Source organism: Streptopelia decaocto (assembly GCF_964273445.1).
Source record: "Streptopelia decaocto genome assembly, chromosome: 2".
Classification (NCBI taxonomy): domain Eukaryota; kingdom Metazoa; phylum Chordata; class Aves; order Columbiformes; family Columbidae; genus Streptopelia; species Streptopelia decaocto.
The window spans coordinates 34,024,826-34,313,183 of NC_138655.1; the positions used below are offsets into that span (position 1 = coordinate 34,024,826).

Here is a 288,358-nt window from a genome sequence, read left to right on the forward strand (position 1 = left end):
CCTTCCTCTCCCCAAGGCCCCAAAGCTTTACCACGGCAGCTCTGCCACTACCCGGGGCCCCTCGGGGCAGGGAGGGGAGGCGGAGGGGTGTGTTGGGGCGGCCGGCGCGCCCCGGTCGGGCAGGGAGGGCCGGGCAGGGCCGCGCCGGCCGCCCCCCCCGCCCCCGCTCTCTGCCCGCCGAGCCCGCCCCGCTCCACCGGGTGCCGGTGGCGGCCGGAGCGTGTAGCGGTGGCGGGATCCTCACGTCGGGGCGGCACGGTGACGGGCGGCGCGGTGACGGGCGGCGCGGTGATGGGCGGCGCGGCGCTGTCGGGAGCTCTGTGGCTGGGGCTGCTGTGGGCCGGGAGCGGGGCCGGGGGCAGCTGCTCGGGAAAGTGCTGCGAGGGCCGGGACGCCGCCTGTGTCGGGGAGGGATGGAGGGAGGGAGGGGGCTACGGGACCTGCTACTGCGACGGAGGATGCCGGCGAGCGGGGGACTGCTGCCACGACCACGGCCAGGCGTGCCCGGGTAGGTGCGTCCGCCCCCCGCCCCGGCTCGTCCCCCCCAAGCCCGGGTTGGGTCTGGCTGGGCTGCAGCCCGGAGTGAACCCCCCGAGGGGAGCGTGGGTGGGGGCAGGCTGAGCGGGCATCCCCCGGGCGCCCTGTCCCTTTCTGTAGGTGTCACTAGCTGGTTGCCTGCCGGCGCTTTGTGGGCTGGAGGTTTCCCTGGAGGGGCGTGCGGACAGGGTCTCAGCTGTGAGGGGGCTCTGCAAGGGCAAATTCTTCTGCGGTATCACCAGCCTCGGAGCGGGAGCAGGGACCAGGCTGGGGCTGTGTGAGCGCAGCAGCAGGCACAGAAAAGGGAATAGAGGGTTTTCCCACATTAGACATTATGCAAGGTGTCTGGATCAGCCATAGTACAGTGACTGGGGTTTGCCAATCTGAAGTTATTTTCTCACCGAAATGTGATGTTATGTACTTTTCACTCACGCTTTTCCCAAATACATTTTTATTATAGAGGCAACAGGTAGATTCACACAGCACTGGCTGTGTCACTGAGCTGATTCCTCGTGTCTTGCCAAACAAATGTCAATGAAATAATCGGGGAAATCCCCAGGGAGAGGTTTTGTCTTCATTTCTAGGAGCAGGATTCGGCAAGGATCTGCCACCAAGGCCAGGGCTTCAAAATAAGTGTAGAAGAATGAGTGAGGGGGTCCCCTGCCAGCCTGCAGGGGAAGGCCTGGCTCCCAGGGGAGTGGTGACAAGGAAGGGCCAGATCTACCAAACTGGATCCAGCGTCCTTTTAAGTATTTACACCCTCTCTTTCTGTGGTATTTCTATGCTTTGGACTCTTCACAATTTGTCATCCCTCCCTCTGTTTGCGATGAGAGACATAGACCTCGCTTTACAGGTGCAGCATTAGCACTCAGGCAGACCAGCATCTCTTCCCAGCTGACTGCACGCACACCAACCTACAGCAGAGAAGTCATCAGTCTTTGCTGCATGGTCCTGCTAATTAGGGTGTATTTAGCAGGTTGAGCGCCGTGCTGACATAGCCACATAGCTTTGGGACCCAAGTTGGCTGCTGTCTGTCTGGTTTGGGAAGGGGGAGTATGACAGGTGTTGTAGACCTGTCCTAGGTGATGTAAAGCTGCACAGAAAGACTCAGCAGAGCAGAACTCTGACCCCAGATCCCCAGAGGAAAAATGGTCAGTTCTCTCACTGCTAAATAAGCTCTCCAGAATAACAGAAGGGAAAAAAATGTGCACCACGAGGTCTGACAGAAGGTAGCATCTTTAAAATTAGCATTTTTAAAATACATTGATTGTTTGTTCAGGAATATCAGTAGAGGGGGAACTGACAAGATGCTTGCTTGTCATACAGTCACAGCACATTACATCTTTCGAGTAAATAAAATTATTTTTAGTAATCAATTATAACAGGAGAGAGCTAATGAAGGTGCATAGTGTATAGCATTTAAATGGAGCTGTAAGCCCATACAAATTTCTATGCCCTTCAAGAAGAAGCTCAAACTTGTGCCTGAAAACTTCTAGTTTAGACACTTTTCTTACCATGACTTCTGGCACCTGATGATGCCTTATTGTTATCGAGATGGTATTTTTTTTCTCAAGCTGAGTGGTGGTTGCCTTAAAAAGTGGATGTGTTTGTGCTGCCTATCTCTGGTACCCTGCAGGGACAGTGGGTGCCCAGATACAGGCAGGAACAGGGAGTCTCAGGGAAGTCTCTCTCTCTCTCTCTCCTGCACCAGAGCTTGAATTGACAGTCTCTGTTGGCCCTGTTCGGGGAGCTAAAGCTGCAGGAAACTATTTCTGGTTTCTCTATTGCCTGTTTCTGGCTGGTTTGACTCCTTGCCCTGTCCCACTGTGCAGTCATGTAAGCACCAATACTAGTGCAAGCAGAGGGAGCAGGATGTTTGCATGGGTGTAGCATGGGAGGACAGGATTTTGCCAGCCTGGTCCTGGAACTCATACATCTCAAAACTACAAAATCAATCACAAGAAGTCATTCTTTTACAAGGAAATGATTGTATACGTTTTCTGTTGCAAGCGGTCAGTAAGTTATGTTTTGTATAAACAGAAATTCCAAATGGTTCTTGTGGGAGTTTGTGTCAACTTAGACAAATATGGCTGGAAAGCTTAAAGTAATTTTTGTTCCTGCTGGGCATTGAGGTCTCATCTTTGAGTATTTCTAAATTCTGTCCATGTATTTAATGACACCAAGTGTATTTATAGGCACAGTTCACTCTGAAATACTGGTTTGAGTGTGGAGTTCAAAAATTTAAAGTAGAAATGTGAAGCAAGGTGCCCAGTGTTTCACGTGCTACAGCTTATTTGTCAGCCTGTTCACCACTCGTGATTTCAGCACCTGCTGAAATGACAAATCATCCTTTTGCAAATATTTAACAGGACAAAGTATTTGGGGAAGTGTAAAGTGCCTCGAGTATATGTAATCAAGAAATGTGTTAGGAATAATACAAAAACAGTGCTCCAAAATAATAGAAACCACTGAAAGGAGTGGTTTCCTAAAGCTGCCAATGCCATGGTTAAATTCTGTCATACCTAAAAATTGTAGTAGGTCCAGTACTTGACAAGTGGATGGCACAGCAGAAGTCCATAGGCTGCTGAACCTAAGTCCAAGGGTTTTAAAATAAATTTCCTTACAGATCTAACAATGAAGAAAGAATATTTTTGTACATAGCATTTTAAATAGGAATTACTGTACAACGAAAAAGCCCAAAAAAGGAATCACCTCATCATTTGAATGAAAGTGGTTAATCTGAGAAAATCTACAGATCATTATACATTACAACATATGTTATGCAGTGATTCAGTGAAGATACTGTAATCCTCTTTTTTCCAGAGATTGGAAAAAATTAAATAGAGCATGGCTTAGGAAAAAAAAAAAAATCTATGATTCATGGTGCAGTAAATAGGGGGGGAAAAAAAGGTCTTGACCACTCAAGTTGTGTGTCATAGGATAGCAATGTAATTTTTCTGTGTATTTTTGAATTTCCAAGCTTCTGCATTTTGGTAGGTACCCAAGCACAAATCCTGTCCTTCAGGTTCCTTTGATTTGCATCCTTCTCATTGTTGCAATGAATCATCATCTATCATCTTTGTGTTAACCAAGCTGGACCAATAGTGACATAGAGATGATACAGATGTTCCTGATACTTCTTTTTGTATTTCAGGAGATGGTGCCATTCCTCTTATGTCAGCTCTGGGACCCATTCTCTGTCACACTGGGGAATTTGGCATCTTTCCAATGAGGCACAGAACTGTTGTACTGTCCCTTAATGGTTGCTGGGTACTGACTGCAAGAGTGATGTTATTGTCCCACTGGCTAAATTCCATTCTAGCAACCCAACATTCATATTATTCCACATGACTAAGGCAATTCATACTTCTTGTTCTAAATCTTGATGACCATAAAATTGCCATGTATTTCTGCAGATGACCAATATTTAACAGTCAGCCTGGTTAATTCCAGTAAGATGTGAAGTCATTGCTTTATTTGTTATGCAGCTACTCAGTCCGTTTGGGACTTTTCTGTGTGGAAAATATGATGTTAGACCTGATGTTATCTGCATATCAAGGTGCTAATATGGGGTTAAAATTACGTGGAAATTCTTACTTCTGCAGGTGATTCATACAGCAAAATTGGAAGAAAGCCAACAGATAAGGAAACTGGGCTAGATTACACTTTACTGTTCTTTGGCTACTTTAGGTAGAACTAAGATGTGTGATTAGGTGCTGAATTCTACCCTTGTACTGTTACATAAAGTGGGGCCAAGGACTCTTTTCTGGCTCTATAGCCAGCTGGCAAAGACTGTTTTTTGTGTGTGTGTGTGTGTTTTGTTTGTTTGTTGTGGTTTTGTTTGTTTATTTTTTTTCCCCTAGTTCAAAGTACTAGAAACAAATGTCTGAGGATTGTACTACAACATATTAGAGTGGTGCCTTTGCAGGCAAAAAGACTGTGCCATGTGCCTGGGGGCACCTTGGTGTGGCTGAGGGCAGTGCCCGGTGGTGCCCCATCAGGTATCTGCATGAAGCAAAGTGATCCATGTGCTTTTTCCACATTTTTTCCAGCGCTGTTCTACAAATCATAACCAGGAGGTGTGTGGGAAGGCATCTATCAGTTACCAGATGAAAATGCCAGAGAATGCTGATGGTTGAGCAGGGTGGACAACTGCTGGCCCAATGGTCAGGGCTGCTCTGTGGTTCTGTCTCAGTGGAATTCCTTAAGGTGTGGGATGCATCATCCTCAGCTGCTGTTGGGCCACTCAGAAGTGGGCAGATTAATCAGAACAGGTGCTTGGGGGGAGGAAACTAGGGAAATGTGTGTGGTAAGGACATCAGCTGGGTAGCCTCTGTCAGGAGTTTTAGCTGCTTTATGAGGTCTTTAGTGGTCCAAGAAATTAGAGATGTAGTGACAGAGCAAACCGAGCAATTTTTGAGCTGGTGTCCTTTGGTTCTAATGCTGTGTGCTTCAGAAGAGGGTACAGAAGAACCCCACAGCTGAGTGAAAAGTTTCCATGAGGAGCTGTTTCTTTCTGAACAAGGGATGGAATAGGTAGCCAAGCACTATAGGCAGGTCTGAATGTTGAATTTGAAGATGCAAACTCCTAGAAGAGCATTAAAACCCTACAAATCATGTAAGAAAGCAAGCAAGCTTTTGGGAGCAATTAGGACAAAACAGAAGTCTTGACTACTAGTAATGTTTTAATACGGCTTTGCAGCTCTTCCATGCATTGTGGGGGAGTGGAGTCACTGGAGCGGCTGTGTAGAGCAATGTCAGCCCCATCTGCGAGTACGGAGGCGCTACGTACAGCAGGAACCTAAAAATGGTGGGGACCCCTGTCCTACACTAGAGGAGAAGGCTGGCTGCCTGGAATACCTGACCTACCGGGGAGAAGACTGCGGCCACGAACATGGTATATTCTCTTTGATTTATCTGTACATTGTGCTCACCAGGGCCTTCACACATTTTGCTGATGTCAATGAACAGAAAGAAAAGGATCTATCTGCAGATAGATGGTTAAAACTACAATTTTAAACTTCACTTTTTACTGTCATATTGCTCTTTATTGAATTTTATATTTTTTCCCTACTCAGGCTTTTCTTAATTTCTCTTAACCAACTAAGCTGCATGCATTTCTTCAGTTTCTTGATTTAAGACGCCCCAGTAAGTATCAAATTACCTCTGAGCAAAGTTAGAGCACAAAGTAAGTATGAAACAGGAAACAGAACTCCTTTTAGGATTCCAGCACATTCTATTTCCTCACAGACTAGGTGGCATTTCTAGATAGATTTCTTCTGAATAAGGAGGGGGCTTGGCTGTCAGGAATGGGGTTGAGATCCAGTTTTCCCAACATTTTATCACTCTTTCAATAAAGTCAGTCAGCATCACCATCCACAACCTCCTGATTCATTCCCCCACTGTTACAGTAATTGAAATATGACTCCATTGTGTATTGCTGCCTTACTGTATCTGTTTTCTTCCTCAGTCCCTGCTTTCATAACTACCTCTGAATATGGTAAAGAAAGAAAACGACGAGCAGCATCTTCTCTCTGGCCTTCAGACAAAGAAGAAGCTGGGTAATTTATTTATTATATGCATGTGGGTCATCTTGTTCAATAGAAAATAGCTGGCTATGGAGAAAAATGTAATTAATTTTGCAATAATTAAACAAGCTATAGCTTGTATTGCTTTTCTCGCCTGCAGTTCATTTGCAAGTTCTGGATGTTGTTTTTGATTACTTGCTAATTGTCCTGAATTAGACATTGAGGTCATGCCAAATCTGAGGATAGCTGCTTTTGAAAGCAAACAGTAACTAGCGCTAAACCAAAGCCGAATGTATCCGTAAGTGTGAGTCTGAGAAACCAGGCACAAGTCTCTGAACAAACAAAGTGGCGTGAATGTGATCAGTCTCAAGAGCCCTTTTTTAAAATTAATTGACACAAGCAGTAAAAAAGATTGTTTGGTTACCAGTAGAGGTGAAGTTTAAATTAGGCTATTATTGGGTCTAAAATGCTCCTGATGCTTTGCCCTGTGCTACTTACCCCAGAAAAATAAAGCCATCACTATTCTTAAAGCATCTTTTCCATTTTTTCCTTTTAGTAGCATAGGAGAAAAAATATGGGTTACTGAGATCTGTTTTTCTACATAAGAATGCAGAACACAACCAGAAAGTGAGACTATACATAAAGCACTGGACTGGGGCATGGAATGAGAAATAGTTTGTGTATGTTTTTAAGAATCCATTAATTAGGTTAGGGTCAGAAACAGACTTGTTAGCAATGATGATGTCTAACCTGCACTTCACAAATACCACCCATATGATATGTAAGCACATTGAAAATGTATACCTAGCTTGTGCTTTATCTATCATAACTAATCCAGTACTTTTCCTTCTGAGCAGATATTGTGTGGAATTTAAAACAGAATCTCTTTCACACCACTGTGCTCTGGAGAACCGGCCGTATGCTCGATGGATGCAGTACCTCCGGGAAGGACACACTGTGTGTGTCGCTTGCCAGCCTCCCGCTATGAATGCTGACACGCACCGCTGCTCTGGGGATGGCCATAATGCAGACGGGTAAAGAAAGCCATTCTTCTGCTGTCTCTTCTGTAGCAAAACCCAGGACAGAAGTTAAGACCTCTCCAGGTCTCATTAAAAGATGCATTTGTTATACCTAAAAAATGAAACAGCTCACATTGCTTGTAGACCTTGGATTGACTCTTTCAGTTCTCACAGAAATTGCTTTTAAAACCTAGATAAAGTTGGGAAATTATTTCAATATAAGAGTTCAGTGCTTTGAATGCTTTATTTACCATTATGAAGGGATGATGCAGCTTCGGTAGTGCAAGAGGTCTTTTTACAGCTATGGACACTTTTACTTAAAACCAGTATTTCCTGTCAGAATCCAAATCTGATTTCAGGTTTAACAGGGGTGGATCAGTACTCCTCTCAAACCTATACACCTAGTTTCTAGAAAAGCAATTTTGAAAGTAGACATTTAATATGCGGAATAGATGTTCATTTGATCTATACATTTATTAATATGCATACTACTTAATACCTGTACAAACGGCTACTCAATCCATGATCCTGTATACTATACTTAGGAACTGTATAAATCATTAGAAAATGCTCCAGAAAGCATTTTAAGAGCCAGATGAGCTAATTAAAGTCTTGCATTATTAAGCAAATCTAATCTTCTGACATGTTATACAACACTACCTAGTAACATGAAATATACAGTTTTCCAGTGTTTTAACTCCTCATTTATTGCTATATTTCAGAGGTAAAATCTTACATTGGGAAGCAGTTGGCAACTCTCAGTGCCAAGGAACCTGGAAGAAGATTCGACAGCTGAAGCACTGTTCATGTCCCCTTGTGCATAGCTTTATTTTTACATAAAAGTTTACAAGACCTTTAAAACAGCAACAACAAAAAGATTATGAAAATTAATACCAATGCCAAGAAACCTACATATTTCTGCTGTATTTTCTGGAGCCTAAATAAACTTTAAAGGAGTCAGAACTCTGGAAGAAGCATTTTGGAAAACTCTCTGCCTTCATACAAAACGCTAAGACCGGTCTTCCTGTTAGAACACTAGAAGCATGTTTCCATGTTTCTCTTTTGTAACTAAAGAGTAAATGTTTCTAAGGGCAATAGCTGCATTTCCTGAAGTTCTGGTTCTTCTCCGGCCAGTCCTGCCCGTAGGCACTGCTCCTAGTCAGTAGTGAGCCAGCCAAACATTCTCAAGTCTGAGAATAGTTACTATTCCTACTAAGTAGCAAGGGTGAACAAAAACAAAAGTTTGAGAGCTAAAACCGGATTTCAGTTTAGATCCTTTGCTCCTTCCCAATATCATCTACACAGCTGTTTATACTACAAGTGGATACGTATTCTTCCTCTACATTGCATTTTTTATGTTCAGCCACCTTCATAAAGGTGCATGAACAATCAACATTGTTAAGGAAATGGTCTTGCTCAGAACTTCATGTCACTAATACATGGTGTGAATTTCATGGCAGATGAACCTAAACAAGACTTCGTGACTGAAGCTGCAGCCAACATTAAAAAAAAAATAAATTACTTATTACTAGTTAAAACCGCTCACATACAATGATTAACATAGAAATCTGCAATATTAGAGCACTGGCAAGACTGCTATGCAGGTAGCTCAAATCCTTGTTTTGTTACCTATTACTCACCTTGAATTATTGTTACAGCATTAAAGAGGCTGCATACTGTACTTTCTCACTTGTCAGATACCCGCTACAACTTTTAACTTGTTGGCTTGCAGCTGCTCTAGCATTCCTTGCTGAAGGACAAAGCCTGTACTTCATCAAGATCCTGAAATTCATGATGCTTGCTAAAAAGTTGAGAAAAATTACACTTAAGACATGCAGCATCTCTGTGGAACCAAAAGACTACTGCTTGCTGCTGCTTGTTGCAGCTGCAAGAAGAAAATGTAGTGTCTGGTGGCAAGTATGAGGAAGGTGATCTGGCTGAGGTCCTGTCCAAAATATGAGTGTGAAACAAACCTTTGTAACCGTACCATGTTATCTTAATGGAAGCAGGTCTCCAAAACAGAGAGAAGAGATTATCTTAATACTTCCTGAACATTTCAGCCTTAAAGAATATATGTCTTCCTTTGTAGCCACGAAAAATATCTGAGAGAGATTTATTTTGTTATAACCAGTTTGGACAGATGCTTTTTCCTTGTAAGATTCCTGTAAAATAACAACTTTATCCAGAGACAAACGTACAAAAAACATCTGAATTGCAGATAATTGTACTTTTAAAAAGAACGCTGTGATATTTTAGTTCAAGTCACTAGGTTCACATCAGTATAGCAGTGAAAAGTATAGGTTTTCTGAGGTCGTGGAACTCTTTTCCACACAATCTGAAGCAAGATCATCCACCTCTTACAGTATCTCAGGAGCAGGACATTTACAGTGACCAGCTGACACCTTGGTGGTTAGTTACCCCCATCAGAGCGTATCTCTGCTGTCGCTGCAGACAGAGACAGCGGAGAGCACAGATGAAACATCTCTCACAAGCTCTGTCAGCATGGGCTTGTTCCTGAGCCTCTCCTTGGCCATTCGGTTTCAAGATTTCCCTTTCCCACTGGTCTAGAAGAAGCTACTTCTCAAGACAAGGGAGGTGGTGCAACATAATCAAGAGGTGTTAAGACTAGTATCATACTGTTACTTTCTGTATGTTTTCCATCACTTCTGTGAGATAAAAAGTGCTATTATGCCAATATACATAAATTCAAAATAATCTTTCACCTAGAACTTAAGCTTAATTCTCAAAAAAAAACCCAAACCAAAACCAGCACCTTTACTACTTATAAATATCGAATTACATGGAGTATCACATTTTTAACTGAAAAAAAAAAAAAAGGAATCAGCTTGTAAAATCAGCATTACCAATACATACATATATTTTGGTATCACTTACTGACAGAGATTACAAGTCTGACCAAAAATTTAAAAGTGAAGCAAACCAGATCAGAATGGGTTGTATGGCAGGAAGTAAAATGATAAAAAGCTCAGTCTAACTAGAGACACAACCCTTTAAAAATACAGAACTCTTGACTCAGTATTAGCCTCTATCAAGCTAAACACGTTCCCAGTCATTTAATACCCCTATGTACATAACTGACCTTTCTAAAATCACTGCAAGCATCTTCACATTTCAGAAATTGGGTCATTTGTTGTGTGTAGATAAAAAGCCAGGCTTTACATTTAAGTCATCATTACCCGAGCAAGTGAGCTTACGTGAATGTTTTATACCTATTACTGTTCTGCTTCATGTTTTAGCATAGCAACACTGCTGGAGATTGAGACTGAAGTAAGTTATTATTCTGAAAAGTTAGACTAGGTCCTTCCGTAGGGAAAGGTCAAGAAGAGTTGTTTCCTGTAGTCCAAATTAGCCTTGTTCGATCCTGCACAGTGTTCTCCACCGGTCTTTTAACATGACACTAGTTCGGTTGTTGAAGTTGCCATGGACCAAAATTTTAGCCCAGTTACCCACTCCGAACTCCCTTACTCCTGATTTCAGTGCCAAGTCTTCTTTGTAAGTCCATCGCTAGGGGAAGAACAGAGAAAAATGCTAAATATATGAACAGAGAAAGGTATTAATGTAATGGCTTCATTCAAAACATGCTTTCCAAAATTGTACTTTATTAGCTAATTGAGCCAAGACAAACCTTGACTGATCCTAGCATGCATCACAAAAGATAAAGCATTTTGTGACACATTAACCTAGGGTGTGAGAATGAAGACACCATTTACCAACAACGAAGGAGTTTTCAGCGTGCTTAGAAAAAACAAATCCCAATATTTAAAATGCTCATAGAATCAAAATGTTACATATTGCATTTGAAAGTGAGATCAGCCATATCCTCGGGTAACAGCTATGCATTTGTTTCTGGCCATTTGTTGAGACCACTACTTAAGTCTTGCTGTCATGACCTACAAGCTTTTTAATCTTTAGGGGATGACATTTTTCTCACAAAAGGAGAGAAAATTACTTGCAGTTATACATCTGTAAGCAACCCCTTCCAATGAAGTTCTCCAGCACACTTGTGCTTCCTTAGTTGCTTCTTGTTACAAATATCTCAATACAAACGATTTTAAGGCTACACAATGAGTGAAAGAAAATGGATTTTTTTTTAAAAAATCAAAGATTTGATTTTTAAAAACTTACCTTTACAATAAAGTGTGAGAAGGACTAAGTATTAACTTTCTTTTCTTGTAGCTTTATAGAAATATGCATACATAAAACTAAAATTTACAGATCCTATATATACTACCATTCCTATTTTTAACCACTGCATTTCTAATATAGATGTATTATATACAGTAATTTTTTCACTCTGGAATAGCAAATAGCAACTTATTCTACTAGAATCTGATCCTCCATGATCAACACACCTCTTTGGCAAACTGAACTGCACACCATCTATGCAAATACAGGACAAGATTTCCAGCTGAAACGATTGTGTAGGAAACTGTTTCTTAAAGACGCCAATTCCTATTTCAAACTGCAGTTTGGTAGCATGCTCTTCCTAAATGTATTCCCCACAATCTGAAATGTAAAGACGTAACTTTGAGGAAAAAAAAAGTAAACTTAAAAATGTTAATGAGATTGAGATGTGCAGAGAATTGCATTGTGTAGCTGTTCCATTTAATTTATCTGTGTTCAATTCTGCTTCTTGCACTGGAGAGATCCTGCTGCTTCTGATGGGCTCATGGAATGTAGTCAGTTATGAAAGGAGACAAACGGTCAATTTTCACTGGTCTCATGCTGGCATTTCTGTGAGTACCGGAAGATCCCGTATTAAATACCATTAGTTACTGGACTTCTAAAAATCTGCATGTGTTTATGTGCATGTCATGAGCAAATGACTGCTGAAAATCCAACCAAGAAGTTATCTTATTTCTGAATTTACCCATTGCCTGTGCTTCACTTACTTTTTTCTGAAATAGCAAAAAAGTCGGTGTTTTTGTTCATAATAGCACTATGAAATATACATACACAGGTGATCAAAAGCACTGCAATTACTTATGTTTGGTGTGCAAATGCAAAATAATGTCTCATAGGCCTTTGCAGGCCTCAGTAGTTAAGAAGCATTTGCAGCTAAGGGTCTTGCCAGTCAGAACAGTTTAATTGAATATTTGTGAACTATTTGTAAAACAATGTACTGTCTAGAGCCTCCTTGTCTTATGAATTTTATTCACTGTTGTTATGTACCATATGCTGCTTATCTGGCAAAGGTTTGGTGAAAAACAGGCTGTACAAGTTACAGGAACTCTGCAGCTGCCCCAGCTGGGCAGAGTTTACATCAGCAGATGCTTTGGCTCTGCTGCTCCCTGTCCATTCCTACAACCCAAGAGCCCTTGTATGGTTCATCACTTTTCCTTCGAGTCTGTAGTTACTGTCTGGCTGGAAGGTCAGTGTGGCAGCAGTGACTGCAAGCTAACTTCCAGAAAGCACAGACCACCCGCAGACTTCCCTTTGTCTCCAGGAACAAGTGAGAATTTCAGCTTTTGCCCAAAAGGGAGAGATCTTGCAAGTGTACACTGGAAACTGACTGGAATAGAGTGCCCATGGGATGAATGTGTGAGTGCTTGTGTTTGGTGCATCCAGCTGCACCAGCCAACAAGTAAAGGACTTGTGAAGGGGGTGCAAGGGCCATGATGCAGGCAGGGGTACCAGGTTGTGCCCATACTTGGGTGACTGTGAACCTAGGGAGGCATGTGTGCCACCACTTATACCTCTACCAGGCAGAGGAGGGGACTTAGCTGCTTTGGTTTATGTCCTACATGGGCACCATGTGTGGGTGCTACTGAGGGCAGCACCACGTCCCTGGCAGTCTGCGTGATCAGCTGTGCCAGTGTCCTCTTTGTGTGTGGCCTGTGTCTGTGTGTTTCTGGGACTTGTGCTCAGTTTCACTACTAGATGAACTTGCAAACAGGAAAGAGGCAGCCACATCCCCCAGCTTGAGCAGGGTAACACAAACCTGGTGGTGCTGTCATTAGACAAATGCTTGTGTGCAAGGGGTAGCTGGGAAAGACAATCCAGGGTCAGCCAGTATGATTGTCAGTGACACAGGAGGTCCATGTGTCCAAGGATGCCTAGATAAATCCCTCATTTACAGGGATACATATATATATATATATATATTTCCTTCACCCCCATTCCCCTCTCCTAATAACCTGAAACCCATCTGGGGATCCTTAAAAGATTCTGCCCTTAAGAGCAACAACAATTCAGGTACTGGGTATAGGTCAGGTGACAATATTGAGCACAAATTGTGCTCATGGTTCCCCGCTTCCCTTGATTTTGAACTGCTAAAAGTAGCAGGGGTGCATCTCTGGGAAGGAAGGATGTTAGATAACATTCAGCCTGATCAAAATCGTATTCTGGTTCTTCTGCAACAAGAGAAAATTTGGCATCTACACAAAGTGTAAGCTGAGGTATGTGAACATCAAACTTCATATCTGAAATCTGGACTTATTCCAGCTTAATGCAACTATCAGTGCCTCTTTGAGAAACTATGATCACTGATAAACCTCCCTACACAGTGAAAGAATTGAGTGCTAGTAGTGCAGCTGCATTTCTAAATAGTCAGAAACCTAAAACTTCCCTGCAGTCGTCAACCCTTTATCAAAAATACTTCATTTTTCCAATACGTCCTGTTCCACAGATCTTTTGCAACAATTAGCAGTGATTTTTTTTTTTTTTTTTTTTTTTAACTATTACTCACAGAATGTTAGGGATTAGAAGGGACCTCAAAAGATCATCTAGTCCAACCCCCCTGCTGGAGCAGGAACACCCAAATGAGGTTACACAGGAATGTGTTCAGGTGGGATTATATGTCTCCAGAGTAGGAGACTCTACAAGCCCTCTGGGCAGCCTGTTCCAGTGTTCTGTTACCCTCACGGAGAAGAAGTTTCTTCTCAAATTTAAGTGGAACCTCCAGTGTTCCAGTTTAAACCCATTACCCCTTGTCCCATCATTGGTTATCACCGAGAAGAGCCTGGCTCCATCCTCGTGACACTCAGCCTTTATATATTTGTAAAAATTAATAAATTCACCCCTCAGTCTCCTCTTCTCCAAGCTAAAGAGACCCAGCTCCCTCAGCCTTTCCTCATAAGGGAGATGCTCCACTCCCTTAATCATCTTTGTTCCCTGCGCTGGACTCTCTCCAGCAGTTCCCTGTCCTTCTTGAACTGAGGGGCCCAGAACTGGGCACAATATTCCAGATGTGGTCTCACCAGGACAGAGTAGAGGGAAAGGAGAACCTCTCTCGACCTACTAACCACCCCCCTTCTAATACACCCCAGGATGTGCCATTGGCCTTCTTGGCCACAAGGGCACAGTGCTGGCTCATGGTCATCCTGCTGTCCACCAGGACCCCCAGGTCCCTTTCCCCTAAGCTGCTCTCTAATAGGTCATTCCCCAACTTATACTGGAACCTGGGGTTGTTCCTACCCAGATGCAAGACTCTACACTTTCCCTTGTTATATTTCATTAATTTTTTCCCCTTATTAAGAGGCCAGAGATTCCATTGGAACCATCTAGTTCACCTCATTTCAGAGTATGCCAGAAAACTTTCCTAAATAAAATCTTTATTCAAGTAACACAGTTATGCTTGACCTACAGCACCAGATAATTCAAATCCTTCCAGCAGAGACAATCACAACCCTTGTTACTTGTTGTAATGATTAATTACATTTGCTGTTAAAATGGTTGTGGTTTTTTCCTTGTTTTTCTTCTAATTGCTTATACTGAGCTTTAAAAAAAAAATAGATTTATTCAGTTTAACAAATAAGTGAGGAGCCTGCCTTACAGGCAAACCAGAGACTGACTTATTTTCTTTTCCCTGAAAAACAAGCAGTACAGAGCAGTGATGCAGACTCTAGCACTGCACTGCTACAGGCTGCAAGGACTGGTTGAGAGACTGGACATAATGCCGTGCTATGCTTGAGCCAACGCAATCACAACACCCAGTCCAGAGCAATGTGACATTTGGCTAGCTCAGAACGCTGGCAGGGCAAGCCTCACTTTGCCAGACAGACTGTGCAGACAGCCCCTCACATATCTAATTATCTTGTTATTCCTTGAGTCAGTTCTGCTCTAGTAACCCATCTTCCTTTGATTGTGCATGTTGGGACCCTGCTGATATTTTTTCTTTTTCCCCCTCCAAGTTTAAATATATGGATTTTTTTTCCCCCATAGAAGTCTGACTAAAGTTCTGAAAACACAGTTTAAGTTAAAGAACGTGTCTGAAAATCTGTCAGTCAGATTTTATACAACTCGCAGGACTTGCCATACATATATATAGGATATAAAGTTGAGCACAAATAGCTGCCTAAATTCTGTGTCACTTGTAACCCCTAATTCAGGACTGAGAAAAATAAAGTACACTTTCTTTCAATAGGACTGCAGATTGTTGCATGCAGCTAACTGAAAACACAGCAGTGAAAGGCTGAAAACGGGCACTGAACCATTGCAATGAAATGCCATTTACAAAACAAGAGCAAACAATGCCAACATTGAAAGAGGGACTACATGGAAAAGGAAGTTCTAGAAGTCAACAGCTTTGACATTCATTGCATTCTTTCATGCATGGAGACAATTTTATAACTCAGATTATTAAGCAGAGGAGCAGATCTATTGTTTAAAAGGCCAATATCATTGCTTTCTATACAAGATTTATGAGAGATCTCACTGGCAAGGAGTATGGCATAAATATCAGACAGACAGCAAATGCCTACTTAGTGTTTCAAGAAACATTCTGAATATTAATTTCTTTCAAGTTTTTATAAAATTTTCAATGTGTTCTTCACTACTATCAGATGCAGTTTTCTATACATTCAGTCTTTACATTTCAATTAAGGTTGAATTATAATAACAGAATTAAGCACATCTATTTTCTTCTAGTTAGATCTGCCCTAGACCTGGATACAGTGCTTGTAGCTGACCCCTGACTACCTCAACACAAAAATAAGTGAATATAAAGCTGCCATAAGCTTTGTGTCAGTTGTGCTCCAATTAGTTTAAATCTTGATGTTGAAAACAAGATTGATGGAAGTGTGCATGCTTACTGGCAACTGGCTGACAAGGTACCTATCCAAGTATATGGAATAAAAGTAGTTTATTATGTTCTTGGAGGCAACAAGCAAATTCAGTAAACATGGATTTTTTTTTTTGGTCTTACTTTAGGGTACTGATCATATTTGCAGTTTTAAGGAAGCTCTCAGTGTTATCATTCCTGATACTTGTGAGAAAATGAAAACCTGTTTGTATATAGTGGGGAGCTTAACTTCCAAGGATAGATGAGCTCTCAAACAATTTGAGGACAGCACGTAACTGAAAATTTGACCAGTGATTCAACTTCAGTAAAAATGTTTAAAGAACCAAGAGTAAGTACAACTCTCCTCAAGGCCAGGCTGAAAAAACATAAGCAGGTTTGCCCTTCCTTGTTATATGAGAAATCAAGTGTCAAAATGAACACCAGAAAAGTGAAACAGCTCACACCAAAACAGATGTATGTTGGTAACTTGTACTGTTATCTAAACAATTTGCTTCCTAAGAGATATCTTCCAGTGGAATTCAACACCAGAAATGCATTTAATATTAAAATGATAAACACTTCTGAATGGAATTATTGTAACTGGAGAAGTGTGGCTGTGTGCAAAAAAATCAGTTTGTAACAGTTCACTCCAACATCGAATCAACTTCAAATTGCCTTCTATTAAGGCGCACACTTCTGTACTTCCCATCAATTGGAATGCTAGCATTAGTGAACATAGCAGAATTATTTTAAAGTAATTCAATGAAGTAGGCTTACTCATGGAAAGAATGCAAAGGAATATTTGAAATTTAGCATTATAAAAAGACCCTATTTATTTGGGAAACTATTCTAGTTTTTATAAACTAAATAAATATATGTTTTCACCTCACATGAAGAGAGTACTGAATTATAAAATTGCTAAATCATTAACCTTCTAAGCGGGAAAACGAAACGTCTTGGTGTTTGCCCAAAACTCCCATGGGCAAATAGCATTCTGAATTCTTTGATCCAAACAGGGGAATGAATTTTTTTTTTTCACATTTTTAAAAAGACCAAGCTTTAGTAACAGTGTATTTCAACAAATTAAAGGCTCATAAGCATTAGCAAAAAATATTTAAGACTGCACAAAAAAGTTTTTCTATTTTAAAGACAGAAATTAGAACCTGAAAAACAGTTTCAGGAGCTGTAGCACAGCTTGAATAATGCTAGAAACTTAAACCCTGGCATTTTGGAGATAGAGTTAAATGAAATTAGCAAAAAAATGCTATGCAGTGCAGATTAATTTTATCTTCATGTAGACAGAAAATGGGTACACACCTGTCTTCTTCGGCCACAAGCCAAAGCATCTCCATGTTCCACATTTCGCAAGTTGTGCAGACCTAGAAGACAGTTAATATACATCCAGAGCAATGAGGACTCAACATCAAGGCAGCAGCTTTGCATTCACCATTTACATGAGAGAAGAATGTAAACTATTTTGATATGCTTTGACAGACTGGGAAAATTGCAGTGTCTGTTTATATATAAATATACTTTTATATACATATAGACATGAATCTCACCTTAGTCCAAGGACTGAACAGTCTGTTCAAAAAAGTCACTATATTTTCTATGCAGTAGAGCTCACAGAAGATTTGTATTTTAAACAATTACATAAAAATTGGCACAGGATAATTAGGCTTTTTTCAATTTTAGTAAAAATATTTTTTACTATTCACTCTGCTCTGATTTTACATAGTAAAAATGGGAACTAACCATCAATCAGAGCAGGTTCCCTCATTACCACAGAACATGCGTGAGGTTCTAACTGTGGCAAGCATCCAGAGCATCTTATGAATTTCTCCTTCCAAGTACAATGTGGCCACATGCAGAAGCTACTACATCATCTCTTTGGGGTAAGAGTGTGCTAATGGTTTTCAGAACATACTTATAAATATATCATTCCATGCTGTAAGCTTTTAAAAAGTAATATTAGGAAGACTCATGAACATCCTAAGTTTTTTAGTTCCTTCCCAAAGTTATCTATATCAGAGGCCTGGAAGAGACAAGTTGCACTACTCCACTGACAGCTTTCTTTTGCACAGAGTACCGTAAATCCCAGTAAAGCAAACAAAAACCCAAGCAAACCAGAAATATTGCATGACTTCACAAAATGAGTTGCCAGAGAACCTTTAGCCATTTAATAGCTTCCTAAATGTGGCAACCACCAAATCTGTATTTGTGCAGAAACCACAAACAACAATTGGGTGGGTTTTTTTCCACCACAATCAATTTTCTGTTAATCCAATCACATCAGATGGCAGTTATCAAACTGCCAACCCATTTATTGCAGTGGTGTGCAGGGGAAGAAAATGTTTGACATGACAGTTACATGAAAGTGTAAAAATAAGCTAATACTCACTCTGAAGAACCCTGTTCGCTCTGCATTTCCATCCTAAATGAGGCCTGTAGGGAACACAGAATCGAAGTAAAAATACACATAACTTCATGAAGTATCTGTGACAAAGAGTAACAAAAAAATATTTTACCTTACTGTGGGATTTTTTAGGTCCCCAGGTGACTGATTCGTAATACTCTGTTGCTCTTTCATTGGCCTTTAAAAGAAAACCCAAAAAATCATCTTGTAGGCAGCAACTTGCCATTTATGTGATTCAACAATATTTAAATGAAAGAAAATTCCAAGATTTCTCTATAGAAACAGTGGCACATAAACACTAACTGCTTCAATCCATTAACCCTCTTAATCTTGCCTCCCTATACCTGCAGGAGTATATGAGACATTACAGATTTACGCTGAAGACATCAAGCATTTTACGCACCTTCTACACAATCTAGGAATTGTTTCCATAGGTTTTTTGATCAAGTGTTTCATCATACCTCTCAGATTTGACTGTGTTAGGTGCTGTCCTAAAAATCATCTTATGGCTTGCCTTCCTGTATACGGTCTGCATCAGTCAATTTCCTTAACTGAATGATGTCAAATATTCCAACTACAAATCCACAGAAATACAAGCTCTATCCCAACTAAAGACCATAATTTATTTTCCATGAAAATCATGTGATGATAAACCTAGAATATTAGTATTTTTCAAAATAAAGACAGAGGAGCAGGGGAAGAACTGGGTTTCAAGTTCCCCCAGCATTTTAGAAAAGTATGTAATTGTCTTGAGGGTTCACATTGCCAGAATCCTGAAGTAACATAACTTTCCCATCACACTAGTATCACTAAGAGAATCTTGTGTTTAGCTGTAAGGAAAAAGTAATTGACTCATTTATTTTCCTTATCCTCTTTCTTCTCCAGATATACTATAGCTTGAAATTAAGAGGGCAGGACTAAAAGGAGCTCAATCAAGCATAAAGAAAAAAAAAAAGTGAAGTGTTTTTATTTTTTATACAAGACTGACAGCTGTTTAAACTGAAAAATGTGCATCTTCAAGAAGTACTTAATGTCAAGCTATTTGATGTAAATGCCAAAAGTTACAACCACAGAGAAGCCCAAACTTAAAAACAGAGAACGTGCTTATAGTTGATTTTCTATTGGACAGTAGTTCAGAATTTAATGTCCTTCCTTCTACCTATTCTTAGTTCTACAAGTTTCAAGTTACTGTCCAAGCAATATAATACTTAATACAAACCTTTGTTTTGTTTTTAAATTACTTTCATTGTTTTCGTCGACATTCACAGTTTTGTTTTGCAGTGCTATTGCTCCCAGTCCTTTAGATTCCACCTGTTCGGCGGCTGCCTGTGAGAAATGGAAACAATACTTTAAAATTAAAGCCAGCAAGCCAGCTAGTACCTAGACAGCAGTTTACACTAAGATTAACATGTGCACTCTCTACAAGGACTAACAGTGCTTATTTCACAGACCCTTCGGAGGTATTACCCTTAAAATCAGTAGATTCTAAAAAACTGTAGTCTGTTGAGATCCGTTAAGAACTTTATCAGCCAATAACTCAAGAGAAATTTTAGTCATAGCCACAAGTGATATTTACATGGACATACAGAAATACAATGAATACTTGCATAATAAAATGAACATATAGATGTGTAAAATACTTTGTAGAGACTAAGACTGCAAATACTATCAAAGTACATCAGTGTCTGTTTTTATAACTACATCAGTAACTGAAAACTGATAGGCTTCACCAGTTCATCTAATTTTGTAGTGCATGGGAGAATCAAGCATACCCACGTCACTTTCAAAAGACACATCTAATCTGACTTTAGGCTTGTAATGTAACCTTTCCTGTATTAGCAAAATAATCTAACTTTCTGCCTAAGCTTTTAGGCAAAACCTAAGATTATTTCTCCCCCATTCCCAAGAGGAGAAAGGTATAGTTAATTACTCGTTACAGAATATCCAGAGAATCTTAAGATTGTACTTTTCCCTAGATTCTTCCCACTTACTTGGTATAATACATAACACCTTCAAAAAAAACCAAAAAAAACCCACAAAACCCTGAGTTGACACGAGGTCATTCTTGCCACTTTGCTATCAACTTTCTTATCTAGCATCTTAAGCTATACCAGGAAAAAAAAAAAATCTGGTTCATGCATCATCATTACTAAGCAGAGCCAACTATCTTCCATCCAACACTATCCATACATCCCAGAAGGTGATCTGTTTTGTAACACTCAAATATCAAAATGATTCAAAGTTAACAGATTCACTATAGGCTTCACTTTTCTGCTTAGCCAGTTGCTCTCAATTTTCACCTAGTTCTTCTTTCATGGCTTGCTTTTGCCTCCTGTTAATTTTCTGTCCAATTTTTCCATCCAATTTTCAGTCTTCCTGAAATCTTAACCAGTCCTTCACAATAGCTTGCAGAATCTCTCAACACTTTTTGAAGTCAGATAACATTAAAACCAAAATTATCTATTTCACTCAGTCATACATGAAAATACTGGAAAGTATTCTGGTTACAGAAAAATTATGAATTATTCAATCAACGCTTTCTTGGTATAGATCCTTTTTCCTTGTAATGCATTATCTGCAGACTGTTCTTAAGGCAGCTAACCTATAAGTTAATGAAGGACAAGAACTTCGCCAACAGTAAGAGCTGCAATCATGTAGATTCTAAGCTCAACAATAACCTAGAAAAAGTAGCCTACAAAACAGTCTAGCAGTGCAGGCCACCTTATGGCGAATGAAAAGCTGGACATGAGCTGGTAATGTGTGCCCACAGCCCAGAAAGCCAATCGTATTTTGGGCTGCATCCAAAGGAGAGTGGCCAGCAGGTCAAGGGAGGTGATTCTGCCCCTCTGCTCTGGTGAGACCCCACCTAGAGTTCTGCACCCAGCTCTGCAGTTCTCAGCACAGCAAAGACATGGACCTGTTGGGGATATTCCAGAGGAGAGCCACAAAAATGATCAGAGCGCTGGAGCACCTCTGCTGTGAGGAAAGGCTGAGAGAGTCAGGGTTGTTCAGCTCGGAGAAGGCTCTGGGGAGGCCTTATTGAAGCCCTTCTGTACTATGGGGTCTATGAAAAAGGTGTAGACAAACCTTTTAGCAGGACCTGCTGCAATAGGAAAATGGGTAATGGTTTTAAACTAAGAGAGGGTAGATTTATACTAGATGTAAGGAAGACTTTTTTTATAATGAGGGTGGTGAAACACTGGCCCAGGTTGCCCAGAGAGGTGGTAGATGCCCCATCCCTGCAGACATTCCAGGCCAGGCCGGATGGGGCTCTGAGCAACCTGATCTAGTTGAAGATGTCCCTGCTCAGTGCAGGGGGGGTGGACTAAGTGACCTTTGAAGGTCCCTTCTAACCTAAACTATTCAATGATTCTATGATTATACTTCTATATATGGTACCAGAAGAAAGAGAGATGAACAGTTCAAGCTAGAGTGTTTTTCTGTAGAGAATGCAGGGTACACTGCTGGGAAATGGTCATGTGTATTACACAGCAGAAGTGGGAACTCTTCACAACACTGTCTCCCCTGTGTCTCTGAGTAACTCAGTCCAAAATAAGGATTTTAGAAATAAGATTTGCAACATTGGTGCAGGCAGTAGGATGGGTAGCGGGTGTGCAACACAGAGGGCCATGGTATGCTAGTATGGAGTTCCAGGCCTCTGACATCTCCAAGCCTTCATCTCCTCCTAGACTCAAAGGAATAGCCTTAAAAAATAAACTTGAAAATTGACAACCAAGTGAAGCCATTAAAAGGTATTCCTTGGAGTATACTTCAACTGCATTTAATAAGTTCTCTAGTCTCTCTCTCTGGTAAGAAAATGAAAAGCCCAGAGGAACTTTAGGTTTGTTTACTTAAAATTTTCTTATTATTACCTTTAGATGTTTGTGCTTTTGTAATTGAGAAATTCAATATTCTTTTACAGGAAGTAAACATAAGAGAAATTCTTTACAATCCTCCAGAAGACAAACTGCAGGAGGAATGTTGTTCTTGCCAATTCTAAAATCACTTTTGAGCCAGATCATTTGTAAGGAGCTTTTTTATTTACACGAAAACAGCAGTAACAGTTTTCTATCTCCTAACTCTTCTGATGTTCCTAAAGCTTTCAGTCAACATGTCTTAATCTTTTAGTTTTAGTATGAGAAGTCATACAGACAAACAAACAAAATAATGTAACTATATATTTAATGTTTATTTTTTAAGGAACCTCAGATAAGAACTGCTTCTCTTAAACATACCATAATGACAGACCTCATTTTACTTATGCTTCTTTTCCTAACTATTTTTCTATTCAAAACAGTTGTGCAAAAAACATTCACAGAATATATCTCAGAGGAGTCTTATTTCTAGTAACTTTCTCCTAAAAATATACTCAACCATTTTTTAATTAATAAGAATCCAAAGAAAGATTAAGCTTTCTTTTCCTCTAATACAATATCTGAATACTGTCTAAACAACTCCCTTGAAAGTATAAATCTATTTAATCTTCTTAAATATCTATTTGAGATAAGTTCTGAAAATAGTTTTGACATACCTGTATTAAGAAGTTAGTTTCATTTTCTTTCATGAAAGGTCCAATGTAAGACTTGATTTTACTTATCAAAAGATTGTAACTGAAGCTTTGGAGAAGGGGAACATATGGGTCCTTGCTCTTAATTATGGTTGCCAGCTTCATCCTTAAAGGCTAAGAAAAGCACAGCTTTATACAACACAATAATAGATCCTGCAGTAAAATGGGCATCTATGCTAAACAGGACACACATAACATGACAACTATGTTGTTTTATGAATATGCCTAAACAACTTCATGCTACAATTTGAAAAGGCTCTCAAGTTAAGTAGGCATAATACCAGGAGTTAACCACGTACTGAGCACATAAAGTGTAACTTTCTGGAGAGCCTCATTCTCATTCCTTTATGAATAACACTGAAAGCAGAGTTGTCAACAGAGCAAAAACACCCACTCATTACTGGGTTCTCTTTTCTCACTTGCTGCCTCAAAAAGACTGCCATTGAAAGTGGGTTACAGTGTTCAGGAAAAACACTATTTTGTACAGTAGCTTAAAGGACACATGGATATGATAATCACATTTTCATGTTTTATCTACCAGAAACTCTGAATCTTACAAAACCCAATATATCCAAGAATTAACTTCTGTGTACAGGCTGCATTCTCATGTATGAATCTGAATATTATTACCACAGCCTACACTTTCCAAACAGCTGAATCCTCCAAATGAAAAGTGTATCTGAAGATTAAGTTATACACATGCTACTATTTACATAGAACACGTGTCCTAATTTCCCAGAGGAAGATAGAGGCAGCATTTTTTGCCTTTTTCTCTTTTTACCTGCACTCCTCCTTTTGCTCTTTTCTCCACCCCAGCAAATTCAGATGTGTACACTAGCTATTATTTTAAAGACGTATGTAGATTCGGTCAACATCAAACCAGGAGGTGGCCTGATCTACATATGTCATATTTTTCAGAGGCATAATAACATACACTCTGTACTACAGATGCAAATGAGCTTTCCTTCCTTGTGATGCTTTGGTGCATAGAACACTAATCGACAGAGACAAGTAGAGTGCACTGCAATTGTTCAGAAAAAGTCAGCAGATTGATTATTAGCGAGTTACTATGTCTCTGCCAGCATGTTTATACTGCCTTTACTCTGAGAAAACAGCAATAGCAAATTCCCAGAATCTGCAGTGACACCTCACTCATATGAAGTGGCAAAGGAGATGAAGTTCAGACTAATGCTGCTCACAGTGAAGAACAACTGCTGCTCAAAGCATTTTGCTCCCCCAAATGATCCCTTATTTCTATTATATCAATCCCCTAGCCACAAATTTAGTTTCGTATTTACAAATGCCACAGGTGTGTGACTGCATAGGCAGTAATTAGGACAAAGCTATGCAGGTAGCATATGTTAGCTTTGGAAACCCATTCCACACTCTGAAAATGAGAGAGCTTAATGTAAATTAGCTAAGCAAGTTATTACCTTATCTGATTCAGAGTCTGTAAACAGCCTATCAAGAACTTCAGCAGCCTCCTTGAAATATCCACTTTCCATGTAGACTGCTACAATCTACAACGAATATAATTACGAGATATCCTGAAATATATTTCACCTGACATTCAGAAAAAAAAGTGAGGTCACACTTTGACAGTTTCATAAGACTTCAGAAATCCAGAGGATTATATATTTGAGGGTTATGAACAATTATCTTGTTATAACAGTTAGTTCTGAAGTAATATTAAGCCTCATGTATAAAGGCTTAAAACCTCTCCATTTGGCATTTAAAAGGACTCTCCTAAAAGACTTTCCCAATTTCAGTAGCTGTCAAAATGTTTTTACATGTGTCTCTTTGAAAGCAAAACTCCTCTGATACAAAGAGTTATTTTTAAGCAAAAAACAAAACAAAAATCTACTCATATTTTAAAGCTCAAGATATTAGTGTTTTGAAATTGATCTCTGAATTGCTATCTCTTTTTTTTCAGATTGGCAGTTTTTGAAACAATTTCGAACTGGGACAAACAGGAACCAATTTAGATAGGAAAAGGTCCCCTGCACAGATCTATTTACTCTGTACTTGAAAATACAACAAGTTTAGAAAAGTCAGTTCAGCTAGATAATAGCCGAAGCTTTTTGTAAAAGGAGCCCTGTTTTAGCAGAATGAATAGCTAGCATCCTGAAGTATTTTAAATAAATCACACAGACCTGAATTTGAATCAACCGACGAATATCTTCATGAAGCTTTTCCAGTTTAATTTCTTCCCTTTCAAGTAAAGTCCAGAAAGACAGAGCAGATTCCAAAGGTGAAATTCCTTGATCCTTTTCAAAATGGCATTCTTCAGGGAAAAAAATATTTAAGAAACTTAAATTATAAATCTAAATATATTACACTATTTATACACAATAAAGTAACATGTACTATACATAATTTCAATTCATTTTTTCTCAAATTACTTTAAATATCTCTCTTTAGGTGTGTTTAAGGGACCCGAAGTAACTGCCTTCTTTTCAGAGATTGATTCCTCCTGCCCTTGCTAATAACATTACTGTTGCATTTTTAAGGGAGATTATGTGTCTGCTAATTATTGCTCACTTAAAATTCTACTTGCAATAGTGCTAAGTTTAGCATCAAGTATTTGGGCTGGCATTAATAACACTCTTGAATTAAGCTGGGCATCAGATATCAAAACATTTGCTATTGCTACTGTTAATTTTGTAACATATCTTTTTTTTTTTTTTCCCCCTCCTGAGTCTCCCTGTATTTGCACATCTTAACTCTTGTTATATTTGAAAGGGTTAAACCGAGATGAAAATTAAAACAGCTTTACACAGAAGCATCACTGAAAAAGCAGAAGCAACCCTTGTGTCATTGTACTGTTGTGCCAACACCAAGGTTTATGCAAACTCCCAGCAAGTAAGATCAGTGACCAGTTCTGGCAGAAATCCAGCACAGCCAAATAACCATCCCCTCAACACTCTAGACACAGTTTCCCAGTCTGGTCATTGCACATCTGCACAAGTGAGTGCACCAACATAACAGATGCAGTAGGAGATGGCAGATGCACAAAGCTGCTTTTTTTCCATGGCACTGCCAGCTTAGCTCAAGGTGTTAACTTAACTACAGCCTCACTTTTTCTTTCATTTTATATGACATCATAGCAGAATCTCTCTCAATATCTCCTTATTCCTCACAGTAAATATTTTTCAGACAGAAGGTAAACAATTTAAGCAATACTGAAAAAATAAAAAATATTTTATACACTTCTTTTCCCTTCCATGCTCACACTGGCAAGACTGCTTTTGAAGTCCTTAGATACCAATGAGTTTTATCAAGCAATGAAAACTTGCAGCAGAAAAGCCTTCCATAAACTTGAGCGTGGAAGCAAAATCAGGTTGGCTAAGCCAGTAAGTTGTGAGTACAACCATGCAGGAGACACAGTAGTGAATTAGAGTCCCAAGGACCTGCTGCTTTCTGAAAGTCTTACAGCCTTCTGTAGGAAACAAGAGCAGCCATGCTTTTCATCCATATCCTTATTCCTACTGTCTGTCCTACTTTAACCTAGAGTTACATGTGCAGAAAGAAGTGTACATTCTGTACTTTAAAATTGCAAATATTGCTCACCAAGAGCTTGTCAATCTTTTCCAGTATATGTCTTTTGTCAATGCCACTCTCACAAAAAAGACCAATAATTTAAAAAGCATAAAGTCATTCAAACTCAAAGCAGCTAATTCAGTCAGCACAGAACACTGGTCCTGCATACAGCTCAGTCACACGTGGAATATAGACAGTCAAAAACATAGACTTCAGTCATTTAATATATATATATATATAATGCACTATGTGTATATATATATATATATATAAAATGCATTAAAGGCTATACAAAAGTATACCCAATACACCTCTCTGCAAGTTCATGCAAATCTATTTAAACAACAAATGAAAAAAAAAAAAAAGATAGTATTTACCAAGGTTTTTTCCTTCTGCAATTCTTATCAAAAGGTGACAGAGATACACTGTTTTTTTCTGATGTGTAGGTATTTTGGAGAGGCCACTAATAAGAGCTGGAAAAGAAAAGTTAAGTCAGTCTTGCTCCAGCACTGCCACAGTGTGGCTAGAAGTATACCAGACACTGTGTTATTAGACTTTAATAATGTATTAAATTTCTAACTCATTAACTAAGTGTGCTTAATCAGTTTCTTAATCTCCTTCCATGTTGCAATAACTTAAATCATACTTAAGTATTTGACCAGAAAAACCTATCCCTCTTGCAGTTCACAAACCCAGAAGTGGTAAAATGCAACACAGGCTTGTATTCATCAACGTAGAAGATGACAGTATCTTATATAAATAATTGAAGTTTTGTTTTTCTCAGTAGCTTACTACAAAAGAAAACTGCCTGCTCCAGAGAACATTTCTGTGGAATGCCCACAAAACATGAGCCATATGCAGACTGGTAACACTTACATGTTGCTATAGCAACCGACAGACTAAAAGCAGTAAAAGCTACAAGGAGAGATTAGTCAGAAATTTAAATCTACAAGGGAAATCCTCCTCACAAGGTTGGAAGGTCATGAGGATTATTGCATATTTTAGAATGGGAGCCATCATGAGATTATTTCTATCATGCTCGTTACTGTGAACTTCATATTTTAATGTGCGAGAAAAAGTAATTTGTCTTCACAGCAAAATGAAAACTGAAGAATGTGTCAAGTGACTTGTCTGAGCTGCAGACTGAAGACCAGAGTTCAGGGAGTGTTTATGTACACATTTCAGTGTCAGCCTCACAAAAGTCAGGATTCTGGAGCATGGGACTCCCAAGCTTTGCAATGACACAACTACAGCACATAACATTGTTTTATTTGAAAGTGCTCAGCCTACTTGCTTATTAGTATATGATTGTCTCCATGAACAATGGATAAGCATGAAATTGCAAATCAATTAAATAGCACCAAATGATTAGCTAAGCTAACATCAAGCAGGATATTATCATTTGGACTTGGAACAACACGTTCACAACCGCTTCAGTGAGGGCAGGTGATACAAGAGCTATTAATTCCTACAGGAAAAACAGCAAGTAAAAAAAGAACATTGCTTAGAACAGCAGTAAAGTGCCACTCGTTTTAATCACAAATTCATGTATCTTCCACAGCAGACAATAAAGTTCAATTTCAGAAAGAGTTTTGATGAATTTAATGATAGAGATAAGCACCATAATCATGCCCTGAAGATGGAGACAGAGCTTGGAAGTTTTGGAAGTAGGTAGAATACTGTAGCTGAATGATTAAGCAGAACAAAACAGGTCATCTTGCACAAGTAGTTTGAGATCTTTCAGCTTTCTCTGTTATTTTAAGGTGCTCCTACATTAGTGCTTTAATTCAGAGGAGGGGTGCATTTTTAAAGCAAACTTCCTGAGCTTGGTTTGTACAATGCAACAGTCTTGAGTACACAAGTTTAATTTCTTTAGAGTTATTCCAAAAGAAACCTTGAAATGTTTACTGTGTGAACACCAGGTCGTTTGCAGCAATTACAAGTAATGCAGACAAACAGAAAGAGATATAGACTTAGTCTTCTCTAGACTGTTCTTCCTTAGTTTCTCTGTTAATTCATTTGTTAATAGTACCCTCAATCATTAATTGCTCTCCTCCCTATAGCCACTCAAATGTAATTCTCATCTTAGCCTTTCATTAGAAACTTTAGAAATCCAGTTCAGGTATATAGATCATAACATCCTGTCAAGGCAAGATAAGGTAGGCAAGGCACGTAAACTTGCCATGTTGTTCTTAAATCCTTAATCCCAGGTAACCAGTTATTTCTACTTGGCAATGTACTGAGCTATACAGTAATACTAATTAATGTCCTAATAAAATAGCCCATCTTGCTCTCTTAGCCTTCCTACCCTCTGCACTTGCTTCAGTTTGAATTGACCTTGTTGACAGCCACTTATTTCTTCGTTAGGGTCTCACTTTGACACATGCAAGAGTAATAATTTTTTATTTCTATGAAAAAAAAAAACACAACCACTTTTCTAATGCAATCTTATGACTGTGCTTAGCTTTCTTCCAGAGACTTTTTATACTTTTGATTTTGTAATCTTCTAGCACCAATATGCCCAAGTCTTTCCTCTGTTGCTGAGCAGATCAGGAACAAATTACAAATTTGCTAGTAGTTCCCGGTTTCAAGCAACCTTGCATTCTGTACAATTTAATTAATTGTTTCTACTAATGCAGTCCTCAAAAGGCTGGCTGTTCTTCTCAGGAGATATTCCAATCTGCTTCTGTGCTGACAGTGTCTCTGCTTCCCAACTACGTCTTCATGAAATTTCAGTATGATTTTCTCACTGAAACACAGTCCCAAAGCCAAACACAGAGAAGCACCATTAATTATTTAATCTAGCAGCCCCCTGCTCAATGTACTTCATCATATTATCTTTGGATTTCCTACCTCTTACAATTTTTCATATCGATCTCCTTGCTAATCATTCTACATGCCATTGTACTATGTTCTTTGCATAAGTTTAAACATGTCATACAAGCACATTTACTTGAGTCAAGAACACACACACAAAAACACAACCAACCAAAAAACCCAAACAACCCTAACCTGGCATCTTCAGGAAAAATTATTTTTAACAGAACTACCATCACAAATCCATCTAATTTATCTGAGAGATAGACATTTACTTCTACCTGTTAATTGCTCTATTAAGTATTTTTCATTTAAAATATGTTTTTCCATTCAAAATCCAGTCAGCAGACTCCATTCCACCTTTGCTAGACTATAGTTCTAGTCTTCTACCATAACCCTGAATATAAACTCAAGGAACTTGGCATATTAAGTAATTCTACTCTGATTTTTTTACCATATTCGCACATCTTCACTAAATCCTCTTCAACTTTTCAGTAGCGTTGAACCTTCAGCATCTGAGGCCTCAGCTTCAATAACTGCTGATGGTATCTATGCAACCATGTTGTACATTCAAGCATCGTACATTCAAGATGATAGATTAACACCAATGCTTGTGTTCACCTAACCATCTAAAAGTTCTCACCCCAAACCCCAGTTAACTACTGTTTTATTGTAACTGTTCAGTTAGCTTCCCTCCCTGGTCTCGTTTAATTAAGAAAACAGCACAAAGCTTTGATTACCTTAACGATAGTCGAGCAGAGCTGCCATCGCATGCTAAACTCAAAAACCAGTGGATTTAAAAAAAAAAAAAAAAAAAAAAAATCGGCCTGCAATGTTTAACTTCTACCATGTGCAAACGTTCCTAATACTGTTAAATCATCTCACCAGACAACCCTCTATCACTCTAAGAATCTTCTGAAGCCCCTAAAGTCACTGAAAACCTCCTCAGCACCAGTCACCACGACCATTAAAAGGCTAAACGCAAGTATAAAACGTGCTTCGATGGAACAAGAAATAAGTGCGGAGGCACTTTCAGTGTGCTAAAATTAGCGTGCTCGAGAACGCTGCGCCTGGCACTTGGCAGAGACACCTGCCCCCCAGAACGGCCGCAGCCGCCCCCGGCCTCAGACCCTGAGCACCGACGCCGCGGCCGCCGCCCTCACCCAGCGCCACGTCCCTCCACCGCCGCAGTTGCGCCGCGCAGCCCTCCCCGAAGTGCCGGCACAGGCAGGAGCAGGCGAACTCCAGCATCCAGTCCGCGGCCACGGCCTCCACCGCAGCCAGCGGAACAGAGAGAGCCGATCCGCCCCCAACCGCCTCTCCCGCCGAACTCCCGGCCATCTTCAACCCGCGCGCCAACGGCTACCGGCCCCGCCCCCGCCAACGGTCCAGTTCGCGCTCCCCCCGGCCCCGCCCCTTCCAGCGCGACAGCCATTCAGCGCGGCCACCTCCTCCCGGCCCCGGCTGCCGTCACCTCCGCCGGGGGCGGGGCCGCGCTCGTCAGTGCTCTGAGGGGGGAGAGGCGTGGCCCAGGACGGGCGTGGCCGCGACGTCATGCAGGGCGGGGGGCGGTTTCGTGCCCGTGTCCCGGGGCAGCGTGTCCCGAACTGCCTCGTCCGCCTGTAGGACACCTTCTGCAGGGCACCTCCGTCACCTCCAGCTGAGGAAACGCTGTCAAGCTGCTGCGTATATGTGTATATATGTGTATATATCTATATATATCTGTATATATCTGTATATATCTATGCGCATCTAGAATATTGTGTCCAGTTCTGGGCCCCTCAGTTCCAGAAGGACAGGGAACTGCTGGAGAGAGTCCAGTGTAGGGCAACAAAGATGATCAAGGGAGTGGAGCATCTCCCTTATGAGGAAACACTGAGGGAGCTGGGTCTCTTCAGCTTGGAGGAGACTGAGGGGTGACCTTATTAATGTTTACAAATGTGTAAAGGCTGAGTGTCACGAGGATGGAGCCAGGCTCTTCTCGGTGATAACCAATGATGGGACAAGGGGTAATGGGTTTAAACTGGAACACTGGAGGTTCCACTTAAATTTGAGAAGAAACTTCTTCTCAGTGAGGGTAACAGAACACTGGAACAGGCTGCCCAGGGCGGTTGTGGAGTCTCCTACCCTGGAGACATTCCAAACCCGCCTGGACGCCTTCCTGTGTAACCTCATCTAGGTGTTCCTGCTCCGGCAGGGGGATTGGACTAGATGATCTTTTGAGGTCCCTTCCAACACCTAACATTCTGTGATTCTGTGATATATGTGTATATATGTATAGGTGTGTCATTTGCATAAGCTTGGTGTGCATGTGCCTGCTGGCAACACATCATTTGCTTGCATTTGAACTGAGCGCTAACGTCACATAGATGCATTTTCTACAATTATTTTCGGGAAAGGAAGGGTATAGATATAGGACATATGTATCTTCAACTTGAATGTTTTTTATTGCTGTTGTTTGTTTGTTTGTTTGTTTGTTTTAGATGGGCCTGACAGAATTCCTTGCCAGAATGCAGAGGTTCCTGAGCCAATGTGACAGTTTGGTCAAGGTTTGTAAACTGCAACACTCTTAGATCAAGTACTTTTAATTTTGTTTTGTTTTGTTTTTAATTGGAAAATCCACTGAGAACCACTGGCACTTCTTGCTACTGTTTGCCCCACTAATTGATATTTTGCACTGTTGCCCCAAATGCAGTGTTTTGGAACACATTCTAGCACCAAAGCAGTTTTAGAGTCCTCCCCAAACGTTCTCCATTGTTTTTTTTTTCCACAAATAGTACAAAAATGCAGCCGTTTCCTTGTTCTGAAGGCCTTCCTTTTAGATCCCTGTGTAAATCTGTCTTACATATTTTCATCTTAACCAGAATCTAGCATCCGATTAAAAATATTTTTCAGAGAAGCTAGTGAGGTGGAAAAAAGAAGTTGTGCACTGAAACCGCCAAGGTCTCTTTCGCTTATTGAAGCCTTTGTGGTGTTAGTCCAGTTTATCCCTTTAGCTGTCTTTTCTGCCTGAAAATCAGTCTTTCAAAGCTGCTGAGCTTTTTCAAGCGTGTTGTACTACAGTGTGTTGTTGCATGACAAAGCTGCTGCTCAGCTCACAAACTAATTTCTCCTGAGTGTTACAGCATAGGTTCTTTTTTTAATACTACTAGCAGTGCTGAACTGTGAGACCAATTGAACCCATAGACTTTAAGAGGAGACAAATTAAAATCCTCACAATCACGAAACATACATTTAGTTGTAATAGTGGTTATATAGTATTATATGCAGTTACTTCAGAACAAAGGTGAAAGAGGCAGTTTAATACTCTCGATACACATTTAATCAGCCAAAATGCTGCCCTACTGTAATATATAATACCTTATTAAATTAGTTCAATGGTAATAGTTATGCAATATAGAATGATGGAGAAATCAAAGTAACAGAGCCTCAAAAGTTCTGTTAAAAGAATATTACCGAAGTTATTAATTGTAAATAGAAATAAAGGATCAGACCCGAGTTCTGATAGAATAGTGTCAAAAGCAACAGATGGTGGAAAATTGCATCTGTCTAGAAATTACTGACAGTAACTTTCCATTCGCTGAAGGATTTTATTTATGAGTATGCCAAGATTATGCAAGTGTAATTTCATATAGGCATTTCACAGATTTATGGGTATTGTTCCTGAGCCAGTCATACAGAAGCAATTAGATGTACATTTTTGAGAGGAGGAAAATACAGTGGGTGTGGTTGGTCTGCAATAGAAAATAGTTACAGCTCTGCAACTGTGTTCTGTCTTTCCTTGACCCTCTGGGCATACATCTACTGTGGTTTCAAAGGGTTTGGGCTTCGCGTGCAAAAACCTCAAGGCTGAACCAGTGACTCCCTTGTCTACAGTCACAGGCCACATGGGTGCTGCGGAATTCCCACCGTGAGTTCCAAACCCAGCATTTCTGTATGAGAGCCTGTTTGGAAGGTCTGGAGGTTTTTCCCTTAGTGGCTGGATACTGGTGCTTCCAAGAGGACACATTCCTTATGGAACCTTCATCTGCTTAATTAAATAGAGAAAGTGTGAGAGAAAATGAGTGGTATTTCCTAAGAGACCTGATCAAGAGCAGGGTATTATTCAACATGTATGTTCCCATTTTGCCCTTCCTAACTTAGATTACTTGATTCACTATTACAGAATTCTCCTGGTTTCTTTGTAAATAAATGCATTTTATGGAATAAAAAGAAAGGGGAATTTAAAAATAAATGAAAGGCTAGATTTCTCCTGTTGAGAGTGCTATTAGTACTTGTAAGATATTTGGATGATTTCTGAAGCTTAAGCTATAGATCTTCTCATTGTATGCTTTAAATACTAGACATCTTAATGACTCATTAAGCTAATATGTGTATGAAAGAATGAAGGTTGTATTATTCTCAGTTAGTGTAATGCAGTTTTAGAGGCAAACGTATTATAGTATTCAATATAATGAACTCAGCAGGGTCTCCTCCCCTTTGCTGAGATTAATTCACTCACAGAAAAGGATTTGATAGGTATTTTATTGTGCCCCAGATGAAGAACTACATTAGAGACTCAAACAGAGTTAAAGACAATGTATAATAAGTGACTGCTTTATCACCAGCCATGTCTGCTGCCATATTCGCATCACTGAGTGCCAAACCAATGTTCTATCACAGTGCCTGAGACTCCCCTTAGCAAGAAGAATTGTGACTTGGCACTTGTAGCACCAACCATAGTCTGTCTTGCTACCAGAAGCAAATACTTCTCATGTTTTGACTTTACTAGATGTCTTTAATTTTAACCAGGGACATGCTCTTATGGCCCATAGCCCAAACTCGTGATGAAGCTACATGGAATTCTACTTGGTTAAGATCAAGACATTGAAATCAATTAAACAAATCCATGCTTCAGTGTGTTTAAATGATCTTTATGGATTACATTTTATGTAAATGAAGATGATCGATTGATAAAGATATGCAGAATGAATTCCTGAGTTACTGGCCAGATAGTGATAGTGGCTGACATTTGGCGCAATTTTCTTTGGAATGATCCCCGAGATACACAATTTCAGCTTAGGTAACTATATTTCCATGAAATGATTGTTAGAGGCCTCTTGGAAACTTTGCTCATTTAGAAGTAATAACTTATTTATGTGTTTATTTATATTGCTTGGTGTGCCAGGCACAAGGAACTAACAGCTTTGAAACAGTTCCCAGTGTGAAAATAAGGTCTTGGAATGATGATTCTCTGGCTCTACGGATTAGCTGAATGTGGTACGTGTTTAGCATACTGGGAGAAAGAGAAGGCCTTGCAACAACTTTAATATTGTGAAAATAGTAAAAAGAGAAATACTTACCTGTATATGTATAAAAGTGACAGATGAGCTGTAGTTAATACCAGAAAATCTGAGATTCAGTTGAGTGGGTGAAACTGAATCTGGTGTTGTTATCAACCCAAGCTTTCAAATGAAAGGAGGATCATTTACTGTTGTTTAAAATTTAAAAGTGGGAGGTTGGTAGTCTTCATTAGATTTCTAAGACTGTTTTAAATAGCTGTTGTGACAGGCAATGCCTCTGAACATATGCATGAATGTAGTTTGCCGTGATCAGACATATCACAATGAATGTCAAATTAATTTGCAACATTAATACATTCCTAGAATTACAATTTTATTCATTCAGAGCTCTGGATATATTGCTGACAGTCCCTGTGATTTCATTCTGTGTAAGCCATGATTAGAAATTCCAAGGAGAACAAGACATGATGATTATCCAAAAATCATTTTCATTGTTAACTGTGGGGAAATACTGGTGTGAAACTTCTCACAGAAAGCAGAGGTAGATGCACAGTGATGCAGTGATGTCTCTTTTTACTTTGTTAATTTCTGTGGGTGAGAATGAAGGCTTAGACATGAAGAACAGTAGCTACTCTTTCCTGTTACTATTTAACACTGTAGAATTGATTTTTTTGTATGTACTAACCTCTTTATTTCTTTTGATGACTGGAAATTGTATTTTGTCCTCGCCAAGAAATGCAGGTTAGTTTTGATTTAGTTTTGAAATATTTCTTAGAAAAATTAGTGCTTTTCTGCAGTCCTCACTAAGGTAAACATACTTGTGGAACGTGCTTGAAGTGATTAACAGGGCTTGCTTATATGGTCCTGATGAGGAGGGGTGTTAGGCAAGCAAGAGTGGGGAGTAATTAGTAGTTATACTGTTGCTGCCATAAGGAACTTCTTGCTTTTGTTAAACTAACAACAGTAGAAGATTAAATGAAAAAGGTGTTAAATACAGGCAGTTCCTTGAGTAGCTGAGCTACTGAATTCTATTTCTTTATGGATCTGTGTTTGGTGTTAGGATGCCTTCGTATTTAATAAGGTAGAAACACTTCCTGCAGTTGAAGCATTCACAATGGCTCTGTTCACTCTGGATTATCCAAAGTCTAATCAGAGTAAAGTTCACTTTGAACCCTTTTCCTTAATGAGTGCACTAGGTTGTAATAATCTTTTAAGAGGCTTTTTAAACTTTAATAGCGTGGATATGGATACTGTACTGATACTTCATAGTCTACAGCTCATCTCTTGCCATCTAGTAGAAAAAAATTGACGTTGGAAGAGATTATGAAGATTAACTGCAAATTGCCATTTGAAAACTAATGCAAGAGAGCAAATAATAAAAATATATTTATTTTGTGAAATAAAGCGATAGTTTCATTAGTAGTTTAAATAACAGTAAGTGATAACATAACCTGAATTTTTTGCAGTAGGAATACCTAAATGGCAATTTTTTAGAGTTTAACATTAAGTTGTTGCTGTGCTGATTTCTAATGTGGGAAAACATGAGGATGAAGAGTGAGAAATAACAAAACAAACAATGGTTATTTATGATAATTTTAAAATTTATTCCTTTTGGCACTGTTCATATTTGGTTTGTCTTTACTTTCTGAAAATAGGATGTATTTTATAATTATAGTAGTTCAGCATGATTAAATACTTTTTAATTTACAGATTAATGCATTTGAAGGCACATTGGTGATTAAATAATATTTTTGTGTTGTTTCTTGTGGTTGTATCTTCATTAAGGAGAAGAAAATATCCATTTAACTACAACTTAGTTAACCTGTAGCAACTAATACCAGATAAAATCCTCATTAAGACGAAGTCAGTTTGTAGTTTTAAACCAAGTTAGCTGCTTTGAATAAATTCTTGTTCCCTCTGAGCTCTCTGATATTGTTGGCTAACAAAACTGCAGATTGTTTTTCTCATCATCTGATCAATAGTGTCTATTTTTTGCTCTATCAATGCATCAGTAACTTCAGGTATCTAAACAGTGAAAAGTCCTTAGATAAATTAGTTGCCATGAGCCAATAATGCAATTATTCTATATTTTCATGGGGAATATGAAGCCTTGTCTGTGCAGTACTGTCACGGAGGCACCCCGAGGTTAGTTTAAGGGACAACAGGGTCCGAAACAACTTCTATTAAACTGGGGAGAAACAGGGTTTTAGCACTCCAAAGTGACTTAAATAAAGGTTCGGGTATCAGTTGAGGAAAATTATTAAGGGGCAGCAACTAATACAACAGGCGGCCCGCAGTGGGCTTGCACGTGGCTTCACTCAAACAATGCCGGAGCTGGCCCTGAGTCCGAGACGAATACACACTTGCCTGAATACGGTGCAGGACTATTTTAAAGAGATACACGTACTTACACACCTGGCGGCAAGGCAAGCGGAGTCTCAGTCTCGGGGAGCGGGGGGCTCTCGGCGGCAGCAACTTGCTCGTGCTTCGAGAGACCCGCGACAATGGGCGGAGTCTCGACGAGAATCCCGTTTTTATTGGCTGATCAGATCTGACTGTAGGCATTCTAGAAGCTTCTCTGCACCCCCACACTGGCTGTGGGTGCCCCTGAAGCCTCCAAACATCCCCCACACTGGCCGCAGGTGCCCAGCGGCTCACTGGTGCCTACTGAAGGAGGGAGGGGGAGAGAGGGGGATTTGCATTCTGCCACAAGTACTTTTTCCCAAAGTGCTGAAAATAAATAGTTTTGTAAATGTAGAATTCAACTTTGAATTAAGTACTCAAAACTTCCATTAAAGCAGGTTCTCAGTCTTCACTGGCTCATAGTGCATTGTTCAATATTAGATTTTATTAACACATAATGACAAAATAGAAAAGGTTCTGGTGTGGATAAGGCAGCTCTAGTTTTCATAGATATTGAGTCATTATGATTGGATTTCAAGTCGATCAGGGCTTCTTGTATAATGTTGGTTATCAACAGATGATGGCTTTGTGAGGACTGAGTAGAATTCACTCTGGTTTTAAAAGCAAGCCCTGGAAAATGCCCAAATGCCAGGTCTGTGCTGGAGGTCAGGCTGTGCTTCCTGCTGGCTGAGGCACCGCGTTGCAGATTTCTAGTGACAGGACCCAAGTGAGGGCCATGTCTCCTTAGGAAATCCATGACGACAAAAGAACAGCCTCAGTCCCTTCCAACCCCAGCCAACAGGCAGGGAAGCCCTGGAAGGAAGGGCATTAATCAATAATTAATTGATGCCTGGTCTGTGGGCTTTCAGTGACAGTGCCAAAGTTCCCATTTTTTGTTCTAGTGCAGAACAAAAATATGGGTCACAACCTCTGTGTTTCTTGCAAGATGCAGTTATGGTTTTGATTAGTGTTTCCATCATGAACTGATGAAGAGAAAGTAATACTACATTTTGCAATTCTGGTATCATTTCCTGAGGAGGAAATAGTGCTGAAATATTGAAAGGCAGCCACTTACTTACATGAAACCGATTTGAAAATTCAGTGCGTATTTATGAAAGTAATTTCAGTTGTGGATTCTGTTGTGACCATAGATTAAGTCTGCTGGTATTTCAGTACTTGGACGAAAACTTGTAAGTACTAAAAGTGCTGTTGGAAAGGTAATTTGAGTTATTTTATTGGGGGAAAGTTTACTGGGTGACAGGCTAAAAATGAATCAGCTCTGTTAACATCTGGTCATGAATATATCCATTCAAAGTTGATATTTCATTTGAAGAAAGCTACAGGTTAGAGAGTTAAATATGCAAACTCCTTTTTTTTTTTTTTTTTTTTTCAGAAGATCAGGGCCTGGAAAGTGACTTGCTGTCACCAAAGATAAAGAAGGAATTTTTTTGTAGACACTATCACCATTTGCCTGTGCAGGCAATTGAGGCCTGTAGTCTGTGAGGTACTTTGAAACCTTTAAAAACCCAACCTGTTACGTAATGCAATATAGTCTTATTTCCCCCCGCCCTGATTTTTAACTTTCTTTAAGATAGGAGAATGGACATGGCTCTTGAGTGATCAAAAAATGGTCTGAACGAATTTTACTGAACTTGTGATTTAGTTTTTTCTAGACTAAATAAAAAATTGCTTTCAGAGAGTCAGCAGAAACATGTTTTAAGCCTATACAGTAAATTAAGGTTTAACATAATGATATCCTGAATATTTAGTTTTTTTTTCTTTCCTAGTAGATGTATTAGAAATGCTTGAAGTTTTCCTCTGAGTAGATTAGAGAGGGGTACCTTTATGCTAACCTAGTGGCATCTCCGTACTTTGTCACTATGATCTCTATGACTTGCTCTGTTCCTGGTCTATCAAGAATACTTTTTTTCTTTAGGACATAGTCCCAGCCACATATCCCATTTGCAGCTTTGCATAAAATAGTTGGCCTGCTTTCTAGCTGTATTTGTGTTTAGCCACAGGTCAGATTGCACCAAGAAACTTCTGCAGATTTTCTGTATTTTCTTGCTAGCATCAAGTCCGTTCCTTTCCTAGGCTGTTATGGAGTTGGCATGAGATGCTGGGGTGCTGGATATTTTTTTTAAATGAGCTCCACAAGAAAGAATAGAGGGAGAAGATGGGAGAAGATGAAATACCTCGAATAGAAAGATCTCCTAATCTCACACATGCTCAAAGACATTTTAATCTGTGTCTGAACTGCAGTGGTGTATCCTTGTCCTTTGACTGTCGAGACTCAGTGATTATTGGAAAATGCTCCCACTTTGTTTCTCCTGTGTGGCTTAGTCTCCTTTCTGTGCTGCCATAATTTGGAGGGTCAGAGGACTTACACAAGGCCCAGGTCTTGCTGCAGGGTGGAACCATGGGGCAGCTGGAATATCGCTTGGAACTGCAGTTGTGGAGTTACCTTTGGGTACCATGGAGAGAAGTGTGGGCTGCAGGCTGCTTGGTTATTGAATAATATATAAAACTCAAAATTCTTTATTTCAAATGCAATTATCCAGATCAATGGCAAGAAGAAGAGACTAGGAGAAGCAATAAAAAGAACCTGGGTTTTGTTTTTAAAGAAAGAGGAGATTTGGAACGTGTTTGAGGTAGAACAGAAAGATGGAACAAATTTAGATTTATGAATAGTGTTTCACATTCAGAGAGGGAACCCTTAGATTAAAAGCTAAAAGGGTGAAGTTCTGCAGTGCAGTGAACTGTGTCTTGAGGTAAGTATAGCTACAATGGGGTTGTGAAGCTAAAGCATGCCTCTGAGCTCTCTCATAATAACTATAATCAGCAAGCTCACCAAAGGGCCAAGTTTGGTCCTCCATTTTTATTTCATTGTAACACCATTCAGATATAGAAAATTAAAAATCGCTTTCTATTTTGAAAATGAGTAAATAATATTCCTTATTTTCTGAATGGTAAAGATGGTCTGTTGTAGTTGCATTTGAAGCAAAACTTTACCTGTAAAAAAACCCAGTTATTTCCATGACACATCTTGAAGAGGAAAATTCCCAGTACAACTTTTATTTTCTGTCACAGTTTTTGGGCTATAAAAGAATTGGTCCATTTTAGGCAAAAAGGTGGTGGGGTCCAAGCTAGGTTGTTTACTAGTAAGATGAACAAGAAATTGTTTTTTATCTACCACCTCTGAATATTAGGCTGAGTTTCCTTGGCTTGACTATCCAAAAAAGGCTGCTAAATCTTTGCAGGCTTCTGCTTTCCGTTGTGCAGGCAATAATGTTTACTCACCCTTGTAAAGCCATTTGAGGTCTTGTATCTATGACAGTGTGAGTAGTAATTAGCAGTAATGCTGAACAGAGAGGAAAATAAAAAGGCTTAGAAGCACTGTATTTCATTTTTTGTAAAAAATAATGGATTCTGACTTTATTTGCATAGCCAAATGAGTTATTTCTGTACACATTGTCTGCCAGAGATCCCTGTATAATATTGTCAAGTAATGAAAACTAAAGACACTATGGATTACTGCTTTGGTGTATATGCAATGTTCAATGTAAAGTGGTTTCATGCAGAGAACTGAAATGAGACACAGATGATTCATTTACACATTTATTTACTATCCTGCTTATTCTATCAGACTGAAATGGAGAACAATGCATTTATTTTACAGACATTTGACATAAATTAAACAGATATTTTGATGCTGAACAATTGTACAGACTACAACATGCATATTAATATGTAGATTGGTGCAGAAATATTTAGTTGATCAGCAAAAGCTAGTATGACAAAATAATAATCACATTTCCTTTTTTATGAAGTTAAAATGCAGATGATATGGAGACATTGATACAAATACCACTAAATGTGAGAAGTTATTAGTCTAATGGAATCAGATGGTTAGGTGAAAAAATAAAGCTACTATCAAACAGTCTTATCTACAAAAAGAAATTAAATCAAAATGTTCCTAACAAATACACTAATAATGAAAAAAAAGCATGTTTGATGCAATTACCATTGCAAAATGCCCTACTATTCCCTTGCCCCAGCCCCAGATACATCAGCGCATGAAGCAAAAGCAGCATATTCTCCCACAAAATGTCTGGGGCATTTTGTAAAGGCAGATGAATGAGATTAGACAAGACTTATCACATACACTTTTATCTCCTAGTGACAGTTCTTTTAAAGAAAGGTATGTTGTTAATATAGCAATTTATGATGAAAATTTGCTAATTCTGTAGAATTGAACAATAGTGAAGACACTGCTATCGCGCCAAGAGAACTTGAAAAAATACTGTTGTGCTTTTTTTTTGTTTGCAGCATTCAGAGCATTCACAGAGGAATACAAAGTAAAGTTCATTAAACTCAATAAAACTAATAACTGTCATGCTACCGTATCTATGAAACTAACACAGTAATAACTTATAAACATGAATCAGTACACATTTTTAGTTGATATTTACAGTGATCTTAAAGCAATAGGCTATGTATTCGACTTTCAGGTTCTTTGTACACTAATCCATTCATATTTCAGCTTATCAGCATGGCTCCTTTGACTTGAAAGAGTTATATAGGTAAAACTCTGCATAACTCTCTGAAAATTTAGAGGTATAAATCCAGAACTCTGCATCTTAGCAGAACTACCCCTGATTATCCCCAACAGTGCTTTTTCTTTTTTTTTCTTCACTTTGTAATATGTGTTACAAACTGTTCCTCTTGCCTAAAGCTATAATATATTGCTCCATCCTTCAGTTTTATACAGGCAGAATTCCCATTGGCGTTCTGCTTAAGGACTTCAAGAACAGGCATAAATGTTTTGTATTCTGAACTTCCACTGAGAGATGCTATCTGAGCAAAACTTAGAGCAAAAATAGCAGTAGAAGACATATGTCCTTCACCTTGAAATCATTAAAAAAGATAAGGAATAGGCTTTTTGTTTCTTGTATTACCTTTAATAAGATACGTCCTAGACATCAGAGCAACTAAGCACGCCATCAAAACCCTACTAGCCCCCCAATTTAAATAAATTTCAGCTGATGATCCCAATAGAAAGATACCTAGACATGATGGACTGGCACAAAATTCGCAGGCTGGGCTTCTGGTCCTGCATCGCTGCTCAGCCATTTGCAGAGCCATTTGCTTTTATTCATGCCAGTATAAACGAAGAGTTACTGTTAAGTGAAATAGGGCTACTTGCAGTCAGTTTAATCATTCTGCCGATTTAATGATTTTGGAGTGAGAGTCAATCTAGTGCTGTCTGTACTGCCTTAATCAAATGTAACACCAACTTTAGAGTAAATTGACTATAGAAATATGCAGTGTTTAAAAGTGTGGTCCAAACTGCAAACCGCAACTATCCAAGGGTTATAAAGGATTTATTGTTTAGGTGATTCCACTTGGGTTAAGATGGAGAACACACTGGGGACAATTTCATCTTTGGCTATATATTGCTCTTTTTATGCAATATCACTGATGAAAAGAGCAAAATTTGTTTGACTAAGGGATTTAGCCCAGACTACATGGACTGTAGGTAACAACCATGGCAGAGATAGTCTATGTCTACATTAGCAAGTAGTGCAACACAATAGAAGCAAACCTGTTGAGGAAAACAGTTTGCGCTGACAATTTACCTCATTTATATCAGGGGTACTATTTGGGACTAGATCTAGTCTGGTACCAAGACCCAAGTGCTTCGTACTGGTTGCAGCCCAGGAGGTGCCCTCACAGAACAAGTTTTCTGGTTCAGCTTCATTGAAAAGTAATCCAGTTCACATGGTCCAGGATTGCTCTGTGATGTGAACCGAAGCATGAGAGGCTGAGATAGCTGAGAGATTCACGTCAAGACAGCTCTCCTGATTTCCACCATAATGCCAGTGTAAACATAGCCACAGACTTCCCAGTTTAGAAGTATATATTACTCCTGCTCATGTTAAAAAATTATTTAAATGCTTACTTGAGGTAAAAAATTACCCTAATGAAATTAATCACCTGGACTGCTCTTAGAGTCAGGGTTTACATTAACCACAGGACCACAGTCAATGTCTAAGGTAATGACATGTCACCTTTCTGTTTGGTTCATGCGTAGAATTAGGATAATCTTACCTTTTTGAATTAAATGTTAGCTAATAGCAGGTTCTTCAGCTACTTTTAATTTAAAAGAGCAATAATACCTGTGTGCTCCTTCTTTGTTCTACAATGGGATCCATCTGGATCTGTGTTACATGTCATAAAACAAAATTAAATAGCAATCAGTAAGAATATAGGACTATAAGGTATCGCTGCTGTTTTGAAAGAAATCTCCATTGCACTAAAGGGCAATACTTCCTAAATATCATAACACCACCCTTCTAAAAAATATTATCTAAACCTGCAACAGAACTAATACGAAGACGAGTACATTACTCCACCTGTAGATGTCACATGGTGTGTGATTATTGAACAAAAAACCATCAGATGATGAAAACAGTTTTGTCTCTGCCTGCTGGTCACTCAACCTTTCTTCATAAAGGAAACCAATAGTGTAGCTGTGAAGGATCTGGCTCCCACAACACCTGATCTGTTTTAGAATGTGAAAGCATTTCAGCTGGAGTTTAAACTGAGTACCACTAAAGAATAAAACATATTGGACAAGAGATAAATATTCACACTTCCACCTGTGGCTCTCTTAATAACATTTAGCAGTCAACTGCTTTTACAAAAGCTCTTGCAAAACCACTAAACAAATGCACTGAAACCTATTGCAGCTTGAGGGAGACACTGGAGGCAGTTGGACCATTAGAAAACTAGAAAACATGAAGCTGTGAGATGCTATGGCTGCAACAGTAATGGAAGGAAATGACACTCAGTTCTTGCTCCTTTGTTCAAATGGCCATTTCCACCAGACCACCAAAATGCTTTCCTGATAAACAAGACACATCAACTTGTTTGGTGGGTTGCCTTCTAATTGCTCCCAAGAAGAAGAGAAGGCTGATGTTTGGAGGGCAATGGGAAGAGATCCAAAGATAGACAAAGGTAAGAACACACAGTATCTTCTTTTTCAGGAAAGTCTTCTGAAAAATGATTACAGATCGGATGTTCATGTAGCTCACAAGTGGTTAAGAACATTACTAAAAATCTCAGTAGAAACCTGTTGATTCTAGGATAAAAATTAAAATGGAGTAGGACTGCAATTAGATAATTTGCTATTGGCTTTCTTACCTCATTAAGTGTGAGCAAGGACTATTTTATATATGTTTTGCTGTATCTCTTGTTTATATAGTATATTAAAACATGCCTTGTTTTCTGTCTTTCTTCCCCCCTTTGCTGTTTCTTGCTTGATCTATGCTGTCTACTTTGAAAAAAAAACCATATTTCTTGCTTTTTTTCCTTTTAAAATATTGTTTTCATGATCATAATGTGAAACTTTATTCTCTCTCCAAATGATTCAAACAATATATGAATGAAAAAAAAACAGTCAGGTAGGCCCTGGACATTTTTACTAGGCTGACTGTATTTGCAATAGGGCTTGAAAAAGACAACTGGCTTTTGTACTAGACTGCAGTTTAGATATGAGGTTGAAGAAGTTAATTAAATAATTTGAAGGAAAACCTCATTTCAAATAGACCTAAGGAAACAGAAGCTCCATCTACATGTTGGGGAAGAGATCGACTTTTAAAAGAACTGGTTGTTTCTCAGGGAATAAAAATATGTTGCCTGGTGTTACCTGTAAGGAAAAGGCTCAAGAAGCCAAATATCATTTTGATTTATGTATGTTATAGGCAAAAACACAACTTCTTGTACACACTTTCAGTTGTGTGGTATAGTACTATAAAGCTCTTCAAGTCAGTTGCTCTATGTTAGATCAGACATCACCTCTCTGACATCACTAATGTTTGAATTTGAGACCAATTTTGATGTGAGGACACAGTGCATTAGATTGCTGCATTAGCACAGAGGCTACTATGTTCTATACAATGAAGCGTTAAAAGGCCTTTTGTGTTTTTATTTAAAAAAGTGTATTTTATATAAATTCTGTAGTGCAATGACTTCCTGTACCATGTTACATTCGTTACATTATATGCTTCCCCTGTAAACAGCTTTCCTTCATGAACTTCCTTTGCAGTTTGTGCGATACATTATTCCCCTCACCCTAGATTTGGATGACTGTGACTATTTACTCAAAAATTGCTCTGATTACTCTGTGAACATCTTTTAAATGTGTACATTTGGTTCCATCAATGAAAATGTATTAAAACTTTGATTCAAGATTCTGCAGTTAGTGTAAAATATAAAAAATAGACTGATTGCAAAGCTATCTCCCTGAACAATCTTCATTTTCCAGTGATACAAAGAGTCAGACCCCTTTCAGATGCACAGGGGAGTAATTTAATATTAAGATTCCTTAAGTTGTTTTGAAATTCCGCAGCTGTTGGAGACTTGTCTCCAGAACTCAAAACCAACCTTCCCCTTACTCTGGTGAATGGGTAATAAGTCTGAAATGGCTTCAAAGTTTTGGAAAACCAGAAAAATATACTCAGGTAATTTTGCATAATTTGCTACATAGCAATTCATGATGAATGAAGTGATCCTGGACTGCACTTCTTACATCTGCTGCACTGTAACGAAAGCTTGGGCCAGTCCTGCAACTGCTCAAGTAAATACGTTGATCCGGAGTTACACCTGAGCTCGGTGTTCAGGAGTGGATCCCGTGTATGCAGTCAAGACTGGAAAAAATGGATGTCTCAGCCTGTGCTTCTGGAAATAATATTCAGCATAGTCAAAAGTATATAATGAAATTATACCAAAAGCACTTCTAAAGCTTGATGCTTTTGCTTCCAAGATTTAAAAAAAATACATCTGTTAATAAAGAGAATTGCATTTCCTTTGCCTGTAAAATTTCAAAATAAATGTGCTTCTCTGAAAACATTTAAAATATGGCAGTCAATAAGGGCCTAGTCTTCTCATTTGATTTATACAGTTAAAGCTCCTGTTGATTTTAATCGAGAGAGAGAGACTCTTGCCATCCTCATTTGTATTTCAGTCAGTCCCTTTTTCCATCAGATTCCCATTGGTTTCAGGGGAAGTTCATCTGCATAAGGATTGAGGCTTTGATTTTACCACTGTTGACTTGTTAGTGATTTTAATAGGGCAGAATCAGGTTTGCATAAAGTTTAGCTCAGGAGAGCTTAAGGAATCAAATCTCTGCTCCTGCCATACGTTCCCCATGGCTGGACTCCTCCTTTTCTACTGAGTGGCACAGATCTGAGGGAGCTTTTCCAAAGCATAAGGGTCACCTGGGCGTAAAAGCACATGGTAGGAACACAACACAGATCTCAGTCTTGCCAGAACAATGTCATTATCTTGAATGGGATTTTTCTGTGGATCCAGAGCATGGGATCAGATCCCATTTGGACTTAGTTTGGTCTTCTTTAGTTCACTAGGATGTAAAGGCAGATCGAACAGGCCCATGTGATTTCCTAAAACTGCACATAGAAAATACAGACCAACACCTTAGGCATATAAAAATTGACTGGCATTTAGTTTTAGTCATTGAAAATATCTAGGAAGAAAAAAATAAAAATAAATATAGAAGATTAATGACTATAAAATACTCAAGAGCTAAGTTTTGGAACACTGAGACACAACATGATTGAAACATGTTAAGCAGAATGCCATAGAAATCGGTAAAACTGAATGCAGCAAGAAGTTGCAATGAACTGCAACAAAGGACAAAAAAACCCCATTTTTATTTTGAGAATTAATGACCAGACATTGTTCAGAAAAAATCACATTATATTCCCAGTTTTTCAAATGACTGAAAAGACACCTCAACATTATCTTGTTAAGAAAATTAGAAAACTTATGGAAAGATAGAGAACATTCTTTTGTTTCTTTGTTTGCTTTTTAGTTTAAACCAAAGGATTATGCTGGGCTTATTGTTTGGCTTAGTCACCAGAATCCATATTTCGGGGCTTTTCAAACTTGCCTCTTTTCCATGGGCCAGGCCTGAATGAGGTCTGTGGCATCAGCCCAGCCATTTCGAGCAGAAGGCAACATTGCAACAAAAATGCTTGCTCTTTGACATTAAATGCATTAAGTGCTGATTTTACTTATTTAAGTGACAGAAAATGACACATAAATAAAAAGGTGCACTACACGAAGTAGAAGCCTGCTGTTACAAACCACATGTTGGTTGATCTAAAGTGCTTTTAAGGCTTCCATTCTTGCTGTCTCCGTGTCTTTGCAACAGCGCTGATCTGGAAGAAGCATTTGCTCCTTCCTGTGCACGAGGATGTGTGAGGCCCCAACTCCGGCAACCAGCCCCAGGAGCAGCAGGGAACCGATGCCGGAATTTCTGAACACCTCCTCAGACTTGGAACTGCTGGACCCTCTGGTTGTCTTCTGTGAGGCTGGACTGATGCTCTTACAAAACTATTGTAAGGGAGTATCCAATCTCAGCAGAAAAACAGAGGACACCAAAACCAGACCTGTATTCTGTTTTTCTAAAAAAAATGTATAAAAATAACGTTTTATAGGACATGCCTGTGTAGCAGCATACTTTTCCTTATGATTAGGATGATGAATTTAATAAACTTTTTATGATTTAAAGAATTAAAGCGATCTATAGGCTTTTTTGTATTATAGCACAGGAAGCTATTGGTGCTGGATAAAAAATTAATAGCTTTTTTCAGATAGTGGTTAGATGGGTACTTCGTAAAGGAGGCTATAGTTCAGCATCGTTCTTTTACAAAGCTGGAGAATGTCAGAGAAACCAAAGATGCTTTGGCAGGATTGACATTTCCCTTTATTTAAGCATAGGGGAAAGCCTATACTCTGTGTTTGGAACAGCCATGGGCATATGGGTTGAGGCAAAGTTGATGAGTCAGGTGATACCTTCTGTCAGTCCAAATGACTGAACTGAAAAGCACAGACAAGCTTCAGGGCATGGAAGACCTGGGGCAAGTCACATGTACGTGAAGCCTGCTTTTTCCACCTACATGATTTGTGATAATACAAGGTACTGCTTCCCCCTACAAAGCTGGCCTCATATGTCCTTGCACCACAATGGCTTCAAGAACATTGCCAGTATTGAAGTGTGGGCACTGCATGTAAAGAAAAGGGAAAGAGAGCTCAAAGATCATGTAGAAGCAACTATTGTTAAATCAAAGGAAAAAAAGAATGTGGATTTTTTTTTACTTAAATACCAAATTAAAGAGATTGAGAAGTTTTGGATATGTCTGTATAGCCATTTGGCACTATTTATTGCCATAGAAATAACTCAATTTTTTTTCATTTTAAAATGGAATTTTTTTTTTCTTAGTTATGAAATGTTGGCAGTTTTCTATAAAAATATCAAATGCTGCAAGTTCTGGTCATTAAATCTTTACTTTTCCTTACAGGATCATTGATTAAACTGACAAATGCAATAACTAAAGTTATGCAAATAAAAAAAAAAAATTGTGATTTACAGCACAGATAAACTAAAATACTCTAGTCCTTAATTAACAGATATACTCATGAGCTTTTAAACAGAAAGCAAGATACATGAGATGCTTTAAGTAGAAGTTGCAATTTTGCAACATAAGTCTGTACAAAACCTCCAGGCAGCACGCTGTGAAGGAAGTACCTGTGTCCCAGAAAATGCTTTTTCCATAAATCCTTGTTAACAGTAGCTTTCCCCCCAACCCCAAACTATTTACAAATATATGCATTTTGCAAGCTCAAAGCACCTTGTTTCACGTCTTTATGAATGCATGCATTGACATTTCATCCTTTCATGTGCAAATTCTAAAATTCGTTGTAACCAAGAAAACAAAACAAGTTAAAAGAGTTCAAAATCTGTCTACAATCATTAGTGAAAGGATCAAAAATGTCAGATGTTGCAGAACACTGGCTCCTAACGGAGCTTGCTTTATTTTATTCACTGTTCTTGAGTAATTTTTTTCTTTTTTTTTCAGTTTGTTACAAAAAGCAGTCTTTTTTTTTTTTTTTTTTTACATTAAACAGTATTTAAACTAAATGACTCTTCATGCCATGCAAAAATAACATTTTATGCACTTTTTTGAGGCTTTCCATGTTTTAGTTCATAGGCATTACTAACTGTATTTTAAGAAAAGTTATTTTTATTGCTTTTGTAACTAGTCACATGCTAGTTTCGCGTGTGGGACAGTAACCAGTTTCTCCTGGACTTGAGTGAATTTCTGGGGCAAATAAATGGTTTTCCATTTTGTGACCTTCTTGGTTACTGTCTTTCTTTACCTCACCCCCAGCATGGTAAATATCTTGGGTACAGTTGTGGCTCATGCTTTTGGGTGAAGAGCTGACCTGTGGCTCCTCTGTTAAATGGTTGCCATCACGGTGTTTATCGCCACAGCAGTTTGTCTTGATATCCTGTTGCTTTTCGTGTTTTATACCACGTAACTCCATAAACTCTTCTTCTTCTCCCGTGTCTATTTCAGTGAAGCTCCTCCTCTCTTTTGAAGGGAAAGTGAAAACCTTTTGTCTGGGAAAGAGAGGGGATGATTTTTTAACAGGTCCCTGACAAAGCCCTGATGCGTCAGCACCAAGTAAAGGTCGTTCACCTTGGGGTGAATTCTCTTCTAGGAGAATGGTGCTGATGTGCTGAGGGGTGGCCTGGGTGAAGTCTGCTCCTGCCGTCACTGGCAGTGGCCTCGCAGTGCTCGGTGGAGTTGGTGGAGCACCAGCTCTATTGTCTTTAAAATTAACTTTAAGGGATCTAGATTTTAATGGGTTGCTGCCTTTCAGGGAACTTTTGGGGCTTTCCGTGGCAGTGTCTAAATGCAAATGACCATGCAAACCAGTTTGGGATCCACTGCTGTCACTAATAACAGCTCTGTCGATTGGATTATAGTCAAAGGTGACATCGGTTGGAGAAAACATTGTGTCTTTTGTGAATGATATAAATTGAGAACTCCTTACTCTTTGGTTGCCTTCCAGGTTAACAGCATCAGCTGGAAATCTCATTTGCAAGTGAGAACCAGGAAACAGAGAAAGGGGAGACCTCTCCGTTTCCGTGAAGTCAGTCGCACAACTGGCAAAACTGTCAATACTGGATGTGCTTCTCATGTCTGTTACGATGTCCATAGGTCCAGTCGGCAACGGATCTCTCTGACCTGAAACTTCTTCCATTTCTATTTCTTCTTCATAGACAGGTGGCTTTGCTGACTGGTCTTGGTAACCAGCATTAAGATTAGGCTGAGACTGAGTTTTAGTAATTTCATTATACAACATCTCCAGTTTTTGGGCACTGAGGTGCTGTGGGCTGGAGGATGCTGCAGCGTTGTTTAATTGCTCGTGGGAGTCCTGTTGACTAACTTCTTGATATTTGTTCTCATAAGACTTGTTTGAGCTTGTTTCAGACATTGTCCTTCTGGCCCACTTCCACCGGCTTGGGGACAGGTGGTTGTCATCAGGTGTCTCCTTTGGATTGTCTACTTCTCCAGGCTTACCTGAATCTACTGCTACATCTATCATTTCCATGCTGCGAGCAAAGGCATCTTTCAGGTTCATGGAGACAATACTGCCATTTCTTTTAGCTCGCTCAAGTGCTTCTCTCCTTTTAATTGCCTTCTCCTGTCTTTTCTGCTCCTTATAAAACTCTGAGAAATTGTTCACAATAATTGGTATGGGCAGGGCTATGACCAGCACTCCAGCGATACAACAAAGTCCTCCAACTATTTTACCTAATAATGTCTTAGGATAAATGTCACCATATCCTACAGTAGTCATAGTGATTGTTGCCCACCAGAATGATGCAGGGATACTGGTAAATTTTGTAGCATCCTCATCCTTTTCAGCAAAGAATACAAGACTCGAAAATATCATTATTCCCATGGCTAAAAATAATATCAACAAGCCTAATTCATTGTAACTCCGCCTCAGCGTAAAACCTAAAGACTGAAGGCCTGTTGAATGTCTGGCGAGCTTAAGAATCCTTAGGATCCTCATAATACGAAATATCTGAACCACACGTCTGACGTTTTGGAACTGCAGGACACTTTTATTGGACTCCGTGAGGAAAATGGTGACATAGTACGGCAAGATAGCCAGTAAGTCAATGACATTTAACGGGCCTTTGAAGAACTTCCACTTATTTGGTGAGGACAGAAAACGCAAAAGGTACTCCATGGTAAACCAAGCAATACACACAGCTTCAACGTGTGCTAGCTGAGGGTTGTCATTTGGCTGCCCAAATTCATCTATTTCTTGAAGCTCTGGCAGCGTGTTAAGAGACAAAGCAATAGTGGACAGTACGATGAACAGAATGGACACAATGGCCAAAATCTGTAAAACAAAATAAACAATGTTTTGGTTAGACTGATACAGGTGTATTTGTCAGGGCCTGCTCAAATCCTTTCAAATGTGCATGAGTCAAATAAATTCAGAATGGTGGAAGCTGTTTTGGCCTCTGCATTCATTATTTGATTTTAATGTTTGGATTTCTGCACAGAGAGAAAACATCAGAAGCATTTTAGACTGGTCAAAACCTGATGGTTTCACTGCCTGCAGTAAACCAATTCATTTCAGAAAACAAGCCATGACTGGTCTTGCCATGTTTAAATTACAATGGGAGGTGCTATAAATTACTGCAAGTTGCCAAGTGAAGAATATAAAGTTCCTGCTAATGTGCAGAACATTATTAGTTTCCTGCATTAAGTGTAATTATGTAAAACTTCACACAGTGTGGGGAAGTGACTGGGAAATACCATGTGTGAGCTCTCAATTTAGTACTACGTAGTGCACACCTTCCTAAATTATGAGACGCAAGTCAAAATTAAGAAGAACAAACAAGAAACATCGTTCAGGAGACTAGTCTTGCCGAACTGTAATGTCTAGATAAATTTCAGGTGTGACAAGAACTGGCCCTGAATTGGGTTGAGAGAGCAAGATGTTGAAAAGTAAGCACTAGTATGAAGATGAACCCAGTTTCTCATCATTATTAAAATGTGCAAGTAGAGGAATGCTTCCTAGAAATAACGTTTCAATTTGTGTCTCAGGAGATAGGTTTTCTGAAATATTTTGCAGTTCAATTTGATAAAGTTCAGGCACCTCCATACCTCACAGCCTTTCATTTTGCTTGGAATAGCTTGGTCATTCTCATTTACAGAATCAATATTATGAGAAAATAAATGAATGAATTAGAGAAGCTAATGATTTCCCTACAAAGTTTAGTTATTCATATTTGAAGGAACATGGGCAGCTTTCAGATAGCATGTGTAGTGTTGAAGTGATGCAAAAATTATTAAAACACTTTACTTGGGAAAAAAAATTTGTTTTGGTTAGGAATCCTAAGTGAATCCAGGTTTCTATTAGAAATATTTTAAAATTGTTTTTTGTTTTAAAGATCAGTTTAAGCTCATTCATAAAAGCATTTGCTCTCATTTCTCAGAAATTGTACTGTTAAATCCATTTGGTGGTGTTTGGTGTTCTTCCAAGGACTCGCTAAGTCTGACAAAATTGCTGTAACACCCAAGAAGAGCGAAATACAGCCAAGCAGAATGCAGGTGTGAGGAGTAACTGGGGAGAGATTGGTCACAGTGGCAATACAGCTCCAGAAATGGAAAGGCCACCTCACGCTAGCTTTGAGAAAAATAGCAGTGAGCCTGTTCCAGCTCTGGGTTACTAAGTGCCCATTCAGCTCTCTAAACACAAACACAACCTGAAATTGCTCATGGTATGAGGGTCCCTATTTGGCATAATCTGGTACTTATGTGCTATCTTTGGCCTTTTTCGGCTAATAATGGTACAGAACAGGTAGCGTCTTTCATATTTTGAAGTATTCCAAACAGATTTGTATCTCTCCCTCTCTCCCTACCAGTGCTGCTTCTGCTTTTCTGCCTTTTTTTTTTTAGCCATATTTATTGGAGGAATAAAATCCATTCATTTCTCCTGCCAACTGAGTTGTGGAGCGCCTATCTTCATTCTTCAAACAGCTCATCCAGTAAACATACTCTAGTTTATCTACCTCATTTAGGAGGGCTGTACATCCCTTTAAAACAACAGCAAAAGAAGCCAGTCTTAGTAAAGAATGAAGGCAATAATACTGCATACGTAGGCAGGGCTGCTTAATGAAATTTGTGATGTTCCGTAGCTAGGACAGAGGCAAACAAAAGGCAACACTATCGGAGAGAAATAACCACCTTTCAAATTGTGAAAGTTGCCTGTATGAGATTTCACTGTGAAAAAGTTTGAAGCTTAAATAAGATATACTAGCTTCTCCATTTCACTGACATTACCATGAAATAACTAGTGCCTGCTTGAGTTCTCTTACATGCTCAAGAACATAATTATACTTTGAAAATGTGAATAACAAATAAACATGGCACATATCTGAATTGTTGAGCTTGCAGTTTCTGTCGAACTGATGGCTTCCTCATTGGGACAGGCATTGGAAAGGAAATAATAGCATAGGAAAAAGCTGTATAATACAAGGACATGATTACTTGACATGAGTTTTCTTAAAAAGGAAAATCATGAGAACGTATGTATCTGCATGTCACCAAAGCAGTTTTGATTAGGAATCAATGGTGTTTTAGTCTGTCATGGGGAATTTATTTTATGCCTAAATGTTCACCAGCATACAAAAGATCCTAGGAAAGAGTCTTGAACACAAAACTTCCCCGTTCAGAGTTGCCACCCAGGGTGTTTTCTTGACAACAACCATCTGTTTGTTCCAGCCATTCATTCATATGCTGGTAACATGCAAACCTTAACTCTGCCAGCTATTTCGATAACATATACAGGATAGCAGGTCTGGATTTTTTAGTGTATTGTCTATAAGCATGAGTCTGTTATTGGTGAAAAAAAATTATTTACATCAAAGGAAAGTTTTTTGCTTTCTTCTAATGTAAGAATCCCAAGCTTTTATTTGTCTGGGGTTTTGTTGTGTAATTAAAGTTGTGCATCATTCCACACACAGTATGATTTAATTATTGCAATTGATTAGATTTTACAACTCATTAGGCAAAGAATGGCAGGGGATCACTAGTAAGAAGAATAGCAACTATGAGAAAAAGAAGAAGAAAAAAAAAGGATTCCCTATTCTGAGTCTACATGAAGAACACTTTGCAGATAGTGTTATGCTGGTAAATCCTCATAGAACAGATGTAGCTCATACTAACAGAAGAAGTGAATTTATAAGAAAGGCCTGTAGCAACCTGCTTGGTCAGCTATGCTGATACAGAAGCTGAATCTTTCCCAGAAAACAATCCAGTGTTCTGGACATGTTTCTGAAACTGTATTCTGGACTGAAATGCCTTGAAAATATTGCATACTCCAGGTAATAAATCTATGACCACAGTTAAGCTATATAATTCTTGACATGCTAGTTTTAGTCTGCATTTCAGAATATGAACAATATTCTCTTTAAAGGAGAGATGCTGGCAGTTTATGTCATTTAACTATCATTCTACAAAAACACGTAAAAATCCAGCTCTCATTAAACATTAAAAATATTTCCTTATAAATTGCAAAATGTTTCTAAAAGAATGGGTATATTTAAATTGCTTCTTTATGGGCTGGATATGAGACATATGAATCTGCTGCTGATGCAATGAATAATAAAACATTCCTTAACAATGCAGTCTTAACAGGCTGCTCCAGGTAGTGTTGTTTCTGATTTTTGTGGGGGTAAGGACTGGTAGCAATCTCCTGAAAATGTAGTGGTTTGCCAGTATTCAACTGCCACTAAAACGTGGCTTTTTTTCCTGTGCACCCATCTCATAATTCATTACTGACAGCACTTTGAGGATTTCTGCACAGAATAAGCATACAAACTAAGGCAGAAAATAATGGTGTAACGGAATAGGCTTCAGATTGCTCCTTGCGTTTCTGCAATAACTGACATTGTGAAAAGGCTTCTGATATAGCTGTCGTACCAGTGTTATTGTTATAGGAAGCAGAGCAAAAGTATACATCAGGCTCACATAGCTGCTCAGGGCAAGTTCAGTTGAGCCATATCTGACAGCCATTGCAGTATATTTGATTAATATAGGTAATCAGGTAAAGCTCTATTAGCAATGTTGTTTCCTTAGTTTTTGTTTCAGGGTAGGATCTGGACCATTTCAGTAACAGACAGAAATATAGTCTTACTACTTGCCTTCACAAGCACTGAAGTATATCACATTGTTACATATTCTTCTCTTTCTGCATTTAAATATATGATTTTATCTTCAAATAAAGTGCTCTGGCTGTAGAAAAAGACTCAGACAAATATTCATCACTTAGCTCTTGAAAGACTTCTGATAGCAGTTTCTGGAGAACTGTATCAAGTTTCTTGGGCACTAAGCTATATATTCTCAGAAGCATCTGCTCTTGGGAAAGAGGTGTCTAGATCTAGTTTTGGGCAGATAGATGGCTAAGGTTGGCCTAGATTCTTCGGAGAAACCTGAGAGCTACCAAGTGGGTAGCCAGCAGCTGTATCTTGCATGAAAGTGTCCTTAGCCCTTAGCACAGAGCTCCCAGCTTGCCCCTGGGCCATTCACCCACTTAGAGCCATGCTGGCAGAAGCAGAATGTCAGATCGTGAAGGTTTTAATCTCTCTGAGCGAGCAAGCCCATGAAAGTGGAGGACATATTTGTAGGCTTGATGGGAAGTTTATGAAAATCAGTTTACACCAGCAGCATCCTTTACTGGCAACAGTCTGCAGACTGTGATACTGAGTTCACAATGGAACAAAAAGTTTTGCTCAATAGGAGCACTGTCTTGTACCTCTGACTAAATCTGTCTGTGTTGTATTCTGAACACCTGGGAATATCTAAATGAGATGCTCATTGGAGCAGCAAAGACAACACTACAAATTGAGCTGCCTTCCAACCATAAGCATTATCACATAAGCACTTTCAAGGACAGTCAGGACATCAGTCTGGAAATATTGAGGGGAAGGGCCCCTTACACTTCCCTTCAGCAGTGCAAAGGAAAAACACATTCTTACAGTTGTACAAACTGAATAAGTACATGGATATTGTACCAGCTGCTAGTAGCATGTATCAGTACAGCACCATAGCACTGCCTTCAGCAGCTGCCACTGCTGTTCCTTGCTAGATGTTGCAGAAGAAGGTCATGAGACAGCATCTCTGTCCCTGGTCTCTTCATTGTGTCCCATCATTGGGTTCCTGGGACTTCCCAGTTACAAGCATCACCTCTTCCTTCTGGCTCAGCATTCTACATTGTGCTGCTCTGCAGAGAGGCCTGTATTCAGCTCACACCTGACTGCTGGCAATTCTGCACTCAAAATGTGTTCCAGTGTGTCACAGCTCCCACCATGAACAGTCTGGCAGACTTAGGGTCTGTTACTTTGAATCTGAGGCCACACTGACAAAGTTCAACAGAGGGGCAATACATTTTGCTACTGATAACAGGGTATGGCCCTTACTGGCTAACGTTCCTTATTAAAATAAGGTCCTTGGCCAGGAGACATGAAAAAGGAGACAAATAGTGACAAACCCTACTTGGATTTGGTCCAAACTGGAACATAATGGAGTTATGGCAAGCCTTAAGCATGCCAGTTCTTGCCAATCTTAATAGTTCTGCAACACTGAAAATTATGGAAGAGCGGATGTCTTGTGTATGTTTGCAAATACTTAATGTCAGGAAAAATTAATTGCCAGTTACTAAAATTAGACCTAGGTACCAATTTAAAATGATCCTAAAACTATTACTGAGAAATAAATAAGACATCAGCCTCCAGTCAGGTCAGGTACTCTGACCTCAGCCCCCACTTTGTCATTATTAGATCTGAATCAGTACGTGCAAGAGTGAAGACAGAATTTCTTGATGTAGTAAGAAAGAAGTTTGTATCATTTTCTCATAAAGTCATCCTCGTAGTTACCTTACAGGGCCTGCAAACCATCATTACTCCGGGAAAATTGCCACTGCTTGTGCACATCTACCCTTTCAGAGTATACCTGTCATCTCTTTTTACCTTTCTAGAAAAACCTCTGATTGCAGACTCCTGGCACAGGTCTAACAGCTCCACATAGAATACAGTGCTTAATTTTTGAAAAAGAAGATGGAGGAGAGGGGAATAATTTAACAGAGTAACATAAATTTACTTCAGCTTACAGCTCCATCACAGTTGCCCTTTCAGGAGCACATCTGATAATGGCTCTGACAGCATGTGTAATCACTGAACAGCTTCTCTCTGCTACTCTCAATCTCCTTCTTTGATGACATTATTTAGAATTCTGAACTTTCATTTCCATTTTTTCCTAGATCATTATTATTAATATTTTTAAGGACTCCATTTGAATGTTCTGCATTGATCTTTCAGGGATATTCATTAAAGCTGACATTAACCTCCATGTATGAGGGCTAAGCTCTTAGTGTTGCACTTACGTGGCACCCTAGTGATGCACAGTCTTTTCTTCCTGTCTCTTTCCACTCGAATGAATGTCACCTTAAAAGCTCAGGCTAGAAATGCTCTTTTAGGAGGTTTTTCACTGAAGATTTCATGACTAGTTCCACAGACACTCCTTATCATATCTTTAGATATGAGAAGTGGCTACTAGTTCATCAGTAGGTGAGCAGCTGCTGCTCTGCTTTCAGTTCAGCTTGACAGCCCCAAGTTCCCATTAAGCCAGTGAATTCAAGGACTACTGGATGTTTATTCATGGTTCCATGAAGTTCAGACTCTACCTAAGTAGCCATTTCTCAAGTGGCAGATGTCCAGGGATGTGCTGTCCTATCAAGATCACCCAGACTGGGAGCCAACAAGTGCAGCAGCAAGGCTGAGGGCAGGTAATCAGGCAGACTTGCCTTTGCTTGTCATGTGGTGTCCTTTGCTCTGTGTCTCAGGAGGCTCAAGGGGGGTAGTAGTTTGCTGCACACCAATTCCAGTACGCATGGGACACAAATGGTGATAGAATCAGCATGATCATAATGATGATCAGTCCAGCAGAAGTGGTAATAACAGGTAGTTAAAGCTGAGATTTTATTGTTAGGTCACTCAAACTTCTTCAAGCATGGCTATATCTAAGCTGGTATTTTGAAACTGATTCTGGTAGATTTACCTGACCTGAGAAACTAATATGGCCTTGGCACATCCTTCACTCCAGACCTTCAGTCATAAAGTCTTTCTCTGTAGCTGATACCCCTCCTGCTTGAGAGCCCTGCATGAACTCCTTTATTTTTTTTCACAAAGCCCTTCCACACCTCTCTCTCTTCTACTTTGTGCTGACCTTCCTATTCCACAGATGAATATTTGCTTTAGAAGACCTAGACCCGCATGGGACATTAATCTTCTCAGAGAATGATCCCATGTTCTTTGAGGGCAGCCTGGTATACTTCTGATTTAAATTAACAGTAATATTAAATATTAATAAAATACATCTCTCCTGCATCGTGTTACAGGTAAATGACGGGTTTTTGTACTTATGCTATTAGGATAAGAGTAATAGAATACATCCCTCCTGCACTCTGTGGTGGCAAACTGCATTTACTTAATGACTTGATTATTCCTTTCAGGAAGTATGACCTTGGGGTTTGTACCACCTAGAATTTCAGCATCAGGATTTAGTAAAATGTGGGTTTGAGCATTTGATTATGGCTGAATGTGGCTTGATGGCTTGATGTAAGGCAATATTCCAGTGAATAATATAGGGAAAGGAGAACCCTGGGAATGTAGACTGAGTCTATATGAATCTGAGCATGGGGGCCATTAAAATCTATTAGAACACTAGTGGTACATTAGCTACATCATAAAAAATCAAGTACAATATTACTAAACACAGTATGACTAAATATTGTGACAAAAAAGCGGTGACAGAGATCCTGCTGACCAGAGAGATGGCACTAGGCACAAGTAAGAGGTGACAGATTGCAAGTGTGGCTGTTAACTGGGCCTTAGCACAGCCCTGAATAAACCTGCTGTAAAGATGTGAGACCTTAAGTAGTCACAGAGGAAGGTAATCTTCATGGCTTGGGAAGAGGCATATATATTCAGTTCAGCATGAAATGAGTCAACTCAGAATACTATTTATTTAGCATAAAGCTAATGAACATTAATTTGGGCTTGTTAACAGATTAAAATCCATATCAAGTCAGTTCTAATTCTTTTTTAGTTGAATAGCAAATGGCTATGTCAGCTGGAGACATGAAATCAATCATTTCATGATAAATAGCAAACTGCCCACTAGCACTTAATGTATTCGTAGAAGAAATGGCAGACCCAGAGTCACTTTAAGTGAATGGGAATTGCTTTAATTTTTTCACTAAGAATGGGATAAGCCCATGAATATGTCTGCCATATTATTGACAGAAGTGGAGCTGTGACTTTTTTGAAATTAGAGGGCAACTGGTTCAATCAATTAAATAATTTCATGTAATGTATGTTAAAGTGAAAATTAAAAGTATATCTAGCTAAAGTTTTATTTTTACATTACAGATAGACATACACAAAAAAATAACTTAAAGAGGCATGTTAAAGGCTTCATTTATAAAACAGCTTTGTGTCTGCAGAGCTTTTTGACCTCTCTAAATACTACTTTTACATGAAAGAATTTGCCTATATGTGTAAGAAAAGTCAGGTAAATTTATCAAAAATAAGTTAGATGTCTTCATAAAGTCTGTGCATGTCCTCATTAAGAAGTTTTTCAAACCTTTTGATGACCACAGCTGGCATGTTTCTTATGTTTAGGTTGTGTTTTGCACTCACTGTCTAATTTTCAGGTAGTGAAAGCAGATTATTAGTACTTAGACGAATGTGCTAGGATCTTCCAGACTTCCATCCAAGTCATGACACAGAGCTCGCAGTTTCCAGCTCTTTTGCACAGCAGACCATAGGCAAGGCCTGTTTGCACACACAAAACATTGGCTTCATGAGCACCAATTACATTTTAAAAACAAAAACCGCACCCCAAACCGCTACCCCACCCCTCAGCCCAGCGCGGAGGTTCCCGCTCTCCCGGAAGCGGCGGGGCCGGCCGCGGGAGCTGTCCCCGCCACGGTGCTGAACCGCGGACCCGGCGCACCCCCGATCGCTGCAGAACGTTTTATCCCATCACCTTAAACACACGAAGGTATGGGAAGTGTGCCATTTATAAAAATAATACTGGGAAACAGAGGTAATGCTGGCACAAGATTTGTTCCTCTGACAGAATACCATTGAAGTAGGCTGGAAAACGCGGCAAGAGAGGAGAGATTTCTTTTTACTGCTTGCCTTTAAATAAGTTACTAAAAATGCCCATGGTGGAGTTAAACAAGCAGAAGCAATGAAAAGTCAAAGCTCAATTCTTTAGCTCTGAAAAGTTCTAGTATAGGCTGTTGAATGGATGTAATGGGGACAATCAACATACATGATGTACAGATTTACTCATTTTGATATTAACATATCATATTCACTTAAAACAGAAAGCTGGATGTAACCGATTTAAAACAGAAATGCTTTGGAAATTAGAAATTAAATTTATTGGTTCTCCCTGTTTGTACTTGGCATTTAGTTTTAACTGAATTTGTTTACAGTGGAGACCTCAGATTATTAACCAGGACTGTACACTTAAGTCTAATTTGCTGACAACTATATTAAGATTATTGTTTAAACTATTCTCATTCTGTCATATTTTTACTGTTAATTGAGACTGTCTTTTAGTAATATAATGTAATGAGTTAGGATGACCTGCCACCTGAAGACTGCTGTTGTCTATCAAAGAGATTTGCTACTCAGCCTTATTTGAAATTATGACAGGCACAAAATTCAGACATAATATTTACTCACACTTTTAAAATAACTTTTCTATCTTGGCTTCATGTAAATTCATATATATATTTCAGAACTGCTGCTCCATATAAAACATCTACATCAATCTATAGGTTTATATAAAGCTTATGCCAATATTTCCCACACTTGTGGAATCAGAGAAATTGTTAGGGAAATGAAATCAGCCTGTTGTTTCCTCTTTTGCAATACAGTCATGTGCAGTTAAAGGCCTGCATATCTTAACTGTCTTCTTTTTACTAACTCTAAGGTGACTTTCCTTTCTCCCTTTTCCCTATAACCATTTTAGACTTCTGCTGGAAATATACATAATATGATACTTTTTCTCAGAACTTCATAGGGTCACATTAATGACATTTAAAATATTAACTATAGCTTCCACAGAATGAACCTTTCATATCATACCACATGTTTTAGGATGCTGTGAAATTCTAGCAGACATTGATTTATTAGTTACACTCATTTCATGCTTCAAAGACTATGCCCATAAGCATGGGAACTATGGACTTACTAAATATAAATTAAAAAAAAAAAAAGAGAGATCAAGCTGAAGAAAATAAATACTTATCGGCCTTTAGGTTTTTTTGCATCTCTTGGAGCAATTGCCATCTATACATTTTCCATTCACAACCTAAAGGACTTAATTCTATGCGGGGTTTTCAGGTCCTTGAATTAATAAAATGTACTATAAATATACCCCCAAAAGAATATTAATTCAACTTTAGAGCCAAGTCCTGACATATCATATTTTTATTTTATGCCTATCTTGTTATAGATCATTAAACAATATTGAATTGCCTGTAACTAAAATTTCCTCTTTTCAGTATGTTTTATTAAGAAAATATTTAATATGCTTTAATTTCTTTAACAGTAAGTTTAATTATTCTAATTATACAACAACCCTACCAAATCATATTGATAGAACAGTCATCAAATTATATAGTATGATGATGCCTTGATAATCCATTCATAACTCCCCTAAGAAAGAAGGAAATGCCTGTTATTTTTAAATATCTTTTTTCTGTCCATGGTTCACTGCATATTGGTCTTGATTACCTTTTAAATTGTAGAAGCTCTTTACTTAAATAAAACTCTAAAAGTTAAATACATTGTTAGGAAAAGTTAATTCTAGGGGATGAAAGATGCACAGCAGTTTAAATAAGATTCTAGTCAATCGAATCAAGAAAGAAAACTGATTTGGTTAGATGTAGATGTGTTATAAAAATTACCCACCAGTTTCAGTACCATGAAGACATGTTACTGAGAAGCAAATCTGACAACTTGAGAAAACAGAGAAGAAACTAAGTAGTTAATAAAGCCAAAGTATTCTGTAAATGCAAAATAAAAGCTACCATTCATAGGCTACGTCTACACTGCAGACTGAGGTGGAGTGGAGCCCTGTATAGATTAGTTCTAAATAAACCACCAAGGACAGCAAAGCCAAAGCAGTTGTTGCAGCATGGAAATTGTGATTCTTACATAAAATATTTAAGCAGCTTAAATATCTACATCATCAGAAAACAGATGGAGAACTCAAGTGAGGGCTCTTTAGAGTAACACCATAGCAGAAAACAGCCTGCTGAATAAAGTCATGGAACTCAACCTCTGATTTCCCCTACCGTGACCCGAAGCATCTGTAGAGCTGATTAAATTAGTTGGGTGAGAGTTAGCCTAACACAAATAATTTGGATGATGGATTTTTTACAACATTTTTGCCTTAATCTTGTTTCTGTTAGAAAGGATGTAGTTCAGGAAGAATGGCTTTTGCTGCTGACAGCTAAAATGGCACTCCCGAGCATTCAACAGCTTGGTGGAAAACAGGAAACTTTAAGAAAGGTCTAAACTAGGCATGGGTTCAGAGAACCTCTGAAGATGAAAGAAGTATTTGTCCTGAACATCCTGATTCTATGAGATAATTTAAGGAGGTAATATCATCAGATCTTATTGCTATTACTGGTAATGAATCCGGTGATTAATAACTTCTAATCTTTAAACTTCAGCAGCTCCTGGAATTCCAAACATTCAGGAAAAGATGGGGTCAGATTCTTTGAAAGCTGATGCCAACAATGGCCAACCTTTATTGGAGTCCTCCTATTTTGGACTTTTTTTTTTTTTTTTAACCCATGGGAACACAGTGCTGGTAGAGCTACCATGACAAGACTGATGGGATGGATCTAGGAAAAGAGCGACACATTTTGAGTGTACTTGCTTTCCTTTTCAAGTTTGTCTTTCATGCGGGAAGAATGTTTGTTTTCTCCAGTGACTCTGAAAGCAAGGCTACTAGGAGTTCTACCCCCTGCTGTGGCTACACAGCTAAAATCTGAAAAGGTAGGCATTAGATTGAGATCAGTTATCTGGCTGGCTTGAATGCTGAGCAACAGGGTTCAGATCCAGAATTGGGGATACAAACTCCTCCTTACATTAGATGTCCCTCCACAATTACTTTTGAAACTTCATCTGCAATACTCCAGTTTCAAGCCTTTATCAAGGTGTGGTGTATTTTGTAACATATCCACAGAATACAAATGCACTTCAAACAAATATATAAATGCCTTTACATCATATTTAGAAAGGTGAAACTGTAATTGAATCAAGATCTGGTGCACAAAATTTATCTATCTATTATTAAAATAGTATTGAAAGGTACTGTTCATGCTGCTGTGAGCTCAAACTAACAGTATACTAGATAGGAAAATACCTGTAAGTTGTGTGAACCTTCAATTTTGGGCTGCATTTTAGGCTCCGCTTTTAGCACAAATAACATGGGCAGGTGCTGAAGAGGGTGTTGAAGGAGTGCCTGTTTTCTCCTGAAGTGTGGATTGGCCAGAAGCAGGGCTGCATATTCACTGTGCTACAGAAAAGACCATTTTGCCTGGTTACATCTGGACGTCTATAAGGCTTCAAACATTCTCAGCCTACCTGTGTCACAAGGCCTGGTTTTGTTCTCAGGGAATCAAAGGGAAATTTGCTGTTGCGTTTAACCAGCGTGTACAAGTGGAGTTTGATTATCTTGGTAAGCTTTGTCTGGAAGGTGCTGATCACTGGGGGAAGAAGGCTGGCTGTGTGAAGAAGAGCAGGGTTTGGACCTCAGCAATGGACTGAGGAAGCAAAGGAAGGAAGCCTGACAAGCCTTAGTCTAGTGCCCACAAAACACATTTGGATATTTTTCCTACTTTGTAGTTTAACCAGTAGATGTCCCTGTTTTATCATGCAGTTGTTGACAAGGACACAATATTCCTGTTGTCACAACACATACTTAGCAAAAAGGCATTTGTTTCTCATGGAATGAATATATGTGATTGTAAAAATGCTGTCTTAATGCTCTTGGCATAGCCTGCTGGTTTTCTGACCAACCTAAGCCCCTGGAAGCTTTAGTGAGAGCTCTGGCTGATAAGCAACTTTAAAAATCATCCTTATGGAAATGTCCTATAGGATTTTAAAAGGACAAAAGAGGAACTGGGGGGATTCTATGGACGTTCATCTGAAAAAATAATAAATTTAGTACAGTTCTTTACTACATGGGAAGGCTCTCTGCAGCAGCTTACAGAACAGTATGGAGTATTTGATTTCTACACAATGCCTCAGGAAGTTCCAAGCTGTGACAGATGAATTATCTTCTCTGCTTCATGAATAAGATAATATTTCTGTATCTATAGCTATAAGGAACAATAATGTAGATTATTTGAAACATTCTCACCTAACTGAAAATATCAGTGTGATGCAATTCCATTCAGACATTTGTATTTTCCTCATAATTTACAAGAAACATATAGTCTACCTATATTTAGTTTTTCTAAAATCTTTACAGAAGAGATCAGCAGTTCTAAAATTATATTAAAATTATATTATTTTAAATACATATACGTTATATAATTTCAGAAATTATAACACTGAATTTTAGGAATTGTCTAAGAATATGATAAGCTTCTGTTAATTGTTTCTTGGCTTCACGCTTGTTGTCTTGTGGAAGTAGTCCATACATTTAATATGGGGACCTGGTTTTTTGGCTGTTTTCCTGGTTATGTTTATATTTGACATCCTGGATTAGCTTATCAGAGAGAAAAAACTCTCGACTTGATCTACACTGAGCCCTGAACTGCATCAGAGCTTTTTGTCTGTGGGTTGTTCCATCCTGGTCAGGGTGCTACCTTGGTAGAAATCCCTACAGAAACTGTAAGGATTTATGGTTGTGCCTCATGCTAATTAAATTTTGTAAGTATATTACCTTAGAGGAGAAGAATGTTGCCTAGCTTAGATAACAGCTGTGCCCACATGAACCAAAGCGGTACACTGGGGCAATTTTTTTGCCATCGAGACCCTGTGTTATGGAGTTCTCCTGCATGTTCACACTTCCAGACACTGTGGCTGTTCCTCCTACTGTTACGTGGAGCCACAGGTGAGCTACTTTTCAGTCCACGTTTATCCTCCAAATGCACTGTGATGAGAGGTGCAGATGGCCAGTCTCTTAAGAGTCATTAGTCCCATGTCATTGGTTCCATCTCCTCAGAGGTGGCCATTTCTAGAAGCCAAGCAGAACAAGAAGTAATAAAAGGAAATATCAGGCCTTGCCCTGAAATTACTTATTATTAGACACAGCTGTTCCCCAAATGTATGGACAACGAGGAGCTGATTGTAGAAGGGGAAATAGTGTCAAAAAAAACCCCAAAAAAACAAACTAAAAAAAAAAAAAAAAAAGAAAAAGAAAAAAGTGTCAAGTAGTTGCAAAAGAAGGACCAAATTGTCTGTCAAATCTTCCTGAATGTCAAACTGATGCCCAGGCCACAGAAACCCCAGAGGTTTCCAGGACTGGAGCTATACAGCAGAGTTTCTACAGCTCAATCAAGCTTAAGACAAGAAATAAACCTGAAAATAAATTTGTCAGGTATGAGCAGCTATAATGCAGCTATTTGCAGCAAGGTTATGGACAATAAAATTCATCTTCAGAGAACCCTTGAACATGAAACAAATACATTACACTCTGGCTATGCCTCAGGAAGTATGTTTTGTAGCTGACAATTTCATAATACATATATATTTTTTTCTTTTAACTGCCAGCATCTGGCAATTTATGATAAAAGACTTGGAATGGAGGCTTTGGGGTATTTACAGCTGCTTCTATCTGCACACTGATTACATCTACTTCCTGAAAGCCACATACTCCCCCCCAAGAACCCCCAAAACTTGCTGTAAAGGCAATGCGGTTCTTTATTTTGCACGATCTTGATGATAAAGGATAGCACTGCATGAGAAAATCATAAAGACAAAAATTTGTGTTATTATTTAGTCAGAAGTGCTAATGAAAGCAAAGTAATTTTTTTTGGAAGAACCTTTTACTGTGGAATACATGAAACAAAACCATGTGACTTCTGGTAGTTTACAGAGAATCACGGCAGTATTGAAAGAGGACAGTATAATTCAGGGACCTGTCAGTTACAGCTGGAATAAACAGGAACAACTCTGTGTAAGGAATATACATAATATTACTATATACTATTATGTATTGTTTCTCTGAGATGTAAACATGTACCTGTCTTTCAAATGATTATTTATTATTGACCTTTCAGATTATAATTGCTTCTGGTTTATTCTGTGTCCTTCATGCTCAATTATTTTTCTGTAAATAATCTAATGAGAAACACATTTTAATGTGAATACCCATTTTACTGTACCTATAAGCTAACTGACATTAATGTAGTTCACTGCTATTAATGGAGAGATGGCAATGGCACCATGGCTGCACGGTGTGCTCTGGTGTGGTTTTTTTGTTTGCTTGCTTGCTTGTTTGTTTTTGTTTGTTTGTTTGTTGTTTTGGTGTTGTGTTTTGTCCCCCACCCCCCTCCCCCACAATGATTTATCTTAGTAGTCATGGAAGTACATGCTCCTATAATAGTCCCATGCTGCTTTGAAGGAAAATAAGTAGGAGGGTGGGGATTTCTTACCTTCAGTACAATATGTTTGAAATTATGACAGAAAAGTTAATGTTAGTCTGAAAGCAAATAAGTGGCAATACTGCTTTTGCTGTCATACAAGATGCAGAAATGCATGTGATGGGAAGATTAAGGAGTCAAAACATAGGAATATTTGAGGTGCTTTTCAAAACTGGGGAACTTGAATTGCGAAGTGAATTCTTCAGCATCTAAGAAAACACTTCTCATCTTTGAGCTCCTGTTTATATTTACCTATAACAGAACCCATACTATCTCATCTATCTTAATGGCAATATTTCAAAAAGAAACTGGTTTGACATGAGATTGGGATTACTTAGAAATATGTGACTGTATAAACTCCTAGACACTGAGGGAAATATACCATCCTCCATCAGCTGCAGCATCAGTGTTTGTGGATCCATTGATGCTCAAATGATTCGCTCCCTGCTTCATCTCCAAATCCTGGTTCCCTTCCAGGCTCTTTCTGGTAGCAGGTAAACATCTGCCTCCGAGATGGAACCACGTTTCTTGATAATATATTCCATGAGATAGCAATATGGACAAAACACTGAAATCTAAAAGCAGGAACAAGGATGTTTAGACCAGATTTGCCCATGACCTCCAGCTCTGCCCAGGGCACTTTTACTGTAGATGCCCATACTGGCACTTCCAAAATGGGGGGGACTGTTGAGTGACCTGTCCATATGCTCGGCCTGAGCCAGGACAGACATTTTCATCAGTGTCACAAACACATTTTCAAATGTACGTGTTACAGCTACAATCTGACATTGAATCTGATTTATGAGAGAAAGCACTCATATAGCAACTGTGTGATGTTACTGTGCATATTGAATGCATCTGCTGGGGGAAGCATGCTATATGTAACTCAACAAGATAAAAAGCAATTTATATGGAATTTTATCAGCAGGAGGCTTGTTTCAGAACAGCATGATTTGGGTAAGAAATTCCCATGAAGGCATGAGAAATTATAAAAGAGGAATACAGTTTCCAAATCTCTCTTGGTGGAAATCAGAGATCTAAACAGTAAAATGGTGCCAGTAAAAAGCGTAACAGATGCACTTTCATTGTCTGATACATCCACATTGGGATGTATCAGTTAGTCTTTCAATATGATGAACATCATTGCTAAGATGAAAATGTGCTAATAAAATAACTTTGACAGTATTAAACATCAGCAATGTTAGTAGGGTCACTAGCTACACACCAAATCTGGAAGCTGGTATGATTGGGTTTTTTTTCTTCACATCAAAGGAAAACATGTCTCCACTGAAATACCCTGTCAAACAGAAAAAGCTGTAGTCACAAAGCACTGGTTTTTATTAAAATTCATTTAGTTTCTAACTCTGTAGCTGGAAAGCAAACCAATATTTTTTTTGGAGTTGCCAATTGCTTTTGAATTTGACAAACGACTTAAATTATTTGCTTATTAGATTTAGTTTGGGAATGAATTGTATATTTTTTTTTTCCAGAGGCTGTTACAATGGCTAAGAGTTTCATCAATTTGCCATTAATGTGTAAGTCACTGATAATGACTAAAGCAGAGGCATGATATTAACCTTTTGGTACCAGAATTTGGGATTAGCATATTAGCACTTAAGCAACATAAGCCTTGGTCCATTGGTGAAAAGCGATTAAACTGCAGCATGCTGTGCCTGCTGTGAATGAATTTACTATACCTGGTCTCATATTTTTTCTGCAGTGCACAAATCCTTATCCAGATCCAGAGAACTCAGTTGGAATATCCTCACTAACTTCATGAGCCAAAGGCCCATGTAAAGCAGGTGTCAGGGATCAAAATCCTACCTCAGTTTGCTGTGTCTTAAACTATCTCGAAAAACCGAGCCTTTATCTGTTTCTGAAGTTTTCTCTTTCTGCACTCAATACAGAAATTACTGTGTTTTTTTTTTTTTTTTGGCACAAGGTGGTAAATCTCAAGTTATTTATATGCACTGAAGTATGAAGTTAGAGGTAGGCAGGACCTACTAAGGCATGTAGAATACAGCTCTAATAATGTCAAGTAAATTAAAATGCCTTTTGCTGGCTGACAATGCTGGAATTGACAAAATAGGAAAAATAAGAATATATTTCTATGTCTCTAATGTTACTAGAGTAATATATAGATTTCTGATCAATAATTTGTACATCAAGATATGCTTCAAAATCTGATGACCCCAGTAAACCACAGTAAAAGCCCCATTGCTTTTAACTAAAATCTTTTTAAAAAGCTTTAAAAAGTGACTTGGTAGAATTGTGGTGGCAGCAGTATAATTTTAAATTCAGTGACTTAACTTTTTTTTTTCAGTAAGATATCTGGCTTAAACAGTTATCATTTTTTTTTTTTTTAAATAATAAGCTGTAAATATATAGGCATAGGTACCTTATACAAAATGCCAACATTTTCTATTATTTATTAAACATGTCATAAGTTTCATGGGAATAAAGTTATGGAGGAAATTTGTTGTTCTGCATTACTATTGCCTTAAGCTTTGATGATCTGTGAGTTATCAAAACTTACAGTTAGGTCCTGAAATTGAAAACCAGGTGGCCTTTCTAGATACGAGATGTTAAATTTTCAAGAGAAATGAAAGAGATCCTGAGGAAGGCTGTGGAATATCACATCTACTGCCTCACTTTTCCTAGCTATAAATTTCCTGTTGTATAAAACTACATGAAAAGTACTGCCAACTTTACATTGGTCTTATGAGGAACAATTAATTATGTTTGGCATTCAATAAACTTTCAGAGATCAGTTCCCATTTAAATCCCAGGACCTTGTCTGCTCTCTTCCTTACAGAGGAATAAAAGATGGGGTTGTTGTTATTGTTCGTCTCCTGCTACACAAGTACTCGCGGATGTGCTGGCCACAGTCTCGGGACCTGCATTGATATTCTTAATATCAGCTTTTAAATGGTTCTAGAAATACTACCACGCCGGACAAACCACAACTGCATTACCTCTCCAAAGTACTGGTTCGCATTACATGATTTTGTGGCATAAGATAATTTGTTTTATTTATAATCTATTATTCACTATTTACATTGCATTGCTGGAAGAATGTAGTTCACTTTGAAGTGGGCTCTTCACAGACAATTGGCAGACTCTTGTTTGGATCTAGCTTAAACTTGATACTGAATGAACACAATAAAAAAAGTGGAAGGATAAGAAGATGGGAATGCTATCTTTACCAGTCAAAGCTTAGTACCACATATTATCTACTTTATATGTTTTTTATATGAGTGCCTTTAGAGGGAATGATTGCCTTTATGAAGGGGCACTGTGTAGCATTAAGTGTTCTTTACATGGTTAAAAAATAAAATTTATTATTTTCAATGACCATTACATATAATTTATGTATACGTATCACATTTATGTTTATGTATCACTTGTGTAAGGCCTCTTTGCAACAGCAAGAAAGGTAAAGTGCCCTTAGATTAAGTGAGAATTGGGTTATCACATTAATAATATTTTTCATTTCCTCACAGTGCAATAAATACAATCCTCAAAGATAAGGGCATAGCTTGAGACAGAAAAACTGGTCCAGAGTTTGTGTAGTTCAATTGGCAGGAGTGGCATATATTAATACTGTTCACTTTTTCCCACATCTCTAACAAATACCAAATAATAATAATAATAATAAATAACCAATAAATGGTTGACTTTTCTTTCTCTTCCCTTCGGAAAGCCATTTGTTTGCAGAAGTTCTGCCAAAAACCTGAAAACAAGGATAATGTACTTATTCTATACATTTTCCATGGCAGAAAAAAGCTCTAAGTATCCCATCTGAAGAAAAGCCTATTAAAAAACTGGAAATGAAAAAAAAAATTTAAAAAAATCACCCTTTTCCTCTGCTCTCCATTATCCTGCCAAGCTGGAAGACTGACATTAGTTATTCTCACTGGACCATCTTTTCATTACATTTTGTCAATTCATTAAAATTCCTGTTGACCAGTGTTTAAGCTTCCCCTTCAGAAGTATGTATGAAGACATAGTCTGTTTGTGCCTGTATTTGTGTGGGGTTAGCTATCTTAACTACAGCATCTACAAAAGCAGAAACCTTAATGGCCTTAATGCAATCGGGAAAGGAACTTCTGAAACCTTTCAATACAAATGCCTTATTAATGGCTTTTACAGCTGATCTGCCAAATGCTGAGTTGAAATGTGTGAGAACAGTGGATATTCTGCTGATAGACAAGAGGTCATATATCTACAGGGTCACATATGTTACTGCTGAAAGCTTAAGCAGTTGCTTGCATGCATGGTTATTTACAGTGTTGAAGAGTGAACCAAGAGTATTTGTCTCTGATCCGTATCTCAGATACATAAAGCAAACTGAATGCCAACTGAGGGAACAACAGATGCCCACGAAGCTTGTCTGGTTGACAGATGTCATTTGAATAAAGTTTATTAAATATTAATGGCCACTTAAGCAGATTTCCTCTTCTAGTTTCTCTCTGGAACAGTAAACCAAATCCCAAATGATCTGGGCTTCATTATAGCCCATGAAATATGCTACTTCAAGGTCTAGAGAAGGTCGCATCTCAGTCCCTCCGATGAAGAACCTTCCTCTTTCTAAATCTTCACAGCTGTGGAAGTCAACTCTCACTTGGAGCCTGAAAGGCTCCTGAGTAGCTGTGGAACAGGGATCACTGGCTGCAAGCATCAAAACTTCATGGTAAGAATAAAACCAACTCCAGACCATCCAAGGTCCCGTTTAGATCAGAAGTTTGAGCTCATGCATTACTTCTATTGGTTTCCCTCTAGAACACTTTTAAGTTTGATTATCCTACTTTAAGAATGTTTCTTGGATGGAAACATATGGTCCTTGGTTATGAATAAAACAGTGATGAAAATATTATGCTTAGTTTATGAATACAAGTAGGGGTTCTTAAACTGTATAACACTTAACTGAAATGAAAAAATGCGTAAATAATGCCTGGGAAGCAAATAGCTTCCTTCTGAGCAGAAATGTGATGGAACTGCTTCTGTTGCTCCCAGTGTTACCATACATGAGAAGAATAAAACTGAGGACTTTTGGAAGCCTTTGTACTTTGTACCAGATCAAACGATGCCATTCAGATCATTGGGCAGCATCTCTCCAGGACACAGGCAGGAGGCTACACAGTGTAGAAGCAGGAACTTTATGTATAACAAGCCACTTAGCATAGCAGATTTTGTGGTAGTCTCTCATAACAGAGTAAAATACATTCCCCAGTGTGAGCTTAATTTTAAAAGACATCTGCTTACAACTCTAAGTGATAATATTTTGCAGTGATAGGGAACATTTGAATCACAAGCAATAGACTGGAGTATTGGCTGTGACTACCTGCAATTACCATTTCAGCTTTCTCTTACGAAGATTTCATTCCAGATCTCCAGAGCTGTTCATATATTTGTGTACTGTACAGATGAGGATGACAAAGATATCCGCTCAGACTGCTTACTTACTTACACAGTCTTTTAGATACTTAGAGTAATCTAAAATGTACAAAATGTACATCTAAAAGAGCAGAATACTGTCTCAAGATTACAGACTCTGCAGCAAAGTCACCAAATCTCCGATTTACTCTTACAGAAATGCTGTTTACAAATCCCTAGATTTCACAGGAGAAGCAGATGGTGAAAATACATTTCTAACTCATTTCTGTTGCACACAGTGGGATGAATTCTTTTTGCTGTCCTCATACGTGTCCTTCCAATATGACTGAAACATTATTTGCAAAAGCTGAAATTGGTTATGAGGTTCGTTTTTTTTCCCCATTTCATTTTGCATTGCTTTTGAAGGAAAGAACAAGTAAAGCTTATCTTCACTTACATTTCAAATGCAGCACCTGTCAGCATTCATATCTATAATATAAATATACGCACGTATATACACATACACATATACATACGTATCTATGTATGTCCATTTACACACAGAAAGATCCCTGTTAAACATCTTCAAATCTGAAAGACAAAGGCTTAATTTAGGAGCATTTAGAGTTGCGGGCTACATTGCTGGCATGGTGCTAAATGCAATTTACTAAGCACTTTATGCAATGTTTTATTACACAAAAAATCACAGATGTGCCAATAGTAACAAAGTGGATTGGTTTGGAAGATTTAATGAATTTATGTCAGCTCTGAAAGCCTGAGTCAAACAGCATATTCCTGGAGCTTAATTTTGATTGCTAGTGCTTTTTAAAGTAATTAAGAGCATACAGTTAGGAGACATTTGAACTGGGCCGGAAGTACTCCACTGGAAAATACAGTTTTGTTACACATCTTTTCTGCCTTGCATGATGTTGGGTTCCTTTCTTTTTTACTGCATATTGCTTTGCCTAAGACTTGTACTTCACATTATGTCAATGTTCTCAGCCCCCACCGATTCTTGCGAGAATCCCAACTTTGGGACAATGGCAAGAAAGAAAAGCCCCAACGTAACTGTCCTGGTTTTGTTAAAAAACAAGTTTCTCTTTCAGTGAATTTTGCCTGTCAGCTAAAGCCTTCATATTAACTGCATTTTCCTGGAGAACCAGACACATGTTTTGGTAAACCTAGCAATGGAATGCAAACTTATTGATAAGCATGGATGGACATCTCGCGAGAGGGGTAATGAGAAAGAAGTGACTAAGAAACTGACCAACTGTGTATAACATTCCATTCACGTGAATACTTCATATAAAAGTGAGAGATCACGAGGATCTCGTCCCTTTTTTTTTCTTCCCTTCTGTTTATGGCCGACCTTAGGAGAGGATCTTGCTAGTCGTCCCTGAGAACTGAGGCCTAGTGAGAGACTGAATCCAGCTCCGGTTGGCTGCAGAGTCTAATCCAGGACTTTGGTGGCCGGCTCTGCAGTTACTGAGACTTTCAAGATTGGTTTTGTATATTTTGTATTATTTTCTCTATTCTTGTTAGTAGCATTAGTAAAACATCTTTAATTTTTCCAACTCTCTTCTCTCTGTTCTTCTTTTACTCCCGATTGCCTGTCCTTAGTGGGAAGGGGGGAGAGGGAGGGGCAAAAAGGGTAAAGTGGGGGGGGAGAGGAGGTTAACAATACATCTGCCAGGGTTTTATTGTCACCCCGCAATCTTAACCCTCGACAGTAACAATGAAAATTCCTATGTTCCATGTTAAAAATCCATGAGCTCTGAGGATTTCAGGCAGATACTTGTACAATAAATGCATACAGGGTGATTCTTTGTCCATTCAATATGGTGAAACGCCTGGAACCCCTGCCCTGGGGTTCTGTTGTGTTTTTCCAAAAAAATCAATTCACAGTATTTCCTGATTTGCCTCACCAACCTGATCTCATTTCAACAGTTGTCTTTGTGAGGAAGATGGAACAGAGATCTTCTAACACGGTCTGTTCAGCTCCAATTTCAGTTATACAGAAATGTTTTTAATGTAATATTGTACTGTCATTTATACCCAAGCATTAATAGAATCAAGAAAAAGAGGAAAAGAATAAAATTTATTACTAGACCTTACACTAGACCTTTTCTTCAGAAAAAAAAAAAGGGTCTGAAGGCTGACTTGTATATTTGAACAGTTATCCATATAATATTGATATGTCAAAATTAGGAGTATCTGCAGAATAATAAATAAAGCCTGAAGGTACTTCACTACTTCACCAGTGCTTTAATGTTCATTATGTATCATAAATATTGATCACTAGAACAGATTGGTAAGCATTTACTGAGGCAAATTTTGAGTGAAATGAAAATGAAATAAATGTTTTCTCCATGCCTTTTCTTCTGTTTTAATGGTTAAAAAAAAAAAAAAAGTATTTCCCAGGGCTTGAGGTGAAGCTGACCAGTCTCTCTTTTCTCCTTCTTGCCCTCCTTGAAGATATCAGTGACATTTTCTTTCTTCCAGTCCACAGGAACCTCTCCTGATCACCACAGCTTTTCAAAGATAATTGACAATGGCCTTGTGGTGACATCCCTCAGCACTTATGGGTGCATCCCATCAGGTTCCATCGACTTGGGTATGTTCTGTTTGTTTAAATGTTCCTTAATCTGATTCTTCTCCACTGAGGGTAAATACTTCTTGCTCCAGACATCCCTGGGTTTCTCAGAGACCCCAGGTTGTTGATGTTTGATCTTATCAGCAAAGACATGCTGTGCTGGCTCAAGCTGCAGTTTCAGTGCTGCTAATATGAATTGGACAATCTGTCACTAGTAGTGGATCAGTTGGAAATAATTTTTCTTGACATTGAAGTTCTAAGCTCATTTTTTATAGCCATTAGTCAGAAGACCCTCATTTATCCCTACCAGCAGTCATTTGCATATAGAACTCTCCAGCACTGAGCTGAAGAGGTAGCATTATTAACATCAGGACATACAGCACTTTGAAGCATTACTTCTTTGCTAAACCTAATCTGACGCTACCATGCCCTCAATGCTATTAGTTCTGAACTAACTATGTTACAACCAGCAATTTCATACATGCATCAACCTCTACTATTTTTCAGGATTCCCCTGATAAGCAGATAAAAGGAGGAGAGTGGCTCATAAATAAATAACATGTGGAAAGCAGTTACTATAATTTTGGGGTTTATTTTACTGCTGAAAAACTTTCACTCTGAAGACCAGTTTTATGTTCCATGTAGCAGAACATCTTGTTACCACAAAGTACTGAAAGTCACACCTTCTGACTTGCTAGATATGGCAGAAATTGATTTTAGCACAGAAAGTAAAAATCCATAGCAAAATTATCATAACTATAAATTGTATCCGAATGCCACCATTTCTTTTTTTTTGTGTGCTAAGTGGTAATACAGATAATAAATTCAAAAACACTTAGGAATGAAACAATTTAGCAGATAAGATGAATAAGTATTGTAAGGGTTTCCTGGAATTGAGAATGACCACAGTGAAAATAAGAATGAAACAAAATTATAATAAAAAAGAATACTGAGGAAATATCTACTGTTTGGAATTTCCTGATACTCTTTTATAGCTTTTTCCATGCTGTGCTAGGCTGATTGCTAAGAAATCGTTTCTTCTTAGAGGTGCCTTTCTCGCACTGTTGTTATCTGAAAACTCATAAGGAGAATGTATTATACCAAGCAATGAAAAGTCTCCTTACCAGGAAATATTTCCCAAACTTTTGTTTTGAGCTTTTCTAAGTTTAAACAAGATAACACAATAAAGTTTTGCAGGCTCATTTTTCCTAAGGTTTTTTGAGATGGTGGAAATAAACTACTGATAGGCAATCCTCAAAAAGATTTGGGGGCCGTATCTGAAAGGATACATGGAAAATCAGCTGCACCCCTGCTCACAGTGCCTGCACAGCAGGGTTGACTGAGTGGGTGGCACAAAAGGCAGGAATGGGGTGCCAGGCTTCTGCACAACCCCAGAAAGCTTCTCCCTCCCAGTCCTGCTGTCCAGCTCCAGCGGTCAATGCCAGTGGGTGACAGTGACTAACGCAGCCTGGGATAAGCAGAGGGATTTGACTGTGTTTGCTTCAGGGCAGAGACGAGTATGAGCTGGGAACAGATGAGGCTCAAAAGAGAAAAAAAAATAGGAAAAGATATGCTGGAGCAGAGAGATGGGGTATTTAGAACAATAGGCTATTCTTCTTTGAGATACAGACAAAGAGGGCCTGTTAGAAAAACTGGAGGCTGGATGTGGCAGATGCACTCAACCTCCCCCAGCCAAACTTGATTAATGTACCCTGTCTTTGAAGCAGAGCTAAAAGCTACTTGCTTAGCACTGTATTCACTAAACAGCTCCTTTTAGCAGCTTCTGGTCAGGGAAATAAATATCTGACATTTCTGAACTGTCATTGGTGCAGTGTGGTATTTCCCCATGGCATATGGACTTAGAAAGGAGCTTGCTTGACATTGGCTGGAGTACATACTTAATTTTCTGAGCCTTTCAATATATTTACATTGTAGGACCGTCACTCTACAGCACATACCTAAAGCACCAAGGTCATTAATCATCTGATATGAAAGACATAAAGTTACTGGAATAGAACATTGTCACCAGACAAATTACAGTATATTTCTGACCTTGTGTCTTAAATATTTATCATTGGTATAAGTAGATTTGTTGGACTGCTCTTTTTAATAATATGAAGAAAGCTGCAATGAAGGGAAGCTTGCCACTTGTTCTATGAATAAATGAAGCACTTCAAGATCCATCAATCCAATGCCTTCCCAAAGCAATAAATTCTGTTTGGAAAGGAAAAACCCTTCCACCTTCAGTTGCAGGTTTAATTTGTCATCATTGTACATGTATGTTTAGGTTGGTGGTTTAAAGGAAATTCTTAGTGACATAATTTGGCAGTCAATAACATTAAAAAATGATCTTTAAAAAATGTAATGTTGTGCTTCACTTTGAAATCTATGTTGTTATGCTCACATGTATTTCCAGACTTTATCGGGGCTTAACACTTCTGAAAAATACAGGTCCGTAATATGTCACATCAAGCCATCATAAAAGAATGCAGTTAGGAAAAAAGGAAGGGAAGGAGGGAGAAAGTGATGTTGGGCAGTCAGTGAACAGGGTGCAAGGGACGGTGTGTGGGTGTGTATGTCTGTCTGGGTGACATAGTGAGGCTGTTGATTACATCGGGGGCAAGAGCAGGAAGCATGTTACCACGCACACCAAAGAGGCATTTTGTGTCATTTACATGTAACTGATAGAAGCACATTCTGTTTTGACAGCCCACACAAATCAAATGGATCTTCCTGTGTCACACAGTATGTGATTCAAAAGCACCCATAAACAACGTATTATTAACAATCCTCAAATATTGTCATGGAAAGGACAGACATGGACAGTCAATATAAGATACTTAGTCTCACAGAGTATCTTTACCATTCAACAGCAAGTACATTTGCTGGGATCAGACTTTTGTTTCCTCCAGACTTGCACCAAGCACACCTGCAGCAAGGAGTTAGTTGCCAAACTGATACGCTCTGTTTGTGAGGGTGGGAATTTGTCATTGTATTATATTATAGAGGATGATGTTTCTGATTCTGTACAACACAAAAAACAGAGCGTATCAGTTTGGCAACTAACTCCTTGCTGCAGGTGCATTTTTGTATGTGTTTGTGTAAAAAACAGTAAGTTATATATACACTGCACTGACACCAGTGAAACTCTTGTTTCCTGTGCTCTGTTCTTGTGTGCTCTATCATAAAGTGTAAATACAAAAATAACTTAATTTCTAGGTTCAGGTAATAGAAAAAATAATTTGTACAGAAATCTTGCTTTACCTTTCCAGTACTACCTCTATCCTTTTAGGCTCTGTTTCTTGAGCTTTTAAAGTCCATCCTCATATCCATGGTCCATATTTGTTTTAATGGCCCAGTATCAAATGCATGGCATTTAATAAAGTAACAGTCTCATAAAGCCTAAAAATGGTTCGCTTCTAAAATGCTCTTGAAGAAACATCAGATGGTTTGTCATCCTGTACCAGGAAAGAATGAGTAAGTGCTAAAAGTGGCTTCACATCCTTACTATATATAGAAATCCTATTACAATTACCCTTAACTGTCCTTTGCCTTCCTGTAGTAGTTTCTTCTGCGTCCTCTGTACCTCCATAGGTAAATACAATAAGATGCCAGGGTTTGTCTGTGTACGTAGAAAGCAGAGGCAATCCCAATTTAGTGTATAGTTTGTTTCCAAGAACATGAATACTATCCTCCTCTTCACCTTTGTTTCACACTTTTTATGTGCAGTGACAGTTCTTTATGCTGTACCTATTTTTACATTTTTTCCAACTGAACTGTTGCTCAGAGTATTCTCCATTGGCAGATCTCATATGTGGAGTACAAAGTATTCAGAAAAGCATCAGGCAGCACTGATACCTTCAGAAAGCAAATCTGTGTAGAATTCATGGCCTGCATAAGGAATGAAAGTAGATTTTAGTGAAAGGATGTTAGCACATGCCACAGGTGGATAATGGTTATACTAATCATCAGTGCATCTAATCACATTTTTAGCAGTTCTTTAAAAGCCTTCTTTGTTGCCAAAAGATTTTTCTCCCCTTGCAGTAAGGGCAGAGCCTGTCCCTTTCCTTCTGAAGATTAATGGTCAGTTAATGCTCATGGCTGAGCAAGGCTCATTAAAGCAATATTCTCTAATCATCCACAACACTGCCAGTCTCTCCTTATTCTAAGCATATAATTTTGTGGAAACAGGATCAGAGATTAATTGAGTCAATTAGCAGCTAGATTTGCAGACAGTTTGGGAGACCTGAGATTTCCCTCTTACTGTATTGATTTGTGTGCAAAATGGCATCTAATTTTCCACACTTCTAGGACTGGCAGGCATCCAGTCTGTTCTTTTTCCATCCTAATGGCTAAGAAAAAGTCATGTGATCTTTGCCAATAAATTGCATTTATTTAATCTTCCTTCTGGATCCAATCATTCTATTTAGGTACTTGGGCATTTGTTTAATATGTTTTCCAAAAATCAAGCTCTGTTGCTAAAATACATGCCTGGCCAGTCTTAAATCTAAAACTTGAGCTGTAAATCAGCAAGTTACGTTGGTTTTCCAACTGAGAACAGGCCAACATTTGTACTAATTGATAACTTCTACATTTCTGGTGAATCCTTGCTTTTCATAGAAGAGGATTAATCAACATAAAATTCTTCAGTATCTATATATATTTTAAAAGTTTTGGCTTGGAGAAAATATGCTGTTCTTTTTCCAAGCTTCTCTCTGCTCTCTCCCCCAATCTGGTCTCTGTTATTCTTTATCTCAAGGTTGCACTGAGACAACTGACGGACAGCTTTTGGCCATTGACAGGGATCAGGACATGGGACTGGGTTTTAAGCATCCAGAAAAGCACTGCTACCATCTTCCTGGTATGCCTAGACGTATGCAAAAACAATTTCATGAAGCTAAACACTGCTGCTTTAAGGGTGAAAACTGCAGCAGAGAAAGTCCTTTGTATTTAATCTTTCATCTTCCATCCTAATAGTGCTTAAGTACTTCCCAACCATTAACAGGAAAAAGCTCTTACTATGTCTTTACAGGATGCAGCAGAAATCAACCATTTGATCTGTAGGCCTGTTTGTGAAAATAAATGATGGGGAGCTCTCATATGGCAGAGTATATGGCTTTGTGGCTAGCTATGAAAACAGTAAGGTTGTGGGTTCTTTTCTTATGGGGTTGATCTTCCTGGGCTGTGTGGGGCCTTCGTCTGCCTGTGCCTCTTCCTCCTGGTCAGTGCCAACTGAGAACACTTGCCACAGGAGAAGGTCAGGGACCCACAAACCCAGCTTATCCTTGGTTCAGAGTAGAAACCAGACCTTAAAGTATTGGTGAGCACCCTGTTAAACTGCTTCTGCTGAACTATGTGGCTTCCTTGATTGCTGCCTTCCTTGTTCACCCATATTTCTAAGAAGCTCTGTTCTGTGCTGCTCATCCTGCCAGAGATGCCCTGCTATTTGCTTTTTTTCTCCACTGAGAATCAGTTGCTCTTTTTCCCCTCCTCTGGGGTCCCGTTGCCTTCTCCTGCTGGAATTCAGAGTCTTCTCTCAACAATATTTCTGTCGTCACCTGACACGCAAGGAAGAGCTGTTACCTCCTTCCTTCTTTCCTTTGCTCTCCTCACTCTCCCTTTTCACTCTCCCACATGCATTATGAACGCTCACTTTGCCTTCTAACATAACCAACCACTTCAGGAAAACTGAAAGACCCTTTCCCAGTTCTCCATAATCCAGCACCAGGCTGTCTCAGGGAGTCTATTAACACTGTTATGCACAACTTACTAACAGCCAAGCTGAGACCTCACTGCTGAGGAAGACCATCCCAGACAAACCATAATCTCCTCTTGCACAGGCAGAAGGTGTACATCTACTGCTGACTCTGCATTTCTGCAGACTTCTTTGACCTGAAGTCTCAGGGAAAATGGTTTGGGACACAACTTTTCCTGTAGGCATCAGAATATTTTGAAGACCAGCTTGTTATGTTAAATGAGTAAAGGAGTGGACATTCATGTGTTTCTATGAAGGACTGTTACACTACTCCATTTATTTCTGTCTTAAAACAGAGGCTAGTGAAACAGAAATGAAGAGAGGAGAACAAACTTCAGAGTCTGATCTAGATAGCATTTAAGTCATTGAGAAATGGCTGACTGATTTGAATTGGCTTTCACAGGGATGAAGAAACCTAGACTACAGAACTGAAACACATCCGAAGTCATAGAGCATGGTCACCTGCCACTCCTGGCAAATGGAACTATACTTCATGAGGCAATCAGGCTCCACCTACACCAGTTCGTATTCTTTGTTCCCACTGTTTCTGCTCAGAGGATATGCCTAAGCATTGCAGCTCTGATAGAAACATTCTTCTAGATTTCAGTTTAAATTCATTGTTAACAAGTATAGCAATTCATTCTTATGCCAATGTAGATGAAGTAGCTTCCTTCCTCCTTGATATTTACTTCTGTTATTTGCTTATAGATAGTCTTGGAAGGCTAAGCAAACCTTTTTGAAGCTAGGCAAGTCCTTTAGTCTCTTGCAACAGAGTAGGATCTCTATTGCTCAGATTATAATAGTAACCCTTCCTTACCCTTCCTTAAACTACTCTTGCTTGAGCAAGGAATCAGATCTTCAGTGTCCAACATTTTCCTCTAGAAACCTTTTGCTGTTCATGCATCTGTGAAGAAATTGTGAGGTTTAATTTGCTTGTTTAGTAAGGTTCCTGAACAGCCTCATTAGCCACCTCCTCAGTTTTCCATTGGCAGGTACTACTATTCAGCTGAGTGTAGAAGGAACAGAGCTAATTGCTTTAAAGAAAGAAAACACAAATAATGCAAGATTGCATGAGCTGGTTCATTAGTGAGTTTCCTCTTCACTTTCAAAGTGCAATTCAAAGTTCTGGGCCGGTTATGCACTTAAGTTTTTGATTCCTGGGGATTATTTGGTGAAGATGGTGGGAAACACGCTATTGTAAGAAAGCTGTGAGCTTTCCTTTACTTAGTAAGTATAACAGATTCTCAGCTACTTTGTGTAATCAGATTTGATTCTTTAGCTAAATCACAGAACCACATTAGCTTTAAAAAAATATACGAAAACTTGTTTCTAACCCCAGCGGTTTTCTGCCTTTTCCTCATCTGTTAGAAAAGATCACATGCTTGCCATTTTCCTTTCAAGCATACGATAGGAAAGCATCTTCTGTGACAGTTTCTTTGAAATAAGCATTTGTAATTGACTTTTTCTTTGTTTCCTCTTATTGTCAGGTATTCCTCAAGGTGAGAAAGCACTGTAAGAGGAGCACTAGGAAAATGGGAAACTTTCAGTGGGATGAACGAATCTGAGTCAGGTGCAGCAGAAGTTTTGGTGAAAGTTGACCCCACAGTTGCCATAGAACAAATAATTGAGTAACCACTTATTAAAAATAGCATGATTAGCCTCTGTCTTTCTCAAACAAGAATCAGCAGTTTTATGGAGAAGATATCTGAAGTCTTGACACTAAACTGAATAACAGCAAAAAGCAAACCCTTCCAAAATTATGCATCTTGTAATGGAAATAAGTTTCCTACCCATAGTAACCTCTCACGTACATGTTCTATTTTTCAGTACATGACTAAGTGAAAAGTTTTCTGTTCAGTGAAGCTGACTATTTTACACAACATTAAGGGTTCTAAGGATCAGGAATACTATTATATAATAATAGTATCACAGTAGACATTCAAGATTACAAGTAGAGAAGATCCTTTAGGTAAAAAGACATCTGTGTAGGCATAAAGGTTTCAAACAAAGTACAATTTACCCTTTCAACCTCTTTACTCACACCCTCCAAAATTGTAGCAAAGACCATAGCTACCTCTTTAAATGTTATTTATATTTTATTTCTGAGAAAATCTTTGCTATTGTGCTTCACTTCTAATGGGGTATCAATTCAGTAATACATTGTCCTGGTTTCAGCTGGGATAGAGTTAATTTTCTTCCTGGTAGCTGGTATGGTGCTTTGTTTTGGATTTCAAATAATGTTAATAACACGCTGATGTTTTAGCTTTTGCTAAGCAGGCAAGGACTTTTCAGCTTCTCATACGGGCCTGACAGCAAGAAGGTGGGGACCGCATAAGAAACTGGGAGGGGACACAGCCAGGACAGCTGAGCCAAACTGGCCAAAGGGAAATTCCACAACATATGTCATCACGGTCACTATATAAACTTGGGAGAAGCTGGTAAGGGGGATTGCTGCTTGGGGACAAGCTGGGCATTGGTCAGTGGGTAACGATTAATGGCACTGTACATCACTTGTTTTTTTTGGTCTTTTAGTATTATTAATATTCTCTCTTCCTTTGATACCCTATTAAATTGTCTTTATCTCAACCCACTAGTTTTTTTCAATTGTCTCCTCAGTCCCACTGGGCAAGAGTGAGCGAGTGGCTGTGTTGGTTGCCAGCTGGGGTTAAACCACGATATACACTCGAGCTCTTGAATCAGTGAGATGTAAGGATTTTTCTGAAGTGAAACGAATTCACAAGTTTCACCTATTTGTACTGTGTATGAGAGTGAATATTAGTGGTAAACTAGAGCACATGGTTAGAGCCATAAGAAAGTACCTACAACTGGACTAAGGTAGATATTAGTCACCGAAGTCCAAAATATTTTAAAAAATATACTGCTAAATGAACTACCTGGACGTAACTGAACTCTTCTGGTGCCCTCCCTTCACGGTCTCCTTGGAGAGACTGCACATGGGCAGAATGACCCTGTGTGAACCGTTACACTAAGCTGCCTCTAAAGAAACTAAGCAGACCAAAGCTATAGACCAGCAAGATCAGGATGAGAGTGCCACAATGTGCCCTGCAGTCCTGCCTCTCTGCCAGTCCTGACTGAAAGACCTACTGGAAATATTCTCCTGGTAGAAACCAAGGCTCAGGGGAGCTGTGATGCAGGGGAAGGGAAGGCTGTGGTCACCCTGGTCTCATCCCGATCCGTAGTCAAGCTGTAGCTGGGATGCACATGCAAACCCGAGGGCAGGATGGTGCTTTTGCATCCCACAACTGAGGTAGTCTGAGGTCTGGAGCTGCCGGGCAGCTTTTCTTTATTCTAACAAGAGTCATCTCCTCTGATATACAAGCCCTATAAAGCAGCAAATGTATGTCCCGTGATGTGATCTCTCTGTTTGAGGGCCTCCTGTTCAGGTGATGAAATGGTTTGGGGTAGCTTGACATAGCTCTGATTTTCTAAATGGAACCAACAAAAGGAATTCAAAATTCAGCTCCATTTATTTGCCCATCTTAAAAAGCATGCTGTTAAACACACTGTAATTTAAATGAGAGGAAAAATCAGCATATCTGACCACAGTCATTCTCCTAAGAGTGGTGTGTTTAGATACAAATGATTACTCAGTAATGAAATAGCAGCAGTAGTGATGAACCTATTTCCTCTGTTCTAATTACATAGGCTCCAAAAAGGTGTAAGCTATGTTCCCTGAAAAGCTAATTATTCTAGCAAGAGCACTTTCTGCATTACAAATAACTTAATCCCTACAGGAATAGCTGAGCTGAAGTAAATGTGACAATGTTTTTCCCATAGGGAAAGACATTCACTACAGAATTTTTAACCATTCAAATACAGGAAAAGCTCATTTTACCCCCTTGAAAATAAACACATTTTGGTAAACAATTCAGATTTTGCAAAGGTCTTGTCCTTTCTCTATTTAGTGATTCATTCCAGTTACCATTTTAATCCCAGATTTTTCAGAAGACATTGCTTCTGATTTTCTATCTAAAGTTACTCATTACCTTTAAGGAACCTTAATAAATGCTTTAATATGACTTATAAAAGGACTTCTTAAAAAAAGTCAAATGTGCTAAAACTGCAACAGGTATGGGACTGAAGAGTTCTTCATGTAACCTTAATGTAGTAATAAAAATTAATAAAATAAAAATGATCCAAAGTACATTGCTGTGTTATTGCCCAGAAGTAAAGGAAACGCTTATCAAGAGCTCAAAGTTTCTACAAAGTCAAGAGGCACAAAGAGTAATCTGGCACTTGTGTTCCAAAACCTCTGTTTAGAGGCACTCTGCACAAGACTGGGCAAAGTTTTAAGACTGCTACTTTCCAAATGATGCTAAAAAGCAGGATGCTGAAGCAGGGAGACGTGTCTGGGGTCATATGGAAGACACTGACAAACCGAAGACTACAGAAACCAAAGAACTTTTTCTGTCGCAGCTTGCTTCACTCTTGAATGCTAAAATAAGATATAATTGATTTTATTTATAAAGATAGCCTCCCTCTTTCAGCTCATATGCTCTACCCTAGGCACTCAAGTGACTGGACAAAGTGCCATTATGTGAAGAGCCCGAGTACCCTTGCAGTGCCTGCTGAGAAACATCCTGGCAGCTCCTTCCAAACAGCGAGAGCAGTTATATATAAACCATCACCACGTCCAAATTCTTAAAAGAGATGCCTGCCAGCCTACTGAGTGGAGTTAACAGTTACCACAGAGGGAAAGAGAAATGGTTTCTAGTGGCGTGAGCTCAGCATGAGAAATAAACTCTGCTCAACTCACAGAGTAGCTGCCACCAACCAAAGTCTCCAAGTTTTATTCTGTTCCGCCACTGGAATTAGCTCTCTGGCTTTCAGCAAACCACCCAAAATGTCTGCTTCCCACTCTGCAGGGGACAGAGAGATATTCTTTTATCTATATTGCAGAGATGCTGAAAGGACGAACTAATAAAACTGTTTAACAATCAAATATTTTTAAAGTGAGGAGCACAAGGGGACTTCATTCACCCTCTCAGCTATCACGGATGGTCTTAAGTTCTCTGATTAGGTCATATTGCAAATTATGAGTAGAGACTATTTTAAAATAAGCTAACCAGCTTCTTTGCAGCTTTTCTTCCTGGGGTACTAACTATGTATTCTTCCTCCTCTTCACCTCTTCCTAAGAAGAGCAGCAACACAAGTGGAAATGAAGGGAAATCTTTGTCGCTTGAAGCACCTCAGATTTCCACCTCATGTCCTACAGTTGGGAAGATAAATGCACTTTGTCTTCAGGAACCTAAATGGAGAGGCTGATACATCCTAGCAGGGTCAAAGAATCATCACACTCAGTTCTAGCAACATCTTGACAGCCCATTCGCTTTCTAATTTCTGTTTCTTTGGTTTCTCAGCTTTGTGTATGGAAGAAACCCACTAATTCTGGATTTAAGTATGATAGTCACAGATAGTATCTTCTTGTAGCTAAAAGGCCAGCTTATCTTAAGATAAACTTAAGAAATTTCTTGAGACAAATGCTCACCAACCCATTTAAAGTAGCACTCTACTGCACTGGTTACCCACTATAAAGTTGTCACAATATATTTTAACTGAGCAAGTTATAATATGATCAGCATGGTAACTGGATTCAAATATTTAAGCTTCAACAGACAGATTGAGAAAGAGGGCTTATATTCACTGGATGTTAAGATTTTATAGTATCTAATTTTCGCACTTGTGTTATAAAGAGGATTGACAGAACTAATCCAAACTCTTCACATACAATTAAATAACATGAAAATGAGAGGACAAATGATTTATAAATTATGAAATAATGAGTAAAGTTAGAGCTTTATGCATAGGGTAATAAGCACAAGAAATACTAATTTCAAATAAATGGGCGCAAACGGCATGAAAAAAAATAAGATAATGAAAATATTTGGGAAAAAAGTTCGGTACTCCTTTGTTCCTCCAACATATAGTCCTTATGGATCTTTCTGGGATATTTGACATAACTGCTCATGATAAAGAAAAGGAATGACAGTTTGTTGAGAGCTTATAGCCTTTTCATAACGTTGGCATGATGCACTTGGTTTTTAATATGGCAATTAGACCAACCTAAAACTTGAACTGAGATGGATGAGACTTGTGTCTAGTTTTCTCTTTTATGATCTGATCCCTATTTCTTAACTGAAAAACAGTATAAACAAAGAAAAACACAGCAATGTAATTGTTTTGTGGTCCATTAGATGATGAAATATGTATGCCATTGGCTAGGTAATAGCTTTCTGGGAACTAATGAATGTTCAAGATTCAGTCTGGTGGTAACGAAGCTTAGGAATACAGCAAGGAAAGGAAATACTAAATGCGATGTGGAAATCAAAGACTTGAGGCAAAAGCAGAGAGAATTTTAAAAACAATGAACACGTTAGTGGAATGGAAGATGCAGCCTCCTGTAAAAACAAACTTTCACTGGTTAAATATGAGAATGTATGTTAAAATCACTTAAAGCAGTGAAAACCTGTGAGGAAAAACATACTTTGACGTGCTTCAGATTTAACCCAACAAGCTGTTTAGTTAAACTAGTGAAAGTTTTTGAGCAGACCTAAGCACCATGTTCACGATTTACACTCCACCCTCAGCTTTCAAGCCTTAGTTCCCCACAGGCTCTGACAACAGAAATGTCTGATGTCTCCGTACCAAGCTTTAGCACTGAAGGATGCCAGCTAGAGCAGGGTGCAGAGGTGTCACAGTCACTGCAAATGTGTCAAGCCTGGCTGCTGCGCTCTACACTGTTCCCTGTACATGCAAAATCAAGTGAGGGGCACAGTCGTCATCCGCAAGGCACCTCCTCACTGAACCTGAGTATTCAAAAGCTGACTTAAGCACAGGGATGCAGACCACATCTGACAGCTCTTCTCCTCAGGTGGAAAGGAATAATACGGCTAAAGCTCATCTCTACAGAGAATACGGCTGGCACATTCACATATTTAAATAACAGCATCAGACACCTGCAACCTGAAATAGAAAGCACAGTTCTTTCATGTTATCTTCTTACAAGGGTATTACTGAAGTCTCTTAGTCGATGTATATGAGTTTTCAAAACAAAACTCACAAGTACTTATTTCTATCTCTGGGGAATGGGTAGGAAAACAAATACTGCTTGTCAGTTATTAGATACAGTGCTTAATGCAAGATAATAAGGTATAATATAATGATCTAAAAACTTACAGAGAGACAACAAAGAAGAGGTTAAGATGTAAAACTTGCCCAGGGAGGTGGTAGATGCCTCACCTCTGGAGACATTCAAGACCAGGTTGGATGGGGCTCTGAGCAATCTGATCCATTTGAGGATGTCCCTGATCATTGCAAGGGGGTTGGACTAGATGACCTTTGAAGGTTTCTTCCAACCCAAACTATTCAATGATTCTACAAAACTCTTAGAAGAAAATAACATGCAAAGTTATTGGGATAGAGGAGGAGGAAGGCAGAGAGGGAAGAAAAATGTGAAGGAAGAGATTGAGACAAGCATTTTTAAATAGCTTCCCTGTGTTTTTCTGATTTTCTTTTTTCTCTGTTCATTATTCTTGCTTTTAATTGACGCAAGAAGTATTTGACTGTGCAGAACATGGAATGGGAGGAATGAAGAGAAGTGCCCTTGAACCATATCCAGCAGCAGAAATCATCTACGTCTGTCCTCTGTTTTTCAGTATCACTTATCAAGAACAAGTAAGTATTTTTTTTTGCCATTTTTGGTTTGACAGTTCTATTAAAAATGTCTGGTTGCTTTCATAATGCAAAGTTTGCTTTCCATAAGAAAGGGCTGGATGGCTCTGAACAGTGAACAATTCCATCTTAACCTTGAATGTGTTTTGTTACTAGGGCAAAGCAGATTGCCAGTCTGGCATTACAGGGAAACAAAGAATTGTTCAACAAAAGAAGGCACCTCTTTTCCATGGTACTTACAAGGGGACCAACCTTGACAATTAAGGGGATGGCAACTGTCTCTCCCACAGGCTAGGGGGAGGTAGAATTCGTCCCAAAAGCCCAGCTTCTGCATGGCCAGAGTGCTCAGGGGCTGGGAGCTGCTCATCTGTGAGGCTGGGCTTTGTGGAGAAGATCATAACCTTGTACTTTGTCCCTCTTTGCTATGAGGGTATGTAAGGTGATCTTTGGCTTTAGCCAGTGCAGACTTAGAAACAGATTCTATTATTACCAATAGAGAAATGACAGTGAGTGCATGTAAGATTTATTGCAGATCATTAATTCACTTATATATGACTGTGTAGAAAGGTACTCAACATTTTTTTAGGAAAAGACCAGTATCTCACCATTTGGGAAGATCTATGGCATTACACTGCATCTGTGAAGACCAGACAGATGAAATCTAAAGTGATGAATATTTCCCAACAAGAATTTATCACCTTAGAGCAATGGTTACTGAAGAATGAATGAGATAAGAGAGAAAATTATGCTGATTCATGAAGCAAATTCTTTGGAGGAACTTGTGATTCTTCAGAGGTTAAATCAGTCACATAACAGAGATCCTGTAAAATCTTTATTTCAAGTTCTTGCTTCCACCAAATTGGGATAAAAATCTGGCAGTTAAAGGTTTACAGGCAGGTTTTAATGGAAGAACAGCATCCCTTCTGATGATCTCACATTTTAAATTCAAGCTCAATAGAATACAAGCAAAACTGAGCTGCCAAGAACTTTTCCTCAGATAACTGAAATTACCATTTCAGAGTGGCATTCATCTGGACATGTTCTGTTCTTTGGCTTTTTTGCAGAGGACCAGGATGGTCAACAAGCCCCCAGAATACCAGGGAGCAGCTGCAGCCACATTGCCTGGGCAGGTTTCTGCTCTGGGGGCTGTGCTGGCTCCATCTCCACTCACTTCTGCTCCCCTCACCCATTGCTGGAGCCTTCCCAAGAAGTTCCCCAAGCATCCCTGCTAGCACCAGCTGCTGGGAAACCAAACATTTTCATGCAATCTGTTCAATTCCCAGAGATTGTGATTCATTTAAAAGCACAAGGGTGAAGGGCAATTAGTGTTAGTGGTGACTGAAGTGAAAATCTTCTGGAGAGGGAACATGAGGAGAGAGACACATTTTTGTCCAATATTTTTCAGCTACCAACACTATTTCTAGGTAAAAATAAGTGATTCAGCCTAAGCATTTTTGTCACTTGTTATTTAAAGGGAATTATCATGGCTTGGCATTAGTTCTGAGGTATAATTCACAATGTTTAACATAATAAATATGTAATATACTTTTGGAAAACAGATCCACAGAAAGGGCAAGCAGATGGAGGTCTGCATGCTGTTTTGTTATACGTCCAGCATTACTTACATTTAGAATAATAGAATCATTTTGGTTTGAAGAGACCCTGAAGATCATAAAGTCCAACCATAACCTAACTCTAGCACTAAACTGTGTCCCTAAGATCCTCATCTACACGCCTTTTAAACACCTCCAGGGATGGTGACTCCACCACTTCCCTGAGCAGCCTGTTCCAGTGCTTTACATCCCTTTCCATGAATAAATTTTTCCTAATATCCAATCTGAACCTTCCCTGGTGCAACTTGAGGCACAACTCTTGAAACCCTTAAGCTTTAAATCTGGTCTTTTAAAAAATACTGTAAGATTAGGGGGGCTGCACTCATCAAGTGCCAACATTAAAAAACAACCCCATTGTGAAGCACCTCATGAAGCCCAAGTGAAAGACGAAGGAATTGCCCCAAATCCTCAAAGACAGACCTTGAGTATATTTTTCTCTGGTTAATATGACTTCTAAAATATCAAGGGAAAGGTGTTTCTCTATCCCTCAGCAACTTCTCCACAAGAGAATAATGCGTTCGCTAATGTCAACAAAAAGATCTAGTTCATTTTATCTCTTCAGAGTCTGTAGGATTTGCACTCAGATTATCTCTAATGCATTGTGAAAACAAATACTTGTTTTATTTTTTTTAAAGCTTCTTCATCTTACAGTTGGGATAGACTGAGTAACCTGGTTGTAGATGCACAACGAAGCAGAAAATAGCAAATGAATCTCTAATTTTCAAGGGTATCTATTACAAGTGCAATTGTGAGTTGGAGACACAACTTGTTCACATATTTTTTTAAATATCACAAAGCGTTTATCTACACCTTCCTGTGCCGAAATACCTTTGCCAGCTTTCTTATTTGCAACAGGACTTTAGAAGTATTTGGAGCTGGTTTTGTAAAAAATTCAGTTTTCATTCCTCGAAAACCTTTATTTTTGACATTTTGTAAGGAAATACTTTCATTTGGTATTTGGAACTTCCATTTTAAAATAATAAAAAATATACAATGAGATGCATCTTTTTAAGCTGAACAAAACATCCTTTTCACTCATGATGGCTGTTTTCTTTAGTATTTTCAAGTATGAAATTGAAAAATCTACAGCTACTGAATTTTCATACATATATATATATATTTTATATATATATATATATATAATTTTTTTTTTTTCCCCCACCAAGTCCCTGTGACTGTATTGATATTTACATTTCTAACTTGCCTGGCTTAGTGGAAAATCTATATTCTCTTTCTAAGTTCTCCAGAGATAAAAGAAAAAATTGCTTAGAGAAGTGCTAATGTTAGTTCATTAGAGTCTTGTGACTGAAGGCCTAAAGCTGAAAACGTGGTACATTTTACCCTTGAAAAGATTACCCCCATATTAATAGAATTACCTAAACATCCTTTAAGGAATATCACTTCTATCACCATTATCTTACCTCTTTATTGAAGGCAAAGCCCATGAGTGTTTAAAATGAGGCCAATTTTACTACATTATGAATAATGATTATCAGCTATATTGAGGATAAGACTATGCCACCTTATATTAGCTGCTTGAGAAAGAATAATAGAATTAACAAGGCTTCCTCTTCTGCAAGCCTAATTATGTCAATATAATATAACATGATTTTAAATTATAATTTTTTTCAACTTATGAGCCAGAGGCTGGCTGGGTGGCTGGCATCTGGAAGAAAAATCTTTAGTGTGATATATATGCCATAAATGGGATGCACTGGAGCCAACAGGAGCTCTGTTACAGACTCAACTGAGAAATACGCTCCAACACTCAATAAAGTTCAAAGTTGTTTACTGGCCTCTTGGCTAGTAAACATGAGCTGGATTCCGGCATGTAGCAGGCCGTAGCATTCAGAATATTGCAGAAGTCATCAAGGAAAAGAAGTACAGCACAGAATTTGTCATTGACTAAACATCCATTTCAGTTTTGGTTTAAGTATGAGCACAATTAAGCTGTAATTATCGGAACAAACAACTGAAAATAGAAAATTAAGATCTTGAACCCCCCTCATCACTCTACTGTACTTCCCTCACTAATGGAGAAATCTCCAGCATATCTCCGCCCCTGGCATAGTCATTTCATCAGAATGCCAGAGGGCTGATGGAAGATGGAGGTGAATGAGTTTGTAAACCCACTGTAGACTCTCTTGTGTCTTTCAAAGGTTGAAACAGAAATCAATGGAAAAGCCAAACGTCATCTGAAAAGCTGACACTTTGAAGGCAGGAGTATCCATGCAGTACAGTATTTTAGAACCTGAAATTATAAAAGCGTATTCTCAGTTCCCCATAAAAAACACTGATTTTCAGATGTACAAGCACTTTCTTTTGTCCCTTGCAGTCAAGAGACCTCAGCAGCTCTGAAATTCAGAAGAGGGGATTTTGTCTTGGGCGTGAAATGTACAAGGAATGAAAATTTAAAACGCAGGTTCAGAAAAAGATCTTAGCAGGGCTGGATTTGAAACCCATTTACATTAATTTCTGATTCAGAAACACATCTGTAAGACTGTTCTCTCATTTAAAACCAATTATTTAGAAGCAAGTGAGTGATGGATACATCACAAGAACAGTAACAGAAGGCCTTCCAGAGAGGTCAGCTTTTGAGCCTAGCAACCATGAAACACTTGCTTTCAGCAGCAGGAACTATCAGACCTCTCAAGATACTCAGTGTAAAGATGCAGCTTTTGATGCCAGTCAGATACATGCAACTGTCAGAATTCACTGGCTTTTAACCTTCACAGTTAACAAACAGCTTGGAATGTGACATTCAGACCATGATTCAGTGACCTACACACAGGCATGCAGTATCAGTTTGGATGCCCTACAGGTCCCTAACTGGCCTCCAGCTGCTGCTCCAGAAGGGCATGGGTCTTCTGTTGCTCCAATGTCACATCTGCGAGACTCATGCAGATGCTCCAGATACCTCCCAGGGCATCTCAAACGACACTAGATAGCTATATTTAGGGAAGTGAATGGAGTCCTCTGTGTAAAAAGAATTTAAGCAAAAGGATCCAAAACAGATTCCTCAGATCCATAATTATTTTTAAATCGTTATAATTATGGGAAGCTCACCAGTGATTTCAGAATGCTTCAGCTGGCAATACTGGAGTATGCAAAGTGATTTTTCAGATGCCTGCAATTAATTAGCACTGGAAGTATTCAGCAAAGTCTTCCCTCTGATGAGCATTCACAGATGAGCATTTTGGTGCAATTCTTCCACTAACAGGCTGCTTGGGAAACTGCAGTGTTTCGTGAAAATTTTGGACTGACTGCTTCAAAACCTTGACAATATGTTTAGTCTGCATAAATGAGGGAAAACATATTTTGTTTTGTTCAGCATGCTCTGAACTTTCACAGTTACATAATTATCTGCTCAGATGGTCCCACAGTCTTATTTTGACTGAAAGGGAAATTGGAAATGTTGATAAAGTAAACCCAGGCTGGAAGCTTGGCAGCTCTGCCATTTCTAAGAGAGAAAAAGACCCAGGTTGAGGACTTCCTTTAGCATGGGATATTTTTCACTGCAAACTGTTCTCTGACGCAGTGGCAGCTACTCTAAGGATATAAGAAATGACTGGATTATGTCCTTCTGGCCTTCTCTTGAAGAGAGGTATTATGAGAGGGTTGAGTTGCATCCTGTGGGGCATGTTGAGATGCTGGCATTTCCTACTGCCCAGAATCTGAATGAAAGTGCTTGATCTGACTTTTAAAATGAAACATCCCTTGGTTTTGTTTCAAAACTTTAAACTCTCAGAAAGTCTTGTTTTCCCTTTCTCAGTACCTTGTATGTAAAACTACGTTGACAATTATTTACTTTGCAAAGCACTTAGGTGAAACTAATGCTATGGGCTGTTTAAGATACATGTATGATGAGTCAAAAGGGACAGGTATGATTTGAGTCAAAACAAAACAACAAAATAAAATTGAAAGTAAACATTCAGATGCTTTCCTCCTGTCAAATATTTTGACAAATCCAGTCCATGTCCACGAAATGCATTTCGTATTTGCCCTATGGGAAACTTTCTGCTGGGAATTCCTCAAAAATTGTTGTCACTTGGTTGCTCTGCACAAGTCCCCACATTAAGGTGTAGTTGTTCAGCAAATGAAAGCTTGTCCTCACCAGCTCTTTGCCTCAAGACTGGGTTATAGCAGAGATGTATAGTTTCATATCAGCCAAAACAAAAATGGTCTGAAAGTACAACTGCCTTGCATCTGTAGTAATTTTATACCATAGCAAAGAGTGAAATCGGCTTCTGAAAGTCTAGTTTTAAAAGCATTATCTTACATCCCTTGTCCCCAGGTGTAAATGTCATCATGGCACCCAAGGCAGCTGAGGCTCACATCATTAATTTTTTATGTGTGCACCAACATGTCCAGTCTTGCGGCTCACTCTTTCATTGATGAGCTCTTGACATACACCTTATTCACAGGAAAATCCAAAGCATCTCCTACTGAAGCAGCAACTCAGAGGTACGCTTCAGGCAAACCTAGGAGGGAATGCAAACACTGTATTTTCCCTGCACATATGCAGTGGTGTGGCTGCTCCTTATTCATGGGTGTGGAAAGTACAATTCGATACAGACTTCTTAACTTCTAGGACTGCTAAAGAAATGCATTGCTTTTGGCTCCTTGCATCTCAAGTTTCACAAACTTCTCTGCTTACTTGAGATTCTGCCTGTTTCACACTTTCTTCCTTATCAGAGAGGCTGAATAAAACTGTAAAGGCCATGAGGTACCACCAGCTCTGACTGTCCTTTCTCAAGCCCCTCCAGCACCCTCACCCTACTCATGACCCAAGACCCCACTTCAGCTCCTGGAGCTCCCTCTACCCTGCCCAGGGCTCCAGACTCCATGTCAGCTCCCAAAGGCTCCTCTGCCCTGCCTACGACCCAGGACTCCATGTCAGCCCCCTGGGGCCATCAGTCTCTGCCCCACTGACAGTGCAATAAGGCTGGTCTCCAGCTCCCCACAGTCCTGCCATAAGCTCCGCTGAGCCAGGTCCACCCTTGGGCCCATGGTCCAGCCTGGCCTTGGCCCGTGATTGTTCCCAGAGAGATGCCAGATGTCTGGGGCTGGGGCTGCCTCTGTGCCCCTCCCTGCTGCCCTGTTCCTGGTGGGGCTAGATGGGATGAGCTGCTAGGCCCTGCCCTGCGGTGCCCTGACAAGAAGCTCTAAACTTTTATTAATAACTGAAACTATGACAGAGTGAATCTACATGTTCATATGTTATTTTTTTTTGGGAACTCACTCTGGAAATGGTTTAACACATAATGGTTCCAGTGGATAACCACTTCAGTCACACTGCTGGCATACCAAGCTTTTGTACTGTTACTCCATCTCATTTAACTGAGTCCAGGAAATGAAGTTCACTTTCTCAAAAAATTCCCTGTCCATTTGCGGTCTCAGGAGAACACTAAAACTTTGGTGAAAACTACATAATGTTCCTGTATAAAGTAAACTAAAATTGAGGGAAACAGAGAAAAGTGGAATCAGATGCCCTCTGGATATGAGTTAAACATGTATTTCAGAGGCTGGCAGCCAGGTTGCCACCATATGGCATATCTCTCACAGTTGCTTTCTCTGGTGTATTGACTCTTTCTCATTCTTGGATTTAACTTAAGACACAGAAGCCTGCTGCAAGAGACCATCCTGTGATGGACAGACCCACCACATCTGCTTGTTGGAGGCCCTGCCCTTCAGGGCACAGCCAGGTACAGGCTGTGCCTTAGACTGTGCTGACCACCCCACGGTACCTGTCAGCAGCTTTCCATCCTTCCACAGCCCTTCTGTGCAGACTTCTTACAATTTTATAGACCTCTGTGTTTAATATTAATATAAAGCTTCAAGATCTTGAAGATCTTAAAAGCTTTTCAGAAGTCAAAGTTTGAATATTTTCCAACATGTACCTCTGGAACCATACCGTGTCCTTTGTGATGATCAAAACAGTTAACCTTGAACACTAGAATGGAGGAACTTTTTTATTAACAAGAAGCGCTCTGTGCTGAGAGCACTGACAACTTTGTGTTGCTCAAGACCTCCACTGCTCTTCCTGTATTCCAGACGGGGCTGTACTTGCAGATATCCAGTGCTAAAACAATCATAATTTTGGTGGACTAGGGAACCCCAGAAAATGTTTTTTCTGTCCCTGTGCAACCTGCAAACTGGCCTCAGGGGCTTTTTTATGCCAGATATCATACAGGTCCAGAGGTGGTGTTCCTGAATCAAAGACACTCTTTTTCTTACATGTGCCTGGATTAAAGGGATAAAGGCTTTAGACTTCTCATTTAGAAGTTTTTTTGTCAATCAGACACAAATGTCAGGGCTGTAGGAACATATCAGGACATGCTTTTGCAGGACACTGCCCTCTCCTCTGAGCAGGATAAAGTTAACTTTAAAAATACAATCTGTTGTCATACTGCATAATGCTTGTGATTAAACATGACTTGCTCGTAGCTGTTAGAGCCTGGGGCACTCACCAAGCCCCAGCTGATAAATGTTGCTTAAATGAAAAGGCATTTTTTTGTTGTGCTCCTGGCAATTAAATAATGACATGGACAAATCTCTGGCAGGGTTACTGCCAGACCCTATAGACTTCCGAATAGCATTTTTTTTTTTTTTCAAATGGCAAGATAACAATAGGTCAAATCACAGATTTTTGGCCCAGAATTATATCCCACAAGGAAAAAGCTAATTTCCTTATAATTCCTGCATGACACTGAACATCTTTCTGTTTGATTTTGAAAAGCATACCAGGAATACACAAAGCTGAGGTGAGAAACAGATATACAGACCTTGATATATAGCATGACTAGTGAGCCATTTTGTTTTCTGAAAATGCCTCAGGGCCTCTGACAGGACCGGGTCCTGTGGTGTTAGGTGCTATCAGCATGTAGCAATATAATTATATCTGCTCAAAGATTTTTCAGTCAGAAAAGGAGTTTGCAGCATGAAGCACAATATAATCCCTATTCCACATCCTGACGAGTTAGACCTAAGGAGTGTCTTGGGTAAGGGTGAGAGGGGGATAACTTACTTCACTTGTGTGGAGATTCTAGTATTGTAATTATATCACAAATGCCATGCCATGCCATGACACAGGATGTTATGTAGGCAAGCTCGCTCATATATCCAGTTGCTGAAACTGGGAAAACTCTTCTTGATAAGTAAATTATATTCTTTCGCAGTTTCAACTTTTAGTATCAATCATAATGTTAACAGTAATACAGTTCACGCTAATAGCAGCATTCTATAATTTAGGGATCTAAATATAGCAATTTCCTGAGGCTCTGACAGTGTGAGGTATTACTCTTTCCTGACTGGTGTACTGAATGGGACTTTCTGCTGGGAGCAGTATGAATCATGGATTTAATATATGTAAATTCTTCAGTGTAAGTTCTTTCCATGGTTTACAACCTGGCTGCTTAGACTCATGATCCACATTTGATGCAGCTGTAATAAGGAGTTATGCAATATTTTTTTATGATGGCTTACCATAAAGGGAAAGGGTTGTTACATTACAGGGGAAAGGCAGAAGTTACGTGCTCCTCCTTGCAATAAGATATTATCAAAACAAAAAACAAATGCAATCTCTACAGTGCTATCATTTCAAATTTTTGAGTCATTAGGCTTCTAGTACAATAAGGAATAAACATCATTTAATAGGCAAAGCATAAAAAAGGAATCTTGCCGATGCATGTTTAAGTGATTAAACAGCAGTGATCAGCAGGTTTCAAAATCAGAAATCATTAAAAATAATAATTTAAACATAATTGCTTCACTCATTAGCTTGACATTTCCATTTCCAATAAATTATGACTGACTTCCCAAAGAAACCATGTTTAGAGAAGATACACACACTGTTTCTGTCACGTGAAAACTCAGAAAAAGAAGATGCCCAAACCTATGCCTTACATAAAGGCTGTTGCCTAGCCAAAAAAAGAACACTGTTTTTGTTACCGCTATAATGTGCTGTTCCCAAAGAGGTGACAGGAACATGTTTACAGAACACACAGCATGCCTGTGGAAAACAATAATCTCTTTTACTTCTTAATCTCAGGGAGAAAGCCTGGAGCTAAGAAGGCACCTTAAATTTAACCAGATAGAAGAATTTAATCAATTTGGGGTACGTTTAGATCTCTGTCCATGTAATCTAGTGGTAGGGTGGTGAGACAGCAGCCTTACGAAAGGACAGGAACTACTGAAGTAACGAGTTGGTGACCACAACCTGATCTCAGATTGCTTCTACATAAGCAACGTTCTCTCCTGGATAGTGTTTTCTGTAACACAGAAATGAATCCAACAAATCTAACTTGCTGTTCACTGTTTCTAACTGAGAGTATAACAGCACTTCTTACCCTTCGGTCCCAGGGGGGCACAGGCACCATTGGGACATGCTCCTTGCACTGCTACCCAGAAGCTGCTCAGAGGCATGTCAGAGTTCCTCAGCATGCCATGGACATTGACCTGTTCCAGGGTCCTGCTAAAAACAAACTTAAAACCATCAGCTCAGGAACTGCACAGCCTCTTTCTCCTTTCTTACATGCAGCAGAGGGCAATTTCTTCATTCCCCTATATCCTTTTTTTTTTTTTTTCCAAGAATCTGACCCATCTTCACAGAGTATTTATGGCAGTTACAACATCAGGCATTAGCAGCTTTGCCTGGATGCTCTCTGGATAACAAAACACTTACAGGTCTCCTGCTGGCAGGCTTTTCCTCCTTACCCAAACAAAGTTTATTGATAGTAGTCTAGAGGGAGGAAACACATGACTCCCCAGCTACTAGCATGAATACTAGCTGAGATGCCTGCAAAGCACAGACCCTACAGCCTGGTCAGCTAGCAGTATTTTGGTACCCCCTCTATGAAGCATTAGGACAGAGGATAGAGGAGCACTGGGAGAGCGAATATTACTCTGGGGAACACATGGATAAAATCTATAAAACAGTCCCTTATTTGCTGTTGAAGGATGAACAATTAATGCCAAGAATATGTTTATTACCATATATATAAAAGAGTGCATCCTGGTATCCTGTCTGCTCTCCAAGTCTCCCAGAGAAGTGCGACCCTAACTACCGGTACCATAAATTATCCTGTTGCATAGTATGATTAATATTTTCTTTATGTTTTATATATATGCTACATGTAAAATCATAGAAAACAAATCTTATACCAGCATTTTACTAGTACAAAGCGCAGAAAATAATAATTAAAAAATCAAGATGAGGAACAATCATTTTTGTTATTATTACTTTTCCCATATTTACCTGCTTCCCTATTCAAACTTCAAACTATTAGCTTTCCTGGTTAAGCCTGTATACTGCATGGCTGTACCTGTTTCTTTAGCTCTCTATAAGATAATCTAAACAATAAAGTTCAAAAGCATTTTTACTTCTGAATGGGGTCAGTCAAGTGAAAAGTTGAAACATTATTTTAGAAAGATCAAAATAAAAATGCAGTGCTGGACTTTTGAAAAACTGAAGAAATATGAACCACCCAAAATCCTAATCTAGAACCGAGTTTTGAGTTACGAGTCAACTCCTAGAAATTTGTGTTTCTTATGACCAGAAGTAAATAACAAATCCCCCTTTCTTTTAAAAAGGTCTTTTTTGAGAGAAAGTAGAAGAAGTTGCACAAAGTGCTTTTCTTTCTCCTTTCCTACAAATTCACCAGAAATTGCAGAGAACAGTTTAGGTGGAATTACCTTTTTTTTATCATCATCATCATCATCATCATCATCATCATCATCATCATCATCGTAATCCGCATAAAATCATTATCCCCATAAAATACAGTGCTTTGTATCCTTCTGAGTAGCATTATGTGAAGTTTGCAGGACATAGTAGTGCTACATCAGTCATAACCCCAACACAAACATAGGAACTCAGTAAATTGTCTACTCTAATAACATAGCCAATGGTATTTTGCCTGAGCTACACCAGGAATATGTGTTCTTTATGATTCAATCACAAACATTTTTTTCTCTTTTCTTTTGTCAGTGATGGGCTGAAGTGCTTGATAACTAGGATAGGATAGGATAGGATAGGATAGGATAGGATAGGATAGGATAGGATAGGATAGGATGGAGCAGAACAGAAGAGAATAGAATCACAGAATCACAGAATGTTAGGGATTGGAAAGGACCTCGAAATAATAGAATAGAATAGAATAGAATAGAATAGAATAGAATAGAATAGAATAGAATAGAATAGAACAGAAAGCAGTCTCTGAAGTACTTCTGGGATGGGGCTTGGCAGAATGGCAGAAATAGCTGTGGAATGAAGTCAAGATCTAATGAAGAGTCTATAAATCCAGTAGATTTCTGACTTCATATTAATATCTGTCTGTTCACAGATGAAGACTAGCACACCTTCAGAAACATGGAAGCTTCGTCCATAGGCAGAAAATGTGTGGGAAGCCAGTGCCTGAGAGAATGTGTCCTGGAGAAATAAGGCAAGGTGGAGAAAGTAGGAGGTTTGGGACAGTGAAGCAGCTGATTACCTAACTTAGGAATGAAGCTCAAAGTACAAACATTCAGCTTGAAGTCAGCCTCCAACTACAGATTTGTGAATGGTTTGAGTTTTACCACATTCATTACTCTGTTTTAGGTGAAACCCTATGAAAATCTTCTCAGGAGCTATAGGGATCTAAAGTGATCAGGAGCCCAAATATGTGAAATAAGACTCCTCTATTGCATTAAGAATACACGCTTCTGCTCTGTGATCTAATGCATCTCTGTACATGTCATCCTTGACTTTTCTAATGCTGTTCTTAAATTTTAAATTAGATATAATAAAATTTTTAAGGTAATTTACTTCAAATATTCTTAGTGGCAAAACGAGCAAAATGAGGTATATCTGTCTGAACTACTCTATGAGTGCCATTATCCAATGCTGGTAAGAAACAATAATTAGTTTCCTCTATTTCAAGTCTTATGGGTGATTAAGAATGGGTCCTGGTGGTCTTAGGGAGAGGAAGGAATCAGAAAATTACAGGCAGTTTCCTTTACTTGTCTTATGAAGACCTGTGGCAGGACAAGATCAGTCCACATGGCTGCTATGAAAGCTACATCTCCACAGACTATGCCATTAAAAATATAGCAAAACCTGTCATGTCCGGGAGGTAGAAATGTTTTCTGGCATTGTTCTCTGAAAACATTCTGTGGAAGCAGCTTCACAGCAAAAGGATTTTGCTTGTTCTAAACTACGACAAGCAGTTTGGGGATGCAGTTTATCCATTTGTTAACACACCTGCTCAAAACCCAGATATTCTTTGTTTACTAGAACTTTTGAGAAGAAAGCCCTCTGGTACCAATGCATCAGCCCTGTGTCCACTGCAATGCATGGGAATCATGACTGAATGAGTTTTAGCTGGATCAACACGTCTCTGTGATGTCTGCAGAGAAGACACTTTATACCTCAAGTATTCTCACCCCAACAAATGAACTGACAAATCACTGCCCTGCAAAGAAGGCAAGCTTGGAAAAACAGGGTGTCTTTGGGCAGGGTGGCAGTGTACTGCATGAGTGCCCCAGCACTTATAGCTATTATAAGGGATTTTTAGGTTTTAATTACAAACCTAATAACTGCTTCCTCCAAAGATTACTTGGGCTTTGCATGATTTCATCTAAAGTCAAACCCTCCCAGCCCAACCTCTCCTTTGGTTCTAGGAACAGAAATTTTCTCACATTTTCTTCTAGGCAGACAAAATGGAAGTGTCAGAGAATGAGCTTTGGAAGGAAGCAGTGCTGGCTGCCAAGAAGGAGAAATTCAGGAAGGAGAGGCTCCTCCAGCTGTTAAGCCAAGGTAGTCTATCTAGCAAATGCTCTTAGATTCTTAGCTAAAAAGGAACTCCCCCAACCCCAGCTCCATACCACTAAATCACTTTTTGTGTTGGGATAGTTTATTCTGGGGTATTACAGGCCTGAAATCATTAATGTATTACATGACAAAGCAGTGGTGCTACTGTAGCTGTGACAGTCTAAGGATACATAGCTCAGAGTTGCAGGGAGAGATGGTATCTTCTACTAGATCAAACAACACTGTGGGGAAAAAAAGGATAAGCTACTGAGTGAAAAAATGTTTTTTCTGATGACTTGATATAACCACCTTTTCAGCCTCTAGGAAGTGCTACAACTGAAAAGTATTTGCCTAAGGAGGATAACTATTTCTTGACATTGGATTACCATGTGGTCATACACTAGTTATTTTTACAGAGTGTTTAGTAATACACCGTGTTTTAATGACAAGAACAAACATTTAATGAAACACTAAAAATCAAAGGGAATGTTGCCATTTATACAGGTATTGGCAAGATTTGACCCAGTTTTCCACTATTTTACTAGTTCCAAAGGATTTGTCAAATGTTTATTTATTTTCTTATCTCACATTGTGGTTCACGACTGAAGGACCATGAAGAGAATAAGAGATGGAAAAGGGGAAGATAATATTTTTTGAAACACAAGTCAATTATTTGTTTGGGTCAGCTGTTGTAATGAATGATGTCACATATATCTCACTTAGCAACATAATCCAAATAGCAAATATTGTTCCACTGAGTGCAAAATACTGTAAATTGTGCAGATAATGAGTTTTTAATGACTAAGTTCACTTGGTGCAGACTCTTAGAAACGTTCCAGTAAATGTTGTGCACATTAAGTAGAGTACAGTTTACCACTCTTTACTCATTCCCTGCACTTACAGGAACACCGTAAGATTTGAAAAGATTCAAATCCTGTTGTAATTAACTCACACGAAAGAGAATATTTATATCAACATCCATTGTGAAGGGATATTTTGGTAACAATGTAAAGTTAAAGGGCTACAAAAGAGTTTAGAACCTCCTAAGCATTTTGTCCTGCTCTTGAATAGAATAGTCTACAATTTAATTCTAGATTACAACTGGAATTGCAGCTAAATAAAAACCAAAACGTTTTGTTTTGCCTGACCTTCAATTTGCTATTATAAAGCTAAACATGAACATTTAGTGCAACTTTTTAAGAAGCGAAAAAAAGAACATATATACAGAAATATGCACTGTGTTAAGAATAAGACAGAAACATGAAGCATAGAAGTCATTTTAAGTCACCTCACTCTGACAGTAACTCTCAGCTAGTTCAGTCAATTTTACATGTTGTAACACCCTTACTATCATGGTACGATATCTGCATCTGCTTCCTTTGGAAACCAGGAGCATTTTATTGTGATTTCAAGGGTATTTCATTACATCTTCTGTACTGAGAAGGCCATGTGCATTCTGAATATGTGGTGGCCCATATAACTTAAATTCCTTGTTTCCAGAGAGTATTTGCTGATTAAGTCAAATGTAAAAATCTATCAATTTCAGCAATGGCAGGGTCAAAGTACTCATTATGGCCTTGACTACTCTATAGTGACTTTATAATTGCATGCTAATAAATACAGCATTATCATTTGAATTTTTTTAGACAGAATTAAACAATTTTGTTTTAATTTCTACTTCTTAAATTTATAATTTATTGTATAAATTTAAAAAATCATTTTGAAATAGAAAATTTTTGCATTATTCAAAGATTAAAAAGTTAATTTGTGTTCTTTGATTTATTTGCTAAATCTGTATTTTTCAATGGAAAAATGGTATGTCTGAAATTTCCTAATTAGCTTCAGTGGTAAATAGAGTACATAAAAATTGCATAGCAATTAGTACTCTTTTTCTCTGGAAATTTTGCAGGCATGACAATTTTATATTTCCTAGTATATTGAAGAAAATCAGAGAAAACATTTAATCCTAGTTATATTTCTCCCAGTAAATTATCTTAAAGTTTTCAAATATTTTTGTCTTAGTTCTTTATCACAACTTCCATCCTGTATTAAATGGTTAAAATTCTTCCCAGTGTCTTGGCTTTCCTGGTCCTGGTTTCCAAAATTTGCTGTTAGACTGTTTTCACATAGCCTTGTTATCCAGTGATCACAGGCTTCCTCTGCTGTGATTTTTCTCCATTTCCCCGCCAAGCACGTTTATCCTTAGACAACACTTCACCAGTGCTCGTTGCCACTTTGTCAGCAATTTGCAAATGCCCATTCAAGCACTGAAAAGAAATTCAGAGAGTCTAAAATTTTGAATGAAATTTTCTCAAGCAGCTTAAAATGAGCAGTAGGGTGCCCACAGTGGCTACATAAAAGAAAATTAGAATTAACTCTTGATTGCTAACACACTGACTAAATGTTTGTTAGTCAAGTCACCCTCCACCTCTACTCCATCCCTTTGGCTACAGCTGATTGCTTACTCATCAACCTTTTGAACCCAATCAGCCACCACAGTAATTATCAGCAGCTCTCACAAACCCCACTAACTTTGTAACAACACACTTGGGCCATTTATTACGGGCCTTGCAATGATGAGCAACACACAGAGCGGTTTTACCCCGCACTTGAAATGTGTCTTTTTGAATGCAGACAATGTGATCCACAAAAGCAATTTTGTACATAAAATGCTGTTATCACATCAGTGGAGCGGAGAGCCAGGGCTGCAGCAGGGATGTCATCTCCGTGCCTCCGGGTGACTTGGAAATCACCACATTCCTGCAATGGCAAACTCAAATATTGATCTATTTTACACTGGATGCTATGAAGTCCAGTAGGTTGAGGAATTACAGCTTTGTATTGATTTTCTACTCCTGTTAAAAGGCTCAACCAGGAGTATTAGTTTTATACCATCCTTAAATTAATGACATACTAGTGTTTATAGCCTGTTTCTATCCCCAACATAAAAAACAAGGCCACAGGAAGAACAAGCCTGTTTGTTCTATATTCCAGAAGAGGCTGCAGTCATTATTTTTGACTGGGCCTGTGAAGAATAACACAAATAAGATTATACAAAAAGCAAAGATGCCACTTGACAAGACGGTGGTTTTGTAAAACAATACATGACGGGTCAAATCTGTTAGGGAGAAAAAGAAGTCACAAGAATTGGCTGGGGTGAAGGCTTAACAGCATTCACAAATTAGCTGATCCTTCAAAATGTTGCTTATTATGCTCTATTTGTCAGCTTGCAGAGGCTCTCATTTTAATTTATTATAACATTCCTCCTCAGTTATCACCCTTCTGCCTCCTTTCATTAGATTAGAAAATTCAGTTTTGTATACCCTGTTCTCCCACAGAGAAGCAGGAATTTATTTTCCTCCTCACCTTTTGACTACAATATGCATTCTTGCCTAGATCCTCCTGACTTTTAGTAGTGAAATAATTTAATGGACAACTCTCTACCACGTCGAGGATGTGCCCATGAGCAACATACTGCATCTTGATTTTTCTTCCTGAGAGGAGAATATTGAAATCAATTTCAAAGCTAAAAATGCTATCCAGTTTGATTCATCCAGTGGAATAAAGCCCTCTTGCCGAGAAAGCCATTTGAATGCGGGTTAACTGTGACCTGTGCTCCTCCACAGTCCTTGGAACATCTGGCCATATGGGCTGTAAGCAGATTAATCCAGCGCTTTGCACTCTCCTCCTTTAAACAGCTTAAAGGTTGCTGTTTAAATAGCACGGCATGCAATTTTTTTAAAAAAGATCAGCAAATATCTAAAATAACTGGGGCCAGACAAATAACCCCTCTCCACAGGAAACGTGCAGATGACCTGAAGAAGCAAAATACTTGAAAATTACTTGGTTTTGTTATGTTTTTGTGTCTTAATTCGATATATCTAAATTTAATCTTTCCCAAAGTTGTCAAATCCTATCTAGCTTACATGATTGAACCAGACATACAATTTCCACTATTCCTGCTTCTGACAATTGTAATAGACAGTTTTAAAGTCCAGCTAACCAGGGAGCTGCAGGTAAGAGGGACCTGTAGTCACACCATCGTGTCTGGATGAAGCCTTTATGCCTAGATGAAGCATCCCTCCCAGGGTGCTGGTGGCAATGTACTTAACTTGAAACTTCAGCTGTAGCTCCAAAAAAGCTGCAAAGTTCACCCTCACAGCACTGACCACCCAGCTGGTGCCTGTTGATGCCCAGAGCTACAGAATAATCTCACTTGACACTGCCACTGTGGAGCAATCACGGAGACTGGGCTCTGGCCACCTACTTCACGCTTGCTGAAGCTTTTGGTCTCAAAGAGCAATTGCAACCGGATTGTACTGATGCGCTAGAGGTCGTGCAGAGGACACCAATGCACAGACTTTTTTTACCACTTTTTTTCATAATAGCGTAATAAATACTGTGGTTGCTCAAATAACTCATATTTTAATTCAACTTTCTTAAATTTTTTTTTTCTTATCTTTCCACTGAAAATAGCAAGCTCCCTGTAGGTGGACTTTTGATTGTTTTTGAAAACAGGAAAAGAAAATACATTTTACTTCTTTTAAAATTTAAGGTTTTCTACAGAAATAATTATTCTATAAAAAGGTCAGATTGAGAGCAAGTTCAAATAAATGTGAAGTCAACAACTAATGCCTTTTATCCTCATCTCTGTTTCTAGGATTTTAATTGGTAAATGCAGAAGCTAAACCCCACCAGCACCAAACCTTTGATGTGTTTAACATTGTACTCAGTTGTTGTACTTCACAGTTACCACACCAGTGACTTAGCCTCAGCTGACTGTGCTTTATGTGTGTAGCAGGATAAGTCCTGGCCACAACAGTTATTTCTGTATGTGAGTTTGAAGAAGTTTTCTTCTTCACAGGTGCTGGTGATAATTGCTGAGCTGAAGTCTGATCGTCTTGATTTTACAAAGCTACTTGTTTTAATGCTGTCCATCAAGATAGTTCTGGGACTAAATCCTGTCAGTTACCAACCAGGATGAGTTCAAGAGCATTCCTCTCAGCTTTTAGAGAGGAACACCCTTGTATAATGCTAGATACTGTGAGGAAATTCTGCTGATACACTTTGAAACAGCAGTAGAAAACAGCTTGTAAAGTTGGAAATCTTATTAATATGCAGAGCAGCACATTGCGTATTATTCTGCATTCCGAGTTAACGGGGAAATTATTAGCAGACAGCACTAAATTAACAAAAGGAATGATATTTTGATTTAGTTATTGAACTGGCTCTATAAAAGAAGATTCCATCACTGTGCTGACAATCCCTGCTCCTCATTCTGTTGTGCATCTTCTTGGAGGGGACCTGAATGAGAGCTGAGTGCCAAAGTGTCCATCTGAAGCAGATTAAAGGAGCATTGTCACAGCTAAAGTAGTCTTCTAGGGTCTAGAGCTCACCTCTTGCATCGCATACATCAAAAGAGCAGCTCAAAACAGGAAACTGACAGCAATTCACAAACTTCTGGCTTGATCCTGTTGCTGGCGATACTCCACCAGTTCAGGTCAGATGAGTATGTGATGCATGATCTTTATTGATAATAAACAATTGACTTTGTCAAACGCTGAAGCAGCAAGCGATTCTTTCTTCAAATAAAACATCTGCAGCATTGACATATGAATTCCCTCTTTCCTTGTAATTTGATTATGATTATTCCTAGAGCATGGTTGAAGATAGTTTTCCAGTCCTTTAAAAGTTTCTGATTTTACATTTTTCCCATTCCATCTGGGCTGAAACTGAGAGCTTTCCAGTGGAAGTCCAACCCTCAGAATATCACAAGAGGTTAGGATTCTCCTCTAAAATGGAAGACAATCCACCTGAACTTATTTCAGCTCACAATTTCTGCCAGAGATTTCTATTTAGCAGCTCAGTTGGGATTCCTGACTACTAGATTACCAACTTGGTATCTCTTGCTGTGCTCTAGTAACTATTCAATTATTTAAACATGGAATAGTTCCAACAGATGCTACTGCAAGAAACACACTCTACAACTGAGCAGTCAGGGCATTCATCTGGGACACAGGAAACCAAAGGTCAAGTCCTTGTACCACAGAATTTAAAAATCTTTTTACAAAGAATTAAATTTATTCTAGACAAACAACAGTATCGCTCGGTCAGTGGAACATGAGTTCAAAGGCCTGTTCTGGGCTGTATCCTATCCTAGCAGAGAATCAACTCCATCTCTGGTTATTGGAAAAATAATTTATCTGTTGAATTTTGACAGAAACAAGCTCTTACATCTTGTATGACTTCATTTTATGAAGCAACAGTGATCCTCTTGGCGCAGCAATGAAAATATCTAATTGACAGTGTTAGAGATACTCTGATAACTACAGGGTATGCAAAACAGCTATTTTGTGGAAGTACAGAAGTTTTATTGAAATGATAAGATATTAAAGCAAAGTCTGGAGTTTATGCTGATATTTCACTTTCTCAGCAACTCAAAAAGAGGGTTTACAGTGCAAGCTAAAGAGAAAGCTGCCTTGGAACTGGGTATTAAACCCAACATTCCTGTTGGAGAAGGGACCTCATAACAGACATAAATCCAGTAAAGGTCCACATATGTCAGTGGAGCTTTGTGGCTTGACATCTGTTAGAAACCCAGCATATAACCCCCTGGCAACCACAATAATCACCCTAGAAATTTAGCTGTAGTGAAAGCATCTTTGGTTGCATGAGTCTTCACCTTATGAGGTGACTGCCACCACATTTCCATGGCCGCTAGGGTGTTTTGTGCAATTGGTCATGATCTCTTCTTTCTGAAACTCAGTGATTTTGTGGTATGAATAATTCTTCAACAATAAGATAATGTCTTTGTTCAAAGTAATATCTTGCAATTATTTATATAAACACTGTAAATTACATATTTGCACTGTATATCAATTTTATGTCTCTGCCCACTGATTTCTCTCATAAAAAAGAGAAATAAAACTTAACACACCTTTCAGATACATCAGCAGCTGCCTGCCTGATTTCTTAAAAGTGAACAAAAACAATGTAGGTGACAGTCAAGACAGACAAATTCATGCACTCCCAAATCGTATCTACCTTCACTGCCTCTTCTGATTCATCTATAATGAATATCCTCCTCTCTTCATTAGATTCAGTTACTGTTTCTTTGTATACTGTAACATAATCCATGTAGTTTAAAAACACAGTTCATCTCCCTTTCGCTATTCCTTTCCCCTTACCATTAGTATAATTAGGATGAAACCTTGCCCATGAGACAGAGATTTCCCAGTAATTAGGTGTCAGAGGAGGTTAAAAGTGAGAGACCTTTAAGGTAGAAAGAAACAAACCACAGCAGCTGTTCAGTGAACAAGCCTGGGTTTTGTGAGGCTCTGAGCGCCTGCTGCCACTGCCTTACACATGAAGGACTAAATGTGATGCCCAAAGGCAGAGTAAGCGCATTTGATAAGGTACGATGCCTTCCCCCCCGCTGCCCTTTGCTGGTTGCTTCCAGGCAGAAGGAGAAGCGGGGCCAGCTCCTGAGGGTCACATTGCAGGAGCTTCTCAGCCACTGCTGCTGCTGCCACCAGTTCTCAGGAGGGGACAACAGGACTCACAGTTCTCAGAAACGTCACTGCAAGCTATTGGGTGCCACAAGAAAGAAATAAAAAGATTTGTACAAGAAGCAAATTGTACAGCTTCTGTACTCTTTAAAATAAATCTCTCACACTGCACAGTGATTTATCTTTTCCGGGATTATTTTTGCAGCCATGGATTTCTCTCACTTCTTCCCTAAGTGAATATCCAAACTAAGACTTTAGTCCTAAGACATATGGAAATCAAACAAATTAAGAGTCATATAAGCTGGTGTCCCCTGGTTAACCTGTCGTGTGGAAAGCAACTTAATCCTCAGAATTTGGAGTGCATCCAGGCTATAAAAACACGTGGACTGGGAGAAGCACATTGCGAAGCAGTCTGGGCTGCAACAGGCAGAAGGTGCTTTTGCTGCTCAGCAGTGCCCTGCAAGAGCAAACCCCCCACAAGTCTGTGGGGTGGTTCCCCCTCAGCTGCTCCTTCTGTCCCGTTTTGCTTGTAATGAAGAAAGCTTTACAGCAGAAAGAGCAACTCTGCATGCTGTGAGATCAGGAACTGCCATGGATTGACTTTAGTTAATGGTAAAGTGCAGCCTTCAGGTCTCATTTCTGGTGCTGAGGGTTAGTGACGACAGAACAGAACTACAGCACATGTTCTAGTATTTTTCTGCCAGAAGTTCCCCAATTTTGTACTTGGGGAAAAAAGAGCAACATAATCCAGTATGAACAGTGAGCAGCATTTGAAGAGTATTTAATAGGAACATATAAAGTAATAAAGTGATCCCTTCTCAGCAAAGTCTTGCACCTGGGTTGGGGCAACTCCCAGTATCAATACAGGCTGGGGGATGAAGGGATTGAGAGCAGCCCTGCAGAGAAGGATCTGGGGGTACCGGTGCATGAAATATTGGACATGAGCCAGGGATGTGTGCTTCCAGCCCAGAAGGCCAATCGTATTCTGGGCTGCATCAAAAGGAGCGTGGGAGGTCAAGGGAGGTGATTCTGCCTCTCAGCTCTGTTCTGCTCTGGTGATACCCCACCTATAGTCCTGCATCCACCCCTGAAGCCCTCTGTACAAGAAAGACACGGACCTGTTAGAGAGGGTCCAGAGGAGGCCACCAAGATGATCAGAGGGCTGGAACACCTCTCCTGTGAGGACAGGCTGAGAGAGTTGGGGTTGTTCAGCCTGGAGAAGAGAAGGCTCTGGGGAGACCTTAATGCAGCCTTTTGAGTATTCAAAAGGTGCCTGTAAGGAAGATGGGGACAGAATTTCTAGCAGGGTCTGCTACAACAGGACAACGTGTAATGGTTTTAAACTAAAAGAGGGGAGATTCAAGCTAGACATGAAGAAGAAATTTTCTGCAATGAGGGTGGTGAAACACTGGCACAGGTTGCCCAGAGAGGTGGTAGATGCCCCATCCCTTGAGACATTCAAAGTCAGGCTTGACGGGGCTCTGAGCAACCTGATCTAGTTGAAGATGTCCCTGCTCACTGCAGGGGGATTGGACTAGATGACCTTTGAACATCCCTTCCAACCCAAACTGTTCTAGGATTCTATGATAATACTTCCTGCTCTGTGTTGGTATTTTATAAGGTAGTCACTGCCCTTGCTCTGTTGCTATGTGCCTGTATCCTATCTTGCTTGCCACAGAGAGGACAACACTGAACTCAGTCTCTGTTGACCACTAACTCTGACTGAAATAACCAAAATGCTGCTGTGAGCATCAGAGGATCGTGCCAGACATTAGCCAAAGAAATCTCTTGTACAACAGCAGTACACAAGTCCTCTGAATCCACCTTCAGCAGCACCAGGCAAGTCTGCCCTGTGAGCCAAAATCAGCGGCACCATGAGGGAGATTTGCTCTTTGAGCTGTACAGCTTGTTGGCACATCTATCCCAGCCCAGGGGCCATCAGGCACAGAAACCAGAGCCAGGTGCCAAACACTATGTGAGCCAGAGCTGGCAGCTGCCGAGGGATGTGCTGGTCCAGAGTCCAGAAAGGCAGGAGGAGACAAGTCCTGGCAATCCTTTCACCAGGAGGAGACCGGACAATGATCAAGGAGCAGAAACAGGTGGGCTGGGGGAAGGATGAGGAACAAGGACTCAGTAGCAAGAGGGGTACACAGCTACTGCCAAGAGAGACTGCAAGCAGGCAAGGACAGTTGTGCTGACTGCATCTTCTACCGAACGAGAAGAGCACACACTTTAGCTGGTTGGCTTTAGCAGTCCATTCCACCTGAAGAGCTGGGCTACTAGCTTGGGCAGAGTCTGCGCTGCATTATCAGAGAGCTGATGAGGCAGTGAGGGAGGAGGAATACAGCCTGAACAACTTAGGCAGAATATGGATAAGATTTTTGTGGTTTTGGGAATGCTAAAGCGTGTTTTCACAGAGTGATTACTGTAGGATTTTAGGAACATGATCAGGAAGCTGGAAGGAGGCTGAGGGTAAAGTGCCCATGACCCTAGTGTTCTGTAAACAGGCAGGGCTAGCTGGACCCACCACCAGCTCCATCTCCTGCCCGCCTCACTCCGCAGCCCTGCAGCACAGCTTTGGTACATCGGGGGCTTCAATGAGGCCATGTTGCAATTGGCTCTCAGGAAATTATACTGGTGTGTGGACCAGTAGCATACAACCACATTGGGACCAGTCTTTTTAAAAAAACTCACTCCAATTCACCTACATTTTTTTGCCCCTTGATACCTATAAAAACCTCACAGACTCCTTTAAACCCTCATTCCTGGTGCCATAAGTAATTTACTCTTGCAGGAGGAGCACAAGAAGGAAAATATTCCTTCATTACAGAAATCCAGCATAACACACTACAGTTTAAATAGTTTTTAGGTAAGATGTTAATGTAGCTGAAAATGGCTGAATTATATAAGCTCTAATATAAGATTTTTCACATTTGATGGAAACACAAGTACAAAACGGCACACTTGTTATTCATGACATGAATCTCCATAAAACCCCAGTCATGTAAAATGTAATGTCAGGAAAAATCTGATTAAATGGCGCTGTCCTCCCTCAGGGAAAACCTACTTCAATTAGAAGAAATTGTGTTAAAGTCTGCATTTCCTGCTCCATTTCATCTTATTTATCATTTCAATAACTTTCTTTATGTTAGGCTAAAAAAATGCAAAATTCAGTGACTGGCAGGTGAACATTAAAAATATACACATTTATTATGTTTACTTTTTTAGACTTAATGCTATTCAGTTGTCTACTTTCAAAGCTTGAATACTTTCTTTAGGTTTAGTTTTGTCAGTTTGACATTTTTAAACTGAATATTTAGCTACATCAGTCTCTGGTATAGCTGGAGCTAATTTCTTTACCTTGGAGCAATAAATTTAGTCAAGAATAGCCCTTGAACTGGCTAGTCAAGGCTATTTTGAAACTACACTTAAGTTTTCTCAGGTATTAAGTGAGGGATCTGGCTCTTGATTAATAAAAATCTTTGGTGACTTCACATTAATTGCATCATTATTCATTTAACTTTGATTTAGGAAGACAGTTTTTGTATTCTGAATGATTATGGAGAAGATATCTGAGGATTATCAGCTATAATAGATATTTTGTCTTTTTCTGCCTCTGTTTTGAGTTTGTGGCTATTATGCAGCTGTGAATTCCAGTGATTATGTTTTTACCATTCAAGTGAATAAAGGTGTGACTGTCAACATATAACCAGCTTAAAAAACATTACTAAAATTCATACCTTAGGCCACTGACACATATGGCAGCAGTATTGAGAAATGAAGCATGACACTCAGCTCCTTAAAATACAGATGTTCACTGCAGATCTTCTATTGCACACGGTGGTCTACAAAGGAATATGTTGATGCTAGATTGCAAGGGAATATGTTGCACCATATGAAGTGTGTGACATCTGCTACAGCTAATCGATGTTAATGAGCTTACACATCTGTTCTCACGCGATTCACTAGGTTCACAGCAAAACCATGAAGGCTGATGCAAAAGCAGCTTTCATTGACTACTTCATGTTCTACATGCTGGAGGCAGCTTGGGGCAGATACTGGAGAAGCCCAGGGAAAATTTGGGTGAATTGTCTTCTGATGGGGTAGGGGACACTCTGCAGTCAGGTGCCAGTCATCATATCAGTTTAGCTGTTTCAATCTGTCCTTCCTGATAACTTTATTCATGTTTTATTGGTGATATTTTTGGTTGCTTTCTAGACTATCTGATGAATCAGCTGTAGAGAGGGACAAGGCCAAGCAATACCTGCGTTGATGCAAGTAAGACCTGTTTTGCAGGTCCTTTCTACCTTTTGGAAGAATAGTGAAGGACTGTCTGAAAAACAACATTTTTTAAAAAGCTCCAAATACTTCTCTTTTCAACTGATTTTTCAGCAAACAAAAAAACTACAAAAAGAAAAATGACACTTCCACTTTTTCTATCCGCTGACTAGTAAATATAGGAATTCAAGAGGAAAGCAAAATAACGCTTCATTCCTCACTTCTGGCTTTTCAGAAATTAACTTTCATCATGTGCAGAGAACATGGTGTTTGGCAGAATATCACAATGCAAAGTGCAAAGCATTAATACTTGTACTTTCAATAAAATCTTTTGCTGATGCACTGGATTGTAATAGGAACATTGTCCTTCTAGATGAGACTTAACCTAAAGGAAACTTAAAGTCTAGAAAAAGACAGTTTTGGCTGAAAGCACACCCAGATTCAGTGTCAAGAAAGGAAAGGCAGAAAGGAAAAAAACAATCAGTATACCACAAATAGCAAGAGGTTAGTGGAGAAGGTTATTATAATACATGGAGAAAATCTATAGATGAGTGATGAGAAATAAAGAAGAGGAATAGAAGAAATTTAGGAATGGCATAGATCAATTTCTACATAGATTCTGTAGCATAGCCAGAAGTGTTTAACATGTTTTGTTCTGTTTTCACATGGCAGCAAAATGAAGTACTGTAGGAGCAAGAGGAAGTACTTTCTAGCACTTTCAAGGAGATATCTAATAGCATGTACAGGGGATAAATATTTTTCAGGCCACAGCCCCGAAAAACCTGTATCCAGGAGTCCTTGTAGAGTTTTCTGGGAGACTTAAACCTAACTTTCCATTTTAAAGATAGCCAAAGACATGAAAAGACGTAAAGTTGTGCTAAAATTAATTCTAAAATGGCAGTGGATGACATGATCAACTATACAGATATAAACCCTGAAAAAATTAATACAGACATCATCTAGCAGGGAATTAAATGACACAGTATCATGACAGAGTCAGTGTATCTGTACATAAGATGAATCCAGCACAGCACCACATAAGCATTGACAAAAATGTTGTTACATACATGGCATGATAGGAGCAGATCAGTAGACGAACAAACTTGGTGCTGAGACCCCAACATCCTTGTCAGATGTAGATGAAGAAATTTACTTTGAAGCAGAGTTTGTCTGGTTCCAGAGACTGAAAGTCCCCACTATCCTGCGGCTCAAAGCTGTTCAAGGACAGTCATTTTTGGGACTCTTTCCCCAGAGCTGGCATGCTTTGATGAGCACTTGGAGTGAGGGGGATTTTCCAATTTAGCTTCCTCCAAAATATATTTAAAACCCAGAATTGTCTTCCTAACTAAACCAGAACATACTAAATGGAGACGACAGAGGGATTTGCTTCAAACCAACCAAAACCCTACTGCAAATGTAAGCATTCATCTGAAGTAACAGAGTAAGGGCAAAGAACTCCTTGCTGTGTCATCATCCATATCTCATCTCCACTTGTTCTGTGTAAGCCCTCCCCTGTATTTAAGGAGGGAAATTCATAATACAATCAATGTGTTGCATGGAAAAAAAAAAATCAAGTTCCATCATTGTATGTCTCCTCTAAAATTCTCCACAGGATTAACTCTCATTTTGGCAAAGTTAGTTCCAGTTAACACCCTGTCAGCTGGTAGGGTGAACAAGCAGTTGTGAAGGTATCATGTGGCATGTCTTCTTCTGCAGTCAATCTAGCTGAAGGGGAGAGCAAAAGCTGTGAATCATTTTGTAAGGCTATAGTACCAGAGTTATGGCTGCTGCTGGAAAGCTTCACTGCCCACGAAGAAAGTGGCAGGGCATGAAAGAATTAAAAGCAAGAACTTACACAACTTCTTCAGGGCTAAAATGGTATCTCATATTTAGGAGCTCTTGGCATCAAATATCCTTAGTTACTCACGGAAACTAGGCCTGTGTGAGTCAAAAATCACAGCTGAACAAAAAAAAAAACACAAACACAAATGAAAATTTTCATTTGAGTTGATGCAGACAATAGTTTTTCAATGTCTTTGCTTTGGTAAATTGAGAAGAATATTTGAGAAGTGTAATAATTGCGAGCCACATGATAAAAGTAAGGAAAGTGAAGGAATTCTGGGCTATTTTGATAACAAGGCTCAATTGCTTTTCAAACAGCAAGGGAGATGCAGCTATGCAAACCATGCATGGTACCAGCGTACTTTGTAACTCAAACTTTCTGACAATGAGCAGGGCATTTCCCTGGCAGATGGGGGTCTCCTGTTCAAATCTTGTTTGACTGATTCAGCACAGAAATTGGAGTTTATATCTCTCTTCTCTAAAGACAAGACTCTAGTCATCAGACTGTATATGTAGTATAGCATTGAGGAGTGTCCCTCAGTCTTTCTTCTTGAAGCTGCCTAATTCTGGCTAAATTACTGCAAATCAAGCTAAACTGAGTGTCAGTTATCATGGAGAGAGGGAAGGATACTGAACTTGTAGCTCATGTGCTAATAAGGAGGGCCAACACATTTCTAGTTGAATCTAAAAGGTTTTAATTCATTTTCCTAACAGCTTTTAATGAAAAGCTTCCAGTGATGAGAAAGTGTGAAATTTTTTTATACAAAATATTCATACTTTCTTCCACGTCTTCCAACTAGTCTATAGGAAACATGGATGTCAACTTCCTCACTTGCATTTGTGTAGCAAAATTAGGATCAAGACTCTTCTGTGAGAGATCAGACAGATGCATGCAAAATGGAATACGTAAATTACACATTGAATGTCAGTAACGTAATCATCTGGTGAAGATCAGTAAGCTTCCTCAGGAAAATATTAGAGTTCTGGTTAAATTATTCTGAGTTGCAGCAATTTCTACAGAAATGGGCGCTTGCGTGTCCATGTATGTGCGTACATATAAACAGACACACACATCACAATCCCAGTTGTGGCAAGGTGAATATGCAGATCTTGTCTCATTACTCAGTGTTATCTTAATAAAATCAGAATAAAGAAATAAACATCGCTTTCCATTTTCTACCTTTCCTAAAGTATATTTCATCGCATCCGAGTATGGTGTATTTTTCAATCCTGGTTTGGAAGGATTACCCACCCTCTAAACTCTTAACTGTTTTACTTCTTTTCTGGGGAATAACTCTGAATTCTCCTCCACACATGAGGAGCACAGTATATGGAAAAATTTTCCAATCTATGGACAAAAAGTTCTTATACCAGGAAATCTTCTGCAAATTTATTCCGTAGCATGTAGGCAACTGTTCAGATCAGCACTAAAGACTTATTTTGCGTGTAACATTAATGGCTTGACTTGCTAGCACCTTCCATTCTAGAGACTGTAATTCATAATATATTTATAGTTGGTAATAGGCAAGTGTTAGTGTATTTTTAGACACTTCACGCTATGTATACTGTATGTAAAGAAAACAACCTTAGGTGCAACTCAGACTTTGTACTTCACATTTAGTCCCGTATTCTTTTAATACAGGATAGTCTGGCATATTTTTCTTCAACTATATGAAATTTCATGTTTTGACTTGCAAAGTTATTTTAAAGAGATTTATAAAGACAGCTCATAACATCTTCAGAGGCGGAAAACCTGTTATGTCTGTAGGAGGGAAGGAAAGATAATCTAAAAACCATTTTCTGGAAGGGCCTAGTGCCTGAGAGCGTGAGGAGAACCTGAGAACAATTTCAATTATATTTGCAAGAATGCATTTTTCATTTAGCTCTTCGAGGAGGGTCTCATACAGGTCAAATGTGTCTTGGCAATTTGTTAGCAATTTGAGTTTGAAGCACTCTGAATCAAGGTTTCCACAGTCTCAGCTTTGTCCTGAAGAGGAAGATTTCATTTCAGTAACTGTAGGCCTGATTCTCTACTTCCTGTCTTGAACCACTAATGGCACTGACTCAGTGATTACACTCCCAAAGTGAAATAAAAATCAGTTCCCGAATGCCAGTACTAGGGCAGCTATCACCAGGAGAGCAGCTACAGGACAATGGGGGAAAACGGTGGATGGACTTCTGTCATCTCTACACATGGGAAAGGACAGAGGCAAAAGCAGAGATGAGACAACCACACCTTAGACACAAACTTTTATTGTGTGACCCCTCACTGTGGCCTAGGCCATTTTCAGTTTCAGGTTAGTCTCCAAAGGCGGCTGAATTTTGTGGATGAATAATTTTATGCCAGCTGGTCAGAAGAATTCCCCACTGAACAGGAAGTAGTAATGACCAGAAACAGCAACTCATGAAGCTGGTAGGCATGCTGGGTAGAAGGAAATCCAGAAGCATTTAAATGCTGACGGGAAAGAAAACCTTAAAAAAGTCTTGCCCACAAAGATGATAAAACTCTTTACAAACTGCATGATGGTGGTACATCCATGACCCCTGTTTACACATTCCCTTGTGAAACAGCTGCTTTACAGACAGAGAGAGGATGTTGTCCATAACCCGCCATGCCTCACTTTCCAAGGAACCCATATGGCAATTTTAACACCTGAGCCCCATTTCTGGTCAAATATAACTTCTGTGGAGTTTTAATGCTCAAATCCTAAGGAGGGATTTTTCTCTCTGTTCATAGCAATTTTGAGGAATTCTTCTGAACAACACAGTCTGCTGATGTACATTGATGACAGTAATTGATGACAGTAGGAGTTTTCTACATAAATTAATGGCTGTATTTTACATACATCCATGCAAAATAAAGTGCGATTGTTTTTTTCTTAGTTAAAAAGAAATAATCCTCATTTGACAAGAGCACCTAATAAAGTATTGTTTCTACTCAGACAGAATAGGATTTAAGTTACATTTCTTTTTTGGTTCCATCAAGAAAGAACAATGACAAAGACTCTGTGAATTACATGCTATGTTTTAAGTTCCATATAACAATCCTTATCAAACTGAAAATGATTTTGCACTCTCATTGAAAATGATAGCAGGCTGTCTCAGGCACTTAAGAAAAAAAATAACTATGCAGTGGAAAGGACTATATTGGATAACACATTTAGATAAGACATTTAAAATGCTGTTGTTTAGGATAAAGACAATCTCTACTGAAAAAAAAGAAGAAAAAAATGCCTCAGAATGCTACTATACAGAAATTTGTTGAAGAAAAGTACTATTTCTCCAGGTCTCTGTCAAGCACCACTAGTAAATACATCATTACACAGAACACTGCAATTACACAGAACAGTGACTTCCACAAAACTCATTTTAGACTGGTCAATTCTAGTAATTTATGCCTACCATCACTATAAGCAAATGAGTTCAAGAACTCATTTTGTGATTGCCAGCTGAAAGAAGACACAAGAGTATAGGAAGTAATTGCCTGGATCAATATTTTATTTATTTTTTCCTCATTTATGAAATAGGTCTGCTAGTGCATCTGTAAAAACATAAAAATGGAATAACACAGTGCATTGACTACCCAATGTTGGCAAATGCTACGTTATAAAAAAAATTTATAAATATCTATGTATCTCCAAGTGGTTAACTAATAAAATGCCTACAGGAAGTGCTAAGAATAAGTAGTGGATTTTCTAGGTTTTGTAAAATCAATAGAACTCCTCATTGCATACTGTAAAAGGGTTTTTCTTTGCAGTCCTCCACCTGGAACTCTTCTCATGCTCTCTATAGAAATGAATGGTTTGTCCAAGCTCACCCACAGATCACACTTAAAAAGCAAGGCCTTCTATGGGGTTTGGAAAGGTCAACAGCTCAATTTCCAATCAATGCATTGCTTAAGGTCAGGAAGTATTTAAAGCTTGTTGAGCTAGTGAGGTGCAGGAAGTTACACAAATAGCAAAGAATGAATGTGTAATTATTAAGATTGCTTATAGAATAAAGGACAACAAAGGCAAGAAAATTTTACTTGAGGAGACTCCCATATGAGTATCGCTTTCCCTGGGACTGAAATCTTTCCAGCTGTAATGTAGACAAGCGTATCTATTTTGAACAGCATGATCAACACTGCAAACTGGTTAGAGAGGAAGGAAAAACATTACACGTTTCAGGTAACGTTCTAGAGAGAATGCCATAGATTAGATGCAGAAAAGCCAGTTGATCAGTATCAGATAACCTTTTTGACTAATTCTACAATACTTTTAAAACTTCTTGCCTTTATATGCCCAGCTTTGAGACCTAGCTAAATCACTCACAAACATGTTTCTGAATATGTTCTTTAATGACATTTTAAGTAATGTACAATGAATACATTTGTCCAGTACTCAGATAATTCAAGTAATTAAAAAAAATTGGGATTTGGCCAGGACATGAGAACTAACACAATTACTCTTCCAAAAAATGTTAAGGGATTTTTTTTCATGACCCAAGAATTACAGTACAGCTTCCATTCTGATTTCTGAACTCGTGGGGGAAGGTTAATTGGGTGCAGGCTGAGAGAACATGGTCTAGGGAATGATCAGAAGTACTGTCTGTGGTTAATTACTGGTAATCTCCATTGAAGCTGCAATACAACTACCTTAAAGTGGGAGAGCTTGTGAGATCTTAGTGTGACATGTCAGCAAGGAATATGAGGCAGGTTTGGAAATGCGAAACGTGGAAAATAGGCACGCCTGCACACTCTCGCTCCTTCATTCAGTGAAAGAATTTCATAAATTTTAATATATGAAGCACTGTCTGCTTAGGAAATACTAGAATTAGTGGTTTCTATTCAGTATTTGTCCTTATTTACCCTTCCCCCTCAAGCATTAGAATAGTTTTTAATGACTTGAGAACATATGATTTTTTCCATATGCCTCCTATCTCATTCAGTACATGCATTAAATAGCACTTGATGTTCTGTTTTCTCTTTGCTCAACATATTGTGCACACTTCAGTAGAGGAGTTCTCTCCTGAATATAATATATACACTCCTGGGCTGCTCTGTGATACACACAGAACCATCAGGTGCTTTGCAATTCTTATTTACATATTTTCTTGACCTGTAAGGTGAGTGGATAGGTATCAGCACCGTTTTACAGATATAGTACTGAGGCAAATAGGGATTAAAGTTAAGAGTACCTACTAGTTTTAAGCTCTCATTTTGAGATGTTCTAGGACTGACTTTTCAGCACAGGCAATATTAGTACAGTGATTAATGTATTCTGAGAACAGCTCTCCGCCTAAGTTCAGCAGTGCCTGGCATTGCCCATACTTCTCCAAATTAGAACTGTGCTGCTCTCAGGCTAAGCACCAATGTACCCACAAACCCACAATTAAAGACTGTGCAAAGTCTGGTTTGTATGATTTGCTCACTAAAGCACAAGGAAGCAGCAAGAACTAAGGAAAGAATCCTATTTCCTTGGACCAGAGTCATGTTAACTATAAGAGCATCCTATCTTCTCTAACAGTCCCCTGCCCCAGGCATGACACACTTCAGCTTTTGAAGTGACGGAAGGAGCAGCGTACAGACAGCATTCTTCTTAATCATACTTATTACTCCCTTTGAGTGAATGGCAACAGAAGTAACATTCCCGTATGGCAGTCCAAGAGCATCCCCCTACAAAGATCATGAACTTGGCAGGCCTAGTTTGACAAAAGCTGCAAAACTGTTTTTCATTAAAATACAACATAAAAAGAAATTTAATAAAGTGTTCTAAGTCTTGTAATAAATGCAGTTAATATAGGACCTGATTATCTTACATAGTTCATGGTAAGTAGAGGAGGCGAATAAAGTAGCAGCCATCTGCACTAAACAAAGGATGTGTGGTTCATCTATTTTGGCATGTATCTATCTTACAAGTATGATATCCAATATATGTGGAGGCAAGCCTTACCCTTCGTTAGTTCAGAGCATGTGAACTGACATATTCACCCCCAAAATTATGATGATGTCAAGCAGTTGAAGTTTACCACTCACTTCCAGAAATTTCACTATTTAAAAAGAAAGATTTTTTTTAACTTTATAGTATAATCTCAGTATAACATAAATGTTACCTTTTCCCATTTCAAAAAACTTAAAGCAGTTGAAGACTGCTGCCGGCCTGGTTCCCTGTGTCTCACAAAGCATTAATAGAACTATTTCCTGAGCCTCATACTTCCCTAGTCTTAACAGCATAAATCAAATTATAAGCTCAAGAATCACAATCACAGCCTTGGTACCGCAGCCTAGCTAATTTTCTGCAATATCTGAGAACGTTACGTTTTTCCTAAATACACTGGTAGCTTGTTAGACTTATCAGGTAAATGAGCTTCTTTTACCCTATGAGATGAATATTGCTCTGGAAGCCAATCAGTACCAACCCTTGTATAGTCACAACAGCAAAGACACCAGAGTATTGCTCTTTTTCTCCTGCAGTATTTTATTCTGAAATAAGCAACACAGCTTTCCCAGCTAATGGGCTGTGGTGGTGAGCATTGCTCTGTTCCCACACTCATCTGTGCATTAGGTGCTGCAAATAGGGCTGATGAGAGCAGGTGAGGTTCATCAAAGGAAACTCATGTTTTAATTGACATTGTATTCTGGTGCTGACAGATGAAGGTTAAAGTTCTGATTGATTAATTTTCCTTTCACTAGAAACATTTTCTCTTTTCCCCCTGAAGGTCCATTCAATCTAGAAAACTGATGGCCTTTGGCAGTGCTAGTTATTCTTATGTGGTCCCTAAATATGCAAGAGGGCTTTGACTTGTAACTTCTTCCTGAATTTCCAGATCTGCCTGGACTCTGGTGAGCAGAAGCACACACTTTCAGCAAGCCAGCGACTGACATATTTACAGCCATGGACAGTTCTGTTCTCTGATCTGTTTTTTGGTCTCTGCACAAGGAAACAAACAACTTTAAGTGGGAGTTTTGCCTGTGTAATGAATATAGGAAGCCTTCCAAACAGGAATAGGATGTGTGGGTAGCAACAGTGCAATAAATAGCCAACATTTTTTTTCCCCAACTATCTGCAGAGAAAGAACAGAGACAGGACTGAGCAACAGAATGTGGATCCAGATTCATGTTTCAAATCACCAGCAGAATGAAGACATTCTGATATAGTTTATTTCTGACCTCTGAACTCCAAAAAGACAGACACATGCATTACACATAGAGACTGGGAGAAAGCTACCACTAAGACTCTGACACTCTGAGTCTTAGCAGCATTTTCAAAGCTATTTAATATGAATTTAAATTATTCACGGACACATGAAGATAGATCTCTCTTCTGCAAATGACAGGCATGCATAGAATTTGTATAGAAAAAATTCAGATGTGCAACCAAACCTTTCCTGGATTACAAACATATTTTGTTAATATTTACCATTTCCCAGATTACTGGCTCATTTTTCTGGGTCTTGTTTTCTTTGTTTCGCCACTGAAAAAAATACTATGCAGTGAAACTGTTTATTAATCCTGAAAATGTGTTCTTGAGGAGAATAAATTAGGGAAAATGTTACTTATTAGGTGGACAATCAGAAATGACATAAATTAGGCTTGAGAGAGAGCAGGGGACAGAGCCATAGACCACAATTATGGTCTCTTGGGTAAAATCAGTACTTTTGTCTCCAGGAGTCTCATGACTCCAGCCTGTTTTCCTGCAGGCTTTTATGGCAAGCACAAGAAAACACGTGCTCCATTTTCAGTGGAAATACGTGTTTCCTTCAGCTAGAAATGAACAGAACCAAGACCTCTGTCAGGGTGAGAAGATCTGAAACGTCTATCTGTCATATTTATCTGTCTGGTGTTTGGTTTTGATCTGGACACTGAACAACAAGAAAAAAAATATCCATTGTTACATTTCCTCAGTGAACAAGAATTTGATCTGAGGAAATTTTCACATTGTTTAATGCCACAGTATCCATGGTGGTGTCAGGGACTTAAGGTAAGGATCTGGTCAGCGCTAACCATCTCAAGCCAGTGCTTTCATGCTAATAAATGATGTTATGAGGCAGAGTCAAAGAGCCCTGTTGATGTAGGTATCTAACCTGGCCGCAGGTGAAGCTGCTGGTGTTGTGCCACACAGACAAGCCCTTGATGCTGGATTCAGACACTCAGTGTACATGTACTCTCCAGATAGTACTTTCCTCATTAGAAACTTCACAAGGTATTCCACAGTGTATGACAAGCCTGTGAACGTCAGATCTTAATGGCATGGCTGCTTAAAGCAAGAATTTGATTGTTTGGAACTAAAGCTTTTGGCCCATACTGCATGACTCTGTCCATTTACATCATTAAATGCTACGTTCAATGTAAGAACACATTATCTTACCCACTGAGTAGTCTTCTGTTAAGTATACTATGAACTAGTTGATAATATATTTGAAATAATGATGCTGTAAATAGAGCAAGCCTTGATTTTACACAGTCTTGAGGGACATCTGCAATCCCTCTGAGGTCAACACTCTACACAAGCAAATACTGATTTCAATGTAAGTTATGGAAATACAACCTTGTATGAGCTCTGTTTAACAGACAGATTAGAATATTTGGAACCTGCACATTTGGGGTTTATCTATGAAAATACAAATGACAGTGGGGAGAGTGGCAAGTGCTAACAAGGACTTCAGGAAGCAGGGATCCTCGTATCTTTCCCAGTTACATATTCTTAGGCTGACTGAACAAAGCACTAATGTGCTGTCTAGACATTTATATAGAAGCTGATTTGATTTGTATGATGGTGAGTTATATAAATGACTAATTACCCTGTATCTTACATGAGTGATCTTTGACTACCATATATTCTATTGAGATGAGTATACTAAGAGGCATAAACTCTATACGGTAAATCCCAAAAAGTATCATGTACTTAATTTTCAAAGATAAGAAATGCAAAATAGTCTTTCCCCCGTACCATGATTTTCCTCAGGAAGTAAATCCATTAGAAAAAGAAAGCTTTCTAATGCAATGACAGAGAGCACAGTCTAGTCATCTGCATGGGAACTAGACTCACAAATTATCGTTCCAGCTGCCACTGGGCAGCTCTCTTCATCAGATCTAATTTACCTATACTTTGTCAAGCCATATGAGAGACATCTTAATCATGAAGGGACGGATTCATCCTACCTAACATTAGCTGTCCGAAATTAGGCAGATGGTACTACCCTCAAGGCAATGCCTACAGTCAGAGGAGAGGGGCACCTCTTTGAGATACCTGTTGTGGGACTGGGTCCCTGACACTCTAGAGCCTTCCACCTCTTGCTCCTGTCAAGAAACCATAGACCTTTTTTCTAGCTTCCTGAATTGGCTGGGCTGAATCCCATATTTCTTTCACAGAATACTAGTGATGGAGGTGAAAAAAGTGTTTACAATATGCATCTGGAGATTAAGCTTTTCCCCAAATCAGGGATATGTTATCCCTCTGATTTTGTTCAATTCATTACAGAGAATCTCACAGATGTTTAGATTGGTCCTAAGCTCAGGTTTGCAACTTTGCTGGTTCCAATAGCTGGTAGGCACAAAATGTGACATGAGAACAATGGTACCAACCTGCAAACAACAGATATTCCCTCTTGTCAGCGGTAGGTATTCCAGACTACATACCTCATATTTATCTGATGCTTTGCAACACAATTTTGAATCCAAATAGACTGAAATAATAACAATATGAAGGCCTTCAGGCAGTTGCCTAGATCACGCTGGATAACTCAGAATCAGCAGAGATAATGAGGAAATGATTGGGTGAAAACATGAAAAAATGTTTAAACATCAGATGTAATTTTCCACAACAACTTGTTGAAATCACATTCTCATCTGGCCTTCCTTGAACAGTCTCCTGTTTGAATTTTGTTATGCCCTTGAAACAAAACAGGTTGAAAGCTTCTTTAAAACGCAAAGAATCAACACCACTCAGAGATGCTGTGGTTAAGATGGAAAGCAGCGCAGGGTACATGATGTTACCATCACCAGCCTGAATTAATGCATATACAAAAACATAAGGTTACATTCTATAATAGTAGTTTGGCTAAATATATTGAGATTGGGTTTTATTATTCCCAAACAGAATGCCCTGTGTGTTAAAAGTAAATGCATGCATTTTATTAAAATATTATATATTTGGGAGTATACTGACCAGCTTCAGTAAAATTACAGAGATTGACCTTGATGTGTGTCAAGCCATCTCCACAATGTGTTCTTTTCTTATATTTTCCATTTTCCTTTCCTGTAAATCAAGTTAATCCAAATATAAATAGTATAAAATATAATGAATAACAGCTGTGAGGTCAGAAATGGGTCAAAGATGGATAAAGAAGAACTAATCTGAAGACCAAAGGCCATTGTATTTCAGATACACAGGTTTAAAGGTGGAGGAGCTCTATAAATCATAAATGAAATTTGCCAGGCTGAGGCTGGTGTGACAGACATCATATTCTGGCCATCATAATCTGTTTGCATCATTCAGTTTGCTGCTACACACATCCACCTGCATGAGAAACACTACAGAAGTGAAAACACAACATGCAATATGGGAATTGATTTATTGTCATCATCCACAAGAAATGCATTAGCTCGTCCAATTTAATTAATTAATTTGATTCAGGTTCATTGATTTTCCTTAGTTTTCTGGGCTAGGTAGTAGGCTCACTTCATTATAATACACAAGAAAAGTAAATCCAAATATCAAATAGCTATACAAAGACGGATGTCATGTAATATTCTCCAACTATGAATAATTGTGACACCTATTTTTAATACAGTGACAAGACATACAACTGCTTTTACTCATACCAGTATCAGGAATTCCTAATATGATTCACCTACAAAGTGCAGTTCTAAGTACCTGCTGACAAAATGTAGCAAACTTACAAATTTGATTAGACCTTGTCAGAGTTCTTCTTGTCAGGTCCTTCTTTTTGACAAAGTTATCAGAGCTCAGTATTACAGTATCACAATATGTTTGGGATTGGAAGGGACCTCAAAAGATCATCTAGTCCAATCCCCCTGCTGGAGCAGGAACGCCTAGGTGAGGTCGCACAGGAACATGTCCAGGTGGGTTTTGAATGTCTCCAGAGAAGGAGACTCCACAACCTCCCTGGGCAGCCTGTTCCAGTGCTCTGTCAGTATTGCCTGCATTGCTAAAGACTATAGATCTCCTTCTCAGTTATTATTGTCATTTTATTCCCATTTAGATATTCAGTCTTAGGACAGCAATAGCACATACAAAGAAAGTACGATCCTGCTGGAACACTGCTTACAGGGTCCGTGCAAGGAGTGAGCCACAGCAGGGTATTTTACTCTAAGCCAATTGCTGCACATTGATCCTAAGAAAGAACATAAAGGGAAAACTCGTAAAATGCTAAAAATCCAATCTGATGCTCAAGTACACCTCCAAATATCTGTACTGTAATGACTTCAATTATGGAGAAAATGAATGCATTAGAGATAATGCTGTTAATACAGCCTCTTCTTCCTCAAAAAGGCATTCAATTGACTTTCTGAAATTTTTTACAGAAGTTGATGTCCAATGTTTACCTCACACATCATTGTAGTAGATGAGATCTTCTACATCATATAATAAGCAGCTACTTCAAGTTTTGTGACTATCACAAGAAAATTTCACAAACATACCTACTTTTCAGCTTTCCTTTGCTGTGTAGCAGGCTGAGTCACAGTCACATTTAAGGTCATATCTGGAGAAAGCTATTTCTTCTGCTTGGTTTTAAACCCCTGGATTTTAAAGGCTCAGCCATCTCACTATTTTATTGGTAATGGACGATGATACTTGGCCCTGAAAATGAAGCCCCAGATGAATGAACTTCAGCACACGAGTACTGGAACTTCATGTGACAGAAGGACTTCGGAGTTGTGGCCTGATGTTCTTCCTTGGCTGGGGTGGTGCTTTCAGGCATCTCCACAATGGCTTATCTGTCAAAAACACTCATCCTTTTTGCAGATGAGACAATCCTGTCTATTTGGAAGGTCCTTCTAACACTGACAGAAAGTAACCATGGGTAAAGCACAGGGTGCCACTGTTTGCCTGGAAGATGAAGACTCGCCGTTTTTGTAGCACAATATGTCCAACACAGGAGATGCCAGCCACACTCCTCCCAGGGACATTTATAAGCTCTCAGTAAAGTACTATCAGACACAACATGGCTCTAAACTGGCTTCAGGTCTACTGGTAGCTTCTGTCTAGCCAGTGTGGAAGATGAGCAGGAATGTTTTGGTCCACCCACTCCAAAGTGAGTAGCCAGCCCAGCCTCTGTGGGACTGAGATTCCGCTGCCCAAGCTCTGAGAAGAAGGAACCAGGATTTTGTCAGAAGTTTTATATTCTTCAGATTATTGGACTGTATCCTCAGCTGGTAAAAAACAACATTAACCAAGCTAATACTTTTTAGTTAATGTACAAGAAGTGAGTATATGATCCATTGCATTTTCCAGTGTTGAAATATCAGAAGTAAAAGGATTAAAGTATTTGTTATCTTGGTGTATCAGTTCAATTTGCTGCAGAGTTCTGACAAAGTTATAGAGAAGCTTCTCTTTGATCATTAAGTGACAGAGATAAGAGTGTCATTTTGAAAGTGAAGATGAAAATACAAACTATACAAACAGTTCTGAGGATTTATATAGTGCCACAGAACATTTCTCCTGAATTCCTACTTAGGAATTAGGGCTTGCTACAGTGAGTGAGCACAGGTGCACTGGCTAAGGTCCATTTGAGTAATTACATCTAGCTCAATATGAAGTTCTCTTTTCAGAGGAGCAATGTAGTCTCTCTTCATTCTGACACATTTTACAATGGTGGTGCCTATTATTTCAAAGCTGCACCCAGCCTTAGAAACAGCTGCACTTTACTGATAGCTGAAACAATCCTTGTACACATAGTTCATATTCTCTTTCAGACTCTGCTCTGCTTCACAGAACAGACTTGCATGTTGTGCAAAAGTGCTTACCCTCTTTTGCAAACAGCTCTGAGAGGCACAGAAGAGCAAGTGAGTCACCTTGGTGATAGCAAGTCCTTCCATGACTCTAAGGAAGTGGGGAGAAAAAGACTTCAAGATCGTAACAGCCACCTTCTGCATCCAAAGGCACCACCCTAATATCCCTTTGTAAGCTTGCCTGAAAAGGTAGAGAATAGCTCCCATCTGCCCCAGCCATCAGTCAGGGAGATGTGCACAGAACATTATATATATTATTTTTCCTGAAGACAACAGATTTCCCTCAGTTCTTTTTCATGTCTAATATCCCACCTTCTTATGCAGCCTGTGCCTGCATTAGGCAAGCCATTCCACCACAAAGTACTGGCTAGTACCCCTAACTAATGTGTGGGTACCTGTGGGGACTGGACTTGAGGAAAGTCAAACAGTAAGACAGGAGGGTGATGCAAGAATGACCTTAACATTCATCATGGTTTTATTTTTTTCAGTCTTCCACTTTGATTTTTCATCCTCCCTTCCCTTTTTTCCTTCATCAGGTAAAACTTTGTCTGAATGCTGTCACTTTTTAACTTGGTTTCATTACTAAGGGAGGTTTGCTTCTAAATCCATCAAATATCTTAGGATGTTTAGCCGCAAGATGTGCAAAAGGGCAATTTGTTTCACCATAGAAGTAGCAGCACTGCATTGGTGTCCAATGTCTTGCCATTTAAAACTACGGGCATGCCTCCATTCCTTTCTTTAAACCAGTGCTTCCACTTTTTAGTGTTTTCTTTCTTTTCTCTTTTATCTTAATTCATGCCTGAACCTGGTTCAACTTTTTTAAAATGACATCAAGACAGAGCCAAATTCTGTTCTGCTACATGAATGGCTGCTAGTGAATCATTACATTATTTTTACTTCATGAGGACCTTACTAGACAAGCTATTATTATGATAACAATGATGCCATCGCTGGGCAACAGAAGTTTTTTATGAGAATAGCATACAGGAAAAGTTGCTCCTACACAAAAAAAACATTAACAGATTTATTTATTTTATTACCATTCAACATATGGGAGGGAAAAATAAATGCAACAGTATATTTGCCAAATCGAAAAGGACAAAGTTGGTTAGAAGAGAAAAAATATTTTTGAACTTCTGACAAGATTTTACAATTAACAAATAAATGTGAAACTAAACTAAAGAAAACACAAAAATACATAATTGTGCTCTTTTCAATGTCATTGTTTATTCCTCTTGACAGTTTTGTTTACTCCTCTTCTGCCTCTGGATCTGACTTGATTGAGTTGCCACCCCTTTTTCTGGTTTTCATTGTAATCTCACACTTGGCCAAAGAACAGAGGAACTGAACAAAGCTGTTGATATGTAAATAACAGCTTTGAAGATAGAAGTACCAGACTGTTCCTAAAAAGAAAAAATTCAATTACTTTTTTTTTTGACCAGATTAAAAAAATAACCTGATGTATAATTCAAATGGTGCCTGAAATCAAAGATTCCATTATCTCTGAAGAATAATTGTTTCAGTCAAACCGGGTTTTTCCAGAGAGCTGTGGAAATTGTATTAAGAGTGAAAAATGTTACATGCTAAATGTTGTTGGCAAAATTGCTTATTTCAACCCTATTTCATTATGAGTACCTTTTGATAGGACATTTTAAGAAGTGGGATGTTTTTCACCTACATAAAAACAACCGAAGGCCAGATTCTGATGCCTCAGCTCCCTCTGGCTGGTATCTGAATCACAGAGTCACAGAGCTGGAAGGGACATCTGGAGGACACCTGGTCCAATCCTCTGCTCAAGCAGGATCACCTACAGCTGGTTGCCCAGGACCATGTCCAGACAATTTTTTAACACCTCCAAGGACGGAGACTCCACAACCTCCCTGGGCAACCTGTGCCCATGCTCAGTCACCCTCACAGTGAAAAGGTGTTTCCTGATGTTCAGAGGGAAACTCCTGTGTTTCAGTGTGTGCCCATGTATGGTTCCTCTGATCCCAATGAGACTCTCCCCTGAATCTCAGAATTTATGATAGGTAGGCTCCAAAACTCACTGAAGTCATTAGCCAGTAACTTCTAACTTCTGGGCTTTCAAGAACATGTGTAACCAGAAGGATGAAATTATGTTGATTCTTCTACAACTGCTAGTCTAGTGTGCCTTATTAAGGTCATATTTTTGTATGAAATCTGTCCTTGAAATGATTTACAGGGATGACAGCTTTTTATTTTTCAGTGAGATACCCTAATACTTTAGTCCAAACATGCAGTTGGTGGCATGTAGATAATATGCAGATTATGACCTGCACTTGCACAAATGTCATAGAATGAGCCTTAAAAATGCAATGGGCTTAATGCACAATGGCCTCAAAAGGGGGTAATTGCTGCAGATGCATGCTGGCTCCAGATCTTACCCCAGAATACCACACTTGCCTGTGAAAGCTGTCACCTCTGATGGAGGAGTATGTTCACAGGTAAGAAGGAACCATTTGCAATTATCTCATTGACACAGAACAAAGAGAATGCTTGTGTCATTTCAACATCAAGACCACTTCAGTGTGATGGTGTTGCCTTGATACCGTGGTTTGGTTAGTATTCATGATGCCTAGCCACAAGGACCTAAAGATGGTCCAAAGTCATGGCTGCCAATTCCTCCACTCTGAAGCGTAGGGCACCACTTTTGGTAATATTGTCTGCCTGAGCTCTTTGCATATGGATTTACAATTTTCTGAATATAAGGCAGGCCAGATAGTTGAACATGACAGACAAGTAGCTGATGCAGATGTATGGATCAACTGCAGTAAGACCAGGGAGTCTTGGAAGTGTCATAGTTGGTTTAAATAGACAGTACATAGCACTTACCACTTTTAGATCAGCTCATATAGATCAGTCTTCTTGCACAGAAAAGGAACACAGGTAGGGTTCTTGAGAAGGCCACGAAGAGCAGGACTGTTCCTCTTCCCACTGATGAACAGTGGGTCTTGGGTATCAGACCTAGCTGGGAATCTACCTGCAATAGATTCCTTTTTTTCTGGGATTGCAAATATTCCCATGCTCCTATGCCTGTGGGCCTAAGGGTAAAAATGAGATCCTACTTTATTTTCTTAACTTGTACCTGGCATCCAGGTACTCTCACAATACTGTACCACAACCATTTGTGTTTGCTTTCTTGCCATCCCTCTCATTTAGTCTTTCTTTTTCTTGCTTATGAGTTTTTCTAATTCAACACATCTTTTTATGAAAAACTGCACCCCTTTTCCCTCTGGCATATCTACTGCAGGTCTTCTAGTAGCACTGGCATCCAAGAGAGTTGTGCTTCTTTCAGGCAGCACGGAGATTTATATTTCACTGTGGACTTCTTTGGCCCTCTGTGTTCACCCACTGAAGCAGCTCAGGACACTCCAGTCCAATGCAGTGGACAAATGCAAGGTGGAACCTACCATATATTTATTTACCCTTCAAGAGACTTTTTGGACCAGAGCATCAGATCACACTTTTGTCTGAAGCTGCTGCAAGACTACATGCTGAAACGCCAGGCTGAACCAGTGCCTGAAACGAATTCTCTACCTGAAGTAATTCAGCAACTCTCTAGCGGCCTGTTGGATTTTCCCATCTTCTCCTTGTGCTATAAGAATGCCCTTGGCTACTACCAAGCAGTTCAGAAAAGAGCACTTCTCATAGTGTGCATTTGACTGAAACAAGAATTAAATGCTATTCTTCTAATCTCAAAACCTCCTTGTTGTGCCCAAATCCAGGATAAGAATAAAGAGTCTGAAGTCTATGCTCATCAGGGTAGATCACAGTGAAAAAAATGGGAGGTCTGAGAAATTTCAGATTGCTCACTTTCTTCCAGCATGACCGGAAGACCTCTGGACTTTAAACTCATTCACTCCTAGAATACATGTATATATTTAATGACATATAATAGCAATAATCTCATTTACTCTGAGTAGACTGGAAGATTAAACCTTCTGCCAATCTACTGAGCAAACAGTCAGGTTGCAGCATCATACATGCCCTTTGTATATTCCACGGCAAACAGAGCTCACTTAATTAAAGCACAACTTGGACAAATAACTTTTCCAGCCAGTTATTACTCACACATTAGGTTGTCCCCAGAAAATACACAAATAACCTGAAAAAAACAGTGGGTTAACTAAACAGAAACTATACAACCTTAGGCACAGACTGTGGATGCATAACAAGAAAGAATCTCAACTCTAATTACTACTACTATGAATATGATTTTACACATATTTATTTAGATTCACCCCAAAGCTATTTCTGCTATGGTGGCTGGGGTCTGGATTATCAACTATTACCATCATCATGATACTACAATGCACAGAGAATACAGTAATTTTCATCAAAGGATCTCAAAATACTTATAATGCATTCATTAGAAACATTCAAATGTTTTTAACTGCTTATCTGCAATGGCACATCTGTGAGATTTTTATTCTTGATTAGATGGATTTTCTAGTGTATCTATCATTCTATAATTGAGAGAAAAACATGAGGGATTCTAAACATTATACTTGTGCTTTGAACTTAAATCTTTCACAATAAATCCTTGCAAGGATCAAAAATGTGACTTATTTATTTAATCTAATCCTAATAAGTGCAAAAAATGGATGCAAGCCCACTAGTGCCACTTAACATTTGAAGAGAGCCTTTTGTGAACCTTGCTATTAAAATGGCCATGATAGTAGGAGGCAACTGTAATTTGGCTATGAATCATAGAGCTATTCGCAGGAAGGCTCTTAGCAAAGACAAAGGCCCTGCTGTCCATTATAAACCCATGAATTGCCTTCAGATAAATGCAGCTTGTCCTTCAATGCAAAGCTACTCATTGCAATCCACCCAGCAGCTTCCATTGTTCACCCTAATGAAAATGCACTCTGTAACGGAGAAACTGTCTAATTCATTACAGCAGAGACTGTTTTGTAAACCAACTGCTTTGTACTAAAAACCGTCAAAATCCCCAAAGCAGGCAGAAACAGACCTTTTTTTCTACACAAAATTTCACCTTCATTTGCAAATGGCAAAATCTCCTTTTTCTTTAAAAATAAATAAGTAATAATGATGGTACTTTTGTGTGTATTTATCAGAGAAGGAAATCTCAAAGAGCTTTCCTCTATGTAATCTTTAAAGAGAATCTCTTATTTCTGGGTTTTATGTATCTATGGAGGCTTTGAACATGAGGAGGCAATTTCTTTGGCTCAGTTTATCTTCCTCCTGGCTCCTTTCAGTTAATATTTGTCTAATATTTGTTAATTGCTACTAAAGATGCTGTATCAGGTAATGCATTTAATTTACCTACTGAGCCTGGCACCACAGGATGGAAAGTGTATCTATGGATATGCCACTGTAGATGAGCAACAGTAGCTTTGGGCTACAGCTGCTAAAAATAGCTTGCTCTGTGCTGCAGCTCAGGTATGAGAAATTCAGACCATTCATGAGAACAGCAATTCAAAGCATCAAATGGGATGGAAATACCCTCTTCCATCACTCTGGTAATTCCTTTTTGATGAATCTGTGCAGTGGTAGAGATTTTCTCCTGTTTTGCTTGTTTTGTTTTTCATGAAAGGCACAATATTTCTCTCGCTGCGAACCAGTATTTTAAAGCAGAAGTGAGCATCATTTTAATTCCAAACAGATAGCAAAAAAAAAAAAAAAAAGATAATTTTTTGAGGCCAAACAATGTTAGACTGTTGGCATTTTTTTTAACAGTGGAATCAAAACAGTAGACCTCATAATAAATAAAGTCCCTTTAGCATTCATTTGAAATGTGGCCTCCTGCATACATTTAATTAGCATATTTTCCTTCGCATAGTCTCTGGGGCAAGGTTCATCTACTCTTACTCATACTAAAGCATACATGCTTGATAGGTAGTCCCACTGAACTTGAAGAGATTGATTATGCAAGTAAAACTCTCATCAATTTGGTCTCATAATAAATGCTGCAAATGAACAGTCAAATGAAGAGCTGAAACCTTGCCTGACAGTCTTTCTGTGAAACTGGCCTTTAGGAAATTAAGTGAAGTGAAAAGCAGTAACTCAGAAGGCTGGAGCACCTCTGCTATGAGGACAGGCTGAGAGAGTTGAGGTTGTTCAGCCTGGAGAAGGCTTCTGGGAGATCTTACTGTGGCCCTTCTGTACTTAAAACGGGTCTATAGGAAAGATGGGGACAGACTTTTTAGCAGGGCCTGTTATGATAAGACAAGGGGTAACAGTTTAAAATGAAAGGAGGGGAGATTCAAGATAGACATGAGGAAGACATGTACCATGAGGGTGGTGAACACTGGCACAGGTTGCCCAGCGATGTGGTAGATGCCCCATCCCTGGAGACATTCAAGGCCAGGCTGGACGGGGCTCTAAGCAACCTGGTCTAGTTGAAGATGCCCCTGCTCATTGCAGGGGGTTGGACTAGATGACCTCTGAAAGCAGCTCTGATGAGCTGAACAGTCACACTTCAGCATCCAAGCATTTTCCTCAGCATCCCTCCATCTCGATGATCAACCCCCAAAGGCAGGTGGTTAATGTGGAGCTTGGCATGGCTGCTGGGTTGCAGCAGCTTTGATTACTGAGTCCCCAAGCAGCAGCGAACAGAGCCTGGCCATTGTCTCACACTTCAACAAGCACAGGCATCCATGTGCCCGAGCAGGTTCTGCTCCTTACACACAAGCCAAAGCCAGGGACTGTCCTGGGGATGGCAGGGAACATCCCATGCCGAAGCAGGCCATGCTGCCTCGCCGGCAGCCACCAACCTTCCTGCAGCCCGGGCCACAGTCCCCTGTGCTGGCAGGGAGCAGCTTCCATCAGCTCCAGCCTCACACAAGTTATTTGCCCCAGTGCCCAGTCTCCTCTTTACCCTTTTAACCAAGAGTTTGCCCTTTCTCTGCCTCTCAGGAAGGGGACAGAGCACCTGGATGGTGGTAGTAGCTGTCGCTCTACTCTTTTTTCTTTCTTCCAGTCAGAATGAACTGAACAATATTCCCTCCCCCCCCTTTTTTTCCTGCCAAAATGAAACAATTTTCTTGTCAAATAGTGTGGTTACTTTATTTATTCATTTATTTATTTATTTATTTCATTTATTCTATTTATTTATTTATTGGTTTTAAATTTATTTATTTATTTTGCTTTAATCTATTTGAGGTTTCAACTTGTGGCAGATGTACAAGAAATAAAAGGGAATGAAGGACTGGCTGCATCTCTGTTGCTGCCACCTCCCCAGAACTGCCAGTGACGGGGACACTTCTGGGACCTGAGCTCCAGGCTCAAGTCCCAGATCTGCTTAAAGGGGTCTGAATTTGCACCTCCTGAATAATGAGAGAGCCAAGGTCCTATGCCTTTCTCTTGCTCTTTACAGCGGATATTTTAGAATTTATAAAAATCTGTTTCAAAGCTGTAAATATTGAGGAAACACATACTGAGATCTTTTTTACCCTAATGGTTAATGTACTTGGGTGAGGTGAGGGAATTATAGTTCAAATCAATGAAGGCAGTAGAAGGCTCTGAATACAGTTCCTCCATGTTTTACTTGACAATGTTAATCACTGGACACTGGAAAAGTAGAAGAGACATTACCTGTCCCTCTGTCAAGGTATGTCCCTCCTCAGCAACCTAAACATGTTTGCAGCTGAAAACACTTGGAAAATGTGATGCAAGTCCATGTAAATTTTGAGCTGTGTTAAACCATATTTTGCCAAATTTTCTGCTTGTGCTACTAGCAAATTTAAATCCCATTTTGCTACACTGTTGGGCAAGAGCAATCATTTACAAGGAGTCATTAAAAAATAAGCAGTATATTTATTCATATTTTTGTGAAAACTGAGCATATCTTGCATGTGAAATATTTTTTGTGTTAAACCAATTCTCACAGTGCTGTTTTCTACCAAGGTTTTTCCATACTAATCAGCATCCAGTATATTCACCATATTCAGACTGATATATCCAGGATGATAGTGGTTTAGTACAGCTACTAAATTATTCATGTGAAAACATATGTTGCACTAACACTGCCAAAGTGTTTATAAGCAATATGTCTGGAAAAAATAAAAAGAGGAGGGAACAGGATGATATGCAAATTAAAACCAAGAAATCTTGTAAAATGATCATTAATAAATTCAGCACAAGATGTAGCAGTGCGCTAATGAAAATTGCTTATTACACCAAAACAGGAGGCAATGTCCATTAGTTAAGAATGAAAATATCACATTGGAGGAAAGAGCTGAGCATTGTTGAAAAAAACAGGGATTGCATAAAGGAAACATGGCAAAGCTGAAGGTTGTATTCCCAGGTTGTCTATATGGCAAAATAAAACAAGGAGCAGGTGGAAGAGCCTGTGATTTATTCAGACAAGAAAGAGACAGCGGATGGAAGCAGGGAAGTGAGCCATGAAGTGACATGCCACAGCCACGCTTGCATCCTAGGCCAGGAGAAGCACCAATAACACAGAACTATGCAGCACCAGGCCAGTGAGCGAGGATCTCACCGTGGCACCATTTCTGGTGATCACATTGTTGTTACAGGACAGACCCTCTTGTAGATGGCATCATGGAGCCATGAGTTTCCTGCTCAGGAACTGTTATTAGTCAGGCATATTTTCATTAACTTCAAGAGCAAAAACACTGCCAGGGTAACCTGTTCTTCATAACATAGTTATCATGTAGTCAGGGGCCACTGCTGAGAATGTTTTGTGCCATTTCTAAACTCCTCTCTGATCCAACTTTTTCAAGAACTTTTTAGGTCAGCAGAGAGCAACACGTGCAGCAGGCAGATTTAGTGGACAGATTACTTAAGTGACCTCAGAAAGGGAACAAAGTGTGCTACATTTCAATCAGCATCTTTTAAAATATGTTAACTGAGATATTTGCTTTGACATGAGAGTCTGCTGCAACAGTTTCCATGGTAATCCTTGACCTCCCGACTGTGGGGACAATTTCAGCTAGCTTCAGCGGACAGGGTGGGCTAAAGGATATCTTCCTCCCGCGTCCAGTGGCACTGTGACAGAGAAGGACATTTAATTTAGAAATTCCTTCCATGTGTTTAAGCGACACTATATCAGGAAAGAATCTGGCCATGCAGTTTATGTGGTTTTTTGTTTCGTTTTGGTTTTGTTTGTATTTTTGTTGTTGTTTGGTTGGTTTGTTTTGTGTGGGTTTTTGTTTGTTTGTTTGTGTTTTGTGTTTTGTGGTTTTTGTTTGTTTGTTACTTTTTATTTTCAGCTTTCCAGATGATTTGCTGCACAGACCCCAGGAAGAGCTGTGATAAGATGTGAATGGGGAAGAGGGTGCTCAGTAGCCTCAGCAGGCTGCAAGCCACAGGGTGCCCTGTGGTACTACTAAGCCCATTGTTCCTTCCCATTGGTAAATCTACCTCCAAATCTACCTTCAATTAAATACGGGAGACACAGGACAGTGTTTCTCCCGGATTATGATGAGCTCTGTCTGCAGCTGGAGCGCAGCTCTGGCTCAATGCAGCAGCTGGCTGCCAGCTCCAGCTGTGGGCTTGCAGCCCATTCTGCATAGGTCTCCTGGGACCCAGCAAAACCACTGCTCTTGGATGGCCTTCTGCTGCTGACAGCAGGAAGGTGTCAGGCCATGCGAGCAACATCCTTCCTTCTAATTGCTGACTGTCAGTTGCTCCTACAATGAAAACTCTTGTCTACCTTTCTAACCATCTGAACTGCATTTACTAGTACTGTTCATTTGAAATACTCTACAGGACAGCTATACAGAAATAACATCTGGTCACTGGTTTGTGCGACTAATCTGATTATATTTTATACACATTTTTAGTATTGAAGTGTTTTACTTTCCTGTAATTGGGAAGAATTGCAAATACATAAACCACATGCCTATAAATATTATGCAGATAATAGTACTACAATGTATATATTGCATTTATTTTACAAGGTATTATATATAATAGGTATGATACTATATGATACTACATGTCAGTGGGCATACCGCTATACACATACAAAGATGTATACATGTGTGTACATCTATATAAGAAGACTATGGAAAGGCTTTGAATTCTTGTTTGTTGTAATAATCAAGCAAGCAAACACTCCTTTTAATTACATCTATGATGCAGAGTGACACAAAAATAAGGATCCTCCTTATTGTGTGTAAATGTTATGAACCACCTCTCTGCACCATCGAGTGGTTTTATAGCAGCGTGTCATCGTGACATATAACACCCCCAAATTTCTATCAGCATATTTCATACTGAACCTCCTTATACATCTATCAGTTTCTGGCATGTGGTACTTGCTTTTTCTTTTTTATTCTAGTGTTTTGAATTGAGTGAAAGAAACTCAGAACAAAAGGTCAGGGTCAGGTTCACACAAATATTGAGTGTGTGCTGCAGAAAGCATTTCCATTTTGCTGTCATCAAGGCTGCTGTCAGTTAGCACAGAAGCACACTGCAGAACATGGATAACACCCAGCCTGACCAGGATTTCCACATGCCACCTTACAGCTCTGATGGGTTCAAACTGCAGTTTTGTGTTACGGGATGTTCCTCTCTGTGGGGTTACTTGCACCCTCCACCTTCGGGCTGGATACTGAGGAGTGCCCTGCAGTAGGGGAAGGGGCAGCAATTCACACCAGACACCCCCTGAAGCAAAATCTGTCCTGACACATTTACCAACCTGAGCAGAACCACAGTGCTGTCAAACAGGAGATGTTAATTTCTGCGAGACTAACAAACCAAGCCACATAGCTACAACTTCAAGAGGAACAAACAGTCCCCGCTTGGCTACTCCATCGTTCCATGGGGCTACCAGTGCCACTCACCCTGCCAGTCCCAGGGAAGGTGCCCAGGATCACCAGCACTGCATGGCAGGGAGCACCCGCCTGGCTCATCCACAGTGCTTCTGCTGACCTCAGAGGTGTTTGGAGCTCTCAGGGAAAGGTGACGCAGGGCAGGCTGAAACTGCTTCCGCCACACCTGAGACTGATGAAACTAAAGGACATGATTTCCAAAATCTTACCTTTCTCTGAGATTCTTCTTTCTGATCTCTTTAATTCTATTGGGAGTAGATGAGCTGTGATTTGCTTGTGACCTTCACTGACTATCTTGAATAACGTATTTATCTGAGATATAATCAAATGTGGTAGCCAATGGGACTCTCTGGCTCCCTAACAACTGGTGCTGGTTTGTTTTTTTTTTTTCCGTTCATGAGGTGAAGAGTTTATTTGGGTTATTTTCGTGAAACAAAGATCTTTTTTCTTCTGTTATCTCCAGACATGAGCTACCACATATTAAATAACTATTGATTCCTAAAGTCTTCTCTGAGACAAATCTCTTGTAGGCTTCAGTATGAGCTTTGTATATCTCCTACAGAATTATTAATGTACTCAAAGATTGCATTTTATCTCTGTTTCTAGCCCTCCTATTTAATTTAACTACTTATAAAATGAAAATGAAACTTGCAATGATCTCCAACTGAAAGTTTGAAACCTTACCATTATGCCGAGATAGTTGTCTCATATATCCCTGAAGCAACAGAAGGAAAAAGGAAAATAAACAAGTCCAACACACACTTGAAGGATAATTATACCTAGAGAAAGGGATGCGAGGAAAAGCAGCCTCATTTTTCAGGAAGTTGTGCACTAAGACGTGCTATGACAGACAAAATTAATTGTTCTTGGTTTTATTCCTGGTTGGAAAGAAACAAGAATATTTCTAGTTTGAATATATTTTAATACAAATAATTATTGTTTCTTGTTTGAGAAATATTTTATTCTAGTTTTGCTTTGGTCACCTTTGTGGTTCCAAGGCAATAAAGAAATAGGACAATGAATTTAGTTAACTTATCATGTATGATGTTCTCTATCAGCGAAAGACAGACACCAGGAATAACCACACCAAATTCCAACCATTAATCACATTGCTTTTAATTCTTTTACCATTACTTACGGTCTTCTTAGATTTTGCAGAAGTTTATGACAGAAATTTGTTTTTCCTTCTACCTGCTAATATGAGACTGAGAGATCACTGCAGCTACTATAACAGCAGTTGTGTTTAATTAGAACATTCTTGTCAGCTGGGGAAGATGGGACAGAAATTGGGTAAAGTTTCCCTATAGTATCTCCCTGGTGGAAGTAAATGCAAATAATTATAAGAATCTCAATTCCCTGCTCTAATCCCTTCTTCATATGGTTGTTTACCACTAAGAAGGAGATTAAAAAAAATAAAACAATGAGGGAAAATACCCAGATAGCATTGATCTGAGGATGTACCAAAGGAAGAAAAGGATTTGGACTCTTTTCTACCAACTACTCTGGTCTGCTCCTGTGATTGGACCGTGCTTGGGAGGAGCAGCTGTTTTATAGAATCCTCTGGGGTGCAGAAAATGATGTATTCCTGAAGATGCTAAACCTAGGTTTTCTAGGGGGAATAAAGAAACATCTGACCCACATGTCTTTATATTACATTCAATTATGTTAACCTTTTTGTTGCTGTGTTTCATTGCATTCCAAAACTATATATTAACACTGGTTAAATTGTTGCTGGATCACATCTGGCACTGTATTGAAAGATAGTTCAGCTCGTACTATTCACAGCTTTATGAAGATTGAAATTGATTTAGCGCACACACATATGTATCTGTGCATATGTATGCAGGTTTATATATAAAAGTGATCTCTAACCATCCTGTTTAAAGAGACAAAAAGGTACATGTGTGAGTATGCATGCACTTGAACATATTTATGTGTTTGCATGTAACACAGTATACAATGTGTTCTCAAATACAAATGATATAACTATTTTAAAAACCCAGTACTTGCACCAAATTTTGCCTTTCACTGACAATTTCTATTTTGTTTTGTAACTGAACAATGAAAGAATGGTTACAGCACTGGTTGAAAAAAAATCACACCTCCTTTCAAGTTATTTTAGTGTGAGAAAGTATCTAATACGGCTTTGGAGGGATGTGAAGGCTGAAGGGTGGAACAATATGTGTAGAATGGCTAGAATATGAGTACAGGGAAAACTGAGAGGAGGATGATATAAACGGAAAAAAAAACCCATCTGCCTTTCTCAGGCGCTCTCGTATCTCTCTACAAGATGCATGGCTTACTGAATCCATGGGGATAGGAGAGCCAGACATAACTCCCTGGGAACAGAGAGAAAAGAAAATACAATGAAAGAGGCTTTGGGAAAAAAAAAATCAGTCCTCTAAAATATCACAAGCCTAAACAGTTCCGTGTGTAAATAACATATGTGTACTATTTGTCCAAGATTATTTGAGGTTTCATAAGGGTTTTCGTCCTTAGACTTTTCTGTTCAGGTCCCTGAAAGCTCAGTCAACATGTGTTATTAGACAAAACTTGGTTTAGATTCAGGCATTTCTGTCTCGAAATATAAACACCTTATGTAAACTTTTCAAATAAGGGTGAAAAAGCACCCTTACTTATGAGGAAAGCAAGCCTTATTTAGTTGTAGACTATTTCTAATATAAGATGTAATGAATGAACACAGGATACTTTTTTTTCCCCCCAGTCTGTAATTTCAGGGCTCTGTTTTGTCTTTGAACACAACACATGATTAATCTCAGTGTAGGATTTACAAAATCCGCTTTTACCCATAGGATACACTCAAAAAAGATGAAGTAAAATGTGGTTTGTGCTAAACTTAGCAACTTTGGCAGTTAATCAACTTTATTCATTGATTTACTCAAGTGAAATAGTTTGCTAGATAAGTATAGAAATTGTTACTGCAATATTGAATACTAATACATATCCAGCCAAATAGGCTTTAGAATAGAGAGGCCAGTGTGATTTATTTGTAATCCCTTTAGTTGCTTTTTTATTTGTTCTTTCAGATTGCAGAGACTAAAGAATATGATACTTACCCAAACCCTTGGATTATTTCCATGCAGATTTGACCTTAATGCTCTATGTGTGTAACAAAATCAGATGAGTTCGAATGATCCTGGTACAGTGACGCATTCTTGATACTGTCTACTTATTTGGAGCATGCAAGTGCCGTAAGTCAGGCCCACTTTTTCTCTGCCTGCACGTGATTGGGCTCGTGCTCACCTTTAATAAAGGACGACATTATGGCAAGTCCTGCTTATCCTGGGAGCATGATCAGCAGGGGAGTCAAGGGTCAAGCCCCCTTTCACTGCTCTCAGGGTGTCTTTATTTCAGTATCTGCCTCCAGATGTATTTCAATTAAAAATAAATGAGAAAGAGACCTTAGAATCGAACATTGTATATTCTTCACAGAGGAGGAACCCAAATTTCAGTGTCTCATTGGGAACAGTCTCCAGCCCATTGCAATCCCTAAATGAGCCTTTACCTGCTCAGATCCCAGCCCCAATGCCCTTTCCTTTCTCATGCCACCAATTTGACCATTAGGAGACCTGAGCCATAGACCTCAGGAGGAGATCTCTGATGAGACCTCACTGAGGAAAAACGCACTCCCAATTGCTTCTAACATTCATCTATTTGGGGGGTGTGTGTGTAAGGGCTCTAAAATGAATTTCATGCAGAACGGCATCTGAACTTCTAAAGGAGAGAGCACAGAAAGTAGATGGCTGGAAATAATGTTGAAGTAATGACATTTTGTATAACATTAAGGATAAGGATATTAATTAAAATATTTTATGAATGTGAATATGCACTGAATGGGACAGCTAATATGATACTTGAGTTTAAAACCGGGTTTTAGCAGAAGCATGCAAAGACCCTCAAATCTGAAGCAAATTGAAGCCTAGGAAAGACAGGCATAATCTCCCTATGCCTTCTGCCGCATCATATACTGAAAATGGTATTCTACATTTTAGAGTACACTTTTCATCAGTGGCTTTTAAACTATTTTACGAAGTATATCATCACCACTGCTCATGTTTCACAGATAATATGACGCACCAGAAAATGAAATGGTTTGCTGAAAGTCACTTCATGTGGGAAGTGCAAGTGCTTTACCGGGTCTCCCCTGCCTGTGAGATTATGATTATATTGACTATCATTACCTCCTGCTACATTCTGCTGTTCTTGTTGTCCTATAACTTAATGTGCAACGATATACTCAAAAATAAATGAAGTGCTTAGGATCACCTGGCTACAGGACTGAGTAGCAAAAACTTCTGCATTAGATTGAAATGAAAATTCTGTCTCGCAGTACACATGGACTGACCTGGCAGATCAACATTTACTCAAACCTTCTTCTGATGTCAAAATACTCAAAACAAATCCAAATGCAAGAGCTAGTCAAGAGGATCACTAATATCAGCTGCAAGACGAAGACTGTCAGCATGTTCTCAAACATTGGAATAAAAATATCTGTCAGGAAAATCATGAATAATGGCTAACTTTGGGTCAGGTCTTACAGTCTCAATGTGCCTGAGCAATTCCACCCTGATCTTTGCAGAAGTATGTATACCAGAGGTCTTTTGTTCAAACTTGAATCCCTAATCCTTTTGATTTCCCCTTCCAAATGAAAAGGAGCTTTCAAGAGTAGTAATTAGCTAGAACCAAGAAGCACTGCACTTTGAACTCCACTGCTGAAAAATTTTAAACCAACTCTAACCACTTTTATTCTTATTAATTCATTTAATTATATCGAGGCCTGTGGTTTGTTTTTTTTTTTAATTATATAATTATACATAGCAATCCTGCAATTATACATAGCAATCCTTTCTATGACAAGGTGACCCACTTAGTGGATGAGGGAAAGTCTGTGGGTATTGTATACTCAGACTTCAGTAAAGCCTTTGACACTGTATCCCACAGCATTCTCCTGGAGAAGCTGGCAGCTCAGGGTCTGAATGGGTGTACTCTGTGATGGATAAAGAACTGGCTGGATGGCCAGGCCCAAAGAATTGTGGTGAACGGAGCCAAATCCAGTTGGCAGTTGGTCACAAGTGGTGTTCCCCAGGGCTCAGTACTGGGGCCAGTTCTGTTTAATCTCTATTAATGACCTGGATGAAGGGATTGAGTGCACCCTCAGCAAGTTTGCAGACGATACAAAGTTGGGTGGGAGTCTTGATCTGCTTGAAGGTAGGAAGGCCATACAGTACGATCTGGACAGGCTAGATCCACGGACTGAAGCCAGTTGTGTAAAGTTTAACAAGGCCAAGTGCCAGGTCTTGCACTTGGGTCACAACAACCCCAGACAGCGCTACAGGCTCGGGGAAGAGTGGCTGGAAAGCTGCCTGACAGAAAAGGATCTGGGAGTGTTGATTGACAGCCAGCTGAACATGAGCCAGCAGTGTGCCCAGGTGGCCAAAAAGGCCAACAGCATCTTGGCTTGTATCAGGAACAGTGTAGGCAGCAGGACCAGGGCAGTGATCGTCCCCCTGTACTCACACCTGGTGAGGCCACACCTCAAATACTCTCTTCTGTGTTGGGCCCCTCACTACAGGAAAGACACTGAGGTGCTGGAGAAAGTTCAGAGAAGGGCAATAGAGCTGCTGAAGGGTGTGGAGCACAAGTCTGATGAGGAGCGGCTGAGGGAACTGGGGCTGTTTAGGCTGAAGAAAAGGAGGCTGAGCGGAGATCGTATCACTGTCTACAACTACCTGAAAGGAGGTTGTGGCATGGAGGGTGTTGGTCTCTTCTCCCAAGTAGCAAGTGATAGGAAAAGAGGAAATGCCCTCAAGTTGTGCCAGGGGAGGTTTGGATTGGATATTAGGAAAAAATTATTCACAGAAAGTGTTGTCAAGCATTGGAACAGGCTGCCCAGGGAAGTGGTGGAGTCACCATCCCTGGAGGTGTTTAAAAGGCGTTTAGACAAGGTTCTTAGTGACATGTTTTAGTGCTAGAGTTAGGTTACGGTTGGACTCAATGATCTTAAGGGTGTCTTCCAACCAAAATTATTCTATGATTCTATGACATGGCTCTGTTCTTCCCACCTCTTCAGCTAACATTTATATGTTTGTAAAGCATTACTGATTAGAGAACTAAATCTTGACCATGCATACTATGGCCATAAGTTTATTTTTAGATTCTATGCCTCAGATTGGTATTAGTTTTATAACAGATAAAACTAACTCTTTTAAAGGTTATCCACTAAAAAGAAAAAATAATATTGTAAAAAACAAAATTAGTAAGCTATATAGCAGGAAGTACAGCATAAGCCAGAAAGAAAATTGCTTATTGTGAAATGAAAATATTCAACAACCAGTAAGACACACTTTCTTAGGGAGATGGAAGGAAAGATGAAGATGAATTCCACAAGAACACATAAACTGGTGAAATTAATCAGTTTATTCAATACTCTTCCACTCTCTGAAAGCTACTGTTATTCTTGCATGTGACTGAACATGGAAAAGCTGCAGCCTAGGTCACTATAAACCTAAACAGATTTGGCAGAGGTAATCTAAAGTAATCTGCATAAAATATAATGAGGAATGGCTATTTCAGCAGTACAAGCTATTGGTTTAAAGGAATACCCTGTTATGTTGTATTATCTTGAGCTTAATGTTTTTGTAGTCAAGCTCTGGGCATCTCCTACAGTTGCTCATTTCTCATGAAGCTCGCTAGCAAATGCACCATTTTAAATAATTCAGAAGTGTTCATGACTACAGTTTCACTTCCTCCATTACAGGGGTTTGATTTTGTTTCTACCTAATGTTACTGGATAAAGGCACAGATATCAAAACTAGTCTCAGTAATTTCCCTCAGAAATTGTCCTGGTGTGTCCCAAAGGACTACAAGACAAATAGATGCAGCTCCCTTCTGTACAGTTAGATACTCTGAGGAAACATCACCTTGCTTGCTTCTGACTGGGAGCAACATATACTAGTCTGTTTAAATGCTGCATGGAGATAGATTAAAGTTTGGGGACAGTAGCTTGCTCAGGCTCCTTCCGGAGTAGATTTGCCAGCTGAGACTCTTCTGAAGTAACAGAAGTAAGCATACAGACTTTTGGGTCTGCTAAAATCAGCAAAAAGCTTCATTTTTTCATGAAAGTTGTCTGAAAATTTGAAATACACTGTTGGAAAGCAATGGCCATGCGAGTCCCCTTTTCATCATGCCCTTCGGCGTGTCTGCAGGTTAAGCAGCAAGGGCCAACGGGGCTCCCAGAGGGGACATACCACACATGCAGCTGCTGGTCACCAAAGCCACCCAGCACGGCTGTCCCCACCTGCCCACCTTCTGCTCCTGGCGCTCAGTCTCCATTGTTGTGGTGAGACCAGAGACCAGCTTCCAGCTTTCTGCAGGGAACTTAGTCCCCTCCAGCCAATGCTTGTGATAATCTCCTCTATGAGGTGACGTCACACTACAGACATCTAAGCTAGATAACTGATTAACTCAGGTCACATAATTTAACAAGTTATTCAATATTGCCCAAGCCCCTGGCCCAGGAAAAGGACGCAGCTGCTTCTCAGTTTGAGCAGAGAAAATATTTTGCTAGCTGAAGACAGATCAGAGAGTCTCACGTAAGGAAAAAATAAGAGGGTTCCCGGATATCGTGAAAAAACAAAAAAAGTCAGAGCACTGTTAGAAGCTTTAGAAATCCACCCAAAACACTGAATAATAAATGAGTGCATTTATAAAAACTTTAAATTAGTGTCGCATTTAATGTATGTGATCTATGAAAAGGACACAGACTTATAAAATCCCTTTTACTCAAGACTCCTTTTAGGGCCACAGATACTGCCACCTGGAGAAATGCAGTTATCTACTACATACCGCTATTGTTATTTATAACATTCTTTTTCCAAATATTCAAAGAAACAAGGTAATCCCAAATATTTCAGTATGTTACTACTCATCCTAAATCAAGTTAATCTTTTCTATAACTTCTCTGACTTCTCAGGGTTGCATAAGAGAATAAAAGGGTCCATTGTAGCATATGAAATATTTTACAATTCGACCATTACCATCCCTCTTAAAAATTCTCCTAAAACATCTACATCAAATTCAAGAGGAGAAAGTGTCCTAGAACAGAACTTCAGGCTATAAAAATAAATCTACAACATCATTATTTTGGGGAACAACTGGCAATTAGGAAATATTAAATTCAAGGACACAGTCAGGCATTTTATGACTTTGCTAAAAGTCAGATGTATGATTTACTTTTTTTCTGTTTGATTAGGTCATCAGATAAATAGCATAATTAGGAATAATAATAAAAACCTTGAAGTTCAGTAGAGACACCAGCCAACTTTCTCTCACAAAGAGGAAACATATGTGCCTTTGAGCAATGTATAACATAAAATATGTTTCAGGTACCATATGCTATCTTTCCTCTTTGGATCCTATCATGGAACCCATAACCCCTAAAATACTTTTTCATCAATTGCTTCTTTGCATCAGTCAACCTCACATTTTTCAGTCGTAAATTGCATTTTGGGCACCATTTTTTGTCAGACATGACAGGGTCATAAAATCAATTCCAATGAGCTGTGCAAAATTAACAGATTAAATGGTGTGTTAGGTTTGTTTTCACCACCATGATCATTAAGTATAAGGCTGGCTCATTATGGGGAGACAATGTTTAATCATCCTCCAAATTTTGCAGATGGATTTACGTCTGTGCATATCCTCTTCTGTGATGCTCAATAGCCAGGCACAGTCTGTTCCAACCGTCTGTAAAAAGGACGCAGTTCAGCAGGCTGCTCTGATTTAGCAAAGGATTTCAGCATGTGCTCATGACTTGTTGGTTTCAGAGGAGTTCAAGCTCATACTTAAAGCTAAATAAACCCACACTAAGGCCACACAGTAACAAAGATTGGCCTTGGGCATGTACATTGATGCTTTTGTGAGCTAGAGTTCACCATGACCTATAAGGGCTACACTAAGATGCAGCAATCCTGACAACTGCACCTTAATTAGCCAGTATTGCTACTGCAAATGAAAGGGTGGGAAGAACAAAAAACAGAAGAATCCCCAGAGTATCAAAAAGCAGGAACAAACAGCGCATAGCCATTTTCTTCACAAGATTAGAAGACATTCTAAGAAGAATTAAAAATATATATCAGCCGATGCTTACCATTTCCTTGTCACATTCCTGGCAACATCCTGAGGTTAAATTATACTTAAGGGAATCTTGCTTTTGGTTTAATTTCTCAGCACAATTATTTCCCTCCCAAAGGGATGATGTGTGGGGGAGGCACTGCAGAGCTTTAAGGTTCCTTTCCTCAAAAAAGACAAATGAGCAATGATGCCCAGGATTTTGCCAGTGAGACTCATCCAGTCTTGCCCTTCAGCTTCTTGGTTGAAGAAATTGTGAAAAGTACAACAGGACTTCTCACGAAGAGAAGTCTCAGTGATGCTAAATATAGCACTGAAGTTAGTTTTCTAAGTTTTCTCTTACTGGTAGTAGATTAAAATGGTGACTTTAGGAAAACAGAGGCAACTTGTTGGACAAAATTGTTGTCTGGTATAATTTTACTATTTCACAGCATCAGGGAATCACGGAATGGTTGAGGTTGGAGGGACCTCTGGAGATCATCTAGTCCAACCCACCTGCTAAAGCAGGTTCCTCTAGAGCAGATCGCACAGGAATGTGTCCAGGCGGGTTTTGAATGTCTCCAGAGAAGGAGACTCCACAACCTCTCTGGGCAGCCTGTTCCAGTGCTCTGTCATTTCTATTGGAAGTATACAGAGCATGGAGTTAGTCTTCTTTATTTGACTACATTATTTATGAAAAAAATATTTATTTATTTAAATAATCAAGAAAGAGTATCAAGAGTAAGAAGCCTGTTCTCTATCATCATTGTGTGCTTGACAGAGATCAGATCTGTTGCACTGCTATGAAGAAGAGCACAGCACCTGCTTGATGTCATGGCAGAAAGAGGACATCTGGCATACGGTTACCATGGCAAGCAAGAAGCAATCAGAAAACCCAAGCTTTCCAGAGAACAGAAAACAAGTCACAGCAACAAGGCAAGAGACTCGGGTTCAGTCCCAATCCTCAATGCACCTGTCAATTTTCAGGGCAGTGAGGTCTAGGCAGTGAGGTCTACTCATATGACATCTGGGCCACGCATCGTACAACTGATTGCTCAAATGCTTTGTACCATCAAACTATTTACTGCAAGTTAATGCTTTCCTGAAAAAAAAAAACAACACTCTGTATGTTCAGAAAGAAGAGATGATAAAAGGTGAGATAATAACAGTGCATGATGACAGGAAAAAAAAAATCAAGTAGGGAAATACAGTGACTAAAGGTAATGTCCTCTTCCTGAGTACTCACACATTCCTGATCCAGGGCTCACCATGAAGAACAACAAATCAGGTGAAGTACTACAGGGCCCTTCTACTGGGTATTAACGAAGAAATAAAGGCTGATCTATTTTTTACTCAGAAACAAGGGTTGTTTCAGAAACCAGTCTAGGATGTTGTTGGAGCTCACTGGAAACTGGGGATGTAGAACAGGCTGTCACTGGTTACAGTAAGAAAACAAAAAAATTAGCATGTGTGGATCAAAGATTAAAACTTTTTCCTAAATGAAAAATGTATGAAAACCATTCAACAAAGGACAGCAAATAAATGATACACTATTATTTGTATCCTCTGGGGCTGGCAGATATGGAATATCCCAACGTAAACACCGAAATCCTAGACGGATGGCAGCAAGATGATCCAGGCGACCCTGAAACTGGTACTGTTAATGAGACTTCTTGCTCTTTAACCTTGCCAAACTTAGTGCCAGAGCTAGGAGGCAATGCACCTTTCTCCTTAAATTAGTATTACACAGAAAACTAATTGTTTGTCTTCATTTTCTCTCTTATATATATATATAATCTACCATGCATTAAAAAAAAGGGAACTTTTACTGGATTATTTTTTAACACTCCCAAATAACACATTTTGAGGGCTTCTTCTGCAAGGGTAAAATAAAAGGAAATTATTCAAACTTTCTCCAGTTGAGCAATCTTCTGACAACTTGCTGTCTCATCTCTTTCCCTACATTCTTTAGGAAGGGACTATACACATTTAATTCAGGTTAGAAAACTTAGCAGGGCCCGCACCTTTTCTTGTTCTGCATTTAAGAGACTTGCAGATGCATGGTCATGCTCTAAATACAAATCAGCCAATACATAAATAATGATGCATTATTATTTTATTATCATTAATAAATAATAGAGACAACAAGAAATTTTGCCTGAATCAGAACTCCACAGTTTGACTCCAAGACTGGAGTTTATTCTCTGATGGGAAGGGAACTAGTAATGATATGATGATATTGACCAGACTATGAGAAGAACCCATTTAATACTGATAAGCCCATTTCTCCCAGGAGAATGTTGCAATACAAGTGTCTTGATGCAGGAAAGCCATAGGCTGATGTCAGTATACCTGTGCTGTAGGTTCACTCTTGTGGACATGCAGCAAAAGCATGGCTACAAGTTATATAGAATAAACACACTCTTCTACTCCCTCTCCCTCTCTTCCCAGGGAAAAGATGGTCTTTTAAACACACCTGAAAGCAAGGCTTTTTCATGCTGAGGGCAAATTCACAACAGTCGGAGAAGAGTTTATAATATGGGCATCTGATAGAAAGGCTTTGTTATTCAGCTGCAAATAAAAGTAGGGGATGGGCAACTTCTGTCTGGCTGTGAGTAAATAACAAGAAAGATTACTGGCCACAGCACAAGCTCGGAACTAAAAGAGGATTAATGGGATGTTTTCCAGCAAGATGGCTTTTTTCCCCAAGCTCTAGAAAAGCTACATTAAGAGCAATCTAAGCTTTTATTTCTAACAATGCCAGGAATCCATTTCACAGCCAAGAATCCATTTCTTCCATCCTTGAACGTGCCAAAGGAGCTTGCTTCACTTCCCCACACAGCACTGTCTACTGCTTTGCAAAACAAGTACCAGGTTATCAGACAGGGACAATAACTGGAGTTATTTCTGAACAACCACCATATTTAATAATGGGATTTAGAGGCGCACCTACTCTTGTATCAGGGCAGGAGAGTGCTGCCAACTCGATGACTACTCCAGCTGGCAGCAGCACTGATCGGGGTGGCACAGGCAGAACTTGCTGTACTTCATGCACTGAGGTGCTACCGGCTTTTGCATATAAACCCGAAATGTCAGGTGCAGGTTAGGACTTAGAAGGTGACAGTCAGAGGTCAGATGCAGCTGAGCAAGTGTGTGCCAATGCCAAGTACCACGTGTTTCAAGACAAAAATCTCTCATTCAACTCCCACACAATTTTGCTTTGCAAAAAGCTGTCCTGCGGCGTTTGTCTGGGGAGCTCAGATTTCACCTGGGGTGCTTCTTTATCACTGATGCTAACAGCAAAATGGCACATGTGGGATTGATCAATGAGACTGCCAGTGAAAGTCAGGCTTCCACCTCAGACCTCCCTCAGCATTGAAGAGTTCACCTAGAAAACATTCAATGTGAAATAGTTGTTGAGAAAAAGCATCTGGTTTCCACTGGACAGATGTCCTCTCCCCAAAATCCACCTCCATTTGGTCCAATACCTCAGCTAAAATGACCTCTGAAGGCCACAGCTGCTTATCCCAAAACTCCACTCCATGAAGCAGAGGCTATTGATAGTGTTGCTAGCCATGATGAAGATGTGCCATATATACAGAACTCCATGTCAGAAGACTGTGAATCAGCCATGTTCCCAAGCACATGCATAGTGAAGAGACTAAAAATGAACAAAAATAAGGACTTAAAAATAACATAATCAGGGAAGTCTAAGCTCTGGGAGTTTTGAACCAAATATAAAACTCTCTGAGTTGGAATATGTTGGTACAGGACCATAATTTGGTGACAAGTACAGACAATGTACTTGCACAGAATTAATTTGTTTCCTGCATCGAGAGAGCTTTTTTTTAACAGAAAGAAAGAAAACTGAACACACTAGCGAGCTCAGAGGAAGCTTAGAGGGGTTTCAAACATCATGTTTGCACTAATATCTTTGCATGAGTTCATAGCAAAACAAGAAAATGGGTGCAACCCATCAGAGTAATATAGAAAACGAATGTAGGAAGGAGAAGGGAAATTAATGGAATACCTAGAAAGTTAAGTTGATTCTAAAACTGTACACTAATTTTGGAGATTATCCATATGATAAGAACAGGTTGAACACAACAATCTATACTGCAGTAAACTCATACTTTCCACAAAGATCAACATTAAAGACATGGATCCAGCACAATAACCGTATCACTAGTGACACAAACCATAAGCAGTAACTTTGTCCACATTAGAGGAAGTGATTTAGCAAAACTAAGCTCGAAAGCTGAATGCAGACCAGCCCCAAAATGTTGAAAACTCATGCAAAATCTCTTAATCAGATATTTTGAAAAGTCAAATTTCAATGAACGGCCAAGACTTAAAGCAACTGCACTGTCTGATTGTAACAGAAACCCAGTGATCACTACTGCAGCGCTGTCCAGCTTAAACAAGCAAATGTCGCACTAGAGTTTCAGGCTTATTTCACTGTGACAACAATTCTCTTCAGGCGGCTTGTTCAGTGTCTCCTTGGAGGAAATGGCAGGTTAAATTTGAAACCGTTCTAAATATAACAGAGCAGAAAAAGGCAAAAAAGCGAGAGGAGGAATAAAACCATAAATTAGGATGGTCTGTTTTCTATTACATTTTTTTTCCAGGACTCATACTAGTGTTAGATCTCCAATGGTATCCAGTGATTTATCTCAGAAAAAATCCTCCCGCACTCCCTGGCTCTGGTACTGCCATGATAACCTGTCACCAAGATGGTGAGAGATGTGTAAGGGTAGATTTCTTTTCAACCAGCATTCATGGTTCAACCTTCCTACGCTGTTCTGCACTATCACCAGAGACACTGGGACCTGAATCCCTGCACTCATTCAATTTGAAACAGGCATTGATAATTAATTTCCATTGAGTGTTACAAACCCTTTTGTACCTTTATTTAGCCTCGTTGTTATGTTTTGATAGACCATAGGATCTTTAGGCAGCTGAAATAGCCATGATTCTTCCACCTCAGCTGAACAGTGCTCCTTTGCCCCGATGAGCAATGCGGCAGGGCAGCTTCCTCCGCGCGCCTTTTGCTGCCTTGCCTGTGACGGATGCTGTCAGGCAGAGGAATATTCCTCATGTACTTCAAGTAAAATTAAAGGGCTTTTACGGAGGATTGCAGCTAACCTCCTACACTAAGCTGCAAATTCTGAAATAAGCTCAGCTTCTACAAATGAAGGGGGATCCAGATGGGGAGTTCATTAATTTAGTACAATGTGAATCTGAGGTGGGTTTATGGCCATGGGGCTATTTTTTTTCTTTTTTGTAAACAACTTCTATCACCTATTGCACATTGACTGTCACAATAACAGACCAGGTTCTTCTGCATGGAGTTAGCTCAATGTTTTAGGAGTAGATGGATTATTTGTGCATACTGCATTTTGCAATTCTTTATGAGTTATTAGCCTAGTACTGTGAGAGATTTGTCATCCTCTCTTAGAAAAACATTAGAAGATTTTACACATAATAACACATTTTGATAACAATCCCAGGCTGACTGCTTTTTCAGAACAAATTTCTTCTCCAAAATATGAACTGAATTTTAGAAATGTGCCCATTTCCTTCTTTAAAATGCAAAGAACCTGCTGTTTTGCAAGAATATATATTCTAAGCCTTCCAAAGCTTAATGCCAGAATTTTTCCACCAGTGTCCTGTAATGACTTAATATTATTTAATCATTTCCTGTCGGTTGTGACTTGTCTCTAGTGCAGTAAAAAAAATTGCTTCAATTTAGGAAGCCTCTTTCATCTGTTTTGATGTGATTGATTTAAAAAATATAAAAGTGCAGGACTAAGTTATTCAGGGCCAGATTCTGATCTTTTTACTCATAGAGTGAGCCCACTGAGATGAAAGTCATGGGTGAAGTAGATGTTAGGGCAGGACCTGAACTCTAGTGTTCCTCAGAAATCCTGGGACAGCATCCAGCACTCCCTGTCTCCATTAGAGCTTCAAATGTCAACATCCAAGATATCTATGAGATGGTTCTGGCCTACTGAGGCTGTAGGTCAATGAATGTAAATAGATAAAGAAATTTAATTTGTCACATTTGAAATGCTTATTTGCAACAAGGCTCCAGCTACTGAAACTTCATCTAGTGCTGTGGCTTCCTCTTTCTCCTTTTGAGCCCTAGAAGCATCTAACAGGGCTTAAAAATTTCCTGAGAACTCCATCCCTAGAGAGTTCTCTGTCTCAAGGTCTGTGTGAAATGACTTGCTCTAGATCCTTTGGCTAAGATGCTACTGCTTCTGCTTTCATGACCTGGAGCCTGTGTTAGGTCCAACAAAGTGTCATTCGGTGGATGTCAATACAGGCAAAACATTAATGAGTAGTCAGGAAATGGGAAGCAGGCACTTTTAAATACAGAATATAGCTCAAGATTTTACTTCCATCCAGTATAACTTTTACTTCTTCCAAACTGATCTTCCCAGTCCTGGTATAAAGCCTTACTGTTCAGAGTTCCTAAGGGTTTCATTAAAGAATGACAAGATCCTTCTTCTAAAATCAGAAACACAATTCTATGTTCAACAGTGAGAGCTGGTCATCCTGTTTGAACTCCCCTTATACATAATATGTACTTACATACACATTGAGTAGACCATCTCCTTTGAGACACAGGACAGTTTTGAAGCTTCTTTTAAAAGAGGACTGCCAACACCTTCTCGTGTTTACTGAAATGTTTGGAGGCTTTCCAGTGTGGGTGGCAGCTCAATTGTGCTAGCTAGCAAGTCTTTTACAGAACTTGGCACCACCACTACTAACATGCAGTGGTATGGAAGAAACATCAGTTAAATGTAATTCAGAAGCACTGCAAATACTGTACCACTTTGTTTGTGAACAAGCCTCAGCTGGTAGAAAGTATGGACTGGAGAAGTCATTCTGAGAAATCAGTCACCAGTGAGAAGACCTGGGGAGAAATAACGTGAGTTTCTGAGGGTTTCTTCTCTGTGAACAGGGCGTTTTTCAGTCTGCAACTTCTAAAGCTTTTTTCTTCAGCTGTCCTCTGTGCTCTCTTCACTTCCCCTGGCTGCTTTTATTCTCTGCTTGCCTCCTGTTCCAGACTTTTTGCCCCCTTCTCCCACCACAAGGCTACTTGGCCACATTTCCACCATCTGCTCCCACTGCTCTTATTCCCATACAATGTCTCTCGTGGGAGTCTGAGTTGGACTTCATCTCACCTGGTCTCTGGTGAAAGACAGGGGTGTGACCCAAACCAGTCATCCATGCACCCTCTGTAAGCAATCGGGAGACAGACACTGCCAGAGCACGGGACAGTCCATCCTAAGACATGGATCTATCCAAACTCTCAGATTAAAATCAAATCCTACACAGAGCAGCTATGGTTCTACCACCTCCCATTCCACCACCTCCTAGCCTGATGCTACAGAACAACCAAAACTGGCATCGAAGGATGGCCCCCTGGGGACAATCTCTTGGGCCTGTTTACCTAGCCACTGGTTTCCCTAAGCTTCCAGGAACTCCTATTTCATTGGCAAATTTGTTCAGAAATTCTTTGCAGTGAGAGTGAGGATAATGGGACTGACAGAGAGAAGGGTGCAGAAAAAGACAAATAAGCAATGTGACTGCCTTTAGGCAGCTGAGGCCAGAAGTATTCGATTAAGTTTTTCTAAGATACTCCTTACTTCAGTTCTACATTAATTGATACTTCTTCATTCATACATATAAATCTATACTTCATGTTTTCCTGATCTCATATCTCAGCATTGCAGGTTTTTTTGCCTTTTTGACATCACAAGTCTTTTCTGGTAGACCTCAAAAGCTTTACTGCAAAGAAATGGTTTTCTTAACACCTCGAATATGATTAATCTGCTCTTAACAGCCATGCTCTCACAATTCCTTCTCCAGCACTTGAAACATAACCTACTTGAAGTCTCATAGCCCTTCCTCATTTACTACTAATCCCTCAATGTATATGATTCAAATGTTGATGCATGTAGAGCCAGTGATGTCTGTTTTCAAAGGGGTACCTTCATCCTGCATCTTTGTGCTGAACTCTTCAAAACCCTTCCATTACACTTAGTTCTGCTTAGGCTGCCATTTCCCACACCCTTTCTCTGTGCTCTTACTGTGTCCAGGTTTGGGTGCCAGGAGGGAGCAATGCAAATGATCAGATGTCTGAAAACCAGGGCCTATGAGGAAATGTGCATTGGTTCCTTGGTCTGAGAGAAGGCTGAGTGACAACAGGATGTGATTTGCATTAGATTAGTGAAAAAGCTCTCCACATCTACTGTGGAGATGATGAGATGAGACAGCCTTCAATTTCAGCAAGGAGCACATAGGAAAATCAGAACAGATTGCCTGGGAGGGCTGTGAAGACACCATCACTGAAGGTGTTTAAGGAAAGATCAGAAGTTTGTCAGAAGCAAAGCAGGTGTATTTGATCTGTGCCCAGAGAACTCACTAAGCAGTCTCTTCATGTCTCTTCTACTTTATTACTCCATGACTCAAAGATAAACACCTGTTAAGTAACTTCATTGTGCTTCTTCAGATATCTCTATATGAACGTCATTGAACATTATCCAGGAGAAAAAAGGACCAGTGCTTATCATAAATTGTGCTCTCATACCTACTCAGGCATATTAAGCCTTACTGTTTGGATCACCTTTTTCTCATCAGCTCACTGACTGTACTGTCCACATTAATGAACATAAAATCCCCAGCCCTACACTGTACAGTACAAATGACATTCAAGAAAGACAACCATGAGTGGGACGGTAGTTCACCTTGAAGCCAGTCACATGCACTTACCAAAACAGGAGCATGTGGAAGCAGCAAGTCAGTTCTAAACCGCCCTCCAAATGCACCCAGAAGTGCTTGCTGTGCCACAGGAAAGCCTGGCTTATAACAGCAAAGGTGTGCTTTATATTTTTCTTTTTCATTCTCAACTATTCATTAGAGTAAATTTTATTGTCTAACATGATGCCTGAGTTCAGGTTTTGTTGCTGGGATATTTGTTCTATGAGCTGTTTGGGGGAAATTTAGGAAAAAGTAATTATCTTTTTTCCTAATTTTAGTTTTTTCTTTGCAAATGCAGTTGCAATAGCAGTGCTGTAGCAGTAAATGAATTCTGTGGCCTCAAGCATGCCAGTTTTTTTACAGCTACCATCATTTTGTCTGATGTAAGACATTATGTCTCCCCAGAACTTCTACCTTTTCTTAAAAAGTTTTTATTTTTCAAGCATACAACCAAAACACTGCACCAAAAATGGAGTTGAGAAGAAAAGCATTGTAATTCATGGAAAGCTTTTTACCATTGAGATTAGGACACAGCCTTTTGGGGACAACTTTCATATTGATATAGACAAAACAAATGAAACCACTCACAAATAATGATCTTAACTGACATTTCTTAGAACACCAGGATTCCTACCTTGGGTTTTGGGAACAACTGAGACATTTTTGCTTGGTGAAGCTCTGATGAAGGCTGCCTGGTAGGACACGGTAAGTTAAATCATCCGTCAATTGCCATGGATGCCAGAGGATGCCATGCACCTCTAGCACTGCAGTGGGCTGCAGACACCAGGCTGTTGGCTGGTGGTGGGGTGGTGGTCACGAGTCTCCAACACCTCCTCTCTCTCCAGCAAAAGCTCTATGATCTCAGCCCCAGTATGGGGCTCATCCTGATCTTCCTTTTCATGTGGCTGAGCCAGGTATATTTGCCTCATCTGATCTTTTGTTACAGATAATATCCAGCCTTCTGGTGTTACTACTGCTTCTTCTACCGCATCCCTCCTTTTGTAATAATGAGATGATCTGGAAGAAGAGTAGCACCAGCACCAATCCACTCCATAGGGCTTACCATTCCCCACGTCGACAAACCCACAGGAGTCAGCATGGAAGACAAGGATGTCCTTCTAAAGCACTGAACTCAGAAGTCTGAGCTACATGGAGTAGCCTCTCATTTGCCTTATCTATTGACTATTTCATTAAAATGTTCAATGTTCAGACCCAAAATGGGGATACAAATAGAAGGATAATGGCTTTGAGCTTGTTGTGATTATGTTCAGTCTAGGAAATAAATTGATTGAATGAATGTTATCCACAGAAAAACTATCAAAAGGTGTTTCAGAGCAAATGTCAAGAAGGCAAAGATGAAAAACCAGAAATCGGGACAGAAATGAAAAGAGTAGAGGTCATTGATAGGACTGATAGGACATTGATAGTGCTGCTTTGGATGCATGACCACTGGGAATGAAGGAGCTGGTGCGCAAATGAAGATGTGTGAAAACAGCAGCTGCAACATTTGAAAACCTTCCTCATTTGAAACAGCTGAACATCAAACCTCAGCATGAAGGGAAGGCTGCAGAAAGTTATTGTTTATTTTTGCCAGCTGAGGACACGTGAGAGATCCAGAGCTTTTCTGTTTTCTATGTAATTTTTCACCAAATGTTTGTATAGTGACAGAATTAGTTGAGTTCAACTGAAATTTAAATTCCAGGTTTGATTTTGTACCATTCAATTTTCTACACTGTTTAATTTATACAGTCAATGCCAGGAAGAGCAACACGAAGTAAACAAAAATAAGACTACAGTGACATGCCCAGCTATCATATTTCCAGATATCAGAGTGTTAACTAAGACTTGCTGAAAAGGAAATGCGGCCTACTTTTCTTATAAAATAAACTCAAGTATATCCTTGTGTGTACTAAAAAGTGATACCTTAAACTAGAAAGGATTGAATACACTGTGTGAATGAGACAAATCTAGATCTTCTTGACTTATCCCTACATGAATCTCATTTAAAGCCTCCTCATTTTTTTCTTACAATTATTATATTCCTATGAATTTAAAAAATGCTGCTATATGGCAGAGGGGTTTCAGTCTGAAGATTAGAGCTTTTTATGTTTGCTTTAGAAATATTTCCTAAATTTGGGTAAAACAGTTGTTTTATTTCTTTCCACATAATCACAGAACCACTGAGGCTGACAGGGACCTCCTTAGATCATCTCATCCAACACCTTCCTGCTCAAAACAGGGACAGCTAAAAAGGTTGTGCTTGACAATGTCCAGGTTTGAGTATCTCTGGTACATAATATCTATTCTACCACTCTTCTTTATAGATCTCCTTACCTATCATTCTCTAGCTTAATGTTTGGTTTGGTTTTGTTGTTGTTTGTTTGTTTGTTTTTCTTTGTGGGTGTTTGTCGTTGTTGTTGGTGGTTTGTTTGTTTGTTTTGTTTTTAATTGCATGTAGGAACAGCCACATGTCAGCTACCCAAGATCTAGACTGTGTCAGGGGACACAGTCCATGACACAACTAGTAACAGAGGTCAGTACAGGACTGCTCCAACCAGTCTTTGACCAGTTGTTCCAGTAAGAGAGCTACTGGCATGGCAAACATACATATTTCCCTGTCTCTGAATTATGGGTTTGCTGGTTTGTATTGTTATTTGAGAGCTTTTATTGTCTTATGCTTAACTTGAAGAGCTCTATCATCCATCCCAAAACCTACCTTATGGAAATGTGTCCTTAAATTCCTCTTATTTAATCACAGTCTTGAGAATATCAGCATATACTTTACAGTCTAGACACAACATTTCTACATTAAAGATAATATTTCAATTTAATAAAATATTGAAAGCAAATTTCTCAGTGAATCAAAATAGCTAAGGGCCGAGTTAAAGTTTATTGCTCCTATTGACCTACCAGATAATCTTATTCATCTCTTATTTGGAAAGAAATACTTCAGCTAGGTATGGGATGCCCACAAACAGCTTAATTTTATATAAAAAGAGGAATTGCATCCAGTCACTGCACTGATATTAAAATACGTATATTGATCTGATCTGAAGGTCCCAGAAGTCCTTGCACATCTTTTATTTGGATTCCATTGATTTGGGAACCAGACCTCAATGAATTGAAAGAGGTTTTTTTGCAATTTGTTACACTGACTTGCATCTCTGAGTATGTGTTTTCTGCATCATTTTGTCACTCCAGTTAAATTAGAGAATAAATCTAAACACAGCTATAAGGCAAAACCCATTTCAGACTAAGGAAGGCATATAACCTCCCCTGAAGGCCTCCACATAATTATTGTGGATTTCAATTACAAAACAATTCAAACAACTGTAGGGATTGTTTTATAATGGAAAATTTAAAAGAGCAAATAGAGCTAGCTTGGCCAAATACAGACTAAGTTATTTGTCTTTCAACCACTTCCACAGGAGAAAAATATTTAATGAGTCTGCTCTTAGGATTAGAATGAAGTGTGTGCTCATGTGCCTGCAGGTTTCGCTTCCAGGATCTAATCCTGCAATTTTTTATAGAAGTATTTTCAATATAATCAGTAAAAATACTTCCTGTCACATAAGTCTTCAGAAACATATTCCCTAGTAAAAAAAAAAAAACAAACAAGGTAATGTAATGGTAACAGCAAACCAATAATGATGGCTTTGGTAATAACAATGTGGAAGAGGATTTTTAAGAGCTTATGGCTAAGGATTGTGAATAATACTTGATGCACAACAGAACAAACAAGTAAACATTTAAGTGGGGATGAAGTTCCATTAAAATGGGGGGAGATGTGCAATCATTTCCCTGACATGATTCTAAATTATACGGCATTTCAATTGTACCAACAGTCATCAGGTTTTCTTCTGCTGTTGATGCTTTTAGAAGAAATGTAACAACCCAATGCTAACTACTGACTGGAGTTTTAATGGCAGTGTAAGAATAAAAATGATAATGTTTTTATAAATTGCATGAGGTTAAAACTAGCACAACTTTGTGAAAATGAAGAAGAATTATTATCAATTTATTTTAGTTTGTGTAGTCTGAAGTTTAATAATAAAGAACTCCTTAACATTTTTATTTTGAAAAAAAGTATGAGCATCTATGGCATCTGATTGATGGCACATGAATGTCTGTGTTCAGAGACCGAAATACCATAATTCTATCATGGACAACCCCTTTGCAAAGAAAAGGCAGGTTTCAGGTTATAAACTCTTCTTACTCTTCTTCTAATGTCTGCTTAATAATAAATGGTAAAACTTCAGCCTAAACTGGAAAAACAGAAAGAACAAAAGCTAAATTCTGTTCATGCCAGATCAACGTATATGGAAGTTCTGATGCCTACATAAGCCTTTTGTTTGACCTCCTATTTTTGACTGCAGAAAATTATGAGCACAATGGAGGCAGAACATACCCACTGAACAGGCTAAACTGAAGGTTTCTAATGTATGTACAGAAATAGCCTGTCTGTATGTAAATAGCACCTACATACATACATAAAGCATTATTCAGGTTTCTTGCATCAGTGTTGACTTCATTAACTCATAAAAATAGCCTTGAAAAGCTTTCTCCTTACAGGAACACAAACAATACTATGACTGTTCTATTATGGGCAGAGGTAGGCTGGTTCGCTTGTATAAGCCCAAAAGAAGTGGATGTGGCCTTTGAAATTTTCTACTCTGAAGACCTAAAACCAATAATTAATTTACAAAATTGTTATCTCAAGGAAAATAAAAACTAATAAACAGTTACTTAACCCTCAGAACATCAGAGCTCTCCAGGCTGCCAGACAAATCAGTGCTTTGGAAAATATATGTTGACATCTACATGACATACTTACTATCCGAAGGGTTACTTTAAGTATTATTAAGCAAAACTGTCAGCTTGAATGATTGCAGCATTAACAAAGAGATTCTCTTTGGCAGCCAGGAAGCCTTATATTTCATGCCAAGATGACACCTGCCATTTATAATTGCTTGAAAAAGACAAAGACTCTCCACTATAGTGCTGTAAACTCATGTGTTTTATCTTTTACTCTGATATCCTGCACTTTGGGCTTCAGAGCTATTTACTTTTAATATATACAGAAAGTACTAAGTCTAGAAATTTTGAAGATAGGCCTTGGCAAGGTGACAGTGACAACTGGTGCTTGCTATTTTGCTACCGTTTGCTACATTTTTAGGCACAAAAAACTTTCAGAATGGAAACTCTCAGTAGGAAATTATGTCTTCCAGCCAACAGAATGGTGCAATGAACACTGCCTTCGTTACTGGCAACATAGCCATGATCTAACAAGCTCTGACAATGCATGCAATGTTGTCGTGTTTTCCATTTGATGCCTGTTGATCAGAAGTAACTCACAAAAATAAATATTTTGGCTTCAAACCATTCTAGCAAATTAAAAAGAGAAAGATATCTGGACATATCCATTAAAAATGAGTGCTGTGTCTACAAGAAGTGGAAGAAAAGGAAACCACTTTTAAAATGCCTTACATATCGATGTCCATGTTCACACCAGCTTCGGAGGCCTCTGCAGTACAGTACATACAAATTAGAGAGGCCTCAGCCACTTTCTTCCACACTTACATCTACCATTACGTGTGAGCACAGCTAATGTGTACAGCCCAGTTCGTATTGCCTTTATGTCCATTCTCAGTGTGCAGCTGCCTTGGGATGAAGGAAGATGACCAAAAAGAACAGTTCTGCCATTTTTTCTGCCATGTACAGACATTCCTCCAGCTGCTGTATTGCCCAGAGTTGACAAATTTATTCTGAAGGATTGCAGTAGAGCACTTATCCTGGTTCCCTGTATGCTACAGACATATATAACAAACTCACGCTACTTGTCCTAAGAAGTGTTAGGACCAGACTAGAACAAATAAGTATATGATAGAAATCCATACATAATACATATTTCCATGTAACTTTGCTGAATAACTGTATGCTAAATGTATAGTTTCATCCTGGGTTTCTCCGTAGTTGCTTGGCTGAAGTTCTGCCCACAGCTTTCTCTACTCTGTTGTGCAAGTTTTCTTTGCAATTAAAACCCCTTCCATGGTTTACCCAGGAGCTCAGCGTGATCACAGGCGGTGTGATGATGTATGGAGGCCTGCATCAGACAACAGGTATGGCATTTTGTTCATGGCATACCCTTAAGGATAAAAGCCCTCCGTGTTGGACTCTATTACTTTGAAGGACTGTTACATAAGTGGTCTTCACAACTGTTTTGCTGTCTTCTTTGGTAGGGGTTTTTCTGGTCCAAGAAAACTTGCAGTATGGATGTACAAGCTCAGTATTGACTGTCACTGTGTGTTATCATGTACCTGCCTGCTGGGAACAGATGGGCAGCAGGAAGAACTGGTGATGAAGTTAGATTCTGGGTGCTCTCTGATTAGGGGATTACTACCAACAGACGTTTAGGTTTGAGGTTGTGTCTGGCTAAGAGGTAAACGGCCACCACAGAGGTGGCTGCAATTTTTTTATTTTCATTCAGTTCAGTGGTTGCTTTTAACAGAAAGCATATTAGCTAATTTGCAAAGAGTAGGGGTAATCCTGCTTCCTGTGACTGCAATTTTGTTTCGGAATTACCAGAAAAGGCAGCCCCAAACTGATGACTTCTCCAGGATTTTTATTTCAGTTATGAGATCTGAGACCTGCTGAACTTTCCTGTAGCTTCCACACAGATGATAATTCATTTCTATTCCTACTCCCTCTCCTAACAGCACTGATGTGCGAGGGGGAGTTCTACAGTTGCTGGAAGCCTGTACACAGACTGAATTCTCATAAAATAATAACAACAAATGAAAAATGCAATAAAAGACATGACATGGCTTTTACTAGCTAAATCTAATTTATAATCCAAAAGCTTCCTTTAATATAAAATGTCACCACAACAAAGACATGGTTACAAACCTAATAGCAAATGGAATGAAAGGAAAGAGAATCCAGAGTCATATGGTTCAGGTCTTGCCAGTCACTTATTCTCCCCACAAAACTATAGTGCAGAATAAAATTAGTATTTGCCTTAGTTTTGCTCATGTCATGGAAAATTAAAATAAAGGAAGATTTAAAAGGTGGATTTTTGGCTCATTTTTTGTGGAAGTTCACACTGGTGTTAGCAAGAGGAGGGATTCAGCTTGGTACCAGCTCACACCCTGCACAGCTGCCATAGCTACAGAAAGTCAGGAGCCAGGTCTTGAGGAGAATGCAAGTGCCTTAAAGAGGGCTTAGACAGATTTCAGTTATTAAAATTCAAAACTGCAATACAAAAATGTCAATTTCACAGGCTTTGCAGGAAACTGTACTTGCTAGGCACCCTCCCTTTTTGCACATACCCAGTGCTCCATCTTTCTGAGCAGTCCCTACAGTGGTGCAGACACGAGGTGATGTACAGAAACAATACACAACAGTGTCCCTCAGCTCACCTGGAGGTAACACTCAACACTCACAATATTTTCTCTTCTGAAAAGTGGTCATACCCATGTCTCCCACCCCACAGAGCTACCCGCATTTGTGATATGGTGCTCTTTTCTCTTTCTGAAGAGGTCATAAAAACTAAGTCTTTGACTCCATGACTATTGATTGGCCCAGGCTACAATTTGAAGACTCATCTCCTAAGACTGTGGTTTCTTTTGTTTTGTTAAAGAAAAGAAAAACAGGAAACTCTTTTCTATTCATAGAGCACACACAGATCTGTCTCCTTAGGGGAGAGGCTTGGACTCTGGCTCCTTCACAGAGCCCTGACTCAGGCACAGAAGCTCCAGAGAGGACCATGACTGATGTCAGTATCCAGGTTTTCCTACTGGTGAGCTCCAAATAATCACCTGTTCAAAACGGGGACATTTTGGATTGCTTTTCCAGATGTCTGACTCTCTCCACCAGTACCATATGGACATGAGGGACACAACTCCTTTGGAGCTCAGGACTTTTAGGATGAGACAAAGTTTTGTAATCTGCTCAGTGGAATAAACTGTGTGCCCAGCCTCCTTAAAATGGACAGTCACAGCATCTGCTATGGAGGCAATATCTCCTTGAAGGACTCAGCAGGATTTGCAGTTCATGGGTCACTGTTATAAGTTCTACAATTGTTCTGTCCTTCAGTTTCCCATCTGTGGAAAGAGGTCAGGTATATTTCTTTTACTTTTTCTCTGCTTTATCTATTTTGTGCCATATTGTGACACTTTTATTCTGAAGAGTGAATTGTGGTACTTCAAATACCACTGACTTTACAGAAACTATCCATCAAACTCCTCATCAACCTAAGACAATGTTACTTACAGTTTATCAACTCTCTTAGGTGAGGGACAGTCTGTTCTCATGGGTTTCAACAGTATTTAACAAAAGAAAGACCTAATTTTCATAGGTTCATTTCCTGTGATCAAAACACTAACAAACCCTTTGCACATTTTTACCCCAGGCACTCTTTCTGCCCTGTGTATGTATGTGACTAGACCTTGAATATCACTTTCTATAGTGTCATTTAAACAATTTAGGGTATTGGATTAAATTAACAGATCAGTTCTGTGGAGGTACAGACACTCAGTTGATGGGATGCACTCTAATATAGACATTTCAAACTGGAGATGAGAGTATCCAGTCAAATTTATATATCAGCAGCATTCATGTCTTCTGCCAAATCACTGTAGAGCTGCAGTTTTTATATTCCTGCCAAATCACCACATGGTTGCTGATTTGATAGCACTGGCTTGTGTGTCTCAGAGCTGTCTTCATGGACTTCAGCAGGCACAAAGGAGCTATGGATTGCAACGTTTAGCAGTGGGGGATTAACGAGAAATGTTGAATGTTGGATGGTAAATACCTCAATCCACAATTCACATTCACAGCTTTAGTATTCCAGCTTCCCTGCAAGTGAAATGTAAATTTTGGATAACTTCCCAAAAGCAACATACTTTCCCCTTCTTTCACTAAGTTGTTTGCCATGTATTAAGTTATGATCCTCTCAATTGGAGGCTGAATAAGAATTAAACAAAAGCCCTAGCCCTAAGCTATTGCAGATGTGAACTCTAGGAGAAAAAAAAAGCATTTCAAAGCAAAGAGGAAAATCTTGACTCAGAGGTAAACATCAGTCAATCATTTTTACTTTGGATTTCAGAGCGACCACTGTGAACCACAAGATCCTGCTCCCCAACTGCTTCTGCTCATCTTGTGTTATAAATATTCTAAGCTGATGGAGGCAGATGTTCATTTTTACACAGAGATTACATATAGTTTCCCATATAGTGCTTGTCATATAGTGCAAGGCAAAATGATCTGATTTGTTATATAAACAGAATTGCATTTTATTGCTGTGTTTTCCTGTCTTATCACAGAGCTCAGGTACATACAAAGTTGAAAGTTATCTGTCCAAGACATATTTGGGAGTAAAATTAGGCTACGAATATGACCCTGTGACACCAGCTAACCTTTTGGAAGCCCCCACAGAATGGGGAAATAGCAACAAAAGTCAGGAAAGAGCATTACAATGCAGGGTTGCAGAAAGATAACATAAACAAGAGAGAACACTGTATTTTAAAGCCATTGACTGTCCTTTTCCTTGGTAAGTTAGCTGCAATAATCTCCAACAAAAAGTGCCCTGAATAATAAATGTGAAGAATTGGATGGTACATGGAGTATATGTAATAGGGAGGGGGTGGAGATGCAATTACCGATAACTACTCTGAGACTGTACAGAATGCAGAGCGTAGGCTATTTGGGCACTTTGCCATGATTCTGAGTTAGCACTAAAGTTTTGCTAGTAAACCATGACAACCACTGTTTTTATTAGGTTCAGCAATGGAAATGTATCAGCTTGCCACACAGCATTAGGGCACTTGAAAATTTGGGATGCTGCTGCAGCCTGAGGGTGGGATGAAATGGCTGGAAGGAAGAATTGGTGCTGCAGGAAAGGAGGCTGTAACACCCTCAGAGGATTTTTAACATAGTGCTCAAGTTGCATGAGCTAACAACTCTCATTTGGTCCCACCTGCAACATCTGCAACTCTCACCCTAGCAGCAGAGCACCAACACCTCTCTTCTCCTGGGGCATATACACATGAGCAGAACTGAGTGGTCCAACCCAACAACTGCAGCTGGCCCAGGCTGACCTGGGGGCAAAGGGGTCTCCACTCCTCCGGGGATGCCTGCCCATTGCACAGATGCTACACATTCAGAGGCACCAGAGCCTCTGGTGCTTCTCTAACTCATTCCCCAGTGCATAATCTCAAGCAACAGGGACACTGGGAGGCCCTGTCTTGTAAACCAACACATGGGCATCGCCACTTTAAGTTCTCCACATCTGCTCTTCACCCAGCCTCTCCAGGGGAACTCAGACAGGTTTATCCAGCCACGCTGCTGGATAACTGAAAGCATTTGCAGAGTTTCCAGCCTGCCTGGAGTATGCAACCTGAATGATTTTCATTTTTTAACTGTTGGACATGTATGGGTTCTTGCTTCCTATGGACAAAGCCAGATTCTCAGAAGAAAAGCTATTGACAGTAAGTTGCAGACTGAAATATTTCTCACTGAACTATGTATGAACTAGAAAGTGCAGTAACCAGTCCCATATGAAACACTCAGTAAGGCATTTCATGATGAGCATTTAATTAGCATATATCCAGCTGACTACTGTACAGGAACAGACCCTTTTCAGTTGACATGTGTTGATTAGGACAAAATTCACCAATTAAATGCCTATTCAACCTAGAAGCTGAAAAAAATTAGCCACGACAAGCAAACCAATGACCAGGCAACATGCCATTTTGGGGGAGAGTAACCACAGATGACCCAGTGATTTTTGTAAGCAATACTCAATTCTCAAAAGTTTCTGCAAAGCAGGAGTCAACAGCTTACCTGGGACAAAAGATGGAATATTGCTCCTACTCTTTTCCAAAACAACTGCTGATTCTTTTGAAGTATTAAAGTCAACCTATCCTTGCAGCAGGGGATGGCTAAATACTCTCCAGCTCCATTTTTGAATATTATAGTGCTTCCCAAGGGAAAGAGAGAGGCACAGTCAATCCGTACTTGTGCAGTTTGCCAGACAGAGACATGCCAGATAAGCTGATCTAACAGCTTGTTATCACAAAAGCTGAGTCTCAATGCACTCTTTCCCCATCTCTTCTGCTCCTGATTGCAAGCTTCTGCTGTTTCTCTTTACAAAGCCTGGTGTTCACTTGACCCCACTGTAAGCTGATTTCATTCATTATTTTTGGATGAAATTAGAATAACAGGGCAAAAGGAAATTAAGAGTTTTCTTCCAGGCTGGGCAGTTGAACCGGTCCTCCATAAGGTCTGATGAGGACTATAACAGAAAAAGCAGTATGGTATGGCCACGAGCAGGGATAGGAAAAGAAGAAGAGGAAGAGGATCAGATAAATGGGATTTCCCCTTTCAGCAGCAACCAGCCATCAGACCAGATGCCATCAGGCTGCTGGCTACACATTCAATATCTATTCAGCCAACAGCTCTGCTCCTGCAGCAGTTACTAGCTTCAAGCATCCCCACTGACCAGGGAACTGCTAACGACCTTTAATTACTGGCAGAAGTTCATGTGTGAGTAATTCCAGAGCAGAGGACCAAGAACAGCTATCATTCCGCCATCCTGTTGGGGGGTGCACCTCTGCTAACTCAGGTGGTCATGCATGTGCATGCCAAAAGAGGTTTAAGTTTGGGAAACAAGCTGTATATCGTGCTCTCAAGCATACATGGCTCTAAGGCACAGAGGCAAAGTCAGCTCTGGCATTCACAACTCTCAGTACAGCCACTTCTTGTTCCTTGACTTGCTTGAAATAAGCAATTTGCAGCCAGGCTGTGCACACAGTGATAAAGCCCTGTAAAAACGACGTGGAGCACAGCATTCAGCTGCTTTATGGGGCCAGAGAAGCTCTACGAGCCAGGTCCGGGGTTTATGTCACAGGAACACTCAAAGCACAAAGCTTTGGAAGAACCTGCCATGGAGAGGAATAAGTTGTGTCATCTACTTGCCTGCAGGTAGTGAAGCAAAGGGCACTGACTCCAGTTATTTCTGAGGACCCTTGCACTTTTTATCAGGATGCCAGTTGCCCGCATCCATTCGTGCGCACCCGTACACTGTGAGGTGTTCTGGGGGAGTGCTCGTAAGCTGTTTCTTGCCAAATAAAATCTGCACTGAGATAACTGAGTTCATGGCGTACATATGCCTATTTCAGGTGTTTCCATAGATTAAAGAAGCATCAATTTTATCATCTTACACTAGGCAAAGAACAGATAGCCAACCTGGAAAGATAACTGCACTTCATTTCATAGTTTAATTTGGAAGGTGCAATTAAGAAGTTATTGCTTTGCTATATACCACAAACACTACTAAACATAAATACTGGCACTAATTCTGGATTGGAAAGATCTAATAGATGCATTATACAGCTTCAATTGAACAGCATCATTCCTATTGACAAGTCCATTATCAATGAGGAAATTAAGCCCTGTAACCAGCTACAACCAAGTAAAAATATTTAGATCATAATTAATTGGTTAAGGATGTGGGTAAAATTTTAAAATGTCTTTAAGAATATCATTTCTATCCAGAAGGATAATTCCACTTACTCAATTGGGAGCCAAACTTAAAATGAAGCAAGCTGCATGTCTTTTAGGGAAGGATGATTCCAGTAACAACTTCACATAATGAAGACACAAATACGGGCTGCCACACAGCAAAGTTTCACCAGATCCAAGAATGCCTTGTATTTAACATTAAGTAAGGTCAGACACATTCTGAAATGCAAGGTCCTTTCCTCCCAGGACAGACAAATAAGTGTAATAGCGCATACTTCTCTTAATCAGGATGTGCGTAATCAGGATGGCGCCTTATTAAGATACGTCCCAGAGAACCTGTTTAGCTTAATGATAGTGAATGGTAATGACAACTGCTTAACTGGGATAGCATTAGCAAAAATTTCACTTAATGGGATACATACAGATTGTGTCAGCAGGTTAAGTGGTGTTTAACTAACTGCGAAATTCTAAACCCATCTCCCTTAATAAAGAAATTGTCAATAATTAAAAGAAGAAACTGTAATGAATGAAATTTCTAGCCTTGTGTTTACAGATAGGACTAGAGTCCTATGTACACAAAAAATGTACTTCAGAAAAATAACTTATTTTTTCCTTCCTGAACAGATTGCTATTTTTCAACTGTTTTCATTATTTGAAGTAACTGATAGACAGCTTTTCAAAGTAACTCTTTAGCTGAGGCTGATCTGACACAGTTCATTGCAAGAGTTAGCTGTTCTACATGTCAATGACTTTATCTAGATAAAGACACCACATGACAGGTTGCTGGTCTTGGGCTGGATGAAGATAATGTAGAACTGCATCCACAGTGAGAAAAGATGATATATGTATTTCATTATCTGATGATGCTCTCCAATATTGTCTTAAGACTTAAAGTTCAGTGATTGTTTGTCAGTAAATCTGTTTGCCAAGGACCCTCATGATGAGAGCAAAGCTGCACCGGCAGACAAAAGGCATTGTATTTTACACTTCAGTGGCATTTCACAGAAAATTGTTTCTAATATTATCTCAGGGGTCATTGCGACTCCATGTCTGAGGTAATGGTTATGCTCCACACCAGGGAGAGCAGATATAGCACATGTTCCCCCTTCCCTCTTCCCCTGCCGGCAGGCACCCACAGGAGGAGGACCTAGAGCTGCTCCAGTCTCACCACCCATGGGTGCAAGGTATCATTGCCCTCATTATAAAGCTGGTCCTGAGCATGTCCCTAAGCCAGGCCATCCACTGAATGGGGAGCAGTTTGGAAACAAACTGTGACTACTGCATCTGGGGTAGGGATCCAATGCCCTGCCTCATCAACAGGACTCACAGGGAAGCTGTAACACAACCCTTCCTCCTAGCTCACATAATATTTATCTGACTTGGCAGCCTTCAGACTTCCTCTTTTATGGCTGCCTCAAATCAGGACAGCTTAATGAGGGACAACAAATGGTTGATAGATGCCCTCATTAATGAAAATTTAGTATACTATTTCTACTGTGATATGCCTTGCTTTGGTATTTTGCAAAAAGTTGGCATTTAAGATTGGCTGCTGAGCTGAAGACTCTAAAGATTCGACAGCAAACTACTCAGATTAATATTACTGGGCTGTGTGAAGGATAGCTTGCAAAATATGAGGTTTAAATATTTCTTCTTAAGTTGGCTGTTAGCCTGTGCGACTGCTCCCATCCACTTTAGAAGTGCTTCGATGTCATACAATTGGTTGCATAGTATAATACAGAATCAATTTACACAGATGAAAGCATACTTTTGGAGACCAGATTCCACATCTGCTAGGGTTTTTACTGGTATAGCTGCAATGTTCAAGGACAAACACCCCTCAACATCACAGGGACTCATAGCAGGGGCTAAGCTGTAGACAAGCATCTGTCATGAGACATTTCTTCTCCTCCTTAACTGAATGACTAAATGCATCTATACAAGATCAAGGCTTCAACAAATTACCTTTTAAACAACAACATAAATATATGTGTGCTTGTTTGTTTGCTTGTTGGTGTTTGTTTTGGTTTTGTTTTTTTTTCTTAATTCCATGAGCATTCTTTGCTGAAGAAGGATTTCTGGTAAAACTAAATAAAGAGATTGTTAAATGATACTGAGGAAAACAAAAGAGGTTTGCTTTTCTTTAGGATTTTTCTGAATGAATATTGAATGTGAGTCTTCTAGGATTTTATATGCCCTAGTTATGATCATTAGCAAAATGAATTGCAACATTATTTTTTTGATAGGAAATACAAGGATGTTTACTTGGATGGGTCCAAAAATGCACAGTCTTCATTATAAAATTGATTTTCACTGATGAATTTTCAGGTTTATGTCAATTCAAATGAAACAGCTGTTGTGCATCATTCTTATTTTTTATCCTTAAATGGATAAAAATATGTGGATGAGGTGAAACTGTTTCATTCCAAATCCATCTAAGCCCAATTATTTTACATGGATTTTTCTGATTCTATCAAAATATAATTGAATGCATAAATTATAGAATATATCACATTATAGCAATGTATAATTGCATACATTTTGATAATGATATATTGCCAGTATTACACTGCTTTGAGATATCGCAATATTGCTACTTTCATTGCTTTCTTGTTCGTACTTTTTGTTCAGAAAGAAATTATTCTCCTTATGCATTTCATTCTGGTTCAGAACTTGAGAAATCACATTTGACTTGCCTGATTGTCTTTTCAAACTGTACAGCAGAGGAGTTATTTCTGATTTACCAAGCGGAAAAACAAGAAAAGTGGTGAAAAGGTCTGGCTGTGGAACTACTCCTCATGCAGCAGGAGATCTGGATGTTGTCCGTTCATCACTGGACATTATGTGTCCCTCTGTGCTCTGGCATATGGTGGATTTGAGTTTGCATTAGCTCTAGATATGAACATATTGAGCCTCTGACACAAAGCCTGTCTCTTTAGTGGGCAGCTGCAAAGACTAAGGCTAATAGCTTTGGAGCCCTCAGCTCCCAGTGTTAGCTAGGATAGCAGACATCGCAACAGTGGAAACTCATCCAGGAATGAAATGCATTTACTATGCAAAAAACATAAATTATGTATGTGAAGAGTAATGTGGATAATAGAACATTATTGCATAAAATAATAATTCACTGCAAACAAACTTGTGAATCCATGTGAATCCAATTGTTCCTTCTTCTGTACTAATTGCATCTTATTGTCCTTACCAAGATAAAAGTGCTGCCCATTTTCTTGGTGTTATTGTATACAAAGCATCTTCAAGTGCATGTGGATATTCTCACACCACTACAGCCATATATGCATCCACCAAACTGAATAAAACATCACACCAATAACCAGCTATGGCATGACTGTACATTGTCACATTACTTTTCTAGTGTGCAAAATTGCAACAAACAGATTCAGTCTGTATGATTTTCTACTGTATTTCACAAGAACAATACTTCTTAAGCCTCTGGTATGATAAATACAATAGGTCACAGTCAAACCATGGATTATTCAAGCATCCAGTCTATTTTCCCATGACGTTTCCTATTGTAATGAGCTTCCCCAGTGAAGTAAACAAGACACATGTCTCTTTGCTTAGACCTTTCTGAGGAATATCCTGAACCACCTCTGGATTGCATGCAAAAACCAAAACCAAAACCAAAGATGAGATGGGAATGATGGAGAGGCACACACATCACAGCCGTGAAAACTCAAAAGCATTGTAATCTACAGGAGTGCTCCTCCACGCTGATAATCTTCATTATGTGTTGGCTGAATTGCTCCATCCTTGGATAAGCCAGCCCTAAGACTGTACTGGTGGAGGCTGGGGCCGCAGGGGAGGGATTGGTCCAGCAGCCGACACGTAAAGTCTGATTAAGTGATCTGCCACTGGTGAAGTCCTTCAGTGACCTGCCAGCTATTTCCGTGCCTAAGTCATCTGTGAAACAGCCCCAGCACGTGATGCCCTTGCTGACGCATGCACACGCCAACTGAGCAAGGTGGCCACCGGCTTTTATCTTCCAGCTGGGAAAAAAGGCCCACGCACACCTACTTCCTCTCATTTCATCTAATCCAAGGATTGAAAACGTCATGTTAGATTGGAATGGAAGCTTCATTAATAAAATAACAACAACAACAACAACAACAACAAAGGGAAAAGAAACAAAGGAAAATTGAAGAGATTTCAAACTACTTTTTAGATTCTTTGATTAATTTGAAATAATTTCCTTCCCGCAGCAGAACTGTCGGGCCATTTAAGAGAATCAAACTAACTTCAAATATTGCACTCAATCTCTCTGATTTGCCACTGCTGTCTTGTGTACATTTAATGGAAATACCATGACAAAAGACAACCCATAGAATACCTAAGATTTCTGAACTCTGATAAAGAAGATATTCTGGGAAGGAGAGGTCAAAAAATTCAGTTAATGACAACTTTTTTCAGTGCCACACTAAAAGGTGTCCTTTCATTCTCAGAAATGTGATCTATTGCAATCCAGATGATTCAATAGCTTGCAGTGCTTCATCTTCTCTTTGTGAAGTATTTATCTATTTTGGTATCGGAGTTGGAGTTCTGTAAGACATAATTAAACCACGACCTGCACATACAGAGTAATTCTTTAATGAAGAGTCTCACACTTGAAAGTATTAACACAAATTTTTGCTTCAGAGAAAGGGAAAATGAATGCATGTCTTGAGCAGCTTTAATTATGTAATGAGATTAACATGATTCATTAAAAAAAAAAAGTACTTTTGCTTATCTGAGTAAGTCACTAGCACCATCAGAAGAGTTTCCCAGAGAAGATGAACAGGTCGATTTTCATTTTTCAGTGGGTTCTTGTGTCTTAAATAATTCAGTAACAATTATGCTCCCCATTGCTACCTAGGCTGGGGGCATCCTTATGACAACGGTACCAGAGCACGTGTTGACTACACTGCACTGATGTCACTCGCGTTTCTGCCTGCCAGAACCACTGGCTGTGATGGGGAGTGACAATGGGAGCAGCAATGGCTGTAAGCAGAGGCTTGACCTGTGCATCCACTACCACATATTGAAAATCCTTCCTCACAGGATGATCTGGTGGGCAAAATAAATACCCCTGTGGAACAGCACACGAGAAAAACATGATTCCTCATGCTGTTTTGCTTTGGCATACTGTAGCTGTGGCTTTTTTGTACTCTAATGTAGACATTGCTTGTTACCAGATTTTGGGAAGCCTCTTGTAACCTTCAGAAAGGGTAAGGGGAATCCTTCTCAGTGAATAATCTCCGACTCCACATGGTCTACACTCAGGTGGTATTAGATTAGGTGAATTTCTAGGAATGGCTAAAATTGGAAACCCCTTTACTTCTTTGCCAGTGCCACTGCAAGGCAGGTCTCATACTGAGTCTATTTTGATGGGATTTCCAGGCACTGTAATGTAGATGGGACATGTATCCAATATTTTTAGCAGCAAAATTTCAAGCACAAAACCACACACACACACAAAAAACACGTTACAAGTCTTTTGAGACAACGAAAAGCTGATCTTTGTTACCACTCTGCCCCTCACATAACTACAATCAGTAGAAACCATGTCTCTTTCTCAGACTACTGAGAATACAGCTCTTGGAGCAATTACATGGCCAACCTGAAATAAAGGAAAGCCAGTATTAATATTAAGCTTATATCAGGATGGAAGCATCAGTTCAGATCCGACAGAGCTTCTCTCAATACTGCTCGTTCACAGCAGTTTAAAGCTGGCAGGCACAGGCCATGCTCATGCAGCTAGGTCTACCAGAAACACACTATTTCACAAAAGAGACCTGATCTGCTTCTTGACCTCCTGAAATCTGACTTCACTCAGATTAATATGGGAATAGACATCTGTGTGAAAAATCAGCACCAGCCTTTTTGAAAAGGAAGACTACTGTGGAGCGTGTTTTCATTAACAGCAGCCTGGAAATGGGTATCAGGAGATGCTCTCTAGGGAATTTTGGCAACTGGGACTGAGTTCAGCCTTCACAGAGGTCAACTAGAAGGCAGCCATGGACTTAACTGGCTGTAGACCAAGTCCCCCCTGAACTGAAGAGGGTGGTCAGCACTAGCAGGAGGGCAGTAAGATATCCTGTAGGAGACCAAGCAGAGTGGATGGAAACTACATCTTATCCCAGGGATTGTTGATGACACTTATCAGGAAATTTCTCTTATTACACATCTATCAATAATTTTATACTGAAGAAAGCTATAGGTCTTTTGAAAAGTGAAATGAGAGCTGGGAGAGAAGTCGAATAACAAAACTAACCTCTTCAGCCTCTGCTTCTCTGTTTGCATTAACAGAGTAGGTTCAGCAGCTTATTTCAAGCACTGAGCGTAAAAACAAAACAAGCTACAAGAGCAATTACAACACTATGAATTGTTTCTTTCTGTCCCTCCAGACAAACACACTGTCCTCACTCCTGGAGGGTATTACAGAGAAAGAAGATGCCCAGAGCAAGATTTCTTGATTCTGGGTGCCCTGTTATATAGTGGCTACAGCTATGACACACCTCCTTCTAAGTAAGCTCCTCTGAATAGGTAATCATTGTGCCTGCAAATTTCTGTACAGTCTGCCATTCTGATGATGGCAGACTGATATATTAAAATAACAATGTTACCCACAGTGTCACTCAAACGCCTGACCAACATGGCGATCCATGACAAAATTTAATCAATTTCCCACCAAGGGCACCCTGAAGAATTAATTAGATACACAAATTCCATTAACAATCACTTAAATGACTTGCATTCCTAATTTTCTGTACACCAGTAGAAACTGTATTCAAGACAGCAAATTACTATTATGTCTTCTGGTATCTACCGTAGTGCCAGTAATCATGCTGTTGGATTTTTACGTAACTATGAAATGTAATCCTATAGTCTCCTATAGCAGTCTACTATCAACTAATATCCACTTCATGCTAAGTACTCCTTGACTACATCTGAGATGTACTAGGTCACTCAGAAACAACAGTCAAAAAATAAGGGAATAGTTAGGTGCCAGGCTGTAAAAGGTTGAAATTGGAATTTCTAGCAATCAGTTTTTAAGAAATGTGAATGCTATCATGGTCTGTCTCTAATGCCACAACTTTTTATGTACCACCTGTACAAGAAAATACACATGGACATCACCATCTCAGAGTACTTTCAACCACTCTGTGAGTAGTGACACAAACAAATCAGGCTAGTTTATCTACAAACAAACCCTGTGTCTTGAGTTTGCCCAGATTTTTCCTTGCTAATGGGTTCCAGGTCTACGAGGCCACAAGCAGCTGAAGGAGACAGAGATGGGGAAAAAACGTGTTCATCCATTTCATATCTGAGTCCTCTGAAGAGCAGGCAACTAGATGTCTAGGCTTCTCTATAGTTAAGGATGATACTCCCAAAAGGCATTTCATCCTTATTTTAGAAAAAAAACCTACCCTTTACAGTGGACCACTGAATATGAGGCAACAAATTCCTTTATTTACTTTTTCATCCAGAAGGAGATAGATACCAGAGTCCCAAGATTTCTGCTTCATTCTGCCTTGTTCTTTTGAAAATTAAATAACTTACATTCCCAGGCTAGTTAAGAAGCACAAACAAGTTAATATCAATGTTTGCATGAATGCAAAAACCTTCTTCAAGAAAAAGAATTAGAAACCACTTCTCCCAGATTTTCAGTTTAACTGTGCTAATATAGAAAGAGCATTTGTAGCTTTTCCTTACTGAAGATCAGGGATCCAGGGATGCTCGACAGAACAGAAGGCTGACCCTGAGACAATTTCACAGGCATCCTCTCAGCGTTTCACTTGCCCTAATGTGACAAGCAGTTGGAAGTCCATAAGAAATCTAATGTTAAAGGCAGTCTGTATCAGCAGGGGTGCCAGTTTAAGACACTTCTGCTCATCTTACACATGAAAAGCACCTGCATCTGAGACTGAATGCTACAGCAGACTCCTTTAAGGGACAGGGACTGTCAACTGGGATTATACTGGATTATACTGGTTGAAGTGAGTGTTACCTCAGAAATGACTCTTTATGCTTCTTAAGATTAGATCAGCTGATTGTACACGAAGAGAAATAATTGTAAAGGAAAAAAAGAAAGGTTTTATTTGAGGATGATGGAACCTTAAGAAAGATGCAGTATGAAATTATGAAGAAAATGTCCTATGCAGACTTTATTACTTTGTCAGGTAGATTAATAAAAGTAATGAATAAAGGGAGCATGGCAGATGCTATTCGAATTTTAGTGATGCAGAGTGTCTCAAAACAAGTCTTACTTTACTAATTAATACAAATTACCCTGGATATAAGCATGATCAGGAGGATTGAAAACTGGCTGAAAACACAAACAAAAGGTGATGATGAATGACAACGTATCAAGAAGCGAGAATGTGTCTACTGAGGATTACAGGAATCAGAGCAAGACATGGTTATGGCTAAGTATCTCCATTAGAGGAAGGAATTACTTACAGTAATGAAATTTGCACATAATGCAAAACAGAGAGGAGTTGAGTCTCCAAGATCCAAGTGTTGATAATAAAGTAACATCAAGGGGTCTATAAAGATTAGAAACATGAACAGACTAACAGTGAATAATGATTTACTCTGGAAAAATGCAGAGCCATACATGAGTAAGAATGTACTTTAAGGCTTGTCTACATGTGAAAAGTTGCCTACACAGCTGTACAGAATAATTAAATTGGGAAAACTGCCAGAATATGTCCCTTGTGTAGCCATCACACTCTGGAATAAAAATTGTTTCTTTACACTCAAGTCACTTTTATTCCAGAAAACCAGTTCCCAGGAGAAGCTGTGCTGGGGTAACTGAGGCAGCTGTGCTGTGCATGGGACAGGGTGAGGGGGCTACAGCAGCTCTGCCACCAGCACCAGTGGGATGCTGCAGCCGCCCGTCAACCACCCCACAGTGGACTGTGCATTCTCCTTAGCTATGTTGGCAGTTACCCTCCCTTTAGAAAGTCCCTAAAACCCAGCAGGAGAGAAAGCCAGGAAGGCAGGAATGCTAAGGGGCCTGCAAACACCACAGGCAGTAGCTCAGACGCGATTTTGCAATGCAAAATTGCAGCAAAATTGTGTTAGGGGTGCAGAGGAATTTAGTAGGAGAAAGAGAGGTAGCCTTGTGCTCCTCGTGGTGTTCCTTTTCACAACCCCTAACATGGCTGTCCCAGCAAGGTGGCCCTGAGCTTTGCTCACTGTCAGAAATACTCAGTGCAATGGAAGGATGCTTGAAGAGAAGCAGTCAAAAGCGCTGACTCACAAGGAGATACCAGAGGAGTTAAATATGTAGCTGGCTAAAAGCAGGCTGAGTGGGGAACCCTGTAGTACTTTATAAATATATGACTCTGGAGATGAATTTTCTTGGAGTGACACTAGAAATCATAGCATGCAGCTAAGAAAGGAAACATTTAGAGTAAGAGCCAGATAAAACTTCCTGACAAGGAACAACATTAGCCTTGGCAACCCCAAAGGGAAGAAGAAGAGATGAAACCTCACTTAATTGTGGGAGATCATGTAATCTGATTTTTCCTGACTTGAAGGAAAGGTGAATTCACAGCAAGTACCACACCAAGAGGAAAGCAGAAACACACAATATTTGAAGAGGTTATGCAGGTGAGCCAGAAAACTGCTCACAACAGAACATGGAGCAGAGAAGGACAACAGAGAACAGAGGGACTGAAGATGGGAAAAGTAGCAAATGCTAAAATAGGAGGAATGTATTTACATAAATTTGCATGGTTACAAGGCAACAGCAAGCAAAAAAGAAAGCTAAGGTGCAAGTCCTTTCCCTTTAGCTTCAGACTCCCTTTAGTTTGAGGACCCCCTTCCCCAGAAGGGCCACACTGTACCAGAACCTCTCCCAGAGTACAGGCAGCCCCGGGGCACAGCCCTGCAGCAAAGCCTCATGCAGAGGAGTTTCATTCCCTCCGCCTTGCACTATTTACTGCCAAATAACCTCATTTGGAGACAGTTCTACAATGCTCAAATGCATTGAAAAGGATCAAAGTTTAGACGCTAGCTGCTATTTCTTAACTGAGAAGCCCGGATGACCCTTGAGACAGCATTACCGCTGGCAGGAGATAAACTGTGAGCACAAAATCCTTGTGCCGCTCCTCAGCTTTACGTACAGCAGACACACAAAGCGGGGCAGTCCTCCGCTACGGCAGATGCAAAACTAGGGGATTACACCTACCTGGATGATAAAGTGGCACTTTGCTCAATTTGTCTTGCTAATATTGCACTCTGCAGCATGGAAACTGTTCTCAAAATAGGTTTCTAATTTCTGTAGAGATTAAATGCAACCAAGCTACTTTACTTGCTGATAATTTATCTAATACCTCTTAACTGTGCCGTCACATTCACTACAATGAGTTAGACAAGGAGATATCAGATGTCCTGTAGAAATTCACAGAATTACTAATAAAGGAGCAGCCTGCTTGGATTAGACATACATTAGTACTGCTCTTCCAGGCTGGCACCTCTAAATCCTTATTCTCTTGCTGTCACAGCTATATCCTGCCCTGCCTGTCAGTATCCATCTTGTGCTTGTTAAATTCCTGTGCCACATAACATCGTAGCTTAGCCCTCCTGAGAGAAAAGGCCAAAATACATTGTGAAGGATCAGGGTTCCTATCACTGTAAAGAAGGCAAAGTCTACTCCAACCTTCCCAAGGAACTAGCTGAAATGTTACCTAAAGTTAAGCTACAGGAATCACCAGGAAAATTTCCAGCAGAAAAGACAGAGAAATAAAGTTTGGTATGACTCATTCAGTGGATCCATGATCTTGTCCTTACTTTGTGGGCAGCAGTGAACTCCTTACGCTCACAAATCAGAACAACACCTGCTTTGAAATTCTCCCAGGATTTCTTTACAGGCACTTACTTCTATGAGGAAGAATTATCTTGCTTTTAGGTTTAAACCCTGCAAAACAGAAATACTTCTTTACTAGTTTATAATCTCAAGTATATCTGCGTAAATGAGAAGTAGTAACATTTCTACTTCAAAGCTGTTACTCTGAGCCTACAGAACTGCAACGGGGCTCAGAAACAAGTTGCAAAGACCTCAGGAAATTAAAGCTGGATGAGACAAAAAGAGGCTCGGTAAGTGTTAAATTGCCTATTGTATTTCAGAAAATAAGGAGCATCCCCAAAAGAGAAGTACTTATCTCAGTATCTCAAGTATTGGCTTAATGTCCCTACCATTGAGAAATATAAACTAGAAGAAAACAAACAAACAAACAAACAACAAAACCCACCAAACAAGTAGATACTTCTAGTTTGTTTTGCAAAATGAATGCATCAACACAGAAAAATACATTAACAACCAAATTACAGAATTCAATGTCAGAATTCAATGTCCAGAAATCTACCACAAAAGTTCTTCCCTGCAAAAAGTGATTCAGCTACCGATGCATGTTTTGCAAAGTGCTGGAAGGAGTTTGAGAGACCAGTAAAGCCACTTGGGTCAAGCCCTTTCTGCCCCAGCTCTTGCTGGTGGGGAATCTCCACAGCTGGGGTGAAGAAAAGAAAGATCAGGTAGAACTAAAAGCCCCAGAGAGCCTTCTGTAAGTCCTTAAGTGGAGATGACAAAACTTGCCAGGAAATCATGTTTTTTTTCCTTCTTTGTTAAAAGCACTATATGAATACTGTTACGTATTTTTCCTCTGAATTCCCATTGCTCCTCTATTTCAGCTATGAAGGAAATTTTCTATTTAGTCAGTATGTTACTTTCTGCCAGAAGTGACTGAAGTTAATTTGTTTTAATGTGAGAGAAGCAGCTCGAGATGCTTCTGAGCCCCCTTGTGTAGAGCAAGTCAGACACAGGTAGAAACAAGAAGTGAAGAATGCAGACTATGAGAACTCCACAAGGCTCATAATTATTTATCACTTATAAACAGCTGACCATATTATCTTTTAATTCTATTTTTATCTGGCTTATCCTAGTTATTATGGTGGACTTTATTATTCTAGGCATTTCACACAGAGAGCAAAGACACTCTCCCAGTAAGCAGTCCTTCTTGCTTACTAGGAAACAGTGATTATTTCAAGCTAAAATGGTGCTATTAGTGATTTAGAGAAATGTGAGCATTGTTGGCCAAAGCCTGCTTATATAGTAATGCCCAGATAAGGTGATGGTCTGGTGATAAATACTGCTTGCCATAGGCCTGCCTGTTTATAGAATAACAATAGAAATATTAGAGGGTCAGACATGTGTCTGGAACAAACACATGCTATGAACAGATGCTTGCTAGTAAAGACTGGTAGTTCATTCATTTTGAATTAAACTGTAAATCAAGGAACTATGGAAGTGTGGGAGGAGTGGATTAAAAATTTAACAAAAAAGCTTTTGGTTTCTTAATTCCATGATCAGTCACATCCCTCCATCTGTGCAAAATGTGTGGGTGTTGTAGAAAAAAACCTGAAATGGTGGGAGGTTAAGATGGTTTACACTGAGGTTGCTGTGCAGCGTGGCTGACTGCCACGCTTCCCAAACAGCACCGTTTCAGAACACCTCTGCTTTTCTACAGAATCAAGCCAGACATATTTATCACCAATCAGACAAAAAGTGATTTAAATAGCTGGACTGCAAATTGAAATAAAGGCCTTATCATGCTTGAAAAATACCATTTACTTTAAAGTGAGGTTTTCTACTTTGTTAGCACTAATCTGAGTAATAACAGAAAATGATACTTGATATAAGATTCTGCCAGTTTGCATTCAGAATCTTAGGCAAAGTCCACCCTTTGAGAACCAACAAGAAAGACTGATTACACACGAAGTGTCTGAAAGAAAAATGATAAATGATTCCAAGGTTTTATTTTTAGTTTTGCTCCAAGAATGGAACGTGCTTTTGCTAAGCTCCAAATATTGATCGCTACACATTTGAAAAAATAGCAAAAGGAGGCTGGTCATGAAAAGTGCTCTCTGAAGTATAGTGCCCAGAACTCAATAAAATTAACTGAAAAGTAAATATATTTAACAGTCAGAGGAATGGTTTTAAGTGTAAACCGCTGAAATAATATAACAGAATTCACATATCTTCCTAAGTTGCTGGATCTGTTACTTATTTTAACTGTCTGCCTACTCAAGCACAGAGACATACATCAGAAAACACAAAGTGGTTCATGCCTAACTATAGTGCTTGTCTCTGTGCAGGGAAAGACCATGGGAAAACCACTCTCAGCTTTGAACACAACATGTTTTGATGCAAAGCAACTGGCAGCAACACAGCTGGCTGGAGCAACCAGAGTAGCACCAGCAGCCATAGCAGTGCAACAGGTTCCCACGCACAGCTCTACTTATGCCACGCATGATCATCTCCGTGTCCTGAACAACAACCCAGCTGGATCAAAAAAAGGAGGGAGTAAAAATCATTATTGTGTTGCAGCAGTGCAGAGCCAAACCAAACTGACCTATAAATTCTCCCTACTATACAGAGATCAAAGCAGGGATGATGTGTTGAAGTGTCCTCTCCTGCTTCAGAGAACGTGTATCTCCCTATTAATAAAGAAAAGTATTACTAATCACTATCTCGTGCTATCTCCTAGGTCAGATAATTCAAAATTCCCATCTGGCTGTTTTTTGGGAAGTTTCATTATGGGTTTTTCATATTTCTGGTGTCTCATTATCTCTGGAGGAGTTTCTTACGCTATTGGCAGCCATTCCAGCTTGTGTCTGACTGGGAGACTACTCACAGCTCCAAGGAGGGAGAAAAATAAAATAAAAACCCACTCAGCAAACGTGAATGATGATAACTAGAAGAAGCCTACTCTGAAAATGAGAAAAGGAAGAATTATTTGAGATGTGGGCTGTCTGTGGGAAAGCCTGGTCCCTGGGGACTTCACTGGCTGGCTAGAGAGTGGGGAACTGCAAAAGGATACCTACAAGAGAAGTACAGGAAGAATCAAATGAGAGAGATTTTTCATGAAAAGGGAAAAGCAACTGTAAATGCAGATGATAATTCCATCCCTTCTCCCCCTCTACCCTTCCTCCACCCTCAGTGTTGAACATGCTCTCTCAATGCCACAGATACACCTGCCTTTCCTGCTCTGTGAGTTGGATCCAGAGCCTCCTGGAGCCACTGGTTTCAATGGGGTTTACTAAGCTTAGGGGAGGTCTAGAATCTGATTACCCTGTTTTGCAGGAAAATCCTTTCCAATCATAGAATAACCCCATGAGCTATCAGAAAAGAAGGAAAGGAACCAAAAGCCCACCATCTTCTTTCTTACTGCTATATGACAGAAAGAGCAAACACATAGTTCCCTTTAGTCCTGACTGTACAGACCAAGATCTAAGAAGATCCATGGTGATATATGGAAATTTCTATTATGGATACTCTGCAGTCCCTGTTAAGTAGAGGGGACAAAGCTTAATCACCTTTTGCAGAGTAGCTGGAGCAGCACCAAAATTGTCCCAGGCTGGAAAGCACAGAAACACAGAACTGAAGAATGAATGAGGTGGGAAGGGACCTCTGAAGCTCAGCTAGTCCAATCCCCCTGCTGAAGTAGGGCCACCTAGAGCCAGTTGCACAGGACCATGTCCAGACTGCTTCTGAATATCTCCAAGAATGGAGACCCCACAACCTCCTTGGGCAACCTGTCCCAGTGCTTGGTCACCCTCACAAGGAAAAAGTGTTTCCTGATGTTCAGAGGGAACCTCCTGTGTTTCAGTGTGTGCTCATTGTCTCTCATCCTTCAACTGGGCGTAAAATGGGCAAAATCCATTCAAGACGATGAATAAAACATGGGTACTGACAATTTGAGCAATGAATTGCTGTATCTTCACTCCCTGCAGTTCCTGAACTGGTTAATTTAAATTTAGCCTGGGTTTGCATTTAATACATTCTAGTGTTATGGAAATCTAAGGTCCATAAGATAATCTACTTTTTTTTGGTTCTCTCAAGCAGTAAGGCAGATTACATATATACTTCTTCTGATCATTACAGTACTTCAGTGCAGTATTATAAGTAGCAGTGAACCCCACAGTTACCTCTCGGTTGCAGATGGCTTGCAGACAGACAGGCATAGCCAAAAGGTATTATTTAATAACTTTACCTATGAGAAGACTCCTATATATTTCTATTTAATGCCTGTGAGGCAGTGGCTCTCTCAGCTATATCTTTGACCATAACAGTAGCAGCTTTAAAAGGAAAATATTTGTGTTTATACTACGTTCATGAATTTGTTTTCCATTATGTTAGCAGTTTGAAGCTTTCTGTATCTTGTATCCAAAATATTCTTAATAGGAGAAGTCAGGAATATTTATAATTTATAAATATTCCAATGAACTTGAGGTTATTACTGGAAAAAAAATAGGAAAGGAAGAACGGGTTACTGCTATTTAATTTAATGGCACCAATCAGATCTTTTCACTGTGGCTTTTCTACAAACAATTTACAGCCTGAAAGTATTTTTTTTGTCATGCAAATCGTTCTGAACTAATAGTATACGAATTTATTCACAAAAGACTGCAAGTGCTTTTCAGAACAATAATAAGCTCTAAGTGGTTTATATCAGAAATGGTTTTTCCAAGCTTGGAAACCACTGAAAGGAGAAAGTTCAACAAGATCAGAATCTGAACAAAATGGGTCTAATTCTCCTTGCCTTCTGCCACCATGGCAGTGTTAAGGTTTCCTTAGCATTACTATAAGGTACATTTCCAGGATTTGTGAGGCTGCCTTCTCACACGGATGCTGGGTAACACAGCTTCAATGTAAATGCAAATCTCTTTCTCCCTGTTTGTAAATTCCAAGTAAAATCCATTTAGTGAAAAGGAAAGAAGAAAATGGATATCCTAGTATGGTTCTTCTGAAACCTTTTGTTCCAAAGAAGAAAGCAGAGGTAGAATTGGTAGAGGTAGCACATCAGGTTTGAATGATGGAAGGAGGGGAATGCTTCTCAAGAAATGTCCGCTCACAATATCGATTGGTGAAAGTATCTCACAGGGCTAGCATTTGAAGCCTGGTCCTAATATAGGACATATAGATGCAAAATGTATAAGCCAAGCCAAGTGTCTGAAACCATGTAACATAGTATATAAAGTAGGGCTGAGGAACTCAGAAGGCTATGAGAGCTCTGAGGGCCCCCTGAATGTCCAGGAGGTCTCCCCTCAGCCCAACAGCTGTAAGAAGCACTAACTCTCCAGTCCAGAGGAGTTCACAGCCCAGCAGGAGCCAAGAGTGGAGATACTTGCCTTTCTCCAATGACCAAGTTTCTCAAGCTTGTGTCAGTCTTGTGCAACATGAAACATGAGGCAGTACGCTGCCACTGGAACCTGGGCTGAAAGGTTTACAGTAAACAAGTGAACTAAGGACCTTCAGGCTAATCCTGTATTGTTATCACATTGCCATGGGAAACAAGAAGGTAAGCAGTTATCTCAGCCCACCACAGGCAGCTTCAGCCTGGAGAAAGGGAAACTTGGAGTTAGAATTGGAGAAGTAACCAAGTTCCAGAAAAACCTCTCAAACTTCTTCTAAAATGACTAACCAGAGAAGAAATTAAGCAGATCTTAAATCAGATTTGTTTCATTTCTTTCTGTGTACACTTCCCACTATTCCCACAAGAAACTTTAACTGATGTCCCTCAGGTCCTCTTTGGGAAGCTGTAAAGAGCTTCATGTCTTCTCCTCAAAGACTCTCAATTTGCTGAGGGTTACTCAGAATAAGCCTGGAAACTGCTGTGGTAAGAATTCTACAGATGCTAATGCCTGTAATTCCAGGATCACGGCTATTTCAGTAGAAAGGGAACCTACCTAAAGGAGCAGACAAGCCCCACTCAGAACATGAGATGCAAGGCACATACACCAGAACTTAAACACATCTGGTATGACTGGTATTGTATTTTCCTGCTCAGATCTGAATTTAGAATAGCCACTTTTTTTTCCCCCCACTTAAATCAACTTGCAAGTTAACCTCAAATCCTTCCAGAAAATATAAGATGGGCTTAAAAAAAACACCCTGGTTTAAAGAAAATGGATTAGCCTTCTGATTTCTATGCATTTGGGCCATGCATTTAAGATTCTTCCCACAAACATGACAGCTAGGAAATAATTTAAAATTATCACACAGATTCTAACTGTCACTTGTTTCTGAGCTTTTCACATTTGAGTATCACAGGGTCTGCAACCAACTGTGAAGACGTGGCAACTCGGTATGGAGCATGACTTCTGGATTTCCCCAAACTTCCCTGATGAGTCTACAGATTCTTTGGTTCATTCCTTGAAGGTGCAATAGGGAGAAGCTCCCCAGACTTGCGTGGATTAAAACTAGCTGTCTGTACTTTCTAAAATGCTTTCATGAGGAGAGACAGTTCAGTGCCCAGAACAAATCACTGCTTCTGTAGCTAGAAATTAGGCAAGAGAGAACAATCTACCACTCCAGCATGGTGCTATGCCGTGTAACATATATTTTTCAAAAGCATCACCTCAGCAAATAATGCCAATCATTTAAATGTACCATTAAATGGTTTTAAGTCAAAAACTTTGTGAGAAGAGTTTCACATGCTGAAAAATTAGCTGAGAGCATGTGCAGGGTTAAAAGCTCAAATACAAGAAGCATATGTGTGATTTTATATAATGGCTGCCATTTCATGTACAGTAATAATAGCTGAATTACCAAATGGTCAATTATACATCTAACTGGTCATTTGCATTTGCAGCAATTATGACTACAATGTAATCATAGTAACTAGTCTTGCCCTTGTATTCCTGTTCGGTTGAAAAGTTAGGTCTACGGCTTTCGATTTTAAAACAATCTATGTGGAAATCAGGACTTTATTTACCCATCTATCATAACTTTGGTCCAGGGATCATGTATTTCTCTCACCGCATCTGATGCTGCTGTTTACAGTAATGTAAAGTGACTAACTTGAAATATTTTTGCCTGTCATGATGGATTGCAAAAAACCCCACAAACCTGGAAAGCTTTTTAGAAGAAAATTAAGCTCTTTATATATACTTGGAGGACTGCCATTCACATATACTTGGAGAAACACAGTAGTCACGAAGAATTGCAAATTCAGTCATATTACTTCTTGGTTATTAGACATGATAAAATGCAATGCCGGCATAAGCTCATAGGAGGCCATAGAATTGATTCAAATTCCACCAGTGCCAAGGGAAATGTTGCCGTAGGGCTTTGGGAAGCTTTGAGTCAGATAATAAATGCAGAATCAAGCCAGCACCAATGTTTGCTTTATAGATGTGATGCATATGCTGCACTACAGGACGACGTGGCAGCGAGCAGACCTCCTTCAACTTTTTAAATATTATAGGATCCCGACTTTTAAAAAGAACAGCACGAGGAGTGTTAAGTGGGAAGAAAAGGACACTATTTATTTATATTTTTAATTCTCCTTTACACAATTCTCTATTACTTGTTTTTTTGTTTTTTCTCCATGATGACTTTCATCCCCTAGGTCCATAGCAGGAGTTTATTTAAAAAAAAATAAATTAAAAGGTCTTAAATATTGAGTTTTCTTGCCAGTTAAGAATACAGAGCAGCTGAACTTGACATTAAAGGGCCATCCAAAACCAGCCATTGATTTTCTGATAGTAGATGGGAGCTTTGCACTCAGAAAAATGGCAGTGAGACCACAGAAATATAAATGGGATATAGAAAGGATTTTGTTTTTTTCCTTGAATATTAAGCAGCTTTGGAAACTGATGTTGCTTTTCTTAAAACTGCAGGAAACAATTTAGTCCATTTTTTTGTTTTCATAATCTTCTACCATACTATACAAATTTCAAACTTTTTTGCAGCTTTATTTTTGGTGCTTTCATTTTTTTTTTTACAGAATTCTTCATTTCCATTGAATCTGAGAACTGCATTTAAAAGATGAAGGACCATTTAAAATACATTTTTATTCAAGACCTATTAAAAAACAAAGTCTGAAAGAGCTCTGACATTTTGCATTTTCCATTTTCTTTCAAATGCTTCAGCTAGTTCTGATGATAATACAGCACTAAAGTCGCTAATGACTTTCATTAATGAATGCTTTGATAAGGCCAGATGCAAAGAATTATGGTGAGTGCAAATAAGTCTAGCATAGAAGTTTTATCAATTATTTTCTTTCCCCCCATGTTTTTCCCCATTTGAATCTTTGCATCCTTTGAGACTGTTGCATATGTTGCATATGTGCCTTGCTGTAGTAAGGGCACTGTCCAAAATCATGACTCTACACTTTTTCAAATATCTCATGAGATGACACCAGAAGATTCAACACTTCATGAGATGCTTTCCGTAGAGAATGGGTCAGGTCCATACTTTTTTAGCTCTATCTCTATAAGGCATTGAGGTACTCAGAGACGGCTGGAGAAAAGTCAAAACATTTGGCCTCCATGAGCTGTCAAACACTGTATGGGTATGGGGTGATCCCGCACAGCTCCCTTGGGCCATGAAGGGGAAAAAAATACTTTTGCATTGGTCCAGCTCCCGACTTGCAGATGAAGCTGCCAGCCCTTTGCACCCTGGTGTTTCTGCCTGGGGCTGCAGTGAGGAAGAAATACCCTTTGCTCCTCCGATCTGGACTGGCTGGAATGTGACTGTCTACTCCCTGGCTGGTTAAAATACTGGCTATTGATAGCATATTCCTTTTGCAATACTAATAGCTTCCATGCCTGCCTTAAAATACATCTAAATGGAGACAAATAAATCTAATATCCTAATGTCCCAGTGCCTCTGAACTCTGATATCATGAACTTTGAATAATAGCAAAATGATGAATAACTAACTGCATGTTGCAATTCAAACTTTTATTACAAATAAATTTTGAAACAATACCCTAGTACAGCCTATTTTTTAATATTGCCTTCTTTAATTTGGCTTTTAAATTTTTCTCATGAATCTGCCAAAAGGCCAGTTTTACACAGTTATCTTAAAGGGGTCACATATAATTTGAGCAGAAGTTGGGAAATGAATTATAAGTACAATAATATTTTTGGTATAATTAGGCTTAAAAAAATTACTCTGGTTAAGGCCTTTTAAAAGATATATCTTATTATACAGAAAATATCCTTGCAAAATGGATTGCAGTCATCTGTGTCATATAAAGAGAAAATGAGTGTATTGCAAGGCAGGTTGGAAGGAGGCTGAGAGAGACAGAGAAGATTTCTGAAGACTTGAAAGAGCTTTAGTTTAGCAAGAGAACTGAGTTCATAGTTACTGAAGAGACATTTTAGTTATGACTGGAGAAGTATGTCGTACTTAGAAATGCTGAAAACCACTATTTTTTTATGGACATTATGCAATTACTGTCCTAAACCACATCTTTCACTTCTACTGCATTATTTACTAGGCTGGTTGTAAACTCTGAAATCTCTTCTCGTGTAAATTATATTTAAAACTTACAAACTTGGCTCTAACATCAGCACCACTTTACCAGTGGTGAAGATGGAGCTTCATCCCCCTCTAGGAAGTCTCTGAAGTCCATGCAGACAGAAAAGCTGCTGCCAGAAGGGTGCTGGATGGCCTCAGCCTGCACTGAAGTGCCTCCAGCTGGGTGCTGAAATGCCTGAAATCCAGCTTTCTTGTCCTAGTAGGGTGATTGACAGGGCTGGGGCTGGGGGTCCAGGCCACCCCCTGTCAGGTTGAGCTGGACACCTCCCAAAAACATGGATGAGAAGGCACTCCCCAGCAGTTGATAGCAGTCAGGTTTATCTGTGCTGGTGCTGCAGTCAGTGGGAATTTAATTATTTCATTAAGTTTATAACATCGTGTAAATCATCTTATGCAGGGAACTGCCTAACTAAGCAAATCTCCTGGGGTAGCACTGGTGCAGCATCCCTGCCCATGCTGAGTGCCCTGAGGAGGCACCCAAGGACTTCCAGGATGACCAGGGGAGCTGCTGGTACCTTGATGGGCTTCCTGGGCCAGATGCTTGCCAAAGTGTTAGTGTTCTGGGCTTCCTAGGCAACAAACTTCCTTTTTTGCCCCCAAAAGAAGTGCTCTTGGTTTGCTTCATCGATCCCAAAGCAGAAACGATAAGCATTTCTATCTGTGTGCATGTTGGATGTGTCATTTCCTGAATAAAGACATAAATGTATTTCTATATGAAATATTTATATATTTGAAATTTATAAATATTTTAAAAATGTATAATATATGGATTTAAACATTAAATGCATACATCTATATACATGTGTTTTTATGGGTATACATTTTTTTCATACTGCCTTCCTGTCAAGAGGACTATTTTGCCAGGATTTTTCTAATCTCTAATAAAGTATGTATACCTGACAGGCTGCATCTCTCACTGTATAGAAGGATTGTGAAATTAGGCAAGAGCTGGTAACACGCAAGCAATGATGTTATTTTTTTTTTCTTATTTTGGCTAAGATTTCTCCTCAGCCAGTATTTTTTCCCCAAAGCTTCTAATTTACAATATTTTCAAGTCTAATTAGTTCAGATTGTGACCTGTCATATCAAGAATTTATTTACATATGAAGCAGACAGTAATGCATCTGCTTAAGAGCAAGAATCCATCACTGTTTCTTCAAATCCAAAAGGGAACTTAATTTTTTTTTTCCTGAAAATCTGCACACAGCTCACAGCTCAAAGGCTATCAGGCTCAGAGTACGATTTTACATATTTTTTTATTATAATATGAGACTTAAACAGATTAGAGTATTTTGAAACAGGGCAAACTCCCTTTCTGCAATCCACTGGGACAGCTGGGTACATGACAAAATCAAAGGGGAAATCCAGCAGGCTTCACCAACAGAACAAATCAAACCCATTTGTGCCTGGAAAACAGGGACAGAGCAGGCAATTAACAGCCCAGGGAAAAGCTCACCAGGCCCTGGTGCAGGGAATCTCGGAGGTGGCTGGGATTGCTCACCACTGACACTGGCAATCACATACTCACATAAATAGTGCAGTGACTTCAGTAAAATTACTCGTGTGAGCAAGAGCTGGTGTGTGGGAATAGGGCTGCACCATCCGGCCCTGCATCAAACATACGAACATCCTGCACCCTTCCAGCATCTCTTATTTCAAGTTCTCGAACCCAGGTACTTGCAATGCTCCTGTTATCATCAGCTACGTGGCACATGGAAATAAAATCACAGCTGGTGCCTCTTCATTTATTGTGAGGAGCCTGTTACTAAACTGTGAGAGTGCAAGCCTGGAAGGCTACATCATTTAGTAGAGCCAGGCCTTAGTATCTTGTTGCTTCATTTTTGCAAAGCTGGGCTCCTTTCTGGGCTTGTGTTTGGGACTACTGCACATCCACATGTGCTGGGTGGGCTGCACTAGCCAGTACCATGGGAGTCATAGAGCAGCTGGATTTGTTGACTCTCCATCTCCACTAGCAGAATTTGAAACATCTCTCTCTGAAAAATAGGACAGGTTTCAGTGAGAATACACTTTTCTCAGTGAGACAAGGGAAGGAGAGAGAGTGGGGAAACCCTGCGGTAGGGGGACGTCCGTGCCCACCGCTCCTTCAGAGGGAAATCGCAGTCATCAGAAGCCCTTTTAAGCTGTCAAGCTGGAGCCTGTAATGTGTTGTGCCACAACTGGGTTGGCGTTGTCATTACTCTTTTATGTGGCATCCTCCTTCCCGCCCACGTGCTGGTGCGTTGGCTCGTAGGGATGTGCTGCATCAGCTGCTGATTCGCGGAGGACCAACAAGCACCCGGCTTGGGGCAGGGGTGGCCAGAACCTCCTCTGAGGCTGAACCGCCTGCACAGGGCGTAGCTTTTACCCAGGGGACGCAGGGGTGAGACACAACGCACTGACCACCCGCTGTACGTGTCTTCACTACAGCAGTCTGCTTGTAAAGGAAAACCTGGGTTGTGTTTCGGAAAGGCCAGAAACAGCTCACCAAGTCCTGTGGCTGTGTTTGAGGGGCTGGGGCTTTGCACCAAGCAACTGAATAGGCTGAAAAGCACTTACAAACAAGTGAGGGCAACTGCATTTAAAAATAGGCTTGGGATGGTATTTGAATCTCTAACTTACTTAATCAAAATCTGATGTTTGCATATAACAACAACAACAACAATAAAAATGCATTTATAAAGTCTTTTTCTGACTCTTTCAGACTTGGAAAGCCCTTCTAAAGACAACTAAACATAATGAGAAATGCACAGCACAGCACTCTCTTGTTTGGTGCCATGACAAGCAGCAGCTGAGAGAGTTTCAACTTTGATGTCACTTGGATGTTTCTATGGTTCCTTCAAACCCAATCCCAGCTGACAACACACTTCCATGGGTCCTTGTAAGGAGGTACTGCAGACTTCCCCACAGCGCTGCTGTTCCCAATTTTAAATCACATCTCCACCACACACTCTTTTTAAGCAAGTATTTCTCAAACTCATGATGGGGGTTAGATCTAAAGTGCTGTGAACGGATTAAAAATGTCACGTAGTTATTTTAAAATTGTATGATGTTGCCAGAGGAATGGCTGCATCATGAGACAGTAACTTCCTCCCTGTAAAAGTAAAAATTATCAAGAATTACCTGTGCTGAATACAAAGTACTTCTTGAAATCTGTGAGATTGTCTCCTGCATATAAAGATAGCCAGCAAGTTCATACTGTTCATGTACCTTCCTGATGGGGGCAGGTCACACACAGATCCTTCTGAGGACTCCTGTCACCCTCAAACACCAACCAAATCCTTGCACCAGGGGAAAGTCTAGAAATCGAGGGGACTGGATAACCTCTGATTGTATCTACTGACGTGATAGAGATGCTGTAGAGACACGAGGAAATGAAATTAGAGAGAGACAGGGTACAAGATATGAATGACAAATAAGTTATGGAAAGAATAAATCCAACTTAGCATAGGGTTGGGGGGAAAAAAGCAAAGGGGTATGGAAACTCTTGGAAAAAGGCAAAGAAACGAGGTCTTGCAGTACTGAAGGGAAGACAAGAAACTGGGCTGGTAGAGGACAGTACAACGTGAAGAAGGAGGGGAAACATAAACCCTCAGGAGATAAAATAAAAAGGATAATAGGAAAAAAGTGGTAAAATATATGGAAAAGCTATACTGACTAATGCCTGCTACTCAGAGTATGTCTCTGTGACTCCTCAGTGAATGTAACTGCTTTCTGAGTGTGTGCTAGACTTAATTTGCCATGAATGATAGATTTCAGAAGAACTTTAGATTTCAATATGTACTGTGAAATGTTCCCTGCTCAGCCGTTCCTGTAGAGTGGGGAAAATGGCAGGAAATCATTATGAACAACAGCCAGTGTTATTTTGAGGGAGACATAATGGCTTGTTTGGTTTGACATCCAAAACAGATATAACTGCGAGAAAAGCATTTAAATGCTAATCTGTCATTTACAGCGGGTAAACAAAAACTAACACGCATAAAATCTGTGGTGTTTGTGAGCGAGTGCTCTAGAAGCCTGAAATACTGCTTAATTTAGAGAAGACAGGCATCTCTTTGCAGGCCAAATTTATACCTGAAATATATGAATGTTGAGAGCAAAACTGAGGTACTCAAACCTCTGTTTCCTGGTGGTGCATCTGGATCATGCTATTCAGGTCACAAAAAGGAGTGATTTTTCATTTTCAGTGTAATTCTCAGAGATGAAAATATGCAGGCAAATATTTTCCTGGAGCAGTTAACATTACTAAGAGAAAAGCGGCACCCTAGTCCTATCAAAGTGTACTCCACATGTGACCAGATTCAGTAGGTTACATAGAGATCCTAAATTCATCACACTTTTATGCCTTTTGAACATCCCCATGCTTACAAAGCAATGGTAACTGTAATCAAGAGCCAAGGAAGTAAAAGGCAGCTCGGGATGAGTCTGGAAGAAATGTGTTTCCTTGGTCACGGGCCAGCCTGTTTCCTAAGACACTCCCCTGAGCAACTGAGAAAAGCTTGGAGAATATTTCTGAAATCACAGAAATGCTGCCTGCCACCAGCCTCCAAAGTGTCACACACAACCAGGGGTCACTGGGAACGATGCTCCTGTCAGATGGCTCACTGCTCTGCAGACTGATGGACAGAAAGGGCAGGCGTCGTTCCACTCTGGGGTGAGTCTCCTTAGGTCAGCAACTCTAGAGCCAGCCTCCAGCCATTCCGCAGAGCAGCAGGTCTAGGCCCTCAGACATCATCTTGCGATAAAGAAAAGGAATGGACCTGAGATTTATGTTAGTATCGCAGGTATTGTCTTTGTTGCAAGGAGGTCTCTATGAATTTATAGTTTCATTAAAGCTTGTAAAAAGATGAGGAGAACAGAGAGGCAAGAGTAATTTATTGCAATGTATCAAAAACTACCTTGAACTCCTTACTCAGAGACGACTTCCATTAACTTCTATCAGGGCTGCCATGGCCACAGCTTTTAACTAAGGTATATATGGATAAACAGACAAAGAGGGGAAAACCTCAGATTGTGTTGTGCACAAATGGAGCTTGAGAAGGAAATACACAATTTAAGATTCACCTAGTAGTTTAAAATGTACTTGAAAACTGTATTAGTTTCGCTACTCTTCCTGCCTTCCTCCTATAAGTGTCTTAATTGTTCTATTCTGTCCAAGTTTGTGATTAGCTCCACCTACATCTGCGTGCTTCTTTCTATTATTCCTGCTTTGATGTGAAAGTCTTCAATGCACACATAGACAAATAATGAAAAAAGGTTCTACAAGGGACAAAATGTGATCATACAAGTAATCTCAAGCAAGCAGATAAAACAACAGGAACAGAAAGAAACTCAGTCACCTGCTCGTTCTCCTTGTAACATGGTGTAGTTTATCTGCTTATGAACTACTCACATGGCTTTTGTCACGCAAGTCTGTGAGCTCCTCATAAATGCTGAGTAACTTGTACAGAAAACATGCTTTTACAGAAATAGAAAAATATTTAAATTTCCAGTTGATGAGTGGCTGTCAAAATACTCAAAAATAAAACCTAGTGCAGTTAATATGACATTCTGTAATGTCTGATCTGAATGTGACCTTGACATGGTCAGATTATCTGTGGCAGAACTGGTTTTAGTCCCCGGCCTTTACTTCTTAACTTTCCTTCGTCTTTTCTCCACAGACACTCTTCTGTAACACAGGGGAAAGCTATGTGTCCTCTTTGGATGAAGAACTGCACTTTCTTGTGCTCTTAACATGTCCTGTTTTACAAATATGCAATATATAACCCTGGAGTATAAATGTGAAACTTCTGCTGAGCTGGCAACTTTCCCAAGCCCCTTGAATGGACGGTCATCTGCTCTATGCCATAAGGGGGGGCTGGCTCATGGGAGGTCTCCTTCCAACCATCGCTCATCCAGTGCTTGCTCTTTCTGCTAAGACTTTCAAGAGTGAAGAAGCGAAGGCTATGCCTTCCCTACCCAAAGCCTGTGTCAAAATGCACATTAAAGACATCTTCCTAGAAATCTTGGATCACAGCTGATCAATTCAGGACCAAATCATCCCCACTTATCTTGAGACACTTATATACAGGAGAAAATACAATAATTTATTTGACAATCGTCACTAAAATTGGATGTTCTTTGTGGTATTCTATTTGTGTTTATGTTACCCATTTGAAAGAATTGATAGGAAAAAGATCTGCAGAAACTTTCTTATCCAAGAAAGTTTCTAGCTCAGTTTCAAGTACAGAGTTTCAAGGTATTCTAAACTATTCTGTAGGATTAAAAAAGCCAACTCAGTATACAACCTTACATTTTGAGAGTCTGTGAAACTATATTGCTTGGAAATGTTTAATTGTGCCTGTGTGCACTTTGACATTGCTCTTTCAACTGACAAACATAATCTCATAGTGTGTCTAAGCCTCCCCACACAGATCTTACAAGCTTTACGCTGTTGTCAATATCCTGCCTTGGGTTTCATGACCTAGGTTCAGTGAATACTTCAGGACATTCAGCACATGGCATCAGACATCTTGATGACACCAAACCTTGCACACTGCTGTTTAATGACCTCTTGTATTATTTTTGTCGGTTGACTTTCTAAATCCATCAAAGCAGATTACAGCCACTTACAGTGTTCATGTCTTCTGAGTCCTCTGCTCAGCTTAATTCAGCAAGAAAATCACCTTATCTGTCAGATATTCACCGTACCCCAAAATCTCTCTAAAATACATCATAATCCTTCAGTTGGACTGAGAAAGGCTCCACTTTTGAAAATAATTACACAATCTGTTTTAAACATCTTTTTCATTCTGATATACACAAAAGCCCACATTTTACTTGTTTCTCATGCTATTCTGTGAGCAGTTCCCTGATGTCAGTGCTGTAAAATGTGAATGCACACAGCAGGCTATCACGTTTAGTTACAATGTTCTTCTTTAAGGCCCCACATTTGTAAAATTACTTCAAGGCAATGCAACATAATAATGCACAGGGACTGAGCCCAGGCAATGCAGGTGCACGTACTTCTCAGACATGATTCTCGATAGTTTTGCGTGCTTATACCTGGGATGGAATTTGCTGTGATGAATACAAATGTGTTTGTTTTGCTTTGGACAGTCCCTTCTTTTTTTTCATAAGAAAGGTGTTTACAGCAGGATTTGCTGAGAGCTGTTGTTGCCCTCCCACCCTCTTTTGTTGCCCCATCTCAGGTGAAGACAAATTATTAGAAACAAGTATATACATTAAGGTGGTAGGAAGATCAATGCTCAGCCATTGCCCAAGTATTATTTCAGAATACGTGATCGGGACTGAATGGGACAGTGAGGAAAATCCAAGAAATAATTTTTTCAACCCTTTTGCTTGGTCCTGTTTTTTTTTCTACAGATGTATACTCTGTAACCATCAATTCATACTCGTGAAGAGAAACCGAAGTTAAAGAAATCTTCTTCAAGGAGTAGTTAATGTTCTACATTAGCAAAGAGGTTAGTGTGAGTAGTATATTTAGTTGTTTTGTTTTCTACTCAAAGAAAGAGGACATGTTGCATTTATGCAGGAAAATTTACTGCCACCTAACTAAAATTAGATAGTCCACATTTATGCTTTGAGTTTATGTCATTATCCCGGGAACAGTGTGGGAGTTTAAACCTATAATCTCTGCATACACAGGGAAAGGATGAGGACTAGTCGGAATAAATGCGACAGCCTCAGAAATTCAGGCCTTAGCATTTTTTAATGAACTTAAAGCATAGGTGCTGGAAAGCAAAAATGGAGGGGAGAGGAAGGACAAGTAACCAAGAATACCACATGGGTATTTAATGTATCTGCCAGCCTGCTGTTTGACCACTCTGGAGTCTTGTAATAGTATTAGCTGACACAGACGTGTGACTGTGCTTATCAGACGTCACTGATGGGCTAAGAGACACACTGGGGAGGTAAGCCCCAGCACTCCAGTTTACATTGCATGCTGCAGCTCTGAGTGGGAGACGATTTAGCTCCTGCGAGTCATAATTTCAGGTGGCCAGCTACTTAAAAAATAACAAAACACTACTAAGTGTAACAACTTGTGATAGATTTTCTGATTTTCCTGAACTTCTGTTGACAACTTCTGCTTCACTGTGTTGACAATAATACATTTTAAATGAAGCTCAGAGCCCAGAGCTTTTGCAGTCTATGGCTGGCATGCAGTAAGAGCGGGGAGGCAACAGCAGCTCTCAGTAAATGACACCAGCCCTCAGTAAATGAGTTGTGTGGATTTGTCAGACGACAATTTTCAGTTTTAGCCCTCAGACCTGTATTTCCATAGCAGCTTTGCATATCGCAGCATATTGTGTACTATCTCTGCTTCCTATAACAGGCTGTAAATTCAAAGAAGCAGGAAGTAAATACCTAGTCCAAACCCAGCGTCAGTGTCATTTTGTTTGGATCCTGCCTCACTGCACTCAGCTGCACCATGTCTTTCCAGCACTGAGCTCTTAAAATGAGCTCATGTTATAAGAATGTGTGCAAGGGAGTATTACAGTGTAATGGAAAATATTGTTGTTTCTTTCAGATGCCTATTTCCCACCAACCTGAAAAATTAAAGTACTTTCTCACTTACCTGATATGTCTGTCTACCCATAAACCTGATATCCTCTGTTTCAGATCTATCATAGGCATACTGGTTTAGATCATGACACAAGTCCATGACGATGAAGAAATCCCTTGAACAGCCTTAAGAGCACCTAATGAGCCTACCAAAAACTACCTACTTTTTTTTATTTGCTCAAATTTCTCTGCTGAATTCTTAAGAGAGAGTTTAATGGATGAAAGAAAGTTTTCAGAAACTCCTGAGGGGCTGGATCACATCTTGCAAAAGGAAAAGCAACTATTATCCCTGAGAGCATATAACAGAAACCATTCATCTAAAAGCCAGAATACAGCAAGAGTCCATTATGAGGCCAATTTTTATTTTATTTTTTAGCAAAGCCCTGTTTTCTCCTTATTCTAGGTTATTTCTCCATTATCTTCAGTCAGCGTAAAGCCAAAGTCGACCAGGTACAGGTGTTCCTTTGTTTTTCTACTGAATTAGTAACTAAATAGGAAAGATAAAAATTATGCATAATTTCTGTACACATCTACAGTTGTGTGTGCATGGATAAATATGTGTGTAAATGCTCATGGCAATGGCTTTTCAGTACAATTAACAAGGTGAGCCCTGCAGAGCTAATTAGTTTTTATTGCACGATAACTTGGCAAAAAGTTCTTACTTCCTCTCACTTAACAGTTTGGACTTGAATTTGCTCCATTTCTGTCCAAGTAAAAATGTAGTTTAAGTGTTTTTAGCCATAATAGGAACACTAGTCCCCAAGGAAAAGGATTTTTCTGACTCAGTGATTCAGTGTTTTGGACCCATCTTTGACTGTGGGGCTGGTGCAAGGTCAGAACCATGTGCTTGACTTAAGCGGCCAGCCCTTATCTAGCCAGAAGAGCTGTGAATAAGGCAACTTGCAGAATGTAGTAACTTTTGTCCAGAATTAGAAAAAGATACCATTTCCCGGATTCTTCTGCGGTCAAACTAATTGCTATTCTTTCCTCCTGTGAGATGTCCTTTGATCTTTGTCTATTAATCTGTCGTTTCCCTTAGCACAGTATTTTTTTTCTCAAGTTAGGTCTCAACATCAGAAGATGACCACTGTTTTCTAGTTGGAGTAGAACCATTTCTGCCATATGCCTTATACAACCAGTTTAATACACAGCGTGTTATTAAGTGTTGAGAATACATCTGATCCAAACTACCTCATAGCTAATGAAACAAAGTTATAGCAATGCGATTCACTTGAGAAAAATATAGAACACTGTCTGTCCCTGTGTTGCTCAACAGAAACAATAATAGAAAAGTTTATGCAGACTAGCAAATTATTCTCACAGAAGAAGACATATTTAGAGACTCTGAATTAAAAATGAGCACATATGCTTTTATTCCTGGAAGCGTGACATACACAGTATTGGCAGTGTGGGACCCAGTGTAACAGATTCTTAAGCAGTTTCCAACCTTCTGGAGTACCAGATTAATTCTCCACAGATGAATATGATGTAAATATGAAACACTTGGCTCCAGCTTGAAGCAGTCAAAAGTGATTTGCTGACTATCCCACCAGCATTTCAGTAGGCTCTGTGCTACCTTATTATTCCTGTCAGCAAACTCTCAGACGGCCAATGTGAAAAGCTTCTGCTCCCTTCCCAGCAATGTAGCAACTGCTAGTGAGATACTCAAAACAAAACTGACCAAAAAAAAAAAATCAATTAAATATAGCAGTTTAATTTCAGGTTATGTGACATTGAATCAAAGTCAACCACCTGAGGGGATGGAAGACCTGGCTGTACTCTCAGAGTATTTGAAGTGCTGCATCAACATTGACAAGTAACTTTGAGAACAGCTGTAATCAGAAACAATGTTGTGCAGCTGTGCTGCCTACCTGGTGTATGTGCGATGTAACTTTTGAGCAGTAATTGATGAGAAGAAAAAAGCATTTTCTTAATTTCCTCTGACAATTCATGCATTGATCAATAAAAATACCCTACTAGCTACTTCTGGGTAGGGTAGATTCATTTCCTAAGTTGGCCACAGAACATGAAGTTGGATATTACACTCCTGATACAAATGAAGCACTGCAAAAAATGACCGGGCTGTAATGTCACCAGTCTTACAGGAGACCATTCATATATATGAAGATCTGGGTATTTTTTCCCTTAGGTGTAATGTGTACATTATCATATTGTCACAATGTCTTAGAATCTGTCCTAATTTTCCCAATAGTGTGATAAAACTTCTTGACTTATTTTCCATTTCTGTTTCTGTGCCTATACAGACAACCATTTAACAACACTAGTCTCCTATTTAGAATAATTCAGAATGTTTTAACTTAAGTTTGAAATTTGAAACATTCTTATCTTAAAGGCAGATGAATTACAAAATCTATCACATCTATATGAAACTATAAACAGAACTGAATCTGACCTGAGTGAGATTTTGAGGATTTGGAAAAGAAGTGGTTCACTGTGTGATTATTTCACAGGAGGTGGATCATGAAACAAAAAAAGTGCTGTATTTCACCTGTTTCACCAAACCAATCATTGTACTCGAGTACTGAATTTTAAGAGCAGATTTGCAGTTAGGTACATGCTAAAGTTCAGACCAAATAATACAAAATATAATTCAGAAGTAGCATAATATGATGAAAAGAATAAGGTATTTCCTATGAGTTCCATAGATGGTGTCATCATGAATTTTAATATTAGCTCTCATGGTTTCAAGGAGAGCAACTACAACAATTTCTATGAAGTGGTATGTTGCATGCATTTCATCAAATTTACTGGTTTTTTGGTATACTGCAATGGGGCAACTCTTGGGAAGGAGCATGCCTTTGTGTCATTAGCTACAAACTTTTTCTTCAGAAGCTAAGGACAGTTTAAAATTAAAACCAAAAACAAACAAAGCAAAACAAAACCAAAAACCAAATATTTCTTTTGCTGTTTTCCAATACCTGGCTAAGTTGGTGGAGCACGCTTAGTTTGCTGCTTTGCACTTAAGTAAGACATTGTAGCCCATTAAGTGATGGATATCCACTGAGACAAATTTAAACTCCCATTTATTTCAGCACAAATTTAAAAGGCTGTTTATAAAGAATCCTCAAAGCTTTGCACCAAATCCAGCTCTTTGCTATAAGTATTTTGGAAAAGCTGCAGCTTCCGTCCAAACAGAAGAGGATGGGAGAAGCTATGCAGAGAGCTGACCTTGCTGCCTCACAGAATGAGAAAATTGAGAGGTCTTGACTCAGTACAGTGAACATGGAGCAGGACACCAAACCTACTCTGTCTTCCCTTTCTCCTACACCTGGTGCAGTCAGGCATGCTGCTGTTAAGGTTTTGAGAACTGCATTTGTTGATGCAGCACTGATAGACAACTTGGCAAATCCTTACCCATGCCATACAGATGGTCTCTCTGAGGTCCATATTGCTGAACTGAGGTGCTCGCCTGAACCTTGAGCTCCTTTTGCAGTCAGTGAAGAAGGGCAAGTTACCTAAGGTTGAGCTTGGCCCCGCTGAGCTCCTGTTTTCCCTGACTATGGGTGGACCTGGAGAAAACCAGACTCCTGAGTCAGGCACCTTGGTTTGGGTGCTGGAGGCAGAAGGGATGAACCCTTAGATCTCCTGCAGTGGGACTGGGTCTGGAGAGACAGTTCAGCTCCAACTAGCAGGACTCCTGCCAACACAAAGGAGGGCTGAATTCTACCTTACACTGCTGCAGATTTTGTATTTAGTAATGCTGCAGAGTAATCCCACTCAACCAGCATTTTCTAAAACATATGAAAAGCCTTAAAATTAAAGCTCAGTACCTAAAAGATTTGATACCTGAGTAAAATTCAATTAATGTAAAACAGTTCAGTGTGAGTTTAGAAGGTTCACCTCTTCCTCTTCTATTATTTACACTTTCTAACAAGTGAAGAAACAAACCTTGGAAGAAACACTCTTTCCACAGACTGCTATCTCAGCAGCAACTGAAAAACCTGGGGTAACAGGAGTTCAGCCACTAAGCACTTAATGAAAAATATTACAAAGTGGGACATCTTGGGATTTATGTCAAAAAACATTTCTGAAGGAACTGCCTATACTTTCCTCTCTGTAAGACAAGCACTGGAAGCTGCTGACAAGGATTATGTCTGAATCTATATGCATACATACAAGCACAAACATACATATACATGTGTATAAAAGGACAGAATGCATGGTTTGAAAGCTGTACCCGATAGGAACACATGGTGTACCCGATAGGAACACAGGGCAGGGCTGCGGCTTCTCTCCTGGGCTGGGGCTGTGGTGGCCACCAGTGAGATGTTGCTCAGGGTGTTGGTCAGGTCATCCACCCCAGCAGCACCACTGCAGAACTGAGACCATGCTACCGCTCCGCTTCTGGGCTCGCTGGAGGAAACCTTTCCTGCCTTCTATAGCTTTTTTGTCTCCTGAAATTATATATAAGATCTCAATGAGGGTTTTTCTGGTTTTATCCAATGTCTGTAGGCATTGTGAGACTGTAAAATATTGGTGAATGGGATTGCTCCCTATCACACAACCTGCTGATACTTGAAATGTTCTTTTGATTTCCCTTTTATTTGCCAAAGTTGTTAAAGAGCCAGACACCGTGTCATTTTCCTTCACACAGATCACTGTATTTCCTATTGTTAGAGAAACTAAACCACCACATACTATGTAAAGTGACATTTCTTAAATGCCATAAGATATAGAAAAAAACATGTTCTTTTATGTTGTAGATTGATACCCTGACTTCTCTTTCATTTCATTGCACTAAAATACTTAAGTCTACTGGGTAATAAATATTCCCTTACTAACCCTTCTAAAAATCTCTACACGAGGACTAAAATTTGCTCTGAAGACATTTGACTCCAAAGGACAAATAACTGAGAGATTATTTTTCTTTAGCAGATTTCCTAATCACATAGCGTGTTTGCTTCACTAGCTGAGTATATAATGAAGTCCTCTAACAACTGCCATATTTCAGTGTCTCTACACTCCTGGAATGGATTTTTTATGAAATCAGTGACAAGGAAGAAAATTTGAAATACAAAAGTCCAGTTACATAAACTACGAGTTCCACTTACAATATTTCAAGTGTTGCCATATTTCTACCTGTACATATATTTCTATACCAAGTACAACAAATACAAATCTTATTGCTGAAACCATTTTTAAAAATTGGGAGGTTACCTCCCGGTACAGGGAGTGAAGGGGGAATTTACTAGACTGTAATATTGTCTCCTGTCTTGAACTTGCTCTCTATGGTTGTCAACTTTTATCCAGTCACACATTTCTCTGAGAAACTGCAGGGATGGAAGCAAAGGGGTAATTGCCTTCCAAATGAATCTTGGTTTTTAGCTAATCCCTAATGAGATTAGCATCCGTAGGACAGAACAAGTGCTACTGCACAGTACAACAGGGAAGACTTCCACATTAGCCTTGCCTGAAAGCAGATCTGACAGAAGACACTCCCTAACATGCGCCTGCTCAATATTTGCTTTCCACAAGGACTGTTATGATTAATGAGGGCTCATTTCTTTGCTGTTTGTCAATGATTCACACTAGCATTCAAAAGAAAAAAAAATTCTCCTTTATTTCTCAATGCAAACGTTTTATGACCCCGAGAAAGCCTAGTAGCTAAATGATTTCAAGTCACACAAAAAACCCACAAAACAACAAAAACAAAAAAAATACCCAAACAACAACAAAAACCACACCAAAAAAACCCCAACACAATAGACTCAAAGATCAAAACCTGGCTTCACCAAAGAAAAACAATGGTATCTTGTGTAGATAGAAGGATGTAGCAGAGATGGTGACCAGCTGTCACGGAGCAGCTCTGCATTGTCTTCCGCATTGTTGGAAATGGGCCCCAGCTGCGATTTGTCTCTGGCCTCGGAACAAGGGGAGCTGCTGTGATTTGGGGGAGGACGGTGCATTTTTCTTGACGTTTCCCTTGGGTGTCTTTTTTCTAACCACATTTGTGCTAATTAACTTCTCTGCTTCCCCTTCAGGTTGCAGAGTGACAAAAAGCCACTGCAGTCGCACCTTGTTTGATCAACTGTTTGGGTATGAAGAGCACAAGGACACAGCTTGAATAAATAAACTCAAGGAACCGAAATAGCACTGTTAACCACAAAAAAGCAAACAAACACAAAACTCAGCTCAGGGACCATTTGACCTTGAGATATCAGCAATGCCCTCTTGCTCAGAAAACTCCTATCACGCTGCGGCAGTACATGAGGAGGAGGATGAGGACGAGCATTCCCATACAAATATACACAAAAATGTCCATGCCAGGACAGGGCAATGGTTCATCCAGCTCTTTATCACACATCAGAAAGTGCCCAGTGCCAGGGAAAGAGTATAAAAGGGAAGAGCTTGGGCAGGTTTTCCTATGTACGCCAAACCCCAGCAACCCATGGCTGGGGACTTCCAGAGCTGGAGGCTGAGCCCATCTTGCTGCCTACAGCAGCATTTGGCAGCTTTTTCCTTGAGCTTATGCTCTCTGTTTTTCTTGTTTGGACATGAATTCCACTTTCTGAAGGCTTATTTATTTGCAATAAAACTCTTCAATTAGCTGCTTTACCATGCCAGCTAGTAGGATTGATTTTTTTAATAAGTGCTAATATAATTGCACGAGGTCTTCCCCACCACCACTGTATTTACTTCTTTAAAGTTGATTTCAGCAAATTTCCTCAGCTTCATGGAATCTTTGTTTGTTTTTTTTTTTTTTAATTAAGTATTTCTATAGTGGGTCCTTTTTATTTCAGATTGTTAAATTATGACAAATTTCCATACAATATGTTCATTTTTAATAGTGCTTTTACAGTTATATTTTGAAACATAAACTTATGGGGTCTAAACATCTGCTCTTTATATCACATCCTATTGTGTTTTTTGCCTTTCCTTCAGCTTTTCACAATCCCCGTCCTCACCCAAGTGAAGCAGAGGGTAGTACAGCTGTAGGATTTCATTCTTTCTGTTTATATCTGGGATTCTGAGTTCCTCCTGATAGTGTGAACCCTTCACTCTTAATGTATAGGAGCTTGCCTCCAACAGTAGGACTTATTCTGCCATTCATACATACTTTGTAGCTTGATATTACAGGTTGATGGGTTTCCTTCCAATAAGGCTCTGAAACACTTGGCAAATATCCTCAAATAAAATCCGGCATTTCACTGCATTTTCCTCTTTTTTCTTTGAGTTCTATGATTTACGTAGCACCTTAACATATATTGATGTGTCTGGTTTTACATATCTGGCTTAATTAGGACCTTGCCAGCACTGTCTTTTTATTGATCTTTGTCCTATTTTTAATTAAGGAAAGAGCTTTTTTTACCTTCTCTCTAGTGGATGATCACCCTGATTTTCCATGCTTCTTTACCTGCCCTATTTTTCCTACTTTTTGTTTTAAAAAAAAAAAAATCTATAATGTCTTCAATTCACTTGTTTGTTATATAGAGAAATTACTAAATGCAATGTTAGGTGAAGACTTTATCCAAGCTTACCTACTGCATTAATTCTCTCTTTCAGAATGCCCAGCTCAGCCTTTTTCTGAGCCACACAAGAGTGAGAAATTGGAACAAGGTGCAGGTAAAACTAAGGAAAGTTAACTCCACTCACAGAAGATTTATACATATTGTCTAAGAAAACATCAGGCATTGTTGAACCTGCAGAAGCCCAGCTGGCATGCTGAAACAGCACCAACCTGTAACCACGACCCTGCTCAACTCCATTTGCTGCACCCACGTATTTTTCCTGCTTCCTGCCCATCACCTACTCAGCCTCCAAGCTCCCTGACATCAGGTGATGGTGATTCTTTACTGGCTGCCACAACACTACTGTAATGAAGATTAATGATGACCACGAGTCACAGTGGAAAGGAAACAAATGTCCCATCCAGACAGCAGTTGCAGGGTAGGCCTGACAAATTATATACTGTTCTGAAATGTCAAAATTGTTGTCTTGTCTCAATATGCCCTAGCCCTTCCCTTGTCCAACTGAAGTAAACTTTGTTTCTTCTCTTTCATAATATGCTAAACAAAAAATTTGGAAGATGCAGATCTGATACTATGGAACTTGGTGCTGAAATAAAACGTCACTGAGCATGCTGGTCTGTTCATAATACACAGCAACACCATGGCTGTCAGCATAGCCCTGCATCCAAATTAATAAGCCTTGCCTCTTAACAAGATGAATTAATACGAGAGTATTAATTCACCAAAGAGTGATGCAGCAATCCAGCTGCTAGTCCTGGGTTAGACCAGCTGCAATTAGCTTAGGAATTTTTGCCCTGCATCCTATTTCAAAATTTCAAATCCTGAGGAAAATTGAAAATAAAATTTTAAACCATGAAAATGCCATGGAAATTGTTTATCATTTTATCTCACTGCTTTCCTCTCTCTTTTGGCAGTCACATGGAAGTGATGCTAGTGGTGTTTGTTAAGTACTACTATAGGCTTACTGCTTGACAAAATTGTTCTTGTTATTTTACAGCCCCACATCTTGACCTAACATTACACAAGACTTGTTTTCTGTATGTAATGAAGCTACATCAGCCTCCACAGTGAATGTTAAATTGCTTCAACATTTTCTATATTCACAGCTGTCTACTGGTTAGTAAAAACAATCCCAGCAACATAGCAAATGCTTCTTGGATGCTGACCAAGCCCTGAAAGCTTATGCTCTTAACAGTGGGTAATTTCTCTTCCAAAACCGGGAGGCAAAGGGACCATCTTCTAGGGCCTATGTTTTATTATCATTATGTCTCTCAGAGGAAGGAAAAGCTGGCAGCTCTGGGTCTTTCTGGTGGGCAGTCGTGACAATAACAATACCTACGTTTTCCACATGGAACCACAGATGAGAGGAAGCATTACTGGAAACGTCTGATGAGCAGGGGAAACAAGAAGAGTCTAATGTGAGACTCACTAATTTCTTTCTCTCAGAGTGCAACAGCTTCAGCTTTGCTATACAGATATGTCTTTATACTTATAAGTAGGTAGTGTCAGGTAGTCACACCTAAATATTGCTGTTACATCATGGGTCCGTTACTGTTCCATTATGGGTACAGTGGGTAGAAACAAATGGGAAGGCCTTTGTGCTGGCAATTCTTGCATCACTGCCAAATCTCACACTTGAATACTCAGTTTGTGAGACCCTGAAAAGACTTCGGGACAGGTTGTGCCTCCCCCTCAGGAAAGGAGCATCCGAGCTGCCCATGGATCAGACCAGCTTCAGACACTCCCTAAACGGTGGTGTCCTGCAAAGATTACTTCAGCTAACAGCAAATGATGTTAATGCAAAAGATAGCTAAGTAAAGGTGTGAGAATTGCAGCAGGCTGAGACTTCTGACATCTGCTACTAAACCTAAATATTTTCTCTGTCACTGAATATATTTTTTTTAACTTCCTTCATCTCAGTCTCCTCCCAGGACACTCAAGACATACTCCTCACCAAATCCAAGTGAACTCATTCCTGTAGACGTGTTCTCATGGTTCTTTCTACTGTAAAATGCATCTCTCAGTTTAACAAGCATTTGATCCCATCTGATGAGCTTTGTAGGCTTAATCTTGTAACTGGTCTGAGACTGTTCGAAGTATGGGACATGCTGTTATTCTGAATCTAAAGGAGGCTGACTGCATAGGTTATAAATTCAGCTTGTCCAAAGTGTAGTGGAAGAGTATGCAGGTTGGAGCCTCTCAGAGGAGATGCTTCACATCTGCTTACCAAACAAAAGGAATTTTCAAGCCAAAAGACCAGAATGGAATTAAGAATCAATGATTATGGATAAATATCTAAAGCAAAGTCTGGATGCTTCTGAAGACTTTCTCACTCTTTTATCTCTTCTTTTAGCATTCCTTTTTGTTTTCCAACCCATAAAGTTTTTTTATTGATTTTAAATTAAATATTAATTCACTTTTCAAGTACACTGTAGAAATCTGATCAAAGGCAAATGGCTACCAGGATAAGTAGCAGTTAAAATTCCATAAGTATAGTGTAATCTATAAATTTTGCTTTCAACAACAGCATTGAACTAAACTAAACTAAACTCTGGGATCAACTGACCTTTCACAATGAGAACAATCAGCCACTAGAATAATCTCCCCAGGGAAGTGGTGGATTCCTCAACACTGGACACTTCTAAGATTCAGATTGACAGGGTACTGGGCCATCTTATCTAGACTGTGCTTTTTCTGAGAAAGGTTGGACCAGATGATCCTTGTGGTCCCTTTCAATCTGGTGTTCTACGATTCTATGACCCTATGATTCTATGACGTGTATACCATTCAACAGAAACAACCACAATATATTGGCTAAAATAGCTTTTTCCCATTAGAAGGGATAGAAACAAGACATCTGAGTCCCTCAGGCTCGTAAACTTGAAAATCTCTGCCAACATTATTAAATGAGAACATTATTTAATTAGTAATGGTAGGGGTGGATAAACTCTGCCTGCCTTAAGTCTAAAATCTGTAAGAACAGATTTATACAGAAAGATAGTCCAGATGTAGGGGGCTGTGTAGGACATGAAAGATTTGGATCCAGCTTCTTGCTTTGCCATGGACTTTCTGTGTGACCTTAAAGTAGCTGCAGAGCACCTCAGGTCCATATTTGTACAACAGGGCTTCTCTGCTCTGTCAAACAACTCTAAGTCTGAAATCAACCAATAGTACAAGGCACTCAGTACTAAAACAATGACATTAGGGACAGATGAGAACATTCATTACTTTTCTGCATTTAATTTGTAAGCAAGGCTCATTAACTTTACTCTCCAAATACTATAAAATGTTCATGCTTTCTTTAATAGATGTGTTTTCAGCACAGAGGTGAGCTTATGACGCTCAGTCTTTACAAAGAGTGATGTACACAACAAAAAAGCTGACAATATCATATTCAATTTTTCTCAAGCACAATGTATACCCCTCTCTGAGGTACCTTGATTTGGGCTGGTGTGGTGACATGCTTATATGACTTAGTGCAGCTGCAAACCACCTCACTTTGCACAGTAACTTTTGTATGCACATGCCTAACACATACAGATGTTCTGCCAGTAAACATGAGGGAACAGCTGTCTCCTGCTTAGTCTAAAATTCCATCCTCCACGGTTGGAGAAAACACTGCTTTGCTTTCACAGAATAATTTCACCCACAAGTAGGTTGTTCGCCAGACCTCCTCTTTCAGTAGATATCTGTCACTATGATGAAAATCTGTGCTATGAATTAAGACACACCAAAACGGAGAACCCCTGTATGAAATAATATGGCCACTACCTTATCTTTTCAACCAAAAGCTCTGACAATAGAAACAAAAAGTTAAGTGAGATATCAAGCTAAGGGTTTTTAAGAAGAATTGAGTAATAAAACTTCAGCACATTTAGATACTTGCCGACTATTTTTCTCTTACTGACTACCTTGTCCTTGGTCTTCTTTTCTGATGATCTCTTCTAGCCCTAAACAAATTATCTGGTGATTTAGACTGCCTATTCCACTTCTCTTGAACGCTTTCCACAAGAAATAATGTCAACTCTACAGCTCAAATATTAGGTCATTTACACAGGACACAAACATAGTTACCTAAATTGCCTATGTTATTCCAACCAACATTCATCTTGCTGCTGATGCAGGTTTCCTTCCCTAATGTGGGTTTTCTTCCTTTGACACATGACGAGCCAGACAGTGCACTGACACCCCGCTCTGTCCCCAGGGCAGCTTGTCTCCAAAACAGGCTGCAGCTCGGCTGCCCCAGAAGGAATCCCTCAACTTGCCCCACGCCTTTCCATGGCAAGGCCATATGCGCCAGCAGCTGCTGTGCAGAGGCTGAACTCTCAACATCACCAACATCAACATCACTGTCAGCTTGGAGGGCTTCCCATAGTCAAAGGACTATATTAGAGACATACAGCATTGCATAACAGGAACAGCATTCGGTGGCACAACTGCAAAAAGCAGGTTTTGCATGGAAGAGGAAGACAAGACTGCTTTTGCTGTTCAGACATATCTTGGATCTGTGTTTGACTTCTTCATTTTGATCGATTATCTCACTCCCATTTTTTTAGAACACTGTAAATCTCCTTTAACAGCAACTGTGTTTCAAAATAGCACCCTTAAGCCCAGGAAATCTACCTTATCTGGAGCAACTCACAAAACAATGAATGGCAAAGTATTTGACATCATTGTATAAATTTATTAGGGTATTTCATCCACTGAAAAACATATTTTCTTTATTTCTTACGTGCTAGATCAGTGTTATGGCAGTACGCACCAGAGTCAATGGGTGTAGCCTTTCTGCTATAAACACCTCAGGAGACTTAGGTGAACATCCCTCTGGAGGGGAGGTTTCACTTTAGACAAGTTTTACTACAAATTTTACAGCAATATTAAAAAAAATAAACATTTTAGCAAAAATAGTAAAAATATTGTGAGATCCTTATATATAGACCTTAAGAAAATAGAACAACAGCAGTGTGGGTTTTTGCTTGAGTCCTTTCTGATTAACTCCTTCATGCTTGTATACAAGGGAAAAGAAAACTGTATTTATACCGGTGTGGGAAATGAAAAGTGTAAATCCAGTAAAAAAAAACTCCATTCTCCATTTGAGTTTTACTCATGTACCTCTGTGCAGGTTCAGTGTCATTTCTGTGCCCGCAGATGCTGTTTGCCTATGACAAAGCAGTGGAGGACGCACGGGAGGCAACTGCTTCTTCCATCCATTGTCACCCAGGTAGAACAAGGAACAGTAGCCATGTGTACCCCTGTCGGTAAAACTGATTTGCCACAGTGTTCCCCCAGTCAGGATATGCCTTTGAAGCACTGCCCCTCCTGACAGGACCGCTCTTGAGCTCAGTCTAGTTCCCAATGGATAACACCCCTTTTCACAGAAGAAAGGTTCAGAGCTTTTGAAGGTTTTCTTCCCTTCTTCCCTTTCAAAGAGGGAGGGGGCAAAGGCATTGAACAGATGTGCAGTTGTGCCTCCTGCTCACAGTGACTGACACGGGCTCTCCTGCACTTTTCACGCCAACTTTCAGCTTGGCTTCACAAGCAGAAGACATCTGTGCAGCTGCACCCTCCCTTTCCAGATCAGCCCTGGGGGAGGATGCCTCAGTGAAAGACTGGCAGCAAATAAAGCCCACGAGCAACTGTGCTCTGTTAACCCCTTCTCTGTCACACACAGTCTCCTCTTCTGGAACATGGGCTTAGGGAAGGGTTGAGTTTTGGTTTTAAATCAAATTAGGGAGAAAACAAACAATGCCAGAGTAAAAAATGCTGAAGTCATGTTAACGCAAATGCAGTTTTCCTAAAACGTATCAGACACATTACCAGGGATTCAGTGCAATAATGGATATTTCCAAGGTTAGGCTTGCGTTTTCCACTTCATACTCCTCTAAACTAAAAAATTTGTTTTCAAATAATGACAGACGGAGAGTAGAGAACACGTGTGAGTCAGACACACCAGCTCTCTTCAAAGGGAATTCATTTGCTTTCAGAAAAGCAAAGAGAAGTATTTAAGAAGAGCTTGTTCTCCATACAGGCATTACTAACATCAGTGACACAATACTGTAGTAAGACTTGTCCCACCATCCCGTCACTGCTGGTGTTAACAAGAACTAAGAATGCTTCCTGAAGAACACATCTCACTCTCACCTATTCTCTCTATAATATACTTACCAAGCAGATTGTCCTTCAGTACAAGATCTCTCATCTCTATTAGCTACTTTAGTTAAAAAATCTCTCTCCAACATACTTATTTCATCCACAGCTATACATTCAAGTACATAACAAAATGCATTGCTTCTTCCTGAATTCAACAGACTGAAGAAGCTACTGAAAAGCTAAGAGGAATTATTCACCATTTCACTGTTATTGCAGCAGCTACAGCATTTCGAGTTAGTTTTCCATATGCAGTTTAGAATGAAACTCGTGCACACCAACCTCACCATTGGGCAGCAGAATATATCAGCCTAAAATTCAAATTACAATAAACTCATATCAGGTTCACTGAAGCATAGAATCATTTTGGTTGGAAGAGATCATCAGGATCAATAAGTCCAACCATAACCTAACTCCAGCACTAAACAATGTCCCTGAGAACCTTGTCTATATGTCTTTTAAACACCTCTAAGGATGGTGACTCAATCACTTCCCTGGGCAGCCTGTTTCAATGCCTGACAATCCTTTCCATTAAGAAATCTTCCTAACATCCAATGTATAAATATTGTCCTGAGAGTCAAATATTGGCTAGCAAAAATACTTAAAATACTTAATAGAATGCAATATTTACCATAAAAAAATGCAACTAGAAATTAAGAAATTGCTCTTATTTGTATGTCTAAAGAAGTTTTCTATTCTATTAAAAGCACCTCCCTTCCTTCCTCCCTTCCTCCCTCCCTCCCTTCCTTCTTTCCTTCCTCCCTCCCTCCCTCCCTCCCTTCCTTCCTTCCTTCCTTCCCTCCTTCCTTCCTTCCTTCCTTCCTTCCTTCCTTCCTTCCTTCCTTCCTTCCTTCCTTCCTTCCTTCCTTCCTTCCTTCCTTCCTTCCTTCCTTCCTTCCTTCCTTCCTTCCTTCCTTCCTTCCTTCCTCATCTACTGCATCTAATCTACCCTCTGAACACCATGTCTATTATAATAACTGGCACATGAAGAGAAAGGACAAGTAATTTCCTAACAGGCCACACCAGAGGCCTTATAGATCAACTTACAAACTTTTTTCCCTTTGTTTTACTGTTTTGAAAAGTCCACTTTTAAGTCAACTTAAATAATATTTTAAAGACACAGAGAAACTCTGTTGCTTAGCATTGAGTTCACAGGGTTTAGCTTATATACCTTGTAAAATAATTAGTGAGCTCTGCTCAGCTTTGTTTCACATAAAAGTCATTGACCTAAACCAGAATAAACAGTAGAACTGTAGGGATTTCTTATTCTATTTTTTGTCAAAAATAACTGGGATTTTTCTGAGATTATCACGTCTTTTATAATGAACTTCACTGCAGCATGAAACCACATCATACTTCCATATGGTACTTCATCTACCACTTATTAAAGTAAAAGAACATCAATCTAGGTTTCTAATCCTGTCTGGAAAAGAATTCTTTCTTCCCAATACACAAGTTGCTCATCAAGGCAATCCACAGGACCTTCAGCCTCATGGCTTATCTCCTAAGGAATCAGCTCTCTCATGGACCTGATGCCACTCTCATGACCTCAGCTAAACACCGTCCAACACAGCAAATTGCACTGCACAGACCTGAAGTTCAGTAACAGGTTGTTAAGAAACATAGAAAATCCTGAGTCATAAAATGCAAAAAAATGCTGACCATATGCAGATCTTGGGCCAAAGGGAAGTCATGAGAAGCCACCTGTGCTCAGTTTGAAGGGTCATTAAGTGTTCTGCCAGGACACAGAGGAAAGCAGCAGAAGCATCTCAAAATGACTTCAGGCTTTCGGATTCATGAGCATAGCCTATCCATCCCCAGAGCTTTAAGTGGGTTTCCAGCCACCTGAGTTGGAGATGCAGAAGTGGGTAGTTATAATTCCTGCCACAGTATTGCAAGTGCTCGCCATTCCTGCAATTACCTTATGTATCACCAATGAAGAGACTAAACTGTACCATGCTGGCCTGAAGGGCTGGTCGGTGAGGAACAGACTTCTGATCAGATACAGCCTGAACTTACAGTCACAGCTCTAAATTATGTCTATGTCGTTTGCCTCTCCTGCTTGAATTTTAAAAAAGGTTGTAGGGTTCAGTCAAACAGGGCTAGACATATACCCATATACTCTTTTCATACAACACATTTTGCCTTTTTGTACTAAATGCCTGTAGGAGAGGTCTCAAGTGCTTTGAAGTCAATAGAATTCAGGGGCATTAGACAGGTTTTTCTGTACTATAATCTCACAAAATCTATTTGACTACATATATGGACCACAGACCAAGATACTTTTGGAACATTTTTTCAAATGGCATTTAACTTCACAAAAGTATTAAGACCAAAAATGTTAGAAGAGAATATATGAAAATATAAAGGCTTTGTGAAAATAATAGAAATGGAAATGAGTTCACAGTTCTTCTCAGAACAAGTCTGTAACACTTTTAGATAATCTCTTGCAGTCTGCAAAAGAATTACCTTAACTACTTTAATTTAGCAATATCCACTGTCCTCCAGAAAAACCTCTCCCAAAGCCAATCACAGCAGTAGGTGCTTCAGTAAAGCAGAACAGACAGACAGATCACCCAAGGAGCTTTCATAAGCAATCCAAAAAGAGATCACAGTGCATGGGAAAGAAACTGTGTGAAGGCGAGTGTGTAAACAAAACTTGATACCATTGTTGTCTGTCACAGATGTACAAAAAATGGGACCATTTCGTCACAAAAAATACCACCTCTAACAATACATGAAATTGAGGCAAGCTGGACTGTCCCAAAGCATGGCAGGAGCCACCCCTTCCAGAGGGGCATTCTGCAAATGTCGAGTGACACCCAAAACTGTCACTGCAACTTGGCTGTCCTTGGGACAGCTCTGGCGTGTGCCATACCTGAGCTATTTAAAGCAATATCTAAACCCTGTGGTTGCATCAGGATGGACCCAATGAAAGATGAGTGAAGACATTGAACTCCGGGTAACAAAAGTGCCCTGGCATTCTGAAGCTCATTACTGCCTTGGAGAAAACAGATTTCCCTTTAAGAGCTGTTTTGTGAAGAATTTAGCTTGTGTTGGACTTTTATTTAACTTGCCTTTCAGAGGCTAGAACAGAAAAGCTTAGATAATCCTAGCAGGTTTTTTTATTAGTCCAGTGAAGTGTTGCTTCTTAGGCAGGAGCTTCAGGGAGCACAATACCATTTCCCACAAGCAGCAGGCATAAAAGGTTCTCCATGAGGAATGAACGTGAGCCTCAGAAACGGGTTTAGACTCGCCCAACCTCAGGAGTTCACCTTGTCATTCAGGTAGAAATTTCCTCAGACTTCAGGTTTGCATCCCATGTTCTGGCTCCTGCCCTTCCGTACATTTTAGACAAAATCCTATGTCAATATTTATAACAAGTAGCTACAAGATGACTTGAAAATTCAGCAAATGATTCAGGCAGTTTGTAGGTGCTTAAGTACCAAGAGAAAACCGCTGCTCTGATTGCTTCACCCATCTCACACATTTTTTCTTTGTACAATATCATGAGTTTTTTTTTAAAAAAAGAGGTTTATTTATCAATATCTGTCAGTCTGTCAATTATATGTAGGATATGCACGTCTAAAAGCTTCAACACCACCAAATACACTTTTTCGAAATAAGGGCTAGTTTGTTAATATGTTGACTTACCAGTTACAGTGCCTAAGCTTGCTTTTCAAAGACAACTTGCCCCTTTCCACTGTTGCTCAAAAGCACTAGACAACCTGTCTCAGGTGGGGTACGTGGAGTACAGGTATTCACACACTCATGATGCCATGACATTCATATGGAAATGACACTGTACACTTAACCAAACAATGCAGGGCCATTTTCTGGGTCTCAACGGGTGAAAATCAAATATACTTAAATGAAAATACACTTCTCCCACCTAAAAACCTGGCCTTATTGCATGCCTCCCCAAAGAGAGAGTTACCAAGGCATGTGAAGAGCAGACAGTAGTGGCTTGATAAAAAGACTCTACTGGGATCCTTTTTTTGATCTCAAAGCCACTTTGAAACAGCTGTGCCAGCGTCATGTGCTTGTTTTCAATATTCCCTAAAAGGAGCTGGGGTTCAGTGCTATGCATCAAATACTCACGTATCTTTATCAAAGGGAAAACTCATGAATCTGCCATATGTCATGATAAATACCATGCCTTTTTTTTTCTGAAATAACTAACATGTGGAAATCTCTTTGGCTTCCTGGTCCCTTGGGAAAAGCTTTTTGCTCTTCTACATCTTGCAACAAAATCAGAGACTCAAACAGAAAGGTCAGTTTGCAGGTTATCATATAGATTTGTTAAGTTCTCAGCTTTACAAAAGCAAGACGGATCCTGTTCATCCAGGCAGTAAGTGCAGCCCTTTGCTTCCAACAGCTTTAGTCTGGATAACCCTTCGAATAACATCACCTTCACATCATTTAATTTATTAGTGTATCTCCCAGACATCTGATTGCTTCCAAATATCTTATGTGAGAGAAGACAATGCACTGGCAGCTGCTTATGAAAGCACAGAACGGAAATGCAACATTTTTAGGACATATGATCTGCCTCTGGGTGAAGGGAAAGGCACAACACCCTGGTCTCGCCACTCAGGCATGACACAGCTTAAGTGACATGTCACAGCTGAAAATCCAGCTCGCGAGATGCCTCTGACGTTACTGAGGGGCATGCTGTAATGCACAAAACATTACCATCCTAACCAGAAATATTGCAGTACATATTTTAAAAGATATATGCAACTGATGTTGGACTGCACTTAATTTATGGTAACAACTAAAAAAAAACAGGATATGAGCAGTGGTAAAAAAGGCAGTCATTGCAGAGTTAAATTGCTATCCTATCTTAAGAAGCACGCATGGGGCTGGGGTAAATTGGAATAATGCTCTCTATCCGTTATGGCAAAGGGCCTGCTTTATAGAATAGCTGTTCTCATACAGACTGTACCTGCTGGTAACATGATGTAAACTCATATATTTAAAACCCTAGCCTGTTTCTCTGTGTGGTTCTGTGGAAGGTGTCACAAGGTGTCACAGTCTAGTTGTTACTTTAAAACTTTTTTTGCAAAATGTTACCATTTCCAAATATGGAGAACGGATTTCCCCAATTTTAAATACAATTATTCTCACCTTTTTCCCTCTTCAACCTGACTCATCATGAAACCTCCCAATTTTGTTTATGTATCCATAAAACCAGAGTCAGCGAAGTGCTTTCTCATAGCTCCAGGAACGCAAGATGCCTTCCCTCTGTTCGTACCATGAACAGGGATATTCCCCGGTGCCAGCGCCTGAAGCCAGCAATAGACTGTCTGAATATGACTCACTCCATCTTTGCCCCTGGCACTGCTTCCAAAATTTAAGCATCTGACTTACTGAGAATTAAGTGTCAATAATAAACAGGTCATTTCAAAGGACATTTTACTCATTTTATGCCAATAGTAGTTTTTAGTAAGTTCTTTTAATAAGTTTACAGCAAAAGCTTTCAGCGCACCACAGATAAGATGTCAGGGCTGGAGGGAACCTGTATGTAACTGAAGTATTAAACACCTCTGGAGCAAGACAGATCAGATGGGAGCTCTATTCCCGTGATACTTAGGCTGATAAAAAATGCTGAATCATGGGTTATGTGATACTTCACATAAAAAGTATAAAGAAGGTAAATAATCTTTTAATGACCAACTCGGCAGTGAGCATACACAAGCTCTTAAAACAAAATCAATTAACTACTGCCACTCTACTGTGTTCCTTGATACAATATCTATTGAAAAAACAATATATTCACTTGTCTTTCAAGACATTAAAACAGTTTAGTTATTAAATATGAATGACTAGGATAAAATATAATCTCTTTGACTTACAGTCACATTGACTGACTTTACTGTTTGACAGAAAAAAATATCTTCACCTTAAAAGCAAAGAGAGATAATAAGAGTCCCGGCCAGAAACGATGGTGAGATGAAAATACATGTTTATTACCAGTGACCATTCTCTGTGCTTTACCATAACTTAGTTTCAGCAGCCATTTGACTTCGAAGTATTGGGAGTGACAATGCAAATATAGCTTACTTGGTAGTACATTCTGATAAAGGCTCATAGCAGGATTCCCCGAAAAATAAGTTGAAACCAGAGATCAAACAGAAGTTCAACCCACACACCAACTAGAAAATACCACTTATCTTCAATGAATGTTATCATGCTATGAGGTATGCTATATACAATACAAAAACCTGTGGGAATTAAAGTAGCACAAAAGCCATTCCTCACACTTTAAAAAAGAGACAGCCTGATATCTCTGTCATCTTCATCCTTGGTCTACAGTTAGAAGGGAAAGCATATAGAATATAAGCTTTTGTAGGGAGAAACATTAACAAAATCAGGATGACACAGAACACGTTAATCTAAACTGAGAAAAGGAACTAAGCAAGAAGAGAGTTTTTTTCATATAACATGACAAAGGATGTAGAGATGAGAAAAAGTATTTCTTTCATTTGAACACTTTAATATTCTTAGTGCAAACATTCAGCTGTTGACAGACAGTTTTCTTACTTGTTATAGCGCTTCTTTGCAATACAACCAACGAGCTAAAAGTTTTCCTAAGGTCTTCTGAGCATAGATGATATGTTCTTTAACCCCAAACGAACAAGTAGTATACCATTAATCAGCATTCGCACCTGAATGAACACTGTGTGACAATCTAGGAGATAAATTACAAAGATTTGCAAAGGAATACTGAAATATCTTACATGACACAGCTCTATTCTGAAGTCATAGCTCTGCTAATTTGCACTTACCCGAAGAGCACTCTAATGTGGCTCTACAAAATCTAAATACGCATGAGAGTCAGTGTGAATTACATACAAAACAGACTTATTGAAATGTATAATAGGTGTGTCCTATCCTGGGAAGTCATTGGAGCAAGACTGGCTATAATGCACCTGGTAGCTAAATACATATCAGTGGGCTAAATCTTCTCTTTCATGATTTTTTTTTTTCCCAAAGGAATTTTTTCACCAAGGGGATTAGTTACTGAATGCAGCACACAAGTTCCTCACGATTGCTTTGGATAATTATACCTTCTATAATCCACAATCCACTAGTTGGCTGATAAATTACTGTGCATTTCATCAAGAAGGAATATTCATGTTACAATCAGTAATGTAAAGCAAAAAACCCAGAAAACAAATGCCAAGAAAAAGAAATCAACAAAATAAGGACAAATGAGCCATGCAGTGAGACAAACAGAATTAACAGAGGACACTTTCAACCCCATCAGGTTTCACATAACTTTAAAGAAGCTAAACCCCATGCTGCAGAACCACGAAGGCCAATATTTTACCCTTCTGTGTATGAGCATTAACAGGGGTTATGCAAAAAATCAAGGACAGAGTATGACTGACTAGCAATTTTTTAAATTACTTTACTTATTTATACTACCTTTTATACTTGATGAGTTAATAGTCACACTGAGCTTTAAGGAAATATCCATGTGAGAAAGAATGACTTGCACAAGAAAGACCTGTAGAATCAATCCCAAGCAATTACTTTCTAGTGATATCCAAAGGGCCAACCTGTGATATAAAATACCAAATGGAAAATCTAAGTGATATTTCTTGATAATACTTAAAATACTCTTGTAGATGAAAGGTGATTGAGTCAGTATATTTAGACAGATATATACTCTCCATTTCTCCTAGAAATTTCACTTATTTCTGACTTCATTCACTCGATACTGGATCATCTGCACTAGAAACATTCCATACATATTTGAGTCAAATTAGTTTCATCAATATAAAACAAGTGTGAGAAAACAATCAGGCTCTTAGGATTCAATAAACAAGAATGAAAGGAAGAGCTCCGGCATTAACACTGCGAAAGAAACATTGAATTTATGGGTTCTTTTGATCCACAGTCATTCCAAAGTACGGTTCCTCTCATTTTAAGTGCACTGCATAGAACAAGATAACAGACATGTAGTTAAAAAGGCATCAGCTCAGCCAGGTTTATCCTTAATATCCCAGTTCAGCAAGGTGCTGAACTGTGATCATTGATGATATCCAGCTGCAGTCAGTTCACATCCACTGAAATAAATTTTCACTCTGGTATCTGTTGAGGACTTTGATACTACTGATGGTATGCTGTCATACTACTGTTGCTCAGATCTGCTACTGCGCTAAAGAAACTGCTACAGGTCCAGAAACCATAATTAGAAGACCAAATGATGACTTTTTTTTTACTTCCCAGCCAAAAACTCCAAGGTTAAAGGAAAGACTTTTCATGAGAAAAATGGATGTAGCATGATCTCACTCTGGGGAAGGTCTATTCTGCTTCAGACCTCTCTGCCATAAAGTTTCAAACGGTTTTTGTTTTGCTTCACTATGCATTTGTAAAACAAGTTTGGTTTGTTTGGTTGGTTGGGTTTTTTTCAGATGGAGTTTTCACAAAATACTGTTTATGCAATAAGTACAAGTAAACGTCAGGTCTAAAAACTCAGGTGTTACTATGGAATCAAATAATGCCAGAAATCTTGCTGAACTCTGTGGCTTGGGGCTTCTCTGGGATGTAGGACACACAACACTGCATCTCATTTCATATCACTGTGCATGTCTGAAATGACCCAACTTCTGGAAGTCTGCGTCTTAATCCTACTTAAAAAGCTCATGAGTGAGAACATAGGAAAATGGAAGGAAACCCTGTATTCCTCAGTTAAAACCTCTGAATTCACAGAGATCTTTGCTGAGGTGAGGGCTGAGCAACAACTGCTGTGCCTAGGAGATATTAATCGGTGACTGAGATTAAGTGCATGCCTGTGTTTACTAAAATTAAAAAAACCTCACATAGTAAAGTGTGCCTGTATTGTGCAACAGTACTTGACTTATAATATTCCTTTTTTACTGGTTTTCACTTTTTGCCACACATGCTTCTTGCTCTATCCTATTTAATGTCATAGACCCTGTGAAATACCTGCTGTTCATACAGTTTCACCTTGCTGTGTCTCACCTTGCTGTAAGCAAAGTCAGTAGCACGCATTCGCTGGCCTCAAAAGGAGCAGGATTTGGCCTGAGGTGCCTAATCCGAAGCGGGACTTCCCCTTAATTGAGTAAGCTTTGGATGAGACCTAGAAGGGATCTTAGCAGAATCAAGAAGTGGCAAGACGCAGCCACATACTGAAACCACACCTGAGTGTTTATCTCATGTTCCTAATCTTTTACGTGAAAGGGTTTAAAAGGCAAGCTGTTCCTGTCAATTGCTTGGGTGCTACGCAGGATCTGAATGATTGAATGGCATCTGTAGGATAGCTATGCACATCAACAGGGTTTAATCTCTTTCTATGGAAGTTCAAAAAGGAGCAAACACTTGAATTTGAGGCTTCATGGTAACATTTCCTCATTTGGTTCCCAGTCTTCCACTCTCAAAATCCCACCATCCTTTCCACTCCTACAGAGGAAAGAAGGTGGTTCTGCCTCTTATTTCAGGACAAACTAGCACCTTACCACATAATGGAAGAAAAGACGAGAAATCCGTTAAGTGATGTTATGCAAACATTCAGATAAAACCTTGCCACAGAACCTAACACAATCTGTGATGGCTCCAGAGTGTTTGGAGGTACATCCAACTGACTCCAGCATATCTTGTTTTACATGCAACTCTGCTTGTCTGCTTATGTTCCCCAAGTCTGAATATACTAAGACAATTTTTGCTCTCCTTTATGTCCATCAACCAAATTTCTACTGCCATCTTTGAGATGCCATGCATGTATCTACCTATAATTTTGGCCCATATATATATATATATATATATATTTACAGACTAATGGTTGCTCGAAATATAGTGGCTTCCAGCTGCTAGAATCACAGAAATCACATCAAATGGCATTAATTTAGATAGAAGGCAATTGAAATAATGAAACCCATTGCAACATGTATACAAGTGCAATGGGAAACTCCCTGTAGCAAGAAAGCACAGAACTGTAACATTCAGTCAGACCAGGAGATGAGTAAAAAGGGAAATAAAAAGGGAAAAAATAAATATCTAGATAACTCAGGAAATGAAAGAAATGGCCACATTCATTTGCAAAACCTGAGGAGAAATCTGGCCTGAGTGGCCAAAGTGGGATTTCCTTAAAAGCTCAGAGTTGGCCAAACTACTTTCAAGTAAGTCCACGACAGGGCACTGTAATCCATGAGCAGAGTTCAGTCAACAGCAAGCCCTCTTGCAAGTTTATCCATCCTATGTTTCTGCATTTATCCACCAAGCAAAACAATGATAGAATGCTAATCAGAGTCACAGGCAAAGAACCTAAGAATCACTATCAGAGTTTATCCCTATTCATCTGGTCTACCTTACTGTTGTGTTGACTCCTATCTGGTCTTAGGGAAACACTAATTAAGCATGTGTCTCAAGCCCCATAGGCAACTGGCTTCTTTTCTGTGTTTTTTTAAAAAAATAAATAAATAAAATAAAATAGAATTTAAAAAAACTCAGGTTGTCTCTGCCCTCAAATCTGCCTGCGGGGTATGGTGTGGGTTGTAACTGAGGAGACCACACAGCTCGTACCCAAGGTGTCCCAGCCAAGTTGTGGCTCCAGGAGCTCCTCCCTTCCACCTCCAGGAGGAGGAGAGGTCTCTTGTCCCTTACAGACCACATCAGCCATGTTTCAAGCCGTGCAGGACTGAGAAGCTGATGGTCTCTGAGTCCTGCAGGCTGCGTAGCAGCTGTGTCACAAAGTGCTGGGGGGACTGATGGATGCTCGCTTGTACCAGGGGATCACGGTGTGTAACACGGCCTTTCTGAACGCTTTTTGGCACAACTTATGCCCATCTGCTTCCCCTCTTTCTTCTCCTGGAGAGGAACATATGGCCTAGAATATGTATCTCAGAGGCAGGAAATGTATTCATATCATTTTCTAAAATATTCTAAATACCATTTTTCTTCTCCTATAAGCTTTGATTCTGGTTATGAACCTTGCATTCTGGCACAATAAATATTTTGTTTCTACAAAAGTAAATCAGTCCTTGCTTAAACAGTTATGCAGTCCACCATGAAAAACTAAAATAGAAAAAAAATGTGTATTGCACCTCACTAGTAAGAAGTTGCTGCTGCAAGAAAAATCTTTGCCAAGGTTCTGTTTTTTGTCCATTCCACTATCATATTTTGAAACTTACCTTAGTCCAATAGTGTTGCATCCAATAACAAATCAACAGAAGAAAACAAAGCCACAGTTAAGCTTAACATGAATATCTATCTAAACACTGAACAGTTATGCTCTGAGCAGTTCAAACTGGAAACAAACCTTCACAATTTTCCTCACATTGAATAGTACCTCACATCACAAAGGGAACAATAAAGTTCCTCAAGAAGCAAGAAAATCTTTCTTTGAAGTAGAAGCACCAACATCCGTGTGTGCAGTCCCTAGCAAGGGTAAACTTTTCCACTGCATCAGTGAGACTTTTTCCAACTTGCTTGTTTGAAGACAGCAGTACTGGAACAAGGCTTCACCTGAATGTTTCCTCATTTATGCCTGAATATATACAAATTATACACACATATATATGCATATATATATTTGTATATAATATATATTTGTTTATATAGATACGCATGCACACATACAAAATTATATGTGTATATGCTTTAATAATATATGCATACGTGTACTTCCATATTTTAATACTTTTATATAGAACAGTCTAATTCTTGATTGCAAAAATGTAGTATAAGAGAAAACATACTGCAAACCTTGCCCAATATAACACCATGCCAGAGAGCGGCTGTTGACACTATTCTTTGACAACGCATCCAGCACACCTTATGAGACACTGATACCACACCTATGCAATGCTTGTAATAAAACAAGTAACAATGCTGAAATGTATGTTTCTCATAATCAAATGCTTTTCTAATAAAAAAGTAGGTAGTGCTCTCTGGCCATATTTTCATTGAAGAGTTTAATGTGAAATCCATTAACAATCTTACAGAAGTTTCAGATTATATACAACTAAAGTCAAGTCTAGCAGTTGCCTAAAATCAACTGGAGTCAACAGAATACCTTTTGCTGATTTCATTGGGTTTTAGGACAGATTTGAGTGTATTCACTTCATGATATGCAGATTTTTATATTCTTATTTTCTCTAAATATTTAAATGAAAGTTGTTGATTCATGCATGTCAGATACACGGGTCATGACGCCACTTTCTACTTTCTTTGCATTAAGCATACTGTTAATCCTACCTTTGCTGCCACAGATGAGTTGGGTTTCTCCAGCAAGTCCCAGAGCTTCTTCCTTTTCTCTGGGCAGCAGGTATTATCAAACTCTTCCCCTTCTCTCTCGCGCATTGTCTCTGCCTCCCTCCTCAGCTCCTCATTCATCTGCTCTTTCTTTTGATGGTATCTTGCCTGGCAGCAAGATTCTAAATATATCTCATCAATCCCCCAGTAATCAAGCTCCTGGCCAAAAGAAAGAGCACACATTTCTTCCATCATATGTAGTTTCCCTGTCCTGTAGAAATTCAAAATGGAAGTGAAAGCGCCCGGGTGTCGATCAAAAAAATATTCATTTTCGTTTAGATTATAGTCATCACATACTTCTAGCAGAGATTCATGAGTATTGCAGTCTCTGAGTTTTCCTAATCGTGTCCTTGGAAGTCTGTCCAAAGTCCTCCACAGCACTTCATGGTTGAGTCCACCAACATTTATTTTAACTCTCCGCGAGCAGGCTTTGCTCCTAATGATCTCCACTGGTTCTGGAGGCAGGGAAAGGGTAGACCTTGAAGACTTTTTGTTGATCCCTGGTGGAGCCTTCTCAGCCATTCTGGAAAGGATGCAGTTGTAACACCAAAGTCTTTAGCAGAATGAGCTCGGAGACTACAAATATTTGGGGAGAGTGCTCTTCAGATAGACAGCTCCATTCCTGAAGCTAAAAAAGACAAAAAAATTAGAATATTGCAATGTACAATATATTCCCCAATTTCTCTCTGTCTCTCTCCTTCCAAGCTTTCATATGCAGATGAAAATTTAATGATCGTAATTTGCTCTCTCTACAGTGAGACTCTTTTGCAGTAGTGCACAGAACCACTGGAACAACTGGAACAGCTAAGAGCACTATGTTCAAGCAAAGGAAAAATTTCCCGGAATTTCTGCATTCATGAAAATGAACTGCGACAGTTTGTACAGAAGACTCAAGTTTTTTGTTGTTTTGTCAGTGTTGGGTTGTTTTTGTTTTTGTTTTTTTTTTTAAATCAGTTTCTGATGAAGCCATGTTAGTTTAATCTGATTACTTACCAATTAATTTGTGAGGTGTGCTAACGAAAAGACTGTAGGGATATCCATAGGGTAAAAGTGAGACAGAGGCTAGATTCTCTTTTATTGAAAAATTCAAATCTGCGAGATATGTTCTGAAACTGAATAAAACAATTAGAGAATATGAAAATAGCCAATGAAGCCAAACTGCTTCCCTTTCCTCTACTAATCAAATCCTGATTTGCTGTATTATTTAATAGCCAAACATTATTCACCAAAAAATTCAATTGCCTTACTGACAAGTCCAATTTTCCAGCACCAAACAGTGCTGATTCCTTTACAAATAGGTCAAAATAATCCTAACCCTTCTGCAGCCAAGTGAACAGTAATACATGTTACATAGGCAAGGACTATGCGTACTGTTCCCTGGCTCCTCAGAAAGGCTCTTCTCTGTCCCATTTGTTCACCTGTTAAGTCGCTGCAGGGACATGATTGCATGACAGCAATCAGCAATCTCAGTTTTAATAATCCACAAGTGCATCCTCACTCACTGTGCCTAGTGCTTCAACGCACTCTGAAGTGCAGCTGTTCGTCACCAAATTCAGAATATCATTATCAAACAGGAAGGAAACCCACCCACTGTCTTTATGACGGTCAGTTGTCTGACACAGTGCTTAAATAATAACCTAGCAATGGTATCATGGCTCAAAGATAAGAATATTAAGAATGCTTAGAGAAGCTTCTTTTATGAAGTAGGAAAGTCCTTTGTTTTCTCTGAGTTGATATCTCCTCCTCCCATTCTGTGTAAACCAACAATTCAACACTGCTCTTTATTTTGAAGTGAAATAACTCCAGCTTTAAAAAAGTATTTCATGTGAACAAAAATGTTCTCCTCTTTGCAGAGTAAGCATGAAGGTTGCGATGGGAGGGACTGTTACCCAAAAATACACCACGGGCAAACAGCAGGGAGAGAGTAGAACTACTCGTACTACAGCACCATGATGGCACAAAAACAAGCGGGTACAAACTCAAAATGAAAAATGATGGAAATTTGAAAGGGAATTAGAAGGTCACAAAGACCAGATCCTCACCAGAGCAGTGAGGATCTAGAATAATCCTTTAATAAAAGTATCAGCAAAACCAAAGATTTCAGCATGTTATCTGATGTGCTTATGACAGGGTTGACTATGTTGCTAGTATAAAATTAAGACTACTAGACCTCATTATATCTAAACTTAAAAAGTTCTCCCACCAACAGATAGAGTAATAAAAAGGCCCAGCCATGTGTGATACAGGTATTAACAGACTTGAATATCCAAAAACATCAGGGAAAAGGAAAATTACACACCAGAGTACTATTTACATTTACTTTTTTTTTTTCGGCTGAATGCATAACTAACTCTCTTGTTAACCCCCATACTGGCAACAGCCCAAATCACCACGTTACCAGTTTCCTTGTCAAGCTGAACCTACTTCAAAATACGAGGGCGAAAATATTATTCTGCTTCCCATTCTGTTTCCAGCACCACGCTGTGAGGCTCCCTCCCGATTTCTCAGTGCAACCCAGAGCACCTCTGTGCCTATTTACATGAGGGTTTAGGCCTATAACATTTACCTTCCTTCACAAAAAAGATAATCTGATAACTTCACTTGCAAAGATAAATGTCATAGCAAAATCAAGGCCCTGACATCATTAGGATTACATAATATACGTCCCTTTATGTTGTGGTTGTGTTTTGCCTTTTTTTTTTCTTCTTCACCTAGGCTGATTTTTTTTCCTCTGGTTTTACCCTCCTCCTCATTACCTTAGATGCAAGGGGATTATGAGGGGACTTCTGAGAAGGGTGGGACTCAAGTTTTCACAAGGTCTCCTCACTTAAGCATCTCCTAGTGGTCTGTGATGCATTTATCAGTCTTTTAACAGAGACAACACATAGACACTAAGCAGTTATGAGAGGATATTTCTCCACAAAGGAAATATTTACAACTTTTTTTGAAAAAAATCCTCTTAGACTTTAATGCACAATGATGTTTCTCCTTCAAAGGACGCCTTACATAACAGAACACAAGAATTTAAGAAATTCATAGAGAGGTTCTGTCATTCTCCATGAAATCAGTCAAGTCTTCAGGCAATTTCTAGAGAGGTTCACTAGTTTATTTACTACTGAATTTCAGAGTTTGTTGTTTTTTTTTTTTTAGTTAATTTACATTCCCTAATATTAGCAATACCAAGTAAAACACACTAGAAATCAAGCAGTTGTTTCAATTAATCTTAGGTTAACCATACCCTCATTTGCTTTTCTGATTACAAAACTAAAGATAGGCAAGACTATGCATTGTTTTAGTTTTCATGCAGTGTAGTTACCACACAGATTTGTTAAACAATGCAAAATTATAGTGTCACCAAGACGAGTTTAAAGCTGATAAAACATTTTCTGATTTGTCAGTATACCTATTGGCTGCATCTTCTTACTTGAGGTAACGTTTTTTTTTTTTCCCAAAAAGCTTTGAAAATCCTGGTTAACTGTGGTCATACTGAAGTCAGCAGTGAGACACCATTAGTTTAGTGTTGAGAGGACTGGATCCAACGTGCTTTGTATGGACGTAGGTACCAAAGCATGAACCAGCACTCACGACATGTAGCACTCCGAAAAGGTCAAAAATAAAAAGCATTTTCCCAAATGAAGAATCCTGAAATGTGAGGGCTTTTTTTGACTTTTTCTAGAGCTCCTTTCATTGAAATGTATATATTTTAGCAGTAGACTACCTAACTAAAAAAAAAAAAAAAGGCTTTTAGTTTGTTTCCTAAGTGCCTTTTTTCACACCTTATTGTTTTCTGCTGATAATTTTTTTAAATGCCTTCCCGCACAGCTTTCCCAAGCCTGGACTACAGAGTCTGCATTTAAATGGGCCTTTTACAAAAACACAATCAATAGCTTCTACTTCAACTACATAACATCTTGTAGTTTCATAATCCACATTAAAAATGTCACACAAAATCACTAGATCTTTCACTACACCAAAATTATGCAAGTGAGGTTACCTTTACAATTCATTTGTGGATTTCAGCTACTGCAATTAACTCTTCAGACACTTCAATTTTTTGTCTCAAGAAAGCTTAACATTTTCAGTTTAGTTTACTGCCTTAACCTTTGGTCTATGTACAAGTCCACCAATCACTTTTTTCCACCATGGGCTAGTGAGAAATGCAACTACTCCTTGGCAAGCAGGCAAAACCAGCCACCTGCTCGCCAGCACTGCTTAGGGATCAGCAGAGAAAGACACAAATTCTAACCACACATATAGAACAAGAGCAATTCCAGATAAAAGTGATTTTCTTTCCTTGCAATAATAAACTTACTTCATAGGGAAATACCTATAATATTGAATAAAGTCTTCCAAACCAAAGCCAATTCTTCGCATTGAATAAAAGTTAAAACTGCAAAGACTACTACTCAAAAAGCTAGGGAAAGCCAGAACGAAGGTTAAGCGTCGTCCCCAACACCACATGCATACAGCTTTCAACGGTGTGATTCCCCCCACACCAAACCCTTCTGCATTAAGTGAATGGGCAATTATTAACCTTTTCTTTTGATCTCTCTCATTCAGTATTTGGCATCTGATGTTATTTAGCATGGGCAAACCCAACACTACATGCAAAGTGATGAATCTCCCTCAGGGAGCTCTTGCTATCCCACCCAAGTGTTTCCAGGATATCTAAGAGTTTCCCTTCTCAACATCACTAGGAAGCCATTACTACCACTGCTTTACAATGGAGAAACGAAGATCATACGTGCCTGAAGTACTCAATAATTTTGGCTGCTCTGAGGTTTTTTTTTCAGAGTCCTCAACATTTTAATCACATTTGATGGACATGCCTACATGAGCAGATTAAACCCTCAGGTAGATGAACTCAGTTGCCTGTGCTGACACATCGCCACAGCATCGCCAGCTGCGGCACAATTAGGACTATACCAAATAATTTGCAGGGTTGGCTGGAGAGTCAGAATGCTTCAAGGTCTGCTCCTAAGAAGTGGTTTGTCCACGTCCATCTGCTGTGGAGCCTCAGTGAGTTTAGCCCCATCAGAGGGGGCACCGTGCCAGCTGACCCAAGCAGTGCTGGCCGCTTCCATGGACCGGCCCAGCCATACCCTGCATGTACAAGACCTCGCTCCAAACAGACTCACATCCAAGCCACTTTTCGTGACTTAAGTCATAAATTTTTCTCCCAGTTTTTGCCATACAAATTGCACCAAAGAAGGTAGAGATGCTGCACGGGCACGTTCCACTGTTGGAGCATGTCCTCACTGTGGTTTTAAAGCACTGTGAAGAAAAAAAACGTGGTATCTAAGAAAAGTCTGGATCATAAGAGCCTCAGGAGAGGGAAGTAAATTTGCTTTGTTCTGACTTTCAAGAGATAAACTTTTTCCATTTTTGTCAGAAGATGTCCTTTAGTCAAAACTTGTCAAGTTGTTTGCAAGGAAAGATTGTATTTATTTCCTTGCTTTGGAAACAAATGGATTAAGTTTTCAGAATTTGTTGAAAGTCTGTCTTTGATCGTTTTTAAACAAAATCTAGATTTCTGGTTCTAAATGTACTGATGTTTAATTATTTTTAAAAGTTAAGAAAGCTCTGGATCAAAATGAGATATTTTGAATTTATTAAACAAAATAATTTGTGTGATCCCATTCAATACTTTTTTTTTCAGGTCTGGAAAATCTAAGATCAATGCTTTTTCTTTTTTCCAGGTAAAAAACACTCACTGAAATCCAGAAAAATCTGGGGAGGTACTTATTGCATTAAGTATTAAAAATTACTTGATAAAGTGTAACAAAAATCAGATATGCAGTCTGGAAAAACTAGCTTTAGGTTTTTGTAAGCATAACATCAAGGGAAGTCCAGATTGGACTTCAGGAAAAGGTTCTTAATTGAGTGGGTGGTTGGTCACCAGAACAGGCTCTCCAGGGAAGTGGTCACAGCACCAAACATGTCAGAGTTCCGGGGTTGTCTGGACAACAGTCTTAGTCATATAGTTTAGTTTTTAGTTTTAGGTAGTCCTACAAGGAACGGGGAGTTGGACTCGATTATCCTTATGGGTCCCTTCCAACTGGAGATTTTCTAGGATTCCATGATTCTAAAAAGCCTGTCCTCACCTCAACATCTGACTCTTAGAGCCTATAACCTAGGATACAGTAGGTTAATCAAGAAAAGGTAGAGCAACTTAGTTGTGAGAAGCTAATACATTTCTACTAAGTAAAGAAATTTCTAGAGCTCTATAAGGCAATATGATTGTATGATTCTAATTTTTTTGACTTCTGCTTTGCTGTAATATCTCTGCTACCACATTTCAGCTATCAAACATCTGTTCTTTGTTCCAAAATAATGCAATTTCTTAATGGTGAGCTGTGGGAACCTTATTAATAGTATTTTCTCTTAATTTCAGTTTTTTAAAAAATGGCTGAGATGATAGCTAAAACTCTGAAGAAAACCACTTCACTTGAGCGAGGTGCTTGTTACTTCCATTTCCCACCTTTACAGAAGTCACATCTCATACAGTTAAGGATTGGCAAGCTGAAGGCAGAAAGTGTCGGGAAACATGTCAAAGTATTCCTGAGCATCATCTGTATGTCTCAGATTCATATCCATATGCAGGAACACATGCATTCATGCACAGGAGGGAAGTAGATGAGCTTTGATTGTTCAAACTACCAGTGACAGCACTTGGGCTCAAGTCCTCAGAGCCAAGCATCTGACAGTCCTTGAAGCCACATGGCTTGAAAGGGTGAAGATGGAGCCTGAGCCTGTCTCTCCTGTGACAGAGCTTCTCTGTGAGCAATGGCTGGCTCTTGCCTGGCCTCAACCATGGTCAGAGCCATCACTGGTGGGTGGCAGGGACTGTAAGAGAGCTGGGTCTGTCCATGAGCTAAGACCAAATCACACCTTCAGCCTTGAGAGGTCTGCTTACAGCTATGGATTGGTTGGTCTATGGAAAGTAAGATTTTGCTTGTGAATAAGTCCTGCAAAACCAGCTCTTAGGTCATTACTTTGGTTAACTGGTCTAAAATGATGATTATTTCTATTTTCATAACAAACCTCAGGGATTATTTATTTCTGGTGTGTGAAAAATTAAATGTTGGCTGCACAAAGTCTCAGAGATCTGCAGGAAACACTCAAAAAAGATGGGGCATTTTACAGATGAACTTTTCAAACCGACTAAATCAATCTGTCTGCTCACTCCCTGTTCTCACCATCTTGAGCACAGAAGTGTCTTTTAGATGGATGAGCTGAACTTCACCAAAGAGCAGCAGACTCAGAGGCTTTATATATTCCTTGGATAAGAAAAGACAGACAGAAATAGGTGAGGAAACAGAAGACAGAAAAAGAGAGAGAGAGTATAACTGACAAAACGTTTGTAAAATCTTGCAGTCACACAAGCTTGGCAGTTTTGGCCTTAGTTTTCCAACTCTCCCAGCAGCACTTGCAGTTACTTAAGGGAGCTCTTACTCATGGGTAGGCTCTAGACTCCACTACAGGTGATGTGGACAAGTTTACACCAAAAGGCTGAATGCCCTTGACAGCATTGTTTAATTTTACCTTGGGATTCGTATGGCACTTAGGACTCAAGTGGCCTTTTCGAGTAGGACCTCACCACAACTCTGGAGCTGAGAGCTGCATTTGGAGCACCCCCTCAGCCTACACCGAGGTCTCAAGAGAGAGATGAACAGTCTGTCCCAGCACTGAAGCAAGATCACCACCAGCCTTTATTCCAGACCACCTCTGTTTCTCTGTCTTTCCTCATTAGCAATGCTTTGCTGTTGGTGCCTGTGGCAAGCGTGGCTATATGATCCTTACAAAACAATCCTGATGTGTTCCTGCTCGGTTTACAAAAACAGTCTCATTTCCATTGCAGCCCACGTTGAAGCATCTCTTGTTTAAGATGCAATTGTCTGTGGTGTCTGCACTATACTATTTATGTTTACAATTGGTTGCTAAGGGCTGAGTTATTTCTTTTGCCAAAGATACCGTCTTTCACTGCATATTTAGCCTTCCCTGGAAATTTCAGAGGGGATGATCTATCACAGCAGAGAGATACAAGGCTAAATGGCAGATAATTTTCTTTAATTTCAGACAACCAGATATTACAGAAATGTGATTATGTAAGTTCCTCATTTCAGGGCTAAATCAGACTACATATTTATGTCCTGGCTAGCATCCTGGATCCACAGTTTTGATTGATGCTTCCATATAATTCTTTGAGAATGTACAGATACTACATATACAGGATACAGTAATAATAGTAAATACATTAATATTAATAAATTAGAACTTTGAATTGCAATTTATTCATCCACTAGTTGATTTTTTTTCTAATTGCATTGCAGTGCATTAAGATGATGGAGGAGATTGTCAACACATTATTTGTTCTTTGAGGAGAGACTATTGCAACCAGCTGTCCTAAAACAATTAGTTTTCGGGCTTTTCTAAACATGTTATCTTCCATAACCTTTCAGTCTTCCCCTGCTCCCTAACAATAACATTGCTGCCAACTAGCTGAAAGTGCTGAAGAACTTCACAGATGTCTTTTTGTTCTCCTGAAGAAAAACTTGCACAGTGTAGTAATGAATGATGATTCTAGGTTTCTAGGCAGGGAGATATTACAGAATATATAACATCATGCTATATACACAAAGAATGATGTCTGAAGCAATAAGGCACATTGAGAGGAGCCAGATGTTATCCCTCTGAATGAAACTGCATCCTAAACTCTGGCTGTGGCACTTTGTTCAGAATCCTAGTATAATTTTCTAATAGACGATAAGCATACAACCCCACCATCCCAGATGTACAATTAAGGAAAGCATGGTCATACTCTTAAGTGACTTCTTTGGAAATGAAAACATTTGGGTTCAATTTCTGCCTCTGTCAAAAATTTTCCTTTGAAGTCTTTCTAACTGGACTGTTCGGTGACTCAATCAAGGAAGATGGCAGGCCTAGACCTACCTAGACAACAGAAAGGAAGAGACATGGCCAAAGATCTCAGTTTGACATGGGCAGATTTGCTCAAGAGATGCTTGTCTCAACCCAGTGACTCTACCCAGCAGGACGACAGTTTACATTCCCATCTCTGGTGCTTCACAGAAGCATTAAAGCTGGAAGGAATGAATCAAGGCCTTGATTTTTGGGTGACTCAACTCTGACAACCACCTTTGTACACAGCTGGAAATGTCTCTAAGGTCATAGCATCAGCAACCCTTCACAAGAACCTTTTATCATTAAAAATTAAGGCAAATTTCATCCTAGGTTTGATTTTACAGAATCCAGACCTTCAATATTTTGATGTCTCAAATGATGGAGTGCCTAAAAAACCCCAACCTACTACTATAAATTGTTGCACGGGGCCTATGACAACCTGTCATCTTATTTTGTCCATCTGAGAGAAGCAGTCACCCATAAAGCCGAAGACTTTGCTTCTGAACCTTATCTAACATGTTTTGGTTCCACATCGCACACAAAGGTAGAGCTGGTTTGGATAAGGGAGTGTCATTCTTGAAACCCCAGTTTAACACCATAGAGAAGAAGCTACACTTCATTTTCTTACTGATTTTTTAGTTCTGCCATGAGTGGAGACAGCATAAGTTTTGGAAAGCATTATGTCATGCCTAAAGGCAGCTGATACAAGGAGTACTGATATTTTTGAACCTCAAATTGACCCGACAATAGAAAAAAGTAAGGACTCGCTATCATGCACAACCCCATGCTACTGTTGCTGTAATTCTAAAATCAAGACAGGATAAAAGGAAAAGTTTTATAAAACTGACACTATAAATTAATTTATTTATCTCTATCAAACCAAAATGTACTTTTTAAAGCCACAGCATTCTTTTAAAAATGTGCTTCATCAGAGACATTAGTTCAGGGTTTCTAATATTAAACATGCAAAACCTAAGTTCAAAGAAAGGTATGGGAACCTCTAAGGCAGAATCAACATGATACTTCGTGGTCAGAAAGAAGATATTCTGAACTCCCATCTAGGCCTAGTGCATGGGCAGGATCAAAAGAGACACAGAACACCCACATGATATTCTAAGCCTGGAAACCTCCTCTGACAAGAGGCACATGAAACATAGCCCTTCAAAAGAACTGCACAAAGTCCACTCATTTCAAAATGCACCTTAAGGTGATGGTAGCAACCCACTGATGTAATTGCCTGGTCAATGAACATTCATCTAGGGACCATGTTCATCCCTGGGGACTCAAACCTGTGGTTTATACTTCGTAAGCTACTGCTGCTACCAGTAGTCCTCAAGATGGCTTCAGGGATGGAGACCACCCTCCCTGTTCCTAGTGAGCAAGAATGAGGCAGCCTGTGCTCAAAAGGCAACAGGCATGAGTCTGTAGCTGGAGGGGTACAAGCAATCCTTCAGTAGGAGAGAATCTTGGATTGACAAGAGGTGAGATATTTGTTGGCCTTGTTGGCCTATAAGAAAGGCTTAAAAGCTTGATTTCCTACTTCTGGGTGAGTACCCTAACCACAAAGCTACTGAACAAAAGCCAAACATTTTTGCTTCTACTAGGTGATCTATAAATATGTCCTCATTTTCAGAGCAGCCTAACATTCTCATCCCTTCTTTAGTTCAAGGGGAGCAGAAGTGTACTACTTTAATAAAATGCCTAAATAGGGACAAAAGCAACTACCGGGAGCCAGGCTAGTCCTGAATATAAATGTAAGCACAAGGCCTACCCAGTTCAGAAGTCTGCTCTATGTCAGCAATAATGAGAATGAAGAAAGCATGAGATGGAAATACTCTAGAAGCCAAGACCTTCTAGATGGCACCACTGTCAAGGTAGATCAACTTTGTGGGCTATTAATCTCAGCAACCACTGGATGAACATGTACAACAGTGTCATTCATAGCTTTGTGATTTCAAGGCTAATTAGGCCAGTTCACTGCTTTGAATCTGATTAAATACATTAGCAGGTTTCTTCTAGCTGCTGCAGCCTGCCAGCATTTTCTGCTCAAACTGTCACAGGATCTCTCTGATATATTCAAATTTACACTAAACGTATGACCATAAATTATAGCAGGATTATTCAGTCATCTGAGAGTACATTCAGCTGAGATGGGGTCATCAACCTCGTAGGCAAACCAAAACCTCATACTTAAACAGCAAAAGACACAACTGAAAGCTCTGTAGAAAGCAGCACTGTGGCTTCATTTTGAGTTGTTGAGTTTGGTTGTAATTTTAATATTGAAAACACAGCTAATTTTCTAAAAGTTAAGTATTGATGAGGTACTGTGAAAAACTACTTTATGAACTGCCTTGAGATGTCTTATCAATGCTCTGAGGCAAATTTATTCTGTATTTGGACTGTACTGTCATAATTGATTTCTATTTCTTAACTTGTTAGGCAATCAGGGAGAAGCTCATCTCCAGTGTCATCAAAGAAGATTACGTTTGAGAGCTTTGTTCAGTTAATTATTAGCACAGCTTTGCATTCGTTTCCTTGTTATACGGTTTTACCTAAAGAGCTGATGTTTATTTCCTAACAAGCTAATATCTGAGTATAATGGCAGCATGAAGCATACCCTGCAATAGCAAACACGACTTCCCAGGAAAAGCACTGAGCAGTGTGGAGGCTTCTCCTGCATCACGTGCTGGTGCTGTGGTAACAGAGCTGCTCAGCCCCTTCATCCAGTCTTGGACTGTATCTGCCCTTGCACAATTTCAATGTACCACGGTCCCCCTGTCATGGTATTATGAGAGGTAAATTGGTAGATTGCCATTGTTCCTTGTAAAGACTACAATTGCTGCTTATCACAGCCTACTCCTAAATGCTCAGAGCTGCATTATGCCAGCGTGACATATATTATTTATTAGCGAATAGATTGTTGGTTCTGACTCTCTTGCTGCTGCCAGCAGTGATGCTACTGACTACTCTTTACAGCCATCCGTTGGAGGAATAAGGTTGTATAGAAGCCAGACACCTAAGTCACAGCTGATCTGCCATTACAGCTAAATATAGATTTCCTGCATTAGAAACAAATAAATTAAAAATGCCACAGATTTCAGCAGCCTAAGACTTTTCCATGTTCATGCAGTCATCATAAACCATGAACAAGTACATTCAAAATAATATTCATTAGTTACTGATTATGCAGTTAACATCATCATATTTTCCATAACGGTGAAAAAAAAGTAACTGCTCAGTTTAAAAACTGCTCAGTTTACTCCAGCCCTCCAGCCTTGGAATAAAGTGATGTATTGCACAGTAAACAAGTGAAAGTCCAGGAGGATGTCAATGTGTGACTTGCACTGAAGTTTCTGCATGTGCTATAATGAGCACCAGGAAGGAAAAAAAGCAGAATAACCTTTGCAGTCCTGCCAGCTTCCATGGAGAAACAGAGAGTTTTAAGCTTAATAGATTATAAATATCTTGACTGATGCATAGTATATCTAACACTTTTATGGTGTTTAGTGATCTGGGAAGCTATACTGGGACCACCTTTATGCCTATAGCTAACCAAGATAAGAAACATCTAAGTCCTTTTCAATAAAAATTGAGTTTTTCAGCTTCTCTGTTCACTTTTTATATTTAATCATATGATCTAACATATATGCATTTTATTTCGATTGAATTTGTCACTAAGCAATCTATTTATTATAGCATGAAGTACAATATCTAAAACTGCGTAAAACTCAAGAAAAAAATTGAAATCATCAAACTCCAAATCCTTTCCACATAGACAGAGAATTATAGTTAAATAAATGTAGGAAGCTATGGGATTGCACAAAAATCTACATTTACAATAGGAAAAAAATCTAGTCTATAATGTTCCAGGCAATTTATTCTCACAGTATCATATAGAACACTGTTGTACATCTTAGCTATCTCTGCAATTAAAAATTGAAAAGTTTATTTTGATTTGCAGTTAAAATTATCATTAGGAAGTAGACACTCCTTTCTAAATGTGAGTTAAAACAACATGTCACAAATATTTATTATAAAATCCAAGAAACTAATAACCCAATGCCATTACCTCAGTCATAACCATAAAAGAAGGATGCCAGTTATTTATGAGAAATCAAAAATATTTTCTCTTGGAGTGTCCACATCCTGATAAGAGTAGAAACAGAAAAACCCAACAAAGTAAACAACAGCCTGTTTTTATCTTGCATCCAAGTTTATAATGTTCAGACACCATTTAGGTAAAAAAAACTTATGTATAAAACTGAAAGAATCTCCCATAGCAATACTACAGAAAAAGGGGAAGTCATTTCAGAGGCAATCATTATTTAACTCCAAGGGCTGTGAGCATGCTGTTGCTGGGTCAGAAGGTATTACACAATACCATTATGAGTTAATAGAAATGAGTCCTGAAAACATCCAAAAAAGTCATTTTTAGAAGGCACGTATGTCTACTGTGATGAAGCTGAAGTGTCTCACAACTTTCCGACTCCCGGCTTTCCCTCCTGGGCTCTGCCTGCCAGGAGCAGCACGTCTGTACTCTGGAAGAGCAGACACAGTGAGAGGGGTCTGCAGGGGGATCCCACAGTGCCCCCAGTCACTGCCCCCTTCACCAGATACCTCATCTCTCACTCACTAAGTCTCCCTTGCCCCAAACCATGCCAACTTGAGACCAGACAGCCCCTCCCCAGCACGCTGTTTATATAAGAACAGATGGAGTAACGCACTGACTGAAATGTCCTCCAGCAGGTAGCTTTAAATATAGTAGTGCCATGAAAATATTTTACCTGTGCATGTAGTGACATGAAGCTCAAGGAAGCCACATAAGATTAAGATTTTATTCTAAAAGTCACAGTATCAAGCTGTTTGGCAAAATCCCAAATGTTGGCAAGAAAGCTCTTGCGAATCTCGACTCCTCACCCTGCCTTGAATGGCAAGGCAGAATTTACCAATTAACTTGCACTTAGAAGAAAAGGACAAGCATGAATAAATAAATACATATGATATAGCATCATTACAGCAGTGGGACATTTCAAAATCCTGGAGCCAATGGAAATGCTCAGACTGAAGCATGCTGCTCCAAACAGCACTTCTCTCTCATCTCAAGCTGAAGATGGTTTTGATTTTACTGTCTGTATATGTCTGAATGAGGCCAACTTGCTGAGCCCCAGTGACAGTGACCAGCTGAGAAAGGAGGTGAGAGCAGTTCAAATGCTGTTGCAAGCACAGCCTGTGGAAGCATTATTAAAAAATAAATAAATAAATAAAAACCCACAATAACAAGGCATCTCTAAGTTCCAATACAGCTGAGCTAAGAGCTGTTCTATCAGTTGTTGTTTGAATGGAAAAGACAGAGGCATAAAGAACCAGCAACAAACTTTTTGTGTACTGCACCTTATCTCTCTGGCAAAGATTTACAGAGCTTTGATAATACATCTCAGATGATCACAGAGCAAATAAATCTCACAAGCAGCATGTAATGATCCTGCTCCCCTGAAAGTTTCTAGTAAAACTCCCTGGGAGGAGGATCATGCTCCAGGCTTGGTAGGATGTTTAGTTTCTCAGAGCTTTTCCAGCCTCTGAGGCTCAGTGCTAGCTCTGCACTAACTTGGATACCTCTCACCAGCTGACCAAACTTGAACTCTTAGTGTTTTTAAAGCAAAACCTCACTAGACAGGCTTTTCCCACTCCCAAGCCTGTTCAACCTCGCTGCTGTTCTTCCTCTTCTAAACCAATCCTGGCAGCTCTTCAGAGCCACGGCATGGGGTCACTGAAATCCTTCACTTAGGTGTCCTTTTAATACCAAGGTCTAGATGACTGAGTATATGCAAAGGAATGTTGCCTCCACCTGATGCTATTGACACTTCCTTTTTTACGCAAACATTTAAAAAGTGACAATTTTGGCAATGATGCTAGAGATAGTCTCATCTGCAATGAATTAAAATGTCCAAGAAACTGCAACTATACTGCTTATTTATATCTTAATCATTATGTAACTTGAGTTGAATGAAGTCCAAGACCTGCTATAAATATGGACAGTACATACATAGGGTATAAACAAAGGTCTGCCTTCACCCAGGCAGTGAAATTCTGATTAGAGAAACATATTGAATGGTTTGTAGAAACCGTGCAATCAACATGCCTGTTTATAAATAAACTTGGGTTTTTAAATCTAGAGGACTGACAGCATGCTGCTTATCTACAGAAAACATACATGCCAGTATATGTTAGACTAGCACAATGCTACAGTTTTTCTTTTATAGGATTCTTCAGTCCCCGGGTACACGGGGTAATACAAATGACAGCTATCTGCCGAGAACGCTGAGGTTTTGTACCATCAGGTTCCCACAAGCGCTATTAGAGCATCGGAAACAAATAACGAGCCTTTATCTTTAAAGCTCACCCACGGCAGGAGGTAGAATACTACGAAATTTAGCAGCTCTGAAGGAACAAAAATACAAGCCACGGCTTCCAAAGCGCTCCAGCATGAGGGCTGCATTATTTTCCTTCAAATTGATCCAGGCATACGGAGAGACAACCCAGTGTCGGTCCAAGCCCGCCGAGCATGTCCCCTCTCCCGAGGGGCGCTCCCCGCAGCGGAGCGCGCCCGGGGCACCCCGGGGCTCCCCGCGGGAGAACCGCGCTCCCGTCCGGCGCGGGTGCCCCGGAGCCCGCCAGGGGCCAGCCGGCAGCTTTCGCCTCCCTTGCAACTCCCATCAGTGCCACCGGCGCGGATGGCTCGGTCTTTAAATATATATATATATACACACACATATATATATATGTGTGTGTATATATATATATATATACAGAAATAAAAACAAAAGGCAGCCCTCGGCGGAGGAGAGATGCCGATCCGCTTACCTTGCTCCGCGGGCGCCTGGGGCACCGCCGGGGGCTGGGGGAGGGATTCCCCGGCGCTGGCAGGGGCTGCTCGGGCTTCCCCGGGCACTGCGCGGCCGCCAAAGCCACGGCGAGAGGTTTGTTTTGGTTGCTCCTTCCCGGGGAGGGTTTTGCTCTACATTCCCGGCACCACATCACCGCCCCCCCGGCACGGAGAGGACTGGGGGTGGAAAAACCACGACAAAGGCATCTCCCTCCTACCCCCGGAGATGAAAAGCCGCCGAACAAGCGGCGCGGCGAGCGGCTGGGGTGGCGGGCGGAGTGCGGGCCGGAGGGGGGGAGCCGGGGGGGGGATAAAAGCCGAGCCCGCGCTGCCCTCGCCCCGCTGTAATCCGCGGCTGCATGCGAGCCGCCGGCTGCCGGCGCGGCCGCCCGTGTCTGCGGCTGTGCGCGGCGGCGGCGGGGGGGGACACGGCCGCTCCCGGCCGGGGTACGCGGGGCTCCCCCCGCCTCCCCCGCACCGCCCCCCGCCGCCCCCCTCCGGCTGCGCGCACACCCGCGCAGTGCACACGCTTCTCGCGCCCCTGCACAGGCACGTACCTCGCACAGCCCCCCAGGCAGGGGTGCACACCACCCCCCCCCCCGGCATTAAGCCCAGGCGGGGGATGTACACACACACACACACACACACACACACACAGACACTATAACGATGCCACAGGCCGCCGATGCACACACACCCCCAACACACGCAGCTACACGCACTCCCTACACCAACCCCTTCCCTCCAGGCAGGGAATCCCCCTCTCAGAGAAGGGTGCTCCCACATTAACACTTCCACACAGGGAATGAGCACACCCCTCACACTCTCCGCACACCTCCCGCCCCACACACCTCCCTCCCAGACAGGGAACGTACACGCACACACACATATACACCCCTCCGTACACTACCCTCTCTCACACACCTACACACACACACCTACACACACGCCACCTTTCCCCGGTCAGTGGTACACCCACAGCCCCAACCCTCCCTTCCTGTCCCCTTCCCCAGCCCGGGCAGGGCTCGGGCACACAACACCGGCACAGGGGTGTTCCCCAAGTCCGACTGACAACCTGATAGCCCCACACCAGCCTTGGCTGTTGGCCTGCGGGGCGCCTGTTGAGGGATGAACCCCACGGCAGAGGTGCATTGTCTGAGGAGTCGGAACCCTTGGCTGTGCGGGAACTCACACACTTTTGCAATCAAGTCTTGATGGAGTAGCAGGCTGAGATCAAGACTTCTGCTGTTCCTGCTGCCTCTTCCTCTCTCCCATAGGGTTTAACAGTTCTTCTTCATTACTTTTTAATGGAAAGTCCTTTACCATTCTCGATAAGGGGAATAAGTCTCTCTCCCTCATTCAGTGATGACCCTCTATATTTTAGGTATTGGATTAGAAAGCTGTTCTCCTTTTCAAGCTTTCCTCTCTTTCTCAGGTTTCCTAACAGTTGCTCTGTAGCTTTGCCCTCTGTAGCTTTGCCCTCTGCATTGTATTGCTCAGGCTTCATCTCCTCCTATAGCTCTAAGATTCTGCCTTCAGTGTTGCACATTTCATTGTGGGATGAAGGCTTTCCAACAGAACATTTATTAGCTTCCTTTTTTTTTTTTTTTTTTTTTTTTTTTTTTTTTTTAATTCAAAGGCCTCCTCGATGTTTTGAAAGCCATCCAAGAAACAGATTGGGCAGTATTGCCACCATTATTTCAATTACAACCAATTAAAAATTAGGTTAAACTTTAAATGCTCATTACTGTGTTAACTTCCCCAGTTTTATTTACTTCCTTGCCCACTGGCTTGGGAACATACAGATGTGTGATTTTTAAAAAAGATCAACCATCATCTCCTAGCCTACCTTCCAAAGTTTGCAGAGTGGGTGCCACACCAGTGCAAGTCCTAAGTGGTGCTTGATTTCAAGGTTAGTTTTCTATGGAAATAATGATTTATGTTGAAACCTCCAGCAGGATGCACTTTGTCTGAAATCTGGGTATCTGTGAAATAGACATCCATGCCTATGCCACTTAGCATAGTCTGCCCTTATGGTCAGTCAGGGAAATTCTTTTCCATATCTTAAATATGATAAATGAAACTCCATAGCAACTCATTCCTCTCTCCAACCGAAATGCAGGTATCTATGTATTCCATACATTCTATCCCTTGTGTGTGCATGTGTCTACATATCTCATTAATATTTTTTGAACCCACTGATGGGTTCCATCTGAATGTGAGAGATAGGCAAAACTCAAAAAGACAATTAAATTCCCATGAGTTTAAGAAAAAGAAGGCAATTGGCTGAAGAGGCTCGCTATGTATCCCTTTGTGCCCAGAGCATAGCAAAGGTGGCATTAGGAGTTCATGTGTTGTTACATACCACAAAATCTGCATGTATATGTCACATTGGTGAGAAAAATTCAACTGGAATTTGTGTCTTCTTAGCCACTGCAGCCAGTAAAGGCCATAAGACAGATCTGTAGGAAAACAGAGTTCATTTATTGAGATGCTTATGGAATAATAGGTTCTCAGGAGCTCCAGTGCTCCTCTACAGTTTTTCATGATGCAGTGAGTGGTTTGGAAGTCTGTGTTTTATAGAAGCAGACTGTGTTTCTGTGACATGTTAATATTTGATTTTTTTTGTGCTTTTGATAAAGGTTTATTTACTTCTCATACACACATACTCATACACTAATAGGACTTCCTCATTGGGAAAATTGGCAGAAAAAGCAGTCAGTAGGTGAATTCCCACAGTTCTCTACCTGTGCTGGTGTGCCTGCTGTGTAGACACTGCTCCAGAATAACCAACTGATCTGCTCTCAAAAAGGAGGAATTATTCTGGAATTATGCTGATTTAGTGAGTCTATAGTAAAAACAACTTTATTCTGGGAAAGAATTTTTGCACATCGAGGTACATTGTCATACCTAGATACATGTGTACTTCCATGCATCTACATTATTCAATTTTCATTCATAAACAGAACTCTAACTGTTCTTTACTTGCTCCTTTTCTAGGTTTGGGGCTTTTCTGTTCATGAACACTCATTTCCTGCCCTTACACCCCAGTCTTTGGAAGTCAAAATGAAGCCTTTGTGGTTCCTCCATTTAACAGGAAAAAAGAGCAAAATGGACAACCATACTGATGACCACTGTCTTCCAAACCACATGGAAAAGATTTCCTTCAGGGGAGTTTTGTTTCAGATGGTCAGGTAAGGTGGAGAAAGACAAAGCCTGAATGAAAGAAATCTCTTTCTTATCAAGCTTTCAGTCGCACAATCTTTCTCCCTTGTGACAGCTGTGTTCTTCAGGGCACCTTTTATCAAAGTCTGGCCTTGTAAACATGCTGAACCTCTTCCGTCTCACTTCACGCCTGGTTTTCATAGACGAGTCTACTAGATCTCTGTGAGGCAGTGCTGCCCAAACACCTCCCTGGAGTGAGAGGAGAGGGTGGACACAAGAAGGTGTGGATGGAGGAAAATGGGCAGACATTTGGACAGGTATAGTTAAATCTTTATATGGAGCAGGAGGACCATTCAAAATCACAATCTAACTGCTGCAAGAAACAACTGACTTCACCACTGCTGACTATCTTGACCACACTAGTGAATTCATGTGACCCATACATTTGCTTCCTTTTGAAGAAAGAAGAGTGGATTTGTGTTTGTCGGGGCCCTGAAGGTACTACCAGGGCTGCTGGTCCTGCCCAGCTTACCCTGGGGGTTTGCCCAACTCCCCCTATGGCCCAGGACTCCATTTTGGCTCATGCCAGGCTGCCCCAGCAACACTAGAGACAATTACCTGTGGAGAAGGGAATGATTGTCTTACAGGCTGGCTTGATGGCAGTCCCTCATTTTCAGGAGGAGATATTATGCTAAGTACCAGCAACAGGAGAACTGCTGTCATCAGCATCAAAGTTGCCTGTCTGTCTAAATAAATAGTTGATCATTTTCCGGACCGTCATCATCTTAGTTACTGCAATGACAAAGTGTAATGTCAGGTGGTCTGGAAATATCTCCTAATTTCACAGTGATGAGTCCAACAAACGGCAAAAAGAAAGTAGTTCTGTTCTAGGAGAAGAGCAAACCCCATCCCGGTGCCCTTTCTATCATGCAAGACTTCCAGATAAAAACAAGTAAAACAAAGGCTGCTTCTTGGCCAAGTCTAATATTCTCTTAAAATAAATCACATCGGAAATAGCATCTGGCAATAGCAGAGCCCGCCACAGATGAGACCAAGTCTGGTCTGGATTAGAGGCTTCCTGAATCATGGAATAGCTTTCCATGCTTCCAAACGAGGGGTTTGGGGTTTTCCCCCCTCTTTGTCAGGTTCTGGTTTCCTTTTATCAGATTTCTGCAACTTGGAAGAATATGTTTTCTATTTCTCTTGCCACAGATCAGACTCCACCACACTTTCTTCAGGGCCAGGGTTTTGCAGGGGCTTGGGTTTTGCAGGGGCTCCTGGAAGGGGCTCCAGCTCTTCCACAGGATGCAGTGGGACAGCAGTCTCCCCAGCGTTCAAAGGCTACTTTGTAGATACATCTGGGAATGGTGTGCCGCTGCACACAGGTGCATCAGTGGCAGCTTTTCCCTCTCTCACACAATAAATGGAAGACTTCAGGGTTGGGTATCACAAAACCGACAGTGGAGCTGAGCAAGAGGAAGGACAGATCATGGGCGAGATGCCATTGTTAAATTAGCTACAAGTTGGATGGATTTTGAGTGCTCTTTTTTTTTTTTTTGCTGTTTGTAAAAATTGATTAATTGTTCTTTTCTTCTCTGGATGTTGAGGTTTTGTGTGTGTGTGCGCGGGGGTGTTTTGTTATGTTTTTTGGTTGGTTTTGGTGGTTTGTTTTCTTTTTTGGTGGGTTTTGGTTTTGTTTGTGGTTTTTTTTTTTGTTTTGTTTTGCCTTTTTTCTTCTGGACAAAGCTGCACAAGAATATAGTAATTGCTGTCAGGGCTGAAATAAATTCTAGACACAGCATAGCACAAGCAGAAAATGAACTAAACAAAGTCATATCAATATTATTATAGTTGAATCAAAGTTGTACAAACTGATTTATTTCAAATTTGGGCATCTCCTCCTGTCTAGGAGTCAAATAGATGAGATTTACTGGCTGGCTTCTTTTATAAAGCAGACAGAATGCCGGCAGAGTGGCTCCTGAAGCTCCAGCCTGCAATATTTGGATATAGGGCTCTCCTTTGTGTAATATAAGATGATGATAATTTCCTCAAACACAAAGGTCTTTTTTTTAACCTGTGATGGTTACTCTTGCTCACATTTTGATAAAAAAATAAAATAATTAAATCTTAAAAAAAAAAAACAAACAAACCATGAGCTGAATGTTAATCCTCTCTGTCAATTGTGTTATTCTGTCCAGTGTTATTCACAGACCTTTAAAGTGAGAACCCTTATTTTGGCCCCATGCCAGGTCACAACCTGAAAAATTATTCAGCTTTGATCATGAGTCCCAATTAGGGTATATCCCAGGTTTAAACTTGCTCTACGGTTGATTTCTAGAAATTGCAGAAAATTTGTCCAAGTTTATGACAAAAGAGCAGTTGAATAAAACACAGTCGTGTCGATCTGAAGACCTGACATTTCCTGATTATGTTCTATAGAGGGAGCCAAGGGATGCTTACAGCCAAAGGTATAATTAGCATGAGGCTTGACTAGGTAATCTAATGTTGCCTTCTAGCTTTGAACTTTGCAAGCTCTGCAATGCAAAAATGTGTTTCCTTAAATACCATCTCTGAGGAGATGGCTTGTGTGTCTTCGGAAACATCCACTGCCTCTTTCACAGCCACTGGCTGCTGCGGAGCGTGGTGCTGAGCAGGCAGGTCAGGCTGAGAGTGACAGCTTCTCCTGTGTCCCCATGGAGGCAGAGCCACACAAATGAGGCTCTACATTCCCCAGAGGGCTGTCATGGAAGATGTCCTTTCTGAGCTCCTTTGAACATTTGCAGTACCTGCTTGGGATTTATGTAGCAGGTAGCAATTCGTCTGCCTTCCCCCAGTCTGGAGTAGTGGGAGTTAGAATTTTTAGGCTTTTCATTTTGGATTATTTGTGCTCTATGTCAAATATGATTTAATGATAGATTAATTAGAAGTAATCTGTCACAATAGTTTAGGCATAAGCAGAAGGCATTTTCTGTGCAGGCTGAAGCTGAAGGAAAACAGCAAGGACTGGAAGGAGGGATGTTCAATGGCTTTTCAGAATCACTGGCTAAATACCTCTATTTGTTAGCAAGGGAGAATGAAACACCCAGGAGCAGAAGATTTTGCAAGGGGAAGAAGACAACTGCGAAGAGAGGAGGATCAGACTGTGATTAGTTGTTAGAGGTATAAAGCTTCTAATCAGAAGGGCAATCTCCATGCTCCTCCCCTGCAGCCGGGGAGAAGAGGACAGAGACTCTGAATGGAGAGATAGGGCCAGGCATTTAGGAGGAGAGCTTCTTCCACAGCTCACACTCTTCACAGACTCTTGAGGGAACTACAGGGAACCTAATTTTCCTGAAACACAGTTTGAGGCTTTCCCTGAGCAGGACCGTTCTGCAGGTACCTGGGCAGTGAGCACACACAGTTTAGTCCTGCTCTGACATTGTGATGGGAACCAGGGAGTGGGCTTCCCAGAGACTAGAATGAATCTGCTGTTGACACGTCTGATAAACTTGTGCTGCTGGTAAATATGATAAATTAAATGTGTACAATTTTTTAAAAAACTTAGGGTATTCACAAGTGAAGTGTTAGGCCTTGTAGCTCTCATTCCCATCACTATTTTTCATTTTGAATTTTTCGCCCATGGAGTAAATCTCAGGACTGAGATGCAGAAAACCTGAGGACATTACCTTTTTAAATGAAATGTCTTGATATTGTCAACAAACCCCGACCCGATATTAAACCCATGTTTCTCTGTGAATAACACATTACATTGAACATAGTTCTGCTTCTGACTTGCAGCACGAAACAACAAGCAAGCTAAAAAATTCCACAAATTACTTTCAGCTATTTTTCGGGGTTTATGCAGACTTTTTTTTTTCCTCTATGGTATTGTATATGAATCTGATAGAGTAGTAAGTTAGCCTAATTGCTTTTTTCTTTATCCTTCACCCCCAACAGTTCCCCATAGGCTTTTTATCCTTTATAATGTCTGGAAGAGAATACTGTGGTGATGTGTAAATGGGGCACCTAGCCCAAGTGGAACCTCCTTGAAGACAAACAATAACAAAGTTGTTGCCAGGTAATGGTTTCAATTTGTAAACTATTTTTGAGAAAGATGCGTATTCTTTTCTTGAAGCTGTCTGAAAAGCCGTTTCCTGTTCATGAGAACTCTTGAGTTTTCCAACAGGAGTGGCAGCAGCTCAACTAACAAAAATGCCAGGGCTCTCCCTGGCTGCCACCTCACTGCTGCAAAACTGGAGGAAAACCATGATTAGGTGGATGGTTCCCAGGCTTCCAGGGTCCTGCCTCAGAGGTGTCTGAATGTAGACCAGTACATGGGGGTCAGTCCTAGTGTAGGGGACTCCAGAAGCCTACCAAGCAGATTGCTTGAGACATGGGAAGCCAGGCTCCAGAACAGGTTGAGTGATCTTTGGATGAAGTGGTCCTTGAACACCAACAAGGTTCCTGGTTCCAGGGCAGCCTGCCAGGAAGTAGACTTTATTTGGAGCTAGACTCTGGGATGATAAAAGTTCACCAAACCAAAGTAAATTTAAGTTAACACCTTGATATTAACACTGTGGCTTTGCTGGAACATCACAAGAAGCCCTATGTTCATAACTAGCTTTGCAAGTAACAACCAGTAAGGGACTGACATTTTGAACTAACTTCCTGAATGATGCAGTTTTAGAGATTCTTATTGTGCAAGTATGTATTTCTGCTCTGCTTTAGATTCTGCATACCTGGAGATGCTGGCTTTGTGGGGCTTGATTAATACCATGGGATGCTATTTAAGTCAAGGAAATCTAACTTTTTTAAAATTACATGTCAAGTCCTCAGGCTTCCCTGCAGTATATCAAATCTCACTTGGCAGGTTACATGCCATAATCTGTTCTGAAATATTTAATGGGACAGTTTTATACTTACTGTAGCTGGTTTTTAAGGTCCTGTAGTGTAGGATAAATGGCATTATGTTTAAGAGGAGTGGGAGGAGTAAAGTTACGTATTTACATTTTCCTAAATTGGCTTGAGCACATTTCTCATTGTTCCCATTAAAATAAAACAAACAAACAAACAACAAAAAAAACCCCAAAACAACAACAACAAACCCACAAAAAACAAACAAACAAACAAAAACCAACCAAACAAAAAACCGAAACGAAACCAAACCAACAAACAAACAGAAATTCTGTTAAGTCCTTTGCAAATAAGTGGAAGAATACAAAAAATATTGCATAAACACCACAGTGAAACATACTGTTTTGAGGAGTATGAACTAACATGTTGACAAATGTGGAAGCTGATTCAAACTGGAAGCACAGTCATAGAACATCATATTCTTACTGTAGGTTTAACAGGCTGTTTTCAGAGTGGCTCTTGGTTTATGTTTTAGTGACTTTTATTTCTGAATACCTTCAGTTATACTGGAAATTTATTCCCACAAGCTCCACCACTTCAAACTCCTGAAATACTCCTTGTCTTACACAGATACACCAAGTTTCCTCCATCCATGGTGTCCCATTCCCCGTCTGCTAGTGACATATGCTGTGAGTGATTCTGAACTCTGTGCTCTAAAAGGTCAGTGTTTCCATTAAATTAAGTAAATAACAGTAAAGGTGTATTGCAGCCTCAGCAAAAACACTGATGTGGGTTCCTCTCATGTCACTATTTCATGAAAGTTGAGAAGATATTTTGAAATGGGCTAATGGATTTAGAAGTGATGGGGGAGAGATTGCAGAGAGAAAATAGACCTGAAAGGCAAAGACATAGATTTTTCCCTAGGAAGCCAGGCTGAGCTCTCATATGCAGAGCTGACCAGGCAGGAACTTTCAATGGACCCTCTTGCTCACTGCCATTTGAATACTTGCTCATATCACTGACAAGTGACTTTGAAGAATGTGGAGAATCCTGCAAAATCTGATTTGAAAAATATTACACACATTTTGTATGGACAGATATGACTACTGAAGATGCAAGTAGCAGAAAGTCAGGCCCCTTGCTTTGCTGGTGACTTATGCACAGATAGACTTGTGTGATTATTATTAATTTGCTTATTAATTGAATTTTACTTGTAAGTGACTTAGACAAATATCCTAATCTGTGAATTGTTTGCCTGGTGCACAGTTCTTGCTTTAAATGTTCATTATTCATATTTGCTATTTGCAGTGCTCTGGGATTGTGGCAATACATTGTGGTCTCCTGGTATAATTTCAGTCCCTTACCAGGCGATTTTCAGACCTGCCAAAAACTCAGGATGGCAACATGATCCCTGCACTGTAACACCCTGCTTTCTGCCACTTTTCTGTCTGTCATTTTCATGTTCTGTTGTTGCTCATTCTAGAGCATAGACTGCTCTACTGACTGTTCTATCCTTCAATTTTCTGCCACATATTTTCCATCAAAAACTCCCCATCATATTGGAGTGTGCCCAGTCAGCTGTAGCAGACATCACAGAACAGCTTTAATTCATGGATGACACATGAATACCTGCATGTTTATGGTCTTTTCCATGTATTTCAATAAATGCATGTTTTCTTCCAATATAATATTTACATTAAAATAACTGGTGTAAATGCAAATATAGTAGTCTGAAGTACATTTATGACCCTTCAATGATAAATCACAGTACTTAGATGTCACACATGCTAGCAGAAATGCAGAGGGCATGCTGCATGTAGCTATGAAGCATCAATCTATTTGCCTTTGCTCTTTATTCACACCACTGGGACTCACCTCCACTATCACTATGATTTTAGCTGAGAAATGCCTGTGCAAATAAGTCATATCACAAGTTCAAAGCATTCCTTGAATGATTCTAGAAAAAGTGTTGCTAAGAGGCCACGTAAATTTATTTTAAAAGTTAAATTGGATGTACTGTGTTTTGTTGGTTGTGAGCATGCAGTTCATGTTGGACATAGCTGGCTTGGTCTCCAGCTCTTGTGCACACTGGTTATGGGAGTGAGGACTGGGTTCATAAGAGTACCAAACATGTCATACCATTGTTGCCAAAGCAAATGATGAGGCAGAGAAACCCTGTGATAGATAAAATGATACATTTGCATTTGATCTGGATTGAAGACCTGAATGAGATGACTACACTAGTAATTCACCTCATCATGATAGAGAATTTGTTCATTTGAGGCAGAAGGAGACCATGACTGTGGAGGAGACTTATGACAAGTCACTGCTAGCTCAATCCACCCACAGAACTTGTTGCAGAGGGACAGAAGCAAGCCGTGGGGGAATATAACTCTTTTTCTCTGCTTTCCCATTGTCATTCTTTCCTGGCTGTTATAGTGAATGTAATCTCTTTTATATTCTCAAAGACAGATGTTAATATCAGATGTGTGCCTAATCTATTGGAACAGACTCTTGGACTTGAATCTTTAATTTTGCAGGAAAACATGAGATTCTGACAACAAAGGGGTGTTACTATGGGTACTACCAATTGGAGACACATAATCTTCAGACTGATGAATGGCTGCGAACCAACAAGCAAGACACCGTTAGGTCATGAACTTGTGCAATCAAGTTAGGGTATTCTGGGTGAGTCCCCAGCATAAATTCTCAAATGGACATTTCTATCTCTCAAAGAACCACTTACTTAGAGAATTGGACCATTATTCAGAGAAATTCCTGACATAATTTAAAGATGTGTTCATCCGTTCTATAAACTGAAGATGAATTGACAATTTTTGAGGTCAGAAAGTACTTTCATCTCTTTCTTCTCCCACATAACAGACTGACTTTCTCTGAAATAAAGAGCAAACCCAAGCAGACCAAGAAGCAGAGCAGTAAGATCTGTTTCTAATGCTCTAAACCAGAGGTAATTTTAAAGTCTGCACTTGTTGAAAACAGAGATGGATTAGCTGAAGTCAAAATCTACAATACTGGACTTCTGGTCGGATGCCTCAATCAGTACACAGTCCTTATCGCCTCTAATTTCCTTATTATTTAGTATTACTAGGGGCAACAGTTGAACCTCTTTATAAGAAGAATACTTCCCAGAAAATACTTATCTTTTTCAGTTATTACTATTGAAAATGCCTAATGGTTCTCACCATCTGAATATTTTAAGCAGGTTCACTCAGAGTAATATAGATCTGCATTATTCTGTTTAGCTCTTTTCAGCAGAAAAATCCTTTAGTAAGTGAAAAGCCTTAAGGCAGCAGCTGGTCCCAATTTTATAAGAAAATCTTGTGGTTTTCATCAGGTAGTAGAAAAAAAATCCGTAACTATGGAAAAAGCTGCCGTGTGAGCTATTAGGCACCAGAGAATTCACCCCAGAGAAGCCCTTATGAATATACGAGTTACAGAAAGGACTTCTCACGAACAATTTAGATTCACTACTGAAGATCAGATGCAGATCTTCAGGAAATTTGGCTTAATTTGTTCTGGTGTTCGAAGAATTGCTGTTTGCTACGTTATCTCTAAGTGAGAAATGTGCTGAATGCTACTCATGCTTTTCTTTCTGATATAAAACAGAAACGCTTCTAGTTGTCTCTAGAAGAGCACTTACATATCCAGTTTGGCTGGTGTGCAGGGATTTGGCATTGAAAGCTACAAGACATCTGGGGCTGGGCTCTTGTACAGACTGGGTCCTGCATGAGGAAACCTTCACACCCCTTCACGCCTGGCAGCACTTGTGTTCACCTGAGATAAGACTGCACTGGTTTTCTTTCTCTCACTGCACAGACCATCTCATTTCCACTAGGACTGTAGGTACATAGGTGCAGCAAAAGTGCCAGGATCACTGTAGCCACAGTGCTCGTCTGGACAGCTTTCAGTGTGGGGCATAGCTCTGGTATTTTATATATGTATGTATGTGTATATACCACACAGCTATAATCTGTAATGTGTGTAATCTGTAATCTATGTTCCTGCGTCAGGATGAGACTCAAAGGCAAAATCTTACCGAACCATAGTTCAAGTAATGGTGTATTTATTTAACAATTTATATTTTCAGTGGACAAGGCTGTCCTCGGCATAATACACTACCACACAGGCATCACAGCTACTGTCATATTGTAACTGAGGCTGCCACCAGTGCTTGTCAAATTAGAACTATCAAACCATTTATCAGACCTTGACTGAACTCCTCGATAAGAAGCATTACTTGCCTGCCTTCCTTCTAACATGCAAATTAAATGTTTTAAACATGATGAAAACATGTATTTTTCCTGAATAGTTTCTCAGCTGAACTGTTTTGTTTTCAGAAAGAAATGTGCCTGTAAGTGAGAACTATATGAGCCGGACAGAACAGATAAACTTGAACAAATGAACAGCTTAATAAAATATATTTAAATTTCATAATCATGATTAATGGTTCTCTAAGCTTTCAAGAGTACCCTAATAACCATGTATTAGATCAAGATTTTTTTGAATATGCTATATTGGCAGATGTTCATTAGAAGTGTCCAATTATTAAGGGTGTATGTATTTTCTCAAGTTCTTTGAAGATTAATGGTTGCACATATGCATCTGACATCCTAGAGATAAAGCCCCCTTATACTGCAATGATAAATACAGTTTTGGTGTGCTCAATTTTGTAGGCTTCTTGAGTTGGCCCAGTCTCATTGCTGGACTTCAACCTACAAAAAAGGGTTATGCTTTTCTACACTTAGATAAGCAATTCTGCATAATCTAACTCTCCTCCTACATTACATACGTTATGACTCTTTCGAGCTTCCTTATCACATTATCAGCCTGATGAACTGTGCCAGTATATTGGTTCAACTGGACACTAAATCAGCGCAAAAATTTGCTAACTGGGGCCTGAGCCATTGGCTGTGCTCCACCTGAGTTACATCATGTCACACTACCAGCTCAAAGCCATTTTGCAAATGATAGAGGTAGACACCGCTCCAGGACAGCTTCCAGCAAGGGAAGACTGTCGTGCTGGCACTTAGGGCACTGTGACAGGCATTGGACACACCATTGAAGGACAGAGAATGTTGTGTAGCATGATAGCCCAGAGGTCTCTTGAAGCTCTGGATGAGCTGCATAAATGTACATGGGTCTTAGCAACTAATGTAGTAGAGACATGGAGGTTTCAGCTGCTAAAATTAATGCTGCCATGCTCATGCGTACCTTTACTAGAGTGGTGTAGTGCAGTAACTGGGAAATGAGTTCAATATGTTTAGCTGGGCATCTACACAAACATTAAACTTTTTTGTGAATAGTAGATTAAAACAAAGCTCCCACTTGAAACCCATTTATGGAACTTTTTATGAGATGTGAGAAACAGTTGAGATATATGAATATGAATTTGTGATGGATGGTATGGTTTATGATACATGAAAAGTCTGGGTATCACAGGAAGGAATGGAATAAGGTCTGTGATCCTTCAAGGTGATTGGTAAGTGGCTCCTAAACTGTTATAGGTGCTTTAAAACTCCTTTTGTTTTCAAGAAAGAGATCTGTTACTACCACCTATGACCTTTCGACCTGTTTTAAGACCTGCATCTTGGATATGCATCTTGTACGACCTGCATCTTGGATATGTCTGGATAGACAATATCATGGCACAGAAAAGAGGCTTAATCACAGAGAGCTTAATTCGTGGAATGAACCTTTCTAGCCTGAAAGCAGAATAATTTGATTAATTCTACTCTCATTACTGTGGCCTTACATGTGTAATCTACATGCAAATATAGGTGCAATCTGTGAAATGGCAGGTACTGATAAAGATCTCAACTTCATTAGCTGAACAATCTAAGAGTTCAGGGTTAGTAATGAATCATTTCCACCATGATCCTTCACACCCACTTCTTGGAGTTTAGCAGGAAAATTAGCCTCCCTTTGAAAGAAAAAAATAAAAAAGATGTCACAAAAATAATCCTTCAAGAATCACCAAAATTGCCTTTTTCCCACTGATGCTCAGAAGAAACATCTCCTCATCCCATTCACATCTATTAGCTCGAGTCAGGATGTTTATGAGGAGTTCCTTTTGTTGCTTTTTGGACTTGATTTGTCATGGGGGAATGTACCTCTGCAGAGATACAGGCAGAACCTGTTGCATGTGTGCCTTTCTTGGTGCTGTTAGTGTTATATTTGTGTCATAATTGTTGCATAAAGCATAGACTGCTGTGTGGTTTTAACCATTTTACCGCAGCTTTGTGTGAACAGTTATACACATTTTCTCTCATTTTAAAACCTTGAAATCAGATTGCAAGCAGTCAGCTGAATTTGCAGAGGCTGGTGTTTTGTACATCTATGTTCATGGCTCATTTTTTCATAAGTGTGGGAAAGGTCCCTTTTGAGTTCACTTTATAGCACTCACAATGCTGCCTCAGTATCAGACATAAGATTAAAATGCAAGAGATGCTTATCATGTTACTCGCATCACATCATAAATTAGGGGAATGATTGGTGCGTGCCTCCAAATTAGGTTCGGCGGATCAAAGGAAAAAAAAAAAAAGGACTCAGCATGTTATATTGTGTAATTTCTGGGAGTTAGGCTGCAATAAAGGAGATATTTTGCCATGGAAATTTCCCCTTTTCCTTTGAAAACAGGAAGATGATTTTCAAAGGTTTTGTAAGTTTTACATTTTCCTGGTTGCAGTGAATATCTGCACATTTCCAAAGGAAATAAGTAATGCCAAGGGAAACCATGTTTTCAGATTCTAAGAGACAGATTATTGGACTGTTGTCACTGTAATAAAATTCAGTACATCAAGTGAATGACTTATTGTTTAGTGAAACATGGCACAACATCGATTGAAGATACCCATTAAGTCAAGACATCAAACATACCCTTGTGACACTGTACTAGGAATCACTATTGAAATTGTGAAACTTGCTGGTAATAGCAACTGAGCTCAAGATAAACATTGTCCTTAACTCACGTCATAGTGACATTAATGGCTTATGATATCACACAGTGATCAAAGCCTTCTGGGAAGATATAGACGCAAAGGGACAATTTTCTTGGTGATCTATATCCATTTTTTATCAAAGAAAGTACATCAGATTAGAAATTGGATGGATGTTTACTTTAAAACATCCAGAGAAATTCTGATCTGTGGGCTCTTTTATTGTCTTTTAAAGCTTCTCAGAAACCTAACCACTGATGGGTCTAAACACAAGAGCTATGAGAGTGTTTTGTCAATTAACTATGCTATCAAGGAAAACAAATGAATACATTATTATTCAGTACTACTCAAACTGGAAGAGTTTTTCTGAACCTACATTTGTAAAATGCATCCATAAATTAAGACTGTGATCGTGACCCTACCTTGCGAGCCTTATGTAAGTACTCCTTTACACAAAGTTTCTGCTTGTGGTAAACATACATGCACTACATCATCTCCTTACAGTCACTGAATTTAAAGTTGTTCTAAGTAGGAACTTTCTTTTTTGCCTACCAATATGTCATGGAGGTCCAAATGTTCTATTAATTTAAATCTGTGATAGATAAAATAAGCCTTAAATTCAGTGGGAGAAATAAGCCTCACATATGATTCCTTTGTTTATATATATCCAAAGCAGTTCGGAAAAGAAACTGTCCCTTATATTTCCATAGAAGTGCCAAGCACCAAACTTGTCTGATGGTACCATAAATAACACTTCAAGGATATTGGTAATTTTTACAGATACTCTATATCTGTGACACTGGTCAAGTATTGTCATATTTTTGTTTGCAGTCTTGTCAGCCTTTATTGTTGTCTCATTTGACATTAAATATTACTATTTATTAGTATTGTCTAAAGATCAGTTTGCTAAGGAAGATCTTGGAGCTCTTCAAAATACTTGATTTCCTCTTGCAAAATGGAAAAACAAATGTTTGCACAGAAATATTTGTCTGGAGACAAAAGCAGTTTCCGAGCACCTTACTTTGATACGTCATGTCTGGTACTTGGTAATAGCAAAGTACAAGGAGGGCCATGAGAGGTACTACAATCTAAATGAACCAAGGACAAGAGCAATCTGTAGGGAAGCAGCACAGTAATTAAGACCGAGCAAATTCTGACATTCCCTTGAGCAGCTTGTGAACTGGAATAACCACTCTGTTTTCCACATGAGCTGAAGAGATGCTATCAATGAAACCACAGAATGAAAATGGCATCACATCACCCGTTAAGAACCATTTTTCAGTACCGGACCCTGCAGATTACAAGCAAGCCAATGGAAAAGCATTTCTAGCTTTGGAGAAATATGTCTTGAGGTGAGTACCTGTCTGCATTTTAACTACTTTTTTTAGTGTCTTCCCATCTTCCCACCACACACGCACACACATGGTGATTAGTAACAAATAGCTCCATGCTATTGTTGTTCAAGCAGGCCATGAGTTTAAAGAATAATTTGTTTACACCTGCTTTTTCTTTTAAAGATTGTCACTTCCACAAATAGTTTTCTTATTTTAACACACACATGCTTTAATGTACTGAAGCATTTTGAAGGCACAGCCAGGGCCCAGTATGAAAATGAACTCTCACTGAGTAATTTCACCACCACCAGATACCATAGTGGTAGAAAAACATCATTGGCCACTCATTGTAGTTCATATTTTTCTGGGCTTTATCTAGTTTTTGCTGAAATTATTGCAAATGTTTCTATTAACAATGAGTAAACTGACACTCCAAATTATCATCTGGGAGCTGTAAGTATTACTTTGGAAGGAAAAAACCTCATATCCTGGTTATATTAAAATGCTTCCAATTGGCACTTCAAGAAACTATAGAAGTGCTGGTGATTATCATATCTGGAAGATGGCTAATACTTTATGGCATACAATAAAATTGCAGAAGAAAAATAAAAAGAGATTGTGAACTAACACCTTCGAATGGCAAACCGAAGATATAATATATAACACATATGTAAGACACGGAAGTGTTTTATGGAGCATTATGCTTCTGAGAATGTTTTATTTAATGCCAGATCTCAAAAGTTAAGGCTAAAACACTACAGGCTTTAGGAGGTGCAATTCTGCAGTATTCATATAATAATATTATTTCCCTGTCTCTTGATTAGTGAGCAGAGCTTACCGAAGTTCTCTGGCATTATGGGGAATCAGCTCATCTGTGGGCCTCCTTAAGTTCTGCCAAAAAGCCATTTGTTGTTGTCGTCTCCTTTCAAAATCAGTAAGATTTTTGTACCAAAATTATACATACATTAGAAGACAAGGTACATTTTCTGCATGATTACCTTAAAAACTATGAACTCAAACATTTTTTTTCAGAGACAGTAACTTTTTTTTTTTTTTTCCATTTCAAAGTATTTTAATATGGACATAAAACACCTACATTTAAAAATGTTAGTACAAAGCCATTGAGAATGTCTCCAACACCTCATCTTGCTGAACTACTCCAAAAAATTAGCTTTCACAGTGCATCATGGGAGCTGTGTTGCCCCATTTTCCAACAAAACAGACATATGAGGTCTCATAAGTATTTTTTTCATTGCTTTGTTGATTTTCTTGTTTTGTCTGAAAGTTGTAATTTTTCACACAAAATTATGAAAGATAATGTTCAGAAAATAAGATTTTCCCTAAAGTTGTCCACAAAAATTTCCAGTTGACTCTAGCATTCATTCATCATGGATCATGTTTTGGGTGAGAACTTGAAGTGTCCTACTTCCTTCAAGGGAAGCAATTAATATTTTTCATATTTTTTGCTAATGGATATAATGCATCCATAAAATACACAAAATCTATTTCAATAATTTCAGATTTTGACTGGCTAAAATGAGACTTGCATTTGGCCCATTATTATTATCAAGTAAAGAAGAGAATTAAAGCCTTATGTTGTCATATGGCATTATATCAAATTGTTTCTTGCTATCAACACTGAAATCAGCTGCATCCACAGGGATTTGGCCTGATGCTTATGAAACAGTAATATTTTTGTCAACAGATTGTTTTTATATTTCTACCTTAACCAGTTGCTAGAATGAATCTGAAGATTCCCAGCCATAACACTATCCTATTTTAACCTTGGTTATTTTTAAAAACCCAGTTTAAAAAACATGACAAGCATTGATGCTTAATGCAAATGCCTAGCAGTGTGTGTTACCTGGTAACCAAATGGATGGTATGTTGGAGAGGAAAGTGACAACAGCAAGTGAACGAATGCCAGATCAGCTCCTAGCAGATATAGAGATGGTCACCATGGATTTTACCACACTGAAAGAAAAGATCATCATGACCTTGTATCATTTCATGAGAAGAAAACAGGATTTTCCTTTGACAGGCTCCTATGAAGGCAGAGGACATTAATAGTCACTGATATCAGAAGCTACTAGAAGTGTCACTTCATCTGTCCATGAGGGAGAAAATTTCCCGCAAACAGAAAAGAAAATGTACCACATTTCTCCAATGAAACAAGCTTTGAAAAGTGAACTGCAGCATCGCAGGAGAACCTGGTCACAGTACAAGGTTTCTGAGTGACTAGCAACACTCGTGACACTTAGTTGGCCAAAACAGAGAACTATTTCTTAGAGAGATCGGGATGTATTTTCTTTTAGTGGGTTCAACGATCCATTTCTTTGCCTTGGCCTTTTTTTAAAAATAACTGGCAAACTTGACTTGCTGGAAACTCATAATCTCAAAAACACAAGGTATTTCTTTTGGTTGGGAGAGGCAACCTGAGAGCTCTGTCATATGGGGATTGACCAGGGGTCACATTCTAAAGTTAAATAAAATCTTGAGGTATGATCACAGTATCCAAATAGATTGTTTTCCATTAAAACAGGAAAAACAAACAATTTTTCTAAAGAAAATTTTGCTTTAAAATGTTTTTAATAAGATTGTCAAAATAGTCTACAAAATAAGTAGAAACCAAAATGAAGTAGATAGGAACTAAAATATTGGAGCATCATAAAAATATTTCTACTTAGGGAGGCATCGGTGTATGTTTTTTGTTTCCCAGTGATATACAGGACAACCACAGTTTATGCTGCCTTTGAAGTGTTTGGATTTACAAACCAATCTTAAAATAGCTTCCAAAAATGGCTCATTCTCTGAAGCTATTCTTGGCTGATGCCTTATGTTGCATCACTTTAGACTAGCGCTGGGAGCAGAAGTGTCAAAGGCCTAGGTGAAGGAAAGAAAAACGACGAGTGCCAGACAGTCTGCCATACCTTTACAGAAGTCACATGCCGTTCGGGACTTGCATAGTTCATTTCTTAAGTCTGTACGAAGTGGTATAGTGTGTGCTTTCATAGGAACTGCAGAATCCAGCTTGTCCCAGGATCTATGGTACATTTCTAATGATCTTTGTTACTGGGGAACGTGCTGCAAATAGGCTGCTTAGCAGTACTCTGATTTCATCTATGAATCTTCAGGCTTCAGAAGGAAGAATGAAGTCCAGCTGTTAGACAGCACTAAATTGGATCACTAGCACAATTAGCAATAATTAGAAAAAGGACAAAGCCTGGAAGAAGAAACAGTGCCCATTCCCCAAGGAAATGTCTCTTCACAATGGATGCTTTCTGCTTCTCCCACAAAACCATGAGAGCACAGTTTGTGCTTGTTCAAACCACAGTCGGAGGAGCTTACTTCGTTAAGATTCGTATCTGTCTGTTCTTCAGCTATTTTCCAAATTTGTCAGTCTGGCCGGTTTATTAAATATATCCCAAATAACTAATCAAAAAGCTTTTAAGAATGTTTACATGCAAAGATGAAGGATAAATTATTCAGTATCTGAAATCTAATCATAGACAAATTTCTGGACAGTACTTAACTACATGCTTACATCCTTCCTCAGGAAAGCAGTGGGCATTCACCAAAGAGGCATGGGGTTCATGCCATCCAGCTCTGCTGTACCGCCCCAGCCTGGGAATGACTTCTATGCAGGTAAATTGCTGATTTCCAGATAGACTGCCCAGGGAGAGAGAAGCTGTAGTTTGCAAAACCCATGGCATCAGATGTTGTGCTCCATAAATCAACATACGGGATTTCTCCTTCCCTGGCCTGCTCATGTGTGTCCTTGTAGATGGTCACCTGATAAAACTCAGAACAAATCCATGGAGGAAGGCCTTGGAAGCTCTCTCTCCTTCCTCCCTCGACTGCTTTGCAGTGGTACCATGCTCCCGTACATCCCTTCCAGCCTCCCTAGACTCTAGGAGCACTTCTGTCCAGACCGCACTGCCACCAGTGTTCAAGGGTTGAGCATGTGAGTTACTAGTTCCATCACCACATTTTCTTGATTTAGGCCTGGCTGGCACCTCTGGCGCCTAAGTGATCAACTAAATGCCTTTCTAGGTACATGCTTGATAATACTTAAGCACTTGAAATCGAGCTTGTGTCTACGTCAAGCCCTGCACTGAGTGAAATGCTATCTGTTCTTTGGTTTTAGGAGGGAGGTCTGAATCATGGACCTGCCAAAAGAGGGAATCTACTGTTGGGAATGTACATAAAAATAATCAGAATTAAAAAATAGGTGTTGCCTTTTCACCAGCATTTGTAAGATCAGCACCAGTATTTTATGTTATATATATTTGGCTAATAGCATGATGACAGTCCTACAAATGCTTTCAATAAGAGGCAGAGAATATTTGCAAAACCTTTTTTGAGTGGCATCTGCAGGTAGAGTTCTTGACCTGGTAACTATACAGGGAAGGTCTATGTGCACGAAGCATAGCAGTTTCTAAACATGTTCCCAGCGTCATTTAAGGAAACTGTGTTACAGCTGCACCATGATTTATTGAATCTCTCTGTAGATTCACACTGATCTTTGTACAGGGGTGTGTTATTTACACAGCAAGTTAAGTGAATGGAGTTGCTTAATATTTTTTGCTGATGAGGACACCAAACATGAAACTTCCACTGGAGCCTTTGGCCATAGGGATTTGTTTCTAGCAATGTCTCATCTCCAGTTCTCAGTTACATTGGTGGCATTACTCAAGTAACAAAAATAGCAAGATTATTGCTCATGTATGTATGCATTGGAGTTATTTGCATGAGATTGACAGGGAATGCCTGCCTGTCCTTAAAAACAAGCCAAAAAAGGAAAATACCGTATGATGTTGCAAAATGGCACGTGAATTACCTCACTTTCTCATCTCAGTCTGTCTCTCACTACGACTCATGTTATAGACACAGTGGAATACTCTAAAGCTCGAAATGAATCTACCACTTGCAGCCAGAGGACTGTTTTAAGCTTGCTAATCCACTGGAAAAATAGCTCATTCCTTTGACCAGTGGACACTATCAACGGAAAACAGTCTGAACAGTGAGATTTTATAAATTAAAACATAGATACACATACAGAAATATACACATTCATATATACGTATGTTTCAATGTTTTATATTTGTATATACATAAACACATGTGTGTATATATATTTCGTGTACATGTATATATTTTATATATACATATATACTTACATACAGAACCAAAAAAATATTCCTACAAGATAATGCAGTTATGAAGAAAAATCACTTTTCTACTGTAGTTGCAACTGAGCATTATGGAGCTGCCAGCAGGAAAGTTAAAATAACTATACAGAGGTAAAAAAATTTTCTTCATCTTAATGATTAAGTGAGAGAAAAGCAAGGGAGTAAAAAAACCAGCAGCAACCAAGATATATAATTTTATTTATAAAGTACCTACCAGTCAAATAAAGCTGTGCTTGCCATTGTTATCATATACATACAGTCCTGCCCTCTGAAAGGCTGAGTATCTTCTGTGAGAAGTTCACAAGATGCAATATTTAATGTCTCACTATAAAGGGAAAAGAATCTAACAAATTCCAAGCATTAGCAGAGTTGGGTGCATGCCTACGTGCATGTGTATGGGTGCATGTGCGTATGCATACACAGGAGGAAGAAAAGTAGCGAAGTATCTGAATGATCTGGCCAAAGGAAAGAGATGCTTGTCTAATTTTTGTTTAACTGCAGGTTGCTGGTAGCAAAATTTACTGATAGTCTTTTGAAGTCAAAGTCCAAAGGAGTCACTTTCTGACAGATGGCAGCGAGAGCTGAAGCCTGGCTGCTTTCTCTGTGAGCTGTATTTCAGTTGAGGTCATGAGAAATCCAAGCCAGTAGTGAGCATTAATGAGAGGCTTGCATCGAGCTCACAGCAGTTGAGGAGAAGACAGAAGGTATTAGCACAGGAATTATTTACCAACTTCTCAGATAGTTTCTGTTGTGGTTCATTTCTGAATATTCCTCTGATTCTCTTTATTTTAGCTGTGTTCTCAGTGCAAAATAGAAAAAAATCATGAACACCTGATTGCCTTTCCATTTCCTTTTGAATAAATGAGACACACAGGAGAAATAATTACCCTGGGTCATCTCTTCTGTCCCCCACTAATCATAAGTTTCTGGAAGGCTGTTAAGAGCACTGAAAAATAAATGTAAGGTTTCCTTTGGGTTATCTCTGTAATTGTAACTTCCCAGACGTAGCAATTTTAAAGGCTTAGATGCAAGACAAGAGCATGCTAACACAATCATTTATGGAAATTTATTAGTTGAGTATTTCCTTTCATGCCTTCCGGCACATGAGACTTCAGCACATGCATCAGTTTATTTTATCCTTTCTACAGCCCACATTTCTAAATAACAACTGAAGCGGTACTGAAGGCGAAGACTTTGCAAGCTTAAAAAATGTAGTAGATGGTTACACAGGAAGCCAGAACAGCCATTTATAAAAACAAACACTAAGAAAAATAAAGTGGTTTAGATGCATAAACCCCTCAGGTTTTATAGCTCAGTTGTAACAGTATTTATCAAATGATCTGATAGATTGTCTTGGAATAAGTTCTGACTGTTGCTTGCCCATGAGCAGATTACAGCATCCTCCTATCCTCCTCCATATCTGCCTACTCCTCACTCCTAATGATATATTTACTTCTCTTAATGGCTTGGAGACTGAGATGATTTCAACTGTAGATTTTTATGGGGGAAGGGAGGGAAGAGACACATAGTGGTGAAACAGTTGGGATGTAAACATGCAAAAATGGTACTGGCAAGGACAGGCACAGTCTGCTGTGTATATTTTTCCAAAGTAAATCTGAATTTATCTTCACCAACATTGGTAACTTAGTCAGAAATTCTTTGGTAATGTGGCAGGACGTGACATTTGTAATTTAAAAGAGATCAGTGGTACCAGGACCTTGTTACTCGCTCTTTGGCCCTGACCAGGATAACCCACTTCAAAGGACTGAAACATTAGTATCTTCCTGGTCTGTTGTTAGCAGAAGAGTTGTGATCCTTCACCTGGGACCTTCTAAAGAAGTTGTGCCCATTTTTATTTATACACATATGTAATCCTACTGCTTCAGGCTCATTTACAATTTGTGACAATGTGCTCCTCAGGGCACCAAGCCCCAGCCTTTGAGTTAACGCAACTGGTTATGGAAACTCAGAGTTTCTTGGGCTGGGTCAGGGGAGCACAGCTTTGCACATTGAATAAACTGCTGCCTATTCTTGTCCTCTTAAAATCCATTTCCTTTCAATTTCTGTGGATGTCTGTGCTTCTATATGTCCTTATGTAAGGGTCATGACTGATTAGTGTAGTATTACAAAAAGAACAGTTAAGCAATATGGTTTTCCTACAGGAAAAAAGGGCTCTTCTAAAATCTTTTTAAGGGAGCCTCAGACACTTCAACACACATCGTTAGAGAGTGGTTCCTGAGCGCAGGTTAATCATTTTGCTGGCTCAAATGTATTTATACACCTGGTCCACCACATTTGGAAAAAATGATCGGGGGAAACTGTGAGTGAGTTAATAATGTCCTGCCTGCCACCAATGACATCTTAAATACTTCCACTGGACACTACAATTTTCAGATTACATACAACATGACCTACTGTGGCAATTACCTGTGATTTTGCCTTGCTAGAAATACTGGTGGGATTTGAGAGATTAAATTTTACATAACTAGATACATTATGCAATTAGGCATATTATAGTGAGAGATTAAAGTAACAAACACATTTTACTAGTTTGTTGTTAAGAAGTTTTTTAAATGATTTATTGTTAAACAATTCTGTGAGATTTTTTTCCTGACTGAACTGATAGATCAATGCTGATAAGAGTATTAATCCAATTTCATGAGCACTAGCTCCAGCATTTCAGTATGAATGTCTGATTTCTTAATGAACTAGTCAGTTTATTTCCATGTAGTCTGACAGAAATAATTTTCAGCAAATACTGTTCCTGCAAGAATCACTTATTAATTTTCTTTCATTTTCAGATAAATAATGCTGGAAATTTTAGAAATGATAGAAACATGTCAAGTGGCTCAAATTCTTCCAGAAGTCTCCCTATTGATCATTATTTTTGTGACAATGTCATGTGTTTGTCTGAGTCATATGGAGTTCAATTAACACTCTACAAACATAAAGATTCTATTTTATTTTAAAATTAAATTCAACCGGCTTGTGTGTGCGAAGACATTAATTACAAAGAATTGTTGAAAACAGGTTAAGCTCAAAAGCCACATAGTTAACGCACTAGTTCTGGCAACAGTTTTGTTATTGTGTGTTGCTGTTGTATTTTTCAAAGCAATTCAAAGGCTGTTGTCCTGTGATAGCCAGCCAGGAAAAATATGACTTGAAAGTTTCTTATAATCAGAATCCTGAATAAATCCTTATACAAGAGTAACGCCTTATGTTTGAATTCAATACCATAAAATTAATTGCTATGGATGGCAGATACGATAAATACTATAAATTCAGCACTATAATATGATAGGAGAGATCTCACAGATACTGAGGAACCATTTTGCTTCGGTAGCCCTGAAAAGTTAGAACTGGTCATTTGAACCTAAGACTATTCTGGTTTTGCTGCAAAGCTGCTTTTTGGGCTGGGTTAGCATTCATCATGTGCTGCTAAATTAGACGAGAATTTCCCCTACAGTAAAAAATCAAAACATTGTTTTCAACAATTTGTTTTTCACCATTCAGAAAGCACATCCTGCAAATAGGAGCCAGCTGGTGAGCAGCACCAGTGCAATGCTCAGGAAAGCTACTGGAGTGTCAGAGCTCTCGCATGTGTCTGTGATCCTCATGGCAGCCAGGAGGCAGGTGGGGTCTTCAGGCGGTGGTGAGGAGGTGTCGAGGGTTTAGATTGCGGAGTGACAATAAAACCCTGGCAGATGTATTGTTAACCCACTCTCCCCCCACTTCCCCCTTTTTGCTCCTCCCTCTCCCCCCTTCCCACTAAGGACAGGCGATCGGGAGGGAAAGAAGGACAGAGAGAAGAGAGTTGGAAAAATTAACAATGTTTTACTAATGCTACTAATAAGAATAGAGAAAATAATACAAAATCTACAAAACCAATCTTGAAAGTCTCAGCAACTGCAGAGCCGGCACCCAAAGTCCTGGATTAGACTCTGCAGCCAACCGGAGCTGGATTCAGTCTCTCACTAGGCCTCAGTTCGCAGGGACAACTAGCAAGGTCCTCTCCTAATGTCGGCCATAAGCGGAAGGGAAAAGGGAAAGGAAAAAGGGACGAGATCCTCGTGATCTCCCACTTTTATATGAAGTATTCACGTGAATGGAATGTTATACACAGTTGGTCAGTTTCTTGGTCACCAGTTTCTCGTTGCCCCTCTCGCGAGATGTCCATCCGTGCTTATCAATAAGTTTGCATTCCATTGCTAGGTTTACCAAAACATGTGTCTGGTTCTTCAGGAAAATGCGGCTAATATGAAGGCTTTAGCTGACAGGCAAAATCACTGAAAGAGAAACTTGTTTTTAACAAAACCAGGACAGGAGGTCTCAAGCCACTGAAGAGTTTAATGGTTCAAAGCTGATCCAAGGGAGTCTCAGACTTGATATTAGGAAGCATTTCTTTACAGAGAGAGTGGTCAAACACTAGAACAGGCTTCCTAGAGAGGTGGTTGATACCCCAAGCCTGTCGGTGTTTAAAAGGCATTTAGACAATGCCTGTAACAACATGGTTTAACCTTTGATCAGCCCTAAATGGTCAAGCAGCTGGACAAGATGGTCATTGTAGGTCCCTTCCAAATGAGCTATGCTATTCTATTCCATTCTATTCTATTCCATTCTATTCCATTCTATTCCATTCCATTCCATTCCATTCTATTCTATTCTATTCTATTCTATTCTATTCTATTCTATTCTATTCTATTCTGTTCTGTTCTGTTCTGTTCTGTTCTGTTCTGTTCTGTTCTGTTCTGTTCTGTTCTGTTCTGTTCTGTTCTGTTCCGTTCCATTACGTTCCATTACGTTCCATTACGTTCCATTACGTTCCGTTCCATCCTATCCTATCCTATCCTATCCTATCCTATCCTATCCTATCCTATCCTATCCTATCCTATCCTATCCTATCCTATCCAGTTTGATTCACTGAAGGGTTTAAGGGAATGCTGATATTCAAGGTATATTTCATTGCTGCTGGTTTCATGGTGAGACATGGGTAAGAATCCAAACTAGCCAGAGCACAGAAGTCTGGGCATTGATTTTGATGAGTATCTCATAACCGTCTTGTAGGTTTAGCTTTCTGAGCAGATTCTGCTTGATTCCACCTGATGAGATTCCAGTCACACTACAGAAAAATTAGTATTTAGAAACACAGCAGCAGTGCCAGATACTCAGATTCTAGTTCTCTAGGGTGTGATCTGCAGTGTAACTGAAATTCATGAGAATGGGATTGAAACCAGGTTGTGATCCCTGCAGATGTCATCTTGGGTTACCTTTCAACTTGTAGAAAATAAGCCAGTCTCTTTTAACATCCAGAAACGGCATATTTTAAATGAATATCTATATTAAGCATGATATTAGAAAGGCAAGTCTAGACAATATTGAACAAAACCAGACCTTTATGTACACCATAAAGGAAAATGGGAGCTGTCTCCTAAGGCTACAACAAAGTATTAAGTATGACATATGAAAAAATCTCCATTAAAATGAAATTGTGCAGTGGACTGCATTATTAATACTGAAATTAAATGTGAACAAATAAGACAAGGAAATGAATGAATAAATAATCCATTTGAAAAGGTCATTTTAATAGTTCAGAACATCTCTATGGGATAATTTGGGAAGGAGAAAATATTTCATTTTCAAGCTGTATTGAAATAAAAACATATTTATAGCTATATGAATGATAACTTTATGTCAAAGTGTAATGCTGGAATGCAAGTTATGGTGTTAATAGGTTTGAACTCCCTAAAACTATAGACTCAAGTGCTGGCAAAGTAAGCACAGATCTTTTATCTTTCCAGGTCAGACCAGTTAAATTCCATACAGTTTTCCAGATGAGATGAGACTTCAGAGACTTCAGTTCTTGAATTCTGGCCATGATTTTGATACTCCCCAGTGCCTGACTGCTTGTACATATTTTATTGTTCTATATTTCTTATTGCTTTTTCTGTAAGAAAAATAACTTTATACAGACAATTAAAACCACCCTTAAAAAGTACTGATGAGTGAAATTTGTCTCCTGTCTATTTAAAATGTAAGGCAAAGCTGGGTATCTCTGTGATTCAACACATGGTATACTGGCAAACCTTTCTTAATAAATATATGTGCATGTGTGCTTGTAAATTAATATTATGACAAGAACATTTCTAAATGGTCCCATAGTTGATTGGCTAGTCTGATTTGTAGGTTGCAGTAGAAGAGTCGGAGAGAAAAAAAAAATCAGCAGTTTTTTGGGAGTTGTGGAGGTCATCTATTATTCAGACTAAGTAGTGTACCATGAAAACAAAAACATTTTTAACACACTGTTATATCTCTATAAAGATTATTCATTCACAGCTCTACTTTCTGTTTCCATTTTGCTACCATCTTTGGGTTACAGGACCTTACCAAGGAATCGCTGGTTGGTTTCCCTTCAGTGAAAGTAATCTGACTCATACCACATGATTTCTGGGGCATGAAACATTATGTTTTACCTACACAGGGATTCATCCACCTTACCAAATGGAACCTCTGCTTCTGGTGACAGATGCAGCCTGTCCTGCAGTGGGCAGCGCCCTCTTGGGCATCTGGAAATCCCAGCAAGGGGCTGCAGGGCCCACACAGGGCAACTCTGTGGTCCACACACAGAGAAGCTCTTGTTCTCATATTTATATTCTCCAGGATGTGCAAGACTACCTGTTCAAGCAAACAATACGTGAGAGGTACTGTTTTTGGACCATATGATGCCAGTAGGTCTGCATCAGCATGGAAATATAACTGAGCTTCATTTAGAGGTTACTTCTTTCAAGAAGAGTCAAGTCTTTCTTTGCCTTTGATGTGGCCATGATCACATTCTTAAACAAACTTGATGTCCTAATGTTAGCTAAAAGCTCATGTTAATTTCTTGAAGGGAATATTTGTCCCCATGTTCCAGGATGCCTTCAGAGTACCCTCCAAATTAGGGTTACCTCAAAGACAATTTACAAATGTTGTAGTCTTTCCTTCTTTGGCAGATTGGCTTCCTGGGTATGCCACGATAGGTACAATCTCCTGTTCATTGCTGTCCTGCCATAAACTCTGTATGCAGTTCAGTTGCCAAAGGCCCAAAGCTGCTACCGCTCTGACAAAAAAAAATTACTGATACTTCTGCCAGCTTCAGTCCTAGAGGATTAGATAACTGTGCCCAACTCAGTCTGAGGTTTAGAAAGTTCACATTGGTTTGCATATGGAACTGGAGTCAGGTCTTGATCTGGTATAAATTGTTCTATAGATCTAAAAATACCTCCTATGGATCTTTTTAATGGACCCTCAAGCTTCTTAACATGCAGATATTCTCCCATAATTGATCTCAACTGGATGAACAACAATGAATTGTAACGTTACATTGGAAAATTCTTAAAACACTCCAGATGGTCATAAATTAGGAAAGCTGGTGTTGACTGCTGGCACTGAAAGTGAATATTTGACTTTAGGACACGACTTTAACCTTTTAAATCCATGTATTAAATAAGAGTAAACTCACCCAGACCATTGGGATTTTGATAGGCTCAGAAACTTCTTACTGTTTGCAAAGCTTCTTTCAGATTTTGGCAAGAAAATACTCTAGAAATCTAATGTGTTATATTATAATGATATCTTGGACAATTTCAGGTTCTTGAATACCTAAAATAGTTGATGAAGATGAATGAGCTGATTAAACAAAGGGAAGCTTAATATAGCTCTATGGTGAACATCATCAGTATGGAAGAGGAAATGCACAAAAGTACATGATATTTTAATTGAATGTTAGAAAAATATACATTTATTAAAAGGTTATTGTGCCTGAGCATGCCAATGTTCTTTGCAATTTGTTATAGCTTTTGAATAGTCCTCTAACAAAGGGGTGTTATTGCAAAATGCTGTAAGAAAAGACAGCAGATTTTACTGATTTTTTGTGGTCCCCACTGAAGACTACCCATCATTCTAGACAAATAGAAGGGGATGAAACAGGCTGAAGAAAACAAGATGAAGAACAAGATGTTCTATACTTTTAAGTCCCAAAGATACTGGCTTCTGTTCCGGGCAGGTTAAAGAAACCAGCGAACTATCAATGGCCATCCATTTTCAGGGATTTTTAGGTTACAGTTTAGTTTCTTTATTCCAGACTGACTGACAGAGCTATTTGAAGATGTCATATTTTTAAAAATTAAAAAAAAAAAAAAGAAAAAGGCAAAAAGCGGTCTGTTGTCACAGAGGTTGCAGCTGATTTTGAATTTGTGCCTTAGGCCAGCAAGAGTTAAAAAAAGAAGCAAATAAGGAGGCCTGGGACAACTTGGTGGGACAGGAGACAGCTGCTACCTGTATGGGAGTGAATCCATCAGATGGGTCTGATGCAGCACAAGGAGGAAGAGCTTCAAGAACAGAACATCTGCTTGTGGCAAACACAGCTGGCAGCCCCAGGAAAATGGGCTATCGTTCTTGAGTTATAAAATGGTTTTTGAAGTTTTGATGATAGATGATAGCAGAGTGAAAGCAGAGGTGCAGGAAAGAACTCTGGTCTGCAACAGTGAACAACATAGTCAATAACCTCTGAGATATAACTTCCCTTAATTGCTATATAATGTGGAGGAAGCAATGCGCTGCATATTGTGCACCTCAGATGTATAATTGACATGATAACCTTATCAGGGATAAAAGCAATAAGAAAAGTAACAAGTTTTATCAAATTATACTTTTTATGCTTTTAAAAATATAGATATGCCCATATCTGCAGTGTCTTAATTCTTTTTGATATCAAAGAACTACCAGTTGATGCATAGCTACTTGAATAGTCATTGTTTTCCACTAAAATATTGAACGAAAAGGAAACAAACAAGCTAATACATAATGATCAAAATGTCATCTCTGCAACAAAATATTTTCTTTATGATGACTTCCTTCTTCTGTCTTTGATTCAGCTCTGTTTTTCTGAGTTTTCAAAGATTTTCCCAACATGAATTCCACCTTGGTAAACTATGAAAAGCTTTTCCATGTGTGGAAAGTGTATGTTTCTACTAAATATTGCAGATTTTATATTTTTTTATTGAGGCTTGAATGTTTTTCTACTATGAGATTATGTTGTCATAACATTGTCATGTCACAAAACGTGTAATTAAAAATCTTTTATTTGTAGAGGGACACACTCTACCTTTCCTTTACACTTGTAATAATTTACTATTTTTTTTTCAGCAGTCATTGGGATTGTTCCAATTTCCATTGGTGTAAACCAAACAGAATTTGACCTAATGGGCCATATTTATTCCTACTATAATTCCATGTAATTTATTGGCTTAGTTTAAGGGTGAATTTATCATTAAATATAGTAACATATGTTTTTTTTCTGTAGAGCTGAATTTTGAAAAGGTATTCCAAAAACAGTGTTTCTTTTTATTAGAGCAGACAGTAGCTGAGATTTCCCTAACAATACCAGAAATAACAACAATTTTGCTTGTTCTTACTTCATTGCATTTCAACTTTAAAACATCTTTACTCCTTTCAGAAGATTGCTTTTTCATAATCTGATTTATAGTGATTCCAGGCACTTGATTGAAAGCAAAAGGGGCAGGGGGAAAGGAAGCAGAGTCTGCAGGGCAAAATCAGCTAGGATTCAGCTCTACTTATAAACAGAAACACCATAATACGATTCCTTCATTGGGAGTTGTCTCCTTGCCGAAATGACATTATGACCAGTTACAAGGTTTGAAATTAATTATAAAATATTAAAAGGAAATTAGCCTTTACTGGTCCATTCAACTAGATCAGTCACTACAGCATTTTATTTCTATAGGGTTATCTATATAGTAGCTTCTTGTTGTAGGACCAAAGTGTTAACAACATTGCCCATAATTTTTAACAATGATGTGCTAAGATAAACCCCTGCCGTATGTTACAAACTGGATAGGAATACTAATAAAAAACACTTGCTTGGCATTCTTCACCTTTCATACGCTGTACAAAGAAAATATCCTGAATTCTCACAATGCTTTTGTGAAGAAAAGAAATACCAATTACACTATTCCAGGAAAAGGCTGTAGCTGCAGCTATGTGTATTTTTATGGTGTGACATTGTTAACACGTAGTGGATCCTTAAAACACCTCCTCCCCCCAATTATCTATGTTGTTATCCAGACAATGGTTCAAAAACACAGGAAGATACTTAAAAATACAGAAATATAGAAGCCTTCAGAAGCTTCATATGTGGCTGTCACAAATCGTCTCTAGAGGATTCCAAAACCTAGCTAGAAAGTATTAGTGTTTTCTTAGAAATAAAACGATAGTGTATATAATACGGAGTGCCTAAGCTGTAAATATAATTACTACATTCATAAATGTACACAATGATGATTTGTTGTTATTACTACAATTAATATTTTAACCATTTCCAAGCTGCACATAAAGCATGGAAATTTTTCAAAGCAGCTTTTTACTTGTGGAACACATTGTCTTGATATTGTCTGGTTTCTCCTGAAAGGGCAGACAGTAGTAAAAGACAAAAATGTAAATCTTCGGCAAGCTCGGGGTCATATTTTCAAATGCTGTAGATGCATATGTGTGATTAGTATCTTTTTTTGGGATGTACTAGGACAGATCAATTCAGGCTACAGCATCTTGCCATCTTTATTTATAGCAAAGGCACAAAGACAATTAAAATCACATCAATACAGAGCCTGCCCTAATAACATCAAAGGTATTTCATGTGTAGGAATCAGATGGGAGTCCAAATGCAGACTGGATGCTGCCTTAGCAGGAATAAAAAAGGAAAACACTGTTAGATTTGAAAACAAACATTTACACCTTCTCCCACTTTTTTACCTGGGATTTGTAAACTATGAACATCTTTCTCCCTCTACAGACTAGTTCCAGGCACACCTGCCATCATGAGGGTATTAGTGAGGCAAAAAATCCTGAACACAGAGAGAAATAAGAAAAGGAGGAGAGGAAGGGGAGGAAGGGGAGGAAGGGAGGGAGGAAGGGAGGAAGGGAGGGAGGGAGGGAGGGAGGGAGGGAGGAAGGAAGGAAGGAAGGAAGGAAGGAAGGAAGGAAGGAAGGAAGGAAGGAAGGAAGGAAGGAAGGAAGGAAGGAAGGAAGGAAGGAAGGAAGGAAGGAAGGAAGGAAGGAAGGAAGGAAGATGATGGGTGTGCGGAAGAAGAAAAGGTACCCAAAGTAATGATCAAGAAGATAGAGGAGATTGTTTTATACAAATTTTTAGCCTAGTGGCATATCTTATATCATCTTGAGAGCTGTTGGAATTTTCTAGTGAAAAAAGGGCTTAAGCATGCATCACACTAAAGATTCTTGGATTCAAAACTAATGGAATATGTTCTAAGTTAATCCCCAAGAAAACAGCCAGAGAAATGCAGACATCTGCCTACCTGACTGCCTCACATATCAAATATATTAGCTCTCTAAATAGTGAAACATAACACACTCATGAACAAGTTGCTGTATGAAAGTCACTAACAGACCACTATCATAGCCATTCCAGCATTTAAAGTAATTTGTGGGAACTTTAGTTGATAAAAGAAACTTCGGTTGGATGACGTTTATGGAAAATAATATCCTTTCAGTATTTCGTATTGGTAGAATGGAATATTAGCTATTATCACACAAAATACAAATGTAAGCACAGATATAAAAGTGTTGAGCTGCTTTCTTTGTCTTTTCCAGAGATATATCGTGAAAATGGATGCTATGTCCAAGCATGCTGTTCTGGAAGAAGAAACACATTTTGTATATATTAAGACTTGAAATTTCTCTGTTTCCCCATAGAATATGAACATATGCAAATCTTTTTGCCCTCTTCATGCCTAGCATGGCAAGCACATTAAGCATTTGTCTTTATATTATAGAATGCAGGATAATTTTCTAGTTGCAGCATAAAATACAGCAACTCCAGGTTATTCAGTCTGCAAATCACGCATTTGGGAAAGAAACACGGCAACCTTTAGGGATGAATTAATGCTTCTGGTGCTAGGGTATTAGAAGAGCAGTCAGTATAAGATCCCTAAACAATTCTGTACAGGCCCCAGATTTTTTCCTTGAGTTCCTTACAGTTTAATAGCTTAATTCTAAGACTCATTGCAATCTAGTGGGAAAGGAGAGACATTTCATTTGTGCATCCTGCTGGACACTGCAGTCCAAAGATTATAGGGGTCAGATAGTCATCTGCCCAGGATATAAAAAAATCATTGATATGTTTCCAAATAAAAGGGGAAAGGCAATTCTCAATTCTCAATGCCAGGGCCACAGCCTCCCAGAGGCTGTGGAACTTCCCTCTTTTCCTTTAGGGAAGGACTACCTCTATCTCCCTCAAGTTCTTTCTGGATATTTTATCCTGTGAGTCCCCATGCCTTCTCTTCAATCATATCTGTATGTAAAAAATAATTGATTTAAAAAAAAAAAAGAAAAAGAAAATTTAAAAATGTCTGAACAGAAGAGAAACAAAACAGGAATGGCATGAGTTAGGTTTAGATTAAACAGTTACTGTACTGAAGCAGGGAAAGTTACAGCTGTGACAGTGTGCAGCAGAGAAGAAGAGAGCCATTTGAAAGTAATCAATAACTATAAAGTGCAGAGCTGAAGTCATGGAGAGAGAGAAGAAGGATACTTCCTATTAGGAGCTGTAGCTATAGGTACACCAGAGACAGTGACTATCCATCAACAACTTGCTAATACGGCAGAGAAACAAGATGGTTTTCTTACATGCAACCAGTTCCAGGCGAAAGGCATTTTGGGTTTCTCATTACAAAACCTGATTTACGTGATAGTAGAAATAATTTCCACGTGGTCAGGAAGTGTCTAATAACCAGAACTTTATGTCCTGCTCCCAAAGCAGACTGGAATCTCTGGTAGGAGACACATCTGAGGCACTGCCAGTAACTGATCTGGGGATGGGGCATGCCCCTGGGGATCATTTCTACATCGGTTTTAAATAAACCCCTCAAATGCTGAGTAGTAAACATTTCTCTCAGATGGGCATCTTTTCAGGGCAGAAAAGAGTTCAGCTGAAACTACCAAGTAAATCAAACCAGGTTTATTAACCTGAAATAAATGAAATATGTGAACAGAATCAGGTGAGAAGGAAAGAATTATACACCAAAATGGGCACCTACTGTACTATGAGCAGTTGTATATTTTGGGAGGTTTTATAAATTATAGTATATTGGATTTCAAACAAGGCCGCCAGATGTACTCAGCACAACACTGATGAATTCAGCAGGAAATGAGAGAGATTACTGCAGTGCAAAAAGCACTGCAATCCAACCTGCACAGACCTTCCCCTTGCATGGAGCTGATTGTGTTGCTCATTTAGTAAAGGCATCTCAAAGCAGTGAGCCAGTTGCCACACTCCCACTGAAAGCACTTCCCTTGGAGCCCTTTGACAATACAAACCCTAACAGTTAATGTGGCTTTATTTAACAAACGCCCTTTTTTGACATGCTTTTTTTTTTTTCTCCTGCTGAGTTCTGCTTGCACAATCCTGATCTAATTGTATTACAGCTTCTGCTTTCAAACCTGTTTTCGTAGTTGATCGAAGGAAAAGCACTAATATTACATAAATGGGAACTGCAGGTAGTTCTTCCATTGACAGTTTTTAATTGTTTTGTGTTTGGCCTGAATGTGTATAATAAATACCTTGCAAGAAGGAATGGTTTGGATAGTAGTTTCTTGTTTAATTCACAAAGCTTGATTTGGAGTTAAGGGAGACTAGAGAAAGGGTTCTGGTCAATAATTTCTTGTTTTTCTTTATTTTATTTTTTTTATACACTAAAAATAAAGGTACTAACAGCCTGAAGAACTTACTAACTTAAACAGAATCAACTATGTAACTAAAATTAAGACAACTGTGAAAACTGCCCCAAACCTAAAGAGGTGACAAGAAAGCAATACAGAAATGCTGTGTTTCAATGTGTTTCTGTCTTTTTGATGGCCAGTTTAGAGCTCTGACAATCTAAACAAATGGAACACAAAGGGGCAGTAACATTAAGCCCACTGTTGGGTTTGTGTGTTCCCACAATACTTGTGCATGTTGCTTTGTAGATGATGATAGCATCAACCTTCACACGCAAAAGACATGAGTGCTTACTCTTTTTTTTTTTTAACAGAAGATCTGTGTGCAAACTGGAAATTTTTCAGTTTTTCTGTGAAGTGGACATTGTTATGAGTTGTTGGAGATCTATTTAAGCCTTGGGTGCCAAAAAAGGAATTATTTATAAATTGGGAGTCTCCTCCAGCAGGGAAGAAGCTCAGTATATGTGTGTTGCATTGTCAATAGTCCATGACCAGGAGAGATACCCATTCTTCTGAATCTCAAAGGTAGCTCTTCTATTCATCTCAGCCTGTGCAATGTCCTAGCCAGAGAGACAGCTGTGCACAAAAGCGAAGGCAAAAAGTAATTACAGTCCTTGTTACACTAGGAAGTGACAGGAGGCTGCAGGGCCTGTCAGCCTTCTTTGGTGAGTCGACAATCACGTTGGTGCTCGACAGCCCTGCTCGCTGCAATGGGCTGAGATCAAATGCCAAGGTGCTGCACAGCCCGCCCAGCTCTGCTCCTGAGTGACATATTCTGCAACACCAGTGGACACTCAGCGCCTGTCTGCCCTAGGAAATACTCTGTGCCTTGCCAGATCTTCCCCCAGAAAGCAAGTCATCAAGGCTCACATAAATACATTATTTGGAGATCACTTTTGTGGAAGAAATCTGTTTTGATCAAACTGAATTTTTTCTTTATGATGTACTAACTCACACAGGTATTCTGTTTTGTCTCAAGATTTTTACTCTTCATACATCATGTTCTTCAAAGACTACTTTATGGAACTCTGTTATAAATGACCTAGCCTGCTTTTTCTGGGTGACTTTAATGAAGCTCAGTGAGAATATCTCTTCACATATACCTGACCACATGTAGCTGTCTATCTGGATTTATTGTTCAACTTAGTTTGGCAGAATTTACATGAAAAGAAAGAGGTTCTTGCCTTTTTATCAGACCCCTAAATCACAAAACAACTATTAAACTGCAAAAGGTTAATGAAGACCAGACTTGTCTGTCAGATTACAAAGTGGGGAAAAAAATGTCAATTGCTGTTACTTAAAAATGTCATTAGCACACCTGTTTAATTATGTATGAGGGACATGGTTATCAGGCAGCCTCTTGGCTGCCATAATATGAGCAAAGGAAAATTTTTAAGAGTGGCCTTGACTAACCTCCTGGCTCTGCTTGCTGCCTCACTTCCATGCCAGCACGGAAACACACATACACACATCATGATCTTTATTGGGAAGTTTGAATTAGAAAGATATACATAAAGTGAAACAAACAAACACAAAGATTCATAGTGTAGTAACATGGAGGAGTGAACTGAAGAGTGTGCAGATGAGAAAAAGGGAAAGAAACCCAAGGAGGACCAATGCTCGAGAGAAAATGTAAGGAGCGGGAATTGGTTCTCCTCTGCTGTAGCTTCCGAACTTCATCTGCCTAAAACTAGACCTGACAGATGCCAGACCCTTCCCCTGAGCATGATGAATATGTGTAATTTTCTGAGTTTCTTGAGAGTTACCTGGGCCAGCTCTTTCGGTTGACAGCCACTGGAGACCCTATTGCACAGGAGGGACACCAGAGAATCGTACAAAAATGGTACTAGACAAAATGGGGATTTATAGCCGTGCCTTTATGGTAAGTCATTTACAAAAGAAGTCAGATTTGTTTGGAAAATTGCTGTTCAAAGCTAGTGGCTGGAAATGGCAGTTCCTCACAATTTTGCATCTGATCTCAGAACGTTATGTGGGGACTATGAACCCACTGGGAGTAAATCAGAAAAATACCTAACTACCTGCTTGATCCAGGTAATGTTCCTTCAGATTTGTCCACCTTGATGCACATGGGCAGTCAGTACTGCTTCCATGCAAGACCGCTCACTGTGCATAGCAGCATTAGGCTTGCAGCTATTGATGGCGGTTTCTGTAGAGGTTGAGTGTCTTACATTTGCCCAAAGCAGGAGGGCTACATTTCTGACTGACATGACGTTTTGCAAGCAGGCAGGTTTTGTTTTTAGAAGTTTAGTTTCCTTACCACAAGAAAACCAACAACTTCAGATTACAAGACCACAGAAATGGTTATTACCCTTGCTTTGGAAATTCAACATTTTCAGGCTTCAGAAGGCTTCAGTGCTTCTTAAATCCATCTCTCTGCTATTTTTCAGCTTCCCACTACTATGCTGCTCCCTTTCCTGTATCAGGGGGAACAGCAGCAACTCCTGGCTTTGCTAGGTTAACTTCCTAGATGCGCTGGAAAGATCCTGTGTCTAAGCAAGGCTTGCAGACTTTAAAATGTATTAAGTTAAAAGGTGAGGAGCTGCCTAGAGAAGTATTTCTTGCCAAATGGCAGATTTGAATTGTGAATCTGACTTCTGTCCTAGCTCCAGATGATGTTTCCCAGCGTAACTCTGTTTTCAGTTACTTTTATCAAGCTTAAAAGATATACAATGAATAAGACCAAAAATGCAAATCACCCAGCCTAGATGCTGCTAAAAATGATCATAACAATGGCCTGACAGCATTTTTTGGATTGTGACATACGTGTAGAATTGCAGGTACTGCTTGGGGCTGTAGCTGCTGTCAGCTGCGTGAGTCACGGTGCTGCTGCTGTCGGCACAGGGGAGCGCTCTTGCTGCAGTCCACTTTTACACTATAGTTATACACAGTCCTAATGTACTTTCTGGACTTGGCAAAAGGCGCTGTTCTGCTGCAAGGATAGCCCATCTGTAGCTCTTGCAACATTCCCAGTGAGTTGTAATTTTCTCTTAAGTGACCAGAACCACCTGGTCATTTTTTGACAGACTCAATATTGAAACAGCTTCAAAGATAGTATTCTTTATGGAGGAGAGGATGAGAAGGTATCTTGAAAAGGTTATTATCTCACTGCAAAACAATCACAGAAAACTACTATATATCTTTTCAATTTCTTTGTTTTAAAAAACCTGGGTGACTCTAGGGTCAGGCTATTTTCAGTGACAGCTGGTTTGCAGGATCACCATGTGATACCACCTGGCCCATTTTCTGCCAGTGATCGGAAATCCTGGTGAGTTGGCCTTTGGAACATTTTCATTGTAACTGGAGAGAGCCATTAGAGCTTTGCTATTGAACATACTCATCTTGCCTCACTGGGGACCCTATGAAAAGACATATTGGCCTGTTTTTCCTTCTTTTCCGTGTACCGGCTCTTACCCTTTTTGGCTGTTTTTCTAAGGAGAAATTTTATTGTATAGGATTACATATTGTACTGTAATATAGAGTATTATTTTAAAGGCTTCTGTTTCCCAGTTCCACCCACCCAGCATATCTTTACTTTTTATTGGTAGAAAATATATGTTTTGCACTTATGTAAAATCAGTATTTTGTCTTTTGAAGCAAATTTGATGGTGTGTATATAAGTGAGTATCTATAAGCAGAAAGTTAGAATCTTTGAGGAACTACATTTCTGCGAGGTTAATACTTGATCCTTTGTTGAAATGCGTTTTCAGTCTGAGAGATCAATGTAGGGGACAGAAAAATGTCTTAGGCAAAGGTGGAAAGAACAGCAGTTGCCTGAATATCAGGTTTCAGCAAGGAAAATATGGGATATAAACACCAGATCCTCATTCCTCCTTATCACTAATACAGTATTATGCACTGCTCAAGAGTAAATCTCACAGACTTCCATAACAAACAGCATAGATCTCGATTGATGATAACATTTAACAAAAATTGTATGCCAGTCATCAAAAACAGTAGTTTGGGCTCTCAGTGTTTCAAGATTTTATTCCTTGATTTCTGTAGAAAGTTCAATTGTTAATGTGATTGTACATTGAGGAGAGAAATTATGACTCGTGTTTTTCTCATAATTCTGTGTCTTCTCACCTCTTGTACTTTCTGGGAAAGCTACATCACATGATAACTGCAGCAACTCCTTTTCAGTAAGAAAGGGTCCTTTTGAGATTTCATAGTCAAAGCATACAAAGGAGCGGTGTGCTGAGCGTTCTCCTCTTTCCATCTTCAGTTGCTATATTTGTCCTCTCAAGTCCTTTGGATATGAACATAGTAGAAGTAAAAACATCTAGAAATAAGCTTTTCACTTTATTAACTCAACCGGTGTATGATAATATGTATAGGTTGGGTGTAAGTCCTTTTCTTTCCTTCAGTGCTCCTGTTTGGGGAAGAAAATGTTCCTGCTTTGGGTAATAACTATTTTGAGCTCTGGCACAGAACTCAGATTCTTAAGAGATCATTTATATTACAAAGGCTTGTGCTGTACTTCCTCAGTGCTTGGAGGCACATTTCAGCTTCCAAACCAAAATCTTTTTATGGTTTTTGAAAATAAATCAGGGGTTTTACTTAGACCTTTAAAAAATTAAAAAAAAAAAGGCAAAATTAAAAATTAAGATACCATTCTTTCTGAAACACAGAGAAAGTTGGTCCATCCTTCTTTATTTTTCAAACCGTTCTCTGAAACATATTTGACCCTCACAAAGTGCCTGTGTAAAAGGGATTGTATTTCTTAAAGCCAAATGGGAAAATGATTCATAACATCCTATTCAAGATGACAACTGGGCTTATGGTCTAGCTAACTACATATCTATTTCCAAATGTACTAAATTTAAATGGATGTAATCATAGTATTTAGTACATATGTGATGTCGTATGATGGCTAGACAGATTAGATGCATTCTTGCCATAGAAGGGTCTAGCACATGAGGCTGCTTTTGCTCATACAGTTTAAACTTCCGTTTGTTCAGCCTTTTTGACTAGATGTTCAGTCCACTTGCAGGCCAGGGGCTGTTCTCAATGAGGTCAATGAAAAATTCACTCAAAATTCAAGGGCGCAATACAGTATACATCTCTTCATATTATGAAAGGGTTTTCTATTCTATTGCCTGAAAGCAGAATTTTGATCTTCAATATTGATTTGGTAAATTTGCAAGTATTCTATTTGACCTTCCATAAAAGATGGTGTATTTCTCTGTTTGAGTTGATGTGTTATCAAGGTGCAAGTCTGTTTGTCCTTCTTAAATGACCAGAGGAAAGAATGAACTTCCTGTATTACAGATAAATATAGTTAAATGGGACAAAAATAGCATGGACGAAAACCGTTTGGAAGTATTTTAAGACAACCTTTCTTTTCCGTTGTTAGTGTTTGATTCCCATTATTTTAATTGACTTAAATAATTGATGTGTATTCAGTTTGATGCTTTGAATTATGTTTTTAAAGTTCTTTCTTGATGCTTTTATGTGCTCTCAGTTTTTGAGAAAGGCTGACTCTACCAGTGAGTACCCTGTTCCCAATGAACTGTGTGAGCTATATTTGCCATGGACAACTGCCCCTCAGCAAGCAGCAAGCCCTGCTGCTCTGCAAGATGTGACTGAAGATACAAGAAGGAAAAAGCAAGAGCAACACAAGAAAAGGAGAATAAACCACCCAACAGCTCTTACATATTACCCTGGAGAAAGGTGCTTAGGGAGGAAGCTGAGTTGCTGCAGAAGCCCTTTCAGGAGAAGCGAATCAATGGGAGTGATGGATAACTTGTCTCCAATCTATATTTAGGGAAAGACAAAGTGTACAGATGAACTGAGAAAAAAATTGTAGAAGGAAATTTAGGCCCTCTATTTAAACTGAAAGATCATGTCATAGGTTTGATTTTGCCCCTATTTGCTGTAGTCAATAGCTCCTTACTTTGATTATCCCATGAGGTTTAGTATGACTGGAACTCTATGTGAACCTGGATGGCCCAAGCAGCTCTGTCTAGCAGGTGGTAAGTAAAATGCCACATACCATTTTGTATTTTGCATGCAGATAATCAGAATCACTTTGCCAACCAGGAGACAGCTATGAGTAGGAATATTTAGATGTTACGCAACAGATTTAAAGTAAGGAATAGCCTTTCTCTGTATCAACATACACTTTTGTCCATTTCTCAGGAGTGTTTTAAATAATACAAAAATTATGTGTTCTTCTGGGAAAACCTTTCTTGCTGTTCTCATTTTCTACATCTATTGTCTAAGTAGTTCCTACCCATTGTTCTCATGCATCGCAAGATCTGCATGTGTGCAAGCCACTTTACTGCTGGAGCAGACCAGCACATCGGATGCCTGCAGATCCCACTAGAACAGGCTCTATACTTCCAGCTGAACCAGATTGAAAGAGGCATGAATTATGTTTCTAATATAATTACTTTGTTGACTTCCACGTGGGAACTGTCCATTGGAGCAAGAACACCTGAATGACAACAGAGGCTGATCTGAGAACCACTACCAAACATCTGCAAGAAACTGAAACAATATCAGTTAAAGAAATGTACTGCTGCTAGGCACAAGGCGTTGTAAAACCTGCGCCTCAGAAATTCGTTAATGATTCAAAGTTATGGCAGGAGGGAAGTGACAGTGGTTGTTTGGGCTATAGTGAAGAACTGCCAAAAATTGGTCAGGAAAAATGAGTCTGTTTTTCTCTCTCTGTTTCTGTTTTGGGTATCTGTGTGGGCTTGCCTCCTACACACACAGTCCTTGCTGCTGCTGGTGGCTAGGTAGGAAACACAAGTGGAGACACCTTTATGTGAGAGATGGATGCAGCTGTAAATGTGTCACTGCTGAACCATCTGCACATGACTCATAACTTCTTAAGTTGGAGGAAGTTTGGAAAGAAAACTCTTGGTGTAATTTATAAATAAAAGGATTTCCTTTTTACAGTACTCTCCTCTCACTGCTTTGGTGCTCCACAGTTCTCCTTATTCTGCATGTCAGGGTCAAAAGGTGTGCTGGTGGTGTTTTCCCTTCTGAAGACAGCAATTTATGTGTGAAGTAATCTGAATGAAAAAGTCTCATTTTTGTTAGTATTTTGATACATGGGTGTTTTGCCTTCCAGTGTTAGTTTGCAGGTATCCTGAATTGTTTCTATCTCAGTTTTGAACCATTTTATGAAATAAATTAAATGAAAGAGGTCGCCTGGATCACAAAGCCATCATCTAGCGTTTCAGATGTGCAAATTCTAAGAGTATTTTAGAAATATGTATTGTGGTTTAGTTTTTGTTTGTTTGTTTGTGGGTTTTTTGTTGTTGTTGGTTGTTTTTTTATTTGGTTGCTTGCTTGCTTACTTTTTGTTGTGTTTTTTTGTTTGTTTGTTTGTTTTAATTTCAGCACAGGTGTAGAGTACCTGTGCAAATATCTCTATGGTATTTGGCAAGGTACCTAAACACTGGCCAGTGCACATCTGTTTTTTAAGATTACTGGATCCTTAGAGCACAGGCTGCTATTTAGCTCCCAGTGTATGGCTTATAACTGTGGACACATATTTCTAAGCTAATAGGAAAAGACTACAGGGAAAAAAATATTTTCCTGTAGCAGATGTGCTCCAAAAACAGTGGGTGTGACTGTAAAATACCAGGATCTCATTTGTGTATTGATATCTGGCCAAGATGACAACGTGAGACTGTGACTTAGAGCAACATGACACTTTACACTGTTTCTTAAGTCTGAAAGACAGACCTGTGTTCACCTACTTCTAAGTCCCACCAATATACATTTTGTCCTGCTATTAGGGTGGTCCATCTGTGATACTGTCTCATGCACTGGTAACAGAGAGAATGTAACTGTAAACCTGTGCATCAGGTGAACATTAACTCTTCTGCACAATCCACACAAATAAAATGTGGCATATCCTATCTCAAGTTAGATATGTCCTTGAAACATTGAGGTCAGTAGCAATATTGCTTTGTGCTTCGTGTGTTATCAGTGGAGAGGAACAAACATCTGCAGGAGGCGACTCTGGTCTTCACATCTGAATGCTCTACAGAAATACTTGTCACTCTGATTGCCAGCAATTTAGGTAATCCTTTTCCAGAGATGGTTCTTCAAGAATTTGGAGGCCAACATTACTATAAAACCTGAGGTGCTGTTGTGAGTGGAAAGGAATACCAGTGAAATATTCAGTATATTTTCAGTGGCTGAAGCCTGAGAATTGCAAATATTTTTTTCTAAATGGCAGAAAAAAACTCAAATAACTACCCCCATATTTCAAGTAAGGTGTCATTCTCTTCCTTTAAAAAGTCCTTTCACACTGTTCTTTTTTCTGACTTCACTGAAAACGATCATCTGAGGTACTTCAGCACAGGAATTAGAAGAATGAGGTGCTCACTGTAACACATTTAAATGAAGATATGCTAGATACCTGCTTCCCTCAGTGATTCACCTGTAGCTGTAAGAGAAAACACAGGAGACATTAGTGAGAAAACACACAGGAGACATTAGTTTCTCTGTACATCACTTTTATACTACAGTGTGTTACCTATATGATAGATCATCTGAATGACTGGAATTTTGTCTAAAGACCTGTTCTTGAATGATTTATAGGAAGGTATTAATGGTTTCTTTGGCACATTGTACTGCTTGCTGTGTGCTTCTCATGTTGCAGGTTAGGGAGCTGCTGAATGTGGCAAGCCAGCAGAGGTGAACATGCCGCAGCTTCATGTCCCATGCCCAACCAGTAACGGGGTTGAGCACATACTCCCAGTAGATGCACACACAAACAGCACACATATTCATCACATATATAATATATAATGCATATATACGCCACCACCCACACAGAGAACACAGAAATATCTCTGTGTCCCCACAAGCTGGGCTCCGCTAGACCCTGTGTGCCTGGGGTGGGCGGCAGGGCAGTGTGAGAGAGGCAGCACTGTGCCAAAGGAGGTTGGAGAGAGTGTTTCAACTATGAGGGTGTGAGATCACAGAATCACAGAAGATCATCCTCAAAAGATCATCTAGTATAATCCCCCTGCTGGAGCAGGAACACCTAGATGAGGTTACACAGGAATGTGTCCAGGCTGGTTTTGAATGTCTCCAGAGAAGGAGACTCCACAACCGCCCTGGGCAGCCTGTTCCAGTGCTCTGTTACCCCTACTGAGAAGAAGTTTCTTTTCATATTTAAGTGGAACCTCTTGTGTTCCAGTTTGAACCCATTACCCCTTGTCCTACCATTGGTTGTCACTGAAAAGAGCCTGGCTCCATCCTCATGACACTCACCCTTTATATACTTGTAAACATTAATAAGGTCACCCCTCAGTCTCCTCTTCTCCAAACTAAAGAGACCCAGCTCCCTCAGCCTTTCCTCATAAGGGAGATGCTTCACTCCCTTAATCGTCTTTGTTGCCCAGAACTGGACACAATATTCCAGGTGTAGTCTCACCAAGGCAGAGTAGAGGGAAAGGAGAACCTCTCTCGACTTACTAACCACCCCCTTTCTAATACACCCCAGGATGCCATTGGCTTTCTTGGCCACAAGGGCACAGTGCTGGCTCATGGTCATCCTGCTGTCCACCAGGACCCCCAGGTCCCTTTCCCCTACACTGCTCTCTAATAGGTCATTTCCCAACTTATACTGGAACCTGGGGTTGTTCCTACCCGGATGCAAGACTCTACACTTGCTCTTGTTATATTTCATTAGATTTTTCCCCACTCAACTCTCAGCCTGTCCAGGTCTCGCTGGATGGCAGCACAGCCTTCTGGTGTGTCAACCACTCCTCCCAGCTTGGTGTCATCAGCAAACTGTGATGGGTCTTCAAGTCTGATGGCTCACCCTCACCTGTGTTGTCATCCATGCTTATTAAGTAACCAGCTACTGACCTCCTTTTAGCTCCAATTTATTCAGTCAGCACTCTGACAGGGATTCTAATGTGTGAGGAGTCACACAGACCATGCAAAGATGAACTGAACAAATAATAAAAAATTAGCTTAGGAGACTTTACTGAACAAGTGTCCGCATAGCCCCTATCTGCCCTCTTGTTATTCATTGCTTATGTATGCTCCAACAACTGAAAATATGGTGTGTATAAATATTTTAAGAAAGCAGATTCCAGGCTTTTGCTCCTGACTACTAACATCAAGGAATGATTCTGTCATTCACCTTTTGCTGAGGCAGAAGTAAGGTTTTTTCAACAATTTTTGTAACAATACTTACTGCTACAGGTGCTGAAGCTCTGCCAATGTGAGAAGTATTATCTTTTATTTCAGTTCTGATGCATGAGGTGCATCCAGAAAAAGGAAGGCACTTTCCAGCATTGCCAGATGAAATACTTGCAGTCATACCTTCAGTGATAAGGCAACATCAAGTGACTTTTTAATTGATTGTCCACAAAGCAGAAGTGCTTTGATTAAATCCAGCTTTGATTAAGCACTTGAATAGTCATCACAATAAACTTATGAATAATCCAGGGATCAAAGAGAATCACAAATATGATTGGTTGAATCCTTCCAAGTAATGAATATATCAATATAAAGCAGGATCAGGAAGAATTTGTGAACAGAGAAGAGTGTTAAATCTGTCTGTTAACTGGTCATAGTGAGTAATGTGACCAGCTCCAATAAGAGAGAAGAGACGCAGCTTTTTCAAAACAGAAAACTCCTCTTTTTCTGCATGATCTGAAAGACATCTAAGAGAGTTGCATTAAAAAAGCATTGTTGAAACAACCCTATGAAGAACATATCAATCCTGCTACCAACACTGGCAGCTGAAGGGAATTACTGGGCTGAGGTCAGAATTACATAGCTGTGCTGCAATGAAGAGCTACAGGGCAAAGCTGACAGGGGACCCTTCCTAAACAGTCCCATGGTGGCTCTAGGCAGGTTTTGGGGCTGCCCTTTAGCCCTGGGGAGCGTAATGTGAGGCTTTTGGAGCTTTGCTTCGGTTCACCTGGACTTCATTTACCCTTAGTCAGTGTGCTCTTTCTTCCTTGTGCTCTTCCTCCAGTCTTAGCTGGATTTCAGGGGTAATGATTAGTAATGAAACTAATGTGTTAAGGACTGAATTTCATTCTACAAACTCCTCAGGCATTTCCATTGCCATGGTGCAGCACAGGACACCCAGTGCAGTATGAAGATTAGAAAATCAAGGGCAGAACAGTATGTGTGGGACAGAGGCAGAAGTGAGGCATTTCTAACTTCTGAGATGATTTTCAAACGGGTCAGTGTATCTGGACTATCCACAAACAACATTGTCAAAACTTCATTTTTTTTTGCAAACAAAACCCCTTCTCACTCTAACAAGAAACACACAATCCACTAAATAATGAAAACGCACCACCATCCAACAGATCATCCCAAAGAAACAACAAAAATCCCAGCTTAAACTGTCTCCAAAACAAGTTTTACCCCAGAAAGAGAGGAGAGCCAGAGACACTATGAAGGCCATTAGGGCATACTTTCTGGCATATGCAAGCGTGCAAATAACAGCTCATGAGGTCTGAAATTGCCAGCAGGTATCTCTGGATGATATCAGATACCACTGAATGCATAATACTTCCGGATGTAAGCGTATAACTACAGAAGAAATATGTTCCAAGATAGATCCCTGGCAGAACTTCGAAATTACTTAGCACTGGAAACGCTGTAGGTATTTAGACACTGAAACAAAAGCCTCAGGTCAGATGTCTAAGATGCCTTTGGGAGGTACAGCTGTATGAGGTTAGGAAGGAAAAGTAAATCACTGGTCAGCAGTTATAAACAGATTGCTTTTGATCACACCCGGACAGTTTTACTGCTCTATTACAAACCTGGGATGATCTCTTGGTTTTATTGTATGTTTTGTCTTTTTAAGGTTTAGGTTCAAAGTTTGCAGTTGTAGTTTTGTCAGAGCCAGAAAGACTTCTGGAAAAAAACATAGGTGAATTTCCTGTTCCCAGAGACTGTGAGAATCTTTTTTATTTCTGTAAAAAGTTTTTGAGTCTCTGAACAGTTAGTTATTCACACCTTCCAACCAAGGCTAATTGTACCCTGACAAAGTTTTTCATTAAAGGGAAGGATAAATAGCTCCTTAGCTTCTTGTTTGTTTCCACAGATGCAGCCAACCTGCTTTTCACTAGGCTCTTTACAGACTTCCACTGGCATCTTTTGGCTGCTATTGTACCTCTTCTCCTAATGAATTTTGCACTGTGCTTGTGCCATTTATTTACAAACAGTCTCATTTTGCTTAGTGGCAGTTCTTTCCCCCCAATTAAAACGTGTGAGACTGATGAGAAGGAAGCACTGCTGGACTTGAGTTACTTTCTAGCAACCCTCGTTAAAAGTAGAATGCAAGAGCTAGGCGAATGGATGCATGATTTCCTTCAAATCTTAAAAGAAAAAAAAGGATTGCTTTGCCTTGCCAACAGGCTGAAAACTAAAGAAGAGTGTGAGATGGTGTGGTTAAGTCCCTGCCTTAATTTACGTGGTTCAAAACATGAGAGTCGTTACAACCTGACTTTTTAGTCAGAAAATCAGAATGCAAAAGAGAACAGAAAAGACCTCCCAGACTTCAGTAGTGAGTACAAAGGTTTTCTTCCAGATACAGGAAGAAACAGATATGACTAGGTTTGACACACTAGAACTCAGAAGTCTCTCACAAAAAAATAAGAGGCTTTTTCTGTATATGAGATTTCATTCAACTTGTTTTTGCTTGCTCTAGGACCTTCAGTACCATTCAACTTTAAAACTGTGTTCTCCCTCCCTTCCCAATATCCCCCTGCATGAACACTGAGAGGAGCCTGAGGAGCATGGGAACATGGCTATTTTTGTGTTCATAAGGACGTAGGTAAGGCAGAATTAAAATGTGCTGACATATGCATATCATAGCCATTGCCTTCTCCGTGTGATCCCAACATCTCCGTTAGCAATTTTTGACCTTCAAAGGTTTAAGCGCTTTTATCAGATTAAGAATTATCCCCACCCAATGAAGGATTTACATTATGAAAGGTTTATTGGAGTACAGACATACTTTCTGTGAGTTTGCCATATGTGATGATACATGTGATGATACTTTGCTTTCCCAGTGTGTCAGCTCAGCTCTAAGGAGTTACCCATGTTTATCATTATGT

The 288,358-nt window shown here is 39.5% G+C and overlaps 3 protein-coding genes across 3 annotated transcripts; 1 reads left to right on the forward strand and 2 right to left on the reverse strand.

Moving 5' to 3' along the window:
• Positions 1-291: 291 nt before the first annotated feature.
• SBSPON (somatomedin B and thrombospondin type 1 domain containing) lies at positions 292-9,197 on the forward strand (the record flags this gene model as incomplete). Its single annotated transcript, XM_082044899.1, has 5 exons — positions 292-508; positions 5,240-5,434; positions 6,008-6,098; positions 6,923-7,099; positions 7,807-9,197. 5 exons carry the CDS (start codon positions 292-294, stop codon positions 7,922-7,924), a joined length of 798 nt encoding a protein of 265 aa, XP_081901025.1. The 3' UTR covers positions 7,925-9,197.
• Positions 9,198-9,254: 57 nt separating this feature from the next.
• On the reverse strand, positions 9,255-30,813 carry TERF1 (telomeric repeat binding factor 1). The gene is made up of 10 exons (XM_082045764.1): positions 30,610-30,813; positions 27,007-27,102; positions 25,243-25,373; positions 24,523-24,609; positions 23,054-23,203; positions 19,742-19,848; positions 18,635-18,700; positions 18,508-18,551; positions 17,424-17,485; positions 9,255-10,609 (listed from the first exon to the last, which is right to left on the reverse strand). Exons 1-10 carry the CDS (start codon positions 30,785-30,787, stop codon positions 10,451-10,453), a joined length of 1,080 nt encoding a protein of 359 aa, XP_081901890.1. The 5' UTR covers positions 30,788-30,813; the 3' UTR covers positions 9,255-10,450.
• Positions 30,814-48,493: 17,680 nt separating this feature from the next.
• On the reverse strand, positions 48,494-224,725 carry KCNB2 (potassium voltage-gated channel subfamily B member 2; the record flags this gene model as incomplete). Its single annotated transcript, XM_082045586.1, has 2 exons — positions 48,494-51,423; positions 224,147-224,725. The coding sequence occupies 2 exons, from the start codon at positions 224,723-224,725 to the stop codon at positions 49,261-49,263; spliced, it is 2,742 nt and encodes a 913-aa protein (XP_081901712.1). The 3' UTR covers positions 48,494-49,260.
• Between the last annotated feature and the right edge of the window lie 63,633 nt (positions 224,726-288,358).

Coding starts and splice junctions, on each gene's coding strand:
- TERF1 (XM_082045764.1), bottom strand. CDS start 30,787: ATGGCCGGGAGTTCGGCGGGAGAGGCGGTTGGGGGCGGATCGGCTCTC. Junction 27,103..30,609: donor GTGGAGGGACGTGGCGCTGG/GTGAGGGCGGCG, acceptor TTTCTTTTCCAG/CTCTTATTAGTGGCCTCTCC. Junction 17,486..18,507: donor AGCGAACAGGGTTCTTCAGA/GTGAGTATTAGC, acceptor ACTGTCTTCTAG/GTCTGCACAACTTGCGAAAT.